At 44.7% G+C, this 288358-nt stretch overlaps 1 protein-coding gene across 2 annotated transcripts; it reads left to right on the top strand.

Annotated features, from left to right (window-relative positions):
* Window positions 1–102203: 102203 nt before the first annotated feature.
* On the top strand, window positions 102204–220072 carry PLPP4 (phospholipid phosphatase 4). Of its 2 annotated transcripts, XM_036080916.2 has the most exons (7): window positions 102204–102364; window positions 145739–145847; window positions 155127–155217; window positions 159916–159979; window positions 161601–161725; window positions 209548–209718; window positions 219523–220072. In XM_036080916.2, exons 1-7 carry the CDS (start codon window positions 102309–102311, stop codon window positions 219720–219722), a joined length of 816 nt encoding a protein of 271 aa, XP_035936809.1. In that variant the 5' UTR covers window positions 102204–102308; the 3' UTR covers window positions 219723–220072. The 2 variants fall into 2 exon arrangements, with proteins under 2 accessions (XP_035936809.1, XP_035936810.1); XM_036080917.2 differs by lacking the exons at window positions 155127–155217; window positions 159916–159979; window positions 161601–161725 and having other exon boundaries at window positions 219523–219659.
* Window positions 220073–288358: the final 68286 nt, after the last annotated feature.

Raw genomic sequence — 288358 nt, 5'->3', positions numbered from 1 at the left:
TTATCATGTGGTTTACCTTTTTAACTGTGTTCTTGTTTTTATTTTATGTCCATAATATCAATGATAATGATATTGGTTATAACCTGGTATTCATCTATCAAGCACCTTTTAATGAGCCAAGCATTTGAAATACTTCATCTCATTTGACCCTCATATTGGCCCTTGGGAAGTGAATATAACTATAATTTTTATTTTACAAATGATACTGAGGCTTAGGGAGATTAACTTAATTAATGTATTCATACATTCAACGAATATATACTTACCCTCTACATGTACCTGATCTAGCGCTGGGTGTACTGCAGTGAGCAAATATTCATGAAGCATGAGGTTGTAGTCGAGTTGGGCAGACAGATACTAAGAAACAAAACAAACACATAATTCCAAAGTAGGATGAGGGATTAGTAGGAAAGGACAGGGTGAAGGGCAGCAAGAGGTCACACAATTAGGGTGTGGCTGCCTGGCTCCCAAGTTTGTTCAAACTCAAGCCTATCTCTGAGGTCTATATTCTTCTTCTTTTTCTTCTTCTTCTTCTTTCTTCTTTCTTCTTTCTTCTTCTTTCTTCTTTCTTCTTCTTTCTTCTTTTTTCTTCTTCTTCTTTCTTCTTCTTCTTTCTTCTTCTTTCTTCTTCTTTCTTCTTTTTTCTTCTTCTTCTTTCTTCTTCTTCTTCTTCTTCTTCTTCTTCTTCTTCTTCTTTTTAAAGACTTATTTATTTGAGGGAGCAAGCAAAAGCAGGAGGGGGAGCAGAAAGGGGGGGAATATCAAGCAGACTCCCTGCTGAGTGTGGAGCTGAATGTGGGGCTCAGTCTCACAACCCTGAGATCATGACCTGAGCTGAAATCAAGAGTCGGATGCTTAACTGACTGAGTGACCCAGGTGCCCCTTTGAGATTTCTATTTTTGCACACCTACCTGTCCTTCCTCCCTCAGTGGAACATTCTCACCTAGAGTTGGATGGGATTTTGAGATCCCCTGGTCCTGCCTAATTATCTTACAAGGTGAATTTCTCCATTATCTGTTTTTGTCTCTGTCTTTTCTACCATTTTTTTCTTTCTCATTTTTAAGCAAATGAGTAAGTTCCTTCCTTCCATTTACATTATTTTATTTCTACCAGGGAGTGTAAGGTATTTAATTCAATTCGGCAACTGTTAAAGATGCCTGGAGCTTCGCGGAGTGCTCTCCATAAATATTTATTGAAAAAGTGAATGTACTAGGCTCAAAACAAATTTAAACCAGATGGGATCCCTGTCCTCGGGGAGTTGACCACTGGCTGAGCAGACTGACCTGTAAACAGCTCCTCATAGTCTAAGGCAGGGAGAAGCAGGCATCGATGGGGCTCACTTAGGGTGGCTCTCCAAAAATTGTGCAAAATTCCAAGAGATTGGGTTTGTTTTATGATTCCATTAAGAGCTCACGTCAGCGGTCAGCACTGATTTGTAGTTTGTCCCTGCATTGTGTCTAATGATCTTTTGACTCAAAAGGAGGATTTTTTTTTTCAAAACTCAGATAAGGCTCTGCAGCTCACTGTCCAGGACGGATTTAATAGCACTGTTGCCAGTGACATAAATTTGTTCGGGTGACACTGCTGGCAGCAGTGAGCAGAGAAGTGATGAAGGGGATGGGGAATGTGTACGTGTGAGACTCACTCAGCTATGGCCAAGTGATTTGGTTACACAGTCAGTGTCCCCAAAGGCAGGGACTTCCATTGGCATCATCAGCGCTCCAAGGAAGGGGATGGAGAGCTGCAGCTGGGCATGTAATTTATGGCCACAGAAGCTTGGTCCCTTTACTCCAGCTCTGCAGGGCTCCGTGCCGTTCTCAGAGACCCGCTCTTGTCTCTCACAAACTTGTATTGGTTTCCCGGGGCTGCCCGAGCAAAGGACTAACACTGGGTGGCTTGAAACAATAGACATTTATTCTCATACAGTCTGGAGCCCAAGTCTGAAATTAAAGTGTCACCAGGCCCCTGGTCCTTGGAGGCTCTCACGGAGAACCCTTCCTCGCCTCTTCCAGCTTCCAGTGGTTGCTGGCCATCCTTGGCCTGCCCGGTCTTGGGGCTGTGCCCAACCAGCCTCCCCCTCTGCGTGTCTCTGTGTCTTCACGTCTGTCTCCTGGTGAGGACACCAGTCACTGAATTCAGGGCCCATCCTCACCCGCTGTGACCTCATCTTGGTTGTATCTGCAAAGGCTCTATTTGCAAAAATGGTCATATTCGCAGGTATGGTGGGTTAGCCCTTGAACTTCTGTTTCTGGGGGACACAGTACAGCCCACCCAGCCCTTCCTCCTGTGACATGTGTCTGGATTCTGAACACTTCTCATCATCTCCAGTGTGACCACCCCGGTCCCCACCACCATCTTCTCTCTGCCAGGTGCCTGCAAGCCTCCTGCAGGCTTCCCTGCTCTGTCTCCTGCCTCCCGCAGGCCCCTCTCTGTCCCGTGGCCAGTGCAGCCTAAGCCTGTCTAAAGTACAGAGCCCGGGCTGAAAACCAAACCAGAACCACCCCCACCAATAACCCTGTGGTGGCTTCCTGCCGATACTGGAGGAACACCAAGTCCTTCTGTGGCCTCCCATTGCTCATTGCTGCCGGCCACCATGGCCACCTTCTGCTCAAATGCCCCGACTTGCCTCCTGTCTCCGGTCTTGGCACTTGCCATGGCCTCTGCCAGAGAATCTCTGCCTGACTTCTGCAAGTCAGGCTCCATCTTCCAGGTCTCATATCACATGTCACCTTCAGAGAGATCTAGACCACTCGTCCTGCCCCCAATTCCCCACCTCCCACTGCTTGCTTTTTCTCAGTTATAACCGCTGCATCATCTTGTTGATTTAATTAGATGTTGTCATCTGTGCTTCCCACTAAAATGTCAATCCCATCAGGCAGGAGCCTGGTCTCTCGGGCCCTTGGTGTCTCCAGTGCCTGGACAGCGTCTAGCACAAGCAGGTGCTGGAAATTATCTGATGGGTGACAGAACAGAGGAATGAAGTGTGCCTTTGTTTCACTCATGAAAGAGCTTTCCAGGTACTTGGTGACATTTGGTTTTCTGATTTCCTAGATCCCTAGCCGGAAAGATCCAAAGAAGGCCATGAGGGAGTGGGGTTGGGGGGTTGGGTGTGGGGAGGTGTGGCGCTGTGAGGGGGGGCAGATGGACCCTGTTGGTGAGGGAGCAATCCAGGAAGGTCAGAAAACACCGCCAGAGCCCACACAGGTAATGTGATGGGGGGGGGGGACATTTCATTGTCGGGGGATGGAACTGACCTCCCAACGGCCCACAAAAACACACGCACAGTGAAGTTGCAGGAGAAGCAGGAACCATGATGCACCTGCTCCTGTCCCCACCTCACTCCTGCAATGACCCCCTCGCATGGCTGGCTGGCCCCATACCTTCCTGGTTTCCACTGGAGTTGCTTTGTGGGATTGCCAGTCTCTGTGCTGGGGGGCTCCCTTTCCTCATGGCCCAAACCACCGGTCCCTGAGGGACCCTCTGTCCTGGATCCCAAGTGGAGCTGGAGGGAAAGGCCCTTCCTCTAGCTCTACTGACCATGGCAGACATGCCCATGGCTCCTTCTCTGTGCCACTCACCACATTTCACCAAGTCAAAGATCCTTTCCTCCCATTCCCCATATTTTAACATCCCATAGTCCATGACGTGGGAGAGCCAGTGACATCCAGCCTTCTTGCTACCGGCCCTGGGAGGAGGGCACTATTACTGCCTCGTCTCAGGAAGGGGCCCGGAGAGCTTACGTAACTTGTCGTATGTGGTGGAGCTGCGATCAGGCCAGAGCCCGGAGCCCAAGCTCTTCACGGTCACACTTCCTGCCACACCTGGACACCAAGCCACACTGTCATCTGCCCCTCCCTCCCATCCATCATCTTTGCGAGGTAGAAGCCTGTGAGTGAACACTTGTGTCATCTGCCCCTCCCTCCCATCCATCATCTTTGCGAGGTAGAAGCCTGTGAGTGAACACTTGCAAACAAGCTCTTTCATCCTTTATAGTCCAACAAAAGAGCACCTTGAATATCAACTTGTGCAGTTACTTGGAATGGCTGCTGGGTCACCTGTCCCACAAATAGTCTGGCTCTGAACCCCAATTTAGTCTTTCCTGGAGACCTTGCCTATCAGCTAAGCACTTTTAGATGCAAGAAAAGGATCCTTTTGACTGCAGTGACTTCACAAGAGGATACTCATTTTTTCACCTATCTGGAAATCCTGGGTCCTATCCAAGCTTAGTTCAGCAGCTTAGTGATGCTTCCAAGCACTCAGGTATCTGCCATCCTCAGGGTGCTATTCTGGCTCTCCTTGTTGGGGATCGCAACTATGGACAGAAGAGAGTCTTTATTTCCTCCTCGTCTCTTTTTATTTGGACCCCAAACAATAAAACCCCCAATTACCGCCACCTTTTCCTAATGTGCCCCCAGAGTGTTCCATTGGCTAAGTTTGGGTCACATGTTCAGGCTGTAGCTGCAAGGCAGGGAAGCTGGTGCCTGGCCCTATCAGCCTGGACAGTGGATATCCAATGATGCTGAAACTGATTTCCCAGAAAGATTTAATCGAGCTCATTATTCTCAGGATAAGCAGACAGGGAAATAGGCTATATATTTTAGAAAACATTCAATCCTTCATGCTTAAAAACAAAGTTTTCATCCTTGTCAGTTTTCTGGAAAATTCATTATGTAGTATCCCTCAACCTCTGACAATTTCATATTCGTTATGTATTATTATAAGTGAATAAGTTGCTCTTCCAGTTGGCCAATCATTCCAAAGAAATCCTGGTAAATGATTACAGATTTCTGAGCTCTGACAAATTTATACAGTCTGGTCGATTCTTAAGCACACTTCATGGATTGTTTGTAAGGTCTCTCCATTTTCTCCTTTCTTTTGATTTTTCTAGCAAAGTGGATAAAAACTGAAATTTAAGTAATACCCAGACATTTTTGCTCTGGATGGAGTATCGGAATGGAACACTTGAGACTCATGGTTTCAGAGAGTTTTGGGCTTATTCTTGGGTGGTTGAGTAAAACATGTCCATTTTTCTTGTGATTCTTAGACGCCTATTATCAAATTGATAGAAGCATTGTGTTTTTTTATTTTTTAGAACCATTGTGTTTTAGAGTGAGAACGCCTATCACAAGTTAAGAAATAGTTGCATTTTTTTGGATGAATGATTAAAAGCACACCAACAATACTTGCTATTTATATAATCTTGAATATTTTTTCTTGCTGTTGAGGAAACTGAGGCCTAGATGACTCGTTTGAAGTCACAGGTGGTTGCTGGCAGATCATGAACTTAACCAAATCACACTGCCACACCCCTGCCTGGCTGGAACATGTAAGGAGCATTATTGTATGATGACTTTTTCTTTGCCCTTTCTCTCATTTCCTTCTTGTGTTCTAACTGGAAATTAAGAAGCAGAAACACTATGAGTCAAATAATATTTAATTATGAATAAAAGTCACGGTGGCCTCCTTATCAGTAAATTTGTTTGCTTCTAACCTTTATAAATGTACTGCCCAGAATAAATGAAGCCCTGGGTGGGCCTATACAATCACATTTAGTTACCTTTGTGACCTTATACTGGAAAACCTTATAAAGGCATGTTTTCTAAGTACTGTGTACAGGGAATGGTGTAGAATATAAGATTTCTGTCAAAAAGCACTCAAATGATCTTTAAACAAGTGATGTTCAAATATGAACTGTTTAGGATCATAAATATTTACAAGGCTGACATTTGATTATTTTTTATGAAGGTTGAGAAAGCACTTTAGCTGCCACCTAAGCTTTTGGAGAGAAATTTGCCTTTGCTTTTTGGAGATAAATGTGTTTATAGTAGCCTTTGTTATTGATGGTCTCATTGGTAACCTTCTTCTGTCCTAAGGCAGACACAAATGTCATTAACATCGTGGAAAAATGTGCCAGTAGAAGTCCACCAAGGTCACCTGAATATCTCATTCATTCTTGTAGATCCTGTAGCACTTAGTGCTCTATCTAGTTAGCAAAAATTTGTACTGAGCCCATTCTATGAGTCAGGCCCTATGCTATGCTCTGGAAATAGGGATGAGGGAGACGCGTTCTCAAATTCTCAGACTTCATGGACCTCAGCATCCAACATAATGTTGACCATGTCCCATTGAGTTCCTTATCAAAGTCAGTAAAGGAATGAAAGCCATTTTTCCTTTAGTTATAACTTCATTAACATATATAGCTTAGACAAGTGAGATGGAGTACTCATTATCATCAGGTGCATTATCAAGTGCTTATTACTCACCAAGCACTTCTTACCTTAGTTTACTTATCCACTCAATAACTCTAGGAAGAAAATACTGTCGGTTACATCCCCATTTTGGAGATCACAATTAGAGCCACAGAGTAGTTATATATCTGGGCTGAAGTCACAGAGCTAGCAAGTGGAGGAACTAAATTGAACCTCAGGTGGTCTGATGGCTGACTTATTAGCCACTGTACTATCCCACCTCCCATTTTATCTGCTGTGTTCTCTTTTTACTCATTGGCTAGATGCTCTTGTCGGTGTTTGGTCATATATTTGCAAACCTAGGTTTTCTCCTTTGTGTTGTGATTGGATGCTCAATTGCTGAAGAGGCCTGGGGAAGGTTGGACAGGAGAGGTATATGAGCAACAGAGCCTCTCAAAGTCCTGCTGGGGAAGCCTTTATCTGGGGACCTGACTCTCCATTGAATGGGACATGGCAATGTTAAAGGAGCATCATGATGAAGAATGAGAAGCCAGGGTGTGCTGAGCCGACTGCTACTGGCTGGTTTCCCATCTCCACATCTAGTGGCTTCCTGTGGTTTGAAATTGGCCAGAGTAGGAGTACTTACACCATGGAAATTGGTAAACTATGCAGATCAGGCCCTCCCTCCAGAGGCAGTAGTTAAACATTTACTAGCATACCCCTGGAAAAGACTGAAAGTACCCCCCAAATCAGTTTAGATTTAATTCTAATTAAATTAAATCTCCTTGGGGGCAGACTCCCAGATCCCAGCCACAGTTAACCCTTGGGACCCCTTCTTCATCAGCTCTGCTCTCCTCTGCCTTCTGAAATTCCATTCTGAAGGTGCCTCCATCCTTTCCATCTCCATCCCAGTGCTTCAGCCCACTTCTGGGCTCCCCTCTAGACAGTAGTAACAGCTTCCTGACTTGTACTTTTGGACCAAGTCTTGCTCTGTCTAGCAACTGTCAATGCCCTGCTTAACCAATTTGGGATGGGGAGTGATCTTTCTAAAACACAGGTTCCATCTATTGCCAGTCACCTATTTTAAAAGAAGATCTTAGCTGCTTGTTGAAGACTTTTCAGAATCGGTTCCTGCTCTTTCTGTCCAGCTTCACCTAGGGCTGCTCCTCTACTCTACCTTACATTTCAGCCTCACCGAGCTCTGCTGATGGAAGCGGTCACTCCAAGTCCCCATAGGATTTTGTGCAGACTGAGATAACCACACTCATCCCATTATGTTGAAGTCTATGTATTCCTGTATCTTCCTCTGGTCTGTGTGATCCTTGGGTATCAGGAAGATGCCTCACTCAACTTGGTCACTGTTGTAGATATCTAGAGGTTTGTTTACTCATTACCACTCCATCTTTTTTGGGGAGCTGCTTATCTCACCCCTACTCCAATACCATTTCTGTGGTTCTATGTGGTAGCCTCTTTGAACCTCCAGCCAAGACGTTGGCTCAAGATGTACCAAACAGTGTTGCCTTTGATACCTTGGACCTAGAAGAGAGTAAAAGCAAGTGAGATAGCAAGCTCCCTTTCCTGATGCCTGGAACGTAAGATATAACATTCCATGAACTGCTGGTAGCCGAATTCTGAAGTGTGCATCCAGGATAAAGGAGCCCAGTCTTCAGTGGAAGATACAACCTGCTGATGTAGAGCAAAGCATAGATGAGAGGCTGGGAAAGAGGGATCCCTGGCTGGGTTCTGTTTTTGAGGCTGGGTTGCCCTTAAAGTGCTATGATATCATGGCATCTTTCTAAAAAAGAGACCTGTTTGTGTAAGCTAATTTGAGTTGCAATTCTCTAGCAGCCTTGATGAGGTAGACAGAATATGCCTGCCCCAAGATAGCCACATCCTAATCCCTGGAATCTGTGAATATCCTAATTGCATAGCAAAGGGGGACTATAGGAGTAGATGGAATGGAATCAAAGTTGCTAATCAATTGATTGTAAGATAGGGAGATTATCCCGTATTATGTGCATGAGCCCAGTGTAATCACAGGGGTCCTTCAGAGTGGAAGAGGGAGGCAGCAAAGGTGGTCAGAGTGATGTGATATGACTAGGATTCTGCTGGGTGCTGCTAACTTTGAAGTTGGAAAAAGGGACCACGAGGACACAGGTGGTCTCTACAAATTGGAAAAGGTAAGGAAACAGGTTCTCCTTGAGAACCTGCAGAAGGAACACAGCCCTACATTACTTGATTTTAGCTTTAGAAGACCCATGTTGGACTTGTCACCCACAGAACTGTAAGACAAAAAATACATTTGTGTTCTTTCAAGCCACTAAGTTTGTTATAGCAACACTAGAAAACCCATACTCTCTAGCATCCTTGTAATCACTGAGAACATCTCTACTCTCAGTATCTCTAACTTTAAAATTCCTTTCTCTGAACGCTTGTCTCCATTTTTTTTTGCTGTGTGGTCTTAACAAGTTCCTTAACTATTCCTTATGTTCTTCAGTCTCTGCCTCCACACACACATACATTTCATTTTCCTTCTGCTTGTGCAAATCTTCTAGCAGAGCTGCAGGCACACGGAGAGGTATCCAACAGAGTAGCAATGGTAATAGTGGTTTTCACTGTTATTACACCAAAGGGACTTACCTCTACAGAACCTAGAAAAATGCTTCTCTTATAAATATTTCTTTCAGAAACTTTTGTGAAATTGAATTGAAAGTGTGCTGACCAAAAAACAAAACAAAACAAAACAAAACCCCATAAAAACAATTCCTCATAATTTCTGGCAAGTTTTAATTAAAAAAAAAACCTTAAAAATATTAACTAAAACTGGTTAATCCCCCTTTTTTAGTGTAAATTATAAAACAACATCACCATAAATGCCTTACCTCTCCAGCTAATATCCTTTTGAGAACTCAAATATTTGATCTTGATCCTTCTTCTCTGGCTTTTTGTCTATAAATACAAACTACATTGGTTTCAGTCTCATGATATTTCAGTGATGAAGTGAAAACTATGTTTCTTAAAGGATGAAGTGAACCCATCAATATATATATAAATTGTTTAATTAAGAACCGCTCCTAATTTATATTCAGCTGACCAAGTTGATGTCTTTAAGATCTTCATATTGATTTTAACTTTATTTTCTTCAATATTTTAAATGAACAAGATACCCCTTGACTCAAGAGATTTACTAGCCTTTCCTTCTGTAGGGTTTTTATTGCCTTCTGAAGCCCATTGCTAAGATCTTTGTCACTAGTGTGGGACTGTCATATTAAGAGCTTGTGAGAACTCAGAATATAATTAAATGTTGTAAATAGCAACTAAAGTCTTAATGTGAAATGAGCATTTTATTTAAATTTAATTCAGAGCTCTACATGGGCATACTATAGATGGGATTAGGTTAATTTGCTTGGGTTTTAATTAACAGATCACTGAAATGAAAGGACATATGGTGAAATTTGTAGCCAGGCTTGGGGGCTGGGACTCAGATCTCAGTTCAATGTAATTTGTGATCTTAAGCAAATTACTTGACCCTTCAGTTTTATGTTATTATTACTCTAATCTTTTTATTGTGGGATGCTGCAAATATATAGGATAATATAGCAAACTCACTATCCAGCTTTAACAAATCTTATTTGCCATATTTGCTATGGATTTTTTTTTTTTGTAAGAAATAAAACATTGCAGATCTCTGTAAACCCCCTGTCTCTGCCCCTCCCCCACCCTAGTTCTTTCCTTCTTTCTAGTCTTTTGTCATGAAGCTGGTGTCATTCTTATGCTTTAGATAATCTTCCATGTTTTTAAACTTTGCATAAATGGTATCCTACTGTGCATATAATTTTTCTTTTTCTTTTTTTTTAAAGATTTTATTTATTTGAGAGAGAGAGAGTGAGAAAGAGTGCACGAGAGGGGGTAAGGTCAGAGGGAGAAGCAGACTCCCCACTGAGCAGTGAGTCCAATGTGGGACTTGATCCCAGGACTCCAGGATCATGACCTGAGCCAAAGGCAGTCGCTTAACCAACTGAGCCACCCAGGTGCCCTGCATATAATTTTTCAACTTCCTTCTGTTATATAGTATTTTGAGGCTTATCCATGTCGATGTAGTTCTTATTTATTCATTTGAAATGCTTTGCCATTTTCTGTTATTCAAATATATGACGGTTTGTTTTTCCATTCTTCTTTCAGTGGATTTTGAAATTGCTTCCTGTTTTTCACTTTTAGGAAAAAATGCTGCAGCAAACATTTTTCTTTTCTTTTTTTTTTTTTTAAGATTTTATTTATTTATTTGAGAGAGAGAATGAGAGACAGCACGAGAGGGAAGAGGGTCAGAGGGAGAAGCAGACCCCCTGCTGAGCAGGGAGCCCAATGCGGGACTCGATCCCGGGACTCCAGGATCATGACCTGAGCCGAAGGCAGTCGCTTAACCAACTGAGCCACCCAGGCGCCCAGCAAACATTTTTCTACATGTCCTGAGGGAGAGGTTTCCTTGACTAGAAGCATAGGTATGCAGTTGTTAGGATTTAGCACACGTACATCTTAAACTTTCCCCGATCTTGTCACATTGCTCTCCCAAATGATTCACACACAGTAGCTGTGTGTGAAAGCCCCATTTCTCCACATTCTCACTGCTCCAGTGGTCCCCAAGATCACCCCTTGATTCAGTGATTTCCTAGAAATAGACTCACGGAACTCAGAAATAGTTTCTACTCATGGCTATGGTTTATTACAGTGAAAGAATACAAAGCAGGATCAAGAATGGAAAAGGGCACATGGGACTATGTCTGGGAAGACCTGGCATGAGCTTCCAGAAGTTCTCTCCCAGTGGAGTTGTATAGGACAGGCTTATTCCTTTGGTAACTAACTGCAGCAATATGTGTGAAGTGTAGTCTGTCCAGGGAAAGCTTACTTGAGCCTAAGGGTCTGGAGATTTTTAATGAAGGTTGGCCATACAGGCACATATTGTGTTTATAACTAGCTATAGTTACTGAAACTCCAGACCTGCAGAAGGAAAGTGGCCTTGCATCAAAATTCAGTGTTTGCACAAATTTCCTAGACAGCTGGTAAAGCATGGTTAGAGTATATAAAATGCACTATCACTTAAAGCATAAAGAAGAGGTGCACCTGGGTGGCTCAGTCAGTTAAGTGTCTGCCTTCGGCTCAGGTCATGATCCCATCTCCTGGGATCAAGTCCCACATCGGGCTCTCTGCTCGGCGGGGAGTTTGCTTCTCCCTCTGCCTCTCTCTCTCAATCTCGGTTTCTCATGAATAAATAAATAAAATCTTTAAAAAAAAAAAAAGCATAAAGAAGATTCTAATAGCTCCTTTCGCAGGAGCCAGCCAAAGGCTAGTCATGTTAAGCAGGCCCTCACAAGAATGTATAAGATTTGAGCAGTCAGGCCTGCTGAGTTAATTTTTCTGCACACTTGCCAACTTGATATTTTCATTCTAAACTTTTAGCCAATTTGATGAGTGTGAAATAGAATCTCATTAGCATTTTAATTTACATTTTCTTGATTGCAGGTGAGACTGAGTAGTTTGTCTGTTCTTCCGTGAATTGTTCATTTTTAGTACCCTTTTTTTCCATTTAGGATTTTGGTCTTTTCCTTATTGACTTGCAATTCTCTCCACATTTTGAGTAATAATCCTATAATGGATATGTGTGTGAGTATCTTTACCCCATCTGTAAATTGACTTTCCCTTATATTCCTAGTTTTTTTGAAAGTTACTTTCTACAAACTCATGTTGAATACTATTGAATGTATTTGTTTCTTGTGGCCGCTGTGACACATTACCATAAACTTGATGACTCAAAGCAACAGAAATTCATTCTCCTCCTCCAGTTACGGTGGCCAGAATTCTGAAAGTATCAGCAGGTGGGTTCCTTCTGGAGGCTCTAAAGGAGAATCCATTCCATGCTTCTCTCCTATCTGCAGTTGCTGCCAGCATCCTCAACAGCCTGGGCTAGGAGCTACATTTCTCTAATCATAGAATTGATTTTCCCATCACCTTCTCCTCTGCTCTGTCTTCTCCTTGTGTCTTTTTGTTTTGTTTTGTTTTTTTAATAAGGATGCATCATTGAATTTAAGGCCTGGATAATCCAGGATGATCTCCTAATCTCAAAATCCATAATTATGTATGCAAAGACTTTTTCCAAATAAAGTAACATTCACAGGCTTGGGGATTAGGGCAAGGACCTATCTTTTGGGAGACTGCCATGCAGCCCACTACGACTGAGAGGATCCTTTCATTTTCTTCTTTAATCTGATAATGTAGTATATTTCTTGATATTATAACATTGAACCATCCTTGCATTCATAGGACAAATCCTATTTGGCCCTAATGTTTTTATAGTCTCTCACTCTTTCTCTGTGTGTGATAGAGTCAAATTCAATTTTCTTATGTTTTATTTAGCATTTTGGCCTCTGTGTTCATAAACAAGACTAGACTGTAATTTATTTTCTTGACCAGTTTTGATTTCATGGTCTTATAAAACAATTCAGGACACCTTCCCTTTTCTTTTTCCTAGTCTGTAGAATAGTTTGTGTGAGACAAGGAAACTTGCCTGTCAAAGCCACTTGAACTTCCTGAGGCTCAGTTTCCTCTTAGGTCAAATGAGGATAATGCTGGTACCAGCTTTGGGGATGGTTGAGAAGGTTTAATGAGCTAAGGCCTGTGGTGAAGGGGCTGGTACCCAGGGGGTGCTCTGTAAGGTTGGCTGTTGGTACTGAAGGTGATACCTGTTCTGAAGAACGCCTGACTTGGCAGTTGTTGGTGCCTCCTGAAGCTGTCCTCTCTGGAGATTTCTCTGATGTTAGCCCAAATTCAAAGTGAGAAGTGGCTGGTAGCAAGGAAAGAACGCTGGATCAGAAGTCAGAAAGTCTGGTGTGGCTGTTTACTGTCCGAACAGCCCAGATCAAAACACTTGTCCTATACTTTTCTGCTTTGGGACAGTTTTCTTTTCTGTTTTTGAGTAATGTTGTCTCTGCTGCTTCCGGGGGCTCAGCATGAGTAAGTGACAGGGAGATTGTCTTTTACAAAAATAGCTCTAAATCCCACAAAATGTTCCCAAGAGGCTTTGCTGCTGTCTACATCTTCATGTATTCTCTCCCTACCTGAAGAGCCAGACTTGCAGGTCACTTTGTCCCCATGCCCTCAATTCCTTCCACTCAAGGAAGACTTACCTCATCCCAGGGGGACAAGAAACTTTGTCCATTCATGGACCAAGCAGATTTGTCTTTCAAAAGTGTTCAAGTTTGAGTAAGAACAATATTTAATAAATAATAAGAGCTACTGTTTATTGAGATCCTATTCTGCTCAATGTACTCTGCTGAGGTCACTAGATAAATTCCACCAGCCCCCTGAGTCCTCATTTTATCAATAGGATAAATGAAATAACTTGCCCAAGGTCACAGAAATGCATATATTTATTTAATTCTTACATTTATTCCCATAATCTCACCAAGCCACAGACTTGCCCAAAAATAGCCGATGGAAATCCCAGAAGATCTCACTCAGAGAAGAAGAGTCTGGGTGCTCCAGGCATCTCTGAGCAGCCAGTGTAGTGAGATGGGGTCTGACTGGATGGTGGCTGGAACATCATGGAGTCTGCCAGGTGAGTGACCCACTTACTGATCACTAGTTATTCCCTGCTGTTTGCCATGCAGAGTGTTCCCATGTGCATTAACTCACATGATCTGAGCATCACCCCTAAAGAAATAGACACAATTGAGCTCATCCAGAAGGATCCAAAGCACTAGTTCAGGCTTTTGATCTCAAATAGTCACCGCTCTACTCAAAAAAAATGGGAAGAGGGGCATTAAAAACATGAGCTTGCTGCTAGTGAAGCATGAGTGAAGATCCTAACCATACCTAGCTTCATTAGAAATATGACAGCGATGGTTCAGCCTGCTCCAAAGGTCAACAGACCCTTCACTGGTGTCCCCAAAGCTCTGAGGACTGATTAATATGCCTCATTAGCCAGGGTAATTGGATGTTATGAAAGCCACAGCCTCTGCTACAATGGGAACAAGAGGCACCCATTCAAATGTGTGGATTGACCCTGTTAATAATGAGGCTCACAAAAGTTTTAAGGCATTTTCAAAAATTACAACCTAACTTCTATTTGGGTTGGTTCAAGGAGAAATGAAAACAAATCAGACTGTCAGATTGGGTAGCTCCTTACAGCTGGTGAAAAGGATTCAGAAGGAGTCATTATCCAGTCGCAGAAGCCTTTCCTGTTCGATCTCTTAACAATGGTAATGAGGGAAATAGATGCAAAAAGAATGGCTTAGTAATGATGTATGTCATCCTGAAGACTTTTTATCACAGAGTGCCAGGATGTCTGAGAGCCTGGCAGTATTGTTTCTGGAAGGCAATTCTTCAAGGAGCCAGGTTGCTTTAATTGCTATTTGTTTAAAATAGCACTTTCCACTTAACTAACCTAATTTCGGGGGCCATGTCTTTGGCCTCTCAGAGTGACCGGCGCGGCATTTCTTTGGGATCATCACTATGATCTATGCTTTCATCCGAGCTGGTTTCGTTAAGTGTTTATTGAATGACTCTAAGATTCCAGAGGTTATAGGCCACATCTGATTTTGCTGAAGTTTGCTGAGCGTAGATTAAAGTTCTGGAAGGGAAACTTAGTCTAGATTGCTTTCTGTCTCTGAGACGGGGCTCAGTACTATCTGGGATGCAGAGATGCGGAAGACACGGTCCTGCCCTTCCAAAAGCCGAGCATTGGAATCAGGATGAGACACAGGCTCTGTGTCGTGTGCCGCCACCATCTGGTTGACCGGCTGGTTGTGGATGCCTGGAGTGCAGCGTTGGGAAAATGCTGAGACCTAGTCTGGGCTCTGTGGGAAAGACACTGTGCTCAAATATAGCATCTATCATGAGCAAGTGGGTGGCAGATGTCACAGTGCGACAATATTTCCCACCCCCAGTTCAAGGAGCATAAATAAAGCCAGTGTAATGCAGCTGGTGTCAAGGAGCACAGGAACTCTATAAATAATACTCGGTGGTAGTTCTATCGAGGGTGGGAATACCTTCCCCCTCGAGGGCCAGTGGTCATTCTGGCCCGCTCTGGACAGATGGCTTGCCCATCTGCAGGAAGGACACAAGCTTCCCGCACAGCTCAGGCACGCGTGATGCTCCCAAAAGCCAGGCAGAATGGCTCTGTGCTCACCTTATAACGAGCCCCACACCTGCTTCCCACTGCTGACAAGCCCCGGACGCTGCTTGCCCTTTATAACCTTATAGAATCTCTCACAAAGAAGAGCTTGCCTTTGCAAATCTGATGAAGGGTTTTGTTTCTTATATCCAGAAGGCACCTTTGAGAAGCCCTCCAGGTTTGTTGACGGGGCTAGATTCTTATCGGGGCTGTATACACCGAAAAGCTTACCGTGCCATCCAGCATCTGGAATTCAGAACAAGATTGACATTAAACCGTAAAATAATTTATTTTTGAAATGACACGAAGCTTGCATACATGCTGAAATTTAAATGGGTTCTTGCTGAATTGTAGAATTTCCTTTCTGTCTCCCTGCTCTGCTGGTGCCCTGGATATGTACTTGGTTTGCTCTTTGGATATTTCGTCCTGGCCGTGGACCTCCCTCTCAGACAGGATTGGGGGTGACAGGACAAAAAACAGCACTTTCTTTCATTCTTGTGGTCTTGCCCATGTTCACTCCATGCTTTGGCTGTTCCCACTCCAGTCTCTGAAAAATAGACTTTGTAGAATCTCTTATTGACGCTGTTGCCCACTAGTGGCTTTTTTGCTCCGCCCCCACAGACAGCGAAGGGACCATCAGCAGCACGGACAGGACAGGATCAGGGACATGCTTGGCACCCAGGAGTGTGACTCATCCCGACACCCCTGCTTCCAGGAGACCCGAGGCTGCCAGAGTGGGGCATCTCCGGGTTGTCCGGCAGCTTCTCGAACTGCCCCCACACTGCATTAAAGCCATCTTGAGTCCTCATTAGGCCCGAAGAAGTGTGTCTGCTTGGCTCTGCTTGGCTGAAACTAGGCATTGGGGAAATTCCTTGGCTCTAAATAATTCCTATTGTAACTCTGCAAAGACAGATTTCTCCCCTTATGTTTCAACAAATACAAAAAGTTAGTTCCATCTGCCACCATGTCCTTGAATAAGAGGTTGTTAGTAGCCAGCCCTTCTCACATCTACCCATGGAAGCACAGAATGTTCATGATGTCCCATGGGTACCCATCCAGAGAGGAGAAGCTAGAGGGCTGGATGGAGATGCTCTCCTGGCCTCTGACTTGTTTTTTCCCCAAATGATGTCAAAAAGCTTGTCTCCACCTTCCTGTTTGTTAGTTAAAACTCATGGCTGAGACACGCTCATGCTGACCATCAGACTCAACACACAGTTTTTGCCCATGGGTCCTGCCCTAGGCTGGATGTTGGGAATCCAGAGACAGCTTCTGTCCTGGGCATCTCACAGTCCAGTAAGGAGTGGGGATACATAACCACATATGTCTCAGTGCAGTAAGGAGGGATGGACCCTGACCCATCCTTTATTTCTTTCTCTGATGTATCCCCGTTTCACTCATCAAAACCCAGCATCCTGCGAATGGCCAACCAGGCTGCTGCAGCCTGGCCCCCCGTGGTGTCTCTGAACCTGGCCTCTTGCTCACTCTCTTGGCTCTGGCTAAACATGCCTCCTGCCCTAAGCCTTGTTACCATCTGTTCCTCAGCTTGGCATGTTCCTCCCCGATGGAGTATGTAGCTCCTTCTCCTCTCTCAACTTTGTGCTCAAGTGTCACCTACTCAGTGAGATCTACCCTGTCCCCCTATTTTAAATTGGAAGCCTCCTCTACACTCCCCTGCTCTGGACCCATCTTTCCCTGCTCTGTTTTCCCCATTGCACCAATCACTGTCTAGCATATTCTGTTTCCTTTATGTGTTGTGTGTTTTGTCTGTTGTTCTCAGCTCAAGGGTCATCTCTGCATGGCAGGCACTTCTGTCTGTCGGATCCTGGGTGTCTCCCGGGGCCTCTGGTGGTGCCCAGCACACATAGGACCTCAGCGAGTATTTGCTGGAGGAATGAGTAATTGGAATGACTGCATGGGAGCAATGTTGTGTGGGAACAGGGAGTGGCCATCACAGGGGACAGGTGGGGATGTGTGAAAGGTTTCGGTCGTGAGGACATGACTTCTGAGCTGGGTGCTTTACAGACAGATGGTAGGCAAGGATGGGGAGTAGTTGGGTTGCTCTCGGGCAGTGGGAACAGCAGTCAGAAAAGCACAGGGGCCTAGAAGAGAAAATTTAAGAGAGCACACTTGTTATAGTGACAATTTTATGACCTCTAAGTAGCCTGTCCCCAGACTCTTTATCTTAAATAACTCATCATGGTCTTATAAAGTCTGATGTTTTTTGTAGGCTTAGCTTAATCTGAGTCAAATACTGCTCTGAAAACCAAATTTGCTATCAGAAGATTGAAATTTGAAACTTTAAAATGTGGGGTATTCTCATCCATTCTAGACAGATTCCTCAGATATCCAAAGGCATAAATCTATACACATAAAGCTGTAGAGCTAGAAACCCAGAGACTCAGATTTGTTGGTATTGATTCTCACAGGGAAAGGGAATGAAACTGTCAGTTAAGGCAGTTGGCTGATGGTGGAGGTGGTGGTGGGGGGTGTCTCCCTACCCTCAACCTGACGCCTCTTGGAGGGGAAGCTGGCTGAGTTTGACAGTGTCCAGGCTGTGTCTCTGAATAATGGGATGAGGTGCTGTACGAAATGTTGGCTTGGCCTTTCACTCCTCAGGGACTCAAATATCGTAGATGCAGTGATACCAAATTCCTTTAGGAGTCTAAAGAAACTTAAATAAAATGTCAGGAATTCACTGTATGATATTTAAAAAACAACAAAACTCTGCAAACTTGTCATGTAGCACAGGAGACAAAGACCTAGATTTTGAGGTCTACACCTGGGGTTAAAATCCTGGCTCCATCCCTCAGACTTTTGACCAAATGACTTTTCTGAGTCTGGCTCGTCTCCGTTACAAACAATAGGTCTGGTGTGTGACAAGGCCCGACACAGGCGCTCGAAAATTATTTGTGAAATCGCAACCTGGAAGTTATAATTCAGGCAGACATGCATGAACATTTTGTAAATAAAAAGGCAGCTAAATCTAGAAAATATTAGTCAAAATGATGGAGTGCAAAGATTATAGAAAGAGATGCCAATGACTGGAGAACAGCATTTTATATTCTCTAATGTTATTGATGAAGTTGGTGTTCATTATTACAACACTGATTCACTTGGGATTGAAAAGGGATTCCATATGCCTTGCTGCAGGAGCCAAGTCATAATTCAGTACCGTTAAAATAAAATCATTATGATGACATATTGCCAACATAAGGAACACAGTCACAAAGCTCCAGAAAAATAAACAATTCGTGAGTGAGCTCCCATTGGTGGGAATGCCTGACTGATTATGATCCTGTGGCTTATTCTTTATCCCAAACTCACCAGCAGACACTGGAAGAAGTAAACAAGAAGGGGAAAGGTAATGTTTGGGGAGAAAAGACAGGAGCCCCATATCCTTAACTGCCCTGTTATTTATAACCTCTGTGCTGGACAACTTGTCCTAATTTTTGGCCGACAAGTATCCAAACTCCTTTCCATGTCTCAAAAATCTGCCACTTTCTGTGGCTTGGGAGGAGGCAGGGTCCCCTGGGAGAGGATGACAGAGCCATATCTTCCTCTTGAAGATCCCAATGACAGAGATCCATCTCTGGTTTCATCTGCTTCCCTGGAGTATGGGATAAAGACCAGCTCATGACTGAACAGGGTTTGGGGAATTTTTGGGGGGTACTTGCTATTGGCAAGACACCTGTATTTATGTGGAAGTGTGAAGCAGCATGTTGAATTTAGAGAATGAAGTACGCTGGCTTTGAGTGTGGTTTGCAAGGGAATGAGTGATGGGATTTGGCCATAAAATGAGGTAGGTCATGCAGAGGAGAGTGCTTCCCAAATTGTAAAGTACTAGAAACATGCTGGATCATTTTCATTTTCTACTTTTCAGGATTATTTACAGACTAAATGAGACAGTATCTACCTGGGGTTGCCTTGATGAGGTCCAGTGCTGGGGAGAATGAATGGGAACTTTCATTAACTTGTAGGAGGATGGGAAATTGGGGAGGATGGGAAATCAGTGTTGCTATTTTTGGAGGGCAATTTGTCAGCCTTTAGGATAATGGAATATGCACATACTCAAAGACCCAGCAATTCCACTGGGGGTGGGGAGTTCTTCTCTACACCAAGACCCGTGTGCCAAGATGTCTACCACAGCATTGCTTGAAATAACAAAGGGCTAGAAATAAGCTAAATAGCCCACAGTAAGAGGGATTGATACATGTGGCAAATGTGTAAAATCCCCAGAGTGTCATACAGCAGTTAAAAATAATCATCTATTTACTAATCAAGCCCAACAAAAAGCCCAGCAGAGAAAAAAAGACTAAAGACTTGAACAGTCACTTCACTCAATGACTGATAAATGTATAAAAAGATTGTCAAGTTCATTGGTTATCAAGGAAATTCAAATTAAAACTGTATTTTACTGTTATGACATTGACACAAGTTTAATTCTGACCATATCAAGCCTTTGAGCAGCTTGGAGCCACTGGGCTGCTTATCCTCTGCTGGGGGAACTGCCAGTTGCTGCGTCCCCTTTGGATGTCAGCATGGCATGGAGCAAAAGTTGGAGATGTGTGTACTCCTAACCCAGCCATTCTGCTTTGTGGCATAGAGATGCTCCCGGCACATCCGCTTAGGGATGTTCCTACAGCTTTGTTTGTAAAACACTGGAAACAATCCAAGTGTCTGAGGATGAAGAATGGATAAATAACGATACAGGGTTATGAAAATTAATACTCAACGGTTACAAGCATCTGCAGGAAGGAATTGTGCACATACCTATTGAATTTTTAAAACTTGTGTAAAAAATGCATATAATTGCCTTTATGTAAGGTTGAAAACCATAAGAAACCAGACAATATATTATCAGGAGTATATGATATGTATGGCAAAACTAATAAAGGTAAGGAAATAATAAGCAAACATTTGGGATATAGTTACTTATAGAGGGAGAGAGTTTGGTTGAATCAGGGGTGTCACCCTGGGTTTCTTTGGTACTAGTGATCTAACGGCCTATGGGGGACCACCACGTGTTCATTTTATTGTCAACCTCAATACTCCTTATATATACATATAAAAAACATTGATAAATCTCAAACATGTAATATTGAATGAAAAAAGTCAAAAGTCAAATGAGATACCCAGCACACTCCTGTTTGTGGGAAAAAAAACCCACACTAGTACATTATTTTTAAGGATGCCTTTAGATGTAAATAAGGTCATTCAGAAAAGTTGTATGTTCGATCAGAGTGTGCAAATAGAGTAGAATGGGAATGGGATTAGGAGTTAGGTGAAGAGGACGAAAATAAAATTTTGAAATATTAAGGGTAAAAATGGGGATGTTTATGGACTCTTTGACGCTAATATGCCATACACTGATTTGAGGTGGTCAGATGAAGCACATCACCCCGATTCTATGCATCGGAAATCCCAAAGGAAAGAAAGACTGCTTTGCAAACTGCAATCATCAAAATCAAACTTTAATTCTTAAAATATGTTGTGCTTGTTGGTAGGTTAAGGGTTACACCATAGATAAAAAGTAGAAAGTAAAGCTATTTGCTAATTTGTCTTAACTCCTTAGTCACAACTCTGTCATAAACTTAGGTGCGTACTTAATTTCCTTCTCCCCTCTTTTTAAGTTATCAGGATTGAGTCGAAACAGAGCTCTTTTCATGGTTTTGCAGTGAAAGAAACTCCCAGCGTTAGGACCCAGGGTCCGTCTTGGCTTTGCCGTCTCTCTTACCACTGTCCAACATTTGTTCACCTAGACTCTCTCTCAGAGAGGATTCTCCTGTTTCTCAGTTACCACCGACCACTGTCCCATCACACCCGAACTACTGAGGTGGCCTCTGCTCATTACAGGGATGACAGCTTCTCAGTTCCTAACTCTATCACTTTCAGCCTGGCCAAAAATTCGACACCAATATCTTCTTTCTAAAGAAAATTAATTTAATAATCGCCAAAGTGATAAGGCAGAAAAAAACCCATTATAACAATTAGGAAAGAAAAAGTGTCCTTATTTTCAGAAGATATGTATTTAGAAAACCCTGGCAAATTAACTGGACAGCAATTAGAACTAATAAGACAATTCGTTCAATGGGGAGAACAGATACAAAATAAATATATAGATATCGAAGTCTTCTGTAAATGCCAGCAGTAGGTTAGTTAGGAAGCTTGATGGGGAAAGTGCCATTCTTTTCTTTTCTTTTTTCTTTTTGACTGCTTTAATAATAATAGCAATAACATTAATAATAATTGTTAATGTTTACTCAATAGAATGTATATGTATGTAATGTATATGGTAAGCACTTCACTTGTATTACCCCATTTAATCCTAACATCAACATCATGTGGTTATTATCCCCATTTACAGATGAGAAAAACCAAAGCTCAATGAAGTTAAGTCACTTGCCCAAGGCCACCTAAGTAATCAGTAGCAAAGCCAGCCCACTGGGCCATTACTGTCTTACTCAGGACCCTCTGTTTTTTGTTTTTGTTTTTTTTTCCCTAAATAGTATTTTTTTTCCTGAATTTTTAAATTTAAATTCAATTTAGTTAACAGATAGTGTATTATTAGTTTCAGGGGTAGAATTTAGTGATTCATCAGTTGCATATAACACCCAGTGCTCGTTCCATCACGTGCCCTCCTTTAATGCCCATCACCCAGTCACCCCCTCCCCCCACATTCTTAATAACCACCCTTTGCTGAGGGTGCTTGTCTGAGTCTAGACTGTCACAAGGTCCCTCATGAAAATAATCCCATCTACTTTGGACCCTGCAGCCCCTAACCCTGGGCTGGACCCTTTCCAAAGGCCTCGGGGTGGAGGCAGATGCCAGGGCAACCCCTCCACAGTCCTTGACATGTTTTTTCCTTGACATGCCTAAGAGCTACAGTCCTGTATCCCGCAGAAATCTTTAGCATTCTCCCACTGCAGTTTCAGCCCCTTGGAGTCACATTTCCAGCCACATTGCCAATGTAGATGGCTCTGTATTTGCATTGCTAAAAGGCCTGTTTGGCTGCCTTTCCTAGGGAAATGGAACCGTCTCCTCAAATGGACAATTGAAGTCTCTTCCTCCTGCCATGCAGAAATGGCTCATTTAGAGCTCTCAAATGACAGATAAAAAATTTTTTTAGCCTAAATGTTTCGAAAAACAATAGTTCTGGGAAGAAATCTCTAGGATCGTACAAACTCAGTAATCTTGGCTTTTGGGGGTGGGGTTGATTGAAAAGGAGCAAGAGAGGATTTTCTGGGGTGATAGAAATGTTCTTGTTTAGGGCGCCTGGGTGGCTCAGTCGTTAAGTGTCTGCCTTCAGCTCAGGTCCTGGGATCGAGTCCCACATCGGGCTCCCTGCTCGGCGGGAAGCCTGCTTCTCCCTCTCCCACTCCCCCTGCTTGTGTTCCCTCTCTCGCTGTCTCTCTCTCTGTTGAAAAATAAATAAAATCTTTAAAAAAAAAAAAAAAGAAATGTTCTTGTTTAAGGAGGTGGTTTCACAGATGTACACAATGTCAAAAATAACTGAATAGAACCCTTAGAATCTGTACATTTTGTTGTATGTAAACCATCCTTTGATTAAAAAAATAGCTGTTGTTCTCAAAAACTAGGGTTGTGTCAGAATTGGCCAGTGGGCCATGGATGGGGTGGAGGAAGCGTTTTTAATGAGCACTTCTAGTGGTTCTTTTGCCATCCTATAGGAAACACCATCTTAGGCTCTGAGTTTCAGTCGGGGCACCCCAGATATGGTTCTTGGAATTGACAGGCTCCTGGGCAGTATATAAGCATCAGGTGGACTGGCTTCATTTCCCCACCATACCCCTGAACTTGCTGGGCACCCATCCACATGGAAGAGTCTATGGGCACATTCTAGTGACACAGGCTTGGAGTCATTGGCCACCTCTACTCCAGGCAAAAGAGAATTCCTCAGAGGAATCCTGCAGGAAAGATCATGTCAATTTGCTTTAAATTTCCAGAAAATAGTAATGTCTCAGCAGATGTCTTCACTGTTCTTCTGAGTGGGATTTGAGAAGTTTGCCCCGAATCATGTCTTCCTAACTTTTCCTTCATCCACGGTGATGCACGGCAGGAAATTTCTACTCTTAAAGTCAGTGCTATAGGATGAGATGCAGTCTCTTTCCAGTAGATCCCTGTTAGAATGCAAATAGGGAAGTGGCAAAGAGCCAGACAAGGCTATGGGCATCAGATGCAGGAAGAGATGTCAGGTCGTCTAAGTAGAAAATAATCAGCACAGGCATGGAAGAAGTTGGCCACACAGTGGACCAGAATCAGTAATAGGCCTGAAGTGCAGGAAGAAAAGAGCCTACTCCTGTTGGGGAATCACACATGTCTTGGGAAGAAGAAGTTGTAAACTAAAACTCAGGTAGCCCCAGAAGCTTAAGCCATTGTACTAGGGGTTTCTATTAGTTATGCATTGCTATATAAAAAAATCATGCCAGCATGTTTGGGTTTTTTTTTTTTTTTTTTTTGTCTTAAAAACATTCAAACATTATTTCACTGTCCCTGTGTGTCAGGAATTATTGAGCAGCTTACTGGATGGTTCTGGCCAGGTGTCTCATGAGTCTTAAGGTTATAGTCACAGTGTCAGCCAGGGCTGCATTATCTGTAGATGTGACTGGGCTGGGCTGGAGGATCCACTTCCAAGATGGTACAGGATTTATTGGTAGGAGGTCTTAGTTCTAGGTAGACCTCTCCCTAGGGTGCTTGGGTATTCACAACATGGCAACTGGGCTCCCCCCAGAGCCAGTGACCCAGGAGAAAACAGCAAGGAGAAATCCATGGTATCTTTTGTGACCCAGTATTGGGAGTCATACGTCATCACTTCTATCACATTCTATCTGTTAGAGGTGTGTCAGTAAGCACAACCCACAGTCAAGGGGAAGGGAATTGGGCTTCACTTTTTTGAAGGGAGGAGTATCAGAGAATTTATGCATATAATTTACCCCGGCACAGGATCTCACTCCCTTCTCCATCCCCCACAAAGAAAGGAGGAGAGGAATATAAATGAGGAAGAAGTTACCTACAGTTTAGAGAGGTAAACATCTGAATTAACCCGTGTTACACTTGTTATGAATGAATCCATAAACTCTCCCCATTATTGAAGACCCCTTGAGTTGGGTTTTCTGGCCCTACAGCTGGAAAACATGCTAATGATACAGAATACAGAATACAACAAGTTAGAGCTCATCACGCAAGTGGGCAGGTAGGGTAGAGGTCAGCAAGGCGAGACCCTTGTGCTCTGGAGAGGTGGCCAGCCCAAGGGAAATGGATCAACAGTGGTAATTCCGTCCCCCCTTGCCAGCTGATTGCCTTAGGTCAGTGGTTCTCAAACTGGAGCAACAGAATCAGCCTCACCCTGAGCTTCCGATTCAGTAGGTCCAGGATGGGCTGAGAGATTGCATTTCTGAGGTGCTGCTGCTGGCCGTGGTCCAAGGACCACACTTTGAGAACCACTGGATTAGGCCAACGAGAGAGTAGAAGGGGGCAGTCTTCTAGGGGGCTCCTGGAGAAACTTCCTACATTTTAAAGCAATCGAAGAAGAGGCAGGGTTTTCTTTGTTTTCTGCTTTTGGGTGTTAGTGTGTAAAAACGTGCTGCCAGGGGCATCCTGTGACCAACCATAGTAGGAGTGAGCCAATAAGCTGATGTGGGCAGAGCAGGGGGATGGTGAGAATCTGCACCTGAGAAGACATCATGGGGTTTCTGAAGGGACCAGCCCTGAAGCTTTCTACAATCACACTTGTGTTGTGAGATGATGAGTTTCCTTGTTGATCAAGTCATTAGGAATCATGTTTTCTGATTTCTCAGCTGTAAAAAAAAATCCCAAGCTCATGCATATATAAAATTTTAAGTTTATAAAGCATGTTGACACAATGTCTTACAAAAAGCTGTATCCATTTACACTCCCTGCAACAGAGGATCAGCATGCTTTCTTCCCTACACCCTTGTCAACTCCTGGTTAAGAGCATTTAAAAAATTTGTACTCTCAGGGGCACCTGGATGGTGCAGTCGGTTAAGCGTCCAACTCTTGGTTTTGGCTCAGGTAGTGATCTCAGGGTTGTGAGATCAAGCCCCTTGTTGGGCTCCACTCTCAGCAGAGTCTGCTTGAGACTCCCTCTCCCTCTGCCCCTCCCATTCATGCTTTCTCTCTCTAAAATAAATAAGTAAATCCTTAAAAAAAAATTCATACTTAGGTGAAAAATGACATCTCAGTGTTAATTTGCATTTCCATGATTACTAGTGAGATTGAGGATTTTTTTAATATCCATTCTTCTTGGAGCAGATGCACTGTAGACAAGAGACTATAAGCATAATATCTCCATGATAATCACCATTCATTACTTTTGCTTACTCAGGTGAGACTGAAATTATGTGGCTTAGGCTGTTAACTCTGATGCAATCTGGGGTCCACAGTTGCACTTGGCAATAGCTGTGTTTGGGTAGAAGCTTCAAATCTGTCTTGATAACTGGCAAAAAGAAGTGTCTCATCCCTGAGTTTCATCTTCTCCCTTTGGATCTTTTTAGCTTGAGACATGTGCTTCTGTGGATACCATTTCTCTCTTCACCAAGGTGGGCAAGAGTATAAACTGTGCCGACAAAGACTTCCTTTCTGACCATTTAAAAATTCATTCTGAAAGCAAAGAGGAAATCCTCAGACATTTCACTGCTTCATAAAGAAAGGGCAGCAGATGACTAAGCGCAGACATGTGTCTGGTTGGCGATCATTACTCACAGCAGGCTACTAATATCCAACTTTGCCTCTGGTATCACACATTAGAGTGATCGAGCTTTAGAAATAACATTTCTCACCAGGATGGGTGGGGGCCTGGAAGTTGGACAGTTTCTGCCCATTCCCTGAAACAAAGCATTGTCAGGATTCTCGTTCACCCTCTGCTCCTATTGCTCCCCGACCCGCATGTGTTTGCAATTGGAGACAGCTTGCTGACTAAAGACTAAGAAGTGTTCTTCATTGAAGAAGCCAAAGTGTCAGGTTGAATAAGCCACAGCGAGGGCGTAAGTTATATTTTCTTTATTAATGTGACACATGCACACACACACACACACACTCTGCCTGGCACACACCCAGTGCCCAAAACTGTACGTAGAGTGAAGGAATGAAAAGTACATGGTCTTATCTTTGGGCATGGCCATTCTCTCATTGACCTGTCGTATGATGAAATTTCTGTCATTGGCACAATTGGAATGAAGCTCCCCCGCCTGTCAAATGATTGAGTTACTGATTTTTCCATGATGACAGTGGTAAGTTGAGGCTCCAGCCTAGCTAAAAGAATGAAAGTGGGGTAGTTTATTGTCCAGGGATGAAGGTGAATTGGTGGGCTGTTTCAGCAGGGCTCACAGGATGATGACATTTACTGTTTTTGCCATGATGGAGAAACTGGGCATCAGCTGTGTGAGTGAGAAATTTCTGATGTGTGGAGACTGCTGGTATGACTCTGTCCAGGGTGACTCACGGTGACCAAGCATACAAAGGCTGATTTATAAAAGCAGAAGTCTTTACTCATTTACACTGAGGAGTGTTATGGTGAAGGGGGGGCTCATGCAATTGAATTGCATGGCCAGAATATTTTCTCTGTCCATGAAGGCCCAATGGGAAGCCAAATTATCATCTGAAAAGTTGTTCTTCAAGTAAGAAAGTTAAAGCAGGACATGTCAGGCAGAGACCGAAGCACTTGAGAAACACAAAGCTCTAAGAGAGCTTCTCCTGTTGGAAAAGCTACAGTTATTCAAGCACTGTTAGTGGGTGAAGGACCAGGGTGGATGTGTCAGGGAATGAAGCTGAGGGAGGTAGGGAGGAGCCAGATCCTGAATGACGTATGCAGTGTTCAAAAAGTTGGAGTTCCCAGCTCCCCTTCTCACAGAAAGAAATTCCTTTATTTATATCTACCTATTGTAAAGGCAATACATATTCATTACCAAAAAAAAAATACAAGCAAAAAGAACAAAAAGATTGCCAATCATGCCTTCCAACCAAGGAAGACCAATCTTACGCCTTGATATTTGTTCTTCTATGATGAATGATAAAATACTACTTTCTAATTAGCATTTGCACTTAACAATATATCCCAAACATGTTTTATGTTAGTTTTTATATTTCTGCCATGTTTTATAAAATGAAACAATGTATTCTATTTTATGTACAGATCAACATGAGTAGTGATAATTTAAATCATTACAGCTTTTATCTAGTATAAATAATGCTGAGATGAATCACCTTTTGTATAGGTTTTTGGCATATGACTGTGATTTCCATAGGATAAATTTCCTTGAAGAAGACTGGTGTGTCAAAAGGCATGAACAGAGTTCAGAATTTTTGTCTTATCCAAATCTTTTCAGTGTTTTCTCTGAAATATCCTCATAGTCCATTCTGAAAGCTGAGTCCAAAGTGGCCATCCAGGTATAACATTATTTTAAAGTCTTGGGTTTCCATTTAAAGTTTTACATAACTTTTGCACGTAACTCCATGTTATGTACACAATTAAAATATTTTCCCTGCCAAATCTTTGAGTAAAATTGTAGCTTCTAGAAGATGTTTTGTGTTTGTTCTGCTGCTTCCTATATTCTTGGCACAACTTTTTGTACCCACTGGGGAGGTGTACCCCAATATTAGAAGCTTGGTGGAGACACTGAAGAGTTCCCAGAGGATGTCCATCAGGCAGTGACATGATCAGATGGTTGGACTGGCCAGCAGAGAAAGGAACCGGAAGGCCCTGGGATGGGAGGCTAAGGCAGAAGGCTCCCAAAAGAATGAAGGTGAGCTGCCTGATGCTGAGTTGCAGTGGCCACGTGGGAGGTGAGAAGACAGATGGGAAGAAAGAGGGAGATGCCATTGAGAGTCAGGCTTTACCTAACTGGTTGTGAAGAACAAGGGACATTGAAGAATGTGGGATGACAGGTGTGTTTCTTCCTTTAATCTGACAAATGATCAAATGAGAATTATGTTCCCATCATGTTTCTAGTTTTGCTTTGACCAACAGAAAGCTCCTAGGTCAGTTTGTGTTTGGTAATAGTAAGTTTGTTGTGGTGGTTGATGTCGCTGGTTTTAATTTTTTGTTTCCGGAAGACATCTCTGATACACAGTTGAAACTAGGCAGTGCACAGTATGTAGGTAAATAATAAATAAGTACCACCTGGGTCTTAATCTGGGCAAGTCCTCTCCCCTCATGACTTGAACCCAAAGGCAGAGGAACAACCAAGCATTTGGATTAGAGCCAGGTTTAATGAGGGGTGGGGGTTGTTGTGATAGAGTGGACAGACCCCTAATCTCAGATAAACTGGTTAGATTTTTTTTTAAAGATTATTTATTTTAGAGAGAGCGAGCGTGAGCAGTAGGGGGGCAGAAGGAGAGAGAGAGAATCTCGAGTAGGCTCCCCGCTGAGTGTGGAACTGGACTCGGGGCTCGAGCTCATGAACCTGAGATTAGGACCTGAACCGAAACCAAGAGACAGACGCTTAACAGACTGCGCGACCCAGGCACGGCTGGTTTGACTTTTTAAGGCATTTAAATTTTTGAAACTTAATTCAGCCATGCGCCTCTTTCTTCTTCCCTCCCTGTTTACCAAATATCCAGTTTTACTAATTTTTGACACTTCTTTTAAAATGTATCAGCTAAGCTCTCTGGAAATCTGCCTTTAATCATGATCTGAGCTTATTTTAAGTAGAAACCGTGAATTAGTGTTCTGGAAATTTGCAGACTTCCTTTTATTTGATTTGGTTCTCATGGGGGCAGCCCTCTCATTTACCTGTGTCTTTGTAATCTTCATCTTTTTATTTTCTCTTCTCTTTTCTTATGTCTGGAGACGGAAAGCAAGGCTCCCGCTTGACGCCAGGGCCCTCAAAGCCTGGGACTTGGGGAAGCAGCTGCTTGTCCTGAGGCAGGCATTGGATCTTCATTCTTTATTTCCTTTTAGTAAAAAATGTTTTTCCCCTTACTTAATGTTATCCTGGATTTTATTTTCAAAATTGCGAAAAGTAAATTGGATTTGCTTCAGTGAGCATGCAAAAGATGATTCTGTGCCTTCCCTCCTTCCCCAATTTCTTATGATGTTTGCTCTGCTTTCCCTTTGATATTTTGTTTTTTCTGAGGAGGAGATGGGCCACCCAATTTTTAAGAACCCTATATTTAACCCTAAAGAAAAGTCGATCCCAGTCACTCAGCCTTCTGTGGGCTTCCCCTTCACCAGTTTTATTTTTTGCTGCGCTCCTTGGGGCAAAATTGTGATACCTGATATTTGCATTTAGTCATGTCTATTAATTCAACTGGTGAAAATCAGCAGCTTATTGGTTGTAAATAGGATGTCTGTGCCTAGGCCCCGAGTACTAGAGAGATTATTCTAGAAAATGTAAATCACCGCTCAGATTAGCTATATCCTGATGATGATCAGATGATCTATGTACTGATATACTGATACCTACAAATGAAGAACTTTTTATGTATTTCAGAGGTTTCCAGGAGCGTGGACAGCTCATTAGCTACCAAAGTGAAATATTTTAAATGTAGGCTTTGACCACCTCCCCAGTGGGTACAAAAAGTTGTGCCAAGAATATAGGAAGCCGCAGAACAAACACAAAACATCTAGAAGCTACAATTTTACTCAAAGATTTGGCAGGGAAAACCTGCAACCTGAGACAGTGTTAACATTTTGTGAGAAAATATTTGGAAATTATGTTGTCTTTTGAGTTTCTCATAAAACTTAGTTCCCTGATACTTTGCTTCTGTTGATTCAGTTATGTCTCTCTCCGGGATGAAGGGACTAAACTTACAATAAATATAACAAATTTTAAAATATAAGGGAAGCAGTTTGTCCTGGTTAGGATGGTATATACTTATTACAAAGATCTCTGCGAGGCTCTGTTTTTAAATTCATCTTTCAGCCGTTTAATTTCTTAAGACCATAGATAAACACTGCATAAACTGGTAAATCTAAATATTGCCTTGTTACAAAGGCTTCCATTAGGTAGATTCCAGATCGAGTGGAAGTAATTAAATAAACATAACTCCAAATTATTAAAAAAAAAAAAACACACCCCACAAACCTCCAGTTATCTGGAGCATTCCCTGACTAAGCAAAAAAGCATTCCAAGTTCATTCTTGAGAGCTGAGGCATGCAAATTGTTTGGTCTCCTTCAAGGCCAATTGTAGGTGAACATAGGTTTAGGTTGTGGCTGCACCAGCAAACATTGTATGTTGATGGAAAGGACCTCTGGAGATACCAATTCAAAGGAGAGAAACAGGTTTTAGAAAATTCAATGAAGTCAGTTTGTTTCTGAGACAGTGCCAGCATGTGGAATATTGGCCAGACCCAAAGAGGGTGTTATCATCGGGTGGGAGGATGAGGGACAGTAATCAATTAGAAGGTGAAGATGGAAGAGGCTGTGATATTTCTTTGGTTTTATGAGGGTCCAGAGGTGAGAGTTGTCATCAGGCATTCCTGATGGCAGACGTTTGCCAATTTATGCCCTAATGTTGCAATGAATCTCCAGAAGGACTAAGCAAGGCCAAGTGTTATTATTAAAGCTAATTAAATCACTCTGGGTTATGGTTTGTCCAGTGTGTTACCTACCAGAACGATCGTCTTAAAGCCTGGAGAAAACAAACAGATGAGGATTGGTTAGGCAAGGAGTTTCACTGATTTTTTTTTTTCACTTTAAAAACAAGCCTTCCCCCAATACCAGAAATTATTATTAAGTCTCACTGTGCTTTCAATCTTACTAGAATTGAATACTGGCAGATTGACCCATGTTTATTGTGGGGTGGGAAAGCAGGCATGGATTTTCTTGTCTAGGGTTTTTTTTTTGTTTTTTTTCCCGAACTGCAATTGCCTAAGTAATTAAGCGAGAGGTTAATGGCCATCAAATGTCCTGCTGCATTATAGTCACAGCTTCGATATAAAATAACTTTTCTCTTTTTGCATCTCAATATGGCAAAATCATTGGAGGGACAGGCAGAGAGCAGATTGGTTTTCCAGGCTCTAAACAATAACTACATAATGGTCTGAAATGAAAATGCAAGTTAAATATCATCATTTGAATAAAAAAAAAGGAGATGTAATGAACCCAGAGGCATCATCCATAGAAAAAAGTAATTTAAAATGTTCACTTAAAATATAGCCAGTTTGGGGAGGAAATGAGCAGAAAAAGGCTTATGGAGCAAACACATTTGAAAGTTAGATTGCATTAGATTTTATATATGTGTATGTATATGTATATTTATATACAATGTATGTGTGTATATATATATTTATAAATATAATGTGTGTTGTAAAGTGACAAGTATGCTGGCAAAATGAATGAAATGGAAGATGGGATTAACCAAATTAATTTTTATGATCTGTGTAGCTTGCCAAATAATTCACTTGGCTGGATTATGGCATGGGGGAAAGGTTTGAAATGAATCGTTGAGTTCTGCTAAGCCTGTGATGATGGTTGATATTATGTGTTAACTTGGCTAAGCCATAGCACCCAGTTATTGACTCAAATGCTAGTCTAAGTGTTGCTATGAAGGAATTTTGAAGACATTGCCAACATCTACAATTAATTGACTTGAAGTAAAGATTACCTTTGATGGTGTGGGTGGGCCTCATCCAATCAGTTGAAGGTCTCAAGAGCAAAATCTGAGGTTCCCCAGAGAAGAAATTTTGCCTCAAAAGTTGAGCATCAATTCCTTCCAGATTGTCCAGCCTGCTGGCCCTATGAATTTCAGGCTTGCCATACCCCACAACCACTTGAGCCAGTTCCTTAAAATAAATCTCTGTAAATCCTGTGTATGTATATATTTGTGTCTATCCTCCTCGTTCTGTTTCTTTAGAAAACCCTGGTTGATACAGTCTCAGGTAGGCTTCTTATACCAGATAATTTTAATCTTCCTTGTATATTTCCTGATTTGAATCTGAATTTCCAGAGACCTCACTGGATTCATATTTAAATAATTTTAAATTCATTTAAACCCAAATATGAAATTATGGATGGAATTCTGAAGAAGGATTTTATTAGGAGGGAAAATAGCTGCGATAACACAATGCAATTCCATATTGTACTTTTTCTTCAGAGATCCAAATTTGGGATTTTTTTCCCCTTGAGGTTTGCTTTCTGATGTAGAAATGCAGGGCAGGCATTTTTGTGGTGATGTCATGTAGGCAACTTTTAGACGTTCTGTGCACAATGTTTAAGAGAATTATGGTATGGTCAAATGCAAATATATAGGAAGCCAGGAGTTTTGACTTCTGCTGGGGGTTTTGAATTCTTTGGTAGGAGACATTAAATGAAAACTGTTTCTCCACTCACAAAGCTTTTGACAGCAAATGTGTGGGTGCCCCACATCAAGCAGTTCTCCAGATTCTATGGGGACACCAACTGGGTGTGCTAAAATTTAATTCAATTCTGACAGTCACTGCCCAGAATAGTGCAGTCTTCATGGGTCAATGGCTCAGTCCCACAAGACTGCCCCTCACTACAGATGCCAACTGCAAATACTGGGTCCCCAGGTGACCCACACCTCTGTCTGACTTGGCTACAAACTGGGAATTCCTATACCCCCCCACCCCCAGTTCCCATAATTTGCTATAACAACTCACAGAACCCAGGGAAATACTTTATTTATGATTACCAATTACAAAGAATATTACAAAGGATACAAATGAAAAGCCAAATGAAGGAGGTATAGAGGGTGAAGTCCAGAAGGGTCCCAAGTGCAGGAGTTTTTGTCCCCATGGGGTTTGGGGTGCAGCATCCTCTCAGCTCATGGATGCATAAAGCAACCCAGAAGCTCTCCAGGCCCCTTCCAGCAGGGTTTCTGTGGAGATTCTATTATGTAGGCATGGTTGATAAGATAGAGCACTGGTGATTCTCTCAGTCTCCAGCACCTCCAACCCTGGTTAATTTCAGCAGAAAAGGAATTTATGGGCAGGACATCAGGAAGCAAAATGGGAAAACTGGAAACCTACATTCGGGGTATGGCCTGGAGCAGGGGGCTTTGGGCAGCCAGAACCAGTGGTCATCTACAATTCCAGCCTGGTTAGCATCCCCTGATGCCCACTGGCTCTGGGGCCCAGGATGTGAGCTGTTGTCCATGGTCCTGGGATGGACTCTATGCTGCCCCCGCATTTTGTTTCTCTTGCTCCTGCTCCTGAATCACAAGTCCGGGCTGAAGCATCCGAGTGGCTGAGTTTAAGTCACCCTTCTGTTGCTTCAGGGGCAGTGGGAGAAAGTGAGTAGCCTTTGGGGCTTGACTTCATGGTAAGAAGTCCTTGCATCACGCCAATCCTCAAAGAAGAGCATTAGAAAAAAATCAGTGAAGAAAAACCAACAAACTTTCCCCCACCAGGGCTATATTACTGCGTTTAATCTTCCTAGCTGCTATTACTATATGTATTTTACAGATGAAGACATTGAGATTCAGAAAGGTTATGTGCCTTGCCTATGGTCACACAGCTAAAAAGTGGATAAAAAAAAAAAAAGGTGAATTCAAACTCCATGTACTGAACCACTCCAACAATTGCAATCTTAATTTTCATTCAGTATATTTAGGGAGACCCTTACATGATTAAAACTTCCCTGGTCTCCATGGTCTGCGAAACAATCTCAAACCCAGACAGCTCCTCTTCTAAAGGCTTTACAACTATTTTTCAACTTGGCAATAGCATCTTCTCACCACATTGTTTAGAAAATCTCTTAACATTCAGCTGAGGATGTGTATGTATTTTTTGTTTCTGGATTAACAGTGTTCTGTGTGTTGCTGAGTTACCTCTTCGGTGTTTACGCAATGCTCAGGGCTTGCCAGTGCGCTGAGATGAGATTAGAAATTGTAAATCAAAGTCTAACTCTGCACCCCCAGAAACCGAGTCATCACAAGAAGGCCCTGCCCAAGCCCTAAAGCCACCTTCCTCCTCTCTTCTCCCACTGTGCTTTTACTGGATGTCTGCAAAATTCCAGGAGTAAGTTATTCTCACAAGCAGGTCTGAAAATTTACCAGATGGAGACAGTTGTGTTTAAAATTAATTCCCCTGAAATGTAAAATAGTGTTAATTAAAAAACAAGAAAAACCCATTCTGCATTTGCCTCCCATGTGATTTTTACCGCCCATTTGCTCATCCCTGGGTTTTTGGCATTGAGGGCGAGGCAGGTGAAGCCTGTGCAGGAGGCATGCGGGGCACACTCTGCAGGGTTTACGTTCTGAGGAGGCCTGATGCTTCCCCTGCTCACTTCTGAGAGGACAGCCTCAGGTCTACACATCTCTGCCTGATCAGATGTTCATATTTCCAACCCAAAGGGTGACTGCCCTGCCCACGTCTCGGCTTCGTTCGGAGCGCAGAGCACAGCAGTGAGCTCGCCGCAGGGCTGTGTCCCTGGTGGGGGTTCCCACGAGTGTCCCCCCCACAGCTGTGCTTCCCCAAGCCGATTTCACTGGCCCCTGACATCGGAATCACTGGGTGTTTGTTAAAATGCAGATGCCCAGGCCGGCTGGTACAGCTGCGTCAGAATCCTGCATCAGCGCCAAGTTCCGGGGTTGATTCGATGCCCAGGAGAGTTTCAGAATGATTGCTACTCATGAGTCAGTAAAGCTCTCATCGTTCTGCCATCCAGCCAGTCTCTCTCAGGCTGAGCTGAAATGTGTTATTTTAGGATAATTTTCCTAGGATATTAACGCTTAAGGATTCCCTTTAAACTTTTTCCCCCCCTTTGAATCCAATTTCACAAAGCCAATGGAATGATCTGAGTTCATGTAATTATCTGGAAGTCAGCCTCCGGCGCTCTCCTTGGAGATGGATGTGGGCGAAACTGTGAGTGGAAAACCCACTCTCTCCACCTCCAAGTGGCTCTCTGGCAGGTGTAAGAGTTCTGCGGGAAATCCGGCTCCTGTGTGTTGGAGAGCATGCGCTGTTTCACTCCCACTGTGTCCAGGCTGCCACGTCCCTTCTCTGGGGAAGCTCCTTCTTCTACCTTTCCGCAGCAGCCTGAGCCTCCTCTGCCCCTAAAAGCCCCAATCCTGCAGTTTGTGTGGAATCCTCTTATTTGTTTAATAGGAGATTCAATTTGTTTCAATGTAATATACATGTGTTATGTCTCTACCGTGTGTCAGCATCATGCAGGGCTTTGTGGGAAGAGGATGATTGAATAGATATAAAGGTAATAAAAAGAGGCCCCTGCTGCCTGGGAACTGCTTACCAATTGGGAGAGACGTTGTTGCACCACTGAGCACAGTGCAAAGAAATAGAGTCAGTGCTCAGTGGAGGTACAAGTAACATTGGAGGGGGTTTCGTTCAGAGGAGGGAGGGCTGCTCACGCACGGGCAGTGCCATCACTGTGGGACAGGATGGAAGATGGTGACCGGATATCAAGGGCATTGTTGAGGGGAAGCAGGAGGGATGACCAACGTGGCAAACACTCTGTGCATAAAAGATGTCACTCTGCTTTTTTGTCCCAGGTTGTAGCTTATACATCTGAAGATAGTGGGACAAATGGGCTTTGAAAAGCTCAGTACCTGGAACCCGAGGTTGTTAAGTGAGTCCTATTCAGTGTGCAGCCAGCTCTGTTCACTAAAGCCCTGGGCCAGCTGGTCTCGGGTCTTTTCTGTCATTGTCATCAGTAACGAGCATGCTGCCCACAAATTCCAAGTGCTGACAAATGGGGAAAGTTTAATCACACCCTGGCTTAACCCTCTCATTTGCCATAAATCAAACTAGTTATCTAAAAATCACACGGCCCTCAAGTACTGAGTGTGCTTGGGGTCAGTGAGGTAGGATGTGCTCTGGGGTTGCAGAAGCAGCATGAACTCATCTCTGCCTCTGGAGCTTGGGGAGTGAGAGTGACACACACTCACACCACACATGGCCTTTCATTTACAGTGATGCTCCAAACCTCTAGTTGCTAGGTATTGGTCAGATTTCCTCTCTCTCTTTGGGACTTGTGTGCTCTGCCTTTTGTGGTGAAGTTTCTTGGTCCATTTCTACCTCCTTTGATGGTATAAGGTGCATTAACACACAGATGTGCAAATTCCATGATCCATGTAGGTGGCTTGTCTATCTGGAAAGAAACCAAAACATATCAGATTACATAGAAGTCCATTTCTGCAACCCTAGCAATCACACTATCAGGTGTTGGTTGGGGCTGACTCTAACCTTGTGATGTGTTTGAACTATACGAGGTATCCAACATGTGCTCACCTTTGCCAGTACCAAGCATTTGCAAACATTACAATATGCTTGTTTCAGTGAAGGGTATTTTGATTGCAAGTAACATGGAACTAACTAAAACTTACTCAAGTTAAAAAATGAATGCATTAACTAGGAATAGAAGTAAATCAACTAAACATAGTAAAGGCAATATATGAAAAGCTCACAGCTAACATAATACTCAATTGTGAGAGACTGAAAGCTTTTCCTCTAAGATCAGGAGTAAGATAAGGATGCTTGCTTTTGCCACTTCTGTTCAACATAAGTCAACTAGAAGTTCTAGCCAGAAATATTAGTCAAAAAAAAAAAAAAAAAGAAAAGAAAAGCCATTAAGATTGGACAGGAAGAAGTAAAATTGTTTGCAGGCAACATAAGTTTATGTGTAGAAAACCCTACAGACTGCATGCACACACCTGTTACAGCTAATAAGCAAATTCAACAAAGCTGCAAGATACAAAATCAACACATTAAAAAATCAGTTGCATTTTTGTATACTACTAATGAACAACCCTAGAAGGAATGGAGAAAACAATTCCATTTACAATACCATCAAAAAGAATAAAATACTTAGGAATAAATTTAACCAAGGAGGTGAAAGATGTACAACTGAAAACTACAAAACTTTGCTGAAGGAAATTAAAGAAGACATAGATGAGTGGAAAGACATCCCATGTTCATGGATTCGAAGACTTAATATTGCTCAGACGTCAGTAGTACCCCAGGTGATCTACACATTCAGTGTAATTCCTATTGAAATCCCAATGGTGGTTTTTTGTTTTGTCTTTTTTTTTAAATAGAAAAATCTATTCTAAAATTCATATGGAATCTCAAGGGACCTTAAAGAGTCAAAGAAGTACTTAAAAAGAACAAAGTTGGAGGTCTCACACATTCTGATTAAAAAAAAAAGCTGATTTCTTACAAAGTTTCAATAATCTAGTGTGACACTGGCACAAAGACATACATACAAACTAGTGCAGTAGAATAGAGAGCCTGGAAATCAACCCCATGTGTATGGCCAAATGATTTTTAGCAAAGCTACCAAGACCATTCAGTGAGGGAAAGGAAGTCTTTTCAACAAATGGTGTTGAGAAAACTGGATATCCACATGCAAAAAGATGAAATTGGGTCCTTATCTTACACCATATACAAAAATTAATCAAAGGGATCAAAGACCTAAATGTAAGGCCTGAAACTTTAATGCTTTTAGAAGAAAACATAAGGGAAAAGCCTCATAATGTTGGATTTGGTAATGATTTCTTGGATATGATACCACAGCAAAGGCAACAAAAGAAAAAATAGATAAATAGGACTACATTAAAATTAAAAATTTCTTTGCATCAAAGGACATAGTCGACAGAGTGAAAGGCAACATATGGAGTGGGAGAAAATATTTACAAATCATGTATCTTACAAGGGGTTAATAAAAAAAAAACTCAATTAAAAAATGGGCGAAGGACTTGAATAGGCATTTCTCCCAAGAAGATACACAAATGGCCAATAAGCACATGACAAGATGTTCAATATCACTAATCACTAGGGAAATTAACATCAAAACCATAATGAGGTACTACCTCACACCCACTAGGACAACTACTATCAAAAGAAAACGAGTGTTGGTGAGATGTGGAGAAATTGGAACCCTTGTGCAATGTTGGTGGAAATGTAAAGTGGCACAGCCACTATAGAAGAAAACAGTATGATGACTCCTCAAAAAATTAAAAATAGAAATATCATATGATCCAGCAATTCTACTTCTCAATATATACCTAAAAGAATGGAAAGTAGGGTCTAAAAGAGGCATTTGTATGTCCCTGCTCATAGCGGCATTATTCACAATAGCCAAAAGGTGAAGAAATGCAAATGTCCATGGATGGACGAATGGAAAAACAAAATGAGGTGTATGCAAATAATGGAAAATGATTCAACCTTGAAAGGAAAGGAAGGGAATTCTGACACACGCTGCAACATGGATGAACCTTGAAGACATGATGCTCAATGAAATAGACAGTTACGAAAAGACAAACACTTGATCATTCCACTTACATGAAGTACTTGGAGTAGTCAGAACCATAGACAGAAATAGAATGGTGGCTGCCAAGGGCTGCGTGAGGAGGAGATGGGGAGTTGTGCTATGTGTGCAGTTTCAGTTCTGGAGATGCTGGTGGTAATGGTTGCACAACAATGTGAATGTACTTAATGCCAGTGAACTATACACTTAAAAATGGTCAAGATGGTAAATTTTATGTGCTTTTTACAACAACTAAAAACAAACAGAAGATTAATACATTTGTTTATGTAATACAGAATTCGGGAATAGATCTGGGCTTTTAAACAATGGCCTTGAGACTTGGAATCTCCCAGCCCTACTTCCTCTGTGTCGCTTATTCTCAGGGTGGTTCCAGCCATCCCAGCAGCTAAACTGGCCAGTGGCATCTCTGAGCTTACATGGTCCTCCTATCAACCAGTCTTAAGCATATAAAATATCGTGGGAGGACTCTGATTGGTTCTGCTTGGGCCACATGACCATCTTTGTGGCCAATCACGGTGGGCAGGGAAAGTAGACCTGAGTTACCCCTGTCGCTGTGGAGCAGGTGAGGTTGTGGAGTACACAAGGTCATCAGGTAGCAAGAAAGAAAGGATGTTCTCCCAAAGAAAGGGTGTTGGATAGACAACCCAAGACCTCTGTAATGTCTGGGTTCTATCCTCCAAAGTCATTTCCACCGTTTGATGCAGGGCATGAGCACTTTGCCTGAGTTATGAGACTGGCTTGCTTCCAATTCCACCCTCCTTTTTTTTTCAAGTGACTGCAGCCCTCCAGAGGGTCTCCAGGTTCATGGCACACCTACCTCCCAGAGGAGAGGGGTTTCTACCGAAAGTCCCAGCACTGGCTTTGCACCTGGGTGTGGCTCTGAACAGGACAGGACAGGCACTCTCCTGATGGTCCGACTGATTTTTCAGCTTCAATCCTGTTAACCTAATGCTACCTCTCAGGACATTGAATAATGCCCACCACAGTCTTACATCTACACACTTAATTTCCATTTGAGAGATTTATGTGTGAGGTTGGATACATTATTACCCTTGTGTAGACAGTCAGCAGTGTTTGTGAATTAAGATTGATTACATGGGCAGCCACCTACACAAATTGCTTAAAAGTCGTTAATTTGTGGTTGGCATTAACATGTTTGATAGATGTCATCAGATACCAATCAGAAAGAACTCTCAGTTCATTTCAGGGAGGGTGGGGGTCTATTGCTCCTAGCATTTCTGCATGATAGATTACCCAGTGAGGAGTTTTCCCCAAGTGTGGTCCCCTCTACTACGCACTTTCCAGGGACCTGAAGAACTGGTTTAAAATACAGATTCCTGAGATTTACCCAGATAAAGGGAATCAGACTCTCTGGAGATGGAACCCAGGAGTCTGTATTTTTATCAAGCTTCCCCAGTGAAGTTTGAGGGCTCTCCTCTGGAGTTTCCTTATACTGTTCTGTGTGTCTATTTCACAGGGTAGCAAAATGGAAGAGGAAGCTTTTTTCATACACTGAGAGACCAAGAAATTGTTTTGCTGAGTGCATAGCCAGGCGATTGCAAAATCATGGAATGAGGAAGAGCAGAGAGCTTTTTGGCATTTGCTTTTTCTCAGTTGTCTTTAGCTCAAAAAAATCCTTATGCCAAAGTGGTACATTTTGGGGTGGCATATTCTGATCTTCTGCAAGGGCTCTCTGTCGTTCTCTCTCAGCCCCAACTCTTGAATTTTCTCTCTGAACTCCTTTGACCAGAGACAATCTGGTGAGCATCACTCCCCCATTCCCTGCTTCCTAAGAGACTGTGCTTGAATTGGGTTTCTGGAGCAGGTGACATTAAAGTACACACCAGAACTCATATTCTGCATGGATTTTAGACATCTCTCGATCTTAGCAATCATCCCTGGGGTAGTGCCTCTGCACCCTTTGACTTTTTTTGTTCATTTCAGACGCTGCCAATCAATCTCTGCACTTTCTCCTACCAGGCTTGGATGCAGCTTCACAATCCTTTTCAATATAATACCGAGTTTTGATTGATTTACAGTGAAGCTTATTTATACGCTAGATCTAACCAAACTTCAGCTTTTACTTTTGGAGAAGTGTAGGCTCAGGGAGGAAAGGTGATTTGTGCAAGGCCCAGAGCTAGGTCTGGGAATACCAGTACCCTGGCTGTAAACAGAGGTTTTTTTCCTTGCCTTAGTGAACGGTCAGTGTGTAATCATATTTTCCAGAAATGTTGGAATTGGAGCATACATTTTAACAGCTAAAATATAAATTTGTGTGGAATATAATTTTTTTCCTATATGAGTGAATATTTCTTAAGTGTTATGGGAATTGTGAAGGACTGAGTATGTAAATAACCATTCTTAAGTGGCAAGTCTGAGCACTGACAACCTGCTGACCCCCAAGAATAATTAGCAGATTAGTAGATTTCGCACGACCCCTAACTTAGAGGTGTAGCCAGTGGTTCATGTACTTCGCCAAAAAAGGGGACACAAGATAGCTCAATTCGCAAATACTCAAGTACCTGGCATTTGCAAAGAATAGGGTACATATCACTTTGTTGAACCCTCATCTGCCACACCATATGCCAACATGCCCTCATGGGTACCCTTGCTATTATTCCCATTGAATTTACAGTTCTCACACCGGGGAGCTACATTGTTAGAGCCACTAACCAAAAAAGATGCAGTGTCATGTCCAAAATGGCAAAATGACTGAGTTCAACAGAGAAATCAGAGGTCTGTAGAAAGACCTCTCATTCCTAATGCAGTCCAGTGGGCTTCCAGCTCTCATATGGAATGCTGCTTTGTCTGCCCTCCATCAGTATCAGACATCAGAAGGAGGACTTTAGAATAAATCAGTGGAGGAGAGTCCTGTCGGTGGTGGCAGGAAGTTGTAGTTGAGAATCCTGCCACGTGCCCAATATAGCAGTCCTTCCTCCTCATCTAATCCGTTCCCCCACTCTCCCTCTCTCCATAGTTGTTATTTCTTTGCCAAGCCCTCAAGCTGGATTAATTTATAACTTTAATAACGTGGTAAAGAACCTGGAGTTTTTTTGCCTGGAGAAGGTATATAAAATAGGTTTTATCATTTTCTCTTGTGCTTCCCCCATAAGCAGCCCATCTGCTTACTCATCGTTGCTGTTGGAATTTTAGCCTTTGCGTTGGAAAGAGCTCAGATTAATTAGAACTTCAGGGATAATTAAGTGTATAAAATGCATGTTTGTTGCTTTTTGAGTGAAAGCAGTAAGAAGAAGAGAAAACTGGAAAATGGGGAGAAATATTCTAGAAAATTAACTCAAAGTAGATCTCTTAAAGATTCTGTGGGGATAGGGGGCACCTGGCTGGCTCAGTTGGTAGAGCGTGCAACTCTTGATCTTGGGGTCGTGAGTTCAAGCCCCACGTCACGTGTAAAGATTACTTAAAAAAATGTATTAAAAAAAAAACCCAAATTCTGTAGGGATATATTTTTTTTTAAAGATTTTTATTTATTTATTTGACAGAGAGAGAGAGATAGCGAGAGCAGGAACACAAGCAGGGGGAGTGGGAAAGGGAGAAGCAGGCTTCCTGCCGAGCAGGGAGCCCGATGTGGGACTCGATCCCAGGACCCTGGGATCATGACCTGAGCCAAAGGCAGACGCTTAATGACTGAGCCACCCAGGAGCCCTGTAGGGATATTAAATACAGTTTCCCAAGGCAACTTCTGAATAAGAAAAATAGAACAGATTACATCAATTTCAAAAAATAATCTTCTTGCCAAAGAAAACATAATTTCTGTCTTTACTTTTATTCTTAGATTTCCAATAAAATGTCATATATATGTACACATATATGTATCTCTCTCTATATAGGTATATATGTATATATATATGGCATTTTATTTATATATATACACTGAGAGACCAACTGGGAACAATTTGTAGGCTAAGGCAGTTAAGATCTTACAGATAGTCTGTTAAGATTTAAAATTCACATATGGCAGAGATATGTTAATAAATATAAGTGGATTCTTTATTTGGGCTTGAATAAATTGGAAGAATATAGAATTAAAATTGGAAAACTTTGCTTTTTGTTCTTTTTAGATCAAATTCAGACTTGCTCTGAATTGAGCACTGAGTAGTCCCATAATGTATATATTAGTTCATGCCTTACAAATTGCTTTCCTATCTGCTATAGCCTTGGATGTTTCTGCAATTCTAGTCATGTAATATAGTGATTATTTAATTTTCTACATATTCTGGATGAGGAAACAGTGCTCTAGAGAAGCTGATGACTGTTTAGTATGAAGCAGCCAATGTGGCAAGGCTGGATGAATCCAGATCATCATCACATTTGTTTGTTAGTGTTGAGTATTGAGTGTAGGTTCTAGGTTGGGCACCAGTCTGGGCACAGGGGCCAAAGGCAGTAGAAACAGTCCCCAGCTCCAGGGAGCCCTCGACAACAGAAGTTCAGAGTATACAAACTATGTGAAACTGTTGGATTGGGGAGGATTTGTGGATTGATTCTATCTGAGAGGTGCCAAAGGTCCTGTAATGCCTCCCAGAGTGATAGTCCACCTGGGGGTTGATGATAAGCAGGATTGATGGGGTGGGGAATTCAAGGATGGAGGGCAGAGATCCACATGCCCAGTGGGTGGGAAGGCACAAATTGTCCAATGTGGCTCAACCCACAGTTTTGTGCTTTTTGAACACTTTTATTCACCAAAAGATGAAATTATTATTGAAATTTGGTTTTATTTTGTTGCAAACCATACAATGGGACTGGAAATCCCTAAGAATTGGGATTTCTTATTGATTTCAGAAAGACTAATTCTCATGGGTCCCAGCTGTATAGTTAGACTCCTGGCTCTTACGGATGCTGTCAATGAAGAAAAGTTGTCTTTTTGCAAAGTTTCAGTTCAGGTTATGCATGACTTTCTTTGACATAAAAAGGTAAAAATCAATCCAAGAAGAATATTGGCAACTCAAATCTGTCCTTTTCGTTAGCATATCCGTTTGAATAATATGTATTTACAGATTGTTTTGTGACAGGACCACAAAAAATGCTATACATGATATTCTTAAATTGTAATGAAATTGCCGTCAAGTTTTTCGGGTTCAATATTTCCTGAGCAGCAGGTGATAACATTCAGAAGATCAGTATATGTAGTTTTTCGGGGCTCTGCTGGAGTGATTGATAGTTTGGACTCGATTTGAATTGGAAAAGAGGAACAAGGCAAGATCAATTACAGGTGAACTTGGACTTCATTACTGCAGGGCAATCACTAATGCAGCACTCTTCTCTGAACATATGTGAAGGCAAGGGCTGGGGGCAGAGAGTGAGGAAGACATGGTCTGGGCCACTGGGCTGCCCATGCACAAACAGTGCTTGCAGTGAGGATGCCTTCTTTTTTTTTTTTTTTAAGAGAGAGAGAGCATGCGCCTGCAAGTGGGGGTGGTGGGGAGGGGCAGAAGGAGAGGAAGGGAGAGAATCTTAAGCAGACTCCACATTCAGCGCAGAGCCCCACACAGGGCTCCATCTCACAACCCTTACATCATGACCTGAGCTGATCAAGAGTCCAACACTTAACCGACTGAGCCACCCCGGTGCCCCAAAGTGAGGATGTCTTCTAATTGAACCAATACCACAATGTAGATTCTTGGCCTTCATAGCAGCTTCATTTGGTTATTTTTCTGGTTACCAAAGTCTGTATCCTCACTGCTAAAAAATTAATGTATTATGAAATGTCTGACTTGCCACGTGAGGGTTCTCTGGAATCGTTTCCCTTCTCCCTCATCTCTGAGGAAAACCACCATCAACAGTTGGGTATTCTTCTTGGGCTTGTTTTTGGCTCACTCACCACTTATTTATTAACAGAGAAAATCAAGTACTATATTTTGAACTCGGTTGATAATTTAATATCTCTGTGTATTAAAACAACCACCACCACCACCTCCATGGGCCTGGGCCCGCCCTGCCGTCTGGCCGTGTCTCTGGCCAGCAGCTGGCCTTGTCCTCGCATCCACAGTCCCCCGGTAAGGGCTTGTTCAGGTACCAAAATAGCATCGTTGCAGGGGTAGTGTTTTCCTCAGAAACGGAAGCCACTTAAAAGCTCTGAGCACCAGACAAGAGGCTCGCTCAGGGGCTGGCTTATTCTTGCTGCGTGTGCCTTCTGAACTGGAAACTTGTCTGGGTGTTTTGGGGGATCTTCTTGCTCAAGGGGACTGAATGGCAAAGTGGGTCAGAATATGCCTTCCAGGGTTGGGTGGCATCCATGTTTCTTCACCTCACTAAGCCTCCATTGCCTTGTTTGTAAATGGAAGTGGTAATAGTACCTCTGTTATAAAATTGTTTTTGTGGGGATTAAATGAAATCCTTTACGAAGAGCACTAGCCCAGTGTCTGGGATATTGTAAGCGCCCATAAACGACAGAGCCTCTTGCTAGGTGTGCAGGCTCAGGAGGACAGGGACTGGTTGTCTTTTTCCTTCTGTATCTCTAGTGCTCGGTCCATGGAAGATTCTGGCATAAATATTTGTGAAGAAATGAATTCCCACTTGTTGCCTCCATTGTCCCCACTGACGAGGCCAGTCCTTCAAACTGGAAAGAGAATCCAGAAAGGAGAGTTGGAAGGTCAGAGGAAAGTCATTAACTAGTCTTCTGGAAGTAGAAAGTCGGAGCTTGCTGCCCAAACTGGGAAGCTGCCACACAGGTCCCTCTGCTGAAGGGGGACCTCCAAGGAGGCCAGGGGTGAAGTCTGTGGCCATCTTTCTCTCTCTGTCTGAGGCGGGTCTAGGTGTATCGTTGTCAGCAGGTTGGCATTTAGGACGAAGAGCTGGGTGTGTTCTGAGGGGAGAAAAAGAACAAGCTAGAATCCCCCCACACTTCAGCATGTTTCCACCTCGCCTCACCATGACGACCTTCCGAAAGCAATGGCTGTTGCTTCACTCCTACCTTAGATCTTCAGCAAATGTCTCCTCTGGGTAGCTCTCCACAGGATCTATAAATGCGGTCCCAGCTCAGCCAAGTGGACTCAGTCAATGAACCACTATCTGAAACCGATTCCTGTCTCTGTCAGGATAACACACAGCACTTCCGTCATCCGGCTGCTAATGAATCCCATGGTTTTCTCCCAGAGCGTTCCAACAGCCAGCTATGCCCTGCTAGATCTCCTTACCCTATGAATGGAAGGGCCCACTGCCCAGGAGAGATATGCGCAGACATCCATTGTATGGGGCCACCACTGAGTATAACGATGCTGAAGCTTATTAGCTGTTATAGTAGGCAAGGTCTTCTGGGATTTCTCTAGCCTATAATTGGCTTTTACTGTTGTGGGTTCTGTGAGTGTCAGAAATAATGAGATGACATTTGGATCTGATGTGGCATCATTAGAGGACTGGTAATGCAGATTATGAACATGCGTTCACATAAGGGAGAAGAATAAATCAAGAGGGAAAATGCTTGGGCAGTCATGAGGGTTGTGTCCAAATATATACTCTTTAATATATATTAACGCCAGCAATTAATAACCCACGGCCCCATCCTCCAGGGGCTTGTAGGTCCCTAGCTAAAATAACATTTCTCAGGCCTTCGAGAAACCCCTGGTGAGGGGCTTTGTGAGCGAGTCTGAAGATCATCTGTGCCCTGCACAGGGTTGGATGGGATGCAGATTAGTCCCAAAGGAGAGGGAAGCAGGGCATGTGATAGCCCACCTTGTCAAAATGGAAATATCCTGGGCACAGTTTTATATGGCTCTACACGATTCCAGTGATACTATGGTTTTTGAAAAAAATCACTTAGCAATTTATAACAGTCATTAAATTGCTATGCCTTATGGGTGAGTGGCCTTATCCTCCACCCCCCCCCTCAGAAATACTGCAAGCTATATATTTTACCACACTCAGGAACAAACCGATGTAAATGTTTGTCTCCAGATACAGAAATCCTTTCCTCATGCACCGAGTATTTATGAGAGTTTGTACAGCTCTGCCCATTATAAAATTCAGAAGCATTAGTGCCATTGCTCATAGGTAGCAGGTGATCAGAAGGGAAGGGGGGGCAGTGCTGGTGGGCTGCCTGTTACGTGCCAACCTTTCCTACAAACAGTCGGAATGTCAACCCAGGTCTTGTAGTTTCAAACATCATATCTTTTATCCCCAACTCCTTATCCCAAGCCAGTGTGTTTAATACCCCAATGATGGCCACATACCTCATGCTTTAGGAGAGGGTGGGGTGTCTGTCAGTGCTGTCCCTGTCTGTCCCTGTCTGTCCCTGTCTGCCTCCATCTGTCCCAATATAGCTTTCTGTCTCTGCCCACTTTGTCCGAAACTCTCTCCTTACCTTAATTTTTTTTATATTGAAGGGAAATATACATGCAGAAAAGTGCCCATATCATAAGTGCTCAGCTGAGAGAATTCTCATAAACTCAAATCAGCATCCTAGGAGCGCCTTCATGCCTGGTTCTAATCGCTGCCTCTCTCCAAGGGCAGCCATGCCCCTAATTTCTAACAGCATAGATGCATTTGCCTGTTTTCACAGTTTAAATGAACAGAATCCTGTGGCTTCTTCCACTTGACATTTTGTTTGTGAGGCTTATCTACATTGCGTGTAGTTGAAAACTCATTCTCATCGCTGGGCACTGTTTCATTGTGTGCAAATACCGTGGTTTATTTATCCATTCTGCCACCAATGGGCATTGGGAAGTTTCCAATTTGGGGCTATTATGGGAAGTGCTCCTGGGAACATTCTAGAAGACGTCTTCTGTTAAGCATACACCCCTATTTCTGTTGTGCATAATTTAGAATAAGAAATGTTAGCTTCCCTTTACTTTAATTGTAAATTTTACCTGCCCTTCAACCATCTCAACCTTCACTGAAGTAGAGAGGGAGACTGAGTGGTGCTTAGGCCATAAACTCAGGTGTATAAGAAATACCACTGAAGTTTTAAAAATTTAAACCTAAGTTTTAGCTCCAAGTCCTTGTACTACCAGACTAGGGGAATCCCATCTCAGTTGTTGTGGGATTACCCCCACACCCCGTGGTGGCTGTGACCAGAGCTGGGAAAGGGAAAGTGTCTCCAGCTGCTGCCTGTCCCTCTGCTGAGCAGCTCATCCTTCAGAATGAGGGGCCGTTCTGTGCTGTGCTAGGGGCGGGAGCTGTGGGGAGCCTGGGACCCTCGATGCCTCTGAGCATATCCTTTGGGTCCTCTCTGGGTCCGGCTGTCTCTGGGGTGTGGGAAGAGGGGAGGCCAGATCCCTGCTGCTCTCCTTCCCATCTCAGGGAAGTCTCTTCTTCAATGGGAAGACCCTCCCTGCACCACCCTGCTTCTTGGAGCCCCACTACATCTTCCGCCAGCTCTGTCCAACGTTGGGCTCAGGATTTGGAAAACAAAAGCCAAGAAGTTTTAGGCTAGTGGCTTTCTGCCTGGCGTATTCCTCCCCTGAAGCAATGAAACGTAGAATCTGCTTCAATAGGGGAAGGGCAACAAATGGGGAGAAGAATAGAAATCATCTTAAAGTATCACAGTCTGCTTGACTAAGATGTTGGGAGCATGATGGCCATAGACACATGTGACCTGTGCGTTAACAGTTGACATGATCTCCTGTCTGTGGCCTAAGGGGTCCAGCCCAGAGAGTGGGTGGAAGTCCACACCACGGAAAAGGCCCACCTGCCACTAATGAATTACAATTCATTACAGTGCAGTTTCTATAGGGTGATTTCTAGTTTTCAATCAGCAGAGTGAGTTTCATTCTTTCCATGGAGGGAAAAGCAATCTAGACCTTTTTGGGTAGAGACTTGAAGAAAACACCAAAATCTTATGGCCATGACTGGTTGTGCCAAGAGCTGGAACAATCCTAGAATAGAGATTGACAAAGACCCTCAAGAGATACCTGATGTGATTATATTACGTAAGGAATTCAAACCTCAGATTGTTTCCAAAAATCCAAATATTTTAAATGGATATTAATTTAATTTAAATTATCTGGAATAATGAACTCAAAATTTCTCCTCAAAGCATAGTCTTTTTTTTTTTTTTTATGAAACATCTCACTTATGAGAAGTAGAATTAAATCAATAGATTTTTCAGGAATATGACACATCATTCTTTTTCCTTTTCTCCTCTTGACAAATGAACTTAAAGGTGATATACATAAATGTGGGGGTTTTTTTTTTGCTTGTAGGCATTTAAAATACATTTTTCTTGTGTAAGTCAAATGAAACATTACATATTAATTTGTACAGTAAGATTTATTGAGGTTTCTGGAGCTGTTAGGAGTTTTCAAATATGTGCTTAAAACTTCTGGGTCATTTCTGTGATTTATTGTGAGGTAATACATAAATACACATTTAGGTGCCTGTTAAGAATAGATTTGAGTCCCATAATATGGAAATTACTCAGCTCTTCATACTTCATAATACATCACATTAGCTGGCAGGATGGAGCCATTATGATATTAACATAGATTTCAGGGTAATAGAAATATACTTACAGGAAGGTTAAAAGAACAAGATCCTCTTCTAATGGCTCTTTGAGCCACTTGCAATAAGATAATGCTTTGTTGGCATATTTGTAAAAATTTGAATAATAAGATGGTAAGATTTTTTAAATATTGATTTCTGAGTACTACTTTAAAATACCATTTCTCGTAAAATATTAAAAAATGGAAGCATTCAAAATCGCCAGATGGGGCTGTGTTTCCTCTTCCATTTTGAAGATGACTAGGGGTCTGTGAAACATTACGTTGAGGAAGGCTCTCAGAGAGCCTGTTAAGGCAGATCTCTTCTGCCTTTCCGGGGGTGGATGGGTGTCGGCAGGAAGTTGGCAACTGCACCTCTGGAAGTTGTGTGGAAAAAATGGCGTGGCATGCAGAGCAAAGACTGATGGGCCACTTGGCTAGAATAGGAACAGCAGAGCGGAAGAATTTTGCCCTGAGGGTCTACTAAAGCTCTAATAGTCTGCTGGTTCACATTTCATTTCAGTTTTTACCACGTCGGTCATGTTAGCACTATTCCTGTAGCTGAAGTCTTTTGCAGCGAGTCTCCACAAAAGTCTCTTCATTGTGGTTGAAGCAATGGGTAAAGCAATGCAGAAATAGAGGCAAACACCCTGGGATAATTGCGGATTCCTCACTCCCTCTGCCAGGTTCAAAACCATCTAAAGATTGGAGTTACTGGGACCCAAGCTCTGCTGGGTCTTGAGCACACATTTAATAGTTTCACACAACATCTCATTGGTTAAAAACAATCCTTGGGGGGCACCTGGGTGGCTCAGTGGGTTAAGCATCTGATTCTTGATTTCGGCTCAGGTCATGATCTCAGGGTCATGAGGTCGAGCCCTGTGTCAGGCTCTGCACTCAGCATGATGTCTGCTTGAGATTCTCTCTCTCTCCTTCTCCCTCTGCTCCTCCCCCTGCTGGCACACGCGCGGCACACACACACACACACACACACACACACACACACACACACACACACTTTCTCTCTTTCAAATAAGTAAATCTTTAAAAAAATCCAATCCTTTGTATTTATGATATTTTTTTCTTTCCCAGAGGGCTTGAGATGATAAAATATGTTGACTTCCTCCTGGCAGCTGGGAGCACCTACAGTGGTTCTTGGCTTTGGATGTACGTTGGCATCATTTAAAGATGTTTGGATAAACAAGTAGCAGTATGCATCCACACCTCCAAACCTATTGAATGAGAACCCTCCAGACCAAGTCTTGACTAACCTGAACTGAGAAATGAGGCCGGGCATCTCCCACTCCTTTCCCCAAAGTCTAGGGCCCTGAGTTGCTTCTCTGGAATTCACCTTCTAACAAACTACTCCCAGGAGGCCATTTCCCTGGGTGTGTTTAGCTGAGTGGGAGGCACAGTGTGGAGAAAATAAGATTGAGCTGAGGTTGGTCTCTGACATTGGTGGTGCTCATCTGACTTTCTGGACTCTCTGAGGCCCGTGGAGAGAAACGGGCTATGGGGAGAGAATGGAGCAATGAGGGGCGTGCATGGCATGGCTTTGGGTGGGAGCCATGACAACCCAAAGAGAAGAGAGGATGTCTGCTCCACCTATGCTGGTGTACAGCAGGGCTTTGGAGCAGGAAAACACCCCACTCTGGCCAGACAAGGCTGGTGGCACTGGGAAAATGGAGTGTCTACTCCTTTGACTCCAGCATTAGGGTCAGTGCTGCAGGACAGAAGAGAGGGCAAGAGTTATCCTGAGCCTATGTGAAGACTCCCTGGTGACTCTTCAAAGTAGGAGTGTGGGGGGGTGGTGGGGTGGGTGCATGTGTGTGAATGTACACATGCATTTCTCAAGGGGCTGGAGGTCCTGCATCATGCACATGGGAAAAGGGCCAGGGATACCTGGGCTGATGCCCTTCCTGTGACCCTTCACTGTAGCCGTAGGCTGGGATGCTGAGGTCACATGTTGATCCAGCCTTGGCTCCCATGTCATCTCTGGGGTGGACAAGGTCCACAGTGACTAAGGGGTGAAGTAAAGAAACCATTAGCATTTATACCTATCTTTGGAGTCTAGTAAGTCCATGTTCCATAAAATGCATATAGATCCCAAGTCTCAATGCTACACTTTACCTAAGATCTGACTCTCTCGTCCACCAGCAGCCATACAAAATAATCTTCTCTAAAGACCGGATCAAATATTGCTTTCTTTGGATAGTCTTCCTTGATCTCCAGCAGCTACAAATCTATCTTCCTCTTCTTGGTTTGTGGGGCACATCATTTTATGGTTCTCTTGTTGGAGTTTACTGCTTTCTTCTCTGGGTAACTGCTAATCACATTTGTATGTGAGACATGCAGTAGACACTCATCATTTATAGTCTTCCATTTTCCCAGCAGATGGAAACTCCTTGAGTGCAGAGCCCAGTTGTTGTAGCCCATTCAGATTGCTACAACAGAATACCATAGAGTGCATGGCTTAACCAACAAACACTTATTTCTCACAGTTTTGGAGGTTGGGAGGTCCAACAGCAAGATGCCAATAGGTTTGCTATCTAGTGAGGACATGCTTCCTAGTTCATAGATGACCATCCTCTGGCTGTGTCCTCATATGGAAGAAGGGGTGAGGGGGCTCCCTGGGGTTCCTATTTTAAGGGCAAAAATTCTACTCATGAGAGCTTCACACTCATGACCTAATCACCTTCCAAAGGCCCCATCTCCTAATGCCATCATATTGGGTGTTTGGATTTAACATAAGAATCTGGGATGCGGGGGGACAAACATGCAGTCTATGACACCCACTCTTAGCTCTCCTACAAGTCATGGGCTGAACATGAATGGCTAACCCCCAAATCCTTCCTGCTGAACTTCCATGGGCATTTTGTTTGGAAAAATAAGCCTCACAAAGAGGCTCTTATTACTGTTTCTAAGAGTCATTCTTGTTTAACATGGTTTGGTTTGAGCATCTGTAGGGGTCTTTTCTGAGTATGCTTTGTATCCCCCGAGCCAGTAAACATGGAGCATAATGCTCCAGGCCATTCACACAGCGGTTCACCATGTGTGGAATTCTCTGCTGGCTGATTGAATTAAGTAAATATTTAGGGTTTTGAGGAACGTATCCTCACTAGGTACCCCAAACAAGTAGACTAGACAAGCAATTCCCGACTTCTAGGGAACTGAGAAACACCCTATTTTAATGGCAAAAACTTGCACAGATTTTCACTCTATGATGGTTGTACTTTTTAGAATCTGTTAATTGAGCACATATATAATGACAAAATGCAATGGATAATTTGAGGAATATTTTATGGTTTTTTTCTTTTTTTTATTATGTTCAATTAGCCAACATATAGTTCATAACTAGTTTTTGATGTAGTGTTCAACAATTCATTAGTTGCGTATAACACCCGGTTCTCAAGCAGGTTAGTCTTAACGGCACCTACAGGCATATATCTGGTGTCATTTTTATTTTTTATGGCAACTAAATAAAGATAAAAACGTCAGTGCTTGTTGCCATGTGCTTTCATGGAGTCTTTGAAATTGTTCCTTTCCCCCCACGATGTGTGGCCCATGGATTGTCAGTCACTGCACTAAACTGTCCTTTTGATTAAACCTCATGGTCGAGGAACAGCACTGTGACGGATCTAACCAAGAGGAGAACCCACAACCTCCGAGCTTCCTCCAGTTGCTTTACTTTTTGTGTGTAAGTACAGCTTAGAGCCAGCCTGTCTGCAAAAAAAAAAAAAGGTGAGATGGTTATATCTGTTTGAAGATAAGTCTCACCAGCGGTATCATGCAGCTTAAAGCCAGACTAGGAACAGTGCCTTGCCCCCATCACCACCCCCCCACCATCCTGCAACTGGAACTTTCTTTGATCTGCTCCAGGATGCACTCTTTACCTCTCCCACCCATCCAACCTTTTGACCAGCCAACAAATCACTGGGGCTGTAAAAAGGAAACCTGATATTTATTCCTCCAAATTAGAATGAAGGGGAACTATAGATAGTTTTATGTACATAGAGTATTGTAAAAGAAGCTGCCCAAAGCTCATTTGTTTATTGAGTCTGATGGGAATCATAGAGGTCAATGTTGGACGAGTCAGAGGTCCTAGGGGTACTTTACGGGCATCAATCTTTTCTTTCCAGTTGGACTTGACAGATTGGAAAAGGGGAAGTATGTCACAAACATGGCAAGATTCTGAGCATCCAAGTGGTTGTTGTCCAGTTGTTTCTAGAAGGGAAATACCACTTCTTTATCAGCTCATCATACAGAGCAGTTTCTGTGGGATAAATGATTTTAACATGAGTCAAAAGCAGAAAGAATGTCCTGACCTCAGATATTAGCACTTTGGGGGGATTTCTCCCTCCTTGTGTGATAGGAGTCTGCCTCTGGGTGCTCAGGCAGGACAGTGCTACTGCATACTTGGAGCTTTCTGTTCTATCAAATCACACAAATTTGTTTCAATAGTTCAGACATACCCAATCTCTTTATCTTTCATCCTCAGCTGTTTCTGATTTGAGTCAGTGTTTCCCTAATATAAATTTTCCTAAGTTATTTTATAAAGTTGAGGACCTAATACAATTTCTGAATGTCACATAATCAATATGTTCTTGCTATTGCTATGGCAAGATGGAGGAAGGTTTCAGTTTGTGGCCTGTAGCTCAGAAGCGCAGGTGGCCTGGGGACCCACAAGCTTGTGGCTTGTGTGCGAAGGGAGAGCCGTCTTGTTGGGCACTGAGCCCGTAAGCTGCGGAGTCTAACTCCAGAAGGCTGGTGTCAGAACTACACTGCAATATTGTGGGAACTGAGTCATATTAATGGTGGACACGCAGAGAGAAACCACAGGCTTCTCAGCTCTACACCTGCCCATGAGATACTTCAGGATCTTTCTGAGAATTCTTCCCCCCCGCCATCTAGCTAGAGTGGGTCTAGCACTTGCAAATCGAAGAAACTCTGGTAGTCTGGGCAGGGAAGGAGGCCCTCAGAGGCCCTCCCTGATGAGATCTTGTTGAGTCCTATGGATCTCTGGCTCCCCAGAATCTGATCCTAAGAGGAGGCCAAGTGGCAAGCCCACGAACCCTGCATGATCTCATTCCATCTTGCATCTCCTGCCCCAAGTCTGGTTAAGGGGTGCAGCCTGACCCTGCATCCCTTCCTGGATAGCTCTACTCTCCACCTGGACTGCAGTGGATGCTGCAGGGAACTCAGACAGGAAGGGCCTCGGGCTGCCTCCCCCCACTGTGACCATGAGAGGCCGTCCTGGGTGTCCTGGGCGGCCTTGACGTTAGGTTCTTCTGTTGGCCAAAAATAGAATTTTTCATCTGGCTATCATTTGGCCCATGTGTTCATGTCTTTGGTGTTTCAGTTTTATGTAATAACAGGATAAGAATCTTGTTGTCTCCTTATTGCTGTAATTTCTAAATATTAAAGACTGAAATATGGGTTTCTGAGGGGAAGCCAATGATCTAGATCCCCAATATACACTAATGGATGGTACGATTAATATTTAATTAGAATGTTTTCTGGAATATTTTCCAGAAAATTTTAACTTAATTTTAGGTGTAAAAAGGTGCAGGCTCTTTTTTTTTTTTCTTTTTTTCTTTGTGGCATTCATTTTTTTTTTCCTGTTCTTTTCGGTTCCTTATGTTATTGCTGGAATGTGATTCATTGGACTGTCAGTATTGGTTTAGCTTTCTTTCTCGTGAATTTAGAAAATCTTCCAGCGATTTCACTCATTTAAATTACATGTGAGAAAATATTAAAAGTACATGGAAAATTTTATCTGGACATCTATCAGACCCAGGAGTCTTTAGGGATGGGGCCTTTTGCGAGCTTTGGGGGTATTTCTGATGACTGCCAAAGCTGGAACTGCAGAGTAACGCTTTTATAATTCCTCTAGGAATTATGGGTGCATGTTTTTGTAATCCCTTATCTGTCCCTCATAACTGGTAATAAGCTTTAAAAATAAACAAAAAAGGAGATGGTAGTGCTTTGTTCCAAGAGGCAGGAAGCAGGGGGCTAGTATTTTATTTCCGAGCCAGTCTTGGGCTAGAGAGAGGAGCTCGAGATGGAGCTGGGGGATGTCACTGGAGAGAACAGAACAGAGCAGCGTTAACCCTGCAGACTGAGGGCGAGGAAGCCCTTTGGAGGGTTTAGAGAAGGTGGGAAAAAAGACAAAGGAAGAAAGAAGGAGACTTTGGGTAGCTGGCAGAGCCCAGTGACCACCTCCAACGGCTCTCTTAGCCCCGGCCACAGTCCGCTGTCTGGCCCTCCCAGTGAATATGCACTTCAGGTTTATACTGTAAGCCCCTCTCCACTGGGAGGCAGTCACCCCGGAGCTTCCTCTCAAAACTCCAATGACACGTAACCTACATGACTTTCTCCAGTTATATCCAGGGAATAAGTTGATTTCTGATGCTTCAAGCAAAGTGATTGGCCAGGGCTCAGCCTTGTGTTTTGGAAACCTCCTTCATGACCCCTGCCTGCCCATCACCCTTGTCCTGTGGCCAACTGCCAAGCCTGGCTGACATTCAAGCCTGGAGCCCCACGAGTGCCAGAGAGACAGATCAATGCCAGTGAATTTCAGAGTTTTGGAAATGCAGAAGCTTGTACAGCTGAGACCTCAAGAGGGAACAGACTTTGTTTTCTGTATCTTTTAAATTACAAAACGAATAGACATTGACTGCTAAAAATTCAAGCCCAGTAGAAGAATATAAAGTAAATAGTGGATGTCTTCTATTCCATAAACCCCTCTCTTCTAGTCCAACTCCCTGCATATAACACTGCTAACAGTTTTGTGTATATTCTTCCATACCCTTACCCATGCCCATGAACACACACACACACTTCCAGGACTTTTGTTCTTTTCATTTTGATAAAAATTTGATAATGCAAGGCATTCACTTAGCTGTCAGCAGTATACCAAGGATGCCTTACGTGTTGGTATAAGTTTACAGTTGACCTCTGACCTCTGTTCCATAGACTTGCTCTGTCTGCCTTAACTCATTGAACATTTCCCTATTGATTGATATTTGAGTCATCTCTACTTATTTGATCATTCAATAAATATTTATTAGGCATTTATTAAATGCTAGCCTCTGGGGCGCCTGGGTGGCTCAGTCGGTTAAGCGTCTGCCTTCAGCTCAGATCATGATCCCAGGGTCCTGGGATTGAGCCCCATGTCAGGCTCCCTGCTCAGTGGGGAGTCTGCTTCTCCCTCTCCCTCTGTGCTCTCTCCCTCTGTGTTCTCTCTCTCACTCTCTCTCAAAGAAATAAATAAAATCTTAAAAAAAAATAAATTCTAGCCTCTGTTCTAGACCAAGATTCCTGCCCTCACAGGGTTTCCTGCAATGGACACTCACGTGCCCCGTTCCTGATCATGGGGCAGATTTTGGGGGTATCGTGTGTCAGACAGCATGAGGATTTTACATGTGGATGGGTCCTGCCCAAATACCGCATACCTAACTTTAGATCGTATCTTTTAAAATCCTATATATCTTTTTATTTCTGTGCAGAGAGAATCAGTTCTTTTTCAGAGTCCTATCTCCTATGGACCCTCTGAAAGTGATTATATTTTAATCATAAATGCTGGAAGAATAATTGAAGTCATAATGGAAGAGCTCTTCTGTCAGGGAAACACCGATGGGATTTCTCCCTTGTATTTTGGCTCCTCTCCTTTCTCAGCCAATGTAATTTAAACTGTGCAAAAGAACCATCATCCCGACACCTCCTTGGACTCTGAAGTGCCTGGGGACTGATGGAGGTCTCCAGTGAAATCTGACCTCTTTCTAGAACTTCTGAGGAAGGAAGGAATGTTTTAGACATCTGGAAGTCTGTTTCAGCCTCTCAGCAGCCTGGAGATTTCAGTTGACTCTCTCAGCTTGTGTGGTGGGATAAGCCTGCCCTGAGAACAGGGTAAGCAGCTTTGGAGAAAGAATCCTGTTAGGCTTTCCGATGTTTCCAAATGAACAGACTATAGAGCATTAATTTAAGTCAGATCCGAGAGATTAATACAATGTCTTTCTCTTGCTAAGTGATCTCTGACTTCGTGTCTCAATGTTTGCAGCATCTCTGGATATAAAGCAGGGTAATTGTTGCCATCTGCACCTGCCACGAGTGCAAAGAAACCAGGGTGGCTTTAAGAAAAGCAGGCATCAGGTTCTCCATCAAGTGGGTCTCAGTTCTCTAATCCCTTTTCCTTAGGTGTTCCCGGGAACCTCTGCTTGGGGAGGGAGGAGAGAGATACTGGCTACGGGCAGAAGAGGGGAATGTTCTATGGGAGAAAGGGTCAAAGGCACAGGAGTCCTGCAGCCAGAGTCTTGAGGTCAACTACCAGGATGGGCATTTACTAATGACATGACTGGGCACGTTACTGACCTCCCCAGGCCTCTGTTTTCTTGCCTGTAGAAGTGGATAATAATCCTGTACTCCACAGGGCTGTTGTGAGATTTTCCAATTTTCTAGCCACACCACTGGCATTCAGATGTGGGTTTGGTGCATCGTGTTTAGCTGTGGGACCGATTAGGCTGGAGGGCAGGAGAGCTGGGGCGGGAGGTACGTGATTTCCTCCGCTTATGGTCCGAGAGGGCACACTCTGCTGCTTGGGTCCTACAGACCCAGGTCTCAGCCCCTGGACCATGGTTTCCTCCACGTGGACTCTGGCCGAGTCATTTAACCTCTCTGAGCCCCTCCTTCCTTGGTCAGTCACAGGGAGGCAGCGGCGGCCCCCACATCTGAAGGGTGTCCGTGAGGCCCACGCAGGATGATGCCCGGAGGGTCTGCACTGAGCGGCCTGCGGAGATGGTGGCCCTCACCCCTCGGTGTCATTCCATCCTCACTCCTGCCACCCCCTTCTCTTTGCTTCTGCCTGAATTCCTTGAGGCGGACGAGTAATTTTAGTCAGCCGGCCACATGCCCATTTGGCAGAGTGAATGAGGAAAACCGTGGTCCTTTTCCACTGTGTAGACATCGGTTCTCTGTCTTCAGCCCAGAGAGGGAGCCAAACCTACGGGGTCATTTTCTCAGAAGACACACTACCTGTGCCGAAAGGGAAATGATTATTCTTGGCAGAGATCCCTTATGGTTCCAATGGACGAATTGATGCAAAAACCTTCACCGAACGGTTTTATCTAAGCTGCTTGGGGAGCGTTTTGAACTAGTGTCAACGAGGCGGCGGGTCCGTGCACTTTGTTCACTCACTGCCCTCGTAGCTGCAGCCCTGGCCTCACTGAGATTATTTTATGAAAGGCTGGGTGACCAGTAACACTTTCCTTTACACGTTCCCTAATACAAATGCTCTTCCCCTTGCCCTTTGGTGTAGGACGCTGGGATTTCAATCAAGTGGGCACGTGGGCAAGTACAAAGGCGTGTGTTCATTCATTCACTACTCATCATTCCAGCAAATGTTTACTGTGCACCTGTTACATGCCAAGCACTGATCCAGGTCATGAGAACACAGTAACGAGGAAGAAACGTAGTGCCCGCCCTATGGAGCCTACAGTGCAGCGAGTGAGAAACAGGCATCAAATAATCACACGGCGAACCACTAAAATACAAGCAACGATAAGCACTAAAGAGGAGAGACACATAGTATGGGATATCTAACCTATTCAGATCTGCCCTTTATGATATGGGAGAGCTGACCTATTCAGAAGGGACAGGGAAGGCTTTGCTGGGGAAGTGGTACTTGAATGGAAATCTGAAGGATGAGGATGGGCTAAGCTGGTTCAAGATAGAACATTCCAGAAGGATGGAGCAGCAAGTTTAAAGGCCCTGAGGTGAGAGAACGTGCATGCTACAGGAATTGAGAAAAGGCCAGCATGGCAGTGAGTGAGGGATGAAAAGTCAAGATGAGTCTGAAGAGGAGACACACAGGCTGGGCAGAGCCTGGTGGGCGTTGCTGGGAATTTCTCTTTTCTATTCCAGTACCAAATGAGAAACCACTGTTGGAAGGTTTTATGAGTGGGTAGTTTGTGTGTGTATGAGCGTGTGTGTTATATGTGACTTGATTTCCATTTTGGAAGCACCTCTTGGCTGCAGTGTGGGGTCAGAAATGGGGGAGCAGTTAGGGAACCAGGGAGGGACGGTGGACAATTGGCCTGAGATGATTGTGGAAATGCCTGGGCCTCTGAGAGTATTCGAGAGATACACCTGACAGGATGTACTTTTGGATTCAGAAATGGAGGGATGGAGAAGTTAGGGCTGACATTCAGGGTGCCAACTTGCCTAACAGGGTGGACGGTCGAGCCATTCACTGAGCTGGGAAACACTGGGACAGAGCCAGGCAGGCAAAGGAGATGGGGTGGAGGCAGCATGTGGAAAACCCCGAACCCTTCCTCACAGCATTCTCTGGGCCTTGCCCCTGCCCCCCTGTAGCTCACCTCCCTGCAAGGAGGAAGCTCCTTCTGAATTCTGTGCCACACTCACCTCTACCAACAAGCTTCCAGATTTCTCCTCATCGAACATCACCACTTTGCCATGTTTTCGTACTCCTCAGGGAACTCAGTTCTACCTCTAAAAGAAATGCAATTTCATCTAGGCCGAGTCTAAGTCAAGTTCACTCTCCTTTTGGTAAAAAAAGAAAAAAAAATAACAGTGTCAAGAGCCACCATTCCTTGCAGGGCACTGTGCTTGGTGACTAATATTTGCAACCTTATCTGAGCTTGGGACTAAGTCAGATCTCCAGCAAGCGATGAGCCTGATTCTGGTTCAAGCTGTCAAGGAATTGGTTGATTGAACAGACACTCCTTGCCAAGAACCTGCTGTGCTATGCTTGGCCCTTGGGATACAAAGACAGGATATGGACCTGTCCTCAGTGTGGGGTGAGGAAAGAGGGGAGACCCAAATGAGCCACTGTGTCCTGGCTTGAAGAAATGATCTGGCAGGGAAGACACATGCATTGAGACGTGGCTATAGGCAGAATGAAGTGATGTAAGGCGTAGGTCCTGGATTACAGAGGAGAAGGGATTCACTTACAGGCAGGATTGTGCAGGCTTCCGGGCAGAGGTGGCACTTGTTTGGGGGGTGTGGGATGAATAAGAGTACAGGATGTAGAGTGGATGAGGGAAAGACATTCTGGGCACAGAAATCAAAGTCAAAGCACGGGGTATGTTTGGGGAAGGGCAGATGGTGGGGGCTGCTGGAATGCTGGGTACGTGGATGGGGAAGCAGTGAGAGATGAGGCAGAAACTAGAAAGGGCCAGACAGTGGAGGCCTTCCTATGCTTCCTATTCCCTAATCTACTCTATGATCGTGCTTACAGAAATTTGCCAATTAATATGTGTAAGGATGCTCACTGTAGCACTCTTTGTCATGGAAAAAATAGAAAAAAAAAAATAACAGGAAACAACTTGTGATGGCTAATTTTATGGGTCAACACAACTAGACTAAGGGATGCCCAAATAGCTGGTAAAATAGTATTGGAGCTGATTCTGCAGGTGGCCGCAGCTGTGACAGGTTCCCGAGGAAAGGGAATGGGAAGACAGTGCCTGTAATTTAGAAAAATGACTCAGGTGGCAAGGGGAAGAATGCGTTGGAAAGGTGAGATGTTAGAGGCAAGTTTCTAGATTTAGGTCGCTATTATGGGCTGCATTGTGTTTCCCCAAGCACCCTAACACCCTGTACCTGTCACTGTGATCTTATTTGGAAATAGGGTCTTTGCAGATGTCATCAAGGTAAGATGAGACCATTAGAGTGAGTCCTAATCCGATGTGACTGGGGTCTGCATAAGAAGAGGGAAATTTAGACACAGTCACACACAGGGAGGGCGCCGTGTGACAACCATGGAGGCAGGGATTGTTGCTACACAACAGCAAACCGAGGAGTGCCAAGGAGCGCTGGTGATGGAGAAGCTATGAGAAAGGCATGGAACAGATTCTCCCTTGAGCCTTTGAGAGAGTGTGTTCCTGCCGACACTTTGCTTCCAGACTCCTGGCCTCCAGAACTGTGAGAGGGTAGGTTTCTGGAGTTTTCAGCCCCCCCAGGTGTGGTGGCCTCTTAATGGCAGCCAGAGCAGCCCCCAAAGCTTCCTGAAAACCAGCCGGCCTGGGCCTCAGCCTCAACGTCACACAGAGGTGCGGTGCCCAACCCGAGGCCGAATTCAAAGCGCCAACTGTCTTGGTCAAAGGAGGCTGTGAGGACCTTCAACAGCTCAGGCAAGTCCTCAGGAACGTGCTTCAGAAGGCGGCGGAGACTGATCCCCTTCTGCCTCAGCAGAAGCCATGAAGCGCCCTCGGGAGCGAGGCTGGGAGAGAGGGTGCAGCCAAGCGGGGGGCTGCTCTGTGCTCCCCTGAAACCCCAACTCACTCCTGGAGCTCCAAGAAGCATTACAATGGCAGGGCCAGGAGGGGCAGAAGTGATACCACACTCCGGATGCTTCTGAGACTTTATAGCCTGAGGGCTGGTCCCTCTGACAACTAACTTGGAGTGGGATGTGCCCTGTGCCCTGCATGGGGAGACTGCCAGCGCCTCTGGGTTTAAGCTGCTGCCTCCTGTCACTGACTCAGGGACGGTTTAAAAATGAAAGTGAGAACCTCACTCCATAATTAAAGAATGCAAATCAGAGCAACAAAGAGGACTTTGTTCATGCATTGAATTGGAAAGAAATTACATTAGGTGTTGGGGACAGGGGAGGGAGGCGGTGTGTGGCAGTCAATCTCAGAATGTTGATGGGAGTGGAAATGTTTGCAGCCTCTCAGGAGGATCATGTCTATCAAAATGTTTAGTGCATAGACAGGGTCCTATACAGCGTAGGTAAGTTCCTACACTGGTACGAATCTACTCTATGATCCTGCTTGCAGAAATTTGCTAATTAGCGTGTGTAAGGATGCCCACTGTAGCACTGTTTGTCATGGAAAGAATAGAAAAAAAAATAATAAAATAACAGGAAACAACTTGTGATGGCTAATTTTATGGGTCAACACGACTAGACTAAGGGATGCCCACCTAGCTGGTAAAATAGTATTTCTGGGTGTGTCTGTGAGGGGGTTTCCAGAAAAGAATAACATCTGAATCGGCAGATGGATCTCATCGAAGTGGATGGGCAAGCTAGCGAGAGCCTGAGTAGAACAAGGTGGAGGAAAGATGGATTTGTTCTCCACTTAACCTGGGCCATCCATCTCCTGCCCTCAGACACTGGGACTCGCGGTTGTTGGGCCTTCACACTCAGACCAAGACTTACACCATTGGCTCTCCTGGTTCTCAGGCCTTCAGATTTAGGTTGAAAACACTCCACCAGCTTTCCCGGCTTGCAGACAGCAGATGGTGGGACGTCTCCATCTCCATAATTGCATGAGCCAAACCCTCATAATAAATCTCTTTCTGTGTATCTGTGTATATCCTATTGGTTCTGTTTCTCTGAGGAACTCTAATACACAACCTAAATGTTGTTCAGTAGGAAACTGGATGATTTTATTATGTACATCTATACAGTGAATTACTAAAATTAATTGGGAGACTATTCTGGGGTAACTGTACTGCTGGATGGAGTATAACTTGGTACAATCACTTTTTTATGTTTTAAACTAAAATAACTTTATTTGAGCTGAAAACACAATTCTATAACTTGGAAACTGTTTTTCAGCCTCTGCTAAGAATGAACAAATGCATACCAATATAAACCCACAGGTCTACTCCTGTGTGTATTCCCCACAGACTTGCATCATATAATCAACAAAAGACATTAAGAATGTTCCCAACAGCATCATTTATAATAGCCCAAATTGAAAACAATGCAAATATCCAAACACTGTAGACTGGGTCAATAAATTGTGGAATAGGCATATTATTGGAATACTATGCAGCAATGAAAGCAAACTGCTTCTCTACACAACAACACAGGAAAATCTTACAAACATAATGTTGAAGTAAAGAAACAGGCATAAAAGACAGTGTAGTAGTACATACTACATGGTTCCAGGTGTCTGAAGCTCAAAATCCTGTAAAACTAAATGAGTGATAGAAGTCCAGGTGGGGGTAACATTTGTTGGGGGTAAGTAATGACTGGGGTGAGATATGGCAGAGTCTGTTTCTTGGCATAGGTGGTGATTACTTGAATGTGTTCACTTTGAAAATTCATCAAGCTCTACACTGATGATTTTGGTACTTTATTTATGTAATACTTCAATGAAAAATTTACTTAAAAATAGATACCACTCAACAACAAAAAGAACAAACAACCCAATTTAAAAAAATGGGTCAAGGACTTGAATAGACATTCCTTCAAAGATATATGGATGCCCAATACACGCATGAACAGATACTCAATATCACTAATCATTAGGGAAGTGCAGATCAAAACTGTAATGAGTTACCACTTCATACCCATTAGGATGGCAATGACTTTAAAAAAGAGGGAAAATGGCAGGTATTGGTGAGGATGTGGGGAAATTGGAACCCTTCTACATTTCTGGTGGAAATATAAAATTGTGCAGCTGCTGTGGAAAATGGTTTGGTAGTTCCTCAAAAAGTTAAACATACAATTACCATAGGATCCAGCACTTCTACTTCTAACCATATACCTCAAAGAATTTAAAGCAGGGACTCAACAGTACTTGTATACTAATAGCCAAAAGATGAAAGCAACCCAAGTGTCCATCGAGAGATGAATATGTCCACACAACGGAATATTATTCAGCCATAAAAAGGAATGGCTACACCAGCGATGCGCTTTGAAAACATTACGTTAAGTGAAATAAGCCAGACACAAAAGGATCAATATTGCATGAAATCCCCATGTATGAGGTACCTGAAATAGACAAATTCATTGAGACAGGAACTAAAATGGAGGTTATCATAGGCTGGTGGGAGGGAGAATGAGGAGTTAGTATTTAATGAGTATGGAGTTTCAGTCTGGAATGATGAAAAGTTCTGGAAATGGATAACAGTGATTTTGCCTATGGTTATGCATCTGACAGTTCGAATGTACTTAATGCCCCTGAGCGGTACACTTAAAAGGGTAAATTTTATGTATATTTTATCACAAGAAGAAAGAAAGACGATATAAATAAGAAATAGAGATCTATATGATATGAAATGATCATTAACACATATTAAGGGAAAAATCAAGAACAGCATATATAAAGAACCTAACTCTAATTGAATATTTTAAAAGCATGTGCAAATAGATGCAGTTACTTTAGTATTTTAACCCAAGGATGTGCACAAAACTTTGATGGTGCTTATCTTTGCAGAGGACTGGAAGTAGCAGGGAGAGCAGGTGGTCCTTTTTTACTGAAAACCTTTCTCTGTATAGTCTGAGATCTTCTTTCCCCTCCAGGCACATGCATTGTCTTTGTTCAAATAACCATAATATAATGAGGAGGGAGTGCATGGAAGTTCTCTTGTAGTCACAGTTCCCCAGTCCTGTGGGGAGCAGTCCCGAGCCCAGGGTGGGAAACAAGCCAGCAGAGCCACTGGCTTTGTGCGCCCCTGCTTCTCCCCAGGACGGCGTGACACAGGACAGGCTGATTATTGCACTTACGTCCTGGAATGAGCAAAGCCTGGGGCTCCTGTTTATGGGAGACCCAGTCCCGTTCATTTTTATAGGCCAAATTATAGAACTCTTCACCTTTGTTTTATGTAGTTGTTTTGATAATAGAAACTGGAGTACTTGCCCAAGAGGGTAAGGGAGAGCCAACCCGTTATGTCTTTGAACAATAACCTGCCTTATAGTTAATGCCTGCAAATCACTGATGTTAGCAGAGTGTTTCCCGGAGGAAGCGTCCACGCTCCTAGATGGGTTTTGGACTTTCTGGAGACTCAATGGAGCTGTTTGCCTTATTATCACTGTGAAGTAGAGTCATTATTCCACTGAATCTGTGACAAGTGTGACAATGGAGCAGGGCCTTGCTGTCCCCTAACTGCCTTCTTGGTGGAAAGCAAATTCCTTGGGCCTGAGCTATTGGTCCAATGAGATGTTTATTAAAGTATCTCACACGCGAGCAGGAAAGAAGTCCCACATTTTCCCAGAATTCAAGGAACATGGTTGTCACTTGTGTCAAATAGCTGTAGAGTGGCTGTACCCAGGAGCTTTAGAGCATTTTCACTCTGCAAAGTGGCCCCGAGAGACATGAGACAGACACCACTTCAAAACCACGGGGACAGGGTGTTAATGAAATACCTCATCACTGAGAAGTTTCTGGTTGAGTCAAAAGTATAACTTCCCTTTGGAGGAGCATTGCTAGTTTCAAAAATTAAAGTATAATCAGGTGGGACAAGAATCCTGTTTTTCCAGCAGTGGATTCCAAAGCTGGGTTTAGCAAGGCAAAGAAAAACATTTTATTGCTTCAACAGAAACTCTTCATTGTACCCATTTCACAGCATAATTTTGCTTCTGTTTTATGACAAGGGAATCTCTGGGTTATGATGTGGTGGCTTTCCTGAACAATCTCACCATCCAGCAAGTTCCCACTAGTTCCAGCAAGATCCCACTATAGTCCCCAGCCGGGGTGGGGTGGGTGCTTCCATTAGGTTGGTCAAAAACAGCTGACAGCTGCAGAAATCCTAGGTTGTGGATGATGCTCAGAGGTGTAGGCTTTTCTGTGAGGAAGGCTGTGCTCATTCGTTTCATTTGAGAAGGCATAAACACCAAGTAATTACCACTTCTCCAATTCCACTCCACAAGGAGGGCGTCTAATCATCATTAATCCCTCTGGGGTGTGCACTATGCCACCAGCCCTGTGATGAGCAGGTCTGGAATTAATCTGGACGTAACACGGCATCCTTGTCATTTAGCTTTGGTTAATCTCTCTCTCTCTCTCTCTCTCTCTCTCTCTCTCATACACACACACACACACACACACACACACAAAACCAGAAGCCCTGAGCATATTTTCTATGGGAATGTGGAACACACAGGGAACGGACTAGGATCTGCATTTGGGTGGAGCCTGGAAGATGACAAAACCAAATTTGTGTGATGCCAAGACTCTGAGGAAGTCGCAAGGGCAGGCTCAGACTTCCGTCATCCCTTCCTTATGAGTGAAGTCAGGATGAGATGGGAGGAAGGTACTTGATGACTGGGGTGGGTGGGAGGACAGACAGATGCTCCTGGTACCCAGGCCTAGCCTGGCCTTCCCTGCCAGAGCCGTGCTGTCTGGAGTTGATCTCATCTGGGATGAGAATGACACAGTGGGGCTATTAGCAAGTATAAATTAGTATAAATCAGACTAATGTGATAATGATTGTCTGCTAGTTCTTTTAGGAATTATACCAAGACATACGTAGTATATCCTTTTTTTTTTTTTAGTAGAATAATCTGGAGACAAATCATGATTCATTTTCATGGGCAGTTTTATCAACCGTGAGGTTCCCCCCTACCTTCTGCATCTAATAAGCTATAATTTGCATCATGTCCTTGTTTTTATTAGCCCTGTTTTATTTTAGACTGAGCAGTTGTGTTTGCTCCCTGTTTCAACATTTTCCCAAAGAAGAAAGATGGAAGAGCACACACTTCCAAGGTTTAGATCCACAGGCTGGAGTCAGGAGCAGTCTCTCATTCCCAATCAGGCAGTGTTCTGGGATCACCCTTCTTTTTTTTTTAAAGATTTTATTTATTTATTTGACAGAGAGAGGGAGACAGTGAGAGCAGGAACACAAGCAGGGGGAGTGGGAAGGGAGAAGCAGGCTCCCCGCTGAGCAGGGAGCCCGATGCGGGGCTCGATCCCAGGACCCTGAGATCATGACCTGAGCCGAAGGCAGATGCTTAATGGACTGAGCCACCCAGGCGCCCCATGGGAATCACCCTTCTTGATCCTACCTGGGTCCCTTTGCGCCTCCTGGTCTCCTGAACAGCCCTGTCCTCACTTGGCATACCTGGGGACCCTGCTCCTTCTGATGTCTCCCCTGTGAAGCCTCCCCTGACCCCTGCCCCAGACATCTATTCATTCAAAACATGTTTGAAATGATGTGATGGGCACTTATTAGGGCAGTGGGGTGCCATGGTAGACATAGCAGCCCTAGCACCTGTCCTCCTGGAACTTAGAGTTTAGTGAGGACACAAGATAAAAAAATAATAAGTAAATAAGCAAACACAATTATTTAAACAGTGGTAGGTTATATAAAGATAACCAAACGCTAAGATGGAGCATGACAGAGGAACTCTCAGGTAAGGCAGTTGAGAGAAGCCCTCTTTCCGGAGGTGACCTGTAATCTGACCCTTGGAGGATGAGCAGGAGCCAGTTGACCCTAGAGCAGGGGAAGGGCATTTCGGAACCTGGGAAGGCCAAAGGAAGGAGCAGGGCGAGTTTGAGGAACTGAAAGAAGCCTGCAGGACTGGGGAGAACATTGGTTAAGGGCTCCCAGTCTGTGCCCTCAAAACCTTTTGTGCATACTCCCCATATAGGGTGCCTTGTGGTTCTCTAAGTTGGGTGTCTGGATGTCTGCCTCCTGTCTCTGCTCTTATCCTCTGGCGTCTCCAGCAACTTGGTCCCTCCTGGACACACAGTAGGTATACAGTGTGTGTTGGATGGAGAAGTCCCTGACGCTGGTCTCGTCTGTGCTGGGTGCTTGTTATGTGGCTCTGTGTAAGCTGGAACCTGGGAAGGACGCCGCAGGGGCTGCAGAGCCTCCGGGTGATGGCATCAAAGGGCTGTGGGCCACAGTTTCCAATTGCTGGGATCTTCCTTGGTATTCTCTCTAGGCACAGAATTGTCCAGACTGTGTCTCATGGCTGACATGTTGGTATTTCTACTTGCGGTCCTTGCTCTGGTTAATTCTGGTTGCTTGCCTAACTGCAGCAACTTTGGCTTAATGCCATAAATGAATTCCATAGATAGCAATGTAGATAGCCCAGGCTTTGAGGCGAGAACAGACACGGGAGATCATCAATCCAGTCTTCTCAGGGGAACGTGACTTATCCAAGGTCACACAACAAGCTACCGACTGGAAGGAGACTGGCTCCTGGAGCCCTTGACTCCCAGGCTTTGCTATGTCCACTGGCCATCTGGTCTCCACTATGCCTCGCCTCTCCGGGTTCCTCCACATACAAAAGGCTAGGAGGGTGGGGCTAGAGCCTGGGCTCCGGAGCCCGCCTGCCCTGGGGCCGATGCCAGGTGCACTGCCGAAGCCTGGCTCCCACACTGAGCAATACCTCAGTTCCCCCATCTTCAAAATGGAGTAACAGCTAAATTTATCGTTTAGTGCAATGATAATTCAGTTAAATTACGTAATTCATGCGAAGAACCTGGCACTTAGTAAGAACTTCATAAATGTCAACTATGATTATCCTTTCTCTATATTCTGAAGTCACCACAGGCTCAGCATACATTTCCAATAATTCTTTCCTTCATGCATTTTTTTTCTCTCTATTATCTACTGAACTAGATTTTATTTATCCATCTCTCCCCGGGGAAATGTTGGAAAAATTATAAATCCCAAGCTACTGTTTCCTCATTAAATTTTAGAAAATGACACCGTAGTGCTATGATGCGCTCTTGCCCAACGCTCACAGTGTAGGGAGGAGGCTTATTCTGATTAGAGAAGTTAATTAGTCATGCGCAAGCAATGTAAATAGTGCGGAGGAGAAGGGGCCTCTGTGGGGAGAGAAATGGCTTGGATCGTGGTCTTGAAGATGAGATTATAAATGAGACAAAGGATTCACGTGCATAAAATACATCCTGATAAACAGAAACCGAGAAAATGCAAATGGAAATGAAAAAGTTTGAAAAGGCTTCAGTTGTCTAAATGAAACACTGAGCTTCATGTCTTATATTTATCAGATGCCTAATGAGGATTTAAATGGAGGGGTAGGGGCACCTGGGTGGCTTAATCGGTAGAGCATCCGACTCTTGGTTTCGGCTCAGGTCATGATCTCAGGCTCAGGTCACAATCTCAGCATTGTGAGATCGAGCCCTGTGCTGGGCTCCGAGCTCAGCAGCTAGTCTGCTTGAGATTCTTCCTCTCCCTCTCCCTTTGCAAGCCCCCTTCCCCCACTCTCTCTCTCTCAAATCAATCAATCAATCAATCAATCTTTAAAAACATAAATGGAGGGGAGGAGACAGGTGAGTAGTAGGCAGATGGGTGGACAGACAGGTGGATAGGTGGAGAGTGGGCAGCTGGGTGGATGGAGGGGTGGCTGGCTTTGTGGGAGAGTGGATGGAGATAGCCAGACAGATGGATGGGGGATGGATAGATGGAGAGGTAGGTAGATGGGCTGGTGGATTAAGACAAAAGGTTCACCTGATTTTTCACATTAACTCATCTGGAGCTCCATGAAGTATTGCAAATAGTAAGTATATCCGCGTGAAGTTACATGTTTTATTTCCTCAACTATCAATAAGAAAAAAAACAAGTACAAATCAGCCTTGTAGACGAAAGGCAGAATTATCTTTTTATTCTCTGTATAGAAAATAACACAAAATTATTGTCACATGAATAGGCAAAAAAAGGCAGGAAAGAAGTAATACAAGGTTGTATCAGGCAGCTAATTAATAACAAATTACGTTGGTTTTCTGGATTTTGTGATGTTAAAATTATGATTTATTTTCTCATTCTTAAAAAAAATCACTTTTGTTTTTAATTTTATTTTTGTGATATTGTGATATTGTAAGCTTTTTCTTAAAGAGGGAACCCAAAAGTGTTTACATTTCAGGCCCCACAAAACCTGCGTTCCTCCTAATGGTGAAGCATAAACTTTCCCTTCCTGGTCCCCACTCTGCTCTTCTTCACTCACACCTGCCACTATCCTAGCCCTAATTAAACCAGACCACTTGTCTGCTGACACCCAAGCCCCTGAGCGGGGCTAAGAGATCCCTAACTTGGATGTCGGTCTCTGGTCTCAAAATGGGCACTTGGCACTGCTCCACCGCATGCTGTGTTTTCTCGGTAAACCCGCCTTCCCACGATTGTCCATGACGATGTCATACCGGTGCTTTCCTCAGAGCTCCAACGTCTCACCCTGTCTACTTTCTTAGCTGATGACTTCTATTCTTTCACTGAGAAAATAGACAGGAACCACCTACCTCCCTCAACCTACCAATCAGAGTCCTCTGCCCCATCCTTCCTGGAAGATGCAAAGATCTGAGAGTAACAGGTGCTTGGGTGTCCCACTGTTCTCCTTAGCCCACTCTGGAGGCCACTGGGGACAGTTCTCTTTCAGGCCAACATCCTCCTGGTTCTCTGCCCAAGGGGGTTCTTTGGTCATGGGTGTGGGGGCATCTAGAAGAGCCGAGGAGCCCTTAGTCAATAGGGGATGGGGTGAGTGCTCACCCTCTGTGGAACAGTTCTGATTCTCAGCGACCCCAGCTGGATGGAGCCCCAGTGTCCACAGCAGCTAATGCACGTACCCGCTATTGACTTTCTTCCCTTCCCTGTCTTTTTCCCAAACTCTCACTGTGCTGCTTGGGATCCACCTTCCTAGTAAGCTACTTGCCCCTGAATCTTTGCTCAGAGTCTTCTTAGTCTTCAAACTCTATCCCAAACCCACTGGGTCCTTACCCTCTTCACCAGCAGCACCCTGGTCTAAGCCACCCTCACCTCGCACCTGTAATATTGTGGAAGCCTTTCTTTCTTTCTCCGCTTCCACTGTCACCCCATGTGGTTATTCTATCCAGAAAAGCTGGAGGATCTTGATCTTTCAAGTGCATAAATCAAATCATGGGACTCCTCAGCTTAAAATCCTTGGATAGTTGCCCACCAAATGTCAAGTAATATCCAAGAAGCTCTCCCCAGCCCCTCCACCTCCCTGGCTCCATCTCATTTCCTGTACCCCCTCAGCCAAGCTCTGTTCCCATGGGTCTTTGCTCTAGAACATGCCAAGCTTGCTCCTGTCTCAGACCCTGTGCTCAAGTGTTACCTCCTCAGAAAGGTCGTCCCTTTCTGATAGAAGGAACAATGGTCCCCTAAAGATGGAACTTCCTAATCCCCGGACCGTGTGAATATTGACCTCACTTGGCAAAAAGGGAGTTTTGTATCTTGAGATGGAGCTATTATCCTGAATTGTTTGGATGGGCCGGTGTAGCCACTATAGAATCCTTATAAGAGAGAGGCAGGAAGATCAGAGTGAGAAAAGGCAATGGAATGAGGGAGTGGGAGAGGGTGCAGGAAGAGAGGAGAGAGGAAGACGCTATGTTGCGGAGGACAGGATCAGGAACGTTGGAAACAGATTCTTCCCTGGAGCCTCTGGAAGGGATACAGCCCTGCCAACACTGTGATTTTAGGGCTTCTGCCCTCCCCCCCAGAAATGTAAGAAAATAAATTTGTGTTTATGTAAGCCACTAAGTTTGTGTTCCTTTGTTATGATGTGATTTGAAGTTTAGGTCTGAGAGCGAACAGCCAAGAAAGAATTCTTGAGACGTTTTTTGGTGCAAAAAGATGACTTTATTATAGCACGTCGACAGCACCCGTGGGCAGTAAGAGCTGCACTGGGATTGTGAGGAGTGACTGATTATATACTTTTTAATTAGTGGGGGTTAGGGATAGTGTTAAGTCTCTAAGGAATTTGGAAGAAAGGCTTTCAGGACCTTGAGGGACTAGCTGCTGTTAAGGTAAGATTACTCTTCGTCTTTAATAAAACATAAACATGAAGGTATTAAGGCAGCTATGAGTTCCTTGAGGAGTATCATGCTGTGTATGTTTCAGGTCTCTACCCGTGGGCTGCAAGCTGTAAGGAAATTTAATTTTGGTTACATTTCTCTTGCCTTTGTTCTCATCAGTTACAGCAGCAACAAGGAAGGAGCAGATCCTCGTGTATCTTTACGTTGTGCTTTTCTCCCCAGCACTGAGCACAATCTCATCAGTACCATTTGTGATTTGTTTGTTTACTTGTTTACTCCTTGTGATGCCCCCTAGAACGTAAGCTCTGTGAAGGCGGTCTGTGTTGGTCAATACTCTACTCCCAGCAGCACCCGGAGGTGGGGCGGTGCCTTTGCAAAGTCTGCACACCTACAAGTGTCCCTGCCCGTCCCATGCCTGACACGCCTTGTTGAACGCATGATGAAGACTGTTCCCCATCGTGACCATTGAAATATGCTTTTCTCTACTTACAGAGACAGACTTCCCCTTGGCTGCACGTGGCATGTGAGTTGTTCTTCTCCTCAGTGTTGGTGTGTTTGCCCTGAGCCAGCCATACCTGCCACCTGCTCTCCTCATGGAACCAATGGCACTGGAGTGGGTCTTTTGCTTCTCAGGACATGTTTGGGTTGCCCTCAATAATGGGAATAATTGTAAGTGTACTTCCCAATTAGATAAATCCTCATAGGGGGACCGGGAAGACATTTTCATTCATTCTCAAGGCCACATTATTACATTCCCCAGCTCAAGGAGGCCGTTCACTGCTCCCTTGTCTGGGGCTCAACCCTCCTGGTGACAATGCCTTCTGCCTATTTTTGCTACCATGAATTTCCTTCTACTCTATCATTTCTGCTTCCTCATAGCTTCTGTGCACATGGAATTTTTACCAACTCATGGTTTCTACTACCTTACAATGACTACACTCTGTCTTTCAGAGGGGAGTAAATGCTTGACTTATGTACACCAAGTTGGTTCCTTGTTGCCAACAATATAGGAAATGCAGGGTTTTTAGGTTAGCAATGAAAGCTAGTCTTGATCAAATTAACATATAAATTATTGAGGCTGTGAACTGAACAGGGAACAGTTTACATTGGGAGTCAGAAATTTACCAAGTCATTTCCTCATTAAGGGAGAAATCACCTTGAACAGCCACCAAAGGCTTGGTGATATTAGCATTTTAAAACAATTGAATGCATTCTTTCATCTTTTATGCTGTTATGGACTTCAATGGAGTAAACATAGCAGGAAAAAAGTAAACTATGAAAGGGAGAAATTAGGCAGACTGCTAATCCTTTAGCAGAATTAAACACAGACGCCTCAAAGGTATTTCTGGGCTGCTTTACAGAAAATAGCTAAATAATTAATTCACTTTATGTATCCTCAGGTGGCAGGAAATGCCAAATCTCTTTAAAATGTTGTTACATTTGTTTCTGAGTTTCTCCAGAAAGTTACATGAAGCAGGGCTTTTAGGTGGCAACGTTCAGATTCTCTAAAACCTTTTAGTCCCCTCATTTAGAGGAAGTAAAAATTATCTTGGCTGACTGGGCAGCCATCCCTGGCCCTGGCGGAATGCTAGGTTGAGGGGGTGGGGGAGCAGATTGCCATCACTCTGGTTTCTTGGGAGGAACATCTTCCAATGACAGAATGGCAAAGAGGTGTTGAATCTGTGAAGTTATAAGCTTGGCTCTGGACATATGAGTCTGTAGGTGGGGAAATGGGAGAGTCACCAAAAGCAATCCTGGGGAGAAGGTAGGACCCCTTACCTGACCTGAATCATTTCCCTAGGGGCCATGCATTTGTTCATGGACATATGTCTCTGAACATCTACTGTGTGGCTGGTGCTGTGCTGGGTCCTGGGGTGAGTTGGTGGTCAGCATGCCAGACCAGGTCCCAGCCCTTTTGGGGCCTGCATTCCAATGGGGCAATAACTGAGTCCCAAAATACATTTTGAGAAGAGCTGAAGAAACAAAGTGTGTTGTGACAGACGTCAGCAAAAAGGAGGCAAACATAATACCAGCAACTGTGAAAGAGCTTTTATTGACTAAAAGAAGAAAACCTCTCAGTTTTTTAAGAATTCGACTTTTGAATGAAAGTCATCCAAAATAGGCGATTCCATGAGGTTTAAAAGCAAAGGGCTGGAGGAAGACATATGGAGCAAATATTAGCAAATGGTACATCACACGAGGGTGAATTCAAAGCCAAGGATTAAAATCAGGCAAAAGTGGCACTTTGTTATAAAGGGTATTATCCCCAATGAGACCGTAATGATCACCCATCTAGATCTTCAGGTTCTGTGGCAGGCAGAATGACGGGCCCCCCACAGATGTGCATGTACATTCCTGGCACCTGTAAAAATGTGACCATGACAGAAGGGACTTTCTAGATGGGTTTAAGTTGAGGATCTTGAGATAAGGAGGTTATCCTGGATTATCCCAGCGGGCTAATCTCAAGTCCTTCTAAGTGAAAGAGGGAGGCAGCAGAGTCAGAAAATGGGATATGATGTGAATGGTGGGGTTTCCGGCTTTGAAGATGGAAGAGGGTCGCAAGCCAAGGAATGTGCGAAGCCTCTGGAGCCAGGAAGGCAAGGAAGCAGATTCTGCTCTAGAGCCTCCAGAAAAAAATGCAGCCCTGCCAATTCCTTGATTCTAACCAGGTGATTCTTTCAACCTCCAGAACTGTAAGAAAATACATGTGTGTTGTTTAAGTGACTATGTTTGTGGTCATTTGTTACATCAGCTGTAGGAAACCAATACATGTACCAAATAACAAAGCATCAAATTATGTAAAGAATAAAGGGTAGGGACTACAGTGAGAAATATACAGAATCATAAAAGAGATTTTTAACTCATTCCTGTTAATACACAAAATTGGGTTTGAGATTGCTAGCTGCTCATCAGAATCTGTGGTCTTCTCTTCTTCCCGAGTACACAACTGGACTACATTTCCCAGCTTCCTTTGCAGCTAGATATGGTCATGTGACAGCTCTAGCCAATGTGATATAAGACATTTCTGGGCCAAGACTTTTAAGAAGCTCACTCTGCCCCCTTCTTCCCCAAGACAATGATGAGGCGTTAGGAGATGGAGGAGTCTTCAGGTGGAAAGAGTGGGGTCCTTGAATCACCTTGTGACCAGTACGTTTTATGAGAGTGAGAAATAAGCTTCTATGTATTTGAGTGATTGTGTATTTTGAGGTCTTTTTGATACAGTAGCCTGGTTTAAGGATTAGGAGATACAGAGAAAAATATTTAAGAATTTAAAAGGTCTGAAGGTTATAATTAAGAAAGGAAACAATCAACAAAACTAAAAGGCAACCTACTGAATGGGAGAAGATATTTGCAAATAACATATCCGATAAAGGGTTAGTATCCAAAATATATAAAGAACTGATACAACTCAATACCACCCACCCAAAATAATCCAATTAAAAAATGGGCAGAAGACATAAACAGACATTTCTCTAAAGAAGACAGACAGATGGCCAGCAGACACATGAAAAGATGATCAACATCACTCATCATCAGGGAAATGCAAATCAAAACCACAATGAGATATCACCTCACACCTGTCAGAATGGCTAAAACCAAAAACACAAGAAACAACAAGTGTTGGCGAGGATGTGGAGAAAAAGGAACCCCCTTGCACTGTCAGTGGGAATGCAAACTGGTGTAGCTACTGTGAAATACAAAGTATGAAGTTTCCTTAAAAAATTAAAAGTAGAACTACCCCATGATACAGTAATTTCACTACTAGGTATTTACTAATTCAAAGGGATACATGAACCCCTATATTTATTGCAGCATTATCTACATAGCCAAACTATGGAAGCAGCCCAAGTGTCCATCAATAGATAAATGGATAAAGAAGAGGTGGTATATATGTACAATGGAATATTATTCAGCCATAAAAAGAATGAAATCTTGCCATTAGCAAAAACATGGATAGAGCTAGAGAGTATCATGAGAAGTGAAGTAAGTCAGTCAGAGAAAGACAAATACCATATGATCTCACTCATGTATGGAATTTAAGAAACAAAACAATGAGCAAAGGAAAAAAAAGAGAGAGAGAGAAGCAAACCAAGAAACAGTCTCTTAACTGTAGAGAACAAACTGGTGGTTACCAGAGGGGATGGTGGTAGGGGGGTGGGGGAAATCGGTGATGGGGATTAAAGAGTATACTTATCATAATGAAAAAAAAACTAAATTAAGAAATAGGAGATCCAACAGTTATAATTAATACATAATTATTAGTTAATATTAATAAAGTAGAATTAACAAATTATAATTAAGAAGATTAATAATTATAATTTAGTATACATTGGCATATCAGCTGATGGAGACTACTCCTTATTGTCAAGTAGTTTTTCCACATTTCTAAAAATTGACCATATAACAGGTCATGGAGAAAATCTCCATAGAGTCCATTTGGTCAAAAGTGTAAAACTACCTTTTCCAATCACACTAAAACAAAAATAACTGACAAAAAAAATAGGCCTTCACTTTTCCTCCCAAGCCCCATACCTTCACAAAAAAAAAACAAGAAAAGATTTCTTAAATTGCCCTTTATTTCTCCTTTCATACTTTTCTGTAATATTTTGAAATTTCTTACTTGATTCTTACATTATTTCTTAAGAATTGGGGCAGTACCACTGCAGGGGTAGAGATGATTGCCAGAGACTGGGGATGGAGGAAGGTGGCCCGCAAAAGGCATAAGGGAACTTTTTGGGGTGATGAAAACGTTCTGTATCTCCACCGTGGAGATACCCTTAACTCATCCGTCTGGTGCTGTGTTCACCTCCACATAAACAGGTGTAGCCAAGTGCCCATAAACATACCCACTGTACAAACTTCACCCTGATCTGAGCCTCTGGGTGGATGTGATTGCCTAAGGCAGCAGAAGAGGAATATTAAATATCCATGTGGAAGAGAAATAGGGTCCGGATTAGAAACATAAAGACCTGAGTCTGTTGAGATGGGATTAAAGAAACACTATGAGCATTGGTTTAGCACTTTAGCTTTTTCAAACTGATGTTAAGCAGAGACTGTCTGATGTATTATCATGATCATCCTCAAATGAAAAAAAAAAAAAAAAAAGCTTACAAATGGCATATGATCCTAGGCTGAAATCCCAAGATTTTCCCACTAGTCAGTGTTGATATTCTAATCATAAATTACAGTACACTGGAAAATCCAACCTTCAGAGCCACTTTATATTTTTCTAGGCATTTTTATGGTACAATTAAACACATCTATATCTATATTATATTTATAAGGGAAGTCAGTTTTATCAAAAAATATTCCTTCTTCATTCATATATTCAAAATATATTTTTTTGAACCAACTGCTTCCCAGGGCAAAGGTTTTTGAGTTTCATAAATTCTGAATTAGTGCAGATGAAAGTGGTTTTCACTGTTTTCCTGTTCATATTTACTGGTCTTCAGAGTCTTTTTATTTTGTGGCTGGCTTTACAAGAGAAGTCCTCCAAAGAAAGTACACTCCCCCAGGGGCTGAGTTGGCCTGTTTTTCTTTTTTTGTTGTTGTTTTTGTTTTTCATGAAAAGGGTGATCTTGTTCATGAAACTTTCCGAATTTGAAGGCAAGGTTGCCATGGCAACTAGTGGAAATGGACAACTCCTATAACTGGATGAACAGCTGCCTGGAACATTCCTCCCACTGGGGGGCTGCCTCTGCACCCCATCCCTGCAGCCATTGCCTTACTGGGACTTTGCAAGATCTTAGGTCTATATTCCGACCCCAGCAAGGGTCACACCCAAAGCCCCTGTCATTTGCAACCTTGGGACAAAATCTGTGAGTGACTTATATCTAGCATTTTCATCCACAGCTTTTATTGGCATCGTGATAGAACTTGCCAACAAGGTAGGAGACTTGCATGATGGCAGGATTAGTGTTCTATTTGGAGAGATGAAAAAAAAATCTTTTCTAGACCGATAGGACCCTGAAGAGCTGGAAAAAAAAATGAGTAAAGTTCAACTTTTCTTATGCTTTACCTTTTACAAGATGGATGGCTCTAGAAACACGACCAACTATACTTGCTGATAGGTGGCATGGAGTAGGGACGAGAGCATGGACAATCACTCACTTAACAAATGTCTCTTGAGCACCTACTATTTACTAGATGCTGGGGATTCAAGGTTCTGGAGGCTCCAGTTAGCCCTTTGCTAACCATGTGTGAACAAGGGTGCTTTGTGACTTGCTCAGTGGAGAGAGAGGGCCCTGGAATCTATCTTGCACAGTGTCCTGTACAAGTAGGCCCTTAACAAACGTTGCCAATGACAGTAATGAGGGTGGGGAGCAGCAGGCTGAGATAGAAGGAGCGATGAATTTCAAACCTGGAGGCTTTGGGACCCCAGACAAGTCACATTTGCTTCTCTGAGCCTGCTTCATTGTTAAAAAAAAAAAAAGGAATAGTAATATCTCCCGTGCAGAAGTGTTGAGAGAATTTAATAAGATGATCTCCCTGGAAGGGTCTAGTGTAGTGGCTGGCGGGGAGGAGCTCTCTGGAAGAACATCTATAAGACTAGAGCATCTGTAAGACTAGAGCAGGTGTGGGAGAGGAGGATGGAGAAGTAGCAGGGGCCAGATCATGCAGACCGCCAACGGGGTCATATTAGCCATTTTGCACTTTCTCCTAAAAGCAACAGGGAGCCCCCAGAGGGTTCTAAGTGACTGGGACAGGCGTGGTGTAGCCCGGGCTGGAAAGCAGTGGGGGTGTTCAGGTGGGTGCCCTGGGAGGGGGAAGTCGCAGGACTTGGTGTCTGTAAGATATAGCTGAGATGAGGAAGCTGTTCCAGTGCAGAGGGGTCAAGCTGGCATCCCGAGTTTTTGCTTGTACAACAGGCTGGAGAGTGGCGCCTCCAATCCCAAACATTGAATAATGGTGGAGGAAGGTGTTTATTGGACAAAATGTAGACTTTAACCTTTCAACACAGAGTGTGAGGGGTCTGCAGGCTGACCCAAGCGGGAGGCCCAGAAGCTTGGTCAAGCCAACAAGCCCCACGGGAGAATGTGCTTGTCCAACCAGTCTGGAGTCGGCTGGTCTGTGCTTGTGTCTCAGCCACGTGCTTTCCCTATCACATCACCCATGGTCCCACAGATACCAACCGAGCACCAAGCCCAGGGGCCCACGGGTGAAAGAGACGGATCTGGACCCACGAGACTTTCCGTTCCAGCATGGGGGACATAGAACAAACTCGCCACAAGGATGTGGACAGGATAATTTGCCCCCATTTTGAGAAGTGGAGGTCAAGAGGTTGGAGTGTTTGACAGTAGCTGGTGTGGGTGGGTGGTGGTGTGACTTTATGTAAGGCGGTCAGGGAAGACATTTAAAATCAGGTTGGAAGGATGAAAGACCCTGGGCAAGTCCGTGTCTCCTGGAGCCTTGGGTTCAGCATCTTGCTGAGAATGATGGTGCTTTCTTTCAGATCAAATATACCATCCATCAATGCAACTTTTAATCTCTACAAATGTGATGTGCTGTTACCAGGTCACAGTGGTTGTGTGGGGCGGAGTGTTTGGGCTCTGTCCTAATGTCTTTGATGGCACTAGAAAGAGAGAAGGGCATTTGCTTACTGCCCAGCATTTTCCTTAGAAATCAGAGGTCCTGGCCTGGTGAAGGAGTCAGGCTTCACGCTAAGACCCTGAAGCCCAGCTCTTCCGGGACTGGGGGGTGGGGTGGGGGTGGAGGGTGAAGTCCTTGGCTGTACTGTGCTTTGTGGCCACAAGAGGGCTTACAGCCCACAAACATTTCCTGCAGTAAATCTTGCACGTTCTCTTTTGACACAGTTTCACTGAATGGGGCCGAATCCAGTAACGTTTGAAATTGCTATTTAATTATGCACGATTGCCAGACAATTATAAGCATTTCTGTAATAGCTAAACATTAATTTTAGCATCTTAATTTTATAAATGTTTAAATGTGTTTCTCATGCAGAGCTATTCAAATGCAGAGGCTTAAATCAAATGATTGCATTTATAATTTTCTGGAGGTTTTTCCTTTGAAATTAAATTTCCCCATTAAAAGTTTCCTTTTGTTGTACCCTCCCATCAGTTGTTGGTTCACGTTTACGGTGGTAATTGTTCTCTCCCAACCATGTGCATGGTTGTGACTTTTCAGCAGCTGGATTTCTTAGGCACCTGCATGTGCATAGAGCCCTGCTTAATGATTCACTGTGTGATCCTCCCATGTCAAGCTGGAAATATGCATGAACAGGAATCTGCAATCGTAGGAACTTTCAGAGCTTAGCAATGTGCACCTCGCGAGAGAGTTCACAGTGAGATTGCCAGGTTCGCACAAGCATAGGCAGGGACATTTGGGTCCGGCCTTCGCTCAGATGGAAAAAACATCCCATGTTCATGGTGACGCCTTCTGTTGATAGGTCAGCAGACAGTCATGGACTTCCCTCTCTTGAGCACACTTTCCTTCTGTAGTTCCCCTGAGCATTGGTCACGCTAAGAGGGGTGTGCTCAAAGGCAGTCACCAGGTGGAGAATTTTCCAGCCCACTGACTCCAGGAGCATTCGATCATCATTATCGGCCACAGGACATCCATCACTTATATATCTGGATGGGATTGGGACCTCAAGTTCTCAGAATCCTCCTGAGTTGAGGGGGCCTTTACACAAGGCTGGTGACACTGACCCCAAGGAAAAAGACTTCAAGAATAGATGTCTTTTTTTTTTAAAGTATCATTGACATTAGTATCAGGTGTACAACACAGTGATTGGACAACTCTGTACATTATGCAGTGCTCACCACAAGCTTAGCTCCCATCTGTTACCATCAGATGCAGCAATACAGTGACAATATTCACTATGCTGTACCTTTTGTCTCTGTGACGTATTTGTTCCATAACTGGAAATCTGTGCCTCCCATCCACCTTTGCCCATTTGGCCCATCCTCCCACCCCCCTCCTCTCCGGCAACTACCAGTTTATTCTCTATATTTATAGGTCTGTTTCTGTTTTTTGTTGGTTTGTTGGCTTATTGTTTAGATTCCACATATAAGTGAAATCATGCAGTGTTTGTCTTTCTCTGTCTGACTTATTTCACTTAGCATGATACCCTCTAGGTCTATCCATGTTGTCGCAAATGGTAAGATCTCATTCCTTTTTATGGCTGAGTCATATTCCCTTGCATATATACCACCTCTTCTTTATCCATTCATCTATCGATAGGCACTTAGGTTGCTTCCATATCTTGGCTATTGTAAATAATGCTGCAATAGACATAGGGGTGAATATATCTTTTTTAACTAGTGCTTTTGTTTTCTTTGGGTAAATACCCAGGAGTAGAATTACTGGATTGTATGATATTTCCAATTTTAATATTTTGAGGAACCTCCATTGGTTGCACCAATTTGCATCCCCATCAACAGTGCATGAGGGTTCCCTTTTCTTCACATCCTTGCCAACATGTGTTATTTCTTGTCTTTTTGATAATAGCCATTCTGACAGGTGTAAGGTGATTGCTTCTTTTGGTTTTGATTTGAATTTCCCTGATGATTCAAGAGTAGATGTCTTTAAAGCTAAACTATCTCATGAAAGAGGCTTGTTGGTTCCCCTCTCCCTTGTACACCTTGCTAGCTGTTTTCATTCTTCAGCATCCAGGCTCTCTGGTCTTCAGGACATCTGTCGACCAGGTACAGTGGTGTACTTGTTCAAGTGGGCTTCAGCAGCTGTTGTGGATGTTGTGGAATTGAGAGGGGAAGGGAGAACATTGTGTGAATCTTGGGGGCAGAAAAGATTCTGTCAGAGATTCTAGAAGTTGAAAGAGGGCTTGTCCCTTGTCTAGACTCAGCCAATCTGATGCCCTCACCTGAAGTTGTGACACACTGATGAAGGGACACTTTGAGGTAACTCTCAGTCAAAGGTAGCTGAGTCAGGGACAGGCTGCAGTTGAGGGTCCAAGGACAGTGATTAGCCAGACCATCCTTTGGATGTGACAGTATATTTTCTGTTGCTTGGGTCTCACTTGTTCTTGCCCTTTTTTTTTTTTTGAGTCTGGTTCTTTATCTTCTCTGTCAATGTGATAAAATCCATCCAAAGAATTGATTATTAGGTTAGCTAACTTTGGTTTCTGTTCTTTGCAATCAGGACTCTTGATGTAGCTGTGGATAGGGCAGCTCATCTTCTTCACTTCTCAGTTCTTTTTTCTCATCTGAGACAGAGATTTCTTTTTCAGCACCTGCTTCAGGCCTCAGGTTCTAGCCCTTTTTTGTCTCATGCAAATCATTTCCTGACCCAAAAACCACAACACTTTCCTAGCACTTAATGAAACTTCCAGCCAACACCTGTTCTCTGGCTCTCCCTGGATAGCTGTTCATCTTCAAGCCTACATGCTCCCTCTTCTTGGAAACATAGTGCTTGGGAGGGTAGATTTTCAAGTCAGAGACCCAGGATTCAACTCCATCCTCTGCATTTACTTCTGTGTGGTATTGGGCCCAATGCTTAATTTCTTTGTGCCTCAAATTCCTCATCTGAAATATGAGCATAATACTGAGTAGCTCCTCCGTTATAATAAGAATTAAATTCATGAAGACCTGTAAAGGGCCTAGGACAGTGCTTAGCAAATGGGGAGTGCTCGATAACAATAACTATTATTATTAACATTGCCTTGTCAGTTTGTTGTGAGGATTAAGGGAGGTGATGGGTGTAATGTGTTCAGCATAGTTCCTGGCACAAAGTACTCAGCTGTGGTTAATTATGATTGTCCTTTATCTGATGTATCTTTCTCATCCTTCAGATGTGGTTCAAGTCACCTCTATGCAAACTGTCCCGACTTTACTTGCCACTGGTTGACTTGCCCAAAGCAGCCAGCGAAAGAAAAACGAAGAGATGGTGGTTTGGGTCAGAAATTCAGATGACATAGAAAAAGACCCTGCCCATCAACTTGGCTCCCTTCAGTCAATGACATCTGTCTTTAGGCATCCCTGTGATTCCATTTTAATGGAAAGAAGCCAATCAGCAGGTACTTGTTGAGCTTATTGAGCTGGTTTTCTGGGGTTTGTACTTTTTCTCTGATTCGATCATGCTTATTTTCCTTTTTCTCCCACCTTCTCTCTCCTTTGGTTTTCGTACAGTTTTGGTTGGAAAATTCCAGCCTGCATGGGAGGATATAAGGGAAAGGTGTGTGGCCAGGTACAAGAGAGTAGCACATTTTAAAGGCCAGATCAAGGTGGCTCTGGAAGGGCAAAGGTGAGGAGTTTGGGGAGTGGTGGGGTGGAGGGAGAGCTGGGATCTGTCTGGGAATGGTCCCATCCTCCTTCCTCATCCCTGCCCCTGTCCAAACTGTTCTTCATGCTACCCTCATGGGCTCCCCCATTCACTCTCTTCAAAGATTTCCTTGGTTGGAGAAGGATCTGGCTGGAATTATCTATTGAAAGGGTCATCTCTACATTCTAGGGATCTTCAAAGCCAGGGATGTGGGTGCTCTAGGATAAGAGTAAGGCCATGAGTGGATGGGTTTGGGCAGCCAGTCACATATTTTGAACAAGATGGGCTTGGTCTACAACCTTTGCCTGGATACCCTCTGACTTGCCGAGTTGGAATATCTCTTTTTGTCAGAATTCCTACCCAGGACACAATCCTTTTAAAATATTGCTTATCAAATGCTACTATACCCATAAAGACAATGGCAGTAATAACACCAGCATAGACATACCTTGAACATTTGTCCTGGTCTAAGCATTGTCAGCGTTCTAAGTGTACTCTCCCCATTTAGTCTAGGTAACACCCTAGAGATTAGTCTTAGTATTCTCATTTTGCAGATGTGGAAACAGATTTCAAGAGGTTCAATGACTTGCCCAAGTTCCCATAGGCAGTAAATTGCAGAGCCAAGATTTGATCCCAGGTAGGCTCTTGGAAGTCTAATTGATGGCAAGGAGTGGACATACAGTTTTTACTGTGGTGTGCACTGTATTTGGCTATTCTTTGTAGTCCGGTTTTCTCAAATTTGGAGTCCTTGTTAAAACACAGAACGCGGGGCGCCTGGGTGGCTCAGTCGGTTAAGCTTCTGCCTTCAGCTCAGGTCATGATCCCAGGGTCCTGGGATCGAGCCCCTCATCGGGCTCCCTGCTCAGCGGGAAGCCTGCTTCTCCCTCTCCCGCTCCCCCTGCTTGTGTTCCCTCTCTTGCTGTATCTCTCTGTCAAATAAATAAATAAAATCTTAAAAAAAAAAATAAGTAAAACACAGAATGCTGGGCCTTAGTCCACAGTTTTAGATTCAGTAGATCTGGGGTGGGCCAGAAAATGTGCATTTCTCACATGTCCTCAGGTGATGCTGCACCTGTTAGCCCGGAGACCACATGTTGAGAACCATTGTCCTAGAGCAATATCAACCCATGGTTGTGTGTTGACTGGAAATATTCAACTATAAGCATTTTGTCAGTTTGGACCCAACTTGTAGAGATTTCCCAATCATGTGACTAGAGCTGAGATGTCTTTTTGCACAAAAAAAGTTAGGTCTTTTCAGTGAATTAAAGGCACACATGATTATCAAGAAGAAGTTTAAACCGTGAGAAAAACAAAACAAAACAAACAAACCTGCCCTTTACTACTCTTGCCTATGTGTGCTAAGCACAAAGCAAAAATTTGTCAATAGGTTGTTTCCTAACAGGAGCCCTAAATGCTCCTTTTGTGGCATTAAATAACATTGATCCACGAAGTAAGGAAGCTACTCATTTTACAAATCTCTTTCAGTTCTGGTGATATCAGTGAGGAAGCTTCGGTTCTGTACTATTTTCTTTAACACTTCCCAGAACTGCTCCTTAATCTCCTCCTGCAACAAAGAGTAAGCCTGAGGACATGCAGCAGTAACCAGAATTTAATACACTGTTTCTACTGATGTACTTTACTTTGCCATTAACTCATCTATACCCTATTTAAATAGCTTGGTGCCAATTATGAGGACAGACTGCCTTGGCTTGAATTGGAGCTGCCATTTATCAGCTGTGTGACGGTGGGCAAAGTTCTGAACCTCTCTGTGCTTCAGTCGCTTTGGTTTTAAATGAGGATAAAAATAGTCTCAGCTTCGGTGTTGTTATAAGGATGAAATGAGTTAATATTTATAAAGCACTTAGAAGATTGTCTTGACCACAGAAGTGCTATATAAGTACTTGTAATTACATAAATCAGCAAATAATTCACAGAGGCGTGAAAAGCATTGTCTTAAAGCAATTCAACAGCAGAGATGGGGTACTGGAAACCTGAAGCTGTCCTGTCCCCCTCAGCCTGTGTCAGACATTGCAAATCCATGAGGCTGGTCCCTGACTCCACTTTCTCCTGGCCACAGCCTTCAAGGTATCCACAAACAGTGCTTGATATTTAGCACTCAAGATGAAGATCCAGGGGCGCCTGGGTGGCTCAGTCGTTAAGCGTCTGCCTTTGGCTCAGGTCATGATCCCAGAGTCCTGGGATCGAGCCCCACATCAGGCTCCCTGCTCAGCGGGAAGCCTGCTTCTCCCTCTCCCACTCCCCCTGCTTGTGCTGCTGCTCTCGCTTTGTCTCTCTCTGTCAAATAAATAAAGAAAATCTTTAAAAAAAAAAAAAAAAGATGAAGATCCATTTGCCCACCCTAGTCCAGACATGCCAGTGGACCTGGAATGGGGACGCTGGTTGAACAGGGTGTGATGGTGGCAGCTTTGGTCAGGGCAACCCCCAGAGAAGCGAGGCCAGAGATGCTGAAGGAGGGCAGTTGGCCGCAGCATCCACTCCAGAACCTTTTCCTCTCCCCAAACTGAAACTCTAGTGCTAGGTTGGCCATTATTTTTTTTGTCCTCATTAACTAAAAGTCCTGAGGGAGCAGTGATCCGCCGTCCCCCTCAAAGCCAGTGGGAGCCTCTCAGAGCACTGGAAGTGGGGAGTTGGGGCATGTTTGCTCCTCACTTAGACAGTCTTTTGACATGAGAACTTACGAACTAAAACCAAACTTTGTCTTATCCATCATCTTGCCTCAGTCAGGCCTTCGTTTAGTTACCCGGGGGGCTTATTTAATAAAAAGCAGATCCAGGGCCAGCATTTCCAGAAATTCTGATTCAGTAGGGCATTTGCATTTTTAATAAGCACGTTAGAGATTCTGATATAGATACTTCATGGAGCACACTTTCGAAAATCTTGCTTCTGTCTCTTTTTAAAGGGAGATATTCCTTTGCTTTTATTTTTTTAGGATCTTTTGTGTAATTTTTTGCTGGCACAAAAGTCCCTTTTGAAAGGAAGAAAGTGAAAAAATGCCACAGATAGATATGTGATGGCATTAAGACAAATAATGAATTTATAACATGTAGAGAACTTCGAAACATTGTCCCTTTCTCTGACCTTTTCAACTTCTTGTGTATCATGAGAAATTACATAAATTGCTCTTTGGTTGTTAACAGAAAGTTGTGTGTGCCTAAAATCTTTAACTAAAAAAAATCAGAGTTTTTTTATTCTATATTAAAAAGTTCAACCCAATATGAGTTTTTATGCCACATTTTTAAAATGAGAAGCTGAGAGTGTTCCAATATTATAACCATTTTTGTTTTAATTTTTCCCCCTAACTTCTTACATCCAGTGGAAAGTCTGCTCCATTGGTGCTTCCAACTTAGAAAAAGTCAGTTGCCAAGGAAGACCACCTGTCAGCCACAGGAAAGAGGAGGTGAGCATGCAAATGAGAATGCAAATGCATGCAAATGAGAATTAGAATGGTAAACAAGATGAGTTTTGGGGGATGCTGGGAATCATTGCTGTGCTTGGTTCTTGGGTTGATGTAAAGACATTAAATTGTTCCACAGGGGATTTTTTTGTTGTGGTAAATATAAATAACACAAAATTTACTACTTAGATTCTTTTTACGTGCACAGTTTTGCGGCATTAAGTACATTCACACTGTTGTCCAATCATCACAGCATCTACTCCAGAACCTTTTCATCTCCCCAAATTGAAACTCTATGCCCATTAAACACTAACTTCCCTTTCTCCCCTCCCCAGTCCCCGGCAGCCACCATTCTACTTTCTGACGCCGCCAATTTGACTAGTGTAGGGACCTCATTTGAGTGGTCACATAATACTTGTCCATTTGTGTTGGCTTATTTCAGTTAGCTTCATGTCCTCCAGCTTCATCCATGTCGTAGTGTGTGTATTTCCTTCTTTTTAAGGCTGAATAATATCCCATAGTGTGGATACACCCCATTTTGCCTACCCATTCATCCCTGGGTGGACACTTGGTTCCTTTCACATTTTGGCTATTGTGAATACCACTGCTCCGAACATGGGTCTACCAGTCCTCCAGCAGTGGATTTTATTTTTTTATTTTTATTTTTTATACTTACTGTAGTTTTTTTTTTTTTAAAGATTTTATTTATTTATTCATGAGAGACAGAGAGAGAGACAGAGGCAGAGGGAGAAGCAGGCTCCCCGCGGAGCAGGGAGCCCGATGCGGGACTCAATCCCAGGACCCTGGGATCATGACCTGAGCCGAAGGCAGACGCTTAACCGACTGAGCCACCCAGGCATCCCTACTTACTGTAGTTTTAATGAGTTAAGCACAGGGCTATCCCTTATCCTTCAACACATATGTTTACAAACACATATTTTAATGAAAGAAGATTTTACATGAAAGGTGGATCATACCCAGTGTCGTTTCAATGAGTTGAGCATACGGCAATTTCCATATGCTTCGACACTTAAGTTTATAGACACTTCTATCTTAATGAAAGAAGATGTTACTTGAAACAATGATTACACACAGTGTAGTTTCAATGAGTTAAGCACAGGGCTATTCCCATCCAGCAGGGGATTTTAATAATAAAAAACAATGACCCTTTCCCACCTTCCTCTGCTGAGTCTGGTCTGATATTCCTGAGCTAGCAAGGGACTGTCCGTTGCTCGAGAGACACTCATCAGCAGATGGGCTGAGCATGTGGCTAAACTCTTCATGGGCCAAGCTCTTCATAATTTCTCTTGGGGCCAACTTTTCTTATGAAACCCTTCAGGCTAGAAGTTCTCACCTTTTCCCCCACAAGGAGGCACTTAGCAAATCCCGTCAGTGGTGTTTTTTTCCCAATTGAATGAGATCTAAAAATTCCATCACATGATTTGAAGCCACAGAAAATAATAATAATGGGGACAGAGACAACAATATTCTTGTCAGCTTCAGTCTTTTGCGTCGTATGTCGCTCCCTGTGTGTGTGTGTTGCCTTTGCTTTGTTCACAGTGTGTAATCGCAGTCCGCTTAGCCGTGGCGGGGTGGAAGGGAATTTCTGGTGAGTTTTATTTGACGTGCAAGTGGGAGGCAGATTCTGCTTGCTAACTGTCTGTCAGATTTATTCTGTCGTAGATATGAGACTCACCAGGTAGCAGTGACCTGCATCACAGGGCGGGGCTTGTTTCTGAGCAACTTGCAGGGATTCTCCCCTCCCACCTGCTAATGAATCTGTAGGAGCAAGAAATCAGATGAGAATCATAGTGTTCTATGCCTCCCGTTTCCAAGGCTGTGATGGAAGGGAATGGTCATCGACCTATTCTGTTTGAAGGGAAGGTTTTCAAAGTTGTAGAACTCTCCAGAGCAGTGGTGGGTGGTCAGACCAGAGCACCTGCTTTAAAGGATGATTTTCCTTCTGGTTTTGGCCCCTTCAGGGTGCCTTGGCCTCATTCCCCCCTTTAAACTGGCCGACAAAAGCCCCCCTAGGCAGCACTTCCCGACAGGCTGGGCTCTTTTCGAATTCAGGTTTTGAAAATGGCTTTGAAGATAAAAGGAGGTGTCTTGTCTTCACGCTGCTCCCCTCTTGATTCAATCTGGTCTCATAGCCTCTCCCTAAAACTGGCCTCAGCCCCTCCAGCGCAGATGCTGCAAGCCTGTCCCTGCTGCCCTCCGGCTGGCCTGTGGCTTTGCTAATCCGAGAGGCCAAACAGCCTTCCCCCCAAAACGATCCCCTTGGCCCTTCAGCCATTTCTCTTCTTGGGTTCTGAGCTCATCCCGCTGGGTCAGAGCTTCCATTATGAGCAACCGTAACGCCTCATTTCCCCAGCTCTGCCAGGGCCTGGATAATCCAGATCATGGAAATAGACTCTTCCAGAGCACGAACTTGGACATTGCTCAGGATGCTTGTTGGAAGTCTTTCAGAAACCACATTACATGCCTATGTTCCTTCGAAAAGAGGAGCTTTTAAAGCTTGATGTGATTACTTTAGTGGGGCCTCCGTCAGGAGGCCGAGTGGGGCCACAGCGAAGCTGCACCTGCCATCTCTGAGCGCTGACACGTGGCTGCCGTGTCTCTGTGGCTTTTTCTGTGTCTCATCTGCCATGGGATAGAAAACAGAGTAACCAGCTAGTTAACATCGTACATGAGAATGAATAAGACTGACATCTGGCAGAGCGATAAGGACAGAGATTTTGAAGTGACAGCTCTGGTTCGAGGGCTGGGTCTACGGTGTATTGGATGGCCTCACGGGGCTAGTCATTCACTCTCTCTATGCCTCAGTCTTCTCATCTGTGAAACAGGGATGAGGTTGGCGTGAGGATGACGTGAGGTGTTGTGGGCAAGGTGTCTGGCACCTGGACCGTTATTAAAATTTGTGGAGGGGAGAGTAGCAGGTGCTGTCCCAGCCCCCCCAACACCCGTACTCACCATCTCTTGTGTATATAACGCTCTCCCGGCTTCCAGCTGCAAACACCTGCAACTGGGTGCTCACGTCTCTCTGGTCATTGTCGCCTGCTTGGCTAGAGCTCAGAAAAGGCCAGAAGTGCCCAGAAGTACCCTCTTGGTGTCCCAGGGGTGACACCTACTGATAGATGGTAGAACCCTGGCTCCTGGGTCCAGGATCGGGGGCGACTCTGAGACACGCTCTGCTCCAGTTCCCCAGTGGGACTGCCCACAGTGTCACCTGCCTGATGACGACCTTGCATTGGCCATCCTCCCTATTCTGACCCTACGGGGCTTCCTGAGATCACTTCCTAAATATGCTACAAGCACTCACACCCTTGTCCCGGGGTGGGCTTCTAGAGGAACCCAAACTAACTATTGTTACGGCTGGGAGATCAGCATCTTGTTTTCCCCTCAGCATCCCACTCACGCTGTGTGTTGTTTGGATTGCACAGATAGACAAAATTCTCTTTTCACACAGGTACATAGTTACAAATGCTAACAAGGGATTTTTAAGATCTCACTGCACGGGGCGCCTGGGTGGCTCAGTAGGTAAAGCATCTAACTCTTGATTTAGGCTCAGGTCTTGCTCTCAGGGTCCTGGGATCGAGCCCCGAATCGGGCTCCCTGCTCAGCGGGGAGTCTGCTTCTCCCTCTCCCTCTGCTCCTTCCACCCCCCACCCCCCACCCCACCGCTCACGCTCTCTCTCTTTCTCAAATAAGTAAAATCTTTAAGATATCACTGTGCAATCACAGTATATATTCTTCAGTTAAACTTCCAGAAGCACGAGAGATGGGTAGTACTTGTTTTCAGAACTGAGTCATTAACAAGATCTAATAACCACTTGCTGGGGAAGGTCATTGAGAGGACGTGACCTCCGGTTCACCCGAGAGCAGGACATCGAGAAGGCTCCTCACCCCCTCTCCTGTTGTTAGAATGCGCGTTCTGCCTGCTGTCCTCGCAGTGGGATCCATTTTCAAGAACACAGCCTGGAGAAAAACAGCACATGTGACTGAGCCCAGTTCGGGCCTCTATATAAACTTTTAAGATTCTGGCAGGCAGGTCTGGAAGTCTACTCATCTCCCAGCTTCTGAGACACGCGTCGTATGTAAGTTCCTTTGCTTCTGAAACGTGCCACCTTTCCACCTGGAGTGGCCTGCCTCTTCCTTCCCGATCGCCCTGCCCTCCAAGGAGGGGGGCCAGTTTCAGCGGGGAAGCTCCTGAGGTCTGGAACCAGCACCACTTGCATTCCAGGAGTCTTAGTCAAGCAAGAAGCAGTGGAACCTTCTGGAAAATGAGAAACCTAGCTCCGGCATCCGAGGTTACCTCGATGGGACGTTTGTCCAATTTGCATGGTGTGAATGCCTGTGCATTCACCTGTCGCTGCCCAGCTGACTGCTGCAAAGTGACAAGGGCATGCACTGGGCAGACAGTGGTGTCCGCGTTTGTGCATCTGGTGCAAAGGGATGTGCAGAGCCCAGAATGTGTCAAACGACCAGCGCAGAGTGCAGCACTCCTAATCATGCCACCTTCCCCCCAAGGTCAGATGGAAGACAGGGTTTTCTCCAAAGTTTGCACGAAAATGAGCTTATGTGGCTGCACCAGTTCACACGCTGGCTTTCTTGGATGTGTTAAGATTTATTTTATTATTTTTTAAAGATTTTATTTCTTTATTTGAGAGCGAGACAGAGAACGTGCGTGGGAGAGAGCACAAGCAGGGTGGAGGGGCAGAGGGAGAGGGAGACGCAGGCTCCCCACTGAGCAGGGAGCCCGACGGTGTTGGGCTCAATCCCAGGACCCCGAGATCACGACCCCAGCCAAAGGCAGACGGCTTAACCCACTGAGCCACCCAGGCACCCCGGATGTGTTAAGATGTAGCATGCCACCCAGGCAGGTGTATGTTCTTTTTTATTACAGCTTTTGAAGTGGTTGGAACATATTTTAAAACAACACCCATTTGACTACAGCCCTGCAGCGGAGCCAGGTTTGAAAGCGCCACATTCTGGCACGCGGCCTGCGGAAATGGCAGCCCCTCCCTCCTTCCCTCTGCAAAACCTGCCCCCCGTTTTCCCAGCACTGGCCCCGAGCCACGCGCGGCACCCAGCGCCCACGTGCTTCGTCTCGCCCAGTGCCCCAAAGGCTCCGCGAGGCGGCCATAATAACCACTACCGTTTTATAAAGACTGAAGCACAGAGAGGTTAGGTCACTTGCCCAAGGTCACACAGTGAAGGAGGGACAGAGCTGAGGTTCAAAGCCAGGTCTGTCTCATTCCAAGGCTTCATCAAAACCACACCCCTGATGGGCCTAATTGCAAAGCGTGTGCTCTTTCTCCTTCCCTCCGTGAATTTATCAACTGCTCCTAATGGCACAAATGAGAAAAGGCTGAAAATGAGGGACTTTCTCCTCTGGGAACAGCATGTCTTTTTGTCTACATCATGCTGGTAGGACTTGGTAAAAACTGGTGAAGAATCATGTACAAGCATGTTTCAGTTTTTTTGTTTTTTTTTTTAAACAAGCCATTCGATGTGTAGAATCTACAGCATCTGTCTCCCACAGAGGTCCAACGTCTCCCAATTTTTATCTGTTGCCAATAATTCTTTGGAACTGTGAATGTTTGCATTAAAAACACCAGTGCAGTTCTCGCTGGTGCGGGCCAACCCCCTGTGGCCACCCCATCCCCAAGGGCCCTGCTTTGGAGATGACTCTTAGTGATTACAGAGATACCTGGCTGCCCTACCTGGTGAGACAGCTGGGACCTTGGCCTATCATAGACCTGTTTCCGCTCACCAGGACAAAACCAAAGAAAGTCTTCTGGACTGTGGGCCTCTCCACATTGCTTTTTCCTGTGTAGATTAAAGATGTTGTCAGTGTTTAGATCTAATGATGAGGAACTTGACAGGGAGGGAGGGCTGTCACCTTCCTACTTGGACAAAGGTTGGGAAGAGGGGAGATATGGCACCCATTTTCATTAGCATCCTTTGCATGGAGAAGGGGAAAACATCTTGTGAATATCACTTATTACTCAAGTGTCAGAACATCTTGTGTCCTGGAAAGTTATAAAACAGACCTGTGAATTGAATAAGGAGATGAAGTTCAGGTAAAATGGAAAGGGACCAGCTTTGGGCTGATGACATCACTCTTTCCTACTTTCCTGCACTGACCATTCCTGGTCACGCACGTGATCACTAGAGGCCAAGGAGGGATGGAGTCACTCTGGAGTGGGATTTTATTCTATGACTCATGGATGGACAGAATAGCCACTTTTTTTTTTTTTTTTAAGATTTTATATATTTATTTGACAGAGAGAGAGACAGCGAGAGAGGGAACACAAGCAGGGGGAGTGGGAGAGGGAGAAGCAGGCTCCCCGCTGAGCAGGGAACCTGACACGGGGCTCGATCCCAGGACCCTGGGATCATGACCTGAGCCGAAGGCAGCCACTTAACCAACTGAGCCACCCAGGCGCCCCTAGAATAGCTACTTTTAACTATTTTCCCAACGTGTACCATTTAATGTAGCACTCAATCATTAGCTTCTTGCTTTGTGGGTGTTGATTTTGCTTTCCTAGTGGAACCCTTGTGGCCTCTATCCCATCTGTGTCCCCCACATATCCCTCTGTGGTCCTTGGCACATGGCAGATATTTGACAAACACCCTGTGATTGATGTAATAGATAGAAAGATTCAATCATGTCTCAATGACAGAAAAAAAAAAATCCTAATAAAGCTGTCATAAACAAAACCAGGAAGGTGATGGCTCATATAACTGGGAGGCCCAAGTGTTGTTAACAGTGTTAGTCAGAGCTTGTCTCGAGCCCTCATATGACGGCAGTGCTACCTGATTCTTCCAAATCTTACCTCTGCTTTCCTCCATGTTAGCTTCATTCTCAGGATCCCCTGTGATGGTGAGAGGCCAGCTTTCTGAGAGTCAGCTAAAAATGATATAACCTCATAGAAAAAGAAACACATACCCCAAAGTTTACAAATAATTTATGGGAGTTTCGTGTACCCACTACAATCCCAGCATTACGCACATATCACGATTAGGGAACTTTCTAGCTTTGGGAGTCACAGCTGGAGAAGTTGGCAGGAAGTCAGATAAGGCAGACTTTATTCTCAGGAAGGAGGTAGTTTTATGTTCTATGTATGAAAAGACTGTACGGATACAGGGCCATAGCTCTGGAAATCCCTGTGCTGTTTGGGACCACCGTGGCGAGGTGTAAGTCTGTCCATCCACTGCTGTTCTAAACACATTGTCCCCTGCAGTAGACTCTCTTTAATCTCTTTGAAGGAGAATAAAGAGTGGAAAGACTTTTTTAGAAGCTGGGTTCCAAAATGCAGTCTTCATATATACATACATATGAAGCATACATATATATCCTTATGAAACTCATCAATGTCACCTGTACCATGACAGAAAATACCGTGCTGTCTCCTTTAAGCTCAAGGGGCAAATGGACGTTCAGACAGGTGAGACAGGTGTGGCTGTTGGATGTAGCTGTGGACCCAACTCTTCCCTAAAATCTGGCTTGGCTGAAGGAAGAGATGAGCAAGACAATATCATGTAATACCGTAGTTAGCAGATGCCCCCAATGCTTGAAGCTTCATTCACTTTTATGTCACTCCATATGACAAATACTAATATTTATGGAGTAGCTACTCTGTGCCAGGTATTTTTCAAGGGGACGTTGCAGGAAATGGAAAAACAGTCCTGTGCTAATGGTGATTATCTTCCGGTGAGATCTATGTGGTGGCATCTTGTGTGGTGGGCATTTGAAATTTGCCTTTTCAATATCTGTTCACCCAGAGTAATGGACTTTAGCTTAAGGCTTTACTCCTTTTCCTCTCTCCATCCTTTGGTTTGAGAGACGGGTCTATGACCCAGAGTTATCCCAATCAGCATAATTACACCCCAAATCTTCAGCCACAATGGTCACGTGACCCACACTGGTCTCATCAGAGCAAATGTCAGGATTTTTGCAGGAGCTATTGAGACACACACACACACACAAACACACACACACTTTCTCTTTTATCTCTGCTGAACTTGAAGCTGAGAGGCTGTAAGCTGGAGCTACCAGAGTCAACCTGCCACAGAGGGAAAGAAGAATCTGAGGATGGAGAGAATAGAAAAGTAGCCGTGAGTGATAGCGCCAAAGACACTGAGGCTTCATACATTGTTTGAGTTCCTGATCAAGCTGAGCCTGATCCCAGAGTTTCCCTCTGGATATTATCGTCTGGGTCAACTTGAGTGGGGTTTTCTATCAATCACTACTAGAGAAATCATAATTGATTCACCTGCTGGCCCGGAAGACTTGAAGAAGCTTCAGCTACAAGGATGTTCTGAGGACCTGCCATGTGCAAAGTTCTTGGAGAACAGATACGCCAACCTGCGGGGCAGGTGAACGTGGACTTGGTCGCCCCTTCCTTCCTGTCCTCAGTCCCTGCTACTCATGCCCCAACCCCCCGTGCCACACACCCTTCCTCCCTTCCCCAGGCACTGGTCCTGGGTTTCAGGTCCACTGTCCTAGCAGTCAGTCAATCCCCACTGGAGAGTGCGGGCCAGGGGCATGTCGTGCCAGGAAGGGCACTGAGCTCTTATGGGAAGGCTTGCCCTTCACTTCTACTCTGTGCCTCACCATCTTAGTGGTCTGGCCGGGTCATGCAACTGCCTGAGTTTCATCTTCCACAAAAAAAAAAAAAAGGTGGCTATAACAATAACAACAACGAAACCAAACATTCTCTTCAACATGAACTTGTGCTGAGGATCAAAGGAGTCAATGCGAGGGCCAGGGTGCTCTAAATAGCCGACTGATACGGAAAAGAAGACATCTTTGTTCACAAACAGCCTGAGGTGTGAGTTCACTTGGGAGAATTTGCTCTTCAAAATGGGATCTTTGTTTTGTTTTCTTAAGATTTTATTTATTTGAGAGAGAGAAAGAGCATAGAGAGAGAGAGAGCACAAGCAGGGGGAAGGGGTAGAGAGAGAGGGAGAAGCAGGGTCCCCGCTGAGCAGGAAGCCCAACATGGGACTTGATCCCAGGACCCTGAGATCATGACCTGAGCCGAAGGCAGTCGCTTAACAACCTGAGCCACCCAGGCGTCCCCAAAAGGGGATCTTTGAAGAGGAAAACCTTCATTGCTACATGAATGAAGCGTGGAACGTGAAATGACAGCCTTCAGCAAGGGTTGATAAGGGTCAGAGGCCCTGCCTGCCTACCTCCCTGGGTATCCTCTGCAGACACCTCCTGCCCTGGCCCTTGCTGAACAGGCCCCACAGCTGACTCCATTCCCAGGAGAGCAGTTAGGACCTGGAGCACCTGGTTCATAAAGGAGAACATTTTTCTTTCCATGCGTGCATATTTTTGTAGCACTCACAAGGCAGAGGTGGTGTTGAGGGAAAAGCTCTGACAGGGTGAATAGGCTGGTTTCCCTTGACACAAGATGTAGGTGACACGGGCGGAGCTGTCCATGCCTTCCTCTGAAGGTAGAAAGGTGGTCAGCGCGTCAAGATACCAGGAGGAAGATTTCTGGCTATGGGGGCTAAGATCCTGAAAACAAATGAAGAGTTTTCCCCAAAAGAATGGCCAGGAAGTGCTGAGCTTACCGGTCCTATCTGATCGGTAGTGGGGGCAACAACTTTTACTATGACCTGAGCGCCAACTTGTAAGGAGCATTGGAGTGCTTCCAAATATTTCCTAGAAGCAACAGTTCAGTTTGGGTCTTGGAGAGAACCATGGGCGGGTTTTGCTGAGTGCATCTGACCCGGTGGCAGGCAGAATACTTGGATGAATTAAGGAGTTGGCACGGTTTGCTTGAGGGATCCCACTGAGAATTTCCTCCACATCTTCTGAACTATTGGTTTTCTTTTATTCTTCCTCTTAAAAAAAAAAAAAAAACTGAGCTGTAATGTGCACACAATTAAATACATAGATTTAAAGTCTACAGTTGGATGGATGCTGATGAATGTATGCACCCGTGTATCTGGCATCTCAGTTAAGTATAATACCTTCAAAAGTTCCCTTGTGCCCCTTTCTTGTCTCCACCTAGAGGTAACCACCAGTTTGCTTCTATTGCCAGAGCCCAGTTTTGCCTGTTCTAGAAGCTCCTATAAATGGAATCATATGGCATGCTCTCTTTTATGTCTGGTTTCTTTTGCTCAAAATTATGCCTTTGAGACTTATTCCTGTATTTGCATGTATCAGTAGCTCCTTCATTTTTATTATTGAATGGTGAGTATTCCATTGCATGAACACACCATGATTTATCCATTCTGCTAATGAGCATGTGGGTGGTTCTCAGTGTTTGGTTATAATGAATCAATCTGCTATGAACATTTGTACACATCCCTTGGGCTTGGCTAGCACAGGGCAGGACCCCAAAGAGATGGGTGGAGGAAATGAAAAGAATCAAGGGGAGCCCATGCAAATCCTCAGTTCCTGACAAAGCTGCCAAGGCAATTCGTTGTGCAAAGATTTGTTGTGTTCTTTACAAACGAGGCAGGAGTTTGGAAAAGAGAACTGGACATCCTAAGGGGAAAAAAGAACCTCAGCCCCTACTTCATGACACGTGCAAAAATTAATTTGAGATAGAATATAGACCTAAATATAAAAGCTAATATTACAAAACTTCCAGAAGAGAACATAGGAGAAAATCTTCACAGATGTGGAGTAGGCAGAGATTTCTTAAGACACAAAAGGAACAACCATAAAAGAAGAAATCGATAAATTAGGCTCCATCAAGATTACTAGTATGTGCTTTGCTGAAGGTACTGTTAAGAAAATGCAAAGTTAAGGAGCAGATGGAGAGAATATATTTGTAACAGGCATAACTAACAGGGGACTAGTATTCGGAATATATTAAAAATTACTTCAAATCAATAACCAAAGGTGAAAACCCAATTTTAAAAATAGGCAAAAGACATGCATAGGTCCTTCCCAAAAGAAGATGGCAGAATGGTGCAAACATGCATGAAGGGATGCTCAACATCACTCACCATCAAAGACACACAAATCAAAACCACAATAGGATTTCAACCAAGATGCAGCCCGATGTCATCAAAAGGGCACAGGTCTATGAAGGACGGACTGGAGTTCTGGTCCTGCCCCTGGCCCTGTCCCTGACTCCCGGGGTCTAAGCAAGGGAGCAGAACCAGCTGTGCCCTGAGTGCATAGGCTTCTTAATCTTCAATTTGTTTTCTTGTACTAATATCCTAGGATCCCAATTTGTGCCACATTATCTATGTCAATGAGAATCGTGCTGGTGGCTCCCACACAGAGACTTCTCTTTGGATGAAGTAAAGGCAGTGATATTCTGACTTTTCACGTGATGAATTTGAAAATAATAGATGAAGTCCTGCTAGGGAAGAAAGTTCCTAACTTAAAGCCTTCTAAGAAGCAAAGGAATATTTTTTCCCCTGAAAACGTCATTAATTCACACATTTTTCTCCTTAGATGGAATAACAAGTAGTCTAAAGACATGAAGGGGTTAAATCATTTTCAGTGTGCCTTATATCTTTCCTGGAAGCAGGAAAGTTTTCTTTTATTAGGTAGAATTTGGCTTAATGCACTTCAGTGTTGAATCTATAGTCCTATATCCTCAAAGGTCTTATAAATATTACGACTTGAAAAGGTGAAAGAACTGAGAATATTTAGTTTGGAAAAGAAAGCTTCTCTCTTTTTCTGTCTCTCCCTGCCTCTCTCTGTCTCTCCTTCCCTCCCTCACCCCACCCCATCTCCACGTCTCTCTCTTTCTAGTTGTAGAATAATTAAAGGGCTGTTGTAACGGAGAGGAATAGACATTAAATTCACCCCATGTGGTCGATAAAGCACAATTTGGACCCATGGATATAGGCTGTTTCTTCTCAAACAACACCACCACCACCAGATCTCTCCAGAAATGGAATGAGTGGTGAGTGAGTTCCACATCCCTGAAGGTGTTCAAGAAGACAGATATTTATTAACTATTAAGGAAGACATTCATGGACCAGGTTGAACTTGATGACCTCTCCTGAAATTCCTCTTGGATCCTTGGTGTTTTAGGCACATCTTCAAGTTTGTACCAGGCAACCACAGTGGAAAGCCTGGACGTGTGGGTCTCTGAAGTTGAGGGCACCGGGCTGGCTGGCTGGTGCCATGTCCCACTCTTAGGGCATTTAGGTAGCTGTCATTGAGATACAAAGTGTAACTGTGGGAAATGAGGTTATAAGAAATTGTTGCGAAGTTGTGTTCTCCAAAGGTGGCTTTGAGTTTTTGGAAATAGCTAAAAGTCTGGTCAATATAGGATCATCGTACTGCACGATACTGTTTGGGGATTAAAAAAAGATCCAAGAGCAGAAGCAGGATTATGGAGGGATGAAGGGGACTTTCTTGACATGCTCATAAGCTCAATACAAAATATGAGAGATTTCCCCAGAGTGGCACTTTGAAAATGTGTGTGGCCACAAAAGCACTGGGGATGGGGGAAGCTGTGGTCATGTGAGTGTTTACACTCTGATGTGATTTTTCAAAGATCAGTCTCACACGTGACCGCTATGGTACTCACCATGTCTAGGCAAGGGATGGACATGTTTATGTCATTTCTTATGATTCAGTGAGACTCTAAAGACTGCTCCAGTCTCTGAGACTGCTAGAAGCTCTGATCCATGTTTCCTTCCCTGGAGAACACATCACGTTCCATGGAAGTCTTATGAAGACCCAGCAGGAGCTGCTAAGCTGGGCACCCGGGTACTTTGGCCGGATCGCTTTATCTAACCTGCTTTCATTTCTTTGCTCCCTTGTCAATTCATTTGTCTGCTGGGGTAGCAATACGGCACTTCTGGAGAGCTCTAGTATTTGGCACATGTCCACAGCTGCACAGCTGCTGGAGCCAACCACCTCCAAACCCATGGAAGTGGCAGCCTGCTCTGTGGGACTTGGGATACCAAGAATGTCATCTTCAGTCCCCTTTCACTGGGGAGAGAACCTATCTGCCCTTCAAGAATGACCTCCCTTAAATTAAAATTCTTCCGCGAGGGAGAGCCCACAATATATCCTGATCCAGGCTTATATAATGAAGAAGGCTAGAGCCAACTTTGGTAAGTGAAAAAGGAGATCCTTCGGGCAGATGACAGAGGTGGCGACAGGAGTAAAGAAGGAGGGGAGGAAGAGACCGGGCCACAGAGGACAAGCCTCGGGGGACATCACGGCTTTGTTTAAAGGCAGTCCTGTAAATCTATATTGACAAAGGCCGGCACACCCAGGATAACTCATTCACTGGTGAAAGAATCTGGGCTTAGACAGGAACTCATGGGGCATGTGAGCTGTCTTCAATCTGCCTGTGTCTGGCATGCAAGGGGGTATGCTGGCCTTTGTTCATTTGTTCCACACCAAACAATTTCCCTGCTCCAAAGTATCAGTCCCTGTTTGTGGCTCCACCTTTTCTCCACTCTCAGCTCAGGGGCTTATGTTCCACTTAGGTTCCACTCCCAGCTTAGGGATCAAGCCTGTTATCCAGGCTTGAGACAATCCATCCATCACGACTCCCCGGCTATAGTAATTGGCTCATGTGGGGTGGTGTCAATGACATTCAGTGATACTTTGGCTGGGAGCGCTGGGATCACGGTCAAGGTCGTTCCCACCAGATTTGATCCTGAGAGCATGCAAAGCTGGGATTCTTACAGCCAACTTGCAACTACCAGGAACCTGAGACAGAAGCCAATACAGTGCAGATGGAGCAGAGAGATGAGAAGAACCAATAGAAAAGATTCAGGCATCAGATGGGAGGTTGAACTGGGCAGCTCTTTAGATGTACATGTTTCAAAGTCGCTTCTTAATGACTACAGCAATAAGATCACCTGCCCTTTCAGACTCCTTCTCTAGGCATCTCTAATACAAGCACAGATGAGAAACATAACATGGCACAAAGATTCTAATTCTGTGATCTTGGTGACAGATTCTGGTGGGCCAGGGAGAGGGACCGACTGTGCCCTCCAAACCCCTTCTAACCTTCTGCACCTACACTCTTGCCCTCACCCAGGATCTCCTCCCTTTGTGTTTTCCTACTCTGCTTACAAGAACCAACTGTCCTCTAAAAGGCTAGGTCCCTGGCCATCCCAGACCAAAGGAAGGACTCTTAACCTTTGACCTCTGAGTGATCCAGTTTTCTGAAGCCCTTCTTTGGACTTATTAATACTGCTTTGCATAGTTCCTTGGCATTTCTTCATGACTCTCTGGCTGCCTATCTTCTTGAGGGAAGATAGGGATTATGAATCCTAGCACCTAGCACACAACATTGCACGGGCTGCACTTGGTTGATGCTTATCGGTAAGTGATGTTTAATAACTTGGGCTCTTGTTAGGATCTCTTCCTGGAATATGGCCATCTGCCAGTCTCAGATCTGGGTCATTAGAGTTCACTGGATTGACTAGGGGATCTCCTGCACCACTTTGCCAACCTCTGGGAGTCCGGTTGTGTCCAGGATATTGCAGGGCCCAAGACACAGAGGAGACAGAACCACACCTCCTCCCTCCAAGTTCTTCCTACTCCCCCAACACCTGACACCTCACACACCAGATGAGGCATACGGTCCATTCATTTATTTATTCACCAAAGACTCAACAAGCACAGTGTGCCAAGCATTGGGTGTACAGCTATGGGCAAATCAGACGCAGTTCCTGCCTGGGGTCTTTATATGAAGTTCCTTCCACACAGAACTAGGATTGTTCTTCCTCTGCCTGCTTCTCTGTCCCTAGACCCTGAGATGTCTGGGCTTAGGTATCTTGCTTGGGTCTGTCATGTGTCTCCTTGGAAGTAGGGTCTGTCTGTCGTTTGCTAATGGGAGAACCCTCCTCCGAAGGTCTTCTTCCTACCTACTCCCCCTTTTGTCCAAGACTGAGATATGGCTCCTCATTCCCAGGGACTACCTTCTAATCCATTTCTCCGGCTTGCAAAGTCCTGGCTGGGTCTCTCCTAAAACTCATGAGATCTGGGACAAATAAATGGTTAATGTGAACTTTGCATCTTGAATGTCCATCGGGTTTAAACTAGTAAAGCTAAAGGAAATATACCTAATCGTGACAGGTGATGAGAAAACAAAGCCAAATTCCCTCTGGGCTCTGCCTTGAGGTCATGACCCTCAGGCCACCAGCCAGGGATGATGGTCTGGCCTTTCACTCTGAACCCCAAGGATGACGCTCCTGGTCTAACGTGCAGCCCCCGCTCAGGTGCTCAGGACTGAATGCTGTGTCAGCGATGAGCGACCCGGATGGCCTGCTGCGGGCAGGGATTGTGCCAGTCTCTTTTTTGATTTTCACAGCGCAGCAGCCCGAAGATGCTGAGAGTGGGGGTCGGAGGAACCCCATCCCGGGGGCTGCCTGGTGCTGGTGGCTTGGCGAGGAGCCAGGCTCACCTTTGCCCTTAGTCTGTGCGCCAGGGCGCTGGAGCCTGGCTGGCAGTTCCTGAGGGCAAAACGACGCCTGAGAGTGTTCTCAGGGGAACTTCCTAGAAAAAAAAAAAAAAAGGAATTTCAGGTCGGAAAGGGGTAGGGAGACAAAAAGCGGGAGGGAGGGAGCTCTGTTCAGCAGGAGCAGAGGGTGCCGGGGGCTTCCTGGGCCCGAGAGTCCCCCAGCGCGCCTCGGCCACCTGCCCACGTGCGGGCGTGAGCCGGGAGCCGGAGGCCGGAGAGCGGGAGCAGGCAGCGGAGCCTGGAGCCGCAGAGCAGCCGCAGGCGGGGACCCAGCGAGCGCGCTGCCCCGGGAGCCGAGCGCAGGGGCCGCCCACTGGCGGGGGAGCCGGGGAACGCGCAGGGGAGGCGGCGGCGGGGCTTCCCCGGGCTTCCCCTCCCCTCCCGGGGTCGCGGGCGCAGGGCGCGGACCAGGGCGCGGAGGCGGCGCTCGGCGCCAGGGCGCGGGGAGTCCCCGGGGCGCCCCCAGCTCGGCGTGGGGAGGCGGGGCGGGGAGCGGCGGGCGCGGCGTCCGCGAGCCCCCGGGTCCGCGGCGGGTGGTTTGGGCTGAGCCCTCCCCAGCGCCCGCCCGCCCCCGCCCCCGCCCCGCGCCCGCCTCCCGCCTCCCGCCCCCGCCCGCGGCCTGCAGCGCGCCTCCCTCGCCGCCCCGGGTCTGGCGAGCCGGCGCCGGTCGAGCTGCGAGAGCCGCCGAGAGCACCGTCCGCCGCCGCCGCCCCAGGAGCTGCTCCGGCCGCACCATGCGGGAGCTGGCCATCGAGATCGGGGTCCGAGCCCTGCTCTTCGGAGTCTTCGTGTAAGTAGTGGCGCGCCGCGGCCGGAGGCGCGCGGACGCGGGGACCCACGGACCGAGCGTCTCTGCGCCCCAACTTTGTTTGCGCCACCGCGTCCTTTCGGGGCCTGGATTCGAGGTGTCCTCCCCGCCCAGTGCCCGGGATGTGTCCTACGAGACCCTCCTGGTCCCCTTTCTGGGACCCTGGTCGCGGAGGGACCCCCGTAAGCCGAACTGAGGCTCGCCCCCGCCACCCCCATCGCGCCAGGGAGCGGGACCGGCCGCCACTCGGGTTCCCTCGCCTGCGCTGGTCGCCGGCTGCGCACCAGCTGCCCGGGGAATCGGGGCTGCTCCCCTGGAAGCGGGCGCGCAACCTCGCTCGCGCCCTCGCGAAGTTTCTCGTTGGGTGCGATCTTCTGAGCCCGACGTTTGTAGTCCTTCCTCCTGGCCCTTCTCCCATCGCCCCTCGTCGTGCCCGGGGCCAGGCTCCATCTCCTTCCGTGTCCCTGGCTTTGGTGCCCCAGTGTTCAGGGGAGCGTTTTCCAAGGAGACGTTGGCGGTAGTTCTCCGGCTGGAAAACTGTTGCTGCGGAGGCTCGGGAAGTCCGGGGCCGCAGCTCGAGGTACGGGCTACATACGCCCGGAGCTCAGTGCGGGCGGGGCCTCTTGGGGACAGCAGCGAAATGCCCCTGGTGGCCCCGAGGGGCTGGTACCTGGAAATAACGATCTTGGAAAGAGGAGGGGGCTCCAGCGCAGGCTCAGGGATGTCTGAACCCCAGGGCGCCCGGGGGACCCGCTACCTACCGGCCTCCGGGCCCAAGCGGCAGGGAACCGTCGTGCCTCTGCCTTTCAGATGCAAACCCTGAACACACCGCGGCTCAGACCCACTCCACCGTCCCTTTGATCGCTTGTCACGAAGGCGCCACACCTGCACTTGACCCTACATGAGCTGGTCAGGTTCTCCTTTCCCCTTTGCCCATGGCTGTTTTCTGACACGTTTTAAATATTAAAGTTGCATGAACTTTCTGGACTTGCTGGAAAAGCCCATGCAGCCATTCCAAACAGGAGGCCCTCGCTGGATTCCTACCCCAATCTGGAGTCATTGATGGCAGGTGGGAGGCTGTGAGTTGACTTCTGTTCCAGCAGCCCAGGGTAGACACATGGAAAGAAAGACCCTTTCTTGCATGTTTTTCTTTCCTAGGCATTAAATTCATCCAGAGTATTTATTCACACCATCATAAAGGGCGGTGAGTTCCCCCAGATGCGGGCAAGCCCCCTCTCCCAGCTTCTGACCAAACACTGCTGTTATTCAGTGGGAAGGAGGAATGAGAACTTCAGTTGGGTTTTGATGCATTTGGGAAAACAAAAGAAACAATTTTCCCTTCTCTTACTCGGTTTTTCTACCTTTGGAATACACGTTAAAACTAGTATAGCCGTGTGATCAGATGGGGACAGTTTCCAGTTGGCAGATAGGCTAAATCCCATTAAATTATTATGTGATAGAAATGATAAAATAGTGTTCAGTGCACGGTAGGATTTTAACATTTGTTTGGTGAATGTGTGTGTGAGTAATGCTGAAATAAAGTGAGGTAGGCTTGTAGGCTGCCTGGTTTGATTGCTGCTGGGAATTATCAGATTAAAAAAAAGGGCCCAAGGGTAAGCAAATATTTATATTGTTTTCAGATGTCCCTTCACATATCCCAAAACATTTATGAGCCGTTTACAAATATATGATGGTCTGTGCAGTGGATTTGAAAATGCGATAATTACTGTTTTACGTGCTTTTTGCTTCCTCAAAGAATGTTATGTAAAAATCAGACAGGCGGTTTATACTCTTTTTTCCAAACTTCCTCTTTTATTAATTAGGGGGATCTGCTCTCACCCAAAGGAAAACATTTGGGCACTGATGGTGTTTTTGGTTGATTCCCTGATTTCATATCAATTGGACATTTTTTTTTTTTTTAAGATTTTATTTATTTGACAGAGAGAGACACAGCGAGAGAGGGAACACAAGCAGGGGGAGTGGGAGAGGGAGAAGCAGGTTTCCCGCGGAGCAGGGAGCCCGATGCGGGGCTCGATCCCAGGACCCTGAGACCATGACCTGAGCTGAAGGCAGACGCTTAACGACTGAGCCACCGAGGCGCCCCTCAATTGGACATATTAACAGTGTGTCCAACGTGTGGCTCTTTGACCCGCAAAGACCAGCTTTGGTATCGCTGGGAGACCCCCTGGGTGTGAATCTTGGATGTTCAGATGAGGTTATCATCAAGCAGATAACCACTTCCGGAAGGACTGGCTGGGCGCTCACAGATACAGATGACCCTTTGTTTTCTTAGATAAGCTTCTGGTGAGATGCCGGGGGTTTTATTCTTCCTTTTGCCGGTGCTTGTCTGATGGCAGGATTCGGTGGTTCGTACGCCCTCTGCTCCTGAAGGTGGTGGTCTCAGTAGCAGGGCCTCACCTGAGTAGGTTGAGAAATTCCCTCTGGGCAAGCTGATCTACTTTCGTGGCTGCTGTGAAATCCATCTTCCGCTGCTCCTTGGTGTATATACCTTATTTCTCAGGATAAGAGAATAATCTTTTTTCGGGGAAGATACCTTGCTTCTTTGCCAACTTGTGCCTCTGGGGGAATATCACCTATGCACGCACTTGGTCTTGGATTATATTTGCTCTGTGTGAGAGCAGGATCCCACCGCCTGATGCCCACCTGCTCCTGGGAGTTTGAAGTTAGCACTAATGAAATGCACCTTTGGACCCTTAGGTCGTAGGTATATGTTACATGGTTATATGCTTTTCCTTTCTCCTTAGGGGACCAGTTCTCTGTCTCTAGACCAGGTTTAGTGCTGAGGTTTGGTGATCAGGATCCCAAGAGAATGCTCTCCAGGAAACCCCCGTAAGATCATCCAAGAGGTGTGCAGGGCCTTTTGGGCAGCCCTGCTTAAGAAATTCAGACCACCTGGAAGAAAATTAGTAACAGGTAATGCAAATCAGGGCTGGCACGGAAAGCTTAACCTAACAGGAAATAAATTGGTTAGAGGACCCCAGTGTTTAGGAAAAATCAAAATATAACGTGTAGCCTTGAGGCTGCATTTAGTGCTCGGAAGCTGGCCTGGAGGCCCCTTTGCTCTTACTTGTGGACCGTGGGCAGAGCAGAGAGAAGGAGCGCCAGTGAGTTGCCTCTGTCCTGCTGCCACCCAAGACTCTGGCACAGATCCCGTGAGCGTTTGTGGACAGGCGAAGCCAGCACTGGACCTTGATGAGCAAGCACAGTGTGGATACAAGGTGGTCAGTCAACAGCCCCGAAGGCAGGTAGTGTATTTGGTGAACGTGCGTGTGAGTAATGCTGAAATAAAGTGAGGTAGGCTTGTAGGCTGCCTGGTTTGATTGCTGCTGGGAATCATCAGATTAAAAAAAGGGCCCAGGGGTATGCAAATATTTATATTGTTTTTAGATTTCCCTTCACATATCCCCCAAAACATTTATGAGCTGTTTTATACAACTAGTAGTAGATCACCTCCCCTTATACTACCGTTGCTGGTACGTAAGTGCCGTTTATTGAAGGTTTATTATGTGCCAGGCAGTCATGAAGACGATCGCATACCATTTAAGCCTTGTACACACCTGATGGCAAGGGTACATTAGCAGTGGGGCTCATGCATGAAGAGGCTGAAGCGCAGACAGATTAAGGAACCGCCCAAGTCATAGAGCTGAGAAGGGCAGCTCTGAGATCTAAATCTAGATGCTCCTTCTGCGTCATGTAGACTCTCAGTCACCTCGCTATACTGCTTCAGAAAAAATAACAGCCGGCGTGGGGCACTCGGGTTTACTGTGCAAAAGGCATTCCATGGGATTTCTCTTGTCTCGTCTCACTTGAGATGTTCTCCCCACTTTACAAAGAAACCAAGGTTTAGAAAGGGTAAGTAGCTTGCCTGGAGATACTGAGCTAGCAGGAGGTGTAGTCTGGATCCGAACAGGAGGTTGACCCCCTGTCCCCAGGCTGCCAGCCGCTGAGATAGAATGTGTCTAGCACCAGGCTTCCGGAAACTAGAGCAAAAGTGACCGCATCCTAGAAGCCATCCCCTTCCGTGACCCGTTGTCTCCAGAGAAGCAAGTGAACGGCCTGGAATGATGTGTGGGAAGGGCTGTCACTCTGGTTCTCACATCGGGCTCTTAGGGTGACATTTCAAAGGGGGAGGGGTGGTGGTTGAGGTTCCCATTCTCTAAGAGAATGGAATTTAGGACGTGTTACAGATTTTGAAGGGTCTTCCTTAGGTCTCTGGAGCCCAGAGGGTGAGATGTGGAGAGAAAATTGCAGGTCAGAACCTAAATGGTAGTATTAAAGAACCGGTGGCTGATACGCTCGTGCACCTATTGGCCCTTGCCTCCAGGACATCAATTTGTCTGGAAAACCCTTTATTTCTAGCCCTGCAGAAAGGGCTCTGGAGATAATGACGACCATCAGAAATGCTGACGGAAGGGGAAGGTGATCTCCCTCTTTCACCCATGAACCTGGGTTCCCTGGGGTCCTCAGTCCCTCCCTCCCTCCTTCTCTGTCCCCTCTGGGGTTCCGGGGGTCCCGTGTCTGGGATATCCCTCTGGGAGCTGTGGGGCTGCTCGGGACACCGGGTTGCTCAGGTAATGAATGGTGTTTGCCTCAACTCAGATCAGTCCTGCATCCTTCTTGGAGCACTTCCTGTGCTGGGGGCCTGCGCCGGCTGCTGGGGATGTTTGAAGAAGGAAGGCTGGCGGGGGGTGGGGGGGCTCCCGAGAGCTCACAGGTTGGCGGAGCGAGCACACAGCAGACTGCTGTTATTTTCCCCAGTGTAATCACTGGCTTTGAAAGTTTTGCCTTCAGACATTTTTATCATTCATCCAGTTGACAGATGGATGCTTCTTTGGCCTCTTCTGGGGGCGGGCACTTGTGCTGGCTGTTTTCCTTTGCCTTCATGGGTACACTTTGGTTGGTACGATTCCAAACAGACCCAGGGAAACTTGGCACTTTGGCCAGTCCAGGGATTTGCTTGAGGGCACTGGCTGTCAGGTAGGTTTTTGGAGTATTGACAGAAAGGAACATATCTTTCATTATTACCCCTCAGAGTCCTGTCTAGAGCTGTAGGCCAGGGACAGTTGTGGTAGTTGGCGCTAAGTGCTCATTGAGAGGGAGGGAGTAATGAGTCCCGGGACGGGGGAGAAGGAGGAGACGGGGGCCAGGGAAGGCTGCCCAGAACTGGCAGCTCACCTGAGTCTTGAGCATCGAGGGGCAGGCGTGCACGGCCAGGCCCGAGAACATTCCTGTGGACAGTGTCCTGGAGCCAAGGCTGGGAGGTCTCGAGGCATGTTTCGGGTGGGGATCAGGTCACCAGGTGTGGCCTCAGTGCAGAGCGTGGGTTTGGAGGTGGCTGGTAAGAGGGGCAGGAGAGGAGTCTGGGACAAGAGTGTGGATGGTCTCAGGGCCATGCCAGGAAGTGTGGACATGCCCTTAGAAGCAGTCACTGGGAAGCCCAGGGAGGTTTGAAACAAAAAAGCATCATGCTCAGACACTTGCCCAGGGGTGGAAAGCGATAGCTCCCTTCGGTCCAGACGCCCCGTTTGCTTTTGTCAGTGACAGTGCCCAGCTCTGCCACCCCCACCGTGCCCCACTCCGCTCTCCGGGGGCCTGTGTTCTCTTCTGCCTTGGGTTGTGGTCAGCCGTCTCCACGTCTGGGTCCAGACTGCTAACTGTTGGCCGGGGGGGGGCTGGGACTGTATCGTTATCTTCGATGCTTGCTTTGTATTCTCAGCCAGCCTTCCTTGGCATGAACGGGGTCGGTGCCTCCCTAGTGCTCACCAGATTGCACTCAATTTCTGGTGGTCATAGAGCCCTCGGAGCGATCGGCCTCACTGCAGGACAAGGCTTCCTCGAGGGTGGTGTGCTGACCACCTGCGTCGGAATTGCCGGGGGCTCAGTTCACACTTAACTGAATCAACATTTGGGATGGCGCCCTGGGAATCGGCATTTTTAACTGGGGCTCCTGCCCACCACATTTGGGAACTCCTAGCATGCAGTCTACACCCTCTTGCGGTAGGAGGGTCTCCTCTCGTTCTTTTCTCCTTTCTGGCCGCACAGGAGACTACCCTTCCCAAACCCCTGCCATTAGGTGGGGCCATGGGGCACACTGACGTCATTGTCTTTCTCTGTCGGTGGCGAGCGTGGGGCTGCGAGTTGCGATGACAGAGCCGCAGTGTGTGGGTAGTGGGACAGCTGTCCTGGAGAGTCATGCCATTGGCAGTGGGCTTTGTGGGACAGAGGGAAACTTTTTGTGTTAACGACGATGTGGCGGACTGATTAGCTACGGGAAAACAAGTCTGTTCCATCTGGCTAATACACCCGGAATAGTTTTGTTTGCTCTCTAGAAACAAAGAGTCATCTGAGGCAAAGTGGGACAACGAAAGCCCACGGACAGGTCTATGTTTGGATTTTGGCTGTGCCCACTAATTAGCAAGTTGCCTAAAATCTCTGAATCTCAAATTTCTTATGTGGGAAATGCGAACAATACTGAACTTCACTGGACGTTAGTAGATAAGATGCTTTAAGTGCCTACAGCACACAGAACAAAAATTAGATGCCTTCTCCCCACTCCTCTGAATCTCTCTTACTTATAGGCAGTGTCTCAGTGGCCTTGTAGCTCCGTGGTCATGAGTGTGGGCTTTGGCATCAGTTTCCGAGGCTTGAATCCTGGTTTGTGTGAGCCTTTCAGGAAAGTATTTACCCAGCTTAGATCCTTGTTTCCCCATCTGTTCGACAGCAATATTAGCAGTGCCCATGAATGAGAGTGTGAAATGAGAGTGTATTCAGCTCCTCACGGGGGCTCAGCAAATGGTAATGTTATGACCACTGTCCTTTTAATAAGAGGAATCCATAATGTACACCAAAGAGAAATGCAATAGGAAGTTCAGATACTCTGATTCCAAATGATTTACTACAGGATTTCTTTAAAATAATAAACTTGTTTAGATATATTTCAAAGGATTCCCTTTAGCCCCCGTCAGTGACGTATGTAACTTGCCATGAACTCATTCAGTGGGTCGTACCCCCGTAGAGCAGTGTGGCTGGCTCACTGTCTAATGAAGGGGTGGTCTCAGCATTGTACTTTCTCATCGGTCACTTAAATCAGCTGGCCGTTTACAACAGTGACTGTAGGACATTGACTCAGAAGGGGTATTAGCAGAATTGCCTTGGACCATGTGGAAGGAAAATGCTGCATTCCTATCATTTACCTCCGAGTCTGTGTTCGTCACCCAGGGCTCCGTGAGAAGTCCGGCGCGGGGAGTTTTCCATCAGACTGTCCACCCCCAGCTGCTGCTGGGCTGAGTGTGCCGAGCGCCTCTCCCCTCCCCGGGGAGGCTTTTGCCTTGTCATCTGATAAATGAAGCAGCCTTCTGTTTGGAAATATTATTCACCACTGTAAAGTGAGTCTGCTGAACCCAGAATTCTGAGAATTGATGATGTTTTGCCACAAGGAGATAAATGCTTATAACACGGCAAAAAGGAGATCATTAGTTTCATAACTTGTAGGTAAAGTTATCTCAATTAGTTACAAGGATTACGCCTTTTTATGACCCACACAAGGCTCATAAAAGCTCCCTATCTCTATTTTCCTATGATAGTGTTTTTAAATATGAAAATCATCTTAGTTGTAGTTATTTCCTTAAAAAATATAATCTTGGTGTTCCGTGGATGAATTAGAAGCCCTGGTTCACAGCGAAGCGGTGGATTCACACAGAACCACACCTGCCAGTGTGTTCTCATCAGTCCACTAAAGGCACAGAGGTATCGAGGACCTTGGAGATGTCCGGGATCGGCAAGCAGGAGGCAGAGAGAATCTGGGGCTCTGAGCCCAGGGTTGGCCGCATCACCGTCTTTCAGTTATGTGACCGTGAAAAACTGTCCTGCAGAGGTGAGGGATGAGTTGTTTTTCTGTCTCCCCCGAAGATGAAGGAACGAGAAACAGGGTCAGAAGCTGCAGGAGCATCTCGGTTGGTTTTCAGAAGGGTAGCATCTGCCAATCAATGCTAGATAGTTCTTTTCTCCTTTGCCAGAAGGTTTTAAACACATTTTTATTAAAGTGTTAGTTCGAACCATATGCAATTGCTGATATTTGACTGTTTTTTTGTTTTTTGTTTTTTTAAAAGATTTTATTTATTTATTTGACAGAGAGAGATAGCGACAGCAGGAACACAAGCAGGGGGAGTGGGAGAGGGAGAAGCAGGCTTCCCACTGAGCAGGGAGCCCGATGCGGGGCTCGATCCCAGGACCCTGGGATCATGACCTGAGCCGAAGGCAGACGCTTAACGACTGAGCCACCCAGGCGCCCCTATTTGACTGTTTTGACCTACAAAAAGAATTGCATTTAGCTCAACCTAAAAATAATTTACACAAGGAAAAAAATGCATGATTTATAATTGTACGGCTTCAGAATGCACTCTACCCATCAAGCCCCATCCCACTGCCCCCCCACCCCGGGGCTCCATCACCCTGACTTCGAACATCATTTTTGAACTCCGTGTAAATAGAATCATACAGTGTGACCTCTCGTGTGTGACTGTTGTGCTCAGCATGTTTTGGAGATTTATCCATGTTGCACTTAGCTGTAGTTTGTTAATTCTTATCACTGTAGAGCATTTCATGGCATGACTGTACCTCTTTCTTTACTTATTTTACTGTTTATGGACATTTGGGTTATTGGTTGGTTTGGGCTAGTAAGCGTAATGCTGCTATTGTTTTTAGGGTGAACATAATTTGTAATTTCTGTTGGGTGGATACCTAGGTGTGGAAATGCTAGGTTATTCATTTGAGGTTTTTAAAGAAGGATTTGGCCTTTCTTTGTCTAGCTCTACTTCTGAAATAGAGATTAAGTCTGTATTCTGCTTTAATCTCCATCTGTTGAGCAGCTGTTTTGTGAGAGTCCATGGTGGGCCTGGTGAATGACATGAGGAAGCCAAGAGCTGGGTCCCCACTCAGCAGGCGGGCAGGCCGCATGGCACCCTAGTCAACATGAGGGCTTTGGAATCATTTCCTGACTGCTGACTGTAAAGATGTGCCCTAGCTTTCTCATCTGTAAAGTGGGTACAAGAGTATCACCTGCCAGGAGGCTGTAAAGTTGAAGTAATGTAATGTGTGACAGATGCCTGCTACGAAACTGGCACCTAGGAAGTATTAAAACCAGTCTCCGTCCCTTGCTCCATCTTCCTTCCTGTGGGGAGGTGGAGTTGGCGGTCAATGAAAAAAATATCGCAATGGAATAATAATAAGAATGCAGCTGTCAGCACCATGGGAGAGCTGAGACTTGAACTAGGATTTAGGGAAGTTTTGGGGGAGTATTCTGAATAATCTTCCAAGAAATCATTGAGAAAAAGAAATGGTCTATATATATATATATATACACACCCACACACCCACATATATATGTATCTTTTAATTGACCTATATCTCTACTTTGGTTGTAGAGGGAGGAGAGGAGACAAGCTTTAACACTTTGTTCTAGGCACTTGTCACACCTTAGATGATTTAATCTTTGCAACCTCCCAGAAGGCGATATTATTGTCCTAATTTACAGAGTTAAGAATCAATGCTCCTCCTATACAGAACGCTCTTACCAATCAATAAGAAAAGAGAGGAGCTCTTTAAAAGAAAAATGGGCAGCAGAACTCACAGGGAACTAACATGTATACAAATAACTAATAGACCTTTAAAACTGTGCTTTCCATAGAAATGCAAAATATGCATCTGAAAACAACAAAAGAACATTGCATATAAGCACGTGCTTTTTATTGTGCCAGGACAAAATGCGCAGCCATTGAAATTAGTGATGTAGACAACTATTTGTTGACATGGGAAGATAGCCATAAACTGTTGTTAAGTGATAAAAAGTAGGTTACATAAGTGTGCATAATGCTACTTTAATGTGGTAGTGTAATAAAATCAATTTGTGTTTATATCTGTGAGAAAAAGAGCTATAAAGATATACAACAAAATCTTAATGGTGGTTATTTTGGGCTGATGGGATTGTATAACATTTGCTTTTTTCTTCATACTGTTTATTGTCCACATTATTTTACAGTAAACATTTATTACTTTCATACATAATCAGAAAAATCAATATAGAAGTTTCCTGTTGTGGGGGGAGAAAGAAGCTAATGAAATATCCTTAGATAGGGCACGGGGTGATCCTTTTGTGATTGCTTTAGAAATATCTGAAGTGGGAATGTGTCGAAAATCACCCAATATATATATGTACACGTATATATATATATATGTATATATATATATTTTAAAGATTTTATTTATTATTTGAGAGAGCACTAGAGAGCGAGAGCAAGCAGGAGTAGGGGGCAAAGGGAGAGGGAGAAGCAGGCTCCCCGCTCAGCAGGGAGCCCAATGTGGGACTGGATCCCAGGACCCTGGGATCATGAACTGAGCCGAAGGCAGATGCTTAACTGACTGAGCCACCCAGGCACCTCTTTTCTATATATTTTTTAAAAGATTTATTTATTTGAGAGAAAGAGCACGAGCATGAGAATGGTGGGGGAGGGGCAGAGGGAGAGGGAGAGACAGAATCTCAAGCCGACTCCATGCTGAGCATGGAGCTGGACATGGGGCTCGATCCCACATGAGATCACAACCTGAGCTGAAACCAAGAGTTGGACACTTAATCAGCTGAGCCACCCAGGCGCCCCTCCACCTTTCTATACTTAATAGCGACTAAAATATTGAAAGGAAAACCAGAAAGTAAAGATTAACATCCAGATGTGCAAGATTGCCGTGAAGCAGATGTGATCTGAGGTTGCAGGTGGAATTGTAAATGGACATAACCCCTCTGAAGAGTGGTATTACAGTGCATAGACAGCCATGAAATTATTCCTGCCCTTTGACTTACAACTCTTAGAAAAATATGTTGAGGCACTGATGTAGAAATGTAAAAATCCTCATGTATGAAGATATTCATTGCTGTATTCCATACAAAGCAAATATATCTGTCAAATAAAAATAAAATAAATTAAAACTCAAATGGTCAACACTTGAAGAATAGTTTGATAAATTATGAACACAAGAGGATACTATATGTCTATTTAAAATAATCATTTTGAGAATCAGGAAGAAACATAGTAACATTTTATGGTGTAACAGTTGAGGGGGAAAAGTACTATACAAGAATCGATCTCAGAATCAAATCTATGGGAAATATGTTTGATTTGTGCAAATATTAGAAAGGATTACACAAAAGTGCATGTGTGTCGTGGGAATGAATGTTTCTCCTTACCTAAACATTATCTTTAAATTATAAAATAGTTGTGAAAATTAAAACACTACAAAAAGTGTAAGGAACTGCTTCACCTCTGTGCCAGTTCCTTCCCTTCATTTTTTTTTTTTTAATTTATTTTATTTTTTTTTACAATTTTTTTTTTTTTAAGTAGGCTCCCTGCCCAACATGGGGCTCAAACTCATGATGCTGAGATCAAGAGTTGCGTGTTGTACTGACTGAGCCAGCCAGGTGCCCCTCCTTTCACTTTTTAAAGTCAGACTTTTAAACAGTATGTACTCTTTTGTGTGAGTATTTTGCTTGGCACGTTTCTGAGATTCATCCATGTTGTGCTTAGCTGTAGTTCATATATATATGTAATATGTTACATATTTTATGTAACATATTACATATTTTATATAATATATATAATAAAAATATAAGTAAATATAAAATAAAATAAAAATTTAATAAAAACTGAGAACACATTTTATCTATAGTTGAAATTTTTTTTACTTAGTTTAGATCTACTTGAGTCTTGTTACTGGCTGTGCAGTGTTTCATCATATTAACCTATTCATGGGATTTGCAGGTGTTTTCATTTTTTCCTGCAGCAAACAGTGTTGCAATTGTGCTTACACTCTGTAGCGCACCTGTTAAAATATTGCTGTGATAGACTTTTGCAAATGAAATTTCGTGGTCAAAGGCCATGTGTATCTTAAATTCTGATGGACACTGCCAAATTGTCCATCCAAAGGAATATATACATGCCTACATTCTGTTTTTTAACGTCCTTGCTTTTGTTTTTTTCCCCCTAATTTCTTGCTTCTGGCTGGATGTTGGTAATGTTTTATATTTATACCACAGGACAGAGTATAACATTTGCATCTTTTCACTCTTGTATTGGCAATTTTTATTTCTTTTTTTATTAAGTTTTAATATTAATTCCAGTATAGTTAGCATACAGGGTTATATTAGTTTCAGGTGTACAACATAGTGATTCAACAATTCCGTTCATCACCTGGTGCTCATCACAAGTGCACTCCTTAATCCCCATCACCTATTTCACCCATCCCCCACTCATCTTCCCTTTGGTGACCATCAGTTTGTTCTCTATAATTAAAAATCTGTTTCTTGGTTTCTCTCTCTCTCTCTCTTTTTCCTTTGCTCATTTGTTTTGTTTCTTAAATTGCACATATGAGTGAAATAATATGGTATTTGTCTTTCTCTGACTTATTTCGATTAGCATAATACCCTCTAGTTCTACCCACATCGTTGCAAATGGCAAGATTTCATTCTTTTTATTATTGAAATAATATTCCATCATATATATACCACATCTGCTTTATCCATTCATCTATTGATGAACACCGAGTATGCTTCTATAATTTGGCTATTGTATATAATGTTGCTATAAACATAGGGGTGCATGTATCCTTTTAAATTAGTGTTTTTATATTTTGTGCAGTTACTGGATCTGTTTTTAACTTTTTGAGGAACCTCCATACTGTTTCCCACAATGGCCGCACCAGTTTGCATTCCCACCAGTAGTGCACAAGAGTTCCCTTTTCTCCACATCCTCGGCAACACTTTTTTCTTGTTGTTGATTTTAGCCATTCTGACAGGTGTGAGGTGCTATCTCATTGTGGTTTTGAGTTGCATTTCCCTGACGATGAGTGATGTTGAGCATCTTTTCATGTGTCTGTTGGTCAATTTGTATTTCTTTGGTGAAATATCATTTCCCTTAATCCATGCTTTTATAAGATCTTTAAATTTATCTTACTGATGTGTAGGAGTACTTTATGCCTTAAAGATATGAATCTCTTCTTTCATGTATTGCAAATATTTCTCTGTGTCTGTGGTTGGCTTTTATTTTATCTATCTATTATCTATTATTTATCTATCTATCTATCTATCTATCTATCTATCTATCTATCTATCTATCTTATTAAGTACTCTCCACGTCTAGCAAGGAGCCCAATTCAGGACTTGAACTCACGACCCCGAGACTGAGACCTGAGCCAAGATCAAGAGTCAGATGCTTAACCGATTGAGACACCCAGGTGCCCCTATGTTGATTTTTAAATTTCTTTGCAATTTCTATTACTTAAATTTTTTTGAGAGAGAGAGTGCGTGTGTGCTTGCATGGGGAGGGACAGAGGGAGAGGGAGAGAAAGAATCCCAAGCAGGCTCCATGCTGGGCATGGAGTGGGGCTCAGTCTCACAACCCTGAGATCATTTCCTAAGCTGAAATCAAGAGTCGGACACTTAACCCACTGAGCTACCCAGGCGCCCCTGCAATTTCTATTATTGTGCGCATTTTAATTTTTATGTAGTTAAATCTATCAGTTTTTCCCTTTATGGTTTCAGAGTTTCTGTCCTATTTAGAAAGTCCTTTTTCATCTAAAATAGGAACATTCTTCTGTATTGTCTAGTATTTTATACTTTGTTCTTAAATTTTAATTCTTTAATATATTGGAAATTTATTTTTATTTATGGAGTGAGGTAGAGGATTTAAATTTTTGCTTGTATATGGTTTTTCAGTTGTGAAAAGGACATTGTTTTTCAGTGATACTATTATCAGATGCAAATTTCTTTCTGTCCATGGAATTGCAAGTGAATTCTCTTACAAGTTCAATTCTAAGGTATATGGCCCCTTATTTCTGGGAACAACATAGCACAGAGGTTAAGACTGCAAGCTCCAGAGCCAGGATGCCTGGGTTCAAAGCACTAATCTTCTATTTACTGTCTGTGTGAACTTGGAAGTTACTTTATCTCTGTGCTTCAGTTCCCTGGTCTTCAATATGGGGATAATGACACAATAATTTAATTGTATTGAGATCAGAGAGAGTGGATTGTGTAATTTCTGTGTTTTATAATTTGTTCTGACTTCCTGTGTGGCCATATACATGGTCAGTTTTTTGTAAATTTATATGGCTTGAACATAATGAATAGTTTGTGTTTGGTGGGTACAGAGCTCTAAATATATTAAAGCAAGTTAACTGTACTATTCAGATCCTCTATATTCTCACTTTTAAAAATTCATTCTTCTTAATTTGGTCTTGTCTTTGTTAAAGTAATCTCTACACCCAACATGGAGCTCAAACTCATGACCCTGAGATCAAGAGTGGCCAACCAGGTGCCCCTAATTTGGTCTTTTTAATGTGAAGATATGCTACCTCTCAAACTAGGGTAATTAGAGCATTTGCATTTTTTGTGGAAATAACTAATATTTTGTCATATTGCTGCTAGCTTATTCTGTGTTTTCTTTTTGTGGTGCTTTTGGTTTTTTCCCCCTAATTTCTTGCTTCTGGCTGAATAGTTCAAGTTTTCTTTGCTGCCCTCCTTTTTTTCCTTTAGTGATTTGGAGGTCAGAATTCCTATGTCTATACTTCAGGTTAGTGTTCTTAAATTTATTTCCTTCTGATGAACCTTTTATTATTAGGAAGTTTTCATCTTTGTGTTAATATTCCTTATCTTGAAGTACACTTTATCTAATATAATATATAGCTGCATTATGTTTCTTGAGATTGATGTCTGCACAGAATATATTTCTTATCCTTTTACTTCTAACCTATCTGTATTTTTATGTTTAATGTATGCCTCTTATAAGCAGCATTTAGTTGTACCTTTTAATTTTATCCAATATGGCCAATCTTTGCCATTTAATTGGAGTGGTTAAGCCACTTACATTTAATGCAATTATTGATATGGTCATATGATATGAAACTTACCACCTTATTCTAAGTTTACCACCTTATTCTTTGTTTTTTATTTGCACTATCTGTTTTTTGTCCCCTTTTTTCTCTTTTCTCTTAGGTTAATATTTGTTAATATTCCATTTAACACCTTTATTGTATTTTTAGCTACACCTCTTCAAAAATGTTAGCAGTTTCTCTAGAGATTACAATATACATTTTTTACCTATCACCATCAAGTCAATATTACACCATTTCAAATACAGTGTAAAAATCTTATGACAGAAGACTTTCATTTCTTTCCTTATGCTTTTGATACATTGTCATAGAATTCACTTCTATGTATAAGTCACATAAAACATTTATTTTTGTCTTAATCAATATACCTTTATAGAAATTATATAAAAATACCCATATACTTATCATTTCCAGTGCTCTTTATTACTTCTTTCAGATTTGGTTTTTCTTTAGCATTCTATCCCTTCAGCCTGAAGAACTTCCTTTTAGCTTTTCTTGTAGGGCATATTTGCTAGAAATTAATTCTCTTGGCTTTTGTTCTGTTAGAATTGTCTTTATTTTGAAAGATATTTTTGTTGGATGTAGAATTCTAGGTTGACAGTTTTCTTTCAGCAATTTAGAGATGGCTTTGGAATTTTCTTGTAGATTCCATTATTTCTGATGAGAAGTCACCTGTCATGGTCATTGTTGCTTTCCTGAATGTCATGTGTTTTTCTCGTTGGCTGCTTTTCAGAGTTTCTCTTCACCTTTGGTTTTTAGCAATTAGACTATGATGTGTCTAGGTTGGTCTCATTGTAATTTCCTGCTTGGGTTCATGGAGTTTCTCAGAGCAATGGTTTGATGTCTTTAATCAGTTAAATATTTGTAAGACATTATTTTTTCACATATTTCTTCTGCCCCATGCTCTCTCTCCTTTCCTTTTGGTTTTTCAATTACATAAATGTTAGACAGCTTTATATTATTCCACAAGTCTTGGACGCTGTGTTCTATTTTTGTTGTTGTTGTTGTTGTTATCTCTTTCTTCCCTGTGGCTCAGTTTAAGATAATTTCTACTGACTTATCTTCAGATTCACCTATTCTTTATTTTCTACTATGTCTCTTCTGCTGCCAAACCCATGCAATAAATGTTTTATTTCAGATGTTCATATTTTTCAGTTCCAGAATTTCAATTTGGTTCTTTTTTAGAGCGTTAGTTTTTGTTGTTGTTGTTGGTGGTGGTGGTGTTTTCTACTTATGCATCCATTCTCTTCATCTTTCCCTATAATCTTTTAATGTATTTATAATAGAAAGCCCTTTTCTGCTAATTCCAACATCAGGGTGATCTATGGTTCTGATATTTTTTTCTGTTGATTGTGGGTCATATTTTACTGCTTCCTTTGTATGTGTAGTAATTTTTTATTGCATATTGGACATTATGGGTCATACATTATAGAGATGCTAGATCATTATTGTCTGCTAAAGACTGTTGAATTTTGTTCTTGCAGGAAGTTAATTTACTCTTGGGTCACCTTCATCCTTAGAACCTTGGTTCTAGACTGTGTTTGTATAAGTCTGTCTTGGTTTTGCCTCTGATCCTAGGGTGCATCCTTTAGTTCTGGGATGTGCTTTTTATTACTGTAGTTTGGCTCTTCTGAGGTTTCAGTAGAAAGTCTAACTTGGAAAAACTTCAAGTCCAAACTCCTTCTCCTGGCACTGGCTAGCTGCTGAAATTTCTGCTTCACTTTTAGACTGTAGCTGTGACTTTCCAATGTGGTCCTTGGAGTCTTGTCTTACACGTTGCAATGTCTGAGTTAGCCAATAATTTGAAGGAAATTTGTACACAGAATTTTAGGTTTCCCTTCTCTGGCTAAACTCCTTTTCAGGGAGGTTTCACACTTGTTATTTTATCCAGTATTTTATTTCTATCTGTTTTCTCTTTTTCATAGTTCTTTTTCCCCCTCTTCTGCTTTGCTGATTGGTACCCCTTAAGGCTCTTCAGACTGGCTATGGATTTCTTTGTTTTCTTTCTTTTCAGTGGTATTTTTTGCGAGGGAAGAGAGACAAAATGAATGGGTTCAATCAACCATCTTGAACTGGGTGTCTCTTTAAAAAGATTTTGCAAATTTTTCTTGGATACGATATTCATGTTTTTTAATATATAAAATTATATTTTAAAAAAATCCATTGATTCTTACCTTTACCCATGAATATTTTTGTGGTTTTCTGAGTCATCATTCAACTGGCCTCTTCTTTGCCTATCTAAAATCCTACCTATATTTTCCAAGGCTTGGTTCAGAATTTGCTTTTCTGTGTTATCTTGTCTGAACGTATCAGCCCTGAATGAATATATATAATACTGATGACAGAGTTATATAGAAGATCCACATCTGTCTTTTTATTTAATGATGTAAATACTTGGTTCCTGAATGTGTTGTGCTTTAATTCAGTATTATGGACCAATGAAAAGATTTTCAGTCATGTAATGAGAACATATTAAACTGGACTTTAAAAATAGGAACACTTATGAAGAATAACATGAGACATGGATGCCTTGCTTTGATTTTTTCCTAAAACAAAAGATCCTCTTACTGTTTTCTGAAAGTAGCAAACTGGGGTGGTTTGGCTCTGGGGAGGGTGATGATGATGATGATGATGATAACAACTAATATTTATTGAGCACCTACTATATGCCGGGCAGTGTGCTGTGGCACTTCAGACTCCTTAAGCCTTCACATAGCCCTGTGAGATAGAAATTTATAATTCTTCATATTTTTGGATGAGAAAACCAAGGCTTAGAGAGGTTAACGAACATGCCCAGTGTCACACTGCTAATCAGATGAAAGTGCTTTCTGTGAAAAGTTTAAATTGAGTATTTTATGAGTTAGAACAATTCACAGCGGATTTGGGTGCAGAGGGGAAGTGAAGGGATTGGTAGTGTGGCTTTCTGATAATGAGATGACCCTGACAACCCCTGTGAAATCATGGACATGAAGGGGATTGACACACACGGAGCAAATGGAACGTTGACATTTTACCAGAAGGCACCACTGAGTGGATTATATTATACCCAGTGTCTGACCTGACCTGGCTCTAGGCATTGTCTCATCCATCTTCTTTGACAGAGGGCCTTACTCAGATCATCCTTATTGTTCAGGGGCAGAACTGAGCCTAGAACCTCAGTCTCTTGACTCCTGGCCCCACAGGCTGCTGGGGCAGCTGACTTCCGTTGCTCCTCCTGAGATATGAGCTCTGCACATTTGGTCTTGTCCGTTCCCCATCCTGTTTGGATCACTTGATTGCAGCTGTGTTTGTTTGTTTCTTTTTTAAAGATCTTATTTATTTGTCAGAGAGAGAGAGAGGGAGAGAGAGCACAAGCATGGGGGAGCGGCAGGCAGAGGGAGAAGCTGGCTCCCCGCTGAGCAGGGAGCCCGAAGCAGGACTCGATCCCAGGACTCTGGGATCATGACCGGAGCTGAAGGCAGACTCTTAAGCAACTGAGCCACCCAAGCGTCCCTGCAGTTGTGTTTCTAAACAGCCTCTGGAGGGCAGCTGGTGAGGAGAGCTGCTTTTTATCAAAACAAACTCTTGCTCAAAAGGAAGTCCTTTGGCCAACATTGGTTTTCCCTACCACTGTCCAGGTGAGTAGGTTCTAGAAACCCAATGTGGTTGTAACTAACAATACTGTATTATGTATTTGAAAGTAGCTAAGAGAGTAAACCTTAAGTCTTCTCATCACAAAAAAGAAATGATGGTTCAGTGCCATGATGGAGGTGTTAATTAACACTACAGCAATAATCATCTTGCAGTATATAAGTGTATCAGACCAACATGTCGTACACCTGAAACATACACAGTGTCAATTAGATCTCAGTAAAGCTGGAAAAAGGGAAGTCCTGACAGTTCCTCTCTGTGAATTTATCACACTTCTGTGGCACATGTGGGAGAGATATGTCCACAGTCCCAGAGCACGTGAGGTGACAAGTGAGTCGTGCCTTCAAGTCTGTCCTCTCCTCGTGGTCTGTCTGACGTGAGATGAACTTAAAGTTCAGGGGTAGTTGTTTCTGGAGGTGTTTTTGTTTGTTTGTTTGTTTGTTTTTAATAAAGTCCAGCTTTAAAAGCTGGAGGATACTACTTTCACACTGAGAATACCTATACTTTGGACAGAGTATCTGTGGATGGTGACACAGCACTTTCCTTGGTGTCCTGTTCCCTTGTCCTGAGAGCAGAAGTGGATGACATGGGGGCAGAGACTCCAGTCCCCTCATTTCAGATGGTGTAGAAATCACCTCCGTTCCTTCACTCCTGTAGCTTCAGATGTGCATTGATTGTGTCCCATTGATTGTGTCCCATACTGAGCCAGGCCCGAGAACATCATGAGACGAGAAACGGCACACGCCCGACTCACTAGCCCAGGCCATGTCACTGGTGGGCATCAGGGGCCTTGGAGATCAGGATGCAGCAGGGCCAGTCTTTCTGACATGGGGAATTGCCAGTGCAGGAGGACCGGCCAGGAGGTAGGGGGTACAGTGGGGTTGGGGTTTGGGTGGGAAGAATGACAGTGCTCAGAGATGGGACACAAAATGGAGTGAAGACGTCTGGGAGCAGTGTGGCCTGGGGCCAGCTGGGCCCTCCTCTGTGCAGACCTCGCTGCTGGCTCTCCAGCCTCGGGGGGAAGCCCTTAGAAATGCTTCTCTAGGAGTAATAGCTTCTTTCTTTTTGGATGCTTACACTGTGCCGGGTGAGGGTCTTTTTTAGAATAAGCACATTTAATTCATTTTAAGAAAATCTAAAAAGTGAAAAATCATGCCTAAAATCAGAATGACCTCCTTAATGAATATATTAAGAAATATATTATTCAACATCAGAAAGTATCTACTTTCACAAAAAAATTCATCAGGGTAGCTTGAGAACAGCACAGCCTAATAATTTCAGTGACTACATTTTTCATTGTCAAGTTGGTTTTGCAAAATATAGTCTACCGATTATTGTTCCACATCACTGTTTTGGATGACCTGGTGAGTTCTCTATGGAGATTAGCGAATAGTCCGAATATAGGATATTTAAAAGAAAGGCAGCTTTATGACTTTACAGAAATACAGTGATAACAATCCTACATTTTCACCCTGCAAATGGGTGAGGTTCTTATGTTTTGTGTGCATTTAGCTCATCTAGTCCTTACAACACCAGCATGAAGTGAATGCTATTAACTAACTCTCCCTTTGCAGGTAGGAAGGGCAGGGCGGGGTCAGTGATCTGTCTGTGGTCATTTGCCAGTAGGTGGCAGAGGTAAAATGGGAGTCCAGGCCTTCCTGGCTCGGGTGGCTCTTTGTTTCCGTTGCTCTCTTGCTGGGGTTGGGTGGGGTGATAGCTTTGTCCGCAGCCGCGCACACACTGGCCTCCTGCGCACTGCGCCTGCCATGGATCTTGGTCATAACAGACCCATGGTCAGAGGCAGGGGAGCCTCGTGCCAGGGATCCCAGGATCTGGAGCCAGACTGAGCATCAGATGCTGTCTCCACCTCTGCTTGGATTACTTCAACCTCTCCTTTCTCAGTTTATGAATCTGCAAAGTGGGGATAAAAATAGTACCTATTGGAAACTGTCAAGGAATAAATTCTAGCAGAGTGGTGCCTGGCAGGCAGGGAGCACCATCATCATGGTGGTTGGTGTTCATATAGAAATTTCTCCACCCTTCTTCTGGTCCCATCTTCAGAGCAAAATGTCTTTTTTGGCACATTTCTCCCAATGGTCCTCTGGTCACCTTGACCTCATCTTGCCTGTGAGAGCCATGTGTTTATAAGGTAAACCTGTTTTAGTTTACCATAGTTGTTGTTTCTTTCTTGAACAAGTAGAACTTCTCTCTGGATGTCAGCAGGCAATGTTGAAAAACAGTGCTGCCTTAGAATAGCCAACATAAAAAGCATCAAGAGATTTGGATGAAGCTTGATTAATTATCTGTGTACTTTATGCCTAAAATGTGAATCATGGTTTTTATTTTCCTCTCAAGAACGTGAGCCACCTGCTTTGAATTAATCCAGGAGAACAGTGTTTTAAAAAAATTTCCCTACTGCTTTGTCAGCATTTAGAATTACTGCCTGAGGGCTTTCTTTTTCCTCTTCAGAGAATCTAAAGGTAGGCTGAATACTTTCTGGATTAAATTTAATTATTTCAAGTTTGAAAAAAAAAAAGAGAACAGAACTTTGTGAAGGTTATACTCCAGAAAGAAGTGTTCCCATTGTCAATTTTTTGTTTCTGAGGTGTTTTAAAAACCACTCTCCTGGGTTTTTCTGCTGGCTGTGTTGGAAATCATGAGCGCCTGCCTATGGTGGGAAATCAGAAAGCGGGTCTCATTCTGGAGTGAGCCAGGTTCGATTTCACACTGAACGGAGTCAAGTCCTAAGTACAAATCAATGTCAGATAGAAATGAGTCCAGGTGTAATTTCTCTGTGTGGATTTGGGTTATGGAAGCATTTGTCCTGTTCTACTGCAAGCTTCTTGAGAGAAGGGCTTTGACTTTTGTGTTCACCAGTGTCCCTCCCAGCCCTGATACGTGCCTGGCACATAGTAGATGCTCAGGAAGTTTTGAGCTTTTGCTGAAATCACCTCACTACAGCTGACACTTGTGTCTACTGTAAGAAGGAACTCTTCCAGTTGGGATCTCCTGGGCCTACATACAGGAAGACAGAGGTCAAGGCTTGGCCTTAAGATGTACAGAGAAGCTCAAAGGAGAAGTCGAGGGAGGTCATGGGTCACTCAAGTTGGACAACTTCTCCTCCCCAGGAGAAATGCAATGAGGAAAAAGTCCAGGTGCTGCATTGAGATACCCTGTGGGTTCGTGGCTCTGTCAAGTCCCCAGGAAAGGTGACTCCTGACCTTCTCCCATTGGGTTCTGTCATTTAGAGGCTGTGCAGGCTAGCACCAAGCAGGGAGGTGGCAAAGGTGACGGTGCGTTAGCGTGGCTATGTGTTGTGTTTGATTAAATGTCTGGACACACACCATGGTCTGCCAGGTCTCCATCCCCGGTAGGGTCCATGCCCAGAGCTAACTGTCCACAACCTTCTTGTGAGGGGTCCTCAGTGGGGTCAGGCCCATTTCTCAGGCATAAACCCCATGCTCAGTTACTTCCCACCCCTTCCTAGGGCATGGGCTGTTTCGTGTGGATGTGTTACCTCTTAGCCAAAGTTTACCTCTTCCAGAACCACAGCTTTTAAGAATGTTACCTTTGCTAGAATTTTTTCCTTTTATTTTAAATAAGCAGTATTTTAAGATTATAAAACAAATGTAAGCTCAGTGCAGGAAACTTCTACAATACAGAGAGAAAAATGGGAAGAAAATGAAATTATTTATGATCCTACTAGGCGGAGAAAACCACAGTTAGCATTTTGGTTTGTATTCTTTTAGTTTTTTTTTTTTTTATATAACACATAATACTTTTCTGCACAAAAGGTCTGCCTTGTCTAAAATACAGTTTTGTAGCCTGCCTTTTCCATTTGGCATTATGCCCTCAATTTCTTCCTATGCCAATAAATATTCATCCCTAACTTGCTTTTGTAAAAGCTGTGAAGTTTGGCAGGATACACCACCCCAAAATATGCCACTTTGGCATAGAGATTATTTTAAGTTGAAAGCAGTTGAGAGGAGGTAGGTGAGGAAGGCTCCCTGCCTTCCCCCTCTTTGCTTAAAGGTGGGGCATAAATTTTCAAGAGTGTCCCCCTCCCCTCTGTACCAAGAAGGACAGAAATTGGTCATTGGAGGCAACTTTGGATCCTATCAGTCCAGAGATGGCACTGGAGGATAACAAACTTCACTGACTAGCTTTTGTGTACCATTAGTTTTCTCTCATATATTGACCTTCCCACAGTTTGCTGCCCTTGGAAGTGCTAAAACTTTTTGCCTTTGTCCTTTCATTTCTCCATAAATTTATTGTTCTTTACTGGGGCTGCTCTACAAGCTGGAGTTCTAAGCCATAGCTTTGAGTTACCCATTTTTCCTTGGTTATCTCCCATGTAAACATGTAGGATACATGTTAATAATCTGTTTGTCTTTCTCTTGTTACTCTGTCTTTTATCATAGGGGTCCCAGCCAAGAGCTCAGAAGGGTACCTCCCCTACAGCTTCAACACAGTCCATTAAATTAAGACAAATAATTTGATACAGCCAGCTTGCTTGTGGTGGACATCAGTAGGCTGTCTCTGGGTTCGGGTTGATGTGAACAACACTGTGTTGAACCTTCTGACTCATGTGCTGTTGTGCAAATCTCTGATTATATTCTTAGACTTAATTCCTGGATGAGGAATTTCTGGGACAAAGTGTTTTTCCCCTCTACTTCTGCCAAAGGGTAGCAAGGTTGCACCAGTTGACATTCCTCCTTGCAGTGCCTGATCTGGCTGGTTCTTCTCATCCTTCCTGCTCAAATGTCCCTTGCTGGAGAAACCTTTACTCATTTTGTTCAATGTCCCTTTCCCCACCCTATTGCATTATCATATTCCCTGTTTTAGTTTTTGAATTTACTTATTTTAATCAGAAATGATGCTGTCCATTATTTATTGGCATCCTTGTTTATTGTCTGTCCCCATTCAACAGGTTGTAAGCTCTGTAAGTACAGGAACCTTGCCTGTTGGGGTTGCTGCTGTTGGGGAAGGCCTTTCCATCCCTCCTCCATTTCCACCCTTCCTGTGCATCTTGGTGTGCAGGACAAATTTGCTGATTGAATAAATGTTTACCCATACTGCAAATAACTGTATTATGCACTTTTTAAAAAAGTTGTTACCTTTATTCTAAAACAAAGGATGACAAACTTAATTTATTGCTGGTGACCCGTGGTCCTCAGGTGGTCCTGTGATTCCTTTTGGTGTACTGAGGTGTAAGGCACCTTTCTCATGCACTAACTGGGGTTCTAATTAATGTGGTTTGTTTATTATAGTTTAAATGTTTTTCTCTCTATGTGAAAGGCTATAGACAGTATGTTTACTTAAATCAAGTTATGTTTCTACTACAATTTGTAGCTGCTAATCTTCAAGGGGCCTTGAAAGGGGATAGTCATCTTATTAGAACTGTGTGTAAAATAAGAGTGAATAGGTTTAGCTTGAGGGTCTAAATAGCTCTCCTGTGTTTAAGTGCTTGAGTATGGGGCATGCCTAGGGGCTTTTTAAATTGCTCACTGGTTCTTACAGAGGAATAGTGTTGATAGTTGAGTTCTGCATAAGGGAGATACTACAATTCTTGTTACTGAGTTTGTGTTCCCCTTAAGTACAGCAGGAGACTATATCATCTGGCTACTGTTAGAGGTTGAACAAGTAGCTCATCCAGAGAGTACTGGCAATGGCTGTGCATCTGGGGCACAGCTGGGGGATGCTGTCAAGGCCCATGCCTCAGGACTCTGAATCTGACCTCCTCTGTCCAAGGTTTTATCAGCAACTTGGATAAAGACATAGCAGGCTAATCAAATTTGCGAATGACACAAAACTGGGATGGAAGTCTAATATGTAGGATAATAGAATCAAGATTCATAAAAATCTTGGCAGGAATGATGGGTCTGAAACTAACAAGGTAAACCCTAACAGGATTACATGTGAAGTCTTGCAGCTCACTTCAGCAGAGCCAGCAGCAGCTGCCAGCGACGGGAGAGGCCTGGCTCAAAGGCAGTTTGTGTACAGAAGACCAAGAAAGGCCTGCGGGCTTCCAAGATGCTAATTTTTAAAATTAATTATGCCTTATTCTTTTTAAAATTAATTATGCCTTGTATGCTATTGATAGCAGTAGGACCTCGAGATCTAGAGGATGGTAAATTACCTCATAGCCCTTCTTTCCTGGAGCATTTCTTCCAGTGCCCCTCTCCCACCCCCTCTCCCAACCTGTACTTGTTTCCAGCCCCCAACTGAGGTCTTTCTTTCTCTGGGCAGCTTTCCCTGAGCCTGCAAGATGGACAGCACCCCTTCTCCCCCATTACAGTGCTCACCAAACCATGTGGCTATTGTCTGATTGTCCATCTTCTGCTTTGGACCAAGGACACATAGAGCCTGTGTCTGCCTTATTAGATGCTCCTCCCTGAGCAGTGACTGGCTCACAATAGATGCCCAGTGGATACCCTGATTGGTGGTATGACCACTCTCAAGAGTACGGGGCAGGATTCTGGACCCCACACTACTGGATCTTGTACCCCTCTCGCCACCAGGCAGTAACAGGTTTGCAGACCCTGTGCTGTGGGGAAGAGGGGATGGAATTGTGGATGCTTAGCTAGACCATGCCCAGGTATGGACCATCAAGGAAGGAGGGTGTAGACCATCCTGGGGGTTCCAGGGCTGCACAGGGGATGTCAGGAAGAAGGGACAGTGCAGTTCCCTGAATGAAAGAGCTTTAAAACAAGTGGCACTCTCCAACCACATCTGGCTGCTTGCTTGGTGGGCGTCACCAATTAACCGTGCAAGCTGAATGCTGGAGGGGGAGGAGTTGAAAGCTAGTGATCATAACAGTCACAGCATCAACAGCACACCCTGCCGGGGCTCTCCCTGGCTGCCAGGCACTTTGTGTCACAGTCCCCCGGCCTCCGGGTGGGGTTAGGTGCTCCTGCTCTCTGTGTGGGACAGATGAGGACACTGAGACCTTCCTCCAAGTCAGCGAGTAAGCAGCTGATAACTAAAGTCTGCTCCTACTCCAAGGGCCACTGATGCTATGATTCTGCTGCCTTGGGGTTTAGCAACAGCTCCTCCGGTGTCTCTAAGTAGAAGAATTCAGTGGCCGGGACTTTGTGCCTGCCGTGTAGAGGCCCCTTCTGCCTCCTTTGTCTGTTTTTAGGGTAGGAGCTGACCTGCCAGTGCCTCAGTGTAAGACCCTGGGACGTGGGTGCTGGAGTTCCCTCTTCTCCCAGTTCGGCAAGTGGCCCAGCTTGTCTGCATTAACATGCCGATGCTCATCCTCTGCAGGCCTTCAGGGGGTGTGGGGTCATGGGCAGAGCTCCCAGGCTGGAAGCTGGACAGCCCTGGGTTTGAGTCCCTGCTGCCGCTTAACTGGCTGCAAGACTGCCGTCCAATCACTTAAGCTCTCTGAACCTCAGCTGTGAAATGTGGAATTAGTCTCCAGTTCTATAGAGCTCTTGACCCCAGGGCCCACTTGACAAAAGATGGCTAATGTTCCCATCTGCTTTCAGGTTCTCAGCTGCATTGCCCATGGTCGAGGTTGTTAGAAAGCTGTTCTCTAGATGAGCTGAGCCTGTCCATGAAAACCAGCTGACTTCAAATTTCCACATGTGTGGAGCTTGGGGAGCTTTTCTGCCTCGTAGAGGTCAGAGACGGAGTCAATCGTCAAACTCTCCCGGCCTCACGCAGCCCAGGTCGGGTCCGTATCCAGGCTTCTCTGCCCTTTGTCATCATGGCCTGGCTATGCATGGCCTTCCCAGTTTGTGTGTGTGTGTGTGTGTGTGTGTGTGTGTGTGTGTGTGACGCCTAACTCATTTTCCACATCTTTCTCTTGTAGCCAGAAATATGATTACAGACCATTTGTTGGAGGGGATATCAGTAAATGTATGTGTGTGGGTTTTTTTCCCCTCTGAAATCATGGAAAGAAAACGTCCATTCCTCAACAAATTCTTTTGAACCTCTTTTAGACTTCAGGCAGAACTCTGGACCCTGGAGACATAGCAGCGACCAGATGGATAAAGTCTTTTCCCCCGTCGAGCTTGTATGCCAGTCTGGTGAGAAAGACTATAAATAAACACACAAATAAAAATATAGTCTGTTGGATGGTGATGAACAGTTGAAAAAAATGCAGCTGGAGAGGAGAGGGAGGGCTGGTTTGCAATGGGGTGTTGATGTTTTATGTGGAAATGGTCAAGAACACCTAGCTGACAAGATGCTATTTGAGCAGAGACCTGAAGCAAGTGAAGAGCAAGCCTTGCAGGTGTCTGGGAGGAACATTCCAGGTGGAGGAAATGCCAAGGACAAAATCCCAATGTAGGGGCATGCTTGGCAAGCTCAGGGCCCCCAAGGGAAGCCGGTGTGGCTGGAATCAAGTGAGAGAATCACAAGTCCGGGGGTGATATGGATTCCAGGCCCTGGGGGGTGGGCAGCTACCATCCTCACCTCTTCTAGTCCTCACTGCTGGGCCAGTAGCACCCCCAGGATCACAGCTTCGAGTTGCAGGTTAAGGGTCTACTGCAGATCCACATGGCTCCCAAGTCCTCTCCACTCCCACTGGGCTGGACTGGTACAGATCTTCCCCATCGCTGTCCCTGTCCCCATCCCCATCCTCACTGTCCTGGTTCCCTGTGCCCCAGCCCCAAGCCCGGGGGACTCCGGCCTGCAGAGGGGTACACTGGCGCTAACTGGGAACAGACCCCGCTCCCCCCTTTCCTGGGCGGGTGCCCCCTGCCAGGGCTTCGCCTCCTCTTCATCTAGGTCGGGATTGGGATAAATTAGACATTATTGTTTGAGTTCAGGACATGGAGTCCGTGCTGGCCTCCATCAGCAGAGGCGGGTGAGAGGGCCAGTGACCTTTCCAGGGTCCCGGGATGGATTTGAGCGAGGTGGGCTGGAGTAGTTTGCTCAGGTGCAAACAGTGGAGCTTAAAAATAACGCCAAGCTCTGTGGGGCCTCGTGAGGACTGAGTGAGTTAGCATGTGGAAAGCACTCAGGAGGTGCTGGGGCAGCGTGAGGCCTCTCCAGTGTCTAGTGTGGTCACCACTTGGGCCTGGGGTGGAGGGAGATAGACAGACACAGGCTCCGTGCTCACGCAGCTTCCAGCCTGGCGGGCCCCCCAGCGGTCAGCGGGTGTCTGTGTGGTAGTCAGTGTTGCCCAGGGAAGTGGACACGTGTGACGTCAGAGTGACTGAGCAGAGGTAACCAGTGTTACCATTTTGGGGGTTTTCTTTGCATCTCTCTTCTTTTCTTATGCGTGTTTGCATGTAATGTCAACAGCGACAAACTGGGGAGCCCAGGATTTTCCCTTCACCTCACAGTACGTCATCACAGCCAGTCACCCTAAAGTGGCCAGCCTGTGGCGGAGTAATGTCCTGCAGGGATGTCTACATCCTAATCTCTGGAATCTGTGGACGTGTTATCTTACGTGGCAAAGGGACTTAAAAAGGTCACACAAGTAACTAAGGTCGCTCATCGGTTCACCTGGGGTTCAGGGGCTTATCCTGGATTAGCAGGTGGGATCTGTCTAATCACATGGGTCTTTGAGAATGGAGGAAGAAGAGGCAGAAGAGGGGGCCAGACAGATGGGGGGCGCACAGTTCCAGACCTACTGTTGCTGGCTGTGAAGTTGAAGGGGGTCATGAGTCAAAGAATGAGGGAGACCTCTAGAAGCTGGAAAAGGTAAGGGAGTGATTCTCCCCTCGAACTTCCAGAAAGGAATGCAGCCCTGCTAGCACTTTGACCTGAACCCAGTGAGATGTGCATCAAAAAAAATTTTTTTTTTTTTAAGATTTTATTTAAGTATTTTAAAGAGAGAGCACTCACAAGTTGGGAGGTGGGTGGCAGGCAGAGGGTGAGAAAGAATCTGAAGCAGACTCCGCACTGAGCCCAGAGCTGGACCCGGGGCTCGATCTCACAACCCTGGGATCATGACCTGAGCCGAAACCAAGAGTGGGAGGCTTAACCGACTGAGCCACCCAGGCGCCCCGTGCATCAGACTTTTGACCTCTAGAACTGGTGTTGTTAAAGCCACTAAGTTTGTGACAGTTTGTTACAACAGCAATAGGAAGCTAATACGGCTGGGTTTTAGGCCTGTGCCTCCCCTCCCCTCCCCACTGGGCTCCCTGAGGACGTGCACTGTGCCTCGTTCACTCTGGATCCCGGTGCCTGGCACCGCTTCAGGCTCAGCAGACATTTATTAAACTCTTCGCACATGCTTGGGAGTTGTGCCTCCAAGTTCAGGGCTGGAGTGGTGTCCCTCCGTCTCTCTTTCCAAATCCAAACCCTTCTTGGTGCTGCCTATTGCGAGTGGCGGCCAAGGCTTAGAGACCTGCTGCCGGCCCAGGCCAATCTCAGCCTCAGGACAAGGCAGCTCAGACACAGGAAACGTCATGCTGGCTTAGCTCACGACTAATGTCTTCAGAGGGGACTCCCTGCAAAATAGAACGATTCGTGGGTGCAACACAAAACAAGCACCCATGTTTTTTGGTGCCAGAGACTATGGATTCCTTGTCACATTTTAAGAAGGACCATTATTGATTGAGAAGTAAAGACAACATCAAAGGGAAAAGCCACATAGAAAGGAACAAAAGTGAAAGGAGAAGTGTCTTGTTGACCCCTACATGTCTTCTGCCTGTCTCTTTCTTACAGAGCGGCTCCAGAGCAGGGGACCCCACCCTGGTTCCCCAGAGATTCGAATTTGACTGGTCTGGGGCAGGGCCAGGGCAGTGATATTTTTACAAGTTTCTCGAGTGAGTGTGATGTGTAGCTGGGGGTTGAGAAGCGCTCCCCAGGACCTTCTTGCTCTGCTCCGTTCTCGCATCAGAAGCTCTTCAAACCCTAAAAGTCATTACATGGTATCGCTTAGAGGCCACCCAAGCATTTTACACATGGAGAAACTGAGGGTTAGAGACCCAGGTGCCCTCTGAAAGGTCAGGAGGCGTTCTGGTGGCCCCGTTGAGAGCAGGGCCTCCATCTGCAGTCTTCCCATAGGCATTGCCAACAGCCTCCAACCAAGATGGCGCCACCAGCTTCCTTCTGCGAGTGGCTTTCTTTCCATTTCTTTAAAGTTTTCTTGATTCTTACAAATCCTCCTTTAAAAGATCAGCTTATCCTGTGATGGGAATAGACCCCTCTGTCTCTCCCTTCCCCTTGACGAGGCAGGAGCACCGAGTGAGTGTGAGACAGGCTCTGAAGCCTTGCAGACTTGGCTCTGAGATCTGGCTGTGTGGATACTGCATGGCCTCTGAAAGCCTCAGTTTGACCATCTGTAAAATGGAGGGAATGTTAGTCATACTCCATAGGGTTTGTGAGGTTGAAGAGACACGTGGTGCATGGAAAGTGTCCAGAACAACGTGTGGCTCAAGAATACCAGATGCTGTGATATTGTTTTAAATTACTATTGATGTAGGGAGGGGGAATAGACATTCAAGTGTCAGCGCCGGTAACAACCATCCATGGCTGAGCTTTTCACTGTTGCTTTTCGGCTTCCTTTGGAACGCACTTGGTGGTGGTCAGCAGTGTGTGCTCATTGACCTGACAGGGAGTGAGTCCTCTCCCAGAGGGGGATAATTGTGAGTTTCCAAGTGAGTGTAAGGTTCGAGGAGCACTGGCTTTGGAGCAGAGGCTCATTGGGCATTTGTGCCTCATTTACACTACCTGTCTTGAGGTCAGCCTGTTGGGGGGGGTCTCCTGTAGGCGCCCAGGCTCCCTGGGAAGAGCCGAGCCCCTTGCTTGCTGTAGGATTCAGGGGATCTGCTGCCTTCATTTTCATGTCTCTATTACATAAAAATTTTCCATGCAAGTAATTGCAGAATGGGGTAACAAAGAGGATAATAGGGGGAGATAATTGTGGATAAATCAGCTTGATTACACTTTTCCTCAAACTCGATTACCCAAATTTGCAGTGCTATGCAAAATCTCGAAAGCCAATTAAGACCTTCCAGTAATGACTGCGGAATCTGGGGAAGCCTCTCTGATACGTCCAGCTGGCTGCCCAACAGGTTGAGAATGGCAAGAATCACCCTTCTGCTTTGTTATATTTTAGAGACAGCCAGGGAGTTTTATTGTTATGTTTTTAAGAAAAGCAATTACATGTACTGGTGAGAAAGTACCTTCTCTTCGGCTAATTGTGTATAGAGCAATTTAGATGCACCTTTGGTATTTTACAAGGGGATCTTTTTTTTTCTGTGTTCTGCATGTCTTTGTTTTAAATTTTTTATTTAATTTCAATTTACATAACATATAGGGTATTATTAGTTTCAGAGGCAGATTTTAGGGATTCATCAGTTGCATGTAATACCCAGTGCTCATTCCATCAAGTGCCCTCCTTAATGCCCATCACCCAGTCACCCCATCTCCCCACTCCCCTCCCCTCCAGCAACCCTCAGTCTGATTGTCAGTATTGCCCAGTTGCATTGGGTACTGATTCATGTGAAGACGCATGATGACACTTGGGAAATCATTTAAGGCAGAGAAGCAACAATTGATTTCTTTAGCAGCACGCTGTTAGCCTCCTTTTCCAGTATTCCTTGGTCTTTATACTAATTTTTTTTCTAGCTTTACTGAGCTGTAATTGACATATAACAGTGTATAAATTTAAGGTGTATGCTCTGTTGATCTGATACACTTGTATACTGAGAAATGATTATCATTGTAGGATTAGCTAGCTTCTGCATCATGTCATATAATTAGTGGTAAGAACATTTAAGATCTATCTTAATAAATTTCAAGTGGATAATACAGTATTATTAACTATAATCACCATACTGTACATTAGATCTCTAGAACTTGTTCATCTGATAGCTGAGTTGCTACCCCTTGACCACCATTCCCCCATTTCTCCCACCCCCCACTTCCAGCCCTTGGTCACCATCATTCTCGTCTCTGTTTCTGTGAGTGTGGCTTGTTTAGATTCCACATATAAGTGAGATCGTACAGTATTTGTCCTTCTCTGACTTATTTCACTTAGCATAATGCCCTCAAGGTCCATCCATGTTGTCACAAATGACAGATGTCCTTCTTTCTTATGGCTGAGTAGTAGTCCGTTGTGTGTACGTATATATGTATACACCACATCTTCTTTATCCGTTCATCCATGGTTGGACACTTAGGGTTGTTCCCATATCTTGGCTATTGTGAATGTCACTGCGGTGACCATGGGAGTGTAGATCTTAGGGATGGAGATGTCAATTTGGAAAGACCAGAGTTGGGCTGGCATGGCCCTGCGACCACATGTTGTCCACACTGCAGAAGAGCCCAAGTCCTGGGGCCCACATTATTCATGAAGGGCCTGGAGGGAGGGAGAGACACTTGAGAAAGAGAAAGTGGGCAGGGAGAGGGATCAGAGAACAGGAGGATGTTGCCCCAGGAGCCCAGGGTCAATACTAGCCCCTTGTGAGTAGGGTCACAGAACCTACTCAGTAGGCAGGATGATGATGCTTATTGAATGCATGGCTGCGTGAATGAATGAATGAGGAGTAAAACCTAGCATTTATTGGGCCTGCTTCCTCTGTGCCAATCATCTCATTGATAATAATCCTTTTACAGATGAGAGAAACTAAGGCACACAGAAATAGAGTGATTTGGCCAAGGTCAAACCCACGGACATGTACTTCAGAATCTGCTTTTCATTTAACTGCCTTGTACTGAAAATGAATGGATGAATAAGGGAATAGATTTCCATTTCACTGATAAAGAAGTAACGCCACTGAGGGAGAGATTTTCCTACAATTACAACCTAATGAGCGCTTTTGATTCCTGGTCCAGGGTGCTGCTAACTAAAGCCAGGCTGATTCCCTGTATTACCCGGGCAGACTCTGGGTCCTCCCGCCGCTCCCTGCACTCAGTGCAGTTGTCTGCAGCCCACCATGGTTTTCCTCCCACCTCAGTGTACTCTAGCCCACACTTCCAGAAACAGGGGCAGTGGAAATAGCCCAGGGTAATGGTTAAAAGACCTGAGTTTGAGCTTTAGTTTTGTTGCTTGTCCTGCTGAATGCACTTGGGCAGGTCAAGAAGCCTCTCCGAGCCTGTTTTCCTCTGTGGACGATAGGGACAGCAGTGCCTACTTTTCCATTGTGAGGAGTGATTGAAGGAAGGTGTAACACTTGCCTAGCAGGCTCCTGGCAGGTAGGAAGCACTCAGAAAGCAACCCTCTGACCCGTCCTCCCTCGCTCTGCTTCCTCTCTCCCCTTCTTTCCCTCTGGATGTCTCTGAAGACAACATCTCATTGACTGTGTTATTAAGGAGCCATTCAGACAGTCTGTGACGTATCAAACCCAGTTCTCAGCAGTGCTGGGGGCTGGAGTCGTGCTGTCGCTTGGGACAGAGGAGAGAGCAAGGTTTGCAGACTGGTGTTCCGGCAGGGGAGCGGTGCTGCTGGTGGGGGTGGGGGTGGGGCGACAGCTCAGCACACGACTGCTGTGGACCCATTAGTCCTAACAAACCACTCGGCAGACGAGCACCCCACAAAGCCAGGCTCCCTGAGAAGAGAGAGGCGCACATGTCCCCTGGGGGCACTGGCCTCATAGAGTGGGGGGTTCCTGGAGACTAGGGGATGCTGGAGACTGTGAAGTGCCCCCCGCTCTGGGCCCAGCCAGCAGCCAGCCTACGACAGCCATGGAGACAAGCACAGATGTCACGTTGCACAGACGTAGCGGGGGTGGCTGGACCCTGGGCAGGCTTTGCCCTCCCAAGTGGGCAGCTCCTTCTTAACTCCTTCATCAGTGTGTTGCCCTGGAGGGATGTGGGCCGGAGGTTGCCAGACCAAGTTCTTCACCGGAAGCCAGAAATTCAGATTTTGCTGTAAGAGCTCCTGGTTTTCAAATATTGGCCATGAATTATACATTTTAAAAAAAACCACTGAGGGCACCTGGGTGGCTCAGTCGTTAAGCATCTGCCTCCGGCTCAGGTCATGGTCCCAGGGTCCTGGGATTGAGCCCCGCGTCGGGCTCCCTGCTCTGCGGGAAGCCTGCTTCTCCCTCTCCCACTCCCCCTGCTTGTGTTCCCTCTCTCGCTGTGTCGCTCTCTGTCAAGTAAATAAATAAAATCTTTAAAAAAAAAAACAATCCACTGAGCTGCCCAAACCAAATGTAGCCGCAAGTTGCTTTCGGTCCAAGGGCAGCCAGTTGTCAGCCTCTGACTGGAGATTCCATGTGGCGGAAGATTGGGTCTTTACTGAAACAGCTGCCATAGGTTTGTTTAGTCTTGACGCAACAGGTATTTATTGAGCGCTCACTGCATGCCAGGCACTGTTCTACAGCTCTGAGCAAACGCGGACAAGAATTAGTGCCCTCTTGAGCTGGCCTTGTGCTGTGGCCCTTCCATTCAGCCCGAAGCCACTGTATCTTCGCAGCAGTGATGGTGACCCAGCTATTCTCGATCCTCCTCTTAGGACGATTTCGAGTGAGCAGATGGATCCCCGCTGTACAGCCCAGTCATACCAACAGGCAGCGATTGCTTGGTCCTTGACTCTAACTGGCCATCGTTGGGGCCACAGAAACCAGCACGGGGATGTCTGCCGCTGTGCAAGGTCAAGCCCAGGTCCACGGGCCAATTTGACTCTGCATTAAGGATTTGAGGGTTTGAGTGCAGGTGGCCAGGAAAACACTTAGTGATGCTTACAGACAGCCAAAGGCTTTGGGGGCAAGCACAAAGGTTCTTTATCTGCTTAAACACCACAGGCCTGGCCATGCCTCAGGGTAGAGGGGAAAACGTCTGCCTTCCCCAGACCTCAGCTGCAGAGCAGGTTGTCATGCTTAGGGCAGGTGTACCCCAGCGTCTTGACTCATATGCTCCCCACATGCTCTCTACCCTGACCTGACCCTGCCATTAGCCTCTCGTCAGATACTGGCTGTCCCCAGCCCTTAGCCTTCCGATCTGTGGCTGTTCCGTCTCACGCATGTGCCTCTTCTCACCTGCCAGCCCAGATGAAGATCATTCTAGAACATGGACAAGCAGGTCACGGAGAACGTGGTCAGGTCTGGGCTCTGCTGCTCTCTGCCGAGGACTCGGGTAAGAAGGGCCTGCTGCTGCCCTGCCCCCCTGCTGACTGACACCGGGGGGAGTTCAGATGAGGTTGTAATGGAGGAAGAGCTCAAAGACACTTCGGGGGCCCCTGTTTAGAACAAGGGCTCTCTGGCTGATGTGTTTGAATGAAAATTACAGCTCAGAAGCCCCTTCAAATTAAGTTCTGTCTGCACAGCGTTTTGTCCTGAGTGTTGACTGGCATTCTGTTCTGCCCCAGACAGAACTCTGCTGAGTGTGTCCTGGGATCCTTATGTGGCCTGGTCCAGGCCTGGGTATGGAGAATGCTCCAGAGGGCTTTAAGCTCTGGCTCAATTCCTAAAGATTTATTTAATCCAGGAGTGAATGCTTCACTGGGCATTCTAGAGTCAGAGCTTAATTGGAGATGGAGGTCTGTTAGCAAAGAAATATATGCTTTCCTCCCTCTTCTTTTACTAGTTGTTTTTTTTTTTTTTTTGAGTGGCTTTTGTTTGCCTGTGGCTCAGACACAGTACGGTAGCCCCTGCAGAAACATTTTCTGCTAGGAGATGTGTCTGGGCCAGAGGATGTTCCTCCCAGAGGGGAGAGCTTTGCCGGGGGAGGGGGAGCTGGGCTCTGAGCTCCAGGAAGCCCTGCAGCCAGTGGGAAGCGGATTCCCAGTGGCCTGGATCGGCGCATAGTCTGTCATCCATAGCTCACTGTCACCGGCCTGTCACCACCCTGGTTATTAAGCACTTGCTTTCCGATGTCCAGGGAGAGGACTCCTCATTGCCTTGGGCTCTGGGGCGCCACAACCTGAGGGTTTTCAGATAGGTCTAGGTGTGCAGGTTTTGCAAGGAGACTCCTTTTTTGAAGGACCTGACCTCTTCCCTTGTCTCTTCTCCTTTCTTCTTGCTGATTTTTATTCACTACTCTTTCAGTTGTTACACTTGACTGAAATAATGCTTTCCAAGGGCATTAGTTGCTTTGGCTGATAAAACACTTAATTTTGCAAGTATCTTTCGGGCCAATGAGCAAAATCGTTTTAAAAAACTTTTTGGTGTGGAAATTGTCAGATACCCTCCACCAGTTACCAACACTTTGATTTCATCTGTTCTCCCTCCCCCTTTATTGGTGGAGGTTTTTAAAGCAAAGCCCAGACATGACATCATTTCATATGTCAGTACTTCAAAAACTTTAACCAATGAGAACTTAAAAAAAAAAAACCAACAAAACAACAACAACGAAAAGCTGAGCCAGCCTTCCAGGAGCACAATACCATTTGTAAACCTTGATCAAATGAACACCTCGTTTCTTTGAATCAGGATCCAGATAAGGTCCATACATTCTTATAAGGTATGCACGTTTTTAGGATTTTTTTTTAATCTGGGGTTTTTCAGTGATAAGTAGTGTTAATACCTGTTGTTGAGTGCTTCTCATGGACCCCAGCTATGATCCCAAATTCTCATGACATTTCAGCAGGGTGTTCTGCCCATTTTATAGATGGGGAGGGGGCCTCAGCCGCTTCCCCAGGGCATGAAGCCCCAGCTGGACCCAATATATTAGCTTTTGCAGGCTGTGTTTGTGTAGACCGGGATTTTCTGTTTGAATTCAGACAACTAAAATGTTTTCCATCTTCTGTTTCTTCCAGAGGGAAGCACCCTCTGCAGAAGTGTTCAGAAATCGGTGGATTAAACGTTTGGACTTGTGGGGTGATGCGCATAGTTTTGAACATCGTGCTTCTGCAACATACACTTCCATGTGTGCCCCTGCCCCGTGGCAGGCAGGTTTGGGTGTGTCCTGCTTTCTCCGTGCCGGAGCTTGAATATGCTCTCGTGGCAGGAGACGGCTCTCGGGGAGGGGGCATCTACTGAGCGCTATGCTGAGTCCGTTGTGCATGACCTCACCGATCCTTCCTCAGTGCGGCCCTGAAGGCAGGGGGGAGCGGGGTTTGTGGTTATTTCCACTTCCGGAGGAGGCACCCAGGGCTCAGAGAGCAGGTGTCACTTGCCCAGGGTCATACAGGTTGTAAGTGGCAGAGGTGGAACAGAAGCTGTTCAACTCCACAGCCCTGCGAAGCCTGTATTTCCGTTGCCATATTGCCTTCTGTGCTATTTCCCTCCCTTTGGGGGTTCCTGCTCCTGGGCCCCTCTATGCCAGCCTCTCGTCCTGGATAATTTCCAATATACAGAAAAGTTGAAACAGTAAAATCCCCCATCTGCTCCACCTAGATTTAACAATTAACATTTTACCCTATTTGCTTTATCTCTGTAGTTATGTGTTTTATATACAATTTTCTGAAGTATTTGAGAGGAAATTGCTGACAGTTCATTATCCTAAGCTCCCTAAATGCATCTCCTAAAAATAAAGCCTTCTCCATATCCATGTCCTTACTGCACTGAAGGAAATTAGTAATATTTCCTTACGATCACCTGATACCTGGTTTGTTCCAGTCCCTGTATTGCCTTAGTCATCCTCAGAGTTTCTTTTTAATGGCTTTTTAAATTTTTTTGACCCAAGATCCAGTCAAATGTATGTTACATTTGGTTGTTCTGTCTCTTCAGATTCTTGTAATCTGGAACATTCCCTCTAGCTTTCTTCCTGGACTTGTCTAATTATTTGCTTGAGGGCATTTGACTAGTTCGTCTGTCCCTGTGTTTCCTATTAGCTGGAAGTTGGATCCAAAGACTTGATTTAGGTTCAGAGTATACATGTTTGGGAAGAATGCTCCACGGAGGTGCCGTGTACTTCATGTGTCAGAAGCACACAGGTGTCTGTGGTCCTGGTACTGGTGACCACAGGTAGGGGAGGCAGGATAGGGCCATGTTTCTAAAAGCTGAAGGAGAGCTGGCGTGAACAGGTAGTCGGGTCAGCGGCTTGGTTTTATTCGTGCTGCCTATTCTTGGTCCTTTCTCTTCCTTCCTGGAGCTGGGTAGATCGATGACATTTCCAGGCTTGGCCCACATATTTCCACCACTGTCCCATCCCCTCATGTTCAGGAGGGCGGGGCCAAGAGGTACAGGCCCTGACACCCCATCTTCACCCCCTTGGCGAGGAGGGATTCCTACCCTGGGGTTATGGGGATGGCCATACATGACACTTAAGATGGGACAGAGAGATCGATAGCAGTTTGTTAGTCACATATACTCACAGCAGGGGAGGAGGACACCGCCTGCTGGGCAGGGCTAGAAGTAGGGCAGAGCGAATCTGCAGGGCCTGTGGGAGGCAGGCTGTGTAGTACCAGGAGGGTGGGGTGTCCCTGGTTCCTGCAGAAGGATGTGATTGGTCTGTTCATGGGCTGGCAGGGGATAGAAACCCAATACTCAAGGATAAGCAGAAATTGCACCTGGTCCCTTGATCAGGAGGATTGTTTGGTGGGGGGACCTTACCTGAGGGAGCGGAGCGGGGCAGGGAGCTTGTGGTCAGGCTGTTTGAAGTCCGTGTGGTTTCAGAGGTTGGGGCAGGACACAATATTGGGCTGTAATTTTAGGCTTTCCCCCCACCAGGGTGAGAACACATGCCCGTGCCCTTCTAAGCACTTCACATTGTTACCTGTTTAGTATTTGTACCAGCCTTCTGAGGTAGGTGTTCTTGTCAGCATTACTTGGCAGAGTCAGGAGGCCAAGGCCCAGGAAGGGACGTGCCTTGCCCAGCGTCAGGCAGCCAGTAAGGGAGAGTGGAAATCCAACCCAGGCTGCCTCTCCAGAGTCTGTGCCCTCACAGTTGGAAGGGCATGAGGATTGGAGCCAGGCTCTGCCTGTGCCTTGGCCCCAGGGGGCAGTCGCCCTCGCTCAACCTGCCTTCTCATCCTTTGTGAGGCTGCTGCAGAGAAGAGAGAGCATCCCCAGGCTGGGGTGGGGGCTCTGGGAGCCGTTCCTCGTCTGGTCCAGGGCTGGTCTCCTGGATGCCGTTCTCCCCAGTGCAGGTGAGCTGCAGGTGTCTTTGCTATGGGGGCACCTGCTTCTCCAAGGGGCAGGGAGGAAGGGGCTGGCGGGAGCAACGTCTCGGGGGCTTCACTTCTCTCATGATTTCTGCCCTTCCCTCCTTCCCAACAAACGTCAAACTGCTCTCTGCAAGAATCTGATCGCAGCCTTCACACTGACTGAGAACTGAGATCCCCATGTTGCATTTCCCAAGAGTAAGGCTGTGTTTCTAATTGTGGAAAATGGTATCTCTTATTAAAATAATTGCAGATGGCTTTACACCGGTGGGCAGTGCATGCATGTGTGTGTGTGTGTGTGTGTATTTGCATGTTCTTTCCTTAAAGTTCCAGAGTATGTGCTCAGAAGGATGTGGGATAGTGGACATTCCGTAGCACATAGAGCTGTGATGACTCAGGCAAGAGACACTTTGCTTTGTGGCCTCAGTGCCCCCATCTCTAAAATGGGGATAACAGCAATTACTATCTCATAGGGCTCTTATGAAGAGTAAACAAGGGATGTTGGAAAGCACCAGGTCAAGGGCACAGCACAAGACGGCTCCAAACGTAATAACTAGCTATTTTTATGAAAACTGTTACTCTTGACTTTGGGGCATCCAATGACCAAACTCAGGAGAAGGCTGTGTGGGGGCAGGTCACTGAGATAATTCGTCAGCGTGTTCTCTCTGTAGCCTCATCTTACCCCTTGCCCAGGACTAAATCCTACACACCTCTTCCCTGTGTAGCAGCTGCCTGTCCCTGACCACTTCCAGAGCCCATTTGCCAGTGTTTTCCCTCCTGCGTGGGAGAGGCCCACTAGGGGGGGACAGGTCAATAGTTCAAGTAAGAAACAGGCTTTACTTTTTGCTTTTGCCTGGAAAACTTCTTTATCACGAGTCTTGTTTCGCCCTCCTGAGCACCGCAAGCTTCAGCAGTGGCTGCCTGGGCCATTGTTGGCTCACAGAATGGCCAAGTGATGAGTGGCAGGTGTTGACATCTTGTCTGATCCTCTTTCCCCGGGCATGCAACCTCACTGCCCCTGGGTTGGGGCTCGGGGGGTGGGGGGCATCCTTCTCAGACCCACATCGTGTCCTCAGCACTGTTCGTGCCCACACTGCAGGAGGAGCATTTGGTTGAGGCTTTCGGTGCCCAGACACCGTGCCAGACCCCAACTTTTCTTACTGCTAATGATAGCAGTAGTATCACTGTCCTGGAAGGTATGGCCATCCTGGGGCGGGGGGAGGGGGGGGTTGAGGATCAGAGAGGTTAAGTGACTTTTCTCAAGCCACCCAGCTGGCAAATGCCAAAGCAGGGATTTACAGCAAGTTTAATGGTCTGGTTAAGTTCATGTTTCAGTACAATCTTGTGTTATTTTTGTCTGGGAGTCAAGGAGGTAGAAATCTGTGCCTAGTATGTGACTGAATTGTTAACCTTACCTTGAGAAAGGTATGTTATCAAGGTCCGTGACTTAAAGATCATTGACAAATTTGTGGAGTCTTTTAGAAGATGATGGGGAGATTCTGGGGCTTTGAGAACTTGACTTTGAGTTAAAAGAGGCATGGGGGACAGAAGCATCATCATTCCTTGCTAGTGTGATGTCAAGATGGGCCATTCTTCTGGGTTCCTAACTCTGGGCTGAATCTGTTGGCACATTCAGGACATGAACAGTGATAGAGACACATTCCATAACATTTCCGGGGGTCAGGGTCCTCATAAGCGGCTCTAGGTTGGAGGCCATCTCATGGGTCCAACTACTGGAACACTCCTAACCTGACATCTCCTCAAAGCAGAGTGGGCTGATGATCTCTGTAGACGGCACTCTGATACCTGTAACAGAAGATTCAACATCTCATTCCCCAATCAGTTGGCACTTAGGGTCCCTTGACTATAATCTCCGCAAAAGTGGGGACTCTGTGTGTTTTATTCACCAGGGTTCATGGGGCAATACCTGGCACGTCACGGGCACTCAATTAGGTGTTTGTTGAGTGAATAAACAGTAGGCAAAAATGATGGTCCACTGTCTGTCCCCTGCTGCATTCCTTCCTATATAAGCAGATACTGTAGGCTGCTTAAAGTCAGCTGGGCTGTGAAAACAGGACTGGCCACCAGGAGAGAGAGAGAGAGAGAGAGAGAGGAAGAGAGAGAGAGAGAGGAGATAGGAACCAAGCCTAAGGAGGATTTACACATGATTTTTATGTCCAGCATAAAGTTAGAATAATGTCTTTGAATTTTCACAGTGTATGTTTTCCAAGTTCTTCAAACTACATCATCAGAAAACTAAGGAGAAAACAATAACACTGTTCCTCCTTTGCCAAGAAGAAATTGATATACAGGTAGATTAAGGTAATTGTCAAATTCAAACAGCCAAGAAATGAAAGAAGCATAACTTGGATCCAAATCCAACAGCAAGGTCCCTGACTTTGGGCAGTTAGAATTTTGACAAAAGAAAATTGTATGTTTACTTTAGTAGTAACTCCTTCCTTTTTGCATCAAAACATTTTGACCTGCTTCCATGACCGCAGCAGTGCCAGAGATGATTTTACGGGCTTTGCGGGGTGAGTTGAGATGACACGCGGTGTGAGCCCCCACCTCCACAGGCACGGGGAGGGCACGCTCGCCCCCTCTCACTTGTCCTTCCATCTTCCCTGCCTCGCAGGGGAAGCCCTGGAGGGCGTCCACAGAGAGGGCAGGCGAGGTTCCAAGGCAGCAGCACCAAAGTAGAATTTAATAGCAGTCTTTGGTTTTCATTGTATTTATTTTGACGTTTACCCGCTGTCTATGGAGGGAATGCTGATTTCATAATTAAGCAGTGACATGAAGTTTCTTCTAGGCTTTTAGTTTACAAAGTCTCGAGGAAAGTCACGGTCCGGGAGGAGGGCGGGGGATAAGGCAAAACTGGCCAACTTGGTTCTTCAAAGGCCGAAGCTGGGAAGCACCAGCTTTCCCACCCAAGAGCTGTGTATATCTGGCTATAGTGCTCACATGCATCCCCTGGGGGTCTTGTTAAAAGTGAAGATTGTGATTCAGTAGGTCTGGGCTAGGCCCCAAGATTCTGCATTCCCTGTGAGGCCGATGCCCTGGCCCCTTGCGAATCAAGGTTTGAGCCACAGGTCAGCAGCGTCGGCACCACGGGGCACCTGGCTGGAGATGCCAACTCTCTGGCCCTTCCCGGGACTGGCTGTTTCTGTAGGCACAAGCCCCCCAAGTGGATCCTGGGCACATTCATGTTTGGGGAGTGCTGATCTAACAGCTCTGGGGAGTCCTCATGTGGGCGTAGTGAGCCCCAGTGAACAGGTCATTGGAGCCCATGCCTGACCTCCTCCGTGGAAGTGGGTTTCCATTTCCTGGCTTCCAGACCACCTACAGAGAGCTTGTGGGAGGGGGTTTCCAGGCCTGGGATGTCCTTTCTTGGTAACCACCCTGTATGGTCTCCAGACCTTTCCATTGCACCCCGCATGCCCACCTCTGCTCCCCTTTGCTTTCTGAGACCCAAGTCCTCTGTGCAGGTGCCCCGCTGTCTGGATTCTCAGAGGCAGCCACTGGTGGCTGGAGCGTGGCTGGAGAAGGGACATCTATCTTTCTTGACTCCGCTGCTCCCAGAGGATATAATTTGCTTGATAGATGCATTCTGACTGCAGCTTCTCGGGGTGGGATGTAGAATTGTGCAGAAGGCTGGGTGCACGAGGCTTTAAAAAATAGCCACGAGGGGAGTAACACCTGGGGGACAAGCAAGGTGAGGAGGGACGTGCTCAGCGGTGTGGCTGGCTGCATGGGGAAGGAATGGGGATCAAGGTTCTGGGGTCTCTGAGAGGGGGGCTGTGGGCCCATTACAATGATGACAGCCGGTGGTTGGCATATTGTTATTTTAAAGCCACATCTGTCATCTTAAGCAGCCTTTCTCTGTTGGGACCTTGCTCTATATCCCTGCCAAGAGGGGAGTCCACTCCTCTCTTGAATGTGGGCTGACCTAATGACTCGCATGTCACCAGATGACACCACGAGACCTCCGAGACTAGGTCTGAAAAGACATTCAGCCTCTGCCTGGCTCTCTCGGACCCCCATTCTGAACTGAGTTCGCCAGGTGGAGACCTGGGCCGGAGGGTCAGTCGGACAAAGCAAACCATATCCCTGCAGGCTCTGTCCCCCTGACCCCCCTCCATCCCGTTTTACTCTTGGTGGTGTTTGGTTTCCATCCGCCTGGGTGTTGTGGGCTCCCAGGGTGTGGGAGGGCTTGGGAGGGTGATGAGAGGAGGACGTGGATGCTTAATGCTGTCTGGTTTCTTGGCAGCAGCCCCAGAATTCTCCTTATCCCCCTTTTCCTTCCCTCCCTCCCTTTCTGTCAGTGTTCCTCCTGCCCAACCTTCCGTATTCTCAGGGAGGCTTTTCTTGCTCACTCTGCCCCCTACTGGTGGAGAAGTGTCAGCGTGCCATCGGGGTAAGGGAGGGAAGGGAAGAGCCCAGGGTTCTTTCCCCAGGTGGTGCCAACTGCTCATTCACCTTTGCTCCACGTTGAGCCCATTTCCTTCCCAGAGCTGTGCTGCTGGCTGGCCTTGCCCCAGTCTGAGCCCCCCCCCTCCCCGCCCCATTCTGCCCTTCGGCTCCTAGTTCACTTTGGAACCCTGACTTCTAGGGTCTTTGTAGGTCAGCTTCGCCGCTGTTCTTTTATGCCCAGAATGAGGCTTTGCTGCTGACAGAAGGTTCTACAGAATCTCAGTAATTCTTTCAATCCATCTGTGCCCCCCCCCCCCGCCCCGCCCCTGGGCAGCCTGTTACTACCTTCTCCTTCCCCAGAGGCTGGATTCTCCACTGAGGGCGTGTGGGAGTGGCCTTCTCAGGGACTACAGGCAACAGATGAGCGCTCAAGCCCTTACGCATCTGTCTTTGTTTTGTTTCAGTTTTACGGAGTTTTTGGATCCATTCCAGAGAGTCATCCAGCCAGAAGAGATCTGGCTCTATAAAAATCCTTTGGTGCAATCAGACAACATACCTACCCGCCTCATGTTTGTAAGTACCACAATCTCATGGCTGATTTGACCAGTCTCCCAAGTATGAACCAAATGGGTTTTCATTTCTGCTTTTCTAACCCCTGCTGAAGACCGTGAGCAGTCTGGAAGAAAGAGGAGGTGAGCAGCCCATCACATTGAACTCAATTCCAGATCGTGACGGGCGCCACTTGGTCACTCGAGAGCTAGTAATTGCCTGCCACATTGGAAAGAAAAGGGACCTCCTTACCTGAGCTGGGCCAAGTGGTTTACAGATATTTGCAGTAAAATAAGACCAGAGACCGATTTCCCTGCTCCATCTTCTTCGAGGATAAACCTCAATTTTGCCAAACTCAGGCACCATAAATAGCTCTGTTAACTGCTCTTCTGGTTCTAGCTGGTCAGGTGACCACGGATGAGACCACCTTGTATGACTCAATCCCTGGATAGTGTTTTGTGCCTTTCTGCCTCTCGAATAAATGGGCCAGCGTCCAGATAGCTGGTGGATTATAGTGGCATTACTTCTACCTCTTCACCCTCACCCCATGGCAATCGAGACCTTTTATATTTCACTTCCGATGTGCTGGGCCCTTTGCTGAGAGCTTGAGAAAGAAGGATTATCTCATTGGATCTCATCCAGCATTCCAGTGAGAAAGCTGTCAGTCTTGTCCTCATTTGCAGGTGCAGAATTGCATCCCAGAGAAAGGAGGGAACTTGCCCAGGTCCACACCTAGTGAGCAGCAGAGCCAGGATTCAGATCCAAGCAGCCAGCTCTGAGCCTGGTCTCAGCCATGAGGCTGCCCTGTAGGGTGGGAGCCCAGTGTCCAGGACTCCTTGCGGATGCTGATTGCCTCCTGGGGAATTGCCATCAGGCCTTTCTGTAGCAGAGGAAATATTTAAGCTCCTCTTTGTTACAGAACAGTGATGTGACTTTTGGTTGGCCTGCCTTACAGCTTGAAGTTTATTTCTGTTGACCAGCCATTGTGTCTTGTGCCTCTGGGAACTTAAGTGATTGGGTCAGAGATTTCTTCGAGCACATGAGGAATGTTTTTGCGTTTTGAAGGAAATCCCTCTGATTTTATGTAGGAAATCTTGTTAATTAGTGATGATTGGAAATATCTTTGTGTCTGCAAACATCCCAAAATGCCCAGCACATTACATGAGCTTTGAAGTATTATTTTAATTGCTTTTTTTTTAAAAAGATTTTATTTATTTATTTGACAGAGAGAGAGAGCACAAGTAGGCAGAGGCAGGCAGAGGGAGAGGGAGAAGCAGGCTCTCCGCTGAGCAGGGAGCCCGATGTGGGACTCGATCCCAGGAACCTGGGATCATGACCTGAGCCGAAGGCAGCCGCTTAACCAACTGAGCCACCCAGGCGCCCTTAATTGCTCTTTAATAATTGCTTTTCCACTGGAAACTAAACTGGATTTTTGTAAATTTTAGGGGAATTGAAGAGTTCAGGCATTACCTAACGCTTGAGTATGAAAATGAGACTTTTTCCATTTCTGATGTAACTTAAATCTTCTATAAATCCTAGAAATAAAGGAACTAGCATATGTCTAACTAGTTTACTCCATGGTTTTGAAAGGGGGAAGCTCCTACTTACCACTTAATCCCCCTTCCTCACAGGTTTCACATTTTATGTGCTATAAAACACAATTTGGAGATTAAGGTTCATATGGGATAGTGTGAGAAATTTGTGGCTGTGTCCTAGATTTATGAACAGTGGATTGTTTTGAAGTCTAGATACCAATGCTACAAATATTCTGGCTGCAGACACAAATAGGAGGGGGTGCATTTGCATGTTGGCAGGGGTGGATGCGAGGCAGTAAAGGAGTTATTCAGTGCTGTGATTCTCAGAGAATAGAAGTGTATTCATCCTCAAATTCTGATTCCTACCCTCGAGTCCCCTAATGAGATAAGCTCAACCTTTTGTTTTGTTAATAGTAGTTGATGCATTTCATTCATTTGGTCACAAGATTTCATGCGATTCCATAATAACACAAGGAACGCAGTAGATACATTTATAATACATGTTAACACAAAGCGGAAAAATACTTTGTCACCACATTAATTAGATTTTTTTTCCTCCTGGATTTTAGTAAGAGTTTAATATAAAATATCATTTGTTTGCTTTGATCCTTTAAAACCTTCAGATGTTTATGGAAGACTGTAATAAAGCATGTTTTTATTTTTTTAAACTATGTTGCTTTCCTTAGAAATCTCAAGTTTTGCTACTTAATACATAAACCAAATCCTAGGGTCTCTTTTAGTTTTGGTTGGAATGTTTTAATCTAAAGGCAACCTTTTCACCTTTCAAAGCGTTATTGAAAGGCAGATGGTAATAACCCAGATGTCTTTTGACTGGGAAATTAGGCCTCTGGAGGGGTGTTCGTGTGTGTGTGTTTGTGTCTGTATGTATGGGTGTGCACGTGTGCATTTTAGAGTAGCCACTTGTTCAGATCAGAATGGTAGGGGATTGAGTTTAACAGAGTGAATGGTGATCGCATCACCATGAAGCGCCCCCTCATTTGTTTTGCCTTTGGCACTTTCAGTGAAGATGACTCTGTTTGTCAACCTGGAAGTTGAATGTAGTTGGGTTGTTTGATTCTGAGAGTTTGTTTCCGTTGATGACTCTGGGTTCCCGTTGAGCAGAGGGACAGGCTGAGAAGTCTTTTTACATATACTGAGTCTTGGATTCGCATTTCCTGGATGTTCGCAGACCATTAGCTGCCTTTATGGAAGCCTGCTCCCTTATTCGAAAGATGTCATGGTTCCTTCCTGAGTGTGTGGGGTTTATCGTAGCATTTTTGAAAATCTACTTTTTGGTGTAGGAAGACTTTGTGCTGGTTTTTGCTTTTTAGTATATTCTTTTTGCTGTCTTAGTAGTTGTGTCTTTGTACATTCAGAGAACACTTCCAGGAGCCTGCTGTGGGTAAGGAAAGCCATAGGAGCTTCAGGTGATGGGAAGTCAAATCAGGCCTGGGTGGGGGGATATCCTTAGGGGTCCTGTAGGCTCCTCGGGGAGATGGCACTCTAAAGAGAAACAGAATCTAGGAAGGGCTAGAGGCTCGGGTAAACTTGTAGGGAGATTCATCATCACCATCATCACCACCATCATCATCACCATCACCCCTATTGTCGCCACCATATTCATCACCATCACCACCATCATCATCATCATCATCACCATCACCACCACCATCACCACCATCATCATCATCCTCACCATCATCATCATCCTCACCATCACCATCATCACCACCATCATCATCACCATCATCTTCACCATCACCATCATCACCACCATCATCACCACCACCACCATCATCACCATCACCACCATCATCATCACCATCATCACCACCACCATCATCATCCTCACCATCACCATCATCAGCACCATCATCATCACCATCACCACTATCATCATCATCATCATCATGGCAGTAACAACAAAAACCAACATCTCTTGAATACAGGAATTGTGCTCGCCACTTTACAGTGGCATCTCAGATAATCCTTCTCACCATCTGTTGAGGTCAGCACTTTTGTAATCCCATAATTTCAATGGAGAAAATGAAACTGCAGTGAGATTTAGCAACTTGTCCAAGGTTATACAACCACCAGTTCCTGGACCCGGATCTGAATGCCAGCTGCCAGAGGGTGGACCCTCACAGACCCATCCAACTGTGATGTTTTGGTGGGGACTCGGGGGATGTGGAGAGGGGGTGAGTAGCGGATCACACATGGAAGAGCTGGTGTGTAAAGGCACAGACACAGGAGAGCAGGGGCCATGTGGGCCCAGTGAACAGGAGTGTGTTGAGAGTATCTGTGTGTGAAGGGGGCAGAGGAAGACAGGGATAGAAGCTGACTGTGGACAGCTTTAGGTTAGTTAGTTATTACTTAACTCAACCAACAGTTACAAAGAACCTGCCTGAGCCAAGCATGGTGCTGGGTGATGGAATGCACAGCTGAACAAGGTACGGTTTCCTGTCTCATGGGGGACACAGACATGAACATGAACTGGATGGTCAAAGACAAGCTCTTGAACAGGTGAACTCAGGTAATGAGTTGAAGGAATGATTGGTGTTCCCCAATTGCTCTGCTTGGCTTAAAAAAAAACAAATCTACCCAAGACCCATCCTTTGTCCTGGCCACAACAAGTCCAGGAAATTTACTTCTGTAGAATATTATTGATATCATGTTGATTTGATAATAGGGTTTCCTATTTTAGTAGAGGATGCTTCTAAGGAAGACAAAGTCAATTTTGCGGGGAGGAGGGAAGGAAAAGAGACAAAGCTGGCCTCGTGATAGACAGTTTAATTTTTAGACTTTTTGGTAAAGTCTTAGACAGCTCTTTTCTCTGTGATGGGCTGTCATTGTTTACCCACAGCAGGGCCTTTTCAGCTGTCTGCACTGCTCATCCTGAGTTGTCTCAATAAGCACTTTTTAGCACACCTTTCTGTCAAATGCCAGAAATTAAGGCACTTTGCGCCCATTGTTTGTCTGATATGAATGAACTCCAGTGACAAGTTCTTCCCTAGCTGACATCCTAACATCAGGGTGCTCTGGCTTGGACCCCTTTGCTTGTTAAAAGTTCTTGGTATACTTATGCCCCTCCCACTTCAGACACGCTAGTCTGACTTTGTCATTTTCCAGAAGCATCCTGGCAGCACAGTGCCTTGCATCAGCGCCCTGGGTGACCCACCTTCGGGTGCAGCAGCGGCTGGGGACTGACAGCACTTCCCATGTTGGTTTCATTGGCCGATGCACAAGGCAGGTCCTTGGTGGAGATGTCAGTCATGTAGGGAATGGCAGGGAGCCCAGGCAAATGAGGCTTTTCCCCATCCCTGACCTCCTCCCTGACTGCTCAGACCTAAGGGCATAGTGGGCTGGAACTTAAAACACTTTATTTCCAATGTCTGGTCTCAGGATCCTGGTTCTTCTTTACTGGGGGGGTCATTTGTTCAGTTTTTTCCTGGGAAATAATGACATTGTAGCCAACAGCCAGCATTCACTGGATGCTAACTCTATTGGACTCTCTGGGTGGGCAGGTTCCAGAGCAGACTGCCTGAGATCAACTTTCTAGCGATGTGGCTTGGCGGAATCACCTCTCCTCTCACTGCCTCCGTTTCCTTATATATAAAAAGAGGCTTTGATAACATTTCCCTCTCCCTCCTACGCTGCTGAGAGCATCAAATGGGGTGATAGGCTTACAGTGCCTTGCTTAGTGTTTGGGGCATACGAGACATTCAGTAGCTGCTGGTGAATTCAAATCTTAGCAACGATATTTGTTATGGATGTTATTATACCCCGTCTTATGGATGAGAAAACTGAGACTCAAAGGGGAAGAGATGGAGTGACTTGCTCATGGTCACAGAGCTGGTAAGTGTCAGAGCTGGAGCTTGAACCTGGTTTTCCTTAATCTGAGTCTGTTCCCTTCTGCAGAGCACAGAGCATAGCATTGTGCAAAGCCAGCCATGTACCAGATCCTGCCTGATGATTTATATATTATCTTGATATTTGGGTTGTGTGGAGTACAATTAATCAGTAGCTTACAAAATGTTCTTTAATGCAAGAATGAGCTCAGCCTCAGTTTCCCCATCTGGAAGATGAGGCATTTGGGCTTAGGTGATCCCTGTGATTCAAGACTCCAGCCCAGGCAGCATGGCAGCCCAGGTTGTGGGGGGATGTGTGTCCTGGGCCCACCAGGTGCATGCCTTTGGGAATTCACTTATCGCTCTGAGTTCTAGTTTTGTGAGCTATGCAAGGAGGATAATGTTTCCCCCGACAGAATAGTTAGAAGATTGGACAAATGTGAGGAACGCCCTTCACACATAGTAGGTGCTTAATCCATGACAGCTGCCACTGACATTTCTATGACTTATTCATGCTCCTGGGTACGAGCCCCCTTACTTCCTCCTTCATCTCTAGAGAAAAGGCATTTACCATGTTTTATTAATGCTTCTTACTTCTAAGGTGAGAACTGCTCTAACACCATGGTTAAAAGCATAGAGCTTGATTTAAACAGTCTGGGTACAAATCTTCACTTTATCACTTATTAGCTGTGTGACTTTCAGCAGGTTGTTTAACCTCTCTGTGCCTTAGTTTCTCATCCATAGAGTAAGGATGTCTAAGTGTGTTAATCTGCCTCAAGTGCCTAGAACAGACCATGGCCCTTGGTAAGTTTTCAGAACATGTTAACCCTGCTTATCTAATTTATGTATGCATACTGAGCAGCCCTGTTCTCATAACTAGTGAGGGAAGCTCAAACCTGAAGAGAGTTCAGTCTGTCCCCTGCATCCCGCCACAGTGATTGGCTGGAACTCATTGTTCTTGTCTCAGGTCCCATTTAATAAGCACTAATGGGCTCGTTCCCAGGATTTTCAAGAAAATTTTTAAGCCATGGAAAAATGAACCTGAGGGAAAACAGTCCCGGGGAAATTTTCCTGCCCCTTTTTGTCCTCCATATCCACATCTGTTTGGAAGTAGAAGTAATCACTCCCCCCTCCCCCCACCTCTTGTGTCTCTATGTCCATCTTGACCCCTGTGGCCTCGGGCGGCAGAAGAGCTGCCGCTAAAGGCTTGCGTGGGAATTGTGGGAGGGGTGTACACCAGGCGTAATTCAGTCTGGTTTGCCAGGTGAAAGGGGGATTCATTTCTCTTTTCCTCAGTTCCAAGGTGCTTTTGCCCAGAAGGAAGTTGTTTTCCTAATGTGTTGGCTTCTGGGGCTAATGTCTTAACTCCCATCTTCTTAGTTGGAAAATATTTGTAAAAAGGGGAGCACGTGATCAATGTAAATATGTCTCTGTCTATGCTGATTTGAAGACTGTGCTGTCCAAGGATATGGAAGATCTGTTTTCAGGAAGAAGAAAGGGGATTGGAGCCCAAATGTCGCTAGGATGCGGGGAGGAGAGAAAGATGGCCACACAGTCATGTGCAGACACTTCTGTGGCCTTCTGAGTGGGTGCTTCATCTGATGCATTCCCTCATGTAAAGCTCATGAGCTGGGGAGCCCTGGCCCTCCTGGGTGCCCAACATTGGCCCAGGAAGCAGTTTGTCAGTGGTTCTAGAAAAGAGACCAACGTGCATCTACCTAGGAAAATCCTAGAATGGGTGAAATGAAGTGCATTCTGGTTGGGCTGTCAGAGTGAGGATCTGTTAGAAGCAGGGGAGCTGGGGCAGGGAGCAGTGCTCAGGGAGAGCCCTTGGCTTTCAAGCTGTGAGCCTGGAGCCTCTGGGTAGCCCTAGTGCCTTTTCCAGCCCCTCCTCGTGGGCCTGGAGATGTCATCGCCCCCTGGTATCTCTGTCTTCTCTTGGTTGGTACACTCCTGCTCAGGATCTCCTGTAGGCAGTCTCTGAGGTCGGGAAAATCACATCTCTTCTGGGGTTTTATTCAGTCTAACCTTAGAGTACCTCATCTGGGATTGTCTTGTAATGTTTCCTTCAGTTTCGCGTTGTTCTCATCTTTGACTGTCAGTGGGGTTATTGTGGTGCTGTTCACTGCTCAGTGAGCTGCTTTCCCCTGTTGGGGAGTGTGTGGCCTGCTCTGCATGCCTGAAGTGAGAGGAAACAAGGAGCTGGGGGCTTTTGTGACCTTAACCATAACTTTGGACGTCAGCAAGCAAGGGCTTCAGTCATCACTCTTTCAACACTGAATGTGTGAATCAAAACTCTGACCCAGTGTTTCTCAGTCACCAGCATCAGTATCATTTGAGACACTTGTTTACAAAATGTAGATTCTCAGACATGTCCTGTGAGTATACTTGAGGGACTCAGCATTGTAACAAGCTCAACTGTTATTCAAGGGTGAGAGCCACCCAGGAACTCATGGGAACTTCTGCAGATTTGCTGTAACTCTTTACTCCACAAGTGAGTCTTGCCTTTTGCAGTCACCTCTGGGGAAATCCTCTGCTCCAGTTGTGAATCTCCTCTCATACAGCTGCCCTTAGACTTGTTGTATTCTTGCGAATGCCCTCCATGGTGATAGGACTTGCTCATTTGGTGTTTAAACAGCTAATTGATTCAGGGCCACAGCTGATAAGGAGGCTCATCAAGCTGGTGACTACCATTGTGGTGGGAAAGAGACTGGCCAGTAAGGAGAGGGGTTTTCTCATGTCTCATGAACTGCCTCTAAGGACAGTTCCCGAAGAGGAGACCCCAAGATGTGCTGAGCTCTGGCAGCCTGGTTGTAGCAAGAATGTAGAACATCTCCAGTCATTTTGAAAGCCCATGTTCATTTCGGTGATTTCTGTGTTTATAACAGAAAAGTGTCTTCCAGCAGTGCCTTAGCCCGATTAGAAAGCCCCTTCCCACAAAATGGCATTGCATTAGAGTACAGGTGGAGATTTCCAAAAGTGTGAGCAATAGTTACCATACCCCACCCTTCCCACCACTGTCTATTAGGCCAGTTGTGGATTTGCAAGATATTTAGTCCCTTCCGATATTGTAATACCTGAGATGTTATAATCATAAGGAAGTAACTGAAATACTTTTTTCTTGGTTGCTAGAATGTCAAAAACAACTTACTAATTGTAGAATGCTGAATAAAGGCTAGATATGGCAGGCAGAAAACCTGGTCTCTAAAGCCTGGCCTTGCTACTCACCAGCTTTATGTCATTGGGCACGTCATTTAGTCCCCAAGCCTGGCAAAGATAGTCACCAAGTCCTCAGGAGGATTTAAAGAGACGCCGGGACCTGATGCTACCCAAACATAGTTCCTGCCTCATGGAGGGTTCTGTAATGAGTGTTGCTTGCATCTGAATCCCACCAGCTTGATTCATTAAACACTTACTGCACTTTTGTGTGCTTTGGGTCAGGGAAGGGGAGGGGAGGGAGGAAAGGAAGAGAGGTGGCAAGCAAAAAGGATTAAACTCTGCTTTGCAGAGGAAATGAAATTCAGCAAAAGAACACCAAAGAGAATGGATCGATTGACTCTAAGCAAGTCCAACGTGCTCCCATGTTGCCAGAGAGCTGGGGATGGGAGGCCAAGTGTTCTTTTACCCTTCTGCAGGGGAGGATGTGAGGGTGTTGCTGGCAAAGCTGAGTCATCATGATTATAGGTTATCTTTTCTGTTTAAAAAGCCACCACTTTAAACGTGGCTCCCAGCAATTACTTTTTTAAGTCTTCAGAGTCTCTAAGTATAGATATAAATCCTCTTTCTTTCTTTGAGGTCAGGAGTTCAGTAAGATCATTCAACTAGTGAGTCTAAATGAAACTAACTTGAACTAATTATCAGTCAGCCCTCTGATAGCAAACTGCTGTCCTCATAAGGGATTATTTGTTATTTTTTTCCAGGCAATTTCTTTCCTCACACCCCTGGCTGTTATTTGTGTGGTGAAAATTATCCGGCGAACAGACAAGACTGAAATTAAGGAAGCCTTCTTAGGTAGAGTATTCACAGTTCCTGCTCTAGGGGATGGGGCTGGACTTAATTAGATCAGTAGATTTTAAAAATCTCTGTTGCACCCAACTGATTTTTCTCTTGGTCAAATTAAGCTTGGGAGAAACAGGGAAAGGTAAACTTTCAACCCTAAGAAGAGCCAACACACAGATGGTGAGCATCTCACCTTCAGCAGCAGCCTTGTCGCTGTCCTTTGTGCTGAATGTGAATGTCCAAATACACGTCTGAGCTCTGTGCTGCTCAAGCACAGCTACAGAGTAGCTCTTAGCCGTGAGGCAAAGAGAATCTGAAACTGTCACCACTGACTGTCCAATCCCACATCTGTGGCTAATAAGCCCACATTACGGGCAATTCAGAAATCAGCCATAGACTTCTTGACTAATCACCATTGGCTAGAGGCACAAAGATCAAAAGCAGATATAAAATAAAATAGAGATTGGAAATAAACTCCATAGCTCACTCTTTGGGGGGGGAGGGGGAGGATTTTGGCAGTTAAGCAACTGTTACTGTATAAAGAGTGCCACGATCTTTGCCGTTGATGGTAACACCATTGTTACAAATTCTCCCCAAGCTAAGCCATAGCTGCATGTGACACGAGTTTGACATTTTTAAGATTAAATCCATTTTTATGATCTTCATATTAGTTAAATAACTGAGTAGATGACAGTATTAAGAGAAAGCAAAGCTAATTGGCCTGCTTCGTAACCGAAATAAACTACCCAGTAGTCAGGTTTTCAGCTTTTTGATCATCAGGAGAACTGAATTATGTTTATTTTTTGACGCCTCAATAAAAACTATCCAAACCCTCACACAAACCACTTTTGGTATTTTGTATGGACTTACCATTCATTCAGTTAGATTATCATATCTGGAAAAATGAGATTTCCCACCTCCAAGGGTATGTTTGTAAATTATTGGGCTTGGAGGAAATGGAAATGTAGCAAAATATGGTCTTCTCTTTTCTTGGTGCAGGGGTGAGGGTAAGGTCAACATCTGGGGCATGCAGAGCAGTGAAGGGGGCTTTGTGCTCTGAAGCAGGACAGGGAACATTTCTCACATAACCAGGCTTTGGTTGGGCCTTAATTGAACAGAGCAGAATCTCTCTCCAATTAGCTCATATAAATTAGGGGTTAGTTACAGGGTTGTATCAGCAATCTCACAAATATCCAAGAATAGGGGGAGAAAGGACAGAGGAGCATCGTGGGGACTGGAATTGGGAGCTGGGCCATCAGGGGTGGAGACACATTCCTCTCCGTAATGTGCCTTCCCTCTTCCCCTCACACATCCTGCCTAATCCTCCAATGTGGCCATTATTTCTGCTGCCTCCTGCCTTTGGTTTCTATGAGGCTTGGACTTGCAGTGGTGGGCACTCCTGTCCCACGCCTGTAGGACCATCAGCTCCAGTGCCCACCTCCAAGTTGCTCTGCGTCTCGTGGACCAGACTTCCCAGGCAGACCCTCTGGTTCGATTCATTTTCACACCTGGACACAAAAGTCATGAGTCTCTGGTCAGCCTGTGAGTGCCCAGCCTTGGGTCAGGTACGTACCCAGGCTGCTTATCTGTGGTTTGGGGATTTGGCAGTCACATGGTCTCAGTCCCCTTAGCTGAAGTGGCAGAAAGGTCCGGTTTTCCAAGGAGGGCATAGGTGCCCTCCCCATGTAGCTTGAGCAGCCAGGGCAGTGTTGGGCTAAATATCCCTGTGGTCCCTGAAACGTCCTGCTGGCAGCCCCCTCAGCTGACCTGGAAATCCCTTTGCCTCTCTTTTTATTCTAGTTGCTCCCCTGGCACGGAGTCCCTAGATGATATGAGTGTGGGTAAGAGCTGTCTCTCATGGTTATGGTTATAATTTACTGCCAGCTTTTGGAGTGGTGTGTTGTCGTGGCAGTAAGTTACTTCTCTAGACCTTTCCATTTTCCGCTAAATCTCCCTTGGAGTGACATTTCAAAATTGCACACCATACCCTGCCTTCTATATGTTAACAGAGAAGGTGGAGTTATTGGATGTTCTGTTTGCCTAAATAGATGAGAGCCTGCCCGGGGAGCCTCCTGTTGTACACAGCTTTTTTGTTTTTTTTTTTTTAATCACTTCTTTTAGGAAGCCTTGGAAGTAGGGGGTGAGGGACTGATCTTTAAAAACCAAGGACAGAAAACCAGGTGTAGCATTTCCAATGTTATCTGGAGTTCAGGACTTTCTCAGAGTGGTTTAGTGCTCAGGTCCCTTCTTTAGCAGACCTGAAACCCCAAGACCTCCTCTTATCTACATGTCCATAGTGGCCACCTTCGCACATCTGCTGTGGAACAAGACAGGTGAGGTTTGCCCCTATGCAGCATCCAGCTTTTGGGGGTTTCGGCTGCAGAACAGCCAGTTGGTCTAATAGAGTCCCCTGTTATGGAACTACTGCAGCGCCGAATTCTCAACAACAACCAAAGTAACAACAAAAACCCTCTAATCCTCGGGGATGCATATGAGCAGTAGAGTTCTCAGTACAGGCCACTTGCGGGCTAACTCACAGGACACGTTACTTTGAATTTCTTTATTGGACACAGTCTGGTTTGTCGTTTTGTCTATTCTCTCAAACCCGCAGTGCTGTGGGATGTTGTAAACACAGCTCTTATGAAACAGACCCACTGGGTTATTGTTAATCAACAAGCATTCCTGATTGGGGCCATTCATTTCCTGCTCAGCCAGTCTTTCATGCCTCTGATCTGGGCCCAGCCTACCCTCTGGTGTTGGTGAGAGGCCCCCACAGTGGTCCCCTAGGGGTTGTACTATTCAGAGGAAAATAGTCAGTTTGGTTTACTTCCAGAATGCTGAGATGACTTTCACCCTAAATAGCGTCACTCCAGAGCCCCATTGTTTTCTGTCTCCTTCAGACTTTTGGATCAGAGAGTGAAGTTGCCAGCTATTGGCAGTTACATCACATCCACACATTTTCTAGCTCAGCTACTTGAAACTTTTCAAAGAACTGCTCTTGGCTACAATGAAGCCAAGCCGGTGCTGAGGCTGGGGTCATGTATGGTGTTCTGGATTGGTGTAGCGGTCTGTGAAGTTCCCCAAGGGCATTGGGAGATCTGCTGGTGATGCTTGTTCCCAGAGACTGCCTCTGTGCTAAGGCCATGCTAGGACCAGGATCAGAAGGAGGCTGGCCCAGCTGGGAAAACACAGTCGTGTTCCCAGGAAAAGACCCCAGTCCTGCAGGCTGATCTCACAGCCTGTTAATTGTCTTGGTTCTGGGGAGAATACAGCAGTGAAGATAGTCCAGGGCATTTTCTCCTCCTCTCTGCAAAGGAGACCTCTCAGCGGTGCTCTGAGCTGGCAAGAGAGAAGGGAAGCCAGCATTTTAGAAGAAAGGGTCTGTGCGTGCAGAATGGGATCAGAAGAATCCTAAGATCTCTCTGAATTCCTACACAATTTATCCATCCAGCTGGCTGCTCGGTGTGTTAATGGTGGTGCTGTGCTCCGACTCCTGCTCCGTTCTGTCCACCCCCGGGGCCCATCCGTCCCCTCACCGCACTCAAATACAGCCCGCTGTGGCCCATCTCTAGCTTAGGTGATTAGTTTTCCTTTAACAAAGGTATTCATTTGAACTGGTCCTTCCCATTCTCTCTGCTTCGCATGACTTATTAAAAGCAGATCGGTTTTGTATCAATCTCTGGCCAGTGCCCTTGATGACCGTGTTGGCCATTGCGCTCTACTTTCTGCTCAGAGAACACATTTGTCTCCCTTGATGACCATGCATTGCTCTAGGCAGCTCCTTCCCGGAAATGTCCCTCCACCGCTGTTTTCTTACATAAATCTCAGCTACTATTGAACAGTTATTGGTTGCCAAAGGGAAATGGTAGCTCACGTGCTTTGCCATTCAACAAAGCGCTAGAGCGGGGCATCAATAGGTTTTTTTTGCTTATGCAAGGCATTTGACCTTCCATCACATTGACTCGCCTTTTGTGCAGTTTTGATAAACATAGGAGAGACCTGTGAGGTACCCTTTGAATGATCTGTACTTTATCCAGTAAAGTCCTTCCAAGCTGCTTAGAGAAAGTCCCCATGCTGTATATTTTTAAATAATGTATTCCAGAAGTTCCTTCTGCCTCAGGTGGCAAAAATCATGCCCCTTTGAGAAGGCAAACCTTCTCAAAACCCAGGGAGGTGTTGGGGCTGTTTACCTTCTCAGAAAGTGATTTGTTTGATAACAAAGGGACTTTGTCAACAGGTGATGGGTCAACACAGAGATAATCACCGAGTGGGAATGTCCTACTCTAAAGAAGGATTCCAAGAGCTGCTCTGATTAGAATTATGTTTGAGAACATTGCCAGAAACAAATAAAAAAGTTATGTTTCTTGCTACCAGTAAAAGAATCTCTATATGCTATAGTATTAAATCTGTTCATATCAGGCCAAAACATAATGGATGGGTTCCTTTCCAATATTAAAAATTTTAGTCAAGGAGGAGAGAGAAATTTCATGTCATAGGAGCTTGGGATTTTATGAGCTGCTCTCCAAAGTTTTGCCTTAATTATATTTTACTCTAGCCACTCAGACTTCCCTCTGTCTTTTAAACTATTGGCTCATATGTCCATGGTCATAATCGAATGGTATGATGATGTAACAGTGATGTTGATGATGCTGATGACTGTGGATTGAGAGCCAGCTGGTTATTTTTCTGTCTGTTGGTTTTGTTTTGTAGCGGTGTCCTTGGCTCTTGCTCTGAATGGCGTCTGCACAAACACTATTAAGTTAATAGTGGGAAGGTAAGTTCCAGAAAGAAACAAATGGTGGCTTAGACTCTGAAGGTCATCTGTGGATTGGCATTTGAGCTTTGGCTTATGGCATATTTCTGTTGCGCCCCTGGGGCACAGTTCCTGTTCTCAACTGCTCCAGAAGTGAGCTAGTTTCCATAGAGATGAACAGTCAAAAGACCTGAATTTGAGGCCTGACTTTGGCTGTTGGCCTTGGACAGGTTAGCTCCCCTCTCAGAAGCTCGGCATTTACTGATTATCTACCTGGTGGAGGGTGCTCGCCAGGCACCCAGCGGGCAGAAGGTGGATACAAATTGGGCAGCGCATGATGTGGGGCGGTCTCTCTCTCAACTTTCTGCGTTAAAAGTTGCTGTGGGGCCCCGTTAAAATGCTGGTTCCCAGGCCTTGTCTGCTCTGAGGTTCTGGTTCAGTAGGTGAATAACCACACTTGGAGAAACACAAGCCGAGTCGGGGGGGGGGGGAGAGAGTACACCAGAAGTTCTGATAGATTATTGATACTGATTATTGATATCTTACAGACATTGACAGATTATTACTGGGCCTAGATCCCAGAGCTGGAAAGACCAGGGTGTCAGTGTGGCCCAGTATGTGCAGAAAAGGGGCCCTGTGTTTATAGCACTAGCAAAGCCTTGCCCATGGCTGGCCTTCAGCAAATATTAGTTGAATTAATGGGAAGGGATTGTCCATCACCCCTCTGTGTGAGAATCCTCAGCGGAGGGAGGCAGAAAAACACGGGGTGAAGTGTGTCGGTGCAGGAATCCAATCACTGGGGTTTAGGCTTGCCTTTGCCACTTACTGGTTGGATGTAACCTTGGGCAGGAGTGTAATCTTTCTAAACCTTCATTTTTGCACGGGTCAGATGAGGAAAGTCCTGGGGTTGGCATAAGAATCACGTGATCCGATGCACGTGCAGTGCTTGGCACTATGTGAGGTACCCAGTAAGGGCTCCGTAAGTGCCAGTGTGCCTGCAGCTGGGGGCTCGACCTTGGGGCCAGCTTTGGCCCATGTCCCGTGAGGTCTGTCTCCCCGGACCCAGGCCAGGGAGGCCAGCCTGGATGGCCGTGCACTCTGCATCGTGGAACTGAGCTGTTGGGTCCTCTGTTTCAGTGAGGTTAGGTGAGACCTGCTATTTGAGGAGGGGCGATTGACCATCCAAATTCAAGACGTAGGGACATGAGGAGCCTGGAGTCTGGGGTTCTGGAAGCAGCCTCTGAGTGGGAGCTGTCGATGGAGGCAGGAACTACTTCTACTCCCTCCACGCCGTGCTTAGGTGCCTCCTATCAGTCCTCTCGTCCGGCCCTCATGACCTCCCCTTTGGGTGGGTATTCATGTCCCCTCTTACAGATGTGGAAGCTGAGGCTGGGGGAGGCTGTGTGACCTTCCCAAGGTTAGAAAACTAATAAATGGCAGAGTGGGAGTTCCAACTCAGAGCTTTCTGACCCGGAAACCTGAGCTTTCCCCAAGACTACCATGTTTGGAGTGGTCCCCAGGGAGCACCGGTATTGATGGCAGGAGAAGGAGCTGGGGGCAGCAGGGAATGGTGGGGGTCAGCTGGGGGTTCCTCTGTGATGGCAGCATTTTATATTGAAAATGTCCATGGTGTCTTTTGTAGACCTCGCCCCGATTTCTTTTACCGCTGCTTTCCAGATGGAGTGATGAACTCAGAAATGCACTGCACGGGGGACCCCGATCTGGTGTCCGAGGGCCGCAAAAGCTTCCCCAGCATCCATTCCTCCTGTAAGTTCGGTGGCTGGGACTCTCTTTAATTTCCAGTCGTGTTTCCTTACCACTTTCCTTGGGAGTTTCAGTGGGGAGGAAAGTACTGGGACACGAATGTTGAGCACAGTTCACTCTTCTTCCCTGTAGGCTTAGAAACAAGAATTCGACAGGAAGTAATAAACCTGCAGACGAGGCTCTAGAGTTTACAAGACATTGTACATGTTGCTTCTGTGAGCTTAGCGGAGCGTGACATGTGACACTTTACCCTTTGGCAGTATGATTCAGGAGCTTAACAGTGCAAGGGAATTTACCATGTTCCCTGGGACCTTGCTTTTCAGCTCCGTGTTCTCTCCAGTTCATTCCTTCAGTGATGGTATCGTGTTTGTGTACCAGTGTAGAGCATATATATGTACACACACACACACACACACACACACACACGCCTCAATATATAGTCTAGTTATAGATGTGCAGGCTGGGACCAGCCTCAAAGCCAAGACTAAATAATATGAATCAAGTGCAGGGTGGTGTAGTGGAGAGAACACAGGTCTTTGTAGTGACAGACCCTGGCTCTGCCAGGTCTTAGCTCTGTGACTTACCCGCCCTGGCCTCAGCACCTGCTCTGTACAGTGGGCACGATGCTGCCTCCGTTCCTGGTTGGAGTGAGGGTTAAAATAAGTGATGATGGTCGCTGACGTTTGGAACAGCTGCCATGACAGCATGTGTAGGGCATTATCTCATTTAATCCACTCAGTATATATGTGAAGTACTTAATATGGTGCTTTAAATCCACAGTACTTGTCCATATTATTGTCTGTAACCAGAGCTGAGGTTCCAGAGTATTCTGGTTTGTTCCAGCAATGTTTATTGAATGACCGAGGTGCCAGGCACGGTGCTAGGTGTTGGGGACACAGAGGTAACTAAGACACAGCTCATGTCCTGGGGACTCTCGGGGCAGTGGGACACTGTATATTTAGGTTGGTGACACTGGGATCATTGGAAAACCATAGCCACAGGCGGCCACTTGGGAGAGGCCGTTCTTGTGACCCGAAGTCCTTGATTTCTCACAGGTGTGACGTTATCAGCCGTTGGCAGGCCTGTTACCTTGATCTTTTCTGTTTTTTCTAAGTATGTAAGACATTCCCTGATAGCAGCTGGATCAAAGTCTCTGGATGCCTTTTCCTGCAGTGTTTGTTGAGTATTTTGCTCAGAGCTCTTAGAGACTGGAGCCCTCACAACAAGATATTGGGGTGCCAGGCGCTCTATGTGAATTACCGTTAACCTGTACGATGGCCTCGCCAGGTCAGGTGGTCCCCATTTTACACGTAAGGACAGTGAAGCTCAGACAGACTCCGTAACTTGTTCAAGGACACTTAGTCAACCTTCATACCAGCCTCTAACTCGATAGTGTCTGAGGGCTTACCATGATGAAACACGATGAAGTAGCCCAGGTTCATTTAAGTAAATAACTCATATTCTTGTCTGGTTTGTTGGAGACTATAAGGGGTTGAATAATGTTCCCTCAAAAGGTATGTCCGAGTCCTAGCCCACGGAACCTGTGAACGTGACCTTATTTGGAGAATCGTCTTTGCAGATGTAATTGAATTAAGGATCTCGAGATGAGATTATCCCGGATTTACAGATGTCCCCGTTAGAGAAAGACATAGGAATATTTGAGATGCAGAGACACAGGTGAGAAAGCCACGTGAAGACAGGGGTGGAGATTGGAGTGGTGCAGCCACAAGCCAAGGAACCTGGGGCCACCAGATGCTGGAAGGGGCAAGGAAGGATCCTCTCCTGGAGCCTTCAAAGGGAGCATGACCCTGCCCACACGTTGATTTCAGAATTCTGGGCTCCTGAATGCGACAGACTACATTGCCGTTGTTCTCACCAGGCTGGTGGTCATTTGTTACAGCCGCCCTGGGAAAAGGATATAGAGGCTTAGACCGAACACTTACCAGCTAGCGGAAAGCCTTTGGCTTTAGAGGCTTGGGGGAGTTGAGAGAAAATGCTTACTTGAGTGTGCTTCGTCAGAATGCCCACTGAGGTTCACGTGGCAAGGGGCCAGCCACCTCAGGAAGGTGGAGGCCCCAGGGTTCTCCGAGGCCACTCGAGGTAGGACGTCCATTTGGAATCACGTCCCCTCTGGGTGTGTTTGTGTTCTCTGAAGTGTCATTTTAAGGAGGAGTCGCAGGTGCCAGCTGGAGGAATGCCTGCTCCCCTGAGCTCCGTTTCATGGTCTGGCATTCCTGTGCTGGCACTGTTGAGAGGTCCCGGGAATAGCATGTACCGGGGGTTGGCTCCCATCTGCTCTCCAGCTCTGTCCTTGTAGGGTCCCTCAAGTTCTCTGTTGTTTAGGGCATGTTCTGTCCTCCCAAAGACTCAGTGCCGAGCTTGAAGGGGCTTCCAAAGCTCAAAGCAGAAAGAAGTGAAACCCTGCCCCCTGGCTTTCAGGTGGTTGACTGAGGCCTGCCAGCACAATTTCGTATCCAGTGTTGCATTTGACATTGGGCAGGAAATAGCTGTCGTGTGAATAACTCAGCCCAGAAGACTGCCGGTCCTAGAGAGTAGAGGCCAAGCCCCACAGAAGTGTTTCTTTGAGAAGCACACCTTCCCTGTCAGATGCATTTTCTGACAGGGCTGCCCACCAGCTGCCCTGTCAGGTGCGTGGCTGACGTCCCATCTGTGCCAGACCAGCTTTTTGACAGAGGTTATGACTATCTTTTGCTTCAGACACTGCTTAAAATGTTACGGATTTTTACTACTTGGCAGACACGGGATCCTACCCAGCCTCTAGGCTTTGATGACAGTATTTTTATCTGTTCTCTTTCTTTGTTGTGACAGGTCAGTGACTGCCTTACAAGGAGCTGCCACAGCCACTTAGAAAAACCATCAGTGCTATTCTTTGGATTCCTTATTGTGGCTAATAGGAGGTGGTTAGCATGACTCTTGGCTCTTGGAGGAGGTGCTGGACCTCAGAGGGATGAGCTTAGTGGACCCCCAGTGTGATACACACACTCCTTCTCCCTTTCTAGGTTGCACGGGAGTGAGTGCACACAGGTGTTCTGGGCCACGGGATCTCCTAAGACGAATTCCTCATGCTAGATAATCACAGCTTTGCTTCCGCTCTGTTTATAGATGATCGGTGACTGGAAGGTAGTCGATGTCCACATACCATCCTGCAGAACAGTTGATTTTCTTTGAACCTAAGAACAAACACTGGTTTCTTTTGGAGACAAAAGGTCTTGTGCTTAGTTGACCATAAGCAGTCAAACAGCACTCTGCTAAAGTGCTCACGTGGCATCCAGCCCTCAGATGGCGTGTCCCACAGCAGCCATCTTGTGGGACTTGCTCCATAAGGCAGCCCAAGCCTCCCTTGTGGGAAAAAACAGAGTCACACTTTCAAAGAGCAAGTGGTTTCCTCTTGGGAACTTGGGATTTATTTATTTTTTTTAATTTTAAATATTTATTTATCCATTTATTTTAAGAGAGAGAGAGAGAGGGCACATGCATGTGTGCTAGTGGGGAGAAGTGCAGGTGGAAAGGGAGAGAGAGAATCCACAAGCAGACTCCCTGCTGAGTATGGAGCACAACGCTGGGCTCAATCCCATGACCCTGAGATCATGATCTGAGCCGAAACCAAGAGTCGGCTGCCCAACCCACTGAGCCACCCTGGTGCCCCCGGAAACTTGGGATTTAAAGTAGAGAAAGGCAATATAGCTTTAAGGCAGGGATATTCTGAAAAGGGAATTGTCTTTCATTGCAGTCTTGGCTTTTGATTGGATATTGTTTCACATTCCAGAAAGAGGATAGCTTTCAGAGAGAAAAACAGAAAAAACCAAATTATTAATGCCAAGTCAAGCTATTAAGAAACTTCTTTCTTGTGAAAATGGCGAGAATGCATAAAGTGATATTGTTGTTCATGGATCAGCAAACAACAACCCATGGGCCAAATCTGGTGCCTGCTTGTTTTTGTAAATAAAGTTTCATTGGAACAGTGAGATGCCCATTTGTTTATGTATTGTCTGTGGAGGCTTTCACATTCTAATGGCAGAACTGTGTAGTGCCAAGGGAGACATGGTCCACAAAACTGAAAACGTGTTGCTTATGCTCCAAACAAATAGTATTGAAAAGCATTACCATGGTGGTTGGGGCTGGGGGCGGGATAAATAGGCAGAGCACAGAAGATTTTTAGGGCAGTGAAACTACTCTGTATGATACCAGAATGGTGGATACATGTCATTATATATTTGTCGAAAGCCATAGAATGCACAGCAGTAAGAGTATGTAAACTACGGGCTTTGGGAGATGATGATGTGTCAGTGTAGGTTCATCAGTTGCAACAGATGATGGGGGATGTTGATAATGAGGGAGGCTGTGCACATGTGTGGGGGCATATGAGAAGTCTCTACCTTTCTTTTTTTATTATTTTTTATTTAAAAAATTTTTATTTAAATTCAATTTAGTCAACATACAGTATATTATTAGTTTCAGGGGTAGAATGTAGGGGTTCATCAGTTGCATATAACACCCAGTACTCATTATATTAAGTGCCCTCCTAATGCCCATCACCCAATTACCCCATCCCCCCCACCCACCGCCTCTCCAGCAACCCTCAGTTTGTTTCCTATAGTTAAGAGTCTCTTATGGTTTGCTTCCCTCTCTGATTTTTATCTTATTTTATTTTTCCTTCCCTTCCACTATGTTTATCTGTTTTGTTTCTTAAATTCCACATATGAGTGAAATCGTATGGTATTTGTCTTTCTCTGACTGACTTATTTCACTTAGCTTAATACCCTCTAGTTCCATCCACATCCTTGCAAATGGCAAGGTATCATTCTTCCAGGTGGCTGAATAATATTCCATTGTGTATATATACCACATCTTTATCCATTCATCTGTCGATGGACATTTGGGCTCTTTCCACAGTTTGGCTATTGTGGACATTGCTGCTATAAACATTGGGGTGCAGGTGCCCCTTCGAATCACTATTTTTGTATCCTTTGGATAAATACCTAGTAGTGCAATTGCTGGATTGTAGGGTAGCTCTATTTTTAACTTTTTGAGGAACCTCCATACCGTTTTCCAGAGTGGCTGCACCAGCTTGCATTCCCACCAACAGTGTAAGAGGGTTCCCCTTTCTCCACATCCTCACCAACATCTGTTGTTTCCTGAGTTGTTCATTTTAGCCATTCTGGCTGGTGTGAGGTGGTATCTCATTGTGGTTTTGATTTGTATTTCCCTGATGCCGAGTGATGTTGAGCATCTTTTCATGTGTCTGTTGGCCATTTGTGTGTCTTCTTTGGAGAAATGTTTGTTCATGTCGGCTGCCCATTTCTTGACTGGATTTTTTATTTTTTGGGTGTTGAGTTTGATGAGTTCTTTATAGATTTTGGATACTAGCCCTTTATCTGGTAAGACATTTGCAAATATCTTCTCCCATTCCATAGGCTGCCTTTTAGTTTTGTTGACTGTTTCATCTGCTGTGCAAAAGCTTTTATCCTGATGAAGTCCCAATAGTTCATTTTTGCTTTTGTTTTCTTTGCCTTTGGAGACGTGTCTAGCAAGAAGTTGCTGTGGCTGAGGTCACAGAGGTTGCTGCCTGTGTTCTCCTCTAGAATTTTGATGGATTCCTGTCTCACATTTAGGTCTTTCATCCATTTTGAGTTTATTTTTGTGTATGGTGTAAAGGAATGGTCCAGTTTCATTCTTCTGCATGTGGCTGTCCAATTTTCCCAACACCATTTGTTGAAGAGACTATCTTTTTTCCATTGGATATTCTTTCCTGATTTGTCGAAGATCAGTTGACCATAGAGTTGAGGGTCCATTTCTGGGTTCTCTATTCTGTTCCACTGATCTATGTGCCTGTTTTTGTGCCATTACCATACTGTCTATCATCAAGACAGTCTTGATGATAGACAGTATGGTAATAGAGCTTGAAGTCCAGAATTGTGATGCCTCCAGCTTTGGTTTCCTTTTTCAATATTCCTTTAGCTATTCAGGGTCTTTTCTGGTTCCATACAAATTTTAGGATTGTTTGTTCCTGCCCTGTGAAAAATACTGATGGTATCTTGATAGGGATTGCATTGAACGTGTAGATTGCTTTGGGTAGCATAGACATTTTAGCAATATTTGTACCTTCTTAATTTTGCCGTGAACCAGGGGGGCCTGGGTGGCTCAGTCGTTAAGCGTCTGCCTTCGGCTCAGGTCATGATCCCAGCTGGGATCGAGCCCCGCATCGGGCTCCCTGCTTGGCGGGAAGCCTGCTTCTCCCTCTCCCACTCCCCCTGCTTGTGTTCCCTTTTGCTGTGTCTCTTTTTGTCAAATAAATAAATAAAAAATCTTTCAAAAAAAATTTTTGCTGTGAACCAAACTGCTCTGAAACATTTAAGTCTGAAAAAAAGCATTACTAAAGCAAGACCAGTGCACTTTAATTGTACACACAGATGTTTCATTTTTAAACAACTCCATTATATTTTTTAAAGGGGGCATTTATAGGATAATCAATACTTGTGGGATACACTCTTTAAGTGGCAGACAAGATTTAAAAGGTGTATCTGGCTGATGATGATTTAACAGATTCTTCTTGAGCCCTTACTGTTTTGTAGGTACGGGGTTGGTACTCTGGGAGGGTACAGGATGGTCAGACAGGGCCAAGTCCTCTTTAGGGCAAGGATGAATACCAGGTGCATTTACCACGGTGGTCTGGAACATGGGGACTAGGAATTCCAAGCAGGGGACAGGAAAAGCTTTGGGAGGAAAAGCACTTTCTCCTATCATTTCTGAGGAGAGGGAGGGTGTATGAGCTACAATGTTTTGAGATACTTAATGTTTGAAGTGTCTGCTTTCGATTCTTTAGCCGGGTGCAGAATTCTCGGTAGAAAAATCATTTTGGTGCAGGATTCTCGTTTATAGTGTGTTTGAGAGAAGCCTTGTAGCATTCCTTTCTTTGGTTTTATTTTTCTTTCTCTCTCTGGAACCTCTTAGAATCTTCTCTCCATCTCTGGCCATCTGAAGTTTCACGGTTATGTGCCTTCCTGGGATTCTTATTTAAGCTGGAAGCACTGAAGGTAATTGAGCAGAGCTCATTAATTAAGCTTCACTGAAGGATGAATGGGGAGCGAGCTGGGTTTTCACTGGTTGACTCCGAGTGTTAGCATCTGGCCTTTACTTTGAGGCTCTTCCTTTCCCCAGAGGAGACTCCCCAGGCTCTTGTGAGGTGTACCTGAGCCTGGCATTCCGGGAGCCAGGCTGAGGGGCTGGGGTTCTTACAGGTCACCTTGCAGACTGACCCTTCACCCTCAGTTCTCAGTCTGGTTGCTCAGCCCTGTTCCCTACTTGCCTGCTTTTCCTAAGTGCAGAGCCTCAAATTGTTAAATCTTCTATCTTCTTCAGGAGTCAGGGAGATGGCAGTTTCTTTCCTGGTTTGTAGGATGGGGTGGAGAGTTTAACTGCTCATAATAAGGACTCCCCACCTGTTCCTCGTTTCCATCCCCCATCTTCCTCTTGCCTCCTGCGGTACCCGGAGCCTCCAGTTCAGAGCTTTGCAGGCCCCTGGTGGTGAATAAGGGACTTCTCATCAGCACCACCATCTGCAGGCTGTAGGCTCGCCTTTCCTGGCTCTGGGAGGTTTCCTCTCTACAACCTGCCTTCATTGGCATACGTTGTGGTGTGGACTTGAGGTGCTTCTAGCTCCATTTAAGATAGAATGTACGTTCCTGTTTGCATCAGTCATGGTTCTCCAGAGAATCAGAACCAGCAGAGAGAGAGAGAGTGTAGGGGGGCAGAGGGGAGGAAGGAAGAGGGAGCAGTTATTTTAAGGAATTGGTTTGCATGGTTGTGGGGCTGGCAAGTTGGAAATGTGTAGGGTCAGCCCACAGGCTGGAAGCTCAGGTAACAGGCAGGGTTGTAGTCTTGAATTTGAAATGGGCAGAGCCAGCCAGCAGGCTGGAAAGTCAGGCAGGATTTCCATGTTGCAGTCTTGAGGTAGAATTTTATTTGGGAAACCTCAGTCTTTGCTCTTAAAGCCTTCAACTTATTGGGCAAGGCCCAGCCTCACTGGGGAGGGTGAGTGAGCTCCTTAAAGTCAACTGATTGGAAACGTTCATCACCTCGCAAAATACCTTCCCAGCAATATCTAGACTGATGTTGACAGAACAACTGGGCACCAGGGCCTATCCATGATGACACGTAAAATTAGCTGTCACACTGTTCTTTCCTCCTTCTGTCATTTTAAAATTAGAAACACCACCGAAATGCTCTAATACCTTAGTTGCAGAGATACCGCACATCAGAAGGTTCTCGATCAGCCTCAGCGTTACTCTGATGACAGAGTCCTTGAGAGTGGAGTGTGCCCACTAAAGCGTGTTTGTAGGCTGAACGCCTGGGAGTTTGCTTTTACTGAACAAATCTGAATGCATTTTATGTACGGATTGAGAAATGATCACAGGATACCATGTATGCTAACGGCCAGGTGTGACTCCATGCAGCATGAATATTCAGTATTATAAACCAGCTGGGTCTTCGAGTATTAGGCAAGCTTTTGCATAAAGAAACAGGAAAAGGAAAACAGGAAATTGTAAGATTTATTTCTTTTACATCATTGAGTTAATTGAAATTGCTATCCAGGGGTTTTGCTGGGTGGGTTTTGGTAGATGAGAAACTTGAAAAATGCCACCTTCTTTTAAAAATGCTATCAAATGGCATGGCTGCTGAGGTCACTGGTCTGGCCAGGACCAACCAGTGGTCATTTGTCGGAGCTCAGCTCAACTTGTGTGGTTTCTGTTAGAACTTAAAGGAAAGTTTCCAGTCTCACCAGCATGTCGGGGGACAGCGTCAGATCCAGCAAGAGCCCCTCATGGCTTTTCCCCTACATTTGTACCCTCCTACATCTCAGGCTTCGAAGGCAATTTCGAAGGTTCTGGGAAGCAACTGTGCTTGTTTGCCACATCTTTATCAGGCAAAGGAAGACTCCCTGGCACAGTGAAAAGCCTTTCTCTGGGGATGCCAAATGCAGGGAGGGAATGATTGCTGTCAGTAGAATCCTAGACCTCTTCGTCGGAGGGCGTTTCTTAATCTCTCTTCCGTTATCACTCCTCCTCCTTGTTTTAGACATTTCCTCCCCTAATTGCTCCATTCTACTGTGAAAGTTTAATGCCACCAATATACTGTCCATCTGTGTATGTACCGTGGCGCTTTTCTGAGGGCCACCAGCAGTGATAATCCCTAAGACTTTTTCATCTTCCCAAGAGCCAGTTTTCATCCCCTTGGTGGGGGGCAGTGCTGTCCTGGTTGAGGATGCATGGTTTGGGGTGGTAGTTCTCAGCTGGACAGTTCTGCCCGCTGGGGGACATTTAGCGATGTCAGGAAAGTCGGGTTTGTCACAAGTCAGGGGGTGGACCAAGAGCATCAAGTACACAGAGGCCACCAGTGCTGCTAAGCATCCTGTGCACATAGGACGACCCCACAACACAGACTTAGCTTGCCCCAAATGTCAGTGGTGTCCAGACTGAGAAACCCTTGTCTTGGGGAGTTAGGTAAATACGTGGCAGAAGTCGATCAGTCACATGTTAAATTCGTCCACTCTCCAAGTTCCCGGTCTGACTAAATAGGGTATGTTGAGAAATGGGCACCGTTCAATTAATTCAAAATACTCTCCCTCAAAAACTCGACTCATAACCCCTATTCCTATCTCAGGATAGAATATTTCCATAAACCCAGAAGGTTTGTTTTTGTCCCTTTTCAGTCAATCTTCATTCCCTCAGGATAGCCATGGTTCAGGTTTTGTGTTTTTGTTTTAGTTTTTAAATTTCAGGAGTGCCTGGGTGGCTCAGTCAGTTAAGCATCTGCCTTCGGCTCAGGTCACGATCCCAGGGTCCTGAGCCTGCTTCTCCCTTTGCCTGCCGCTCCCCCTGCTTGTGCTCTGTCTCTCTGTCTCTTTTTCTCTGACAAATAAATAAAATCTTTAAAAAAAAAATGAACTTCATATAATTGGAATCATACAGTATGTCCTTTTCGTGTCTGGCAGCTTTTGCTCAATATAATGTCTTGGAGTTCTTCATGTTGTCATGAGTATCAGTAATTTCTTTTTATTGCTGAGGGAAGAGGAGGAGGGGGCCCTGTGTTCTGGGCTGTTTCCTCCTGGAGTGGAGTTTTCCATCATACTAGGGTTCGAGTGAGGAAGGAGGGAACGGGTCAGGTTCAAATGCCACAGATTCTCATCATTCTTACGGAGTTTTAGTGCATTTTCTTGAATAAATGTTTATTTTTTGTATGTTCTTGGGACCATCCAGAGACTTAGAAAATAATTTTTTTAAATAATTTTCCCGTTTTGCTTAGGAGTGGGTCCACATAGCTCCTCACATTGCCATCCTAGAAGTGGAATTACCTTATGTCAGTTTTGATCATATTTTTAAGGAATTTGTACCTTTCATCTAGGTTGTTGGATGTATTAGGATAAAGTTGTTTATAATATTCTGCTCTTGACTTTTTTGATGTCTGTAAGAGCAGTGCTGACAATGCTCTTCCATTTCTGTTCTAGTAATTTGTATTTTCTCTACTTTTTTCTTGATTAATTGTACTTGGAGTTTATCAATTTTACTAATCCTTCCAAAAAACCCAACTTTTGTGTTTATTTTCTCTATTTTTGTCTCTTTTTTACCTCATTGGTTTTTGGCTCTTATTTGTATTATTTCCTTATTTTTAATTTTTGTTTAATTTGCTCATAATTTTCTAGTTTCCAAGGTTGGAAATTTAAATCACAGTTGTTTAAGACTTTTCCTTTCTAACTTAAGCATTTACAGCTATAGATTTCCCTTAAGCCCTGTGTTAGCAGTACCCCACAAAATTTGGTGTATTGTATTTTTTATTCCTATTCAAAATATTTTCTAACTACCTTGTTATTTCTTCTTTGATCTTGGACTCTGTCTTAGACCTTCTTATTTAGAAGTGAGCTTTTCACTTTCCAAATGGCTTTTCTAGCTATCTTAATGTTTTGAATCTTTAACTTCATTTTATTGTGAACAGAAAACAAGTATGTTGAGTATTTTGAAATTTATTGGGATTTGTTTTATTCCCTACTGAATATTTTATCTCAATGGACTTGCCATGCACACCTGAAAATGTATTTATGCACTTGTTGGTTGTGTCATTCTATATTGTCCATTAAGTTACCATGGTGTCATTCAAAAATTTTTGATCCTTGCTTTTATTCTCTTTGTCTCAGTGTTCTGTCAATTACTAAGAGTAGGGTATGATGGTCTTCAACTAGGACTGTAGATTCATCTGTTTCTCCTTTTAGTTTTACTGGGTTTTGCTTCATATATTTTAGAGATCTGTTTATAGGCACATACACATTTATGATTGTGTATTCTTGGTATTTTGACTCTTTTATCATTAGGAAATGTCCTCTGTTCCTCACCCTACCTCTTCCCATATTATGTAATGACTTCTTATGGGCACAAAGCTCTTGGGTCCATCAATTGTGAAAAGAATTTTATAATATCTTGTTCTTAGCCCTTGGTGATGGAATAGACTTGAATTAAAAAGGAATTGTTCAATAGACACCTATTTTGTGTGGGCTCCTTTTATCTTTATATCAAACCATTGACCCTTAACACAGTCTTCTAAATATGGGTCCAGAGATCATTCAAGATGGTAGCTGTGTTCCAAAAATAGAAATTCAAATTATCACATGTCCCCTGTAATGGACATCTTTTGGGATATGTATGTATGGATGGAAAGAGACAAAGAAAAAGGGAAAGAAAGAGAAAAGGAAAGAAATTAATCAACCAATTGATCATGAACCAACACTGTTCCACAATCCCCTTCTCTGGAAATTGTCCCATTTCTGAGTGGATACCCTTCCTCAGATGGGGCTCTGCTGTAGAAACATTACCTTTTGGGCTCAGAACCACCAGCCTTTTTCTTTGTGTCCTCTCAGATTCGCATCTAGCATGCATATTCTTACCACCAGTGTGTTTCCTTTTCCCTTTTGGGTAGAACTCATAAAAGTACATAAGTTATTCCCATGGGGGTCTCCACAACAAACTTTTCATTCCAGACTTGCTTCCTATGTCTCCTGGTGGGTCTGGGGGCTGCCTCTCCTACCTCTGTTGGCATCTTCCTGGGAAATGCAAAGTCATTTGAATGTTAGCTGGAGCCAGCTTAATTAGGAAGTTAAGTCTGCTGAAGGAAAATGAAACAGATCATTCTACAGCCAAGTCTGTGCAGTCTTCAGAGGATTCAAACCAGCGCTTCTTTGCTCCCATCAGTCTCTGTAGTCTGCTAATTAGTGCTAAATAGCACCTTCCTTCTATGCCAGGAGTAAATTCAGCTCTGGGGATCTGGAAGCAGAAAAAGCATTTCAAGCCTTTGAAGAGTATGACATTCTAGAATGATGATGTCAGGACACTCCAGAGCTTAAAACTCTTCAGTGGCTTCCTGTGCACCGAAAGGATCATCCAGTCCCAGATGATGCTCCGGCCCCTCTGGTTGCCTCTTCAATCTCATGTCCTACGCCCCCACCCAACCTTGCTTCCTGCGTTCCAGCCACTCTGTCCTTTTGATGGCCCTGAAGACAGCTATCATTTATTGAACATGGAAAATGTGTCAGTGTCTACGTTAACAGCTTTTTTAAAGGACTTATCCCATTGAATCCCCACAACATACCTGTGAGGTCAGCACTCTTATTAGTCCTCTTGTCCAGATGAGGAAACTGAGGCTGAGGGGGATAATGATTGGCCTCCACAGCACACAGCCAGCAAATCACAGAGCTGGCATTTATACCCAGAGTGTCTGACTTTGGAGCCTAACTTTTAAAAAATATATATTTATTTATTTATTTATTTGAGAGAGAGCGCGCACACTTGAATGAGGGGAGGGGCAGAGGGAGAGAGAGCATCTCAAGCAGACTCTCCACTGAGCACAGAGCCCGACACCGGGCTTGATCTCATGACCCTGAGATTATGACCCGAGCCAAATCAAGAGTCAAACACTCAACCAACTGAGCCCCCCAGGCACCCCCAGAGCCCAACTTTTGACAGCTCCCTCCACATGAGACATTCTTTCCATTCTTGGCATTTGCACTTGCCCTGCTCTCACTTCTCAAATGCTGTCAGAAGCCTGCCCACATTCCTCCAGCACTCACCAGTTTCCAGCTACCAGCCCCCGCTTCTCTGTGCCTATAGCAGACTGGACGTGCAGGGAAGGAACATGTGCCCATCCCCTCGAGCAGCCCTCAGCCACTGACTCACGGGCTGGTGTATAAACATCCCGGCTCCCTTGCCCTGTAGGTAGACCAGGTCTGAAGGGTGTATTTTACCCTGTTTCCTAGAGCCCTAGTGGTGTTGAGCTCTTGCCTCCCAGAGGGGTAACGTGTTTGATATCATGTCTCACTGGCTTCCTTCCCATCTGTGTCTTGTTTCCCCACTGGTGTTGTCTCGAATCATCTTCCTAATAGACTGTTTGCACTTGAATCTATCTCAGGGTCTCATCCTGAGGGAACCCAAACTAATACCTTGGCTAACTCCTACGATTTCCTTGAGTTTCAGCCTCTGTGTGGCCTTAGGAAAGCGGCCATCCTGAACAGCCCAGATGCTCCCGCCATTGATTTTTGTTGTAGCACTTAGTTGTATCTGTAATCATCCTGGTGGTTTGCTTGTTTTTCTCTGCTTCTGCTCCATGAGGGCAGGGATCTTGATCATCTCCAGCACTGATGTGTTCCCAGGGCCCAGCACAGTGAATGGCTCAGTATAGGTGCCCCAAATATTTATTGAGCTAATTAATTTGTTGTCTTAACTGAATAAAGCTTTAACTGAAGCTACATATATGCTATCAGTGTGTGAGCGGACCCCAAATTCACCATCAGTGCTGAGTTCCCAGAATACCCCACACTTTCTTTGTTTAGAGTAAGAGAGACCTGAGCTGTTAGGGTAATATGTTCAGCTGTCCTGCTCCCTAGCAGCAAACCCTTTACTGCTCAGTTTTTCCCTTTACTCTTAGAACAATGAAGGGATATGGGTGGGATAGGGTGGCATAGCTTACTTTAACTTATAAAGCTCTGTGGTTCTGCCTCGGTGTCATCAGCTTTATAAGAGGGTTTAAGATCCCTGCCAGAGAAATTCTTATGAGAATTGAAAGGGTTAAAGGTGGGGAAGCACCTTGCATGGTGCCAGGCTCATAGTCGGTGCTTTGTGAATGCTGGGCCCCTTCCCGCCTCCTCCAGCAGAGCTGGGAATCTTGCTAATGACTGGAAAGACCACAGTGACACTGTGAGTTAGGGTCCCTTGTGTCTGGAAGCCTGAGCAGGACCTGGGGACTTGTGTGTGTGTTGAGGGGGGAGATAAGCTAGCTTCTTTAGTCCAGAGCTTTGACACTCATGAGTCTTTTTTTTCTTTTTTTTTTTATGAGCAGATATTCAGAGGTTAAAAGTTTTTGGGAGCCCCTTTGTGCTTATTTCTACCAGTAAATGGACTCGGTTTCGGGCTACAGCTTGTTCTTTTCCTTAGGACTATTTCCCTTAGTTTTTTGAGTTATGAGGAGCTTTGCAGTATTTCATCAAGAAGAAAAGAAGAAGAGAAGGAAGGAAGGAAAGAAAGAGGGAATATTCTTTTTTTTTTAAGATTTCATTTATTTATTTAATAGCACGCACAAGTAGGGGGAGCTGCAGGTAGAGGGAGAGGGAGAAGCAGACCCCCTGCTGAGCAGGGAGCCCAGGATCCTGAGATCGTGGATCTGAGCCAAAGGCAGATGCTTAACCAACTGAGCCCCCCAAGTGCCCCAAAAGGGAATATTCTTGAGAGCCTCCACCTGAGCCTCTCCACATCCCCTGGTGATTAGTAACCTTGTAAAAAAATATGGATCAAATTTTTGTCCTTTACTAATATGGCCTTTTGGTCAAATGGTAGAATATTTTGCCTGGGTATTATTTACCACACCTTACAAATCAAACAAGCTTCCATTTCTTTCCTTCTGGAAAAGACAAGTGACGGGCATTTGCTGACTCTGGCTAGAGCAGGGAAGCCTCACAAGCAGCCGCCCGTTTCTCCCCGTCTCTTCCCGTGGCTTGGTGCCATGCCCCCAGGGGCTGTCTCCTCCTGCTGTTGACCCTGCTATCATTGCTGCTCTAACAAGTGAGATGCTGCCATGTAACTCACAACTGGGACTTCATCACCACGTCTCAGGTAAAACTTCCAATACTCTCTAAATGCTTTAAAAAGTATTCACTCATTTCTTTAGTGAATCAGTCATTTAGTCCACAGCTCTGATGGGACACCTACTGTGCGGGGTGTGGGAAGAGATGGTGGTGGGTTAGACAGACCTGGTCCCAGTTGTGGCAGAGTTCACAGGGCAGGGCCTCTGTGAGCCCACAGAGTATTTGTGCCAGTTCGGAGAAGGTGTCTCTTCAGCAGATGCAACACCAGGTACGGGGCATAGAGAGCAGAGAGCAGCCCGCCCTTGTCGGCAGGACACTCCGGGGCCGTGAGTATCCCGAACAGCCATTCTTGGTAGCCCTGATGGACAGCATTGGACATTAAACAAATAGCCATTTAATTACACTCCTGATATATGCTAGTAGGAAAAATATAAAATGCCTGGTAATTAAAGTGGTGTCTCTTACATAATCAGAGGCATCTGGGACAGTTAATTCTAAGGGAGGGGTGGGGCAAGATCAGAGAAGAGAGGGTGAGAACATTTCTTACCAGAAAGACCCTGAACCTCCCCATCCCTTGTCATGGTGTGTGTGGAGGAGAGGTCCAGGGCGTGTGGATCATTTTATGACTTTTGGATTTCCGCTCTAAATACCATGAGCATTCGTTTATTTCTTCTTTCACCATATGTTCATAGCTACATATTGTTGGATGTCAAAAGAATGCCATTTTAAGACCTAGCCTGGTATATTTGTTTTTGTAATCATTGGATTGCTCCACATAAATAAATACTTTTTGGTCTAGCATTTCTATATTGACTATAGTAGAGAGAGAAGAATTGTTTTCAGACTCCGACAGACCTGAGTTTGGCCTGGCTCCCATCACCACAATGATGGAGTCTTGCACAGATCACTTATGACTGTGCGTCTCAGTTGGCTTATCTGTAAGCAGAGTCCCAATTCCTACCTTTCCAGGTGTGTGTGTGGGAAATGAAATGAAATCATTTATTGCTATTCCCCCTTGAGTTCTGATTCTGGGGAAGATCGGAGAAGTCTGGTCTCTGTCCCCTTTGGCAGATGGGAGAACAAGAGAGAAACAGAATCTCCTGTCCCTACACCAGGTGTCCATTTGAATGTGTTTGTTTCTAAGACAGCATGACAGCAGGTTGCGAATGCATCCCCCAAGTTTATTTCCCTATCAAAAGGTACTTGTTTGATTATTACGTCAGGAGTGATTTCTTTCATGGCGTGTGTTTTTGCTGTGAGAGCTGTGTGATAAATTCAGTCAACATAATTCCTTTTGTGTTGGTTCTTAGTTTACACCTACAGTTTTAATTTGATCCTAAGTATAGATCTAAATGCTTCAAAAACTCAGCGTCTTACAATTTTTGAAAGGAAAAGTAGAACATCAAAAAAAAAATTATTCCCTGATTATGGTCTGCAATTTAAGAATTACGGCGTGCCGGGACGCCTGGGTGGCTTAGTCGGTTAAGCATCTGCCTTCGGCTCAGGTCATGATCCCAGGGTCCTGGGATCGAGTCCCGCATTGGGCTCCTTGCTTGGCAGAGAGCCTGCTTCTCCCTCTCCCTGCTCTGCCTGCCGCTACCCCTGCTTGTGCTCTCTCTCTCTCTGACAAAAAATAAATAAATAAAATCTTAAAAAAAAAAAAAAAAGAATTGCGGCGTACCATTTTTGGATTATCCTCGAAAACCAGTGTGTGCTTCAGAGAGCCTCTCTAGAGCTGGGCTTTTGGACATGGCACAGCGTGTCGCCCTTGTCTGCCAGGCTTACAGCTGGGGAGGCCTGCTGGAGGTTCATTTCCAAGAACATCCGTGAACAGTTGTACCCACACCTAGAAAGGTCACAGAGGTGGGGATACCCAGAGTGAGTCTGTCTGTGCGTCTGCCGGCATGGGCCCAGACCCAAACTGCCCGAGTCACAGCCGGACCTCAGACAGTGGAGTTGAAAGTCATTACCCACTGTTTCCTCCATCGTGTTGCTCACTAGATGTGGCGAAAGCCCATTAATAGAATTAACAGTCCATTCGCTAAGTGAATAACATAATTTATCGAGGTAGTTGCTAGAGATGCAAAGGGAGCCTCTGGGTACAGCTAGGCTGGTTGTCCTCAGAACTGAAAGGCCACGTGAGAAGCACTGTTTACTGAGCCTCCCTCAGTCTGTTTGGGGGGGGCAGGCTTCGGAGCAGCATGGGCATGGTGGCATGAGTTCATGGCAAAGGAGCTGGCTGCCTGCCCCAGAAAAGAAGGTGCCACTGAAGGACTTTGGCCAACATGGGGACCTGTGTGAACCTTAGCAAAAAGTGATTTTGTGACAGTATGCTCAGTTCCTTTCATGCATCCAGCACGCGCATGCATTCCTCAGCTGCTGCTGAGAAGTTGACCTGTAAAAGCTTTCCATGTGGTGACAACCACCACAAAACCCACTGTCGCGTGACCTCTGATGCCTCTTCCTCCTCTGGAGGTCATTTGGAACAATCAGACACCTGCTTGTTGGTATATGATGACCTCATTTTCCAAAGTCATCAAAAATTCTCCCACACGTGTGCAGTGCTCACTTGGATGGAGTTTTTCTTCTCCTAGAGGCAGTCTGCATGCTTTATCTTAAGCGAGGCTGCTATAGGAATTCTGTCACAGGGATTGTATGAACGGAAGAAGGAGGTGATGAGGATCGTGTGCCTCTCCACAGCTTCCAGCATCTCTGGGACACTGGACAAGTGTGGGTGTGAGCGGCAGGGCTGGGCCTCCTTGCTGGGGACAGTTGTGAGGAGGAGCCAGTGGGACCCACTAGCCCCAAGGATGCCTGCCACAAGCGGAGTGAGTAATGCCACAGAGTCGCAGAAGCCCGGAGGCCCCAGGGACACCCAGCAGACTGGAGTCCATGTCTGGAGCACCATCAGCTTTCAGATCCTTCCTGTTCAAGCAGCACAGTCTCTGCGTGTAGATGGTGAGGCGGAGCTCAGGTGACCCTGGGACCCTCACAGCTGTCGGCCACAGGGTACCCTGCCTGTGCAGTCGGCCTGGGGTCCCTAGCAGTTCCCGCGGTGGGAAGGGCCAGAGCCTGCGAGGCCCATGAGACCCAGAAGTGGGTCCCCGGATGTTGTCTCTTCCCCTCCCTCTGCCCTGGAACTGGGTGTGGCATAAAGGCGGCTGGGTAAGTCGTGGCTGTCCTCCAGTGTTTCATTTCTGACTCCTGCCCAAGAACGAAATACCAGCCCGGATGCTGCCCCTCTCCCAGCCCCTGAATGCACAGCCCGGCCTTCCTTCCTCTTCTGTTCCCCTCCCCCATGCTGGCACCAGAAGCCCTAAATGCTCCTCGTAGCAACGCCTCGAGAACTTGGGGACCTGTGTCACCCACAGTCACTCACCAGTTTCTGTAAGAATCCCTTGGGGAATTCTCATCTGGGGTTTTCCCAAACCATGCTTGAACCAATTTGAGTTTCCTCTCTGTATTAGTCAGGGTTCTCCAGAGAAACAGAACCAAGAGTGTGTCTATATAATGAGAACTGGCTTACATGATTATGGGGTCTGAGGAGTCCCATGATCTGCCGTCTACACGCTGCAGACGCAGGAAAGCTGGCCATGTACAAGCTAGTCTGAGTTGGAAGGCCTGCGAACCAGGAGTACTGATGATGGGCAGCCTAGTCCCAGGGAAGGAGAAAACGGACGTCCTTGCTCAAGCTGTCAGAGAGAAGGTGAATCCCCTCTTCCTCCACCTATTGTTCTTTTCTTCTACCTATTTGTTCTATTTTGTTCTGTTTTGTTCTGGCCCTCAGATTGGGTGATGCCCACCCACACTGGGGAGGGCTAGTTCAGAAGCGCCCTCACGGACCTACTCACAAATAATGTTTAGCCAAATATCTAGGTACCCTGTGATTCAGTCAAGTTGACACACAAAATTAACTGCCATGCTCTCCTACCCACTTTAGGGAGAGCACGTTCCTCTCCTCTCCAGCACATACCCGTCCAACCAAGCAGCCTCAAGGCCCCACAGTCACTGCCCTAGCCTGTGGCTCACTGTCTTCCCCTCCAGGAAATGCCCTCCTAGCTCTTCCCCAGAGTCCCCCCTTCTTGGCACAGAGTAGTGTTGAGAAAGTGAATGTTCACCCTATCTACCCATCTTTCAAGGCTGGACTCATTTTCCCAACTCTTCCTGCAAGCCACCTGTGATGATGAAGTCCCTCATTCACTTCTCCTTATCATCTACCTTGTTTCTCTTGCAGAGTGGTTGTATGGATAATGCTAGAGAGTTCACTAGAAAACCATTGCCCATTGTAAATTCAGATGTAAAGAAGAATACAGAAGCACCATTCTATGATTGTTTTTAGCATGGAATAATTTATTCTGTGCATTGAATAACAGATGAAATGAATAGCAGAAGTTTACAAGGAATAGGTCTAACATTGTATATCCAGTTTCCTACTAGAGTTCAGGGATGCTAGACAGTATGTTTTTTCCTAAAATGGATGTTCCTGAAATAATTGCCTTTTTTAAAAACAATCTTTAGGAGTGATGAGCAAAGATAATGGAAAAGAAAATTATTTTTCTCTTTTTTCTAAAACAAGGCACTCAATAAGAACAAGTACTGAAATTAGTGTTTAGTTAATCCCTAGTCTTTTTTAACTAAGAGACAATAAATGCCTTTCAAAGAAATGTCTAGAAATGAGAAGGCAAAGCATAACTCTATGAGGACCTATTATTAAAACAACAGAAATGGCACTATTTTGATCAAACATAGCATGTCACAAGCTTGCAAGTGACATTTCCCTTCTTCATCAATCATAACTTTTGAAGTGAAAGTTGAAAATTATATTTTAAAAAAATCATTTAGACTACAGTCATTTAGACTTGGCCAAAGTGTTGCTTCTGTAATTTCCACCAATAATAGCATTTTGTTCAGTATGATGTGACCCTTCTTGGCCATGTGAAAAAAATGAGGGACACCTTTTCTTCTTATGTTCTTTTTTCCATCGCATTTATCCCAGTTCCATGGGGACAATACCTTTCCAAAGGCAGGCTGCTCAAGTACTGGTAATATGATCCTGAATCATTCACTCATGGCAACTTCACGGTTGAAGTGGGAAGTTCACAGGTGTTGGAATCAGAAGGACGTGAGTGTGAATCCAAAATAACTTATGTGACTTAGGCAATTGCTAAATTCTCTAAGCTTTGGTTTTCTCATCTTTGAAATAGATATAATATTTCATATTATTGTGAGGATTATTAGATCATTGAACTTTCAAAATGTGCTAATTTTTTCATGTGGTTTAGTCACATGCTGTTGAATTTCTTAGGGATAATAACTGCCTGCGGACCAAGATGATTAGTGTTAGATTTTGGGGATTGATTTTCATGGCAACAATTGTTTGGAATACCAAAACTTCAAGGTAAAGGACTTTCAATTCCACCAGACTTGCCCTTCTTGTTATTTCTTAAGATTTATAGAATTGATAAACTCCTAGCAAGACTGATCAAGGGATAACAGAACACACAAATGACCAATATCAGGAAAGAAAACAGAGCTCCTCTTAAATAACCTGAGTACATTAAAAAGACAATAAGGGCATTTGTAAACAGTTTCATGCCAGCAATTCAACAATGCATGTGGAATGGTCAAATTCCTTGCAAACCACAGCCCAGCAGAACTGATAGAGATGAAATAGAAATACAATTTGTAATTAAAAATCTTTGTACAAAGAAATCTCTAGGCTCGGGTGGTTTCACTGGTTTCTGCAGTCAAACATTTAAAAGTAATATCAATCTTACGCAAAACTTTCAAAAAGATAGAACACTTCCCAACTAGTTCTGTGAGACTATACAAATAAGGTTATAGAATAATCCTGATAACAACATTTGACAGAGATATTACAGAGAAGAAAAATTATAGGCCAATATCTCTCATGAATATAGACACACAGCCTTTAATAAATTAGCAAATTAAGTCCAGAAATACATACAAAAGAATTGGAGTTTATCCTAGGAATGTAAAGTTGATTTAAAAATTAAAAATCAATTGTTACAATTCACCAAATTAACAAAATATTGGAGAAAACCATATGATCATGTCAATAGATGTAGAAAAAACACTTTCATGGTAAAAAGCTCTCATTGAACTAGGAACTAGGAAGAAAATGGAACTTCTTTAGTTTCATAAAAGACATCTATGAAAACCTACTGTTAACTTTATACCTAACGGTGAAAAGACTGAATACTTTCCCCTTCGGATTGTGAATATCATAAAAAATTGTCCATTATCACTGTATCTGTTAAAGTTGGGTGGGAGTTCTAATCAGTGCATTTAAACAAGAAAAAAAATAAAAAGCAAAGGAAGAAGTAGTTATTTTTATTTGCAGATGACATGATTATTTATTTAGAAAATCTTAGGAAATCTATAAAACAGTTAATAAGCAATTTTGAAAGATCATAGGTACAAGACCAATATAAAACTCAACTTTATTTCTATATAATAGCAAGAAACAATTAGAAAGTGCAGATTTTAAAAGTACCATTTACAGTAGCATCAACTTACGAAAACCTAAGAATAAACTTAAATTTAAAAATCTGTATGTTGTTTTTTCCTAAATTAAACCATAGGGTTCATAACAATCCTATTTAAATTTGTTTTGTAGGAATTGAAAGCTGTTTATAAAATTTATGGAAAAATTCAAAGGACCTAAAATAGCCAATTTTGAGAAAGAAGATAAAAATTTGAAGTACTGATAGAACTTGATTTCAAGATTTCATATAACTCTGCAGTAATCAAGCTAGTATGGCTTAAGGATAGATAAATAGATTAATAGAGCAGATAGAGCTAAGAAATAGATCCACACATATATGGCCAATTTATTTTTGACAAAGATGCCAAGGTAATTTAGTGGTGAAAAGAAAGATTAAAATCAGTGGTACTAGAAAGCCTGAATAAAGTATGAAAAATAAATTAACCTTGACCCCTACCTCATACGCTATGTAAAAATTAACTCAAAGTGAATCATATACTATAAGTTAAATCTATAAATCATCTAGAAGATAATATAGAAGAATATCTTTGGTATTTTGGGATAGTCAAAAATTTCTTAGAAGGAACACAAAAGCACCAATAATAAAAACAATGACAGGGGCACCTGGGTGGTTCAGTTGGTTAGGCGTCTGCCTTCAGCTCAGTTCGTGATCCCAGGGTCTTGGGATAGAGCCCCACATAGGGCTCCCTGCTCAGCGAGGAGCCTCCTTCTCCCTCTCCCGCCCCCTGCTTGTGCTCACTCCCTCTCTCTCTGTCTGTTGAATAAATAGATAAAATCTTTAAAAAAATAAAAATAAAAAGAATGACAAATTGAACTTCACCAAAATTTAAAAGTTGTGGTCTTCAGAAGACATCATTATGAAAAGAAAAAGTAAGTCACAGACTGATAGAAAATACTTGCAATTCAAAAAAAAAAAAAAAAAGAGAAGAAAATACTTGCCATTCATATATCCTACAAAGGATTTGTGCACTCATATCCAGAATATATAAGGAGCTCCTATAGATCAATAATAAAAAGATAACCTCATAAAAACGCAGGCAAATGGCTGGAAGAGAGACTGCATAAAGTAAGGCATATAAAAGGTCAGTAAGCATGTGAAAAGGTGCTCAATTATCACGTATTAGGGAAATGTAAATTGAAACCACAATGAGATACCACTTCTTAGCCATTAGCTAATGGTTAAGTTTAGAAGGACCAGCAACACCAAATGCTGATGTTGAGGTGCAAGTAGAGCTCTCATATATTGCTGGTGGAAGTTGGTATAACCTCTTTGTAAATTGGTAGTCAGTTTTTTATAAAATTAATCATATACTTACCATGTGACTCAGCAGGTCCATTCTAATGTGTTTACCCAAGAGAAATAAAAACACATGCCCATGAAAGGACATAGATTGTTACAGCAGTTTTATTCTTAATCAGCCCAAACCAGAAACAATGCAAGTTATCTATGAGTAGGAGAACAGACAGTACTGAAAAGGAGCAAACTACTGATGGATATAGCAATATAGGTGGATCTCAGAAACTCTACATTGAGATAAGGAAGCTGGACACAGAAGAGTACATATTGTAGTATTTTGTTTATGTGAAGTTCAAGAACAGTTCAAACTAGTCTATGGAGTAGAAATCAGAGTGGTTGGTTCTGAGTGGAGCATGATAGACTGGGGAACTGACTCTAAATGGTTGTAATATCTTTTTGGGGATTTTCCTTGTATGAGTATCTGTGTTTTTCAGGATTGATCTATACAGTTCACTGTGTGTAAATTTTATCTCAATAAAAAAAAAGCTAGACCAAAAGCAAAAATTTTCAGATACGCAAGATGTACTATCCACATATTAGTGAATCTCAAGAATATTTGGGAACAGCTTGATCATTGATGAAACCTTTCACATAGCATTTATTTTAACTTGAAAATCCAGCAAGCTATCAATTGTGGTTACATTTAAGTGGTATTTGAAATGACATTGGGAAATAATAAGGTAACCTGAGGTCAGTGTTGTCCACTGATGAAGTGATTCAGACCTGTGGGCTCTTACTGTCTTCCTTCTACTTTTGCTCATCTCCCAGCCATTCACACAGCAACCAATTGATTTGTGATTACTCTTTTTCTTTAAAAGTCTTAGAATAGCTATGTGCCACAAAACCCTATAAAAACCTAGCCCCTGGGGGCCTGGGTGGCTCAGTTGGTTCAACATCCTACTCTTGATTTCAGCGCAGGTCATGATCTCAGGGTCATGGGGTCGAGCCCTGCCTTGGTCTCCATGCTCAGCTACTTGGGATTCGTTCTCTCCTTCTCCTTCTGCCCCTCCCTGCCAAGCTCTCTCCCTCTCAGGAAAAAAAAAAAAAAAAAAAAAAAATCAAATCTAGCTCCTGCCTAACCCACTAGCTTTATCTCAAGCCATGATCTACTCCAGCTACACTGGTCTGACAGTTCCTGGTTGTATCAAGCTCTCTGCCTTTCAGGACTCCACTGCTGTTCCCTACCATGGACACACTCTCTGATGCTCTTTGCATATCTATCTCTGTCTCATCTTCCAGATTTATACAAAGTGGTGACTCCCCTGACCCCATCAGTCATCCTCTCTTTCAAAAGCCTATTTGTTCCTTTCCTCACACATTCACAGTTCATAATTATTTTTATCTCTAGATTCCATAAGACCAGGAACCAAGTCTGCCTCATTGTTCCCCAGAGCTGAGCATGACACCTGATCAAGCATGTAGCAGGAATTAAATAACTATTTGTTGAATAGCTTCATGATAAAACTCTCAACCTCATAACCCCAGGTGGTGATGGTGATTGTTATTTCTAGTAAATGTGTGTCATGTGGAGTCCACACATTTCTCTAAATCTGGATGCTTATCAACAAAAACTTGTGTCCTCATAGGGAATAAAGTCATTTTTCTCTAAATTCAGATATTCAGCTGCCTCCTCTTCAATGACCTTTGATTGAAGATCTCTAATGTCTAAAGTCTCTAATGGCGAAAGCACTGAAGCTAAAATCAGGGCACCATGTCATCTTCCCTCCTCTGGGTAGAAAGTTGCAATCTGATTGGATTGCAGGGTTTTGACATTTTGCATCCTTGTTCTAGCACCATTGGCCATCAAAGAGTGTCTTGGGAAGACTCAGGAACTTTATCATTCCCTGTATCCTACGTGCACATACCTTTATGCTCATTCCCAGGAAAGCAGTCTGGCTGGTGGACCAGATAGACCATTTGACTGACTTGACAGGTGGCAGCTCCTGCTTCTGCTGCTGCTGCTGCTGCTGCTGCTGCTGCTGCTGCTTCTTCTTCTTCTTCTTCTTCTTCTTCTTCTTCTTCTTCTCCTTCTTCTTCTCCTTCCTCCTTCCTCTCTTCTTCTTCTTCTTCTCCTCCTTCTCCTTCCTCCTTCCTTCCTTTCTTCTTCTTCTTCTTTTTCTTCTTCTTCCTCCTTCCTTCCTTCCTTTTCCTCTTTCTTCTTCTTCTTCTTCTTCTTCTTCTTCTTCTTCTTCTTCTTCTTCTTCTTTCTTCTTCTTCTTCTTCTTCTTCTTCTTCTTCTTCTTCTTCTTCTTCTTCTTCTTCCTTCTTCTTCTTCTTCTTTCTTCTTCTTCTTCTTCTTCCTTCTTCTTCTTCTTCTTCTTCTTCCTTCTTCTTCTTCCTTCTTCTTCTTCTCTTTTCTTTTTTTTTTTTTTAAATGGAACTGACTGAATCCATGACCTACTTTGACACTGTAGAACACAAACTTTCACCTCTGGGCCTCATTTCCCCAAAGCTGTAGGCTCGGATCAGTGATTGGAAAGTTATCTCAGTGATGCTGATTTCTCCTCTTCCAAGGAGCTGAGTGATAAGGATGTCAGCTGCTGGAATCAATGCAGGAAAAAGCCTTTGAAAACTGCAATAAAAGAAGCTTGGACCCACCCCCCAAATTCTCTTCCTCTGGTGATTGGTACCGTATAGACTGAGCCCACAACATTTGAGAGGAGCATGGACATCGGGGTTCTCAACATCCAAATTATTGTTGTCTGAGTCTTTGCAGTTAAGAGATTTCATGGGGAAGATACAGTCAATATGCCATGAAAGGAAATGTATAGTAATGAATCAACCACCTCTAAAATTAATCTGCTCTCAAACATCTATTCCTGCTCTTGGTGGGAACCTGCCACCCCTGCTCAGTTCTCAGTGGCTATTGGTTGTTTTAATAGGACAGTACAGTGTCAGCACATTACAAGTTGGTGATCGAAGGAAACTGCACATCTTGAGAAAGATTCAAGATTTCACGAAGTCCGTGAAAGTGATGTTGCCAGGCTGCTGGGCCAAAGAGACCAGTTTAGCGATTGAAAAGAAGCAAATCCAGTAGGATGAGGCCAGTAGAGTTGTTTCAGAAGAGACAGATTTGAGTATCAGAGGATTATAAGATGTAATTGAGGGAAAATGATGAATACTACTGACATTTCTGTTAATAAAAAGATCCTTCTAGTGATTTTGAGGGCAAAATGAATGGTATTGCTCCACGCTCTTATTTTCTACATTATGTCAAAAACAACCAAAACTTGATTTATTCTTTGTTCTAGAAATTAGCTTAGTTGCAATTGTAACCCATATTGTGTTAAATAGAAGATAAAATAAAGTTTTCATAAGTTGTAGTTCAATTTTTTTGAGCTGGAACCTCAATAAAAGCTCTTTTGCACTATTTAATGTGAAAGGTTGCTTCCTGTTGTGAATAGTTTCACTTTTTTTTTTTTTTTAAGTTTTTATTTATTTATTTGACAGAGAGACAGCGAGAGAGGGAATATAAGCCGGGGGGGGCGGGTAGTGGGAGAGGAGAAGCAGGCTTCCTGCCGAGCAGGGAGCCCGTTTCGGTGCTCGATCCCAGGACCCTGGGATCATGACCTGAGCCGAAGGCAGACGCTTAACGACTGAGCGACCCAGGCGCCTCATAGATTCACTTTAAGTAACTTCTTGCTGTCAGTGAGATTGCCTATCCCTGAGAATAAGTTCAGAGCTTCTCATGCCCATGGAGGTCTGGAACTCTTAGAGAATCACAGAGAGGTAGAGGGACAGATCTAATAGGATCAGTGCCATGACTTGAGCTGCTCTCTAGACTTGGCCATTCCCCTCCATGTCTCCACCTATTCACCTCTGGATCCATGGCAGCTGACTCTGTCCACCTACTTTGGGCAGCATATGACTCCTTGCCTGCCTTTAGGAAGTTTTGAGAGGGCTGATAATCTCCCAGAGGCTGTTAGTTAAACTGAGTGCCAAATTTGGGAAGTAGGGGTGGAAGGGAAGGGAGAAATAAACCCAAAACACTGAAAGAAGCAGGACCCAAATAGCAAAGCCCTTATTTTTGCTTTTAGAGAAAAAAATGAAAACCTAGCTTTTTCGTCAGTTACCAAAATAGCACTTCACAACGCCCCCCACCCCCAGCCTTTTGCTCAGTCTGTTAAAATTCTCAGGTGAGGTTTTGGCAAATATACCTCATTAAAATTTAGACTCACTGAGAGTGTCATTGTACAAGGCAGAAAGCATGGGATTTGGGAGGTCTGACTGGCTTCATGTCTGTTTGTTTGAATGAGTGAATGAATGTAATTTGGCTCTTCTGTCTATCACTTTCAATGGTGACCTTGAGGAGAATGACATTCATTCACCCAACTGACATTTATTGATTGCTTCCTGAGTTCCAGGCACTAAATTATGTGTTGAAGCTGCAGAGGTGAGTAAGACAACATCTGCCCTCAAGGAACTCAGTCCAGTAAAGAAGTTAAGACAGTGTAGGAAGGATTCTTCCAGGAGACTAACTGGCTGTGTGTACTCTGAGACCAAACTGTCGGCTTGGGTATCACCCTGATCTGTTTTTTTCTGTAGACTGGTGGCTTGTGTGACTAACTCCCTCTCCTCCCTGCCTTGGGAAAACGGTGAGCTCTGTCAGGAGGTCACACTCCATTCTGTGAATATTGTCGGAGACCCATAGCAGATGTTTCGGTCTTTCATTTCCAGAATTCCAGTTTTCTCTTTAAGCCTTTTTAAAACATTAAGATATTTCCAGGGCACCTGGGTGGTAAAGTCAGTTAAGCATCTGACTCTTGGTTTTGGCTCCTGTCATGATCTCAGGGCCCTAGGATCAAGCCCTACATCGGGCTCCACGCTCAGTGTGGAGTCTGCTTGAGATTCTCTCTCCTTCCCCCTCTGCCCCTCCCCTTGTTCACACATGCTCCCTACCCCCCCCTTAAATAAATAAATCTTTAAAAAAAATTAAGATGTTTCCTTGTCATCAGACTTCTGGCACCTTTTCTGTTTTCCATGTTTTTGAAAAGTTTCCTGGAGGTCATTTTCAATCTCATAGGGAAGGGCTTTCAGTGTCCTGGGGAGTAATTGTTCTTTCTCATCTTGGAAATTACAGTGGGGCCAAGCACCTGTTTGTGGGTGCAGGTTGTGTTCAAATTTCATGGGTAGGACGTCAAATGGTGTGGACATGAGTATAAAATTTAAGTTTGCCATTTACAATAGAAGGAACATAGGGAAAGTTCAGTCTCCTGTGGAGCATATTGAACTAAGCATAGAAGCTTTCTCTTGACTGTGTACAGCTAATGTTTCTTGAGAATTTACTATATTCTGGGCATGCACCAAATTGTTCTAAATGCATTGTCTTGTTCAATCCTCAGGAAAACCCTATACGGTAGATATGGTAGATATTCTAAAAATCCCATTTTGCAGGTGAGACCCAGAGGGTTAAGTATCTTGTCCGAGGTCCCATAAATAGTAAATAAAAGCTAGTATTCAAACCCAGGCACCTAGATGTTACTTTGCATCAATATGTACGTATCTTATATTCAGTTTAAGATGTTAGTTGAAAAAATCTCCAACTGGTCATGTGTGCACAAAGTAGCTGCTTTCTTCCTCGAAAACTTTGTAACAAAAGTATTTAATGTTCATGTTTGTGAGGCATGCTTCGTTGCTAATAATTTTTAAACAAAATAAACAATCCAAGTCCCGATTTAACGTATATCTGAACCTGTGTAGATCATGCAAAACATCATAACAAATGGCACAGAGTTGCAGTTGTGTGTTTCGCAATGTACAAGAGAAGAAGGGATGAGGTCTGTCTTTTCACCCCTAAGAAATAGTTACATTAGAAAAATAAAGTAGCAATGAAGCTTGAAAAACGTCCTAGTGTAAAATCTGTAACAGACAACCTGGCCAGTTTCATTTATTCTGTATTTATTCTCATTACAAGGCTTGAGTGCTCCCTGGGCTCTCTCTTGCTAAATCAATGTTTTCAGAATTCTCAGTGGCTTGAATTTTATGATCTGAGAAATCAATCAAGTGCCTCGGGAGAATGCCTTCTCTTATTCTACTTGCAGCCTCCAAATGCCTCTTGTAATTAAGTATTAGCTGGCGTTCGTTGCACTTGAATAATGAGGTGATGTTCGGGTAGGCTTCCTTTGTTGCTTTTTCTTCAGGAGCATTGCTTCTGTTTTCTGGTTAAGCAAATCACGGTCGTCATAAAATTGCAATTTAAAGTCTCCATAATTATGATACTTAGCATCTCCTAAAACCAAATCCAGTACTTTGGGTTCACTGGTGTGTGGCTCAGTCTGGTACCCGTACCCTGGAATGCACAGTGCCTGCCCTGTGATCATGGAGCTTTCATAGGTAAGCTTTACAGTAAAAGGAGACCAGGGCTGGGGGACTTGAACTTGGTGTCCCTTTTTTAAATGGCCTGACTTGCTTGATGACCAAATGAATGGCTGAATAGTCCACAATATAGGGCGAACAGTTTGGTGGCTGGCTCTGTCTAATCTGCACTTGTTCCTGGACTAGATCATTTTCTTAGGAGCCTGCTATTGTTTTATAGGGACGGTTAGTTAACAATCATATATGTACAAAGTCACATATAAAATATACCTGTAGGGTTTACATAATAATGTTAAATTAAATAATAGTTATAACAGTAATAATAATAAGTTAAATAATAGTATTAATAGATTTTAAATCATAACAGAAAATAGAACCTCATGTACCCATTACTTGGATTAAGACAAATAGAATTTAAATATACTCTTAGAAATCTGGTGTGATCCTTCATGGTACCTTATTGTTCTCTTCCCACTTTTGCCATTATCTTGAATTTTTTAAAATAAGTTATTTGTTTTTGTAGGTAGTCTGATACACACACATACACATTCCTAAACAAAATATTGCTTAGTTTTGCCTATTTTTGAACTTTATATAAATGGAGTCATATAGAATATATTTTTTGATTTGTTTCTTTTGCTTACCATTGTTTTTGAGATCCTTCTATTTATTAATGCATATGGTAGAAGTTCACTCATTTTCATTGCTGTGTAATATTCCAGGACATGAATATCCCAGTTTTTGCAAAAAAATCATTCTGTTAATGGACACTTGGGTCATCTCCAAGTTGTAGCAGTTATGAACAGTGTTGCTATGAACTCCTGGTGCACTTACTGCAAAAATAATTCTCAGATGTATTCCTGGCAGATTTCTGGGCATTTGCTCATCTTCAACTTGAAGAAAATGCCAAACCATTCTTACAGTCTCACCAGCAAGTTATGAGAGTTCCTCCTGCCCACAGCCTTGTCAGCACTTGGCGCCATCAGAATGTAGTTTTTGCTGGTCTGGGGCGGGGGTCTGATGGCAGCCCTGGGGTTACCCTGTGTATCTTCCTGATGATTACGGAGCTGGACCATCTTTTCCTAAGCTTAATCAAATTTAGATTTCCGCTTTATAGGACATTACTATTCCTATCTTTTGCCTATTTTTCAATTACGTTGCCTGCTTTTATTTCACGGACTTACAGGTTTTTTGAAAAAAATATTCTGGATATTAGCTCTTTGTTGGTTATTTGTGCAGCAAACGTCTTCTTCCTCTCTGTGCCTGTCTTCTTTATTATCTTTATGTTTATTTGTTTGGTTTTGCCTCCCACATTTAATTTGTGTATTCATTCTTTTATTTATTCATTCATTTTAATAATTGTTTTGTTATTACAGAAGTAGCACATGCATACTATAGAAAGTTACTACTGCCCAGAAGTCACCAGCTTTAACACCTTAGTGCATATTCTTCACTAGAATTAGAGGACTGACTACCACATCTCTGACCTTGTTCTTCTTCCGTAGTGTTTTGGCTCTTCTCAGCCCTTTGCTCTTCCATATGCATTTTAGAATCAGCTGGTCAAGTTCCATGAAAATCCTAATTGAGATTTTGATTGACATTTTGTTGAATCTGTGGTTCAATCTGGGGAGATGTGATACCTCCCTATATAAATGCATGGTGTAATTGTCTATTTAGGTGTTAATGTCTATTAGTAGTTTTATTTCCACATTATTTAGCACATTAATTTTAGATACTTTATATTCATATTGCTACTGTAAATTTTATTTTTTAAATTATGTTTTCTGTCTGGTCGTTTTCTGGTATCCAGGAATATAATTGACTTTGGTATATTGATTTTCTAATGCAGAAATTTTGCTAAACTCCCCTAGTTAATTCTGACTACTTACCTGTATAAATTATTTTGGGTTTTCTACAAAGAAAATCTGTTTACCTACAAATAATGACTGTTTTATTTTTTCCTTTCCAATTTTTAAACTTTTTTATTTCATTCTCTTATATTCACTAGCTAGGACCTCCCTACAATGTTCTAGAAGTGGGGATAGCAAGCATTCATGTCCCATTACTAATGTAAAGGGGATGTTTTAAACATTTTACCATTAAATATGACTTTTTGGTAGACATTTTTTATCAGGTTCCTTTTATTTATAATTTGTAAGGATGAATTTTGAATTTCGTGCATCTACAAGTTGGTGTTTTTTCCCTTTAGTGTGTTAATGTGGTGATTTATAGTCATCAATTATTAAAATATGAAACAAGTGTTGATTCCTGTAATTAACCCACTTTGGTTTAGCTGTGGTCCCCCTTTTCCTTAATGCAAGATCTGGCTGATAATATTCTGTTGAAGACATTTGTAAATATGTTTTGAGTGATGTTGGCCAATAATTCTCATTTCTGGCACCACAATTGTCTGGTTTTGTAATCACTGTTATCAAAACCAAACAGAAGTATAAAAAAGAAAGACAAGACCTACAAAATCCACCAAAATGGTTGGAAACCTTATTATTTATTTCAGTGACTGACAGATCAAACATAAGTGGGAAAATATGTAAGATTTAAAAAGCACAGTTAAGCTTCATAAAATGAGTATTCTCTCATTTTTAATTCTTTGTAAAGAGTGTAAGATGATTTATTTCCTTTTGGGATGTCTGGCAGGTATGCCCATAAAATATTTGGTCCTAGAATTTAAAATACTGAATCAGTTTAAAGTTATAAAGCTCTTGTGTTTTAGTTGTTTTTTCTTGAGATATTTTTGGTAATTTGTATGTATTTTTAGAGCTTAGTCCTTTCACATAAACGTTCCAACTGTATTGATACAAAGTATTTCATAATATCCATTTGTTCTCAAATTAATATCTGCATTACTCATTTTTATATTGGCTATATGTGCCTTCTTTCTCCCTCTATCCAGAAGTTTTTTTCTTGTTTATCTTGCCAGAGTTTAATCTGTTACTCTTTTCGATATGCTCTCTTTTCCTATGAGCCTCTATGCTGTGTTTGCTTTACTTTTCATTATTCCTGCTGCTATCTTTAGTATTTCCCACTTTCAACTTTCAATTTATTCTGCTCTCTTATTTTTAACTTATTGAGTTAACTTACATGCATTGCTCAATAATGCTATTCTTTCTTCTTTTTCTAACTTAAGCAATTTAGGCTGTAAATTTTCCCATAAATGTTGCTTGAGCTACATTCTGTAAGTTTTAATACATAGTTTTCCTTGAATTTACTTCTGAAAATTTTCTAATTTTCATTTTTTTCTGTGACTTGTAAGTCAATTAGAAGAGCTTTTTTAAAAAAAAAAATCCTAAACATATATTTTTCTTGTTATACTTTTTAAATGATTTATAGTTTAATTGCATTATGATCAGATTATAGGATGTAAAAATTACCAATCCTTTGATCTTGAGGCTAGCTTTGTGGCTTAGCATATGGTCTATTTTCATAAATATTTCATATGGATTAAAAAATAATGTAAATTTTAAAATTGCAGGAGCTAAAGCTGTACATATATCCACTAGACCAAGCTTTTTGTGCTGTCCAGATCTGATGTGTCAAATTTTTCTGTTTATGCTTAATTCATCAATTAGAAAAATGTGCATTAAAATGTTCCACACTCATAGTAGATGTGATAGTTCTGTGGTCTTGTAATTTTGTTCATTTTGGTTCATATATTTTGAAGTGCTGTGTAAACACAGTTTAGAATTGTCATACTTCCTATTATACCTTCTACTACCTTTATAATTAAGTCATGACTGTCTTTATTTCTAATGCTGTTTTTACAATAAACAATATCTGACTTTACTATTGAAATGAGCTTTCTCTTGGTTAATAATATTTGCTTCTTATATCTTTTTCTATTCTATGTCTGTGGTCTGTATTTTATGTATGTATTTTTTGAACTTTTAGCTGGGGAGCTAATTTTAATTACAATTGTCATTACTCATATGTTAGGGTTTATTTATATCATTCATTACATAGTGTTTTCTCATTCCTTCCTGTACAATGTTTATGTTACAATTTCATTATTTGCCTCTTTTCTTTTAGAAGTTCTATCAGTCCTCTAGTTTAACACACATAGTTAACCAAGTCTCGAGTCATTTAATATCTTTGTGTTTCCCTTCTGAACATTTAATATGAAGACACTGAATGCTTTCTCTCTGATAAATGCATTCTCACTTATCTGGTAGATCTTTGGTGTTTTCATTCTAGCTTGATTCCTTCTCTCTCCTCCAACAGAACCACCAACACCCTGCACGTGTAACCCGTGTACAACTCATGCATGTGTAACCCATGTACGACCTGTGCGTGTGTAACCGTGTGCGTGTAACCCGTGTGCGTACTAACACCTCTTCTTACCATCCCATTTCCACTTCAGCCCGTCCACCTTCTACTTCAAATAGAGCCTTTACATTTCCTTCTTTGATATTCTTTTTTGGTAAATGCCCAGTTTGTTTTGTTTTTTCTAAATTTCCTTTGTTTGTCCTCATTCTTAGAAGATGGCTTTACTAACTATGGAGTTCTAATTTGACAGTTACTGTCTCTCTGAACTTGGAAGATAGTATTTCGCTGATCCTTGCTCCAATTTTTTCTGGCATTTTTGAAGTCAGTTGTAAGTCTTACTGCTGCTCTTTTGTTAATACTGTGTTTTTCCATCCTGGGTGCTTTTAGCATCTTGCTTTTCTTGGGTGTCAAAGAGTTTTATTATTATGTGTCTTGGCGTGGGTTTCCTTTCACGTATCTTGTGTGAGATTCACTGGGCTGTCAGGTTTGTATCTGTCAACATTCTCAGATGCTCCAGCCATTGTCTGTTTGAACATTGCTCCTCCATATTCTCTATCGTCTTCTCCTCTCCTCTGGAACTCCAGTCAGACTTTCTCACCATATTATCCACGTCACATGACCTCTCCTGCGTATTCTGCCCACCCACCCCTCCCCACCCCTGCCTTCTAACTGCATTCTGGAAAAATTTTGAATCTCTCGTCCAACTTATTAATTCTCTATTCAGTGTTGTCTCACGTGCTTATTTAATCTATCGAATTTTTAAGTTCAATTACTCTTTTTTTATTTATAGAATTCTGTTTGGTCCTTTAAAAAATCTGCTTTGTTATTTTTTATAGTGCATGTTCTTTGTCCTTATTTTCATGCTTCCCTATAATTTCCTTAAACACATGGCAAATAATTATTTTATCTTCTGTGCCTTATAATATCTGAAGTTGTTATGAGTCTGTTTTTCCTATATATGCCCTGAAATCTTTTGTGTTTTGAGCTTTCTTACTCTGGGCTTTTTTTTTTTTTTTAAAGATTTTATTTTTTTAATAGAGAGAGAGCGGGGGCAGGTTGGGGAAAGGGAGAGAGAGAATCTCAAGCAGACTCCCACTGAGTGGGGAGCCCCATGCAGGGCTCAATCTCACGACCATGAGATCAGGACCTGAGCTGAAATCAAGAGTCAGATGCTTTACTAACTGAGGCACCCAGGCACCCCTTGGGCTTTTAATTTTTTCCTAGAACGTTGTTTTGGGGAATATTTTGATGTCTGGGTTGAAGATGAATTTTTCCAGAGAGTACTACCTGCTCCAGGGCCATCCAGAATTAATTCTCCACGTAGGGTTTTGTGGGGACCATATGAGAAACACAAATTGGACAGCAAAAACCTGTGAGAGGTGTGTTAGAGTTGTGAGGTCTCTCCATACAGCACAAAGATGGAGACAGACAAGTCTCCTTACTGTCTCCTCCTTCTTTACTCTGAATAAGGTTTATTCAGGGCTCTCCTGTTAGATGCGCCACCTCGGATAATAAGTCAGACTGTGCCTCATGGCGACATCAAAGCAGGGGCTCCAGGTCTGCAGGTTTCTGTGAACACACTCAGGGCACAGTCTGACTTTGCTGTTCCCTTGTATCTAAGACCTATGCTTTCCTTTCATTTTGAGGAACCTTGCTTTCATGAATTCGTCTCTTTGTGTCAACTCAGTGATAAGTTGAAAAGATCGTTTGCTTGCTTTTGTATTTCACTCAACGTTTAGTTATCTCATTCAGGATCTATAGGCAGCCATGCTGCGGGAAATGAAATCCTGGGTTGGGGAAGTGTTAGCTCTTTCTGTGTTGGGAAAGGAGACTCATGTCGGGCTGAGAAGCAGACAGATCTGGGTCCAAGGCCGGCTGCAATGTTTCTCATCGGTTTCACCAGCATTTTTAACACCACCTTTCATTTGTATGTTGAATTTCTGTTTACCAGGTACTTTCACAAAAATTGTGTTTTTGAGACTCAGGTGAGGCAGTTCTTTGTCCCCATTTGGCAACTAGGTAAGACTGCTGACGGGGGACACCGCTGTGACCCAGAACCCAAATCCTGTAATGCCTGGAAGAGTGCTAGTTTTGTTCTATTTTGTGCTGTCTTGGAGTAAAGGATTTAAAAGAGCCCAGCAGGTGCTTTTCAGTTTGTTGTGTAGAGCAAGTTGCGACTTGGATGTTGTCTTAAGGAAGGTCTTCTGAGATCAGAGATAAGGCACAGAAGCTTCTGTCTCCATGGAGCTGGGGTCATCCTCCTGGTATGTTCACCAGCCTGGAAGCTCTCTGAACCCCATAGTTTGGGGATTTTTGTGGAGGCTTCATCATATAGGCATGATCGATTATTGACTCTATTTCCAGCCCCCTCTCCTTGCTGGAGAATGGCAGGTGGGGCTGAAATTCCCAAGCTTCTAGTCATGACTTGGTCTTTCTGGTGACCAGCCCCTATCCAGGAGCCCACCCAGACTCACCACATTAGAATAAGAGATGCTCCTAGGGCTTATCACTTGGGAATTTATAAGGGCTTTAGGAGCTCTGTGCCAGGAACCAGGGGCAAAGACCAATATATACATTGTCTGTCATCTCACATGTTCTCTTCCTATGTGAGCTGAGATCCCCGATCAGGGCTAGTGCTAGGGGCGGGTTAGAAGGGTGGTTTTTCCCTAACAAATCATATTGCAGGTAGTATAACAACTCACAAAAGGTCACGTCGTTGGCAGATAGCTGGGCAGTAGCCATCGTTAAGACTTCAAAGGTTTCTCCTGAAGTTCATGCACCCCACATAGAGGCTGATCGGATGAACACACTGGGCATATTCATGGCTACTGCCTTTTTAGTTGTTTCTCCAACATGTGCATTGCTACTGAAATTTCACCATCAAATTTATGTTCCGCTAAGGCCTTTGGAGGCAAAATTTATTTTTCATTAAAATGTTATCTTGATCTGAAGCTGGCCCATTCTTCTATCAGCTTCCCTAATGATGTTATGGAAGAAGGTAATTTCTCCATTTTGAGGGCATATTTTTATATTTATGTTTCAGATCATTGTGGCATATAATCACAAGGGAAAAAAGCAAAAGTTGTCTTGGCGACCTAGACCTTCTATAGATCAGGATGCTCTGGTATCCAAAACCACTTCCCATCTTGGTGACTGTTCATAGCTCTCTCTAGGGTGAGGAGTACCATTTATGATTCCTAACAAGACTTTGTCATCAAGTGGTGTGGGGTGTGTGGGGGGAGCCAGAGTGGCTTCTGTCATTTAAAAATCCTTAATCCTCCTCTGCTGATGCTTCACCTTTTCGCAGGATCGTGCCTCCAAGGACTGACGAAAAGACTGCCACCTTCTTCCCGCAAAGTCCCTTTCTTCCCGGCCACTGGAGCTCTCCCTGCACTTTTTTGTGCATTGTGCCTGAGTTGGTTGTGGGTTCTTTCTTTCAGAACAGAATCCTATTTGAAGACATGGGACCGGGGTTACACAAGGAGCTTACAGTCCTCCACCTCTACTGTTTGTGTTTCCTGCCATTGACATTTGCTTTCAGACTAATTATGAGCTTTTTGGTTCCTTTTCCTTTTCCCCATTGCTCATCCTCAAACAAGGCAATACTCTTATTGCTATCATGAGATGGAAATCTCGTCTGGCTCAGGAAGCTTAAGTATCACCCTGCCTAGAAATAGGGGAGGAAGGACATGACCTTTCACGGTCATAATGTTTTTCTGTCCCCAAGGACCTTGGCCTGTTGCCAGAGTACTTAATATTGAGTCCAGTTGTGTTTGTGAAATGAATAAATGGTCTCTACCATTTATATATTCATTCGGTTACCATATATTGGTTACTTTTCTTGTCAGGCAGTGTGCTGGGTCCTTGGGCTTCAGTGGTGACCCTGAAGGGCACGTGTCTCCTGGGGGTATCAAAACAGATAGGCAGTTAGCAGTGTCATAACTGCAGTTATGCTAAGAAAATTGTGTTCTTGCTCCATTTAGAAATCACCATTGGGGCGCTTGGGTGGCTCAGTTGGTTAAGCATCCGACTTGATTTTGGCTCAGGTCACGGTCTCTGGGTTGTGAGATCGAGTCCTGTGTTTGGCTCTGTACTGGGCGTGGAACCTGCTCAAGATTCTCCCCCTCTGCCCCTGCCCCCCCCCAAAGAAATAATTCACCATTTTTAAGGTCTGTATTAACCTTCAGTCAGTAATTTGACCTCTCTGGGCCTCCATTTCTCATCCATAAAATGGGCCTAATACCTATGTCACTGTGTTCTAGGGATGAAGTAAGGCCAGGTAATGAAAGCTTCTAGAACAGTGCCTGGTGGATGGAGGCACTCCACGCCTGATGGTCTTGCTGTCCTGACAGAACATTCTTGGAATCTGCTCAAGTCAGCTCAGTCTCCTCTTTCCTTCCTTTCTACTTTAATGAAACTCCACTCCACCTGTCTGTCCTTCAGACCCTTGGAATCTTGTGTTGCTTCCCTTTCCATAGCTTCACCTTATCTGAGAATGCTGCGAGCGTCTCTCGTTGTTCCCTGGAATCTAGCCCAGATATTGGGGGGGGGATGGCTGTCAGTCCCTGGGGAACAGAGGGGCTTCTGTTCGGAAAGCTCCAGAAGGATTCTGGGGTCATCCTTGTAGGAAGAACCTTGTAGGAAGTATGTGTGTGTGTGTGTGTGTGTGTGTGTGTGTGTGTGTGTGTGAGACAGAGAGACAGAGAGAGAGAGAGGGAGACTGACTGACGGACTGTATATATCTGGAGGATGGGATGTGCTCAGGAAGAATTGAATGAATGCCCCAGCCTGTCTCCCTCCCATATGTTATTCTGAGCCATGCCTAACTCCACCCCTTCTCCATCTTTGGGTACCTCCCTGCCTCCTTCTTTTGTGAAACCTTCCCTGTCAGATCTGCAGCCATTTATTTACTATGCACATTTATTGAGCACCTAGTGCGTGCAGGCATGGGGAACACAGCCTCTGCCCCCATCCTTTAGAATCCAGTAGAAGGGAGGTAGATGCTAGGCAATCACATAAATAAAAAGAGTGGTGTTAAGTGTTATGAGGATAGGTAGAAGGCATAGTAAGAGCCCGTTTCACTGCCAGGGAGGGCCTTGAGGAGGTGACATTTAAACTGAGACCTAAAGAGTGAGTAGGAGTTAGCTAGGCAGAGAAGGGATGCTCATCCCTGTGCTCCCATAGAGCGCCCAGTCTAGCTTCCATATTATCCTACCATTCCTTCCTTTCATTAATACGTTCATTCACTTGTATTTATCAAGCACCCACGACTTGTGTGGCACTGTTCTTGTGTGGGGCATATAATGGCAGAGGATGCAGACACCTTCTTGGTCATGGAGCCATCCTGGTGCCACGGAGTTCACATCCTTATTATCTTGGTATGTGCATCTGCTTCGTTTCCTCTTCCACACTCGCAGATTCACTTTGGGAGGCAGCATCATTTTGAGAAAGAGCATGAGTAGGAAGGCAGAGAGACAGGAAAAAAGGGATCCAGACCATCACTGAGAGCCTAGGGCCTGCCAGGCACTTCGTCCGGCGTATCATGGACACTCTGTGATTGGTTCTCCCAATCACTCTGTTGGACAGCTGCTGGCTTGTCCATTTTACAGATGGCAAGCCTGAGTTTTAGAAGTTAAGCACCTTGCCTTAAGTCACACAGGTCACAGGTGGTGGGGTCAGGACGCACACCTAGGTCCATCCAGCTACAGAGCGCTTCTCACCTGTGCTTAGATCCTCACTCCATCTCTGACTAGCTGTAGGTTCTCAATCCATGTCCCATCTCTGGAGTTGCACCTACCAGGTCTGCTTGGCCACCTGGCTCCCTGCAGTGGGTCAAGATGGTTGTCTCCATCCCTGGGGAGCAGACAGTCAGGGGCTGCTGGCTTCAACAGCCCCAGGCTCAGCCTGCCTTCCCCAGGCTGCTTAGGATCTACCTCATCTCCTTTGGTGTAACAGACGGCTTTCACTTTCTCACCAGCACACCAATTCTTATTAGATCTTAAGGCTGATGGTACTGGAGTAAGTCATTCTTCCTGAGGCTGATAGCCACGGTGACCATGCCTAGAATCTGAGGCAGTTCAACAGCAGGGTTGAATGACTTTAGCCTCTGGATCCCAGATAACTGAGGTGGTTTTACAGCCCCTTCCTTCTGTCTGTCCTCCAGGCTCCAATTTTATTTCCTCCATGGAGCTTGCCTTGTTTTTCCCAGTTTTTCTCTCCCAAACAAAACTCCTCCTGGGCAAGAACTGGGTCTTACGCATCTTCCCATCACTATGGTCCAGCAAAGTCCTTGGTTCCTTGAGGCCATTGATAAGTAGGTGTTGAGAGAGTGAATGAAGGAATGTATGACAATAATAGACCTTTGTGTTAAGTCCTCTCTTCATTCAGCACATGTTTATTGGGGCCGGTAGAGTGTAGGAGTGTACAGATCCAAGTGTGAAGAAGGTAGCGTAAGTCCAGCCCACATGGATGTTATAGTCTAGTGGGATCTAGGTCTGCCTGCTTATACAAGCAAAGAAAGGAAGTATGTATAGATGCTTACCAAGATAAATCAGGACCTAAATCCTGTCCCCTAAATTATGTAGTTGAATCAATTGGTACTTTTGGGGTTGTTAATTATACTGATTGTGATGAACTCTTGTACTTAAAAGAAATTTTAGAAAAATCATTGATTGATATGATTCAAAAGATTTCAAGGATTTTGACAATTCTCTTTCTTCCAGCAAAGATAGATTTTTTTGCCTCCTACATCTGAGCACAAAGAATCTCATTGCTCCTAAACTGTGGAGAAGGCGGGCTATTTTAAAAATCACTGTGGGTACTGAGTCTGTTCTGTAGTTTTCATCAAAATTGACCCTTGAAATTGTAACTCTGATTGGGTAGTTAAATCAAATGTTAATGATCTTCTGTTGATAATTTTGTGCAGAATAAATAGCTGTCATTCCTTAAATTCCGTTGAATGGCTTTAGGCTACAGATGCACTGTGGATCCACATTCTCACTAGGATTTGTAGCGATCTACTTTCATCTTTTTTTTTTTTTTTAAGGATTTTATTGACAGAGAGAGAGATAGTGAGAGCAGGAACACAAGCAGGGGGTGTGGGAGAGGGAGAAGCAGGCTTCCCGCTGAGCAGGGAGCCTGATGCGGGGCTCGATCCCAGGACCCTGGGATCATGACCTGAGCCGAAGGCAGACGCTTAACGACTCAGCCACCCAGGCACCCCTCATCCTTTTTTTTTAAAGTAAAATCTCTTAACCAATATCTTAGAATATTAATGAATCTAGCTTGTCATAGAAAACAGAGCGAGCATCTTGGCTAGGCTGAGCTGTGAATTAAGAAACTATGACATCGAAACTGTGAAGGAGAAACTAGTCACATTAAGGCATTTAGGGCCACAGAGACATCAAAGTAGGTTCTGGCACAATGAAGCTTGTTTCTGGGGAGTCGTAGGAGAAAAGCTATGTGATGCGTCACTTAGCACAGGCACGGCCTCCTGGCTCTCTGAGCCTCTCATCTGAGAGCTTCAGGCATCCTACGAAGTGGGATCAGAAAGATATATCCACTGACTTATCTCACTGAGTCTTCAAGTTTGTTCATTTTGCTGGCTAAGATCATTTCATATCTACTGAGAGCCGTGGGGGCTACGGAATTATAGCAGCCTGATACCTAGCTCTAGAATTCTCTCAGAGCGAGCATGCAGTTATATAACTAAAGAGCTGCAGATTGCAAGAGTAGACTTTGTGAAGGCTCCTCTTGCAGAATGGAACTTCACAGAACCAAGGCTGTGGGTTAGACAAGTGATCACTTGGCACCAAGCACTACGCTAAGCATTTTACAATTCCTCATTAACTGATTTGTGAGATAACTTTGTAAGGCAAGTGCTACTAACCCTATTGCACAAATAAGGAAACTGAGACCCCAAGAGGTGAGCTTATATGGGAGTTAAGTGGCAGAGCTGAGACCACACGGGTTTGCCTCGAAAGCCCACACTCTCCAACAGCACACAGTACAGGTTTTCCTCAACTTATGATGGGGTTATAGCCTGACAAACCCATGGTAAGTTGAAAATATCATAAGTTGAAAATGCATTTAACACACCTAATCTACTGCCCTTCATAGCTTAGCCTGGCCCCCCTTTGAACTGCTCATAACACTGACATTAGTCTACAGCTGGGCAAAATCATCTAACACAAAGCTTATTTTATAATCAAGTGTTGAATTCTCTTGTGACTTATTGAACACTGTACTGAAAGTGAAGAACAGAACGGCTATAAGCGTGTCGGTTGTTTGCCCTGGGGATCGCAGGACTGACCCTGTGCTGTGACTGGTGCCACTGAGCATCACGAGAAAGGATCATATCGCATGTCACATCCATGGGAAAAGGACAAAATTCAGAAATCAAAGTACGGTTTCTACTGAATGCATGTTGCTTTCACACCATTATAAAGTAAAAAAAAAAAAGTAAGTAGCACCCTTGTAAGTCAGGGACTGTCTATAGTCCCTGCTGTTGAATGGATTTCTTAGTCCCCAAATCTCCTATGTCACTTAATTTGCTGTTGCGGTTGGTTTAAACAAAATCACCCCAAGCTCAAGTGCTTCTTTGCTCTAGTGTGGAGAGCAGGGACAAATTGACTTGTGTAATTTTCAGCTCAGGCATAGAGGGTGATTTAACCAGTCAGCACTGGAAGACAGGGGTCAGGTGACCTGTCAAATTGGCAGTCCGCAGATCCAGCCCTGTTGGCGCACAGGTGAGGTTCGTTTGGTCTGCACTGTATTAATTTTGGATGAGTTGTTAATATGTTAAAATGGAGACATTTACCACACACACCAGGATATCCCTCCTTTGCCAGAAGATCAAAACTTCCGGGAACACAGAGCCCACGTTTCTATAGGGCAGGCACCAGCTGCATCTTTAAACAGGCAGGTGCTCCCCAGTCCTCACCACTCCCAGTTATCGCCCCATAGTGAAGCCAGGTGTTAGTTGTCATTTACCATTGCAAATGAGCCATTGATTTTTTTCAGAAAGCGAAGTGTTTCTTACCTGAGTGTCTAGCAACAGTGGAGTAATAGGAGATAGACCAGGAGGGTTTTCTGCTTGTGCAAAAGGGTGCCTCTAATATCCACTTACTTCACTCCTGTTCCCTATCTGCCTGACCCCTGTGGGCATGACTTGGTGGCCCCCGTGGTTCAGTCTCTCATTTTACAGAACAAACTGTGGCCCAGAGAGGGAAAATGACTTGCCCAAGGTCATGTATTCAGTTAATGACAGAGCCATGATGAGAACCCAAATCTCTGACTGCTGGGAGCACTGTCCTTGTAAGGAGTGTCCCGTACTGACCAGACATGCTCGTTCCCACGTCCTGGTTTTGGATGGTCTTGTAGAGATACACTGACATTCTTAAAACCCCCTGTGGTATTAAGATTTATTCAACCATCTGGTATTGCTCTTCTCGCTCTTGGAGGAGAAAATACTAGCTGTTTGAGCATCATAAAATGGAAAATTTGTACAGATTACCTCATCAGGGTACAATTCCATTTTTGGTGCCAGGAATGATCAGTTTGGAGAAATTCATTATAATTAGCAAAAGTGAAAAACACAACACGCAAAGCAGGATCTGTCCCCCTGATTATTCTCTCATTTTATTTTGAAAGCTTTGTGTGTGTGCATGCCAGTTTTCTTATTTCTAGCAATTATTGGGGTCCAAAGGTCTTCTACTTGCTTTAAAAGTCAATGGGGGGGGGGGAAGCAAACCACATTATTTCACCTAAGCTAGCTCCACAATTAGAACTTTCTTTGCAAAGAGAGAGTTGTAAACCTGTGGCAATTCATCTATGAAGCCTGAGAGAAGAACCAGTGATTCCCTTTCAAAATCCCCAGCAGGCAGAGAGCCCTGCACGGGGGAGGTGCCTCGTGTCAGGTCCTGGGCCAGCGGCTTGGACTGTGATGCTTTGCTTATCCCCTCTCATTGATGACAGTGCCAGAAGTGAGCATTGAAAGTGCCAGAAACAGGGTGGGAAAATCATTCTCCTTCATCTGCTTCCTAGTTTACAGGCTCCAGGAACATCTTTGCTATTCACAGCCAGATAAACATATAAATATTTACAGTCAGCTGTTTCTAGCTCAGAAAACCTGCTACAGGCTCTGAAAGCAAGGGGCATATGCTCTTCCCCATAGATCACTGTGGGAGAGCTTGTGTGTGTTTCAAACTCTGGAGAGCAAATAGACGAGTTCAGATCCCTAGGGACAGGTAGAATCTCGGCATCCTCTTGCCTACTGGCTTGGGAGTGTTCTAATCATATTTCTGTTTTTCATGATGTTAGCAAAGTATGAACACATTTCCCCTATTGTATGATCTCCATCTTCTGAAATGTCCACTGGCTTGACTGCTCTGCACTCAGTTCCATTTCTTAATCATGCTGGAAGCAGGGGCTGTGTCTAAGGGAAGAGGCAGACAGAATGAACAGGGTCTCACCTGTTCCACGTGAGCATAAAAGGTTTTTCAGCTCTGCAGGGCCTCCAGTGCACGTTTCTTTGAGAAGAGAATAGGGTGTTGCTTGGCTAGCCTTGGAAAGCCTTTCTTTAAAAACTTCCCTGCTTTCTTTTTCTCCCAGTTGAATGGGATCTGAGCCTTGGTGAGCCCCAGGATCTGAGAGCTGGACGGCTCCCGGGAGATTACATCCTGATCCCCAATCCCCAGCCTCACAGGAGGAGGCGGAAGAACAAAATGTGGGATCGTATGAATTCAGTGCGGTTTGGGAGAGCCTAGTTCTAATTCGGACAGTATTCGGGAAAGCAGGAATGCAAAGTGCCCATGGTGTCCAGGCCACAAGGCAGAGCCTCAGAAGCCCTTTGCCAGAGGACATTCTGCTGGCTCAACAGCTGTATAAATGTCACTGAGAAAGTGACAAGCATAAGGGCTGGCATGAATTTGGAGCCTGTCCTGTCACCTAGAGGAGTAAAGGCGCACAGTGCGGCTTTAAAAACATTGCCCAAAGGCCCAGTAGAATATGCAGAACGGCAGCTGCTGCTGGATGCCCTCAGGATCTAAGCCGGTGAAGCCAGCCTTTCAAAATGCCTTTTTGATTCCCCGCTCCTCTTCAAAGAAGCAGACGTTCCCACACTTTGGAGGGCTGCAGTGTGGGTCCCGGGGCATGACAGAGAGTACATTTTACCTGCTCTCCGAAGAATGAGTTGCTGCTGCCAAAGCCGGCCAAATGCGAGTTCTGGGGGGGGGACAAGGAGGTGATCTAGTGCAGTCTGAGGGTCTGGCCTTGAGCTACCCACCCCAGGTCTTGACCTTGGAGAGTTTTCAGCGGCCCCTTCCCTTGCCTGTCTTGTGCCTCGAGGCTCAGTGGCTTTGGCTGCCTGAGCTGGGACTTGTCTGTGTTAAAGTGTCCGAACCAATTTTTTTTTATGGGGACACAGACAAATTCCTGCTCCTCATCCACGCTGTGCTCATTGACTTCCTTTTTTTGTTGTTGTTCTTTTTTTCCCAAGAGATGCCAGTTGGCAACACTTAGGGCTGCCTCTCGGATTGAAATCTTGGAGACTTTCATCCATAACCCCACACAGCCCCAGGACAGTTCTTTTATGCTCCCACATTCAGTATAATTAGCCAGATAGACTTGCTAAGCTGTCTGGTTTGAGTGAATTCCATTACTCCTCCATAAGAATTCAGGATGAGGCCTGTACCCACCAGAGCCAACTGTCCAGCCTCCCCCTCCCATTCTGCTACCTCAGGGGAGGGTGTAAATGAATAGAAGAAGCAGAGCAACTCGGGTAAGGACAGGAAATTAAGAACCCATTGTGCTTGCTAGGATGGTGGCCAAATGGGGCCACTTTCAAATGCCCGTAAATCACTTAAAAACCTTCCATCATAGCAAAAATGTAGAACAGCCCTGAACAATGAAGCTCCTTACATATTCTTCTTTTAAACAGAATATTTAATATGTATTGGCACAGCTTTGTTGTTTATTTAAGTGCTAATCATTATTCAAAAATGTTTAAGTGCTTCATTTTTATTCCTGAGATAAACCTGATTTAATCTTCTGTTTAAAAAGGGGGAAAAAAAAAAAACACCCTCTTACCTTCTTTAACTTGGTTGTTGAAAGCTTTCTACTCTGGCATAAGTTTATGTTTGTACCTGGGGGATCTCTTTTAAGAAGACACATTATTGGGGCACCTGGGTGGCTCTGTCGGTTAAGCGTCTGACTCTTGATTTAGGCTCCGGTCAGGATCTCAGCGTCGTGGGATCCAACGCCGCGTCGGGCTCCACTCTGGGCGTGGAGCCTGCTTAAGATTCCCTCTCCCTCGCCCTTGTCCCTCCCCACCCCTACTTGCTCTCTCTGTCTCTATCTAAAAAAAAAAAAAAAAAGACACATTATCAGAGATAATTTGATAAAGCTGCAGTTTATTCATTTTTATGTGCTATAGCCATGATTATCTTGAACCTACAATTGGAGGTCCTGCTTTTTTCCCTTTAACATGGTACTGTGAGGATTGTCCGTAGCGCTGTGTGAGCACTGTGATTTTCATGGGTGCGTCATAGTCCCCTGAATGGAAATATCACAGTTTGCTACTCTGTGCCTCTGCATTCATCATCTTGCATTGTTCTATGACTATAAATAACTCGACCAGAATATCTTCTAGAGCTCTCCATGTTTTTGGATTATTTCCCTAAGGTAAAGAGGGTGATATATATATATATAGATAGATAGATAGATATAGATATAGATATAGATATAGATATATCATATATATGACATATATATCATATATATATCAATATATATATCATATATATCATATATATATATCTGATATATCATATATGTATCATATATATATATAAAGAGGATGATTGTGTTTTAGGCCAGGCCCTCAGACTGGAGAGTGTACACATGTCTCTCGTGGACCTTGCGAGATGCACAGTCTAACTCAGCAGGTCCGGGCAGCCTGACTTGCTGCATCTGTAACTAACTCAGGGATGCTGAGGCTGCTGGGTGGGCTGAGGCAGTCTCTCCAAGTCGCCGGTGGACTGGCCTGTGGAGTATTTGCAAGACCGGTATTACCAAGCCTCTGTGTGGGCGGGTTACCAAGGAGTCTGCCCCTCAGGAGTATTTTCTCACCAAGAGGAAAGCTTTGGTTAGGCTGGTGTCTAGAGAAGGCAGGGGGCTGTGGCTTCAACGAGTGTCAGAAGCTCAGTCCCGGCTGGTGTTAGAATCACTCGGGGAGCACACGCGTGTACACTCACACACCCACGTGTACATATGCGCACACACATATACTGTCCATAGACACACTCACACTCACACACACACACGCTCCAGACCAGTAGACCAGCACCAACAGAATGTACGGCAGCGAGACCTGGCTACCAGGATTTTGTAAAGCTTCCTAGGTTTTTCAGGTTTTCACCTTCCTACTCCATGGGTGACCAGGGTTGCAGACCATTCTAAACCCACAGAAGATCTGCTTTAAGTCCCACTGAGTTCCTGCTGTGTTTAAACTTGACCGCGTGAGAAGTCTGGGAATTACATATGCTGCACCCAACCTCCACACTTTCGACAATGGATTTAACATAGTCATGAGTTGTCTCTGCAATTCTAAAGATCAATAACCACAATTTTTAGGAGAAAACAAGGCATCTGTCACTGCCAACCTCTCCATCAAACTCATTCCTCCATAGTTGTGCTGGCCCCATCTTACTGAGCGCCCCCAAGCCCCGAATCTCTTCTTTCCCTCACTCTTCACATCTCAGCAGTCATCACAGTCTTATGTTCTGTACACACTTTTTTCTTATAGAACCCAACACATTATATTAAAATCCTCTCTACACATGGCTATGTCTTTCAACCAGACCTTGAGCCCCTTGTCACAGAGACCGCATCGATGCACTTTGTTATTCCCCACCTAGAGCAATGCCTGTGTAGCATGCAGTAGATACCCATTAATCATTGTGGAAGGAAGGAAGGAGGGAGGGAGGGAGGAAGGGAGGGAGGGAGGGAGGGAGGAAGGAAGGAAGGAAGGAAGGAAGGAAGGAAGGAAAAGGAAAGAGGGACAGAAGGAAGGAAGGAAGGAAGGAAGGAAATAGAATACATTTTGATCACACACAGCCTGGAAGGTCATTCTTGCCTAGACGGTGCCTGGTGCCCAAATGCCTTGGCCCTGGGGTGTGCGAGATGGTAGACAGGATGCCCAGGATGTGCTGTGTCCCTGCCACTTACCACCTGCTAGCGTAACACCTGCTGTTTCTCTTTGGCAGTTGCCTTTTCTGGCCTCGGCTTCACGACGTTCTACTTGGCGGGCAAGCTGCACTGCTTCACCGAGAGCGGGCGGGGGAAGAGTTGGCGGCTCTGTGCCGCCATCTTGCCCCTGTACTGCGCCATGATGATTGCCCTGTCCCGTATGTGTGACTACAAGCACCACTGGCAAGGTGAGTCCCGGCCCAGGGCCTGCCTAGTCCTCACAGTAGTCTGACACTCTCCTGCAGGGATGGGTATAGAAAGGTGCCTGTTCAGGGAGAACCAGGTGCCCACCTTCACACCAGAGTAGGCTGAAATAACAGCAGATACCGTTTTAAAGAAAACAAGCCTGTTCGTGTGAGCTCTGACCCCCATACTGCCCTTACTGGGGGTAGAATTGAAGCCCCTCCTCCTCCTCTGTGCTCAGGTCCCGGCAGGAAGGCAGACCCTTGGCCTCAGACCCAACTGTGATTTCCCTGCTAGATCACTTGCCTCAGTCTTCAGACTTGGTGCCAAGTGGTGTTTGGCTGCTTGCACATCTCACATCCGTCACACAAGGACATATTTCTCACCACAGATGCGCTTCCAAAGGACGGGGGCAGCCCAGGGATCAATGCCAGCAGCGTTCTTCTGAGCTGCTGCTAGGAGGCTGTTGTGAGGCTTACCTGTATGTATGACTCCTGGAGTATCTGAGAAAAGTGAAAATAGCACACAACAAATGAGGGACTGGAATAACACTACGCCACGCCATGTCCTCCGGCAGATAAGCTGCGGTCACGGCCTGCCTGAATGTCAAACAGCACCTGCCCCAGCAAACAGGGAGGAGAGACAGAAGTGATGCCCATGGGACATGAGACCTCCAGGAGCACAGGATGTAGGGCCATGTTTCGCACAGGGCGATCCTCAGATCACCTTGACCAGGCCACCCTGAGATAGGAGGCCAGCTCTGGGGGTGGGTCTGGAGTGGTGGCCAGGAGTCTGCATTAACATGCAAGTCGGTTATTTCTGATGAAGTCTGAGCAGCTTTGGGGAAGAGCTCCAGTGTGTCAACTTTAAGCAAACAGACTGAATTACATGTGCCCAAATCCAGTTTTCCTGGGATCCGAATGGCTTCCCACGATCAGCCCGTGGCCTGCCCCTCCTCTCGCTTGCCTGTTTCCTGCTGCCCCCATGCAGTTCCCCTCCTCCCCCCTTTTCTGTCTCCGAAGCCAGCTGCCTTGTGATCCTGCACACTTCTCACCTCTTCCCAGATGTTTATTCCAGTGGTAATGACATAGCAGATGAGGCCAGAGGTGAGGGGTGCTCCTAGCTGGGGACATATTCTCCCCATCTTTTCTGGCACCTCCTGCTCCTCCTCATACTTCTCCAGCTTCTCCTGCTCCTTCCCTGGCCTCAGCTCCACCCACCAGCCTCTTGGAACTCATGCTCTGGGCTTTATGAGTTCCTTTCTAGCAGGAGCTTTGAGCTTAGAGCCAGGGTTTCAGGGGAAAGAGAGACTGATGCGTGGTCTGGACAGGTGGGTGCGTCAAGTGCTGATCAGGGTCTTGAGGCCCTCCTAATGGGGGTGGTCACTAGAAGCCATAATGCTGAGCCCCGTGCCCTCCCTTGTGATCTACTTTTATCAATGACTTGGATGAAGTTCTGGATAACACAAAGCTCCATCACGGGAGGGAAGCAGGGGCAGAGTTGCTGAGCCAGAGGACCAAGGCATACCCACCACACCCGGGACTATTCTCCAGCAGAATCATTATCACCCAGGTGATGAGGGCATTTCCCCATGAAGAATATTACAAGCTGGCTGGTGTTTTATGGACTGCTTTTCATTTATCCCTTGTGAGCTGTAGGTTCTTCTTCTGAACTTGGGAACAATAATCCCCCAATATTTCACAGGCTGTTTTATAGACTGAATGAAATAATGGATCTGAATGTACTTTGTAAATGAAAACATATTACACCAACGCAAACTGGTATTGTTGTTGCTTCGTGCATTGTTTCTAGAGAAGGATGGGTTGTGTTTCCCAAACAACTGTTTTAGAGGCAGACATGTTTTTGGAACACGGTCTGTTTTTTAGCTGTGAGTCCCTGGTTTGCACTTTTATTCAGTCACTTGGGATTTGAGAAATGATGAAGGGTTTCATATTTGAGTAGAGTGTTGCTTTATCTTGGAAGGCTGGTGATCTCGTCCTGAAACCCTCAGACATGAGATTGGCCTCTCTTAAATACTTTTGACCCTGATTGATTTTTTACTCATTACCTTGCTGTGGCTGGCACATCACGAGAGGATGAAGAGTCACAGTCCCAGGCTTTCCGGAGGTGGCGGATGCATGACGCAGCTGGGGCGCTGAAGGCCTGCCGGCAGGGGGGCTCCGGCCCCGTCTCATCCAGCGGGCAGAGGAAGGAACTTGGAGCAGTAGAGGGAGAATATGAATGCTCTGTGGGGTGATAGGAAAGCAAAGCAAGAGACTTGATGTTCAGTGATATTTAGGGCCAGACTTGAGGTGTGGTAGACTCCCACAGGCAAAACCGAGTGTACGTGGGGTGTTACAGGTCTTTGACGTGGCCCAAGTACCAGTTCACCCGTGTCATCTATTCTGTTTATACCCCCAGAAGCAGCCAGGAGACGAGTGCGCCTTCTCCTTGGACTCTTTAATGGGCCCTGAAAGGAGTCTGGCTCATTTTGCCTGAATTCCCTTTTATGAGACCATCTGTCACTGTCTACACCAGTGGTCTCAACAGGGGGTGACTGGACCTCCAGGGGACATTTGGCACTATCTGCACATATCTTTTTGGTTTGTACAACTGAGGGGTGGTGGTATTGGTGGTTGCTCCTGGCACCTGGTGGGGAGAAGCCAGGGATGCTCCTAAACCTCTTACAATGTACAAGATAGCGCCTCCCTCACAACAAAGACCTACCCAGCCCCAGATGGCTACTGCTGAGGCTGAGAAAACCTGATCTAAGGTGTACCTCAGCGCCATCTTTTTTCCCCCTTATTACATGTTAAGAAGCAGCAGTGTTCAATGAGTGGGAAATTTTATTCATTGAACACTCACTCATTAAGGGAGTAGTCAGGGAGGCCTCCCAGGTTTCCAGCTTAGAGAAGGGATGGACAGTGTGGGTGGGTGTTTGAGGCAGGATGCGTGATGGAGATAAATAAGTTGTTTTTCTTCACAGACTGAGCTGTCCAATGACCATGGGCAGACGCCCCCCGTCATGATGAGAATCCATGCAGAGCCCCATAGGCATCAGCAAAACCCAGATCCCTCTCATTATAGACTTTAGTTAACAACATTAATATTATGAGATTTTTATGACTCCATTTCGATTTTGACTTACACAACTGCGTCTAATATAGAAGTACATCCAGTTACTCGATTATATATTCTTATCCAATAAATAGCCCATAATCCCAAATGCCTCCCTCTTTCCATTATCATGGTTATTTTCTGTTATCAACACCCTTCTTGTCTTTTCTGCCTTCCTAGCTCCACTCCAAACAGACAAGCCTGTTGTTTTATTAAGTGAAGAAAATGGAGAGCACAGGCCATGGCAGGAGGGGGCATGTGAAATATTTAGCAGGACTTCTGCAGAAATAAAGCCAGCTAGATGGGTCCTGAGTCTGTATGTGGCTGAGAGTCTCCATGTCTTTGTGACATGCCCGCTTTCAGGTCAACTGAAAGCTACAGAGTTTCATGGGTGATGCTAACTGCCAGGCCCAGCACCTCACAAAGAGGTTGCCCTTTGTGATTAGCCATGTGTTTTCAAGAGTTAAAACTTGTGGAATTTCCCATCTAAGAAAAGCGTATGTGGAGAAAAATGTTCTTACTGAACTCACGTCTCCCTCAACTCATAGACTTGTGTGTTTATGATTTCTAGTCAGTGAAGAATTACGGGAGTGGCAGGAATGTATTATTTGTTATATGAGTGGACATAATCGTGAGGTCGTTCTGGTCCTCAAATTCCTATATCTGGATCCAGGCTTTCCTCATGTGACTCCACCTTTGGAGGTAATCTTCCAACCAACACTGGTTTCTATAATCATAATGTCATTTTAAGCAGCTCTGGGTGCTTGTGTGGGTTTTCTCTCTAAGAAAGAGCATCTCCCTCTGAATGTAATAACAGAAAAATGGGTCTCAAGGGAGGAAACGGTCCTTCATTCCCACCCAGCCCAAGCTTAGAAAGCATCCATGGCGGTCACAGACGCCATATTTGACTGGGCTGAAGTGTTCAAGGGGGCTGGCACTGCCTTCGCCATGTTTCCCTGACTGGGCTGTGAAAGGGTTTGTGATTTGAAATGAATTTTCGTGTAGTTACCAGACTTCAGGAGATTATCAGCCCTGCAGATGTGGTGGTTGGGGGCAGGGGACACTTTGCTGATGGTTCATGTGCCACAGTAAAGAGCCAGGAAGAGGCTGCTACCCCTGCCCCTCTACACACACACACACACACACACACACACAAACACAAAGTTGAGGGACACACTCTGTTAACCAGGTGTTTCCTCGGGCTGTCAGAAGCAGTCTCTAGATTTTCTGAGCAAAGTGAGTTGAAAAGGAGCCCTTGGAACTATATTACTGTTCCTACCGGAATCCCACCAGCCTTGAGTAAAACAGAAACATTGATATTCTCCCACGGATATTCTTGGTCTGGGGTGAGCTGATTCCAACTCACTTTCCCTCCACCGGCGGCTGCCCTCTGTAGCAGGGTCTGTATTCACGTTCATTATCAGCTGCCGAACGTTGCTCAGGGTCCGGGAGCCTCTCAGCCTCGATGACTTACGAGTCCGCCCACCTCTGCCTTCCTACCTTAGGCACCCCCACAGGAGGGCTGGGGCTGTCTGCAGCATCCCCATGCCCTGCCTCCTCCCTCAGAACCCACTGGATGGTGCTCTGGGCCGGGCCAAAGAGAGCATGAGTCAGGCCCTCTGGCCTCTCTGCCTCTAGGTTAGCCCTGGTCTTCCCCTGGTGCTAAGTTCCCAGGGAAGATGGATGTTGGCTGCTCACAAGGCTCATTGATGACCAGCTGACTTCACGTCACTCCCATCCTTCTCTCCTCTACCTTCTCTCATTTTCTCTGGTTTCTCTTGCGGGCTCTCTGTTCAAAATATTTCCAGAATCCGACTCTCTCTGTAGGTGTGCCTCATTCCCTTCCCCCTCCTAACTTTGGCCCAAGTGTTACGTTCTGGGTGAGGACGTCTTGTGATGACCACTCTTGGAACTGCAGCCCTTCTTCCGCGCTCCCTATCGCTCTCATCTTGCTCATGCATCACCGTCTAACGGACCGAGTGGTTTATGGTGTATTGATTACTGTCTGTCCTTATCCACTAGAACAGAAGTCTGCAAACTTTTTCTGTAAAGGGTCAGACAGTAAATATCTTAGGCTCTGTGGGGGCTCTGCAGTCTCTGTTGCACTCCCGGATTTGGCTGTAGTAATGTGGAAACAGCTATGGACAATATGGAACGAAATAGTTCGCGCAGTTCGTAGTTGGGGAACTGCACTAGACTCCAATCTCCATGCGGGCAGGGATTTTCGTCTCTTGTTGGCAGGGCACATCGTAGGTGCTTGTGTTAGTTACCTCAGACTCTATAACAAAGTTCCACAGACCCAGTGGCTTAGAACAATAGAAATTGTCTCACAGTCCTGGAGGCTAGAAGTCCGAAATCAAGGTGTGAGAAGGGCCACACTTCCTCTGACACCTGTAGGGAAAAGATCCTCCTGGGCCTCTTCCAGCTTCTAGTTGCCCCAGATGTTCCTTGGCTTATGGCACCATCACTCCAATCTCTGCCTCCAGTGTTTTCCTTGTGTTTCTTCACATCATCGTCCCTCTGTGGGTGTGTCTCCAGTCATATGAGGTGAGAGCCCACCCTCATGACCTCATTTTAACTTGATGACCCCCGTACACTCTGTATCCAAAGGAGGCCAAATTCTGAAGTACTGGGGTAGGACTTCAACTTACCTTTTTTGCAGGGTGGGGGGACACAATTCAACTCCTAACAGTGCCCAATAAATGTGTTGAATGAGTGAATGAATGAATGAGTCTTACTAAATCATGTTTCTTTCTTACTACTATCATCTTTTTCTTCACACTGGTTTTATTAAAATTTTTTGGGGAGGGTTATTAAAATTAACCTTTCCTCTGCAAGTTCTTTCCCTTTAAAAATGAACAAAAAAAATTAGACTTTAAACATTCATTCAGTCCTTTTGTCTCTCGTGCCTGTGTCCCAGGCATATTCTCCCCTGGATGTGTGGTGTTGAAGAAGACAGACATGGCGGCCGCCCTTCCAGCTCCCAGTACACCAGATAGATCATGTATCCTCTGTGCTATGGAAGTTCTTTCATAGAAACTCAAAGTTACAAAAACAGAAAGCTTCACTAGTAGTAGAATGAAAGGAACAGAAACAATCATGTGGGGTTTTTGAGTTTGTCAGAGCTGATTTTTACCGTAGAGTCCTGGGTCATAGAGCCCAAGGGATACAAGTTCCCAAGTTAGGCCAGCTCAGTGATATTGGATGTTGCCATGGTGACAGAGAGGGATGTATTCCCCCAGGGGACTTGACAGCATATCTCCAGAAGATGTGCTTGTTTGTACCACGGCAGGTGAGCATGGCCAGTACGTACCTGCACTTCCGTATTCCAGAGCCGGTGAGATCCTCTCCTGTCCTTTGACCTCATGAGAAGGGGGTGGGGGTCCCGCCCATTTTATAAATAAGATTCAAATTCAGGTTGCCTGATTCAAAGTCTCCCTCTTTCTACTACCATTGGAGCCCATCTAGTGTTGTTTCCCTCCCCCTACTTTGTTGAGGTATAATTCGTAACTTAGAATTCATCCCTTTTAAGGTGCACAATTCAGTGGTTTTTAGTATATTCAGAGTTGTGCCAACCATTATCACTAATTCCAGGAAATTTTCTTCACCCCAAAAAGAAACTCCAACCCCAGCCCCTGGCAACCACTAATCTTTCTTTCTTTCTCCACGGATTTCCTTATTCTGGGCACTGCATATACATGCGATCACACAGTGTAGGGCTTTTTGTGGTTGGTGTTGTCGATGCTTTAGTGCATCTCAGTTCACCAAACATTTACTGAGTAATAACTGCTGGGCTCTGGAAAACGAAGTTGAGGAAGGCTATTAAGGGGGGTCAGCACTGAGTGGTAGGTATGGGCGAAGAAGTGTGCACAGACAGTCTCCCCGAAAGCCAGCAGGGTCTCTGGTCCATGCTGAGGCTTCCACAGAGCTTGAGGGTACATGGACTACCTGATGGTCAACTCCTATCCTATAGAATCATAAAGACACCAGCCCTCTGGTAAAAGATGGTCCTTCCTGGGTGCCTGGGTGGCTCAGATGGTTAAGCGTCTGCCTTTGGTTCAGGTCATGATCCCAGGGTCCTGGGATCGAGTCCCACATCGGGATCCCTGCTCAGCGGGGAGCCTGCCTCTCTCTCTCTCTCTCTCTCTCTCTGTCTCTTATGAATAAATAAATAAAATCTTAAAAAAAAAAAAAAAAAAAAGAGGGTCCTTCCTTCCGCTTCCCAAATTTGCCAAGCCCCTTCCTTCTTTCCTCTGCCTGGAAGACTGCAGGTGTCCCCCCTGTCTCCACTTCCCACTTCCCCTGGCTCACCCCTGCTTATCCTGCACGGCTGGCCTGGGGGGGGCTCGTCCTCCGTGAACCTTGCCTGGTCCGACCGGACTAGCCCAGGCTACTCCACTAGGTGGTCTCTCAGACCCATGCTTCTCCTTCGTGGCGTGTACCACGGCTGGGGCTCACTGATAAGGCTGTCATTAGTGTCCTTCTGGCCCCTGAGGACTGTGAGGTCTGTTTTGTTCAGCCTTGTGCCCTAGAGCCAGACGTCCTGCTGGGCACCTGATACCCATGTGGAACACAGACGTGGGTGGAATGGAATGGCACTGATGCTGAGTGAGGAGACTCCCCAGTATCTTGTACTTCAGGGACACCGAGATCCGTTTATTCCCCTTTTGAACCCTCCAGTCCCATGCTGCCATATTTAGGGTAAAGTCAATCCCAAGCGTTTTTTCCCTTAATAAAGGCCTGCCTGTCTCCTGCCTGCTCTTCTGTCAGCACAGGCCCGACAGGATGTGAGTATGATTTCATCAAAATAACAATAACCCACTTGAGGCACTTGATGACTGTCTCTCTCATAAAGTAAGTCATTTTTTGGATCTTGTTCTCCACCTTTGTAATAAAGCCCCACATGACTTTGCTGAGAAGGTGGCTTGCCTGGACCTTGCATTGCCCTTGTTATTTCTGGTGACGCTGGTGGACCTGTGATACTACGTTCCCCTCTTTCCGTTCAGTGGAAAACAGCATGGGCAGGACTCGCCTTGCCCTCGGATGCTGCCCCATCAGTAAGCCTGGAGAACATTTGCTCAGGACGATTCGATGTCCTGTGGTCAGTGGTGCACCTGATAAGATGCTGTACCCCAGAAAATTGCCAGCCGAAGGACATTATTTGTAGGTTTTGCTCTTTGGTCTGTTCAGTAAGTCAGTGGCTCAGATGCAGATGTCATGGATCATTTCAGACTCTAATAAAAAATCATGCCCCATGGGGCTGTTCCCTGGGGTTAGAGAACAAAACAACAGTGCAACTCTCCGACCTTGAACCCTTGAGTCCTGGCACGTTTTTATAGGCTGCTGGCCACAGGCGATGTGAAGAGCTTCTCCTTTTAAGGAACTCGATTTAATCCCGTTAATTATGCCTTGTCTTATTTTATTTTTCCCTCCCTTCCCCTATGATCCCCTGTTTTGTTTCTTAAATTCCACGTATGAGTGAAATCATATGAAATCAGAGAGGGAGACAAACCATAAGAGACTCTTAACTCTAAGGAACAAACTGAGGGCTGCTGGAGGGGAGGTGGGGGGGGGATGGGGTAGCTGGGTGACGGGCATTAAGGAAGGCACTTGATGGAATGAGCACTGGGTGTTATCTGCACCTGATGAATCCCTGAACTCTACCTCTGAAACTAATAATACACTATATGTTAATTAATTGAATTTAAATAAAATAAAATTTAAAAAAGAAGAAAAAAAACTATGCCTTGCAACCCCACTCAGGAATTCATGATGCTATTTGCCTCTAAGAGGTATATGGAATCCAACAAGATTGGAGATTGACAGTTCAGCATGATAGCAACCTTCAAAAGAGTCCTGAATTTCTTTTGTTAGGGGAGGTTTTCCATTGTGCTAGAATCTTCCTGGCAAGAATAATGCATAGACACAGTTGAAAGCGCCAACATGCACATATACATGCACATACAAAATGAGGGTTGTTGGGGCGGGCTGCTTTCATGGGGTCTCTGTTGGGCATCAGCTGAATGCCTTCTTGGGCAAGGGGCTGCCCCCCCACCCCCGGTGGAGAGAGCTGTTCTGCCTGCAGATGCCCCCCTCTGCCCCCCCAACTTGATGAGATGTTGGAGGGATTGGGATTCTCAGAGCAGAGATCTGTTGAGTTGCCAATCCTGGTGTACAATAAAATGTTTTCTTTACTTTGTGACTCCAAAGTGTATTTCTTCCCTGGGAAATCACTTACGAGGCAGACACCGCACACCCGATGAGTTTCAGTAGCTCCCCAGCAGAACTGCAGGCCTCCAGCGGGAACTTGCTGAAGAATAAGAAATCACAGCCCCGCACCAGGGTATCTAGATCCTATAGAGATGGCTGGACTTCTTCCAGATTCTAGAAGAGATTTTAAAATTCAAGAATGCAAATCTGAGTTCATGTGATGCTCAGGTACATATTAAAGACTTAAGAGCAAATCAAGGAAACATGTTCAAGGGATCTTTTAGTCCCAGAAATGAAAAGATCTGCAGAGGCTGCCAAGATCTATACCTCCAGCGTGGTTTCTCTTTCCTTTAGTCTCTCAAGGGGGTCCAGCAAGCAGACCACTGACTGCAGTAGGTGAGAAGAGTGCTTTCTAGAAAATGTAACCGGCCACATTTGAACGCGTCGTAACACATTTCTCCCATTTTGCTCTTTCTGCCTAGATTCTTTTGTTGGTGGAGTCATTGGCCTCATTTTTGCATATATCTGCTACAGACAGCACTACCCTCCTTTGGCCAACACAGCTTGTCACAAACCCTACGTCAGCCTCCGGGTCCCGACGTCGCTGAAGAAAGACGAGCGGCCCCCAGCTGACAGTGTGCCCAGCATGCCCCTGGAAGGTGTCACCGAAGGCCCTGTATGACTAGGGCCTCAGGAGCATGGACGTGGAGCCCAGGGCACGCTCTTCCACCCCGGCATCGTAACACAGTAGAAGAGGTTTTCTGTAGTGTGTTTCTCATCCGTTGTTTCTCAAAGTTATCCTTCTGCTTCCATTTTGCTGGTGGTAGTCCTGCTACTTTAAATGTGTCTTCTCAACTTTGTTGAATTTGCAAAGGAAGGACGCAGGACGAATCTCGGAGAGACGTATGGAAGGAAGCCGCAAGGACAGGGCGGGTGTAACTTGGTCCGTTCCTTTACCTGAAATGTTCACTGTTAACAGCCACCGTCCTATGTTTTCATGGTCGTAAAACATAATAAAACCTCCCACCTGGTGTTGGCTGTCCGGGGCAGCAAGAGTCCTTCAGAGACGTGGGGTGTGTCACAGCCGAGGCCGGGGTGGGGAGCGGGTCCAAAGCCAGCTCTGGCCGTAGATCATTCCAGGTGCTGAGCTTTGGAAGCTTTCCGAAAGGTCAGCTTACCAGGGCATATGCCCCTGAAATGGAGCTGAAGTTTGAGGCTACTGCCTTAGTATTTCCAGGGTTTTTGAATCATTGGATTTAGAAGGAAATGAGACGAATGAGTGCACACAGAGGCTTTCACCAAATACACTGAAAACAAAGAAGCCTGAGGGCCAGGATGGAGAGGAGGTCTCTGCGGTTGTCTCCTGGCCGGGGGGCACCGTATTCTTCCCAGGGAATGGCTGGGTGGCCTCTGGCAGTAAGCAGCAGCTTCCGGGGAGGAGTTTTGCCCTCTAGGACCTGAGTTTTGCAGGACTCTGCTAGAAGTCGTCGTCTTCGAACAGTGGCGCCTTCCGTCTCCGGTCTGGCGGGTGGCGTTTCAGCGTGGTAGCAGGGCTCTGGTAGAAAGTACAGGAACAGAATCAGGAATGCCCTGTTCTGGCTCAGCCGGTCGAGAGCCCTCGTCAGCCTGAGAGCAGAGCACACTGCTTGCTCCTTGGCCACTTTGTTCTTTTCAAGGCAGTGAGCCTTCCCTCTATTTGGTTCTGAGCAGACACACACGTGGTTCTCCGGGTCCCTGGGCCTGCTGTGAAGGGCAGGGGGGCGTTTTGTGTCACCTTGCAGCAGCTGCTGTCATAGTCTCCGGAAAGACTCACGCAGCTGTACAAATTGTCTGCCTGAGTAGCTCTGGGCTGGGGGCGCCAGTGAGAACCACCAGGATATTTCTGATCAGCTGTCTACACTGTGGGAGCTCAGCCCTGGAGTGCACACACCACCTTGTGAAGACCTTTTACAAGTGAGCCCCTGTGCTCACCCCTCTCTGGCTGCAGTCCTTCCAAACCGGGCTCAGTGCAGAGCTGTGGGGAGACCCTCCCCCTGTGGGGTGGGGGGACGGAGGGCTTGAGTTGGCTTTCATCCAAAGTCAGACTCTTGATTTCTAAAAATTACAGCAGTAACACCCATAAGCAACTTTGAAAACAGATGTGATATACTTCAGAAGCTAAATCATAGCCATTTATAAGACATAATTTTAAAATCCAGAGCTAAAATTCATATAAAACTAGAAAATTAAATATTCTGATTCAACTAAACATTTATAATTTTCACAAATAGTCAAATATAAAAATGCAGGAAAAGGATCCTTTGCTACTATTTCAACAACAACAACAACAAAAAACCCAAAATCAAAACCACCCGCTGTAGTTCAAATACTTCTTTGATTCTGTACTTACCAGAGCTCTGCTTAGCAAGCAGGACAAAAGTGAGAGTTACAATTCATTACTGAGGACTTAAAATTCTGGGCCATGAAACGTAAATTTAATATAAATACTTATATTTACAGATCAATGAAGGGATTCTGAAAAGTAAAAAAGAACAGCATTATTAATGCTGATAATTGAATGGAAAGTCCTACTCCACGGGCCATGTCAAAGCTTTCGTTAAATTATAAAGTGACAAAGGACACCATAACATGAAGCTATGGCAGGATTCTTAGGGGCCATAATTCATTGGGTCATTTCACAGAAGAGGAGTGTTTTCGTGGATCCATATATGTTAATTTCGTGCTCCCCTAACGTGAAGGCAAAGTAACACCATAATGCACTAACGAAATGGCAGTGAATGGTGGCATTTCTGCCTGCCCCGATCTCTTCTGGACATGAGGGGTTACTAATGCAGGCTCACTGGCCAAGCAGGTGGCACCCTGGTAGCTGTGGTCCGAGAGATGCTTCTTCCTTCACTGAGTGAACCTGCTCAGATCAAATCAGAGATCAGCAGGCACAGGTCAGATACCTGGAGGGACTAGGGGAGGAATGACCTGAGGGAGCAGGTCAGGATGTCGGGAGTGGTGGGAGGCTTGCACAACGAAAGAGCACGCGCCCCAGGTAAAAGGCGCTGGCTCTCTTTAGTTCCAGGTTGCTGCCAGGTAGGAAGACAAGCCCAGAGTTGCCAGATCTTCTGATTTTTCAAGAGAAGTCAAGAATCTGCATTCTCATATAAAAATGCTTGATTTTACATCAGATAGCTATTTCCACTGAGATGCTTTAGGATGCATGTAATAAAAAACCCAGTTGATAGCAGCTTGACCAGTAGGGGTTTATTAAATTTATAAAAGAAATTGAGAAGTAGGTGGCCTCAAAGGCCCCCAGCCATTTCCATCCTCTTACTCTACCATCTTCAGTATGCCAGTGATATTCCCCTCATGATCACAAGGTGGCTGCAGTATCCCCAGGAATCACATCTTCATTCAATCCTGCTCAGACGCAGGAAGAAAGGAACCCAGTCATGTGATAAGATAAATGTACTCATGAGTCTCTCTTTATAAGGAAGTGTTTCCCAGCATCCCTGAGAAAAATTCCGTTAGCTTACACTGGCCAGAACTGTGTCACATGACAATCCCTGGATGTAAGGGGAGCTTGGAAGGGAGAGTATTAAAGCCCTGACATACGATCCCTCCACTGATGGCTGTTGCCACCAATAGGCAGTGATCCAGTTTATCCTCTTAGGGAGCCCGGATCCTCACTCTACGAAGCTTGAATTAATATTACAGTAAATTTCACTGTTGGTTTTTATAAGAATTCATATGTCCTAGAGGTGCTCACAGTAAGTCATATGTTGCCGCAGTGGGAAAGGAGGACCAACCTGCCGCAAAGGCAGCATCGGGTTGGTGGGGAGTGAGAGACGTGTGGCCCCCCGCCCTCTCCCCCCCGCCCCAGGAAGGGAGAGGAATCAGAAAGGGGCAGGGAGCACGTGGGATTATTAGAGAAAAGCATGGAATTAGAAAAAGCCACAGAAAGACTCAAAGGCTCGGGAGCTTCTTAAGGATTGCACAGTGTTCTGGTTCACGTGGAAACAACTCTGGCAAAATAGTGCTCGTACCTGTGTGCCAGGTGCAAAGGATAACCTTGAGCTAGAGAGGGGGATGTGTCTGCAGAGAGGGCAGCACTGGCTTCAGTGAAAGGGGAGTTTCGTGAAGTGGGCAGCCCAGCCTTATGTTAAAATGAGAGTCAGACCCCCTTTACTATGCATTTGTACGCCCCCCCCCCCCGCCAGCTCCTTCCTGCCCCCCCACCACACACTGGAGATTGTCTGAAGGTGCAGTGTTTTCATAGGCCTCACCTGGGCCTGCTGCTGCCTGAAACAGACTTCAGAGAACATTCTGAGCTTCAGCTGGCCATCCTGGCCTGCCACGTTACCCTACATCTGCACCTGGACCCAAGAAGGACACCTGGACTCATGGCTCGCTGCTGACAGCTCAGAGGGGAAATTTAAACTGAAGAGGGGTCGCCTTTTGAGGCTGACTTGAACAGGTGCCCGCACAACACTGTATTAAGTTCCACACACATAACAGGTAAGAGTCGGCTCTGGGCTGTGCTTGGGTTCAAGTCTAGCTCAAACACCTCTGCGAACAGGTCACAAACCCCTTTAAAGACTCAGTGTCCTCATGGGTAAGATCGGGTTTTTGTGAGGATTAAATGAGGAAAGCATGTACAGGAAGTGCTTACTTAGTGCAGGGCTTGGTACATAGTAGGTGCTCAATAAGTGTTGGTTGCTGTTGTCCAGTGTGGGCTGTCACTGTTGTGTGAAGCGTGGGATGTTCCACATGAGTGGATTTTCCTGAAAAATAGCATCAGATGTCCTTCTCACACGGTGACCATTTTTGTTTAAAATCTTGCTCAATGAATTCTACACCCTGAACTCTCCTCGCCCAGAGGTTGCTCCCTAGAATATGACCTTTGCTTGAAGAACCTAATGCCATGATTTTGAAGAGCACTTGAATACTGTATAATGGGTAATAACGGGGTCATTCATACAATTTCTACCACTCTATAGATGAGCAAACTGGGGATCAGAGAAGGCAAACCATCTGCCAAAGGTCACACAGCTTGCAAAGGGAAGACCTTGGCATCCATGCCTGTGTGACGGCAGAGCTGGGCTCCTTGTGGCGCTGCTGAAGCATGGACAGTGCTGTATCTGTGCTGTGGGCAGGAGGAAGGGCCAGGCTCCTGGGGACCGGACGCCTCAGATTCCAGGAGAAGCAGAGAAAGCAGAGATGGCCTGGAGGCCACAGGAGGCCCTGAGGGCTGGGCTAGCAAGTGCTTTCTTTCCCCAGGAGCCTCCAAGTTGCCAAATGGACTTCCAGAGCGGCCGGCCATAGGCGGATGACCAGAGAGAGGCAGGGAAGCAGGTTCTCAGGGGAAGGGGTGTCTCACTACCCAAAGAGCTGAGCCAGGATTCCTCAGCACAGAAGTTGGGGGTCTTGTCCAGCCTAAAATCTGCACTCAGGGAAGTCCATCCAGCTGGTGACGTCTGCGCACCACTGTGACTGGGGTGTCCTGCTTCCTCCCTCACGAGATGATCCCTTTCCACCATGACTGCTCCTCAGACAAGCCTGACCTGCTTTCCTTGTGTCTCTGGCCGCTGACCACCCTTGTAGGGCAGGACAGCCATCAAGGCCCGGAGGGAAACTCCGACTCTGGGTGGGGGTGGGGGTGGTCCTGGAGGGCTCAGTGCCAGGTGACCAGGGGCCACGGGCTCAGGGGGTGGGCCAGGAGGGGCTTGAGACAACGGCTGCAGGAGAACCCTTGGAGCGGAGGGAGTGAAGAGTAACAGTATCCCTGGCTCCCACTCCCCGAGCGCTCACTGTGTCCAGGGCTGCCCCGGGCGGCCCCCGCGTTCTCGCAGCCGCATGCAGGGCAGCTTTGTGGGAGACGCTCCGTTGCCACCCCGGTGTGCTGGTGGGGAAAGGGAGGCCCAGAGAGGTTCTGAAACCTGAGCTGTATCACACGGCGAGGGAGGATTTGAACCCAGCAGTCTCCGCCAGAGCCGGCACGTGTCCTCACTACACACACTTGTGGCCTGTGGCAAATCTGCTTGTCCCCCCACCCCACCCCACCCCCGCCTGGCCAGTCCACGCTCCAGCCTCCCCAGTGTCCCCATCAGCGGCCCCCATGCGGGTGCGTGTCAGAACAGGGAGGGCTGACGTTGTTGTCCATCCGAATGTTTAGCTTCCAGAACACCGCTGAGCTCCACCTCTCTTCTGCGGTCTCCTCCTCTCAGGCTCCCTTGGAGCGGAGGCTGGAGTGTGGCTTCTCGGTCACTGTCACGGAGGTTCGGGAGGGAGCAGGGTAAACACAGAGGCTCAGCTGCTCTGTGTCACGGCCACTGCCGCTTTACTTCGGCAGCAGCTTTATGACGGGTCCCTCCTCTGCAGACTGTGTGCCCCGAGGGTGACGGCCTCTGACTGCTCTGTGTCCCCAGCTCTAGAACGCACCCGGCATGGAGTAGAGGCTCAGGGGGAGTTTGCTGAATGAACGAACAGTGCGAAACAAAATAGGGCCCCCTTCCTTCACTGTGTCGCCTTCTTCACGTTTTGCAGTCCATTAGAACCTCATCAATAGACTTTTGTTCCAGAAGCAGCACATGTTCCTAGGACAATGATATGCAGGGGAAGAGGAAGCTGGGAAATCACTAGGGGATGGAAATTTGGGGAGAAGTGGGGGCCGGGGGGACAAACAGCCCAAGCTGAGGATCCAGGCTGGGGTCAGAGGAGCCAGGAGAGAGCTTTCCAGGCTACAGCTAACTGGCCCTGGCCCGAGGGCCTCCCAGCCCACTGGGCACTGTCTCTACTCTTGGAGCACAGCTGGGCAGGGCAGGCCTCAGGTGACCCAGGGCTTGAGACCCTGCGGGAGGGAAAACAAATACCTGGGCAACCATCCTGGTCATCCACCCAGGGAAGAGGCCGAGATCCTGTCTTGCATGCCCTGAGGGGCCCCTCTCTGGGCTCCATTCCCCCATTTCCAGCCTCAGCTTACTCCCAGCCTCGCATCCGGATTTCCTGGGGCCTAAGTCGTAGGCTCAGGCTGGGCTGTTGTACCCTAGTCTCACCCTCAGGGCTCACTGATGGCCCCTTGGGGCAGATGCCCATCTCCAGAAGAACCAGTGTCCCCTACAGGTAGCCTGTGTGTTCTCAGCAGGTGGCCTGAGCACCAGGCATGGGGAAATGACTCGGCGTATCTGGACCAGAGAGGCACTGGGGGTTCGAAGCTTGCCCAGCCCACCTGCTTCAGGTAAAGACAGCCTGAGTCTGATCTCTGGTTCAACTGTAGATGGTGGCGTGACAGGGGTGTAGAGGGACAGGGGCCACTGTTCCCTTTTCCCAGGTCCTCATGTTACCTGCACATGGGGTGCAGGTGGGTGGAGATGGTTTCTCTGTTCATCTGATTACCGATCGCTAGGTGTTACCCCAGAGCTCCTGAATTACAGTATGCGGTGAACCCTCACCTGTGAGTGATCCTCAGGTGCCTCCAGCTGAAGCCCCTGCTTCTGTCTCCTTTCCCCCTGATGGACAGAGTGGAGAGGAGACTAGCCGATGGGGCTGTTCTTGGGGTGTCCTCCACCCCGGGAGGGAGGGGTCTCAGAAATGAGGATGTTTGATGTGGGGTTGGTATTTCGCAGTCCGTGCTGTGTGCTCGTGCTGTGGGGCCACTCTCAGCTCGCCTGCCTCAGCCAGACCCCCAGACATTGCCCTACTGGTTTCTTTCCTCCCATTCCCCTCGTCAGATCCTTCAGCCACTCTTCTTTGGACCTACCCTCAAAGTACACCCCACATCCACTCCTCCCCGCCTGCACTGTTGCCACCTTAGTGCAAGCTGCTCTCTCCTAAACTGTGGTGATGCCCCCCTGTTGTCACGTTCCCCTCCGTCCCCAGTCCACGTTCCACTCAGGAGCCAAGTGCGCACCCCGTGCGTGCGTGCATGTGTGTGCATGTGCGTGTGTGTGTGTGTGCGTGTGTGTTCCTTTTCATTAAGGTATTATTTACATAGAAGAAACTTCCCCGATATTAAGTGTGCAGCTTGTTGAATTTTGATCATTGTAGACAGTTGTGTAACCGCCACAATCAAGATTTAGAACGGCTTCCTCATCCCAGAAGTTTCTTCTTGGCCCTCTGCTCCCCATGCCCTCCTCCTGTCCCTCGTGCCAGGTGACCACGGATCTGCTTTCCATTAAACTCGTACCTTTTATACAACGTCAGGTAAATCCCATCACACAGTACGTTGCCTTTTGTTTCTGACTTCCAGTTTTGAGATTCACCCGCCTCATTGCCCATCTCACCCCTTTGCCTAGGATGAGGCTTCCTCTCCGTTCAGTAACTAGCTGGACAGTGTCTTGCCTCTGCCCCCACGTGCCCTCTGCACCCTCAGTTCTGCCTCAGCTCCTCCCTGCCTCTCTCTTCAGGGCTCGGCTCAGACGCCCCCTCCTCAGAGCTCACTCGCCGAGCCATCCCCCCCAACTCTACCACACACACACTTATTTTTCTCCCATATTTTCTTATTTAGTTCCTTCACGTCACAACCATATATTCTTATACATTGAATTGTGTCCCTCAAAATGTGTATTTTGAAGTCCTAACCCCAGTACCTTAGAAGGTGACCTTATTTGGAGACAGGGTCTTTACAGAGATAATCAAGTTAAAACGAGGTCAAAAGGGTGGGCCCTCATCCAATAGGACTGGTGTCCTTCCTTGTAAGGGGGCCAAGTTTGGAGACAGACATACACAGAGGGGAGACCACATGGAGAGGGCTATCTGCAGGCTGAGGAGAGAGGCCTGGAACACATCCTTCCCCCACAGCCCTCAGAAAGAACCAACTCTGCAGACACCTCGACCTCAGACTTCCAACTTCAGAACTGTGTGTGAGACAAGGCATGTCTGTTAGTTAGGGCACCCACATTGTAGTCTGGGTTCCCGCAGCCCTAGCCAACAAATATTTTGTCCCCCCTTTCTGCCCTCACCAGAGTGTGGCTCTCATGGGAGCAGAGATCCCCTCTGTCTCCTCAGTTCTGTCCTCACCGCCTGGCACAGCCTGGCACAGAGGGGGTCCTTGACATGTTGCTGAATTAATGAGTGGGCACCTCTTCTTGTTTTTTCCTCACCGTTGTCTCTATAAGGTTGGCTCATCAAGGTTTGGTTACCTACTCAAGGTGACACAGCTAAAAGCAAGAGAGTTCCTGATTCTTGGTCCCGCATCATTTCAATGACTCCATAGTTCCCCAAGAGCCTTCCTGAATAAACATCTACTTGCCCTCCCTTCTTGGAATGGTTATTCTCTGGAATGCTTATTCTCTGAAGATGCTTCAGAAGGTTCAAAGCCTTCTCTTTTGGGCTGTGGAGACAGATGCCCAAACCGACAACATAGCAACCAAATCCAGACACCTAGAAGGAGTTATTTACCTTAAACAAAGCAAACCAACCAACTTGACTAAAGCCTTCTTTTCTTAGTTAAGTATTGACCATCACACTAATTTATAAAGCAAATACCCCAATTCATCCTCATTTAATTTATTAGAATTTGATTTACAGAGATCTTTCAAGAAGCTGTTTCACACTCTGAGCTGTAGGCTGGTTGATTAAAACATATCTGCACAGCAAGAGGCATTGGCTAGAAAGGAAAGGAGAGGCCGGTGCAGCTTTGATCCGGCACCCATAGAGCTGTGAGCAGGCGAGTCCTAAACACGGGGGGCCGAGCGTCTGGACAATGTGGGCCCGCAGGGCATAGCAATGATATTCTTTCTCTAAGTGGCTGAGCCTTGAAGTGGGTTTGCCGTAAGACAGCCCATTAAATGAAATCATTTTTTCTAAGCTGCCTCAATGGCGTAGCTACTGCTTTAATGCAAAATTAGTTAACTTTGGGGAATAACAGAACAGCTAATTTGCAGTTCAGCTCTGGTGTGTTCGAACTCTTGCTGTTTTCTTTTTTAGCGGTTCCTTCTCTGTCTCTGTGTCCTTCAGAAGTATCTTTTCCGGGACTCTGTGTATCACTGTGTGTCTTTGACTGCTACCCTCTGTCCACTCTGTCATCTCTCTCCCCGCTTCTGGCAGCATGTCTCTGCCTCTTGATGTTCCTCTCTCTCTCTCTCTCTCTCTCTCTAGCCACTTTATCCGGCCACCTGTGCTGATGGGTGCTGAGCTTGGCAGGCTGCGGGGAACTTCATCAACCTCCCCCACACTGAGGGCTGTGTTCTTGTGTAGAACAAAACAGCGCTGCGGAGAGTAAAAATCCCTTTAGGTATGCGAATGTTCTCATTATCCTGGGACTGGAGAGAGGAACCTCTCAAACTTTGTCGTTTCAGAAAGAAAGACCTTTGAAAGCTGTAAATGACCTTCACACTTGTGTCTTTTTTTCCAACAGCTAGAAGATGGGTAAATAGTGCTGAATGCTCGTTGGCTGGTCCATGAAGGGTAGGGTGATTTACTGAGATATTAGTTTGGGTTCTGTCTTTGCTGCTGAAGAACCAGAAAGAATGAGAGCCTTCGCCCTCCCATTTTCTGGGTTCCTCTCTCCCCCAGCCCCTGAGAACCTGCTTTTCTTGACGGCCTGAGGTCACGGTGAGGATCGGGCTGCAGGCATAGTCTGGGGGTTAGAGAGGCAGGAAGGGCCTTCTGGGAGGGGCAGAAGTCTGTGTGCCAAGCTCTGACTTAGGCATTCAGGAGACATCCGGACACAAAACATTCCTGTGCTTGTGTTGCTCATACTGGGGAGGCGACTGCGAACCGTGATGGGCTCAGTGAGGGGAAGAGGACCTTCTGGGTAATGCGGGAGGGAAGTGGAGGTTTAGCTGGGTGGTCTGCCTAGAGAGGAGGGACCCCTATGCCTGGGAGCCCTCAACCTCAACAAAGATTGACGCATACAAGAGTGGCAAGAAAGCAGAATTTCTGCATCTGAGTAATCACGTGGGTTTGGGCTGTGAACGGATCTGCAGATATTGGAGCAACTATGAGACCCTCTCAAATGTCCTCCATGGAAGACCCCCGAGCCTTTCCAGAATGCTGGGTAGGGATAGGCCCCCAATTCGCTGAGCCAGTCAGGCCAATAGGATTGGGGTAGACACTCAGAGTCAAAATTAATTAAAGATTTAAAGAAAATAAAGTAACTTGACATGTCTTGCCCATTTAAATTTGTAACTTCCAAGTCTCACCCAGACTAAGATGGAAGATGTGTGCTCAGTGGCACTGTACAGGTAGGTAATTTTTTCACTCTTCAGAGTATTGTCCCTTACTCCACATATATTTGTTAGCTCAGTCCTGGTTTTGTTGGGAAAATGTAGCTGAGTGGGTGAGTAAGAGCGACAGCTCTAGAATCATTGTGATCTTTGCTCAAACACAGACTCATACCCACAGATTTATATCCCAGCCCTACCATGTGGCCTTGGGCAAGTTACCTAGATTCTCTTCCCCTCAGTTTGCCCATCTGTAAAATGGCGGTGATGACAGTATTCACCAGAGAGGGTTACTCTGAGAATCAAGTAAACAATGCATGTAAAGCACGTCAAAAAGGTGCTTAGCACCTGACAAGTACCTGAGAAATACTGGCTCTTCTTTTTTCTATTTCTTACTGACTAATCTTAGAGAAAGGAACTCTTAGCAACCACCAACAGCGAAGCTTTGAACCAGATGATTTCTGAAGTTCTGTCCTTCTCTGAATCCCATGGACATAGGGCGTAGCCTCTTCTCCACCTTTAACAACATTGGGTACAAGCCATGATTACAAACTGGACTAACAATGCAGTGGCTTAACTCTTAAAGGGAATGATCTGAGGTTCACAGAAGACCAATCAACAATCCGAGTCACATCAGGGAGAAGATAGGGCAGGGTTGGGTTGTGTGCACTCTTGTACTCTCAACACAGTTCACAAACACATCTTCCCTCCTTTGGAACACTGCGAGTGAGTGACAAAGAAATGAAAAAGAAGAATAAAAGAAAAGAGAAGACACTGAAGCAAAGAAGTTGGCTCATAAACTTACAGAGGGCAGCTGCATAAACTCTAGGTCTCTATTGGTATGGGCATATTCAAAGGCCCTTTGGCTACCTTGGTTCCTCAGGAGGGATGAGGGACAACAGCTTCAAATAGGCTTAGAGTGTGAGACTGAGCTATACAAAATAGTAAGAGGGCAGGAGTCCTTAATATGCAAATAATTTTGGCTGATAGGTATCAGCAGAGCAGACCTTCAATCTCTTCAATCTCTCTGAGATGGATTCCTCAAGCACTAGAGGATCCAAGATGGCGGTGTGAGCCTGGACAAGCCTCATCTTCTTACCTGTAGAATGGCATTGAGTCCTGCCCTGTTTAACTCTCAAGGTGACTATCAGGCTTGTAGGGGAGGGGGAAATCTTTCCCTTCTACCCTTCCAGGTTCCCAGCTGGAGTCTGTAACAAAACACAGACTAAGAAGGGAAAAACAAGTTTATTGAGATGCGTATTGCACATCTAGCTCATGGGAGTCCCCAGGGATGAGTAGCTCAAAGAAATGGCTTAGAATTCAGACATATGTAGCACTTTCAACAAAAAGTAAATTTATAGAGAAATGACAGGACAAAGGAAAGCAATTTTAGGCTTCCAAGGGCAACAAACTGTGGGAAGTGCAATATGTTGAAAACTAAGGTTAGATAAAGCCTATCTGGTAAAGTTTTTTTTTTTTTTTCTTTTTGAGAGAGAGAACCTTAAGCAGGCTCAATGCTCAGCAGAGGGCTTGATCCCACAACCCCGAGATCATGAACTGAGCGGAAATCAAGAGTCAGACACTTAACTGACTGAGCCACCCAGATTCCCCTAGTAAAGCTTTTCATGTAGATTCCTCTGTCTGGTGTTATCTCCACATTGATAAAGGTCTAAAGTTGTCTCCCTTCCTGACAGAGTAAGGGGGAGGGACACTTTGTAAATTTATGTCCTGCTTTTAGGCAAATAGGGAAGGGCAGAGAGCTTTTCTTTGGTAACGGCTTTGTCTTAATTGCCTTGCCAAAAAGAAAGCCACAGGCCCAAGGTGTTGTCACTCACCCCCAGGACAGCAAACCAAGACTTAATTGCAGTTTTAACCTCTCCAGCAGAATTTTAAGCCAATCAGTCAGGAATTTTCTGGTCAGTACCAATTAGGTAACCTGTCACATGGACTCTGTCCATTTCCCAAAGGAAGGTGAGGTAATGCACTTAATAAGACCTTATCCCTAAGGAAGGTGACCTTGCCTGATAAATCCTTTCTAGTCTTTAGCTATTAACTCCTTGCCCCACCCTTCTTCCTATAAAAACCTTCCATTTTGTACAACTCCTCAGAGCTCCCCCCTATTTGCTAGACAAGATGCTGTCTGATTCATGGATTGATTAATAAAACAAATTAGAGCTTCACATTTACTCGGTTAAATTTTGTTTCTTAATAGTCTTCAGCCCCAAATAGTTTTTACACCAAATGTCACATTTTGGGGTGACATTTTGATTTCCTTCAGGCTCATTGTGAGACAATGAGTGAAAGCATAGGAACATGATCAGAGACGATTGCATGTTCTCTCTCTTACTCACTCATGCCCTGATATCTGTAGTCAGACATTTGTGGAATGAATGGCTAGATTAGGAGTGGAGTGGGTCGTCAGGAAGAAGAGTATGGAGGTTAAAGTGACACCTTTGGCCCTGCCAGCCAGGGCTATGCATACTAGCCAAGATTGGTCTCTTTTACTTGACTCTGATCTGCTGCCCAGGAGTCACAAGACTTCTTTGCTGTATAAACATCACTGAATTCTTCCATCAGTTGAAAGAGCCATATGGTGGGGACCTGCCTCATGGGAACTTCTGCCCAGAGAGGGAATTACTATGAGTCAGTAGGAGTGACTAACAGATTCTAGAGAGAAGACATTGCCTCTTGGCCTCTTAAATGAATTCAGCAGCCAGAAGCCTCCTGTCTGCTGTCTGTGACTTTCAGAACAATCTCTCCCAGTTGAGAGGCATCAGCATAATCAACAAACTTAGAAAATGATAATCCTTGGCACTTCTAATAAAACAGAAAGTAACAGAAAAGCATCTATAACTTTACAAGTTCACACTGGAAACTTAACTTCATAAATAAGCCATAACAGTGGTTTCACTATTAAGAGTCAGTAAAGAAAACATGGAAACTTAACAAGCTGCCAGGAATAAAGGCAATCACTATATATATATATATATATATATATTTTTTTTTTTTTAAGATTTTATTTTATTTATTTTTTCATGAGAGAGAGAGAGAGGCAGAGGGAGAAGCAGGCTCCCAAGGAGCAGGGAGCCCAATGCAGGGCTGGATCCCAGGACCCTGGGATCATGACCTGAGCGGAAGGCAGACGCTTAACCATCTGAGCCACCCAGGCGCCCAATCACTATGTATTTTAAACATGATCAGTCCTCAAAACGTGTACCAATGAGAACAAATTCATTTCTGTCTTGGACAATCTCATGCTTTTATCCTCAGACAAGACCAGGCTGGGAGCTACGACTTCGACAATGGCAATGACCAAAACGATGGCTGGAAGGAGCAGAACATTAACCGGGTACAGAATCCCCAGAACGTGTGGGTTCATTTGGGGTGATGACCAAAGAAGGCACCATTTAGTATATATATAGCAGTGCCTTGCGGTCCATAAACTCTGCCCCAGCCCCTTCAATCAGTTTTGTTACTTCGATGTGGTTATCTACTTTTGTTTTCTGTCCTGCACATTTTCCTCCTGATAGCATTTAACTTTGGGGGGAACTACCCATTCTTCCCTCTGTCCAAGTGGTAAAAGCAGGACTGGCCCCCACCTCAGAGTCGGAGACAGAGCATGTGACCTAGTCTGGTCAACCAGAAGATCACATCCCTCTGACCTAAGTGATTGGTTGTGAAGTGGACCAATCAGAGCTGCTGAGCCGCAATTCCAGGACTTTTGTGGGAACCAGGAAAGGAAGTGGTCTATTGCGTGGGGGTCGCTGAGCAGATGGGGTGGGAGCCTCGAATGGCTGCAGCCATCTTACCGGCAGAAGAGGGGCATCTGCTTGTAGGTGGAGCCCACACAGAGGAAATCAGAGCCAAAAGATGGAGTGAAATGGATGACGTCTCCTGTGCCCCCTCCCGACCCCCCAACCCCAGCTGTGCAGGAGACCAGCCCTGCCCCTGGCTCTCAGATCCTTGAACCAGTGAATTCCCCTTTCCTCTGTAGCCACGTTGAGTTTCATTTTGCATTTCATGCGGCTAAACAAAATGGACACTGCTTTCAGCAAGTGCCAATGACAGTGAGTCCGAATCCTGCAAGACCAGGAGTGCCCCTGGTCTCTGTGTTCTGGAGTGGGAGTCTGTCTGAGCCTTGAGTTTCTTTTACGAGTTTGATTTGCTCCCAGTCCCTTGGCTTGCTCTCCTCCAGCCCTGGAGCTAGCCGTGGCACTCCACCGTCCAGCTGATGCTTGGAACCTGTGGAGTGGGACTTTGTGTTATTCAACTTTCTCCATCATTAGCACACTGTTTTTCTGTCTCCAGCGATGCAGGCGGAATGCAAAGCAGCATGCTGGTTTGAATTCCACCGCCCACATTCATCAGCCTGAGCGTGTGCATGCAGCTGGGCAGCAACTGCCATTTCTGGCTGATGGCTCAGAGCCACAATTTCACTGTGTTACTGATACCCATTATGTCATTTTGGAAAATGTAGGGATCTGGCTGTCCAATGTCTCCAGTGTCTCCAAATATGTGGATATGAATAGATAAATACTGCTCTTACTTTGATGTGATCTGAGAAAAACGTGGTCTTTGCAGTTTGCTTCCCATAGAAATGAGGAAAATCGGATAACACACCGTCAATATCATAAGTAATAACGACACACAAATACCATTTGTAATTTATTTTTACAGTTACAATGATAATGTTTGTGTTTCATAAGGGTTGTCACAATTGCCTCATTTCGTGAATGACATATCCCTCTGCAAGCAGGTGGGGAGCTTCTAGAATCTCAGTTGATGCTTATGAAAAGAGAAGCACCCCAATTTAGTGGGCAAGAGTCACTGAGCTTGGTGTGCACGCACTCAGAGGCCATGTCTTCACATTGCATGATCATGTGGAGGCTTAGGACACTTATCAGAGGGCCTCATGTTCATGAAATACTTTTTCTTCTATCAATTGCTACAGTAGACCAAAAAGTTTGTCATCTGAATTGAGCCAAGTAAGTGTCTTGACTCTCAGGCCCATCTGTGCTCTGATGATGTGTTAGTGTAATGAAAAGTTGAGGTCTGAGTCCGATAGATATTGACATTCTGGAAAAAATAAGATATCAGAGCAAACTTTTCACCATGATTCCTTGGGTAAATAGGATCTAAAATTCTGTTTTTATGGAGTAAGAGAGCTGTCCTTGTTTGGAACAGATTTGGGCCTAGTACTTTCACAGGGAGACATGTGATTGCGTTTCTGAACAGTGTTTCAATTGCCTATGTTTTTTAATAAAAAGAAACGAAGGAAGTTAGGAAGGAAAAAGGAGAGGAAGGAAGGGAGAATGAAGGAAAAACCAAAAAACAAAAAAAGGGAAAAGAACCAGAAACAGAGTCAGAATTCCATTGCAGTATCATTGGCTGGAGGGAAGGACGCTTGGCAGTTGACCAGACTTGGGGAGCAGTTGAAGGGGTGGGAGCAGAGTCCGACACAGATGTCATCATTTGAAAATCGGAGTAGACTTGTTTCTTGAATGGCAGAAGGAAGAATTAGAACCAATAAAGGAGGAGAGCGACTTCAGTTCTGTTTTAAGAACTTTCTTCATGGAGAAATGGGCTTCCAAGTGAGGTAGTGAGCTCCCTATCTGAAGATGTACAAAGCAGAGACCAGACACGTAGAGGGCGTGTTGATGAGGAAATTCATTCATTAGGGAAAAATGTTAGACCAGCTAACTGCTGCAAGTCTGTGTTCATTTGACTCTTGGAAATCTTAATGGCGATCTTAATGGAATACCTCGAAGGAGCTCGAGCCATTCGGGAACAATAACTCCTGGGCTCATGGAGAGCTCAGAGGAGGAAAAACGGTGGCAGCAACAACAAAACACACACCAAGCCACACTTTGCCATAATGAGGAGGTGATTACTTCCCTTCAAAAACTCCACAGGGAACGATAGTAGGTAAGAGTTAAATCACAGGCATTTCCCCTCGTTATCTGGTAAATAACTTGAGTTGCCTTTCTAATTAGCCCTGTGCTGTCAGCTCTGGAGAGCTCTCAGAACCCAGTGAGATGGTTATGAGAGTCGCTCAGCCCCAAACTGTGCATGGTCATCGTTGGCCAGAACCCGGCCACCCACACAATGACATGAGTAAGAGGCACGGCAGAAGCCACTTACACTCCTGGACATACGGCATAATAACGTTTGGAATGATTGCATGGCCCTGCAATTCATCCATTTTTTATGAAGCTAAGCAAAATCTAAGTTCCTAAACTACTACTTAGAAATCCAGATGGAAAACATTTCCTTCTCCCACCTGTTCTTGGCACACTATATTCTATGGACCCGAGGGCTGCCACAGTCTGCAGGCTGTGCTAGGTGGCTATTTGCAAATCATTGTTATTTAATGTTGGGTCACTTTTTAATGTGCCCATTAAAGAAAATAAATCTGGCATAATTCCCCAGGAATGATAGAGAAACCAAGGTACCATCCTGACAGAGACTCATTTCTACAATTCCCAATTTTCTTCTGGGGGTGGCCAATATTTACGCAGTGAATTCTCATTCATTGGCTTTGAAATCACTATAGGGGTAGGGATGGGAGAGGAGGGATGGAGACAATATTACAAAGGCCAGAGAAAGTGAAAAAGAAATGGGCGTATCACTTCCCTGGAAGGAATTTATCTAGTGTTTATTATCCTCCTGTGCCATGGTTAAGCAGCTTTTCTTTATCTCATTCAAGCAAGCCCAGCCTTTGGCTCTTCCTAGGCAGAGCTGTCAGCTGGCCTCTGAAAATTTTTTGTAAATGTTTAGTTAATTAGATGTCAAGCACATCAGATGGTAGATAAACAAGAGCAGCTTCATACTCAAAGAGTCTGACAGGGATAAAAGCAGTTGCTAATTATGAGAAGAAAAATTTGGATAAAAGACAAAAATACACTCAAAGATTTAGTTTCTTGCTCTCCGTTTCCATGGACTAATTCACATCCTCAGCAACATTTAGTATTGTCAGTCTTTTTAAAATTTTAGCCATTCTAGTGGGTGTATATTTGTATATGGTTGTGGTGTTAATTTGTACCTCAGTATCGTGGCTAGTGACACTGAGCATTTTCTTGTATTGGTCATTCTTGTATGTGTGTGTGTGTGTATGTGTGCATGTATTTGTCTGTGTGAAATGTGTTTGTGTTTTCAATATTTTGCCCATTTTTAATTGTGTTATTTGTCTTGGGTTGTAGGGGTTCTTTATATATTTTGGTTACGTGTCCTTTTTCATATCAACATGTTGCAATTTATCTCTCCCAGTCGGTTGTTTGCTTTTTCATTTTCTTAACAGTGTCTACCAAAGAATAAATGTTTTTAACTTTAATAAAGTGAATTTATTATTTTTTGCCCTTTATGATAGGTACATGTTGTATTCTAAGAAATCTTCGCCTTCTCTAAAATTTTTCTCTCATTTTCTCCTGAAAGTTTTGGGTTTAATTTTTACATTTAAATCTGTGACTTGTTTTGAGTTACTTTTGTTTAAAGCAAAACTATCGTTTATTATGGGCTTTTAACATATGTAGGAGAAAAATATTATATAATAATAGCACATATAACGAAGAGCGGTTAGAGGGATAGAAATACATAGCTCTTAGGTTATAACTGAAGTTTTATAATGCTATTTGGGTAGCCCGTGACTAATTAAAGATACATATTTTAAATCCTTGAGAACCACTTAAAAAAGAGATAGAGCTGATAAGCCATTAGAGGAGATAAAAAAATGAATGCTAAAAATACTCAGTTAATAGAAGAGTAGGTAGGAAAACCAGAAACAATGATCAAAGACCATATTGGACAAATAGAAGACAAAACAAGATATAGATTTAAACCCAACCATATCTATACATACATTAAATGTAAATGTTATAAATATTCCAATTAAAAAGTAGAGATGAAAAAAGTAAGATTCAATTACATGCTGTCTATAGGAAATTCTCTTTAAATACAAATATAAAGAAGTTGTCTTTAAATATAAATATAAAGGTTAAAAGTAAAGGATAAACAATAATTGTAAGAAAGCTGTAGTGTTCATATTAGACTAATGATGAAAGGGTTGATTTTTCTGGAAGATATTTTGATCTTAAATATGTATACACTTAGGAACAAAATTTCAAAAATGCATTAAGCAAAAACTCATAGAACTGAATGAGGAAATAGATGATGCATCGTTGTAGATGGAGATTTTAGCACTCCTGTCTCAGTAATTCATAGAACTAGTAGACAAAACTAAAAAAAAAAAAAGTTCAGGATAAAGAAGATTTAAATGACATTATCAATCAACTGCCTCAATCAGTGATACAGTTTAGCACTAGCTCTTGCAGAGAGAGAGGGCAGGAATATATTACATCACCCTTTGCTTGGTACCATCTACATTAGTTATTTCTGACTTGCAGGGCCCAAGCAGGTCATGGAAATGAGTGAAGTGGTGAGTAAGGTGGGGCTATGGCAAAGAGAGTATGAGCTTCTAAAACATTAGCAAACTCCTTGCCTCAAACTTTCTGGGATCATGCCAGAATATGGACCCAGAAATCCCAGACCTCCTGATTTGTCAAGAGATGCCAGTAGTCTGGCTTTTAAGTAAAATATATTGATTATTAAATATTGGCATTAATTTAAACTTTTTAATTAAAAAAAAAAAAACTATCCTCATAGCTCCTCCCCCTTCCACTCATTCTACACAGAGCTTCCTAATTAGACTTCCCGAGCGCTGCTCATAGCACCCTCTTGCTCAGGAGTGAGAGGTGCCCCAGTTCCTCTCTCTTTTCTTTCCTATTGCTCCCCTGTACGCACCCTGCATGCCTGTCCCCTCCTCCTGTACCACCTTCATTTATGATGCACCCATTATCTTTGCTCAATGTATTCTTTCTCTTAGAACATATTCCATCCTCTCTGCTGTCAAAACCACACCCCCCAGACTAGCTCAGTCTTGATGAGACCCCATGGACATGTTCTGTACTCTTTTGGGGTGTTTTAAACTGCCCAACATAACTCCCAGGCAGTGATCTTTCCCTCATTCTGCTCTATTGCCTAGAAATCTGTGACCTGTCATGTCTTCCAGCCCAGGAGAGGGGCAGGTGCCCATTCTGTTACCTGAAGGCATCCTGATTAGGAAATTTTTCCTTTCCTGGGCTTCTCCTTTCCATATCCTCCCTAAGGCATGTTCATTAAATCGCCCAGCATGCGGGGCATGTACATCCCCTTTATAATTACAGCCTCTCCCCCTCTCTCTGGAATAATCATCTCTCCCTTTCCATCCTCCTCCCAAACACAGAGCAACACCCCCCATTCAGCTTCCAAAATAGCAATACTTATTTTATTTTAAAACCAGTCCTCCCCTCATGTCTTTCCCAGCCTAATCCTCTCTTCTCCTCTTTTCAAATACAGCCACTGGACTCTCTTTAGAATCTATTTCTTCCAAATATTCTCTATCCATACTTCTTTTCAGAAGAGGAGCCATTGTCTCTTTCTGGAATGCCTACTTCAAAGTTACTCATCTCTTTTCCCATCTTCCCCTTAACTAGTCATTAGCTTCGGTGTTCAACTAACTTCTAATAATAGGTCATGATAATAACCTAAAATTTATCCAGTACTTACCATGTGCCAGGTGCTCTGTCACTGCATCTCATTGCATTCTTACAACATCATGAAATAAATAGTATTTACTATCCCAGTTGCACAGAAGGGAACATTAAGAAATCATTTGTCGAAAGTTGTACAAGTAGAAAATGGCAGAGGCATGACTCAAATCCAAATCCAGGTTATCCTGACCCCCAAACTAGGATTGGATGCCATATTCCCCAACCCCGTCACCAGTTACAACATATAGTAGTTTCCCATGGTTGCTAAAACAAAGTTCCAAAAGCTGGGTGGCTTAAAACAACAGAAATTTTTTCTTTCAGTCTGGAGACCAGAAGTCTGCAATCAAGGTGTTGGCAGGGTTGGTTCTGGGGGAGAATTCATTCTGCACCTTCTCCTGGCTTCTGGTGGCTGCCGGCAATCTGTGGCCCTCCTTGGCTTGCAGACTTATCGCTCTAGTCTCTGCTTCTGTCTTCACCTCATCTTCTCCTCTGTGTGTTTTCTCCTTTTCTCTTCTCTTATTGGGATACTTGTCATTGGATTTAGGATTCACCCTTATCCAAGATGGTCTCATCTTGAGATCCTTAATTACTTGGAGAAGACTTTTTTCCCAAATAAGGTCACATCATAGGTTCTACATGGACACACCCTTGAACTCCCCTAAAAGAGAAACCTGTGTAGGGCACATGGTCTCTGGTTATTTCCAGTCCAGGATGCAGAGACTTCTGCCGAATGCAGATTCAGTGTATCACTTCACCTTAACAATATTCAAGATTATTCCTTTTAATTTCAGAATTTTATGAGGATAACGGAAGTCATTGAAGATGAAATTCACATTGTAGAATAATCTACACACACACACACACACACACACACGTTAAGTAGATAGGTAGTGAGTTTTAAACGCCAAGCCGATTTAATTAAATTAATGCATCTGGTTGGCAGTCTCTACCAATGAAAACCTTAGTCTGAAATGCTGAGGGTTCTGCCTCCCCTCTGGCCTGGATCACTTTCTTCCTTCATTCTCCTGGTCCCAGATCTCCCGCCCGCTCTGCTCAATCACACCCCTACTCCTGGCTGGTCCCTTCCTGGCCCCAAATCTTACACCCACACTACAGAGTTCCCAGAGTTCCAGCCTCAGCTTTTCCCTGTCATTGTCACTGCAGTGCCTACGAGTAATTCCCAAACCCCTACCGTGGAGGTAACAGCCAGAGGGGCACTCTGGGCTTCATGCTGCTGACATAATGCCCTCTGCCACATGCCACGGCAGCCAGAAGAGGGCTATGGCCCACTGGGGACAGCACAGGAGATGAATCCCTCCCCAGCTGCGTGCTACTGCCAGATTGACTTCCACACTTTAATTATAGCCGTAGTTAGTGCCTTATGGATTGTTATAGAGTCAGACCCCACAGAAACGTCTGTGAAGTTTGGCAGCAGAACAGGGGAGTCAGCAACTCGGGTTATAGTATGTGGCTCTTCCTGAAAATGTGCCCCAGCTGGTGCTCCGTGGAAATGAAAACTGCAAGGGAATCATGTTGTAGGTTATCTATAGAGATCCCATCACCTCCCTCTTTGGGTGGATGTCTAGAGCTCGAAGTGCCCCAAGCGTCCTTTGGAAAGCTACAGATGCCTCTATGAATTTGCAGGAGACAGGCAGAGTCAAATTGCACTCCCCAGAAAGAGGGAGAGACTTGGGACTGATACCACTGGAGCTTTAACACTGACATATATCCTGTACCTGTGGGGAGTCTCCAGGACCCAGAGCCTCCACAGAATTCACCACTAGCAAATTAACACCTGACTCAGAAGGGGGCCTCCAGGCACCTGCTCTGATTAGTTGGTACATTTTAGTTGCTTCCTGAGTATTTGAATATCGCCCATGAGGAACAGGAAAGACAGCAATCAGGGAAACTGTGAGGTCCCTAGGCAGGAGGGTAGGAGGCAAACTGCCATGGGGTTGCAGCCGGAAGCCCAGGGAGGAGCAGTGTGTTAGTGGCAGACTCTGAGCTTGTATTTCTGAGCTTTGCTACAGCTTCTGTTAAACCTATTGTGGGTTTGGTCAAGATTCTTGCTGGGGGATGTGAGAGGGGCTGAGCCCTTGAAAGGCAGGGAAAGCTGACCTGCAAATGCAAGAAGAACAGCATGTACTTGGGACAGATACCCATGTGCTGAGGTTCCAGGATGTCCGTGGGCTCAGAGACCCAGAGCCCTGCTTGTCTTGGGAAGGGATCCGTTCCAGCTGGTGAGTGTGGCGGGCAGAGAGGGGCAGTTGGGCCACCAGGGCAGACTATAGCAAAATACAACTTGCCTTACTACCTTGGGTGTGTGGATCATCTGGAGGAGGAAGAGTGTCATGCTTAGCCATGCTTTCTTGTAGAGAGAAGAGACCTCTTTGAGGGTCAGGAAGCCTGAAACTGTAGCTTCTCAGAATACTCTCTGTCCCCCTGGACAGCTTGCCCCTTCCACTAGGAAGGCTTCCTGTTTCTGTCCCAGAGGTCTCCACTGTCAACAACATTTTTGCCCAGGATTGGGCTTTGCTGTACTTGTGCTCTGTAATGATATGGGCCAGGCATCAGCCCAAAGGCCACAGAGATGAATCAGACACTGGCCGTGGTTTTGAACTGAGTCTAGCAGCCAAGGTCAACACCTTCTTCTCCACGGACATCTCCTGCCTGGTCAAGTGCATGCCATTCCTCATGCCCAGTCCATATCTTTCATAGGAAGGGTCCCACATTTTTGTCTTATCCCTGCCTGCAATTTGGATTGGGCTTCCTTCCTCCACCCATGGAAGGGCCCTTCTCCAAATATGTGCTAGATATTTCCATTTGATGGTCAAGCTCCCCGAAGAGCATTAACTTCAGCCTTCTCATCTCAAGTTTTCTGTCTAAATTAGAGGCTAATGGATTTTCTCACAGTTATCCTTCCAGAATATTCCATGGACCTCAGTCTCCAGTAAGACTGAAGGAGTTGGACTAGATGAACTTAGAATCTGACATTATCATTTTTTATGATATTGTCTGCTTCTCATTTTTTAATTTTGCTAATAGAAGCTAGCCTACAAGGCACCTCCATGGGAGTTCCAAAGTGGCCTTTCTTCAGAACAGAGCCTCATTTCAGGGCTTTTGGCTTGGCAAGCAGAGCAAGAACTGAATTTCAGGTCTTTCCAACACCTTGGACTGGGTGCTCTTGTGCAGTGAATGACCTGTCCAACCTTACATGGCAGTCTTGTTTTCCAAGTACCAGCAGGCTACGCAGTGGCAAAGAACAAGTAGACAAGAGTCATAGTCTTTGTTCAGAACAATGGTTCTCAGCCAGGAGCGATTTTGTCCTCCCCCAGGGTACATTTGGCAGCATCTGGAGACATTTTTGGTTGTCACAATGGAAGGATGGGCTGAGAGAGTGATGCGGGTTCTACTGGCATCCAGTGGGTAGAGGCCAGGGTTTCTAAACATCCTACAGTGGATGGGACAGCCCCACAACCAGGAATTATCTGGCCCCAGGTATCAATAGTGCTGAGGTTGAGAAACCCTGGTTCAGATATTAGCCATAATAATAATTAGATATCGCATAAACAAAGTAAATGCTTATTCAGGAAGTGGTAGCAAAAGTTTAAATCAGGAGTCACTTTAACAGATACTTCTGAACAACATGTTTGAACCCCTGTCTCTTTCTATACATCTTTGAACTTTATGCCGGCCCCACTGCAGTGCTTTTACCTCTGGTAAGAAGGCTACACTTTCATTGGGGAAAACAAAGAAAAGCCTGAAAGTTATGGCCTCCAAGGATATCTCGTTCAGTTCTTTCCTTCATGTATCTTTCTAAACTTCTAGAAAACCCTTGCTAAATTGCAGGTTAAAATAACAAAAACATTTTAAAATTAATACTTAGATTTTCTGCTGTGAACTCAACTAGAAATTAACCCAAAATCGAGCCTACAATTTGAATATTCATTCTATGAAAAAACATGAGGGAAAAATGTTTTTTAAAAGTCTTTATCAATTCTTTAGCTTACATAGTAATTGAAGGGTTATTGACCCTGAAAAGATACTGAAGAATAGCAGTATTTGGTGTTTTATTATTGAAATTACATGTCTACATAAATGAAAATGTGGATGAGGTAGAACTTTCGATTGTAAAATGGAAATCAAGTTGACTCTTCACTTGTTTTGTTCCAATTGGTCTTGACTTGAAAGAGATTTAAGAATCAGAATGTACTTAGGATGTAGAAAGATACACCTAACAATGAGAAAAAGGCACATAGCATAAGCAAGCTGCTGGCAGGAACTTCTGTTTCATTCAGTGCTGTATCTCAAGTGCTTAGAACCAGGCTTGACATATGGTGGGTACTCAGTGTGAGCTGGAAGAATGACTAAATGGATCAATTAATGAATCTATCATTATTTTTTAACAGCTACGTGTTAAGAGGACATTTGGGTTGTCGCAAGATTCTGTGACTATAACGTTATTATGAATTACTCCCTACACACTTTTCCCCAAGAGCTAGAGCATTTCGGATCATTGCTGTCTAGGCTTATTAAGTGGATTAGTGAGGAAGAGCGGATAAAAAGGGAGGAGCGTTATTTGTGTAGCACAAAATGGTGTTAAAAAGCCTAGGGAAGGCTAACGAGACAGAGGACAATCACTTCTTCCACGTGTCCTTTGTGTTTAGCTGGAGGGCGGCCCATTCCAGGAAGCCCTTCTGCAGCGCCATCATCCTTCATGCCGTTAGCACCTATGGGTACTTCTCTGGTTGTACAACCCGCCCCTAACTGAAATGATTAGACGATTGGTCTCTCTTTTCCATCGAGACAGTTGACCACCATGAAGACAAAGTTTGTGACTCACTGCAAGCTGCAGGCTTCAGTGCCTGGAAGAGGTATATTGTTTCATTCCAACAAAAGCTTATTCACACACTTAACATATGTCAATGACGATGCTAAGAGTTGGAAGCCACACAAATGTAACAGTCTCTTCCCTGAAGTGACACAGTCTAAATGAGGAGACCTCTTACAGCGGTCACAAGTTAGCAAGCAGAAACCCGGTCTTCTGTCCAATATCCATCAAGTGATTGACAACAGAGGCTTGTTCTATGAAATCATGAAACTTGTATTCAAAAAACACACAAGAACTGGATCAAGAAGAGAAGTTTAAATGACCTGCGTGACAAATGGTAGGTAATAGAATGCTGTTTATACCGCTTTGCAGGCCTGATCCAGGTTCAAGTCCACGCAAAATAACAATTTACAGTACTAAGTGAAACTTTAGGTAATGAGCTTGAGTTATTAGAGACTGTGGCGTTGGAAATCAATTTATGCTTCTGTTTGACAGTTTTCCATAACCAGCATGGGCTAAAACAAATGGAACCAATCTCCCACCTAGAAGCATCCATTTGACTTTCATCCTTCCCTCCCTGACTAGCCTCGGAGCTGCTGCAGCGCCTGAGGGCATGAGGAAGGTGAGGCCGAGAGAGGGAACGGATAGAAATGATATGCTCACACAGTGGAAACTAAAATCTTCAGTGACTTCACAAAACACTTGATATTTAACCTCCTTGGTGAATCCCTCCAAGGAATCTGACAACCCCCTCTCGATAGTGAGGCTACCTTGAGAACCAGGACATTTTTCTTAAAAGCTAAAACAAATCTGGCATCATCATAAAGGACAAAAGAAGTTCAGAGAAGGGGAACTATGCGGGTTTTTGAAGTCAGAGAAGGAGGGGAGGCTGACACAGGAAGAAATGAACTGCAGGGCAGAGCTGATGGCTGCTGGGGGAGGGGGAGACTCAGAGGCACCTGCCTTGGCCTGTGTTTCCTGGGAAGGCTCCCTGGAGGAAGAGGCATTTGTTGGGTAGAGCTTTCTCTTCTGAGGGAACTGACTCCTTAATTTATAAAGTGTGGCATCAGTACTTTGCTCAGTCAGAGCTCAGGGCCTTCCCACAGAATTTTTCACCAGATAGTCTTGCTTTTAGTTGATAATTATGCCGGCCATGAAAATGCACCTCTCAGATCACCAGCTGTGAGGAGCTTCATTGGTGATGGTCCTGGCAGGAGACCATTACCCTGTATGCATTATGCTTCCCACAGAGCGCTTTTGGCTAGTGGCTGAGCTTGGTTTGAGTTTCTGGGAGACACCAAGTCCTCTGGCTAGAGGCTTGGCCTCCCCGTCGCAGGCCTTGGCAAACCTTTCCTAGAACGGGCCTGCCGTCTCAGACTCTCCCCACCCTGTTCCTCCACACCCCAGACCCGCATAGCGACCTGACGGCTCTCTCAGGCTCCTCTGGCTCCATTCCTATTTCCTCTCTAGGCATTTCCCCCCCAAAACCTTCTACACAGCTAATCCCATTGTGGTATCTGCTTCTCAGAGGACCTGAATTAACATGGTCTTATACATTCTGAAAGCAGGGTTTTGGGGTGGGTTTTTTTTGGTATTTGATTGTTCATAAGGTTCTTTATATGGGAGAGAGTGAGTTGAGGTGGGAAGAGGTTAATTAGGAACATGGACTTGCAGGTCTGAAGGCCTGAGTTCCCCGCCTCTCCTTGGCTCCTTCCATCTCTATGGTCTTGAACAAGGTATTTGACCTTGCTCTCTAGCTAAACCTGTTTCTTTTTTTTTGAATTTTTATATTCCCCATATTTTATTTATTATTTTTTATTTTATTATGTTTTGTTAATCACCATACATTATATCATTAGTTTTTGATGTAGCGATCCATGATTCATTGTTTGCGTATAACACCCAGTGCTCCATTCAATACGTGCCCTCTTTAATACCCATCACCAGGCTAACCCATCGCCCCACCCCCGCCCCTCTAGAACCCTCATGTTTCTTTATCAGCAAAATGGGGATGATAAACTACCTACTTCATAGAGTTGTCTCAAGATTAAAAGGTTATATGTGAATGCAAGATTTCAGGTGCACATAACAATAGTTGCTCTTCATTGAGGGCTTCCTATGTGCCTTATATTCCTCACTTAATCTTCACAGTTTCCATATGAAATATCCAACTTTACTGATAAGAAAACCAGGGTGCAGAGGGGCTGGGAGACAGAGCCAGAATTTAAAGCCAGGCCCCAGAGCCCGAGGTTGTTAACTATACCAGATGTTCTTCCCCACATCACTAATGCTTGGGGAATACCTGCTGAGCTTTCATCATTAAATCTGGGGGATTTTTCCACTTTCTGTTCCTGTGACTTTGACAAGGGTCTCCAACTAAAAACAAACTTGTGACTTCTTAAAGGCGAAATGAGGCAGGGGACATAAAATGCCCAGCACTGTGCCTGGTGTTTCGTATGTGCTCACTGAATTGTAGCTCTCATAATTATCACTATTATTCCTCTCTCTTTGCAGTATCGCAGTGAAGCATGGGCTGTGTGTCCCCGGCTTCAGATGGGGTGTCTGGCTGGTGGGAGCTGAGATGCACTGGGAAGGAGCCCAGTTATAAATGCTACAGCAGATTAGTCAGTTCCGATATTTTCGGTATGCCCTTTGCAAGTCTGCATCCCTTTATAGGAACTTTGCCCTATTCTTACGCCTTCCTGTCTGGCTTGGTCTGCTGCCTGGCCAGGGCCATCAGTAATATATGTCCCCACAGGCGGCTGAAAGATGTTAAGGACTCATGGTGATGGATCAGAGTGCTGGTCAACCTCTGCTTGTGGACTGTGTGGAAGGCTGGGTCTGTAGGCTGCCGTGGTCAGCCTCCAACTGGAGGGGGGGTGGGAGGAACCCCACAGACAGCTGTGCTGGGGAGCCCAGCTGTGTGCATGGCTGCCTCATCTTTAGGTGTTTGTTATAGCACAAATGTGTGCATGTTCTTTCTTCCTAAAATAGCAGGGGGAGAACAGAAAATACATATGGAATAATTCTTTTTTGCTCTTCTCACCATCTGCGTCATACTTTATTAACGAGATCGAACCAAAATCATACAGGTGTTCTGGGGCATTGTAAGCAAGCTTGTTAACAGGCCAAGTTTGTTCTTAGCATTGTCATCCTCTCCTCAGTGCCCCTCCCATGCCTCTCTAGATCCTCGTCCCCGCAGATGCATCCCACCTCCCTACTTTGCTTGCAGGTCTATGGGATTTGTGGCTTACTCTCTCAGAGTTCTATCTGATTAATTCTTAATCTCTTCAAGTCACTCATAAAATTTAATTGTACAAACATATGAACACCTAGAGTGCTAGGTGCGTGGAAGGATGTAAGGGAATATAATGTGCGCTCTGTGCCTTCCAGGGACGGGCACTCCAGACTAGTGGTGCTCACACTGAAGTGGGCACCAGAATACCCTGGGGGCCTGGTGGAAACACAGATTGCTGCCCCACCTCCAGAGCTTTGGATTCAGTAGATGGAGAGTGGGTCTGATCATTTGCTTTCCTGGCATTCCCCAGGTGCTGCTGCTGGTAGTCCAGGGACCGCATCTGGAGAACACTGGCTAGTCAGAGACACATACATCTGCAGGTCTGGACGGCTGGCACAATAGAGGCCACGTTGCTATGTTGGCAGAGGCCAATTTCTGAGTGGGTCATCCTGGAGGGGGTGGCATCTTTGCAGATTCCCAGGGGGCTTCTGGAGACGTGATGGTCAAGAAGTAGTTTTCATGCGTTACATTCACACACTGAGACAAACCAGGGAAGAGGAGTCTGGGGTGGGTAGCAATGTTGGCATTCCTAAAATCCCTTGTTGACTGTCTCCATGACCTTGGCCAGTACTTACTCTACCCCAGTAACAACCCTCAACTGGTGATGGGCTTTTTTTTTTTTAATTTTTTTTTTTTTAAGATTTTATTTATTTGACAGAGAGAGACACAGAGAGGGAACACAAACAGGGGAGTGGGAGAGGGAGAAGCAGGCTTCCTGCTGAGCACAGAGCCCGATGCAGGGCTCGATCCCAGGAGCCTGGGATCATGACCTGAGCCAAAGGCAGATGCTTAACGACTGAGCCACCCAGGCACCCCAATGTGATGGGCTTTCTTATCCCTGAGGTGGGACATCTCTAGGTGCATTCTTTGTAGTCTCCTGGTGTCCCAGCTGGACAGAGGCCCAGTTGCCCACAATGGTGACCTGATCATTAACACTTGTATAGCTATCCTTCCTTTCCTTGTCTTAATTGTCCATTCCCCTCATGGCGCCTCCTGGGATCACCTCCCAAATAAATTATTCGCACTCACTAACTTATCTCAGGATTTGCTTCCAGTGGAAACCCAAATGAAAACACTTGCTAAACAATCAATCAAGTGTCATGTTAGAAGAAAGACATTTCCAGATGTGCAAAGTCTCTAGGAACCTTTTGAAGGAAGGTATTGAAGAATGTGCTCTACCAAAATGGGCCACACATCAAAAAAGAGGAAGACATGTGATACAGAAAGCAGCACTCAATGCGGGAGGGAGGTGAAGGGAGCCCTGAGGGTGCTGATGTATATAGCTGGGTGATAGCTGGGTGCTGGACACACAGGGCCACCAGGTCAGCTTGGAGCATGGCTGAAGGCTCTGGGAGAGAGCTTCCTTAGGAAAATAAACTTGAAAAAGTACTGAATGCATTTGGACTTCTTGGGAAGTATGTTTAGACAATTGTCAGTTTGGTCTTCAATTAGTGATAAGAACATAGCATGCTATGCAAACTTTTTAAAAAGAAAAGGATAATTCAACTCCAGGAAAAACACAAAGTTATGAGTTAGCCATGTTATCAAATCGTAATGTTTAATGAGCCAATCAAAACTACAATAAAACTCCTTTGGGAATTTGGGAGGTGTAAGGAGCATACCTGGGAAGCAGGACTGTAAAGTCTTATCTTCCTTAGGGCAACGTCGATAAAAAATGCCCAAAGCTGAAAAATCAAAAGATAGCAATTCAAGCATGGTGTTTAAAGACATGGGGGTAAAAACAAAAATACTCAGCTAAAGGGGGTAGATGTGGCTGCCTTCAGATGAGTGAGAAATGGTGGAAAAAGAGAGGATCTAAGGCTTTCCACAACAAATATTGAAAACAGTTTGACTCTTTATACTGTATGACTGTGTTTGCCTTGAGGAAAACAAACAGAAAACTCAATACAGTACAATACAAAACCTCAAATGAAGAGTCAGCTTTTCAAAAAGGAAACTCTGACCCCACCATCTGACTAAGAGCTGCTCTCTCATGTTCTCTCTGAAGGAGGGACATTAAAAGCTGTAAATCTCATCTTGGGTTTTCTGGTTGGTCTCTCCAGTTAGACTCCAAGCTCCTTGGTCCCAGAGTTGGTGCCCCAGTTAGCTGTGTATGTCCAGCCCCCACGCAGGGCCTGGCACACAACTGATGCTACACTGATGTCCATTGAACACATGCATGAATGAAGGAGGTTCATCTAGAATAGTGCACAGGGAAGCAGTGATACAGAAGAGCAAAGGCTCTAGTCTGCTGAAGAATTTTCCAGAAGGCTTTACAGAGGAAGTGGTGTTCGTCAAGTGTCTGAAGAGGGACTGGGTGAATGGGCAAGGTGGAGAGGGGTGACCTAGGCAGGTGAAGCAGGTCCGGGGGTGTGAGCGAAGACATAGACGCTTGTGTGTGTGTGTGAGAGAGAGAGAGAGAAGAGAGGAGTGGTCCACATCAGGCTGTACTGGTGGGCAGAGGTCAGCAGAGCCTTGTAAGCTACTTCACGGCTCTTAGAGGCCACTTAGCCTTCTCCTGCCTGAAGATCAGAGATTCCCAATGTTGATTTCTCATCAGAATCACCACAGAAACATTTTTGACAAACTTGTTCCTGGGCCTCACCCCGAGAGATCATTAGCTATAGCTCTGGGTCTAAGTTTGTCAGAAGATAGACGGCACAGGATGAACCAGGCTTGGGGACAGGCTTGGGACAGGGGGAGTGTCTGAGTTCAGGCTGCTGGAACAAATATACCATAGATTGGGTGGCTTTACAAACAAATATTTATTTCTCACAGTTCTGGAGGTTGGGAAATCCAAGATTGGGCTATGAAAGGTGCTGGCAGATCTGGTGCCTGATGATGGTCTGCTTTCTGGTTTGCGGACGGCTGTCTGCTTGTGTCCTCATGTGGTAGAGAGTGGAGAGAGGAAGCATGCTCTCTCAGGCCTCTTCTTGTAAGGACACTAATCCCATTGGTGAAGGCTCCACCCTCATGACCTAATCCCCTCCCCAAGCCTCACCTCCTAAAACAATAACCTTAGGGATTAGGCTTCTACATATGAATTTGGGGGGGGGGGCGGGCACACACATTCAGTCGAGAGGAGGGAATAAGTGGGGGGAGGACCAAATCTGGGCTTTAGAGTCAAGAACCACATTGGAGACCGTTCCTAAAAGCCAAAGATGATATAGTTTAACCTACTTGAATCAGAACAAAATGAATAACACCTTTGTGTTGATTTAAAACACGAACACTACAAAAGAGCTATGTTGTGAGGCCTTCATTATTACTAAATCTACCATGTTTTTGCTGAAATGAGGTGATTTAAATATGGAAAATTAACATCGATTTACAGATGACCTACTTTCATTACTGGAATAGAATGGGCTCTCTAGTTTTCTTTCTTCTAGAAATTATAACAGTGAAATACGTCCTAAGGTAAGCTTGCGTATTTCATATATAATATGGGATGCTGGTGCTATTCAAAGTATCCAATTTTATTGAGGGAAAACACTTTAAAAATACCCTAAGGATGGGGCGCCTGGGTGGCTCAGTTGTTAAGCATCTGCCTTCGGCTCAGGTCATGATCCCGGAGTCCTGGGATCGAGCCCCGCCTCGGGCTCCCTGCTCCATGGGGAGCCTGCTTCTCCCTCTCCCACTCCCCCTGCTTGTGTTCCCTCTCTCGCTGTGTCTCTCTCTCTCTGTCAAATAAATAAAATAAAATCTTTAAAAAAATAAATACCCTAAGGAAATGCTGTTCCCTAGATATGCATCGTTTAATTCCTATCTTGATGTTCATTTATTTTGGTCTTATCTTCCTTTAAAATCAGCCAATATCCACTGAGTTCCTACTCTGTGCAAGGCCTGGATTTGGGAAGCAAGCAGCTTAACTGCTGTAGGGAATATAAGAAAACATGAACCATGAGCTCTGTTCAAAAGTAGTTTACAAGCTGGCTGGGGAGATAAGACACATGACAAAATTACTAATGATCCGAGACACTGTATGCTAAGGTCAAGTCAATGGTGCAGAGGACACAGCTATAGGAACTCAGATGAGGGGGAAAGAGCTGTGGTCAGGGAAGGGAAGGTTTCTTGGAAGAGGTGTGATCTGGGCTGACCTTGAAGTCTGCGTGGGATTTCACTGAACAGAGTTGAGCAGAGAGTCCCAAGGCAAGGGGTAGAGAGGACACAAGTCCAGAATGGGGAAGATGTAAGGCACTTTCAGGAGACAATGCTAGATTGAAGGAAAGCACTTCCTTGGGGATTGCTGGAGGTGAGACTGGACAAAATGTTTAAGGGGTGACCATGAAGGCCCCTGAATGCCAAGGTTCCAAAAGAGTAGGCAGTAGGGAGCAGCTGATGAGCTTTGATTAGGTTAGAGAAGCAGCAGATGAACAGAGTATTTGGGGAACGTAATCTGGAGGAAGAGTGTCCAGTGGATTAGGAAAGTCATGAGCCAGGTGGGAGGCTGTCATCACAGGGTACATCTGAGGGATGGGATTCTGAGTTAGACCGTGGGATCTGGATTGACCAGAAAAGGAAGGTGGCCAGCAACCCTGCAGTGAATGAGGAAGCAGGCTCAGGGACAAGAAGGAGGCGAGGAGGCAGCCCCACACAGAGGCTTTGTCCACGAGTTGTTGGTGAATGGTGGCGTTGCTGCCAGAAACAGGACGGTCCAGTGGGGATGCTGGTGTGGAGAGAAAGAGAAGGATTTTTGTTGCAATCATGTTGAGTGTGAGCAGGCTGCAGAAGGAAATGTAGGCCAGCAGCTGAGATGTGGGACTTGGTGTAGGAGAGAGCTTGCAAAGGAGTCATCCCCACAGAGCTGAGAGCTCAAGTCGAAAAGTGGAGAAGGTTCTTTCATGCAACAATCTGGTGTGTACCTGTTCTGTGCCATGCACCTCTGCAGTGCTGGGGACACAGGGTGGGGAGAGGGTGGGGTTGGGGGGAGCCAAGCAGACCCCTTCCTTGCAGAACTTGCATTTCACTGTTGGGAGCTCACCTTACAGCAGCAGTTTTACAAAGATCTGGGGGAGAGAAGCTTGAAGAGAGAGATGGCAAGCAGAGAGCATTCCATTTTTAGGGGCAAAAAAATAAAGCTGAGTATTGTGGAAACCAGGACTCTTCTGAACTTTAACACAGAGAAGAGGAGTCAGAGAGAGTTGAAACTTGGTATCATCTTGCCCAGGACCATTGAAGGACCCTGCCTAGTTGTCCCATGGGCTTGTGTTCTTAGGCAGAGGCCATGCAATCTCTTCCAACCTTAGACTGTGGATTAACTGAGGAAACTGTGTGACCGAAGTCTCCACGTGAGCCGCCTACGAGGGACCAGAAAATATCACTGAATGGCAAGCATTCAATATTAGCCTCAGGCATTCAAAGGGAACCAATGAAGCAGTTGGAAAATGAATCAATTAATGGTGTTCATCACATCAGTTCCTCACTGGGTCCAACAATTTCTTCAGAGCGGCCGGGGATGCTTCGTAATGAAAGCCAGGCTCATGTTCCCATCAGCTAAATGAGGCCTCTCATCACATGGTTCTTCTCAGAGGGAGAGCCAGTGATGTTGATGTTGATGTGACTGATACATATGTATTGACCAATTAATCATAATGGCAGAGAGCTGAGATCTTGGCTGAATTTTGCATGAACCCAGAACAGTGCTAGAAATCGGTGGTGGATTGTAGCCCTCCCCTTAGGATAGTTGGCCCCTAGCAGGTGCAGTAGAAAAGGAGGGATTGTCTGGGACTTCCAGAGTCCCCTCTGCCTCTCCGAAGCCCGTGGGACAGAATCCCCGCTTGCCTCTCTCGTGTGGCACTTGGTCCACAGTGAAGCAATGATCTCTTCACTTGCCAAGCTTCTGTCCAGGTCTTGGAGTTCTTGAGGTCAGGGACGGTGTTTTATCCAACCTTGCGTCTTCACTTCTTAGTCCAATATCTGACACAGGGCGCGGGTGCTCCCTGAAGGTCTGCAGCAGGTGCGCGCCCCCTTCGGTGCCTCTCATGTGGAAGGAATATGCGTGGCAGCAGCCACAGGTACCATGAAGCGGTCAAAGCCACCAAAGGAATTCCGCAGAGTAAGGAACAGTTCTTCTTTCAGATTCAGGAGTTCTCTTCCAGCCCACCTGGAGGAATTTGTGAGCGAGAATGTGAACACATGTGCAGGAGAGTATCAAATGCTGTGCAGCCCTGGGCGCCTGGGTGGCTCAGTTGGTTAAGCAACTGCCTTCGGCTCAGGTCATGATTCTGGGGTCCCGGGATCGAGTCCCACATCGGGCTCCCGGCTCAGCGGGAAGCCTGCTTCTCCCTCTCCCACTCCCCCTGCTTGTGTTCCCTCTCTCGCTGCCTCTCTCTCTGTCAAATAAATAAATAAAATCTTTAAAAAAAAAAAAAAATGCTGTGCAGCCCTGGGGTAGCTCAGCTTCTAAAGTCCTGCTGGGAAAAGGGTATAAAGCCCTGGAAGTGAATGGACTCAGCTGTCCACAGGGACTGCTGGGTAAATCAGGACCGAGCCCCATGCACAGGCCAGTGACACCAGGGCTGGTACAGGAGACTCAAGGACCCTCCATAACTTTCCTCTTGTTACTCAAACTCCCTGCCACCCTCCACAACACTAAAATAGCCTTGCATCAGCCGTGAGCTTCTCTCCACCACCCCCTCCCCAGGGGCCAAGGCCAGGCTCCTGAGTTGCATATAAATGAGTCTGGAGACCCTGATGAGAAGTTAATAGTGTGGAGGCCATGTGGATGGAAGGAAGCAGATCATTCTTGGCACTAGCTGGAGAACACAGAGGGTGATAGGGGAGAGAGCGGGGGGCTTGGGGGAGATCTGCCTAGGACTTTATAGCAGGGAGTCCAGGGGTCCCCAGGAGATCCAGGGGACTGAGGCAAAACAGAAAGTTTCATGTTAGAGATTTAGCAGAAAAGAAAAACAGAATCAAATGCCCCCTCCCCTAGAATATCTTCCACTCTGTGTCTTGGGCTCAGCAAAGAATTGGCCTAACTTACTGTGCCTTCTGCATTCATTTTGAGGCACCCTAAATGCTCTCATTAAATAATACAATATCTTGATGTATTCATTATTGTGCATAAGAAGGCAGAGATGTAGATGGCATAGATTACAGAAGGTTGTTATGAAGGTTGATATTTAAAAACAAAACAAAGGCTTCCCGTGTAACAGTATAGTGAGATATAGTTTGGATTCTTTGCTTACAGGTAGAAGAAACCAATTAAAACAATGTAACACAAAGGCAGGAATGGGTAGGGGTCCCTATTCATTGGGAGGAATAGTGAGACAAACGGCTCCCCAGAAGAACAAAGCCCACGGTCCAGCTCCCAGGGTCTGGGAGCAGGAACTCAGTGACTGTCTTGAAGGTCCTGCCCTCAGAATGACTCAGCCCCAGTTGGCTTCCTGTTTGTGTCATTTTGCCTCAGAGTTGGGACAGGAGGCCAGTGGCTTGGCTCAAATTAGGTGTCCCTCCTTTGGTCACTGACGTCATCCAGGGAAGAGGCAGCGTTCCAGCCCACATCAGGGGCCATCCCAGAGAGCTGGGGGATAGAGGGAGGCTGTGGTCGTGGGGGGCTGGGATGGGACTGCTAAACCATCCAGAGGATCTGCGCAAGGATCAAGTGAATGTCATGCTCCTGGCATGAAAGAGATACTCCGAAGTGGTAGCTTTTAATCATAAGATTAAAAATTGCCATATGCTTCAATTAGACTGAACTCCCCCATTCCATGGGATTTCCGGCAAATGAGGCCTTTACTTTTCTAACTTGTTTTAATTGTTAGAATTTAATTGTAGCTTCCAAAACACACCGAGATCACAAATAAAGCATTCTAAGATTCTTTGAAGTCAACATGTTTAAGCTGATGAAAAAGATAAATTGCCCTCTACGGTCCTTACATATTTACACAGAGAAAGAGCTGAGTCTGGCCACCAGCCGCCTGCCTCGGCATCCAGGCAGGACTCAGCCATTCTCTGCCTAGGGGCTCCAGGCATATCCGTCCCCTCCGTGGACTTTAGTTTCTTGGTCTGTGAGAAGGGCTTTGAGCTGATGAGGAGTTTGAACTGGATGGCCCCAAATAATGCCTAACATCTCTATGCTACATTTCAGGATGAAAAGCTGTTTGACATCTACCGTGACATTTGCTTCTTCAAGTGCAGCACTCAATCATTGCATAAACTTTATATAAACCTCTGCAACCACCATTTACCAGTGAGAACAGCCCGTGTCTTGCTGTTCCAGTGGTCCGTGGGCATACGGGTAAGGGCCATTCTTCTCCATAAGCCTGCAAACACGACAGCCTCATCTCAACCTCATAGAAAAGTAACCCAGGCAGGAAGAAACCGAGCACGACACAGCCCTGGAGAAATCAGTGTGAACTAATTAGCTTTCCATGCAGACCCTCATCAGGAAATGAGGCACTATTGTAATATCTTAGAAGCAAGACTCTTTGGCTTCCCCCCTCATAATAATAGGTTAATTCACAACCAGATCTGTTTCATTTTTCAGGGTGGAGGGCGTGTAGTATCTAATTTCCTGTTCTCTATCAAAATTAAGTTTACCCTTGTAGTTTTGCACATGGCTAAATTGGTTTAATTGTATTGGTGGTGAATGGTAGTGTGAATTTGTCCTTGGAGGCTGCTCATGAATGCCATGGTGGGCAAATATTTCCTCCTAAGTGATCCTTGATACCCAATGCTCCATTCAGTGTTCCACGTGAATAAATTCCGGTTTTCCCTACCTTTATTATTTGTGGACATTTCCTGGTCCCGTATTTAAGGCCATAGGTTTGGGGCCTTAAGATCTGCAAGCGATCTTAGAATCCACTCCCATATTAACTCAAGTTAATTGGATTCCTGAAAGATGAAGTGAATTGCTCAAGGTCACAGGACTTAGAATTCAGGTTTTCTGATACTCTGTTGAGAGCCCTTTACACTTCACGGGTCTGCCCAGAAGGAAGATTGCAGGAACGTTCTTCTATTATGTTGGGTGTCATTTCATAAACAAATAGTGACAAATAGCCAGAGCTGAGAAAGAGTGGACCAGTGGAGGGAAGGCGTGGGAGGGAGCACTGCATTATAGAATCCGACACAGGTTGTAAATTACAGGAGGGACTGGGAAATACTATGTGATGAAGCTGGCTTTGTAAAACCCTCATCCAAAACACCAGTGGGCGATGAAGATGATTTCAGCCACAGCTTTCTTAAATTCCTGCAAGGCATTTTCTAGCTGCTTCTGAATCCCAGCACTCCATTTCTAGGCACCTGTGTTTAAAACCAGTCAGCGAGGGAGTAGGCTGAGAGTTGCTTTATGCATGCCGTGACCCTGACCATCCTATTAGAGATATGTTACTTCCTCTCCTGGGCTGGCGTGGACTCCCCAGCCACTCTCTGTTCTGGCTCTGTAGGGAAAGGAGGAAGAGGACGAAGGGCTGGCCTGTCTCCACCCAGTCCTGCCTGAGGGCCCCAGCTCAGTGGGGACTCCTTTTGGGAGGGAGAACAAAGGTAGAAAACATGGCCAAGACCCCCTTCGGTGCTCAAGAACTGGGGGGGCTTTGCACCTTGTGAGGGGCCTGACGGAGCTCCAGTACCTACCCCGCAGGAGGAATTTCATCTTCCAGGTAAGGTCAGGTTCCCATTCCTCCCGGAGCCACCAGACTCCAGGGGTACAGTTTAGAGATCCTCGGCACCTGCCATCCAATTTGTCACCACTGGTTCCCATGCATTCTCTTACCGCAACTACCTCTACTTTGTTATACGGCATAGAAAACATGAAACTTCACAGGTTTTGTTCACTGTCTGAACACACCGCTGACAACCAGCCCAGATGGGTTCATTTTCACCACAAAGACGTCATCTGTCTATCGCCAACCCCCACACCCCTCAGATGGTGTCTCAAACATCCCCCCACCAATAGAAAAAAAATGAAATGGCATCCACCTCTCTCATGCTGCAGAGAAGGCTCTCCTGGGCTGCTGTGCTTGGGTCACCTGGCAGAGGGTTTGGGGTAGGTTCCAGGACAAATCTGTAGTAAAACGATTTGGAGTCGGTCCACCTGCCCTCTGCCAGTGATTCCCCTTAAAAATAGTTGTGATTACAGCAAAGGATGCCTGGTGATGAGAGTGTGGCCGCACAGTCCACGATTTCCTTTGGTCACCTTGGATTCTAAACTGGCCACAGAAGGTTGGAGGAAGGGGAAAGGACAGTGCTCCCTGGGGATGGGATTCCTTAGCCAGTGAAGGTGATGGAGATCTGAGGAACTCGGATTGTCCTGCTGGCTTAGGGGCAGCCGAGAATTTCTCTCTGGGAACAGGCACTGAAAGCCATCCTTCCTTCCAGAGCCGCTCCTAGTGACGGGCCATCTGGTCACCAAAATGTGTCCCTTTTTTACTGGGGCTCTTTTCCTCTTACGGGGCTGTGAAGGAGCCAAGGCTTACAGAAAAAACCAATTACTTTTGCTTTTTTTTCAAAATATAAACTTTTACAACCGATACAATGGCTTAAATACTTAAATCATCTGAGAAACACTTATAATCAAACTCTTTATACTTGAAGATTCGATTCCTACCAGCACACAGTTTGAAATCTCACTTTAAATAAAACAATTTGTTTACAGCGATCAAGGCTGCTAACGGGGAGGCGGGCAACACTTCGAGGGGAGGCCAAACCAGCCCTGTCAGGAGCTTTCCATTACTGCCCACCAGGGAGACAGGAGCTGGCTACACGGAGGGAGGGAGATGTTTTCTTCTTCCCACCCCTCCCGACCATGGCCCTGGGCATTACGTGGCTCGCTTCAGTGGCAGCGTGGCCTGATGGAGAGGTTGCTGGAATCTGGAGACTGGAGGTGAGCCTACTCACTGTCTGCGGAACCTGGGGCAAGTCACTGGCTCTCCCTGAATCTTAGTTTGCTTCTTGACCAAGTAAGAGTAACGTACCTGCTTTGCAGCCTTGCAGAGATGAAATGAGATGAAGCTTGGTAATCAGCGCCTTCTATTGACATTTAATAGGCAGGGGTCGGCAAACTGTCAAGGGCCGGACAGTAAACATTTTAGGCTTTGCAGACCCTATCATCTCTGGCAAGCTACTCAGCTCAGTCTGGTAATGAAAGCAGCCATGTTTTCTCCCCCATTTTACAGTTGAGCTGACCAGGTGGGTAAGCAATTTGTCGAAGGCCCTAGTAAGGGGCAAAGACAGGATTTGAATGTAGGCAGAAGTAGATTTATTATAAAGCTAATGAACCTTAAGCTGCAGGGTCCCGCTCTTGCATACACTACTTCCAAAGCTCTGGAATGTGTTCACGTGTTCATAAATGTTTCATAAAATTTTCAAAAGTAAAATATGCTGTTTGCAATCAGTTAAGACCGCTGTCTCTTTCCACTCCAACTTCCCACCCACCACACTTCACCCTTATGGGTTTGATGTTGGAAATGGCTGTGGGCATGGTTGGGATCTGGCTGCGGGGATGGTGAATCAGGTAATGTTTTGTTTAGTTAGCGGGATTTTTTTTTTTTTTTTTTGTAGTTTGCAGTCACCTCTGCCTAGAGTTAAATTATCGTTTGCCTTCTGGATGTAAGAATGCTTCTAGGAATGCTCTTGTCGTTGATGGTGTTAACTCACCTGCAATCATGAGGGGTTGTACCTAGTATTTCACCCCAGAATTATGTAAGAAGTGGAGACACAAAGCTTGAATTGTGTGAAGCTATGAGGTTGGTTTATGGGAAATTCTTCCAAATGGTACATCTCAAATATATAAAAAGAACATGGTGGAGTTTGCTCAAACTTAACAACAATCCTAAAGATTGCATGATATTACAGCTAAGTTGTAAAGCTACAAGAAATATTTCTGTTATCAGCAAATAAAAAGCAAATGTTAATAAATTGGGCTAGACCAAAGATCTATTTTTCTTTCTATTTACTGTGTAGAAAATGTTATAAAATCATTGTCACATGAAGAGGAGATTAGACAGTAAGCAGCCAAAAGAAAAAAAAATAGCAATACAGGTAAAATGGAAAAGACAGGAAGATAATTAATAAAATTATCATGCTATTTTTCTGGATATTGAGACTGTGGTATTTGTCAAATTTAAAATTTGCTGTAATTCCTTTTCCTGTTCCAAATCAACTTTATGATCATATTTTTTGTCCTCTTTTTCTTAAACACTGTGTGAGTTTCAGGCCCCACAAAACTTGCATGTGCCTGATCTCAGGAATCTGAACACAAATACACGCTCTTGATGCCCCCCGCTTTATCACACCTTGGTTGGTCACAATTGCTCATGTGCACCCACAAAAAACACACTTGCTCACATTCACCCACAATTTTCCAATTGATTTTAAATTTACAGACAGGACTGTTTATGCAACCCTAATTTGCAAACCTCTGGCTGAGGGGACCGCACACTCTGTTTCTGCTTTCTCAAATCACATCATCAGATTATTGACTTTTTACAAAAATTTCACTTACTATCTCCAGAATTTATGCGGCACTGGAAGGACTTTGGTCTTTGGAGGGTAGATTGCCCAGCATAGTGTGGTATAGGATTTCTGTGCAATCTCAAGGTTCCTCAGGCAGGGTCCCCAGCAGCACGGAGGCCTCTGGGAACTTCTGACCTCCTCCATTTGCCTATATTGCAAGCCTAGGCCAGACCTGGAAGTTTACCGTCCTCAGTTACTTCATTTGGGAAAGAAGAAGTGAGGGAGGAAGGTGTTCGGCATGTGGGCTCAGCTGACTTACTCATCATTTGTTCTTGGTTTTTCTTAGCTGAAGGTGAAGTTAAATCATTTACAATTACTGAAATAATTCTTGTATGTTTGGTCTTAATTCTGTTATCTCTTGTTCTGTACTTTTGGGGATATTTTTGGATGGGGAGTTCTATTTGGTTTTACCTCTTGCTATGACTGTGGTTTTATATTTTTGAGCATCTTCATTGTGGCTTGCCTTTATTTTTTAGTATGAATGAAAGTTGTCCTTCTTGTTTTTAACCTTTTAAAGAATATTTAAACTACAATTTCTGTAATTATCAAAGTCAAGAGTGGAACAGTGCCTTCTGACTTGATCTAATATAAAAAGAAAAATTAAGTATACGTTTACTTCATCGGTTTTAATAATGTAACTTAGAGATGAGAACGGTTACTTAAAAAATATATTCGTAGTCAAATTCCTCACTTCCTTCTTTGAGAAAGATTGTCATGGTAATTACCTGAGCTACTTGTCTTTGCCTCTCTTTAAGGTCCTCGAGGTAAAGCACTTTTGGAATCTGGGTACCATGCTTTCCCTGGAAAGATATTCCTCAACCCCAAGAACTCAGTGACATGGTGTTAGGATAGTTGCTTTCCTCATTTGGTTTATAGCTGTATGTTTGCTATCTCCTGCAGGGAGATACGTATTGTCCTGCTTTTGAAAGGAATTTCTCAGGGGTACCTGGGTGGCTCAGTCAGTTAGTGTCCAACTTTTGATGTCAGCTGAGATCTAGACCTCAGGGTTGTGCATTCAAGCCCCGCATTGGGCTCCATACTGGTTGTGGAGCCTACTTAAAAAATAAAAAATAAATAAAGGAATTTAAAAAAAATCTAAGTCACAATAAATGTGGTACTTAAAACTATGCGATGCAACTTATATGATGTTATAGACTGAATGTTTGTGTTCACCCAAAACTCATATTTTTTTTAAAGATTTTATTTATTATTTATTTGAGAGAGAGAGCACAAGCAGGGGAAGCTGCAGAGGGAGAGGGAGAAGCAGGCTCCCTGCTGAACAGGGAAGCCGATGGGGGACCCTGAGATCATGACCTGAGCTGAAGGCAGACGCTTAACTGACTGAGCCACCCAGGTGTCCCCCAAATTCATATCTTAAAACCCTAATCCCAGTGTGATGGTATCTGGAGCTGGGCCTTTGGGAGTTAATTAGGTCATGATGATGGATCCCTCATGAAATGGGATCAGTGCCCTTATAAAAAGAGGCCAGAGAGCTACCAAGCTCTCTTTCCACCACGCAAGGATACCATGAGAAGTCAGCTAGCAACCAGAAAGAGGGCCCTCACCAGAACCTGACCATAGTGGCACTATAATCTCAGGCTTTTTGCCTCCAGAAATTTGAGAAATACATTTCTGTTGTTGATAAGCCACGCAGTCTATGGTATTTTGTCACAGCAGCCTGAAATTACCAAGATGTATGAGGTGCCTAGAGTAGTCTCATTCATGGTGACAGAAAGCAGAATGGTAGCTGCTGGGGGCTGGGGAGAGGGGGACGTGGGTAGTTATTGTTTAATGGGACTGAGTCAGCCTTGCAAGATGAAAAGTCCTGTGGATGGATGGATGGTGGTGGTGGCGGCACAGCCAGGTGAATGTACTTCATGCTACCGGCTACATCCCTAAAATGGTCAAGATGGGAAATTTTATGTTATGTGTATTTTATTCCAATTAAAAAATTGTAATGTTGGGGCGCCTGGGTGGCTCAGTTGGTTAGGCATCTGCCTTCCACTCGGGTCATAATCCTGGGGTCCTGGGATGAGCCCTGTGTCAGGCTCCCTGCTCAGTGGAGAGTCTGCTTCTCCCTCTGCTTCCTCCCCGCTCCTCGAACCGCCCCCCACCCCCCGGCTCATGTGCTTGCTCTCTCTCTCAAATAAATAGGTAAAATCTTAAAAAAGAATTGTGATATCAAATACCCAGTAGTAATACTTATTAAATTCATGCTAGATTTATTTGCCTTATTTTTTCCACTGAGGCCATCAGTGACTTTAACCAAAGATTTGGATCTAGGAGATCTAGGAGAGGCATCTGTATATTTTAAGAGATTTAGGTAAGTCTGAAGCCTCCTGGTTGAGAATCTCTACTCCATTATTTGATAGCAAATAGTGCTTTTGCTTATCTTCTGTCTTGCTCAATGGTGAGCTCTTTGAGAGCACATGAATATTCTGCTCACCCCGTACATTCCCTACAGCATCTAGTCAAGTCCTTGGAAACAGGTGTTCAATAAATAGCTATTGAATTGAGGAAGAAGTAAAATATAAATATTCCCCACATGGTGGCATTATCCAATGACTAATCAAAAGCCACCATCCTCTAAGGTCTGGGACTCAAAAGCAGGTAACCTTTTGACTCCCTGTAAGACACTAGTCAACCACACTTTATGGCCAGATCTCCCTGGCCTCTCAGGATGAAATATGTCTGGGGTGTTGGGGACTTATGAGTTCATATTGACACCATCATCAATCAGATGCTCCCTCTAAGTGTGCAACCTCATGGGATGGTATAGTGTCTGTTTTGTAAAAGCTTAGAAGCTGTAAAACAAAAACAAGACAGTTTTTCTCCTCATCAAATTCCTTAGTACCTTGGCTCTTTCTAGTCTAAACAAGATAGAGTAAGTGTCTCATACGATGAGAGTGTCAGATAAATAGACCCCCCCACTCCGGGCGAGGACGCTCATGCTGTATGAAAGAGACGTCCAAGGGCTCCAGGTAGCTGGGGGCAATGATGGAATCAGGAAACATGTGGACAAGAGGATTGTTCGCATCAGGGTTTCCCCTGTTTGTTATAGAGAAGACTCTCATAGCAAAATAAACAAGGACACATCAGTTCAAAAAATGTTCCTCTATTCTGTATTCCCAAATGTTCTATGCTAAGTATGTTATAATCAGAATCAGAAACAAGCATTATTTTTAAATCAGCATCCCTGATTTCAAACCTATAAGGTATTTGCCATGAGCTGTAAAAATGCTCATCTCTTAGTGCCCAAGTGAGAATAACCAACTGGGTTCTTTAAAAATCGTTGGGATCGGGGCACCTGGGTGGCTCAGTCAGTTAAGCATCTGACTCTTGTTTGACTGGGGTCATGATTGTGGTATTGTGGGATCGAGCCCCATGTTGGGGGCCCTGCATTCAGTGGGGAGTCTGCTTGAGATTCTCTCTCTCCGTCTCCTTCTGCCCCTCCCCTCCCACTCTCTCTCTCTCTCTCTGAAAAAAAAAAGGATAAATCTTAAAAAAAAATCATTAGGACTTGGATTTGACAATAGAAGATGTAATAAGATCAAATCCTTGTCTACACTAGTTCATCCATTAATTTATTCAACAAATAATTCTCGCATGCCGATTATGCTCCCGGCACTACACCTGCTGCTCTAAGTACAGCAGTGAACTAGATCACCCAGGTCCCACGCACAAGCTTTACTTTCTGGGACAGACAGGCGCTGAACATAATTACAGAAGTATTATTTTTTAATGAAAATTTAGAAATCATTGACATAATTGACATGCAATAAATTGCACACATTTAAAGTGTTCGATTTGGTAAAATTTTACACATGTATACACTTGTGACACCATCACCACAATCAAGGTATTGAACATATCCGTCACCTGGAACCATTTCCTCTTTTCCCTTGGTAATCCCTCTTCCCCTCTGCATCCCAAGCAACCACTGGTCTGGTTTTTTTTTTTTTTTTTTGTCACCATTAGATTGGTTTGCATTTTTTAGGACTTTATCCAAGTGGAATCAAACAGTATGTACTCTATTTTGTCTGGCTTCTTTCAGCATAATTGTTTTGAATGTTATTAATACTGTTAAATATGTCGATAATTTAGTCCTTTTTGTTGCTGAGGAGTATTTCATTGTATGAACATACTTCATTTGTTTATTTTTTTTTTTTAAGATTTTATTTATTTGACAGAGAGAGGCAGCAAGAGAGGGAACACAAGCAGGGGGAGTGGGAGAGGAAGAAGCAGGCTTCCCACAGAGCAGGGAGCCTGATGTGGGGCTCGATCCCAGGACCCTGGGATCATGACCTGAGCCGAAGGCAGACGCTTAACAACTGAGCTACCCAGGTGCCCCTACATTAGTTTATTCTTTCACGTTGGATGGGCATTTAGATTGTTCCTAGTTTTTCGCTATCCCAAAATGTGCTCTCTCTCTCTCTCTCAAATAAATAGGCAAAATCTTTAAAAAAATAAAAAATAAATTGTGATGTCAAATACCCAGTAGTAATACTTATTAAATTCATGTTAGATTTATTTACCTTATTTTTACTGAGGCCACCAGTGACTTCAACCAAAGTCAAAGTTCAAAGCTGCTATGAGCATTCATGCACAAATCTTTGTATAGAGATATGCTTTCATTTCTCTTGGGTAAATACCTAGGAGTAGAATGGCTTAAACATATGATAGGTATATGGCTACCTTTTGAAGATACTGTTTAACTGTTTCCCAAAGTAGTTGTACCTACCGTTTCACACCCCACCTGCAGTTCATGAGAGTCCAGTTCCTCCACATCCTTATCCACACTTGGTATAGTCAGTTTTTAAAATGGTAGCCATTCTAGTAGGTGTATCATGGTTTCTCGTTGTGGTTTTAATTTGCATTTCCCTAATGACTAATAAACACAATCATTACGTAATTGCGGTTGTGAGAGCCCTGAGAAGAAACTGCAAGAATGGTGAGGTTGTGTGAGGAACAAACCTCAGCTCTGTGGGTGTCTTGTCTCTGCAACACCCATTATCATACGGTTGCCAAAGCACCCCCCTCCCCACATCTTCCTAGTGCATTTAGTCTTTGGATGAACTTGACAGTTGGAAATACTTTGACATTTAGCTTCTCTCAGTCTCTCTAATATAGATCACTATATTAGAGTGATCTCCATTTGGATATGGATAAGCCTGACTCTCTGAACTGGGCCATTTCCAGCTCAGCATTTTTGTGGGTGTTTAGTAAATGACTGAGCTTTCCTGGCCTCAACCCTACCCCTCACACTCCAACTTTCCCAGGGAAAGGATGCTCAGAGCCCTTTTTATTCAATATTTTATTTATTTACTTGAGCATGAGCAGGGCAGAAGGGGGGAAGCAGAGAGAGAGGGACAAGCAGACTCTGAGCTAGGCTTGGAACCCAATGCAGGGCTCGATCCCACAACCCTGAGATCATGACCTGAGCTAAAATCAAGAGTTGGACGCTCCACTGACTGAGCCACCCAGGCACCCCTCTGAGCCTGTTTCTTAAGCTAGTACAAGGACCAGGGTAAAATCTTGCCATTGTGTCATGTTGACAACATGGCAAGATCACAGGCCCAAAGAGATAGTTGAAGTCAAGCAAGAAATATAACACTTGAGTCATAGCTCAGGAAAAGAGAGGGGACACAGAGATGGCTAATCCTGTCTGGTGTCCTCCTGCCCCTAAGGCTATACCACAAAGTGGTTCTGCTCCCTGCCGGTATAGGACCTAATAAAAGGGAGCAGGATACAATGGGTTGGTTCTGTGAGTCGGAGAGACAAGGAGCCAGACTGCTTAGCATCTAGGGTCTTCCCTTGCTCCTGAAGTGAGTTTCCTGTAGCTCCCTAAGAGGAAGGAAGGAAAAATATAAAAGTCAATATAGCAAAAAGCTGACTTTTCACTGGTTTTTGTAGTTTCCTTTTTAATTTCTACAGTTAGTTACTCCTTGGTCCAACGAAAATTCCATTTCTCATTTCTTCAAATATTTAAAATGTTTTCCTACTTGTGGCCAAATGGAAACTTTAAAAAAAGAGAACCAAGAACAAAAATAAGAGAACGTCCATTGGGGATGTTTGCAGGAAGAATGAAGACAGTGGGTATTTCCAAGAGCCGTTCCGGGCTACTCATCACAACAAATCCAGGGCCTCCGCAACAGGGCAGTTAGAACACTTCTCTGGGGAGCTTCCGTTCCTCACCTCTTCTCTGTATCAAGCCATTTAGCTCTTGACAGTACATCGCTTTGCGCCTCCTCTGCTCTCCCCAGCCATGCTATTCTCTTGTACCCCCAGGATGCCTATGACAGCCCTATGGTTTTTGGCCTTCTAGAATTAGAACCCTTTATCCCTGACCTAATGTTGTAACCTCTTTCTTGTCCCTCAGAATAGTCTACTGCAAGAATTTACTTTTAAAGTTATAAATCTGATTTTATTTGGAAACCCTTTCCCCAATTTATTCGCCAATTCTTCATCTGTGATGTTTTAGAGGTTTGAAGTGGTCTCTACTTTCCAAACAAGACTAGCTCACCTACCAAATTGCATCCAATGCTAGCCTAGACTTGCAACTGTGCCACCAGCATTTTCCTGGTTGTCATAAATGTTTGTGGAGTGACGGGTAAAAATTATATGGAATTAGCCCAGTGCTAAGCATCTATGAGCATCATCTTTTATAATTCCCACTTGCCCTCAGGGATAGATACTATCATTGTCCCAAAATCATGGATGAGGTTAAGTTACTTGCCCAAGGTTATACAATGGGTAAGAGGCGGTACAAAGAGTCTACCCCAAACCCATCCAGCTTCAAAGCACAGGCTTTGAAGCCCCATGCTGCGGCACTTCTCACCAGTTTCTGATGATTCCTATTTGGTTCTATCACATCCAAATAAGCCACATGTCTTTCTTCATCTGGCTGTGACAATGATTTGCAGCAAATTTATCACATGTGACTTCAACTGACTTCTCTAGTTCTTGCTCCTTTGCCTTAAGCATTGTTTCCGGACCACCATTCTGCTCCTAGGAAGATTTTGCAAATCATATGATAGTCCCTGCCCCCAAAGAAACAGAAACAAAAGAACATACCCAGAGCTGTTCTCCAACACATTGTCATTAATCTGGGGTTAGGATACGTGGATTCCAAGTGGACCCCTCTCAAGCCAACTTGGAATGTTAGATTATGCTGTCCTCACTATGCTGTGATCTTTTTTTAAATTAATTTATTTTTATCTTTTTTTTTTTTTAAAGTAGGCTCCGTTCCCAGTGTGGGGCTTGAACTCACAACCCGGAGATCAAGATCTGAGCTGAGATCAGAGATGGACACTTAACTGACTGAGTCACCCAGGCACCCCTGCCATCTTTTTTAAAAAATGTATAAAATCACAAAGTTCCATTTCTATCTTGATTTGTATAAGTGGCTTTATTTAATTATTTGCCATCATCTTTATTGATATAGCTTTAAAAGTTGTAGTGTCATTTTGGGGATGCAGATTGGCAATACAACTCGCTCTCTGTCTCCAAAGAGAGACTGCGAATACTCAGCTATGTTCATGTATCTCCCCTCATTTTATGTGACAAGGAATATTCATGAGTATGCTATCAATATCCAAACAAGATACATTAAATTCTGCTTCTGGGGAAAAGCTGCGAAGGGTCAAACAGGCAATTAAGATCTTGTCTGCTCTTAAAAAGGATGATGTTTACTTCCCCCACTGCAAGAAAGACTCCAGATGGAAACTGAGATTTACAAAAGATGAAACTGTTCCCTGATTCATTTCTTCAGGGCTGAAGTTTAGCTCTCGTTAAGTCTGAAAATGTTCAGAAGATGCTTGTTCAGATCTCTCAAAGATTTATGACACTACTTGCTAATTTCTGCCTTTCCCCAAATCTGGGAGGAGTAAGTGAATATTTTCTCTGCTGAAGCATTTAGAATGGGTAATTGCTTTCACGCCAGGCATTTTTATGAAATCAAATAATAAACAGTGTCTTAAATTCTTTGTTTCCCTCAAGTTTCATGAGCTTAAAAGAATTTCTGTGGAGAATTTTATTTCTTACGCTGCAACTTTAATAACTCCATTAAAGCTTTTGCTTTTCCCCCAATAGCCAGCTGTGTATATTTGGGTGTGGAATGCAATTTTCTCTGGCCACAGCTCAGAAGCAGCTTCTTAAAATGTTTAATTTCTTTGAAAATGTGAAACACAAACAAGTTTCTTCTGGGAAAATAATGGGTATGTATTGACTAATTTGGAGGTCTGCAGATTTTCTCTGTAAAGGGCTGGGTAATAAATATTTTAGGTTTTGCTCTACCGTATCAAATTTACCCACATAGTGCGGAGGCAGCCCTAGGCAATTCTAACCGATTGAGGATGACTGTGTTCCAATAAAACTTTATTTATGGACATCGATGTTTAAATTTCATATAATTTTTATAAGTCATAAAATACTATTACTCTTTTGCTTTTCCCCAACAGTTTAAAAGTGTAACAACCATTCTTTGCCACTGGACCATATGAAAAAGAGGCAGCAAGCCAGATTTGATGACTCATAGACTAATTCACTGAGTCAAGAAGTGGTTTTTGAGCATCTGATATGTACGGGGAACAAAGCAGATGCCATACCTGCCTTATACTACTTAGGGAGGGGAAAATTATTTGGAAAACTTGAAAACAAGGACATCTTCAAGTTTGGGGGAAATGATAGCTCACACTAATCATATGCCAAGCAACGTTTCTGAAAGGCTTGCCATATGCCGTTCTCTAAAGTTACTCTGAGTATCTTAAAAAACTGAGGTTTGACTTGAAGGTGCTGGTATCTTTATACTGCAGAAATGCAAACTATTTTTTGGCCTGTGAAATGCAGAGGTTTCCTATCATTCAACAGATTCCTACTAAAAAGTATAAGCCTCTAGAGAGCAGGGCATTATCCTTGATGCGTATCGCCTCTCGTAAGTGCGGCTCAGCCCACTGAAAAAAGACTAGGGGGTAAATGCACTCCGATATCCTTGGAACTGCCCTGAAAAATATGGTGGTCACCAGCTCCTATATCTACTGAAATTTACTCTACTTCAGCCCCAGTTAAATTAGACATGGGGATGGAGTTCAGGCTTACTGAGCTTAAAGAGCCCAGGTGATTCTAATGCACAGAGGACCAGCCACACCGTGGTTTTCTGACTATTGGAGAAGCAGCTTCAGGATCACCTGGGAAGATTGGGAGGAATCCATTGTCCTCACCTGAGAACTTGCTAGAAAGGCAAATTCTCAGGCACTACTCTACCCACTAAATCAGAAACTCCAGTGGTGGTCGTAACAGTCTTGTTTTAACAAGTCTTCCTGGTGATTCTGAGGCGATCTCTAGCTTGAAAACCACTGGGCTACACCACACAGAGCCTTCTCCGATTTGTCGAAGACCCAGGCTGGAACAGAGATGAAAAGGCCAAGGTTTTAGAAAGTACTTGCGGTGGCCATGACGTTAGATGGAATTCATCTACCCAGAGGGGCCCTCTGGCCTGCCTTCCTAGGATGGTAAGTACCAAAGGGAATGCAAATGCATGTGGGCTATTTTTCAAATTATGGCAATCTGGTAGGTCTTCACTGCCCTGATAATATATGGAGATGATTATTGTTTTAGAGCTGGCATATTTTCATCTCTGAGCTGGTTCCATTACTGAACTTTAATGAATCTTAATGGTACCATCACTGAAATCTGTACATAGATTTAATATGTGGAAATTATCCTTTTAGAAGAACTATAACAAACCATGAATCTGTGCTCATTCGAGTTCTTAGAACACGGCCTTTTTGGAGCCCATCAGGAGGTGAGCCCAGTAGAAGCTTTTGCCCTGCAGACTTAGGGTCTTGGCCCAAAAGCCATCTCTTTCTTATTTGTAAATTCTGGGGCAGGTTTTATGCGACCTTCTTTTGAGCAGTGTGCAAGTGAAAAAGTCTGAAAATTGCTGTTTTTCTCTCAAAGTGCCTTTTAGAAGACCTTCCTCTAAAACCAAGCAGCTTCATTCCATTTGATTATTTGCAACGGGAGATATTTTAAAAGCAATGTCAGGGAAGGGATATAATTATTCCCCCCCGGGTTTGCCTTGGCTCTCTCTGATGATTCACTCGCAAGGATTGGATGCGCTCTGTTGACCATGCACTAGAAAGGCACAGGCTTTGTGCTGTTTCTCCAGGTCTGGGAGATTTACACTGATCCATCAGGACTCCAGAACTTTTCTGGGGCCCAGCTCTTCTGTCCCAACCTTAGCCTTAGCCGGGGTGCACCTGTGCTGCAGAGCTCCTAAGCTCCAGCTGGTCCCAGTGCCTTCTTCACATCACCTACAGGTGCTGGGATGTCATTGCAGAAAGGATCATAAAATGTATCAGGGAGAAAAATGACTTTCTCTAGAACCATCGGCATCTTTGTTTTCTGGTTCCTGAGATCAGGAACATTCATTACATCAACACATACTTATCAAGTGCCCAGAGGATAAGATTTCACAAAGGCTTATGGAAACAAAGCTAGATAGAGATGATCCCTGGCCTCAGGGATCTTGCAGTCCGGTTGGTAAACAGAGTCACGAAAATGAGAACAATACAGGGGCACTTGGGTGGCTCAGTCAGTTAAGCATCTGACTCGGTTTCGGCTCCGGTCATGATCTCCTGGTCTGGAGATTAAGCCCCTACTCCAGCTCCCAGCTCAGCGGGGAGTCTATTTCCTCTCTGCCCTTTCCCCCACTCACTCTCTCTCAAATAAAAAAATCTTTTAAAAAAATGCCAAAAAACAAAAACAAAAAACTGGACCAGTACAGTGTGACTATTGCTAAGGGTGGCTGGTGCCTTCGTTCAAGAAAGCCTGTAGGACAAGTGTCCCTCCCAGGGGAAAACAGGAGGCTTCACTAAGACACTGCCTCTGAGCTTAGGAGTTTGAGGGGCAGGAAGGTAGTGGGAAGGTGCTCCAGATGGAAGGATCAGTGTTGACAAAGGTTCAGAGGAGCAGGGCAGCATCTAATCCCCTGGTTCGGTATATTTGGGTGTAAGCTGCAAGGTGAGGGGCAGCAAAGACAGAGGATGTGAAGCTCCGGCAGCTGAGTTATTGTCCAGCATTCAAGGGGAGAGCCTTTGAAGGATCCCAAGCAAGGGAAGAACATGAAAATAATAGTTATCCCCAGCAGCATTATTAATATTTACACCTATCATGTGCTAAGCACTGTGCTAAGCAATTCAGTTAAACCTTACAACAACTTTAGGCAATGAATATTAATTTCCTTCTACATAGGAGGAAATAAATTCAGATAAGATAAGCAGCTGGTCTATAATCACTATTTACTAAGAAGTAGCTAAGTTCTGACTAAGAATCAGCTTGGTCTGACTCCAAAGGTTGAGCTTGTAAACCCTTTGGCAGCTTGGAGTACATGGAGGTGCTGAAACTAGCGAGCTGGGAGAATTATTGCCCTGGGGAGCCACCGTGGCAAAGCTATTAGAACTAAAGATGCCTGAGTGTAGAATTTGTGCAATAAAGATTATGTCCTTCTAAACAATGCAGAAATTACATGACAGCGCTCATTCATGTATTCGTCCAATGAATTCATTCATTCTACTATATGCCAGGCCCTGCACAAGGTCCTGGAGACTCAGAGTGAACAAACCATGTTTGGCTGTCCCCTAGGGCTCCCAAAAGCTTCCATGGTAATGGGAGATTCAATCATTAGTCACATCCTTACACAAATAAGGTTTATATTAGCAGCCATGACTTGTGCTCTGAGGTCAAGCCTTTCTGAGCTTTGAGACCATGTCACAGGTGGGAAGAGGGGTGGTCCAGTCTAGAGAGGGAGGACCTAGAAAGACCTTCTGAAGATAAGGTCTGAAGATGAGCAGTAGCTGAGAGTTTGCTGAATGGGGAGGGAAGTATGTTCCCCACAGATGGAACCGCACGGGCCAGTGTCCTGTGCGGAGAGGGAAGATGGTAATGGAGAGACGGAAAGGAAGCTAGTAGGGAGCAGGGAGAGGAGGATGGGAGAGGAAGCCGGAAGGCAGGTAGAGGCTATTCCAAAGGTCTTAATCCATGGAAAGATCTGGGCCTTTGGACTAAAGCACCGAGTCTCAACCTTGGTACACATTGGTATAACCTGGCACCTTCTAAAAATGCTGAGTTCTGAACCCTGCCCCCAGAGATTGATTGGTCTGGGATACTGCCTGGGAATCGGGATTTTAAAAGATGGTCAGGTAATTCTAATGTGAAGATAAGCTTGTGAAACACTGGGTTAAAATGTTTTAAGTGCATATATATCATCTGATTTCCACTTTGAGAGATCAGTCTGGCTGTCCTTAGAGAACGGATGCCCAGGGCAGGTCAGAGGAGGAGGGGAGGGATCAGCAACCTTGGCAGCTGGTTACCCACGTCCTTCAAGGACCTTTTACTCCCTATGATGGCAGCCAGCGATGTGTCTGAAGTTGTTAGAAAGTTGGGAGGGGTACTTTTCCTTTTGTCTTTCTTCATTTTGCTCCTTTTATTTATAAAAATATTAAGTCTAGGGGCAACTGGGAGGCTCAGATGTTTAAGCATCTGCCTTTGGCTCGGGTCACGATCCCAGGGTCCTGGGATCGAGCCCCACATCAGGCTCCTGGCTTAGCGGGGAGTCTGCTTCTCCCTCTCCCTCTGCCTCTCCCCCTGCTCATGCTCTGTCTATCTCTGTGTCTCAAATGAATAAATAAAATCTTTAAAAATAAAAATAAAATAAAAAATATTGTCTAATCTGTCTCCTTAAAGCTTAAGAAATTGATCTTTTTTTCTTAGTTTAAATAATGATATGTCATTTTCTGGTATATATTAAAACCATCATTTTTTAATTGAAAAAAATTGATGTAATTTCTGCTCCTTGGGATAAGGCAAAACAAACCATCTTCCCTTTCTGTGTGACAGCTTTTCAGTAACAGAAAACGATGGTTATGGTCTCCGAAAGCCACCTCTTTTTACACTAGATGCTTGAACTTAGAAACTGTTTTGCATGCCATGGGTTCTAGATCCCTTCACTAAATGTATTCTAATTTGTCACCGACATGTTCTCTTAAAATTTACTACTCTCTTGTTACATAATGGTTTCTTTCTCTATTTTATTTTAATAAGCCATTTCAGTTAGGAAAAATGCTAAGAGAAATTACCGTGCCAAGAACATTTGATTTAAGAAAAATTACCCGTTTGTTTTCTACAACAAATGATATTTAAAATGATGTAAAAAGCACTTCAAATTTTACTCTTGGCCTTGGAAAGAGTTGAAGTCAGCATTTTAAATTCTAACTTTCCTGTTTGTTTTGCATGCTTAATTAACATAATTTCTTTTTAGCAAGAAAATAGAAAAGCCACAGGGAGTTTTCCCCTTCATTCCTCCCCCACCCCCCCCGCCCCCCAGAATGAAAGCTTTTTCCATTGGAGAATTTGGCTCAGCACAAAAACAATCTTTCTTTCTCTAAGTGTGGAGAAGTGATATTATTCTGATATTATTAATTGGCATCACTACCATTTATGGAGTGGTTACTGTAGCCAGCACAGAGCTCATCAGTTTGCAGGGTAGTTCTCTCTTTTAATCTCTATCACGACTCAAGAGAGAGGCATAATTTCTCTCTCCATCTTATAGATGAAGATGGAGGAGTTAGTTTGCCCAAGATCACACCTGCCCCTAGCGTCCTGGTCATCTGTCTTCCCAGCATAACAGGACACCCCTTTCTTATCCTCCTGTGTCTTTCACCCCCACCCAAAAGCAAGTTTACACCCCGATTAAAGAACAAGGGCCAGCTTGGGTCCGTGTTCCTTCTGGAAACTTCCCAGAGGACCCGACTTGCATGGCCATCCTTTTCTCTGAATGTCATGACACCTGTCTCTACCCGAGGAGGCAGTTAAAATGGGGCCTATGATATCCATCATCGTGCAGTTATTAACCACTGAGTTATTGTTTATTCCTTATGTCTGTGAAGCTGATTTTCTCTACCTGGACTGTACGTTTCTTGGGGGGAAAGACTGTGTATTAGGAGTCTTTGCTTTCCCATAGTGCCTCTCACCTTTCTCTCTCCCTGTGAGAGAGTCACTGTTACTTGAATAAATGAATAAGTAAATGAATGAGCATCAGTTCTGGAAAGCATGATGTGCAAACCTTGGAAAACTCCCTGGCAAGCGAGGTGCAGAGAGGAGGAGGGCTGGGTGCACAGGCCTGAGTGCTGCCTGGTTCTGGGCCCCACTTCAGCTGTGCCGTGCTGTGTGCTCTGGGCCACGGCAGTCACCCCCTCTGTCAACCCGGATGACAATGTAACACCCAGCTCGGAGGATTGTTGTATTAAATGAAATAATAGCTGTAAATCCCTTAACCTAATTCCCAGCCTGCGGTCTCATTCACATACATGGTAGCGATGAGTGTTGTACCAAATATCTGAATAAATACTTCACTGTTTCTCAAGATAATTCCTGGACTTGATCCCCTGCAATCACGGACGACTGTTTACTGAACTCTGTGACGTGCAGGCCCTAAGGTTGGTGTCGGGTGCACAGTGCTGAACACGCAGGCGTGGTCCCCGGCCCCACACGGCTTTCCCCAGGCAGAAGGTGAGATCTGTAGGACAGCTGTGGTCCTCTCCATTCTACTGATGAGAACAGAGGGACCGAGGGGCGCGGCCAAGGCTGGCCATTCGCTGACCCGACCTCGGAGCTGTGCTCTGTCTGCCTCATGGGAGGGCATCCAGGTGGGTGTGAGTGCCTTATTCTGTGCACAGTGCTGTTCACAAACCAGGGAAGTGGCATTTATTTTAAATCCATTCATGTGCATGCATGTTAATTTTGCTATAGCCATTAGCTTTGTTTGATGTTCAATAAGCCTGAATAAACATGACACAGTGTAATATTAAGTCCTGTTTGATTCCTCAATGCATTTTCTGTTCAGGAGTAGCTGGGGAGACTAACTCAAAAGGACTAGGATGCATTATTTGTATTTAGATGTATACATCAGGATTGGCAGAAATATAAAAATGCTAAATGAAACTGCATAAGGTATTCTAGTCCAGGTCTGCTGGCAAGGTAATTTGTTTTTATAAAAAAAAAACAATAAAAAAAACAAATCCACCTGCCAACATTTCCCCATCATCTGCCCCTGAGATAGGCTAGCTACCTATTTTATTTTCCTCTTTTAAAATGCTTCATAAAAAATTGTGTCTTGTGTTCTTATTTGCTTTGGGTTCGATCCTTAGTGGTTTCTTGTCTTTATGATCATTACAATTCTACAGATAAAATTGACCTGTAATTATGTTTGATTTTAGCAAACGGCCTTTGGAAAAAACTCAGAATTTTGACTCAGATTTTTTTGCAAAGTGCCAATTTGGAATTTCCTTTCTTTGTGTCCAGGCTCTGATGAGCAGTGCTTCTAACTTCTCTAGCCAACTCAGATGCCAGGGTCTTGAAAATATGGACAGTTTCCTTAAGGGAACATTCATCCTAGGAGCTTGTGGCCTCTAGCAAATAAATTTAATCCACAGATAGCTATGCACTGCCAGGATTACAGTTTAATTATGGAAAGGAGAGTCAGAAGGCCTGGCCATGCCATTTGTCAGTCCTGAAACAACCAACAAATTTGCAACTCTTGGATTCTTGATTTCATGTCTTCAAAACAGAGCAAATGATGCTTCAGAGGGTCCGTATGAGGGTTGGATGAAATTACGTCCTTAGATGTGTTTGGTGGGGTCCTACCCCTGGGACAGAGTGGCCAGATCCCCAATCCCTTGCTTTCTCCACTTCCACAGAGATGGGAAGTTTCCCATGGAGTTGTGGTCTCCTCTGTCCTCAGAGCACGGGACCCATAGACCATCAGAGATGTAATGTACAGCCTCTGTGAAGGTGATGGAAACTGGTAAACCAAATGCCTATTAGAAAAAAGAAGAACCCAAACAATTGCCCATGAAGGGAAACACTGGGGCAAACAGGAACTAAAAAGGCATGAGTTTGGGATGATTTGCCCAGCTGGTTTCCCAACTCATAGAAAACCATTCGCAAAGATCATAAGACCTGGAGTACCCTACGTCTTCCCATCTTTCTCCCATCTCTGGCGGGATTTATGGATTAGAAGGCTAAAGAAGTGAGGGCACATGATCAAGTCCTCTCGGGCAAGCTATGGCTTTACTTCACAACCACGGGGATCGGGGGGGGGGGGGATGGCCGCCAAATGAGAGCATCCACATGAGCTGGCCCTCAGACTCGGTTCTCAGGGACACAGAGGGGCAGTTCCCCATGGCACATCCTGTCCCACAATGGGCTGGGGCAGAAGACCATGAGGCTGGGAGGCAAGTGTGGCTGAGTGCCTGTCTGCAGAGGATGTGTGACAGGGAGCACCTGGCAAGCTGGGGTGCATGCCGCCTGGGGACCGAGGACTTTGGTCTGGGGCTGACCTGGAGCCGGGCATGCATGGCCATGTCCAGCACCCTGAGTGTGTTTGCTTCCCCTCAGCCTCTGGCCTAGCTTGTCTCACATCTCAAGGTGAGCTCTGATCTCTCCTCCATGCAGTGTATTAACAAGGTGGTTTTAAAATTATATGAAAATAGAATTTATGGAAGAAAATTTGGAAACTACAGAAAAGTCAAAAGTAAAGTCATTTGTATTACCATGTAAACCTTTTACCATTTTGCTCTATTCTCCATTTAGCCTTTAAAATATGTGGAGGGGCGCCTGGGTGGCTCAGTCAGTTAAACATCTGACTTCTGATTTCGGCTCAGGTCATGATCTCAGGGTCATGGGATCAAGCCCCTTATGGGGCTCTGTGCTGGGTGGGGAGCCTGCTTGAGATTCAGTCTCTCCTTCTCCCTTTGCCCTTGCCTCTCCCCGCTCCTCTCTCTCTCTTCCTCTCCCCGTCTTGAAAATATATATATATTATATACTATATATAATGTACAGAGATTTTAAAACAAAACTGGGCTCTTATTGCAATTCTAGTTTTCTCTCTCGATTTTTTTTTTTTTTTTTTACTTAATCATGTTGTAAACATTCTTCGAAGTCACTAAAAATTCTTCAGAAACATGATTTTTAAATGTATCCCAGGGCCCTCTCATGGTGGCAGCAGGCACGGGGAGTGAGAACATTGCTCTGTGGGCTGTGTTATTTCCAAATCAGGGAGTGGTGTTCCCATTAAGTGTTTTCATAGGCCTGTGTGTTAATGCAGCTCTAGGCATTTGCTTGATGCGTCGAACGCACAGCCATCCATTGTGTGAATGCATCTTTGTTAACCCTTCCTGTATCGTCAGTTATTTACATGCCCTCAGATTTTTCACTGCAAATAAACACTGCTATGTTTTATTTAACATTATAAATAAAAATGAAACAGATTAGGTCTTGTCCCTCCTATAACTAACATATACTTAAATACGTAAAAATTAACACTGGCTGTGCTGTAAAAATCAACAGAGCAATGAAATAGAAAAGACAGCCAAAGAAAAGGCCCTAATATCTATAATGTGTTGTATGACCAAAAAAAAAAAAAAAAAAGGGCATCTCAAAGCAGTGGGGAAGGAATGATTATTTCACAAGACGTGTTGGGAAACTTTAACCTCCTACTATAACAGCACAATACATTCTTGGTGGGTTCATGAATGACATCTTTAAAAATTGAAATCATAAAGGCATTGGAATAAAATCTTAATGACTTTAGTTCTCAGGGTTTAGAAAGACTAAGAATTAAACTAATGGAAGAAATCAAGAGGGAAAGCAATACATTTGCCTACATAAAAATATATAACTTCAGACATAAATAGATATTTGGTCCTATAGATAAGCAGTGAATAAAACAAACTCAGTCTTTTCAAGGAGCTCACATTCTAGTGGAGGAAGACAAGGCAAGAATAAAGAAGTTCAGAAGAAAAAAGCAGCATAGGGGAGAAAGAATGGACATGCTTCCTTATCAGCTGTAGTCATCTGCAAGGTATACCCTCTCATTTTAATAGTATTGGTAGCTAACATCATGTTTTAAAAAGACCTTTTTAAGTAATGGTTCTCTAATTACCAAAGATAAGAATGAAATGTTCTTTTGGGGCACCTGGGTGGCTCAGTCGGTTAAGCGTGCAACTCTTGATTTCGGTGCAGGTCATGATCTCAGGTTGTGAGATTGAGCCCTGCATCGGGCTCTGCGTTTAGCATGGAGTCTGCTTGGGATTCTCTCTCTCCCTCTGCCCTTACCCCTCTGCTTGCTCATTCACTCTCTCTCTTTAAGTAAGTAAAATCTTTTTCTTTTTTAAATGTCTTTTTGTTCCCTCCTATGTAACATGGAGAAGTTCGCATGTTTTTATCGTATAGTCTTTCTTACTTCCTGTTCTCCATTAATGTATATTGTGATCATATACCTACGTTACATACAATTTTTACATTTCTTTTCAGTAACTACATTTGAAAATTTCATTTGTGATCAGATTTGCAGTTGGACTCAACTTTTCAATATTAGGACTCCCTGCAGGCAGTTTTATTCCAGGATTTCCCTCATATTAAGTACTTTTCATTCTTACTGGAAATTGCTGTCCATCTTCAAGTGTTTTTTTCCAAAAAAGTAAAGATGTATTTTCTTTCTTTTTTTCTTTTTTTAAAGATTTTGTTTTTAAGTAATCCCTACACCCCACATGAGGCTCGAACCCACAACCCAGAGATCAAGAGCTGCATGCTCTACCAATTGAGCCAGCCAAGTGCCCCAAGATGTATTTTCTCTTAGCTCTTGACTTTGTGATCTTTTAGTTTTGCATGTAAGCAGCAACCTGTGTGGAAAATCCTTGGAAACAGTCTTTTTTTTCCTCATGTCTTTTTTTTGTCATTACTTCATTCTTTAGCATTGTAGAGGACAAAACTCATGCCAGTGCAGTTTTTAATCCTTTCTTGATAATCTACAGTTTGGTTTGTTTTCCTGTTTTAGATGGAAATTTTCCTGTTTTAGATGGAAATTTAGTGGAATTAAAAACAACCACCACCTTAATATCTAGAACAGTTTTAGGTTCACAGCAAAATTGAGAGAAACGTACAGAGATTTCCAGTGTACCTTATGCCACCACACAGGTACGACCTCCCTCATGATCAACATTCCCCCACGGGATGGTACATTTACTACAACTGAAGAACCTACATTGACACATCATTACGCAAAGGCCACAGTTTACCTTAGGGGTCACTCTTGATGTTGTACATTCTGTGGGTTTGGACAAATGTGTAATGACATGGATCCACCGTGATGGTATCACATGGAAGAGTTTCACAGCCCTAGAAACATACTGTATGCTTCCCCTGTTCATCCCTCCCTTTCTGATAACTTGCTTTCTATCCCTTTGCACAGGTGGGCATGAAAACCTAGAGTTAGCCCTTGCTCCCAGGGCTCCAGTCTCTGACCAACTGGTGCTTTATTCAAGAGAGAAAAATAATTCCCAGCATACAAACACCACTTCCTGTCCCATCTTCTCTCCATCACGTTGTGCCCTGTTACTTATTTTTTGGAAGTTTCATTTAATGCTTTGATCATAAATAAGGAGTGTTGAATCTGAGGGCAGGGAAGGGGCCACACTTGACTATGCAGAAAGGGGATGTCTGCACAGCGGAGGAGGGACCCCCGACTTTCTGATGGGTCTAGATCTATGCTGTCCAATTAGTGGCCGCCTGTGGTGATAAAATTCACATGTAAATTAATTACATTTAAATTAAATGAAGAATTCCATTCCTCCCTTGCCTTAGGCTCAGTAGTCCCAAGTAGCTAGTGTGCTGGACAGCACAGACATTTCTGTCATCACAGAAAATTCTACACTTGCGGCAGAGAAGAAAATATCTCTATATTTTTTTAAGATTGGTAAGTTTTCTCCATTTAATGCAACACAAAGCACATGCTGGCTCCGATCGTGGGTATCCATTCATCTCTGTGTGTCTTACAAATAGCAGGAAATTCTCTCAGATCCTTATGGTAGATTGCCAGTTTTTGTTGTGTTTTTTTAATGTGTGTTATAAGTTTTCATTTTTCAGCTGTGCTTTCAGTGGTCTTTTAGCAAGAGTTTGGGAGAGGCTGCACCAGGGATTGCTGGTCACATCGGGTATTTACATTCAACGCTGGTGGCAGAGATTTTGAAAACTCAAATAACGTATCCGGCAGAGAGTGAACTGCTTCTTCTGCCCTTTGGGAAATTCTCTCCTAATTCTGGGCCATTCCAACTTTTGCGGATCCATCTCCACACATGGAAAATGGGAGGTTTTGCTGGGGAGTGGAGAATAGATTCACTGGGGACCAGCTTGGATTCCATTTAGGAAGCAGGGAGGGAGGATGTTGCTTAAGAAGCTTCTCCCAGTCAGAGTGCAGGGTGGCTCAGGGAGGGGAGGGGCTGAGGTGGAGGGACAGAAGTCCCTTCCACCACTGTTGACTTCAGTGATCGGAGGAGGACTCAGGGTCTGGAGGAGAGGCGTGTCACGTGAGAGGCACATCTTAGTGATGGGCTGGGCTTGAAGAACTGAGGGACAGGAGAGGAACCCATGTTCTGTGTCAGGCTGATGGCTCCATGAGGGTGGGGACCACGTCTGCTCTGGTGACCTTTCCATGCTCGGACCTGGCACAGGCCCACTACATAAGGGGCACTCAATACATATATTCTCAGTGAGTAAGTGATCTTGTGGCAATTAGAGGTGGGACGGGTCCCAGATGACTCTTGGTTCCAAATGTGTGAGTCACTGAAAGAATTGTGGTGCTATTCTCTGGGAAGAAGGATCTAGAGTAGAATGGGAATTGGAGCTGTTTGGGAGGAGAAATCATGAGCTGCATCTCAGGCAATGCATTAGATTGAGCCTGGTGAGGTCAGAAAATACGGGCTGTGTTACCAAGGCTTCTGGTCTCCCAAACAAGCTGGACAAGAGGTGGGTAATAGGTGAGAGAAAGAATAGAACAGTCAGAGTAACACTTGGCTAAGACTCGGGAGATCCAGATTTGGTACCTGCCTTAGCCACCAACTTGCTTTCTCATTCTGGGTGTTTTCTCGTCTATACAATTCTGAGTTGTGTTAGATGGACTCTAAGCACCAGTTTAGGCTAGAATTGTACATTGTATGAGATTCTGTGCCTTGGTGATGCTCAGGATGACACCTGAGGAGTAGGCAAAGGTAGCTTAACAGTGACCAGTAGTGAGCCCAACCCCACCTTTGTGCCAACATGGATGACTCCCTCTCCTGATTGTTGCTCCTAGGCAGAACATCATAGTGTTCTAGAGGTGGGGAATTAATGGGTATTTTACACACACAGCACATACAAGATTCTATGTTCAAATAAGTTTGAGAACACTTAGGTAAAGTTAGATTTCTTTGTTACTATACTTTTTATAGCCTTTAATATGCTCATTTTCTCTCTGGGGTATTAATGTACTGGATACACTTCTTTAAAAAAGAAAGGAAGGAAATTGTAATCAGGCAAATCTCAGCATGCGGGAAGGGGGCAGCTGACTTCCTGCAGGCCTGTTGAGAGCTCTCGAAGATGCCCTTTGGTGAGATGGCTCTTACTGGTGCTATTGAGGATGAAGATCTGTAGGGTAAGCCACTCCATTGTCTCTCGGACCCAAGTGCCTCTCAAAGGCTAAAGGAACCTTCTGTCAATTCTATATGCACATCTGCCCTCTGCATCCTAAAAAGAGCTCTGGACACACAGGTGTCCCAGTTTCTAAATGTATTTGGCTCAAGTCAATCCAATGGTATTAACCACTTAGTCATATTCACCACCAAGCCCAAGTCTTCCTCACTCTCATTCTGTTCCCCTTGCTCCTTTCTTGTTTGTGGGCACTTACATTTTTGCAGCATAAAATAATGAAGACCCTGAGGACTTCCAGCTTGAAAAGCTGGGGTTGATTCAGAAAATTTGTCACCAGGCAGGAAAACTCCCAAGTGGTATGAATGCTGTCCATGTCCATTCAGCCAAAGGCTGAAGTGGTCTCCCAGATAAAAATCTCCCCCACTACCTCTGCCTACTCCCACTCCAGTGAAGTGGATTTCTTGCTCTCATCCCTCCTCTTTATAAGACTGTCTCCCTCCCAGTTTATACAGTTCCAAAGGCTACTTATCCTCATCCCATAGGACTCTGAGAGGGGAGAAAGCCTTTGGGTCCAAGATTCTCTGAAGCCGGAAGGACTGGCAATTATAGAGAAAGACAACAAGCAGTCATCGCCTGCTGGGTGAGACACGTGGGTGGACAGAGCCCTGAGGGCAGAAATCCCCTCCATGTCCTAAAATGGTGTCTGGGACATAGGTAGGTGGGAAGGGGAAGTCTCTTCCTTAACCCAAGTTAGAAGTCACCAGTGGGAACAGAGTGGAAGGAGGAAAGTTCCCCTCATCAGTCATATGCTGGAATCTTCGTCCTCCGCCTGCCTCCTGGCACCCCTCTCTCCTCATCCTAGCGCTCTCCTCATCCTAGCGCTCCAGTGCTTGGGCACCCGGGTCCAGGGATGAAGGCAGTGGGCTGTCAGTCCCCCCTGCTTTACCACCGAAGGGAGGCAGTGCTTCTCCTGGAGCTCAGGGGCGACCTCCTTCCAGAAAGAAAGCTACTCACAACATGCCTGTCTGAAATACTGATGGATGTTTTTAATCAACTTTGTTGTAGTATAATTTAAAGTCAATATTTTCAGCTGTAAATATCAAAATAAAATTTAGCCAAGTGGAGATTTCTGCCTACAGATTTCATACCTGTTAGCTGGCAAACAGCTCTTGAATTAAACAAATTTAGCAGTTCATTTTTCTTAATTAAAATCACAATCATGGCAATTAAATAATCATTTCCATTTTCACTGAGTCCATATGAAGGCATTCAAACTTTGCTAAAAGGTGTATTTTTTTTTTTTTTTGTCAGTGGGTCTCATCTGCTTTTGAGAAATATTCCCCATAAATTTTTTTCAGTTATTTTCACAAAGACTTAGTTTGTCTTCAGTTGTATTTTAGTTGCATTAAATAAAATAGTCTTCAATAAAAATTTTAATGTCATTAAAACTTTTAGTGTACTTCATTAGAACATTTAGTTAATGAAGTCCTTTCCCCAGTGGAAGAAAAAGTTTCAAATGGTAATTAAAGCCCAGAAAATGGAACAGTGAACTGATAACCTGGAGGGCCCTCTGATGGGTAAGTCTAGGTCATCGTGTAGATTTTTCTCCCTGTGTAGAAGGAACCTGCAGCAGAATACCAATGTGAAATGGTGAATCTTTCTATTTGTATCACCTCTGAGGGGTAGGGCTTTCTGGTCTGTTCTCAGCAGCAGCCTCCTATTTCAGAGGGAGGAAGAAAAAAATAATTTTGATACAAATATGTCTCTGCATTTTAATTTCAGAGCTTGTATCCTATCCTGTCCCTGCTTTGAAATGTATTTGGCTCAAGAAGATGCTGTCAAAATGCCTTACATTAATTTATCTTTCTGGATGAAGGTGTTTCTAACAGAGCAATTATATGTTTGCCCACCCTAAACATTCACTTCATTTCCATCCAGAGCCTCTTCCCCTTTGCTGGCAAATGGAAGATACAAAATTGGTTCTCTTGGCTCTGAGAACAGAGGATGTGTTTAAATTACATAAAAGATCTTTCAGGCCAGGGTATCTAGAATGCAAAAGCAAAGCAGCTAGAGGAAGGAGTCAGCATCCATCATTCACCATCTCAGAGTAAATTTTATTCTATCTCCTCTGCCTACTATAACCTTTCTCATGAAAATGAGTCTCCTGAATCTCGATGTTCAATCCATCCTCATTCTGTTTGTGTGGCATTCTCATGACAAAAAATAAAAGGAGTCAAGTATATACTCTTGTTTCTTAATGTTATAGGGACTGAAAATAGTACGGGGTGATTCCGTTTATAAGGTCTTTTAAATTGTACCCAGAAATATGAATATGACAAAGTGAAATTGGTTTTGGGGGGGACAAGTAAAATCACCATTTCACAGTTATCGTGCACTTGGTAAAGTGGTCCGTAATACTAGCAAAATTACATTTCACCACTTCAACTCAGGAAATCAGTGGTAGTTGATAGTCTCTGGCTCTTGCAAGTTGGGATCATAATAAAATACAAGTCGACGTTTTACAATGACCGCTTGAAGATCTTGAATTCAAACTTACCAGCGGTCTTCATCAGGTGATGACTCTTCTCAAATGGTTAAGCCTACAAGGCATTTTGATGATATTCGGGAATTTTATTACACATTCAGATGTAAAAAAATTTTCACATTGCTTTTTTTTTTTTTTGAAAAGTTAATGTTAATTTTTTAAACAGTGGTAAAACCTACACAGAATTTATGTGTAATGGATCTCACCATCTCCCCCACTACCGTCCATCTCCAAAGCTCTCCTAGAGGCAACTACTTTCAACACTTCTAGCTATGTTCTTTTATATTTACCTGAATTTTTCTAACTAATATGTTTCTAGTACTATTTCTTTATTTACCAGTTTTAGGCAATACCTGCTTTTTGGTGTGGTGGTTGAGAATATTTAGCTCTTTTACCATCACTCCCAATTCACCACCTCCAGTTGCCCTGATAGCGTTATTTATAATTCCTGGTAAAATAATATATTTAAAATGTTTATATGATTACCATTAACAGTGCTTACTTCTGCACCAAGTGATACACTATAACCATCTTCTCTCTTGTGCAGAGTTTTGTCTTTCTGGGAGTGAAAATTTGTATAGTTTTCTATCATTCTATTGCCAATTTCCTTGTATGCTTGTCTAAGGATTTGTCGTATTTTTTGAAAATACTAGATAATTATCTTAGTCTGGGCTGCTCTAACAAGGTGTCAAAGACTTATTGGTGGATTAGAAACAACACCTGGAGCCTGGGAGCCTGTGATTAGCAGGCCAGCAAGGTTAGCTTCTGGTGAGACCCATCTCCTAAGTTGTAGACTGCTGACTTCTTTTTTTTAAGATTTTATTTATTTATTTGAGAGAGAGAGGCGGGAGGAAGGAGAGGGAGAAGCAGACTCCCCGTTGAGCAGGGAACCCGACTCAGGGCTTGATCCAGGACCCTGGGATCATGACCTGAGCCGAAGGAAGACACTTAACCGAATGAGCCACCCAGGCGCCCCAACTGCCAACTTCTTATTGTGTCTTCACATGGTGGAAAGGCTGGGAGGGAGCTTTCCGGGGCCCCTTTTATAAGGGCACTAATCCCATTCATGAGGGCTCCACCCTCATGACCTGACCACTTGGCAAAGTCCCTACCTCCTAATGTCCTCACACTGGGTATTAAGATTTCAAGAAATTTTATGAAAATTTTAAGGGACACATTGAGTCCATAACAATTATCAGTCCCAGTTTTCCCTGGTGACCTTCCTCCCACAGCTCTCTATGTTCTTCTTCCAATGTCCATTGATTATTCTTCATTCGTCTTCCAATTATCCATCATCTTCCCTCATTCCTTCTAAAAGGAATTTCCTGCAGTTGTCTACTATCCAGTTTGCTACTGAAAAGTTTGATAACATTCTAATTCCTGCTTCTTTGAATGCAATTATTATTTTTCCTTCCTGAAAGTTTTTAGGGTTTTCCTTTTATTTTAGTGTTAAGTATCTAGAATATTGTGATGAGCTTTGGCATGGTTGTCCTGCCATTCCTTGGGTTACATACTCACTAGGCCTTTGCTATCTGAAGACCCAAATACAGTCCTAAGAAATTTTCTTGTGTTATTTCCTTAATAATTTCTTTCTGCTTTCTCTGACCTCTCCTTTCAGAAATTCTAGTGCTTGGACTCTCACAGATATATCCTCCAATTGCATTTCTGTCCCTTCTTTTAGTCAGATTTTGTTTTATTTTCCTAGGTGACTTCAGGGTGAATTCTTTAAAATTATCTTCAACCCTTCCCAGATTTTGTTTAAACTTTAGGTTAATAGCTTTGTTATTTTTAAGAGCTTTATCTCACATTCTATTTGTTCTTTTTGAAAAGCATTTTGTTCTTGTTCTATGAATGGAATATCTTCATCTGCTTGGGGATAGTAATAACTATTTTTTAAAAAAACCTTTCTTTTGCTTCTGCTTTGTCTCCTTCCACCTTTATTTTTCTTAGATTATTTTCTTTCATGTTAGAGGCTTTGCTCAGGTTTCTCTTTGTCCACCTTTTTTTAAGGACTAAGCTCTAAAAATGCTGGTTTGGATCTCTGATTGCCTTAGAGCCAGGGTAGAGGGCTGGTTAATAGGACAGTTCCAATGTGAAGAATGCAGAACATTGGTATATTAAAGTGTTTTCTCTGGGGCCATGAAATGTTTTCCCGAGTGAATATGCCAAACTTCTGCCTAGGGCAGTGTGTGCCTTGCTTCAAGTTCATGAGAGCAGAATTTGGGAGGGGGCCAAGCATTCTAGTGCTCAGAATACAGACCCTGACTTACCTCTCTCTGTCCTACTTTCATCCCTGTGTCTCTTTCCTTCCTTCCTGGTGTCCCTGGGCTTGGACATCTCTGGACACATTTCTTTAAATACTAGACAGTTCACTTTCTATAGGAGGAAAGTGGGTCCAGCTATGGTGGTATGGGCTGATGGAAGGAGTTGGTGGGAAGAAGGGGACAATTGCTCTGTTATAAAGACAACCGACATCCTTTTTTCGTTCCGAGTCTCACCTCTGCTTTCCACAGTCTCTGGTATGAAGCTCCCGCTCCTTGAGGGTTCTACAGGATGATGACCTGGCTTTCGAATGGTCAACAACTTCCCCTCTCTGTGCATCTTCCCTGCAATGCACATGGAGGTCACAACTTCCTGTCCTCTGTTCTCATGATTTCATTGTGTTCTACCTTCCAGAAAACACTTCGACATTTTGCAAGAGTTATTTTTCTCTTCTCCCAATCTCTCAGAACTTGTGGCTTAATATCTACAATTTTAACGAGTTTAGTGGGATTTAGGGAGCTAGATGAGAGAAACAAAGCTTGTGTGTCATGTTAAAGCAAAAGTCCCTCTGGTTTTCTAAATCAAATGAACACTGACTCTGAGCTTTCCATGGAGGAGAGATAGCTGATGTCAGTTTGTGCAGAGGCCTCATTCTTGCCCTGGGCCTTAACAAGGACTCAAGGGCTTAGCTGGTGCCTGGAAAACAGAAAGCAGCCGTGAGACTTCTGTTCTTCATGGTCCCACTGGGATTTGCTGCTTTCACAACATCACCATGTGTAATTGCTTTATTTACTTTTTTAATTATTACAGTTTTTAAATTCTCACTGTTTTCCTCACTCAACAGTGTTCCAAGAAGTCAGGGATGATGTATTCCTTATTTACTGTTTTGTTCTCAGCTCCTTCCTTTATGCTGGTCACATCTATGGAATCAATACATATTTGTTCAATGAATGACTAAATGTTTTTAAACAAGCCATTGATGTAATTCTGATGCAATTGTCCATTGAACACACTTTGACAAACCCTATGGAGTATTTGCTTGCCCCCTTCTGAAATCAATAGTCCTCAATTAAAATCAGTTTGATTCCCTCCAATTCAACTCACATTTTGAGCAGCACCACAGGGCAGGTCTACAACCCTGTTAATCTCCTAAAGAGTAGGGTCCTGGCCCCTTGTATTCCACCCCAACAGACTCACCCATGCAACAGGGCACAAGCACACACCCTCCAACCCTGACATACCAGCAAACTGGGTAGCCAACAGGTGTGACTCTTTGTGATTTCTGGCTACTCAGCATCATTCTTCCTTCCTAAGAGCACCATGGAGTGGTTTTTGAAGGAGAGAGGGTTTCCTTTCCAGCCTTGTGTGGGTCTACTTTGGGGTCCCATCGAAGCTCTGTCCATCTCAGCTGGAGCAGCCTCCTCCTCCAGATGTGGCCACTTGGACTCCTTTCCCAGTCTACATCTCAAGTGAGTGATGCCAGGACAGGGAAAGCCAGCCAAGGACCACCATTCCAGCACTGGTACCCAGGGGGGATAGTCAAGGAAGGAATTCCTCCTGCCCTAACACCCCAGAACTCCCTGCCTCTCATCTTGTCCCGGTGACTCCTACCAAGGTCTGGTCTCTGGTTTCCTATACGTGCTGCCTCTCTCTTTCTCTCTGGCAGG

This window comes from Halichoerus grypus, chromosome 7 (genome assembly GCF_964656455.1).
Source record: "Halichoerus grypus chromosome 7, mHalGry1.hap1.1, whole genome shotgun sequence".
Classification (NCBI taxonomy): Eukaryota; Metazoa; Chordata; class Mammalia; order Carnivora; family Phocidae; genus Halichoerus; species Halichoerus grypus.
Note: the sequence above shows the minus strand (reverse complement) of the source record. Positions and strands in the feature narration are given on the sequence as shown.

Bases quoted from the DNA above. Each gene is read 5' to 3' on its own strand.
- PLPP4 (XM_036080916.2), top strand. From the start codon at position 102,309: ATGCGGGAGCTGGCCATCGAGATCGGGGTCCGAGCCCTGCTCTTCGGA. The intron at 102,365-145,738 runs GTAAGTAGTGGC...GTTTTGTTTCAG, and splicing joins CTGCTCTTCGGAGTCTTCGT to TTTTACGGAGTTTTTGGATC. The intron at 209,719-219,522 runs GTGAGTCCCGGC...CTTTCTGCCTAG, and splicing joins CTACAAGCACCACTGGCAAG to ATTCTTTTGTTGGTGGAGTC.